Genomic DNA, 288,358 nt, shown 5'->3' on the forward strand with positions numbered 1-288,358 from the left:
AACTTCATATCACTAACCATACTTCTGAAAACCAGTCAGTTAGTAGCAGCCAATTACCAATGCCACAATAAACACACCCCTCCTCCTGAAAGTCTGCCAAGTCCTGAACATTTTCTTTTGTTTCATTTTTGCTTTTCAAAGCTTATATAAGATCAGCAATTTGTTTTGCTCAGAGATACTATGTCTTACATGCATAGCTCTCCCTTGATTACCAAAATAAATATTCAGCTTTTTTTTCTGATATTGAATGTTGATATCTTCTTTCCATATTCCCACTCTCATTATCATTACTCCAAACCATATATTAATCATATCTACCTGAGTTACTGCAACAGCTCCTCCATTGGTCAACCTGGCACTATCGTTTTCTCTTCAATCCATTCTTCAAACCTCAGACAATTCATGCTATGAGGTCAGTATTACTCTGATACCAAAACCAGGCAGACAAATCACAAGAAAATAAAACTACAAACTAATACCCCTTCTGAACATAGATATGGAAATCCTCAACAAAATACTAGCACACTGAATCCAACAACATATAAAAAAGGATTATATACCATGGCCAGGTAGTATGTATCCCTCAGAATGATGGACTGGTTTAGCATATGAAAATCAATCAGTGTAACCCATATTAATAGAATAAAGGACAAAACAACATAGTTATCCTAACTGACGCAGAGAAAGCATTTGACAAAATCCAACACCCTTTTGTGATAAAAACACTCAAAAAACTAGAAATAGAAGGGAACTTCCTCAACTTTATAAGTGCATCTATGGAAAACCCACAGATAACATTACTCTTAATGTGACAAAGCAAATACTTTTCCTCTAAGATCAGGAATAGGAAAGAGATGTCCACTCTTGCTACTTCTGTTTAATATTGTACTGGATGCTCTCGCCAGGGCAGTTAGTTAAGAAGAAGAAATAAAATTGTTGAGATTAGAAAGGAAAAGTAAAACTATCTCTATTTATATGTCATGAATGACACGATTTGTATATGTAAAATCCAGGATAAGCCACAAAAAAACCTTCTAGAACTAATAAGTGAGTTCAGCAAAGTTCTAGGATACAGATCAGTATAGTGAAATCACTTGTATTTCTATATATTAGCAATGAATAAATTGGAAATGATGTTAATAAAACAATTCCATTTACAAGCACAACTAGAAGGAACCGCAACCTAATATACAACTATGCACTGGGGGGCTTAGGAGAGAAGACCAAGAAGAAAAAAAAAATTCCATTTATAAAGCATAAAAAAGGAGAAAAAACTCAGGGATATAGTTAACAAAAGAAGTGTAAGACGTGTACATTCAAAACTACAAAACCTCACTGAAAGAACATAAAGTTCCCGAAATAAATGGAAAAACATCTCATGTTCACAGATTGGAAGACTTGGAATTGTTAAGAGAGCAACACACCCCAGATTGATCTACAATTTATCGAAATCCTTATAAATATCCCAGTTTCCTTTTTTTTTTTTCAGAATTGACATATTGATCCTAATAGCCAAAACCATCTTGGAAAAGAACAAAGTTGAAGGACTCGCGCTTTCTGATTTCAAAATTTATTAGAAAGTTACAGCAATCAAAACATTGTGGTACTGGCATAAGGATAGACATATAAAGCAATGGAATATAACTGAGATTCTAGAAATAAATCTTAACAATATGTCAAATGATTTTTAACAAGGGTCCTAACACCATTTATTGGAGAAAAATGGTCTCTTTAACAAATGGTGCTGGAACAACTGGATATTTTTTTTTTTTTTATTGAGTTAATGATAGGTTACAATCTTGTGAAATTTCAGTTGTACATTAATGTTTGTCATTCGTGTTGTAGGTGCACCACTTCACCCTTTGTGCCCACCCCCCACCTCACCTTTCCCCTGGTATCCACTAATCTGTTCTCTTACAACTGGATATTGATATGTCAAAGAATGAAGTTAGACCCTCTACCCCATTCCATATACAAAAATCAATTCAAAATGGATAAACAACCTAAATGTAAGAGGTAAAACTATAAAATTCTTAGAATAAAACATATAAGAATATCTTTGTGACCTTGGATTATGCAATGATTTCTTATATATGATAATAAAAGAATAGGTAACAAAAGAAAATATAAATAAATTGTACACCAAAATTAGAAGTTCTTTTCTTTGGGGCTGGCCCAGTGGCATAGTGGTTAAGTTTGTGTGCTCTGCTTTGGTGGCTCAAGGTTTGCTGGTTCTGACCCTGGGCGTGGACCTGCACACCACTCATCAAGCTGTGCTGTGCCGGCATCCCACATATAAAGTAGAGAAAGACTGGCACAGGTGTTAGCTCAGGGCCAATTGTCCTCACCAAAAAAAGAAGTTTTTTTCTTCAGAGGACACCATGAAGAAAGTAGAAACACAAGAGATTTGTATTCAGAACATATATAGACCTCTTGCATCTCAACAATAAAAAGACAAATAACTCAATTTAAAAAATGGGCAAAGAGTTGAAAAGATATTTCTCAAAGAAAATATAGAAATGATCAACAAGCATATGAAACATGCTCAATATCATACGTCATCAGGGAAATGCAAGTCAAAACCAACAATGACATACCACTTCCCACCCCTAAGATGGTTAAAAAAATTTAAAAAGACATACAATAACAAGGCTGGTAAGGCTGTGGAAAAAACTGTAGTCCTCGTACATTGTCAGTGGGAATGTAAAACAGTGCAGCCACTTTGAAAAAGTTTGGTCCTCAAATTGTTATATCTAGAGTTACAACATAACCCAGCAAATCCACACTATACCCAAGAGAAGTGAAAACACATGTCCATATAAAATCTTGAGCATGAATGTTCATAACAGCACTGTTATTATAGCCAAAAAGTGAAAACAACTCAAATGTCCACCAAATGAAGAAGGGATAAACAAGTGTGGTATATTATGGAGCATACAAAGGAATGAAGTACTGATACATGCTACAACATAGATAAGTCTTGATAACATGATACTTAGTGAAATAATCCAGCCATAACAAAACACATATTCTATGATTGTAACCAAACATAATGGGTTTGTTTCTTGGTGAGTGGGGAACTAAAAAGCATAATGGAGGCAGAAACAGGTGAAGAAAGATTTATTACTTGCACAAGCAAAGGAGAATACTGGGGATATTTCCCATAGCAGTGCCTCCCTGAACAGGGTTTGAGGGATCCTTTTATTGTTAGATCGGAGTACAGTGCGTGAATAGTCAGTTAAGGAAATGGTGGGAGATTGGAGTTTATTGCCTAACGGCCATGTTCTTTTAAGGCACATGAGTAGCATATGCACGCACTACTACATACCTTGCATGATCTAAACATGGCTGTTTTGCCCTACCCAGAGAAGGACAATTTAACATGCTAATGAGATTATAATGGGAACAGTTCACTGTAATTTATTTTAGAGCAGTTTGAGGCAGCCAGAATAGCTTCAGCCAGCTTACTTGTGGGAACCTTCCATGGTTAGGCTCTTCCTGAAACTTTTTTTTCTCTTTTGCTGAAGAAGATTAGCCCTGAGCTAACATCTGTGCTGATCTTCCTCTATTTTACATATGGGTTGCCACCACAGCATGGCTGACGAGTGGTGTAGGTCCACATCTAGGATCTGAACCCATGAATCTGGGCCACCCAAGAAGAGCATGCCAAACTTAATCACTCGGCCAGCCCTCAGTCTCTTCCTGAAACTTTTTGTCTGTAAAACACTCAACAGATAATGCTAGTTTTTATCAGATCCGCGGTATCACTTTTTTTGCCTGGCTCCCTGTTTACATGATTCCATGTATATGAAATGTCCAGACTGGGAAAATGCATGGAGACAGAAATAGATTAGTAGTTGTTCGGGGCTAAAGAGAGGGAGAAGTGCACAATGAGTGCTACTGAGCATGAGATTTCTTTTTTAGGACGATGAAAATATTCTTTAATTAGATAGTGATAATGGTTGAAGAACTCTGTGAATTTCCTAAAAACCAATGCATTGCACAATTTAAAGAGTAAATTTTTTGATATGTAATTTATTTCTCAATAAAGCTGTCAAAAAAATAAAATCAACCCAAAGTAATTTGTCTAAAATGAAAATCTAACCTTGTTAAATCTGATTTTCTTTTTAAACTTTTCAATGGCCTCCAGTTATCTTAGGATAAACGTCAAAGGCCTTGGCTTGGGGTTCTTATATTCTTTATATGGTGATCTCTATGCAACTCTAGTTTCATTTCTTGGCATTCCCCACCCCAACTGCAGATATACCAAACTCTATGCTTCTGTCATATTAAACCTCCTTCAAGCCTTTACCTGTAGAACTTTGAGCTCTCTATGCTCAGTTCTTCAAACAGTCATTCTCCATCTTTTACTCTATTATGAAACCTTCCTTTGCCCATCACTCATTATTAATAGGTTAAGTATGCTAGCTTAATTATTCCATAAGATACTTGACTGTAATTGTTCATGTACTTTTTTGCCTCTTCCTCTAGACTGGAAAATCTCTATAGAGATTGTGTCTCTTCTGGTCCCCTTTGCATTCACAACCTAAAAATAACAAAACACGTATTTGTTGAATGACTGTATCAATGAATGAGCTCACTCTAGTGTTATTTTCTGAATATCTTTTTGGATGATGGCTTTAGTAACATTTTTAATTAATGAAGCCCGAAATTCTTTCTATAAAATATTAAATTTTTCTTAGAGAAATTTCACTTGAATGTGTATACCACATTTATGGTGTTGCAAAACTGATGCTTTAATAGATCACATTCCTATGGCTAAATTTCTACCCACTCTTATCATCTGTGTCTTCACAGGTATCATTATCCTTTATTAAAAATGCTTAATAATATGAATAATTAGCTTCTACTTAATAAAATTAATGATAATAGTATAAATAAATTTACACAGCATCATATTGCTTGAAGGATAAACAAGAATTTGAATTTTCTTTTAAAAATGACTATATTCTTCTCTCTTAACATCAAAAACTTGTTTTGGTCAAATAAGCCAGATTCCATTAGTATGTTTCTGCTCAAAGTCAGCTATGCAGAGAACAAGATTCCCCAGCCTTTTACAGATTTCCAAGTCAGCTCTGCCAAGTTTATTATAATAAAAGCATTTGTGTTGACTTATATTTTCAGATGAGATATATTACTAAAAAGACAGCCACAAAAATGATAGGATGCTCATTTAAAAACACCAACAACAAGCTTTCCATCTAAATAATGGGATTTATTTGATAATACTTGATTAGTAATTAGTGATTTGTTAGATGATGCTTAGTTGGTGATTAGTTAATGTAACATGTTCAACTTAACAGGTGTATTAGTCAGTCCTCCAGAGAAACAGAAGCAATAGAATGTAGAACCAACAGAGAGACAGAGATTGACTGATTGACTGATTTGATTTATTATAAGGAATTGGCTCATGCAGTTGTGGAAGCTGGTAAGTCCTAAGATCTTCAGCTGGCAAGCTGGAGACCCAGGAGAGCTGATGGTATAGTTCTAGCCTGAACACAGGCAGCCTTGAGATTCAGAAGAGCCAATGTTTCAGTCCACGTCTGAAGGCAAGAAAAGAACCTGACTCAGCTCAAAAGCAGTAAGGCAGGAGGAATTCCCCTTTATTTAGGAGAGGGTCAGCCTACTGTTTTATTCAGGTCTTAACCTAATTGGATGAAGCCTACTCACATTAGGGTAGGAAATCTGCTTTAATTGATTTAAATGTTAAATTCATCCAAAAAACAGTCTCAGAGAGACACTTGTAATGGTGATTGACCAAATATCTGAGCACTCCATGGCTCAGTCAAACTAATAGATAAAATCCATCATAACAGGCATTTACTACATCTATTAGGTACTTTCCCTTTTGTTTGTTATTATTTTTTAATCTCTATTTTTTGAGGATGGCTTTGGTAATAGGTGGAGTTGTGCTCCAGTTTTCAGATTAGTATCCATGGTGGGTAGACTTCTAAGATAACCCCCAATGAATCCTACCTTCGTATAGTCACATCCCTTTGAGTGTGAATTGATCTTGTGACTTGCTTCTGGCCAATAGAATATGGTAATGGAAAAGTCATTCGCTTGATAACATTATACTATATAATTTTCTGTCTTGGCAGACTGGAGTAAGCTTCTCCTGCTGGCTTTGAAGAAGTAAGCCATAGTGTTATAAGAAAGCTAAGTAGAAAGAACTGCAGTGGCCTCTTGCTGCTGAGAGTGGCATCTAGCTAACAGCCAACAGAAAAGCAGTGACCTCAATCCTACAACCACAAGAAATTAAAATCTTCCACCAACCATGTGAGCAGCCTGGCAAATAACTAGATTGCAACCTGTGAGATTCTGAGCAGAGGACTCATGTGAGATTCAAGCAGGGAAACCATGCTTAGACTCTCATCCCATCAAAACTGAGATAATAAATGCACATTGTTCTAAGGCTCTGACTTTGTAATAATTTGTTAAGCAGCAATGGGTAACTAATGCAGTATCCCTGCCACAAAACTCTCCTCTAACCTCAGCATTAAAAACTATTCTAGTTGTCATATTTTGCAAAGTGGATGGGCAAATTGCATGTAATTACAACTTAACAGGGCAGTCACAGAAGGTCCAAAAATTGGAATAAGAGTTGAATCCTGTGCAGGAGCAGGACTAAAAGAAATTCCAGTCTGCTAAGCAGTAAAGACTGGACTCAGAAATTTAACAGGAAGCAATAGCATGTTGGCTACAAGGGCAAAATGTACTCAAGCATAGTCTAGGGGATAAGAGAGTGGGCATATCTTGATACCAAGGCAGACTATTGATGTCGCTAAGTTTGTAACCTCGTAGCGGAGGATTGGCTTCCAGGCACAACACCCAAATATTTAAGAAGTGAAACTACACAAAGTCAGGGCTGTATTCGCGTGAAAGCCAGTAGCCTAACCAAGCAGAAACTGGATTTAGGTCCATTCATAAGACAATTTCTCACTTATGAGAACCAGGATAGAATATAACAAATTCTGAGACTCCCGTACCTGTGCTATAGTGACTTTTAGTTAGTTTTGGGGTCAGAGAGTTCTAGATTTCTTCCTAATCTGTGACAAAAGAAGTATCATTGGCATCTGAACAATTAAGGCAAAGATCTTTGCATTAAAGTGCAGAGTACAGTACAAATGCAAACATGAATAAAATTACCCTTTTATTCCTCAGAACAACCCACAGGTCTGACAGAATGGGGACTTCCCTAAGAGGTTCTAGCTGCCTGATTATCACTGAGTACCCATATTGCTTGTCGGGTGAGCAAGCAGGATTGCACTAAAAGACAGATTTGGGCCCAAGCCCATGTTTCTGATAATGTTCAGAAAACATCCACAGCAACAATCTAAACTACTCTCACAAGACGATTTAATGAGAAGTATCATCACTTAGTCACTGTTTACCTCGTTCCAAACTGAGTCAGTTCAGGAAACATTTGGCTCTCTCTCTTTTTAACTTTAATTTTTTTTTTTCTCATTCATCTAACAAATCCACTTATTTCTCTTTAGCTTCAGCAACCTTAGGGTTTCTTTGCCACCCTTAGATGCACATTTACCTGATACAGGGAATTGTAAGAAACGGTTATGTAAGTTACTGAATGTTTACTGGGAAATTCTCAATATAAGCTCATTTTCAAATTGTCTCTTAATACCAAGAGAGTACATAAACAGTACAAGCATGCAGGCACATCTGGAGGGAAAAAAACAACCTAAGATTATTTTGTCACATTAGAAGTCCATGTCTCAGGTCAGGCTGGTCCTAGGGAAAGAACTGAACATGGCAAATGGCCACAGCTTAGAATAAAAGGACTAGAAAGTGTAATAATGAGGCTCAAACAAGATTACTAAAGCCCAGCTATCAGTCATGCCAGGGTCCAACTAAAATTCTTATTTAGATTCAGAACAAATTCTAAAATCTTGAGCATGATATTCCAAACTCCCCATGATCTGGACCCACTATATATTTCTAACCTTAAGTATTACTTTTGTTTTTATACTGCAGCCAAAAATAGATAGTTTTCCTTTTACTCTAGGATGTCCTATCCTTTTTGGCCTCTTTTTATGTGCTTTCTCTGTTCTTTTTGTCTGGAATGCCCTTTAGCTGATACTACTTGCTGGAATACTTAAGTTTTCCTAAAGTTTCACACCATACATTCTGCCTAAAAACGTGGTCCAAATGTTTTTGTCCTAAAATAAATACATTCTAAATGCTGATCTTGCATTAGACTATTTCTCTTTCTTTCATTTATACCAAAAATATATTATAGTATCATTGCCAGCAATATAGTCGACTAGATATCCAGAAAAAAATATTCCTCCCATTACAGACATCCTGAAAATGCTAGGTAAAATACACACACAAGTTTTGTGCTCACAAGAAAGTAAGTGAAGTCTACAGGTGGTGAGAATGGTAGGCAGAAAGCAAGTTTGTTGTAAGGATGCTGAAACCATGGGTGCCTTGAGGCTGTTTGCAGATCTTATTTACCTAGAACCTGGGAAAATAAAATCTTTCCTGAGATTTCACTTGTTCAGGTCTTTCTTCTTTCACTAGGGATTGAAATTTGCTATTTATATCACCTATATGGTCCAGGAAAGCCTAAGTCGAAACATTAATTTAAAAGTTGTTATCACCTAGTGGTGCCTAGCAGAAAGCAATACAAATATTCTCTGAAGAGGTTCGGCCTGACTCCAGGAGACACAGATTCCCAAATGTAGAACTCTGCCAAAATTGAGCTCACAATACAAAATTTCCAAGAGGAGAAATAAACAAGACACCACAATTAAAAATCAGCAGAAAACACAGACAGCAAAATGAGAAGCTCCAAAAACTATAGATATTGAAAATTTGAAAACACAATATAAGCTAAGTGGGCTTAAAAGATCTAAATAACTAAAAGAGTTGAATAAAGAAATAAGACACTTTGAAACATACCTAACATTATTCAATAAGAAAAAAAAAGTTGCCACACTTCATTTGTAACAGAAAAATATTCCACTGGAACAAAGATTTCAATGTAAAATATGAAACAATGAAAGTTTACTAGGAGGAATCATGAAAGAATATTTTATAACCTCTGAGTGCATACATTCTTTCTGAAAATAAAAATTCCAGAAACCATTGAAGAAAGGACTGAAAAGTTCCTCTATAGAAAAGTAGAAATTTTTGCGTGGTAACGTCCAACAAAAACAAAGTGAAAAGAAGAATGACACAATTAAAAAAAAATGAAACTCATATTTCGGAAAAAAAAGGTTAGCCTGCCCTCCCCCATATTAAGAAAGAATGTCTACAAATTGAAAAGAAAAAGACTGAAATCAATATGACGTAAGTGTAGGATATGAAGATGCAGTTCTCAGGAAAAGAAATACAAATGCCTTTTAAAGATGAAAACATGTTCCATTCAGTCACTATAAAGGCAATGCAAGTCAAAACAAAGAGGAAATACCATCTGTCACACATCAGATTAATAAAATTGCAAACATCTGGCGATACATTGTACTATTTAGACTATGGGATAATAGACCCCATCATATATTGAAAATAGGGACTACAAATATCTGCAATTCTTAGAGAATGCAATTTGACAGAATTATTTAAACAACAGATTCATATAACTTTGACCCAGCAAATCTACATGAGAATTAATTTATAACATTATTATTTATTGAAGAATTGCTAGCAATTCTATAACTAGCTAGCATGCTATAAATAATCTAAATATCTATTATTAGAGGGTTGAATAAATAAATTATGGTATATCCATAAAATGGATTACTAAGTATCTATTAAAAATCACAATGAGGAAGCTCCCTATGTACTGATAGGATTATCACTTTAGTATATTATTAACTAAAAATAAACAAGTTGAAGAACAGTGACAATTGTAGGCTACCATTTGTGGTAAAAAAAAAAAAAAGTATGAGAATACATATTTTAATTGCTTCAACAGGTATAAAAAATCTCTGATAGCATGAACAAAAAGATAGTATTAACAGTAGGCAATGGGAATCAGGAGAATGGGGTTCAAGAGAGAGAGTTTTTGTGACATATCTTTGCATCATTCAAGGTCATGCCAGGAAAGCGAATTCAATAGAAGGTTAAACTGAGGCTATTTTTAACCAAGAGGTTTTAACTAAGCATTAGGCAAGATGGAAGATATTAACACGGGAGGTTGAGGTATCTAGAGATTAGCAACAGTGGGACGCTAGTATCACACCTGCCACTCATGGAAAAGGGGAGGAAATAGTTTCTTAGGAGCTCAGTGAGAGCCCTTGGAAGAAAGGACCACCTGATCAGACCTGTTAACTGTAGCTGGACACAGCAACTGACAGAATCCCTGTGCCGAGGCAGAGGAAAGGGGGAAGAAATGTTCATATCTCTCTTCCATTCACCCCTCTAATTTTCTTCCTGCGCCTTTCATTGGACACACTCAATCAGAAGCCAGATAGCAAGGAACTCCAGCCGTGCTGTACTTAAGGCTGAGACTCTTAGAGCACAGAGCAGGAGAAAGAATAAGAATACATTCTTATTATATGCAAATTAAGATCAGAATTAGATACCATGTGGCCTACAGATTGAAAAATATTACAAGTCTGACAACTTTGTGTTAGCAAGACTTTGACTAGAAAGCAATTCTTATATGTGGCCAGTGGATACGTAAATTGATAGAACCTTTGGACATCAATTCAGCAATATCTAGTTAAAGTTGAAGACGTACATTGCTAGGAGCCAGTAATTTCACCCCGAAATAAATCACCTTAGGCAAACTCACTCATTTACATCTGGAGACATGCACAAGAATGTTCACCATAGTTTTTCTGTAATAGCATAAATAATGGCAAATCACTTGAATATTTATTAACAGGACAGTGGAAATTTGTGCCATATTCATATGACAAAAGAGTGGACAGCAGTGAAAATGAATGAATTAGAGCTACATCTATCAAACACAAATATCACACAAATAAGACAAATTGCTGCTGATGTTATTTATATAAAGTTTTGCAGCATGTGAAATAATAATAAGGGATAATAATGATAATACCATATTCAGGGTAGAGGTCTTAGGCATGGCAGATGGGTATGCAGAAGATCTGACTGTTTGAAAAATGTTTCTTTTTTCTTGAACAATGAAGTTAATTTGATAAGTGCTCATTATATTTTAAGTTCTTAGGCATATCTGAAATACAATAAAATGTAAGAATATATTAAATAGGATCAAAGTAAAAAATGCACACAAATATATATAAAACGAGAGGATATATGTGTTATGGACTAAATTGCATCCCCTCAAGTTCATATGTTGAAGTCCTAATGCCCAATGTGATTGTCCTTGGAGGTAGGGTCTTTAAAGAGGTAATTAAGGTTTAATAAGATCGTAAGAGTGAGACCCTAATTCAAGAAGACTGGGTCCTTGTAAGAACAGAAAGAGACACTAGGGGTGAGAATGCATGAAGAAAAGACCATCGGAGGACACAGAGAGAGAGGGGGCTGTCTGAAAGCCAAGGAGAGACAGATCGGGAGAAACCAAACCTGCCAACATTCTGATCTTGGACTTGTAGCCTCCGGGACTATGAGAAAATAAATTTCTGTTGTTTTAACCTCCCAGTCTGCTGTGTTTTGCTATAGCATTCCTAGAAAACGAATACAACATGTAATTTGTTTTTCGGTATCCATAGTCATTACCTCTGAAATTCTGATATTTCTTTGCCTTTCCATTGAATTTCCTTTCATAATGATCATAGGTATAACTTCCTTATAGTAAAAGTCAATTGTCCTTCAAATTTCTTCATACACCTCGTTGTATCTTTGAAGAAATTACTATTATTACCCCTTCTTTTACATTGTTCTCTTTTCTGTTTTTGTCTTCATCATGTTGAATTTTACTGGTTCTCCTCTAAAGTGTATGATCTGTTCTTTACCTCCACTTTTGTTCTCCATCCTCTGCAGGATAACTTCTCCCAACTCTGTGTCTTGCCTCTCTTGTGTCTCTCCACTTTCCTCCATGGAATTTAACTAATTATTTTTCATTATCAAACCCATGCGAATACTTCCCTAAACCATATCTGAAAGCCTTTTTCTCTCTTAATTCCCAAGGACAGAAACTAACTACAGTTGCCTACTACTACTAGGTCATTTTATTATGCACCGTCATATACTGTCACTTAGTATCTGCAACTACTCTATGAATACCATGATATTAGTCACCACTATTACAGTAGCAATGACTGATACAATATCATAAATAACCTAGATTAACAAAAAGGACAAATAATCTCATCTAACAATGAGAAGACAAACACAGAGAGGATCGTGGAGCTAACCACCTGTAGAAATGTGTTTAAACCCATCTTTCTGAATGCAGAATTTGCTATTGATTCTCAACCCTTGTTTATGATTTCCAGCTCCACATTCCATTAACCTCTGAAAACATATTTCTAAAGCTGAACTCATCATTTTATCCTATCTGCTTTTCCATTTTCTCTACCACTTCTCATATTTCCATTGCGATCTTCTGAGTCACTCAAGCATAAAAACTTTGTATTTCTCTTAATTTCTTTTCTTCTTTCTTGCTCTGCATGTGCAATGTTAGTTCCATAAGCCCCTTATATTCACTGCCATCTTTCTCTTCCTATTGGTATCATTTCTCATAAGGCTGTTCAAATCATATTTTAACTGGATCTTTTCTTTCCAGTCCCCCTCTTCCAGTAGCTTAATTAGCAGAATAATCTTCTTGAAGCCTAAGTACAATCTTACCAAAGCTCTGATGTAAAATTTCTATTTCAGGCCTAATACATTTCCAGTGTCCCAAGGAAAATTTCATTTAAGGCCTTGCCACAATTTCTTGACTGTCTTACCAATCCATGGTGATCCTATACATTCATTTTCATACTACTTCCTGCTTTGTTTCTCGATGGCCTTTAATTTCCATTTGTGAGTGTCTTTTGTGTCCTGGTTAAAGAAAGTCCTCAATTCATGATTCATTACAAAAATAGCTTAATTTCTGCCTTCAAGTGCTGTGTATTAAAATACTTTTGGCTTCGTATCAACCATATATGTGTAACATCTCTGCAGTCACTGAGGGCTTTTTCCAGCGTGTTTATCCACTTGATTATTGAGACTCAAGTGTTGATTTTGGATTTCATTACGGTCAGCAATACCAAGTCCTTCACAAAACAGTAATAATAACTTTTAATATCTTCTCCCACTTTTCCCTCATATACACAATTCTCCAACTTTTTGTAACATAGCACATGCAGAAAATTGTTTATAAGGACCATATCATAAATGAAGGTGGATGCTGCAGAGATGACAAGCTGAGGACTGCTGCTGATGCATGCAAATTAGACGTACATTTTGGCACACAAGTAATTCATTCAAGATATGCACATCAGTTTCTAAAGATCACCAGTTAGGAAGATTTTCCTTATAGAATATATTTGATTATTGAATACTATAGATGATAATTTAATTTTTAAAAAAGAAAAACTCACAAAATCCTTTACATTTGACATTTTTAATATTTGTGATACCTGTGCCAGAATTATCAATGTTCACCAACATTAATTTCTCCTCAGCTCTTGTGTACAGGAATGATGCCATCCACCCATTTAATTCATTGTCAAGGGGATTGTTCCAAAATACCATTTTTCCTTCATTTAAAGATGTCAATGATTGTAAGACACTCATCTTTTTAATGATAGCACATTGATGAAACATAAAGAAACATTATATTAAGTGTGTTAATTAATTGTCTGATGTTTCTCAATATCAGAAATGTTTAAATGAAAAGTTAGTAAATTTTATAATCAAGGAAATACAATGCTTAGAAATTATCCTTATTTAATGGGGCATGTATCTTGTACTTCTTTGTTTCCAGGTGACTTTTTCTGGCAGACAGAAGCTTTTAATTCTCTCTTAGGTGACAAAACCAGAAGGGTTGGTAACTATGTCTATTTAACTAGCTCTGTGTACTGGTTTTTTAGAGCCTTTTGTGTGATTCATAAATTCTCTTTGGAGCTATGTGAAAATTAAAGTAGGTCTCCAAGTGGCCGTTAAAAGCCATGTATGAAATACCCAAGGATACAGACAGCATAGGATTCCTTCCCAGTCATAGTACGTATGATTGTCCCTCCTCCATATTTGTGATTTCCATTTGAAGAATGGTAGGTGCATGTGTGTGTGCAAGTACCATCACTAGTGCACTAGTTGTGAAAGGCAGGTTCACATCTGCACATCACGTGCAGATTATCATATACAGTTTCAACATTCTCAATACTATTAGGGCAAAACATTGGATTTTAGGCTTTCTTTTTTGTTTCTTCATTTTTCCTAAAGGCTCACTTAGCATTACATCACTAAGAATTCCAGATGGAGAAGGACTGCTTTCTGACTCAGGCATGGAAGCCTGCCAAAGAGGGAGAGGCTGAAGTTTAAATTAATCTTCGGGTGGGGGTGGGGAAGACCTCGACAGTCCCCTGGAGGATTTGAAAAACATATTTACACCTCCTGCTTTGCCAACAGCGACAGCAAAACAAATCATTGCTCTGTATAGACAGCATGATGGAAACATATTTAACTGAGAGGAAGTTAAAAACAACAATTGCTCAGATTATCTCAGAACATGGCATTTCAAGAAGGCACTCCATTTTTTTTGTCCCTTAATTTTTTCAGAGATAACAGAATATTCTCCACCTTTTTTCCACCTCTCCCCAATCCCAATCTAAATGATATACGGATCTCAGAATGGGGGCTTTTCTAAAACCCTTTCACTAGTTTTCCCAAAGAAGTGAAAATATAGAGTTTACAATTCACTAGCAAATATATCATTGACATATTGTAATTGTCAAAGGAGTGAAGACTTGAAACTGGCTTCAGTAATGTGTTTGGCTCTTAATCCAAGGTTAACAGAGGCAGTACTGAGTTCATGGAGATGTTATTGGGGAGAGTCATAATAACCCATCCCTCTTCCCTGTCCTTGTTTTGTTCATTCAATTCCTTGGTGTGGGGCAATAAGGAATGTGTTGAGATTTCAGGAAAATGTTTCATGTGTTTAATCTCGTCTTTCCCCTACTTATATCCATTCAAGTATACATTTAACTCTTATGTTGCATTTCATGTTGCAAATTTGCCAGTGAGGACTCAGAATTCCTCAGAAAGCCAATCCACACGACAATTCTGTGAATTTCAATAGTCCTGTAGACATCTGTGGGATGGCTACACTTGTGAACACAATATTACACCCAATTCTTTGGAAGTGAAAATCTACATTCCAATTATGCAAAGTCTCCTTCTGTTTAAATTGTGTAATAAAACTATGCCAATACATATTTCTGATAGAACCATTTAGTTTTCAGAACGGAAGAGCTCTTAGTGATATCATAGTTTTTTTCAAGATAAGAGACTTAGGCCTCTTAAATTGCCCAAGATGACTTGGCTAGTTAGTGGCAGATCAATATAGTTCAGCTTTCCTGACTTCTAATCAACTGCTTTGCCTACATTAGTGTTGATTTGGGACATTTAATGTTTCTCAGGTACTCCAGTTATAATTTATCAATTTTGGAAAACATTCATCCCCAAATGGTAAAAGCATAATAAAAGTGCTCACAGGGTAAGCACTGCATAGCCAGAATCAATTTCAGATGATGGCAAATTAGTAAACAGTTCAAAACTGGACTTTGGCAAATTCTTCAGAGCAATTAGTGATAGAGCGTCAACTCATGATGTGACAAAGAGAAGAGGCTGCCAAATGCTGTTAAGAAAAAATTAAGGTCTCCTGCAACATGCACTCACACCAAACATTTCTCAATACCCATTCCTCTTTGATCACAGACATTGTATAGCACACTCTTTCACTCTCCTGTACACTGTCAGGCTGTATGATGACTCTGCAGCATATTTTCTCATTAAAGGGCATCCTTGATCTTCATATAATCTTCAGGTTCACAAAATTGTTATAATCCACAAAATACAACTCAAATTAGAGGAAATGCTCAGAGTTTGACTAGATAATCAGACATTTCCAATAGTGCTAATCATTTATCCATTAAAAAAGTAAATTAAATATAATGGGAAAAATATTTATTCAAAAATGAATATGGGCCTTAAATAACTCTTTTTTCAGTAATTATTTAAAAAGTGAAATCTTTTTTGAAATATATTTGTCTTTAAGGGTGTCCTTAGGCTTTTATTTAAGGTAGAGGACTACTTTTTCAAATAGCCCTGAAAAAGTTAAAAATATAATCTAAACAACCTATTTCACCACAGGAGTTACTAGATCACAGGAGAAAGTAAAGCATCCACTAGCCTCAGACAACAACTGAGTGTTGAACACAGAGTTCCAAGTGGTACGGGGGAGGCTTGGTATAAATGTATAAGGATAGATAATTTCCTCTAGGATCTAACAGTGAAAAGAAGGTAATCATTATATGCAGAGCTAAATAAATATTGAAATTACAGGTGAAGAAACACACACACACACACAGAAAGTGAGATAAAGAAAGAAATTAGGTTATAGGCATATCAAACAGAATTCAATAAAAGAAAGTATAGTTGAATCTTGCAAGGACCAAATCCAGGAAAGTGCTAAAAAGATATTAGGAATTAGAGCTTCCAGCTTCTCTTTCTCGCTTGCATCACAGAGTCTCCTATGACAGCTTACCTCCGCAGATCTTTGGCAACGTTTTTCTCTTTTTCTCTGCAAATCAGTTTTCTCTCTTCAACTTACATGAGGCCCAAATACAATTCCTAATATATATACACCTTCATATCCAGTAACAACAGCTGATTGATAGAATCTCTGTGTCTCAATTCCAAACTCTTGAGACACTTCCATCATCTTAGTTTGGTTCAGGTGACTGCTCTTGATCTGATTAGACTTGGAAGCTTTTCTTGAGGGAAAATTATCTATGAAATTGGTCCATAGATAGGTAAGAAGAACTCACTTGGGGAGTCAATAATTGGCATTTCTAACATATTCTGATATATTCTCATTTATTTAAGTATTAATTGAGCACTCCCATGGGAAAAACAGTATGTTAACTTGACAAATAAAGAGATTAACAATACATAGTTCTTGCACATAAAGAACACAGACTGGAGTGGAGGAGACAGAAGAAAACAAATCACCCATTTCAACAGATATATACAATACCAATGACCCCCATACTTTAGATATATACACTCCGGTCTTCTCTCTTTGACTTCTCCCAACAGAGTGAGGAGCGTACAGGGCCCAGATGTCAGAGAGCTCTCTTTGGATATTCTGGCATAGAATTAGCCTCCCAAATGGCCTGATGTCCTGTGTGGACTTCATCTATATGATTGTTTTATAGAGAATCGTCCCACAAGTGCGCATTCCCCTTACGCCTGAAGGGTAGAGAAGGGTTGGGTGTTTGGGGAGAGGGTATGCCGCTGAACTTTGGAAAAAACATGTGCATAAGGCCCCTGGGAGGGAAGAGCGCAGGATAGAGACAGGACGGAAAGCTAAAGAACATGGGACTTGAGCTGGAGTCCCTTTGTACTCTTGTCCTGGATTATAAATGTTAGGGGCAAGTCTGGATGTCTACTAAGCGACTAAGACATAGATATTTACTGGGTGTTATGGGAGTACAGAGAAGGTTCACTACAGTAAAAGCAGCCAAGATAAATTTGGAAGGAAAGATGACATTATATCTAAGTTTTAAAATATTATTAATCGTCAAGGAAGCAAAGCAATGAAATTCTTAGAAGGTGCAGCATGCCAAAATGCAGGCAAATCCAAATTTATCTGCTGTGGTATGACATTCATAAAGACCTACAGTGGGACTTTATGCATGACACAGAATTTGTTACATATTAATGGATACTAAGGATTTTCATTTTCCTCTGATATCAGCAGTGACCTAAGATATTCCACTTCTTCTCATCTGTGGCCTCACAAGTTTTCTGACACTACTTGGTTGATTATTTTCCAGGAGTAAAAAATATTCAACTATTTAGAATATTTAACAGCCCTTGTAGGACAGACACTCTATTCATCTGAGCCTTTCCTCTGGAGATCAGTTACTTATGGGATGGTTATTTCGTTTAATATAAGTATAAATATAAGAGTACCTCCAAGGAGTGGATAGTCTGCATGTTCTCCATTCAACAAAATAGTTTCAATTAATGAAGATTAAAATAAATACTAGGGGAATCCAGTTAAAGATGGTGGATTGGTCACATACATGATCTTGTATTCCTCCTTGAAATACCAATAAACTTACAACAAAGGAATTTATACAAAGACAAGCCAAAAAAGGCAAAGATGATAGACTATAATACTACAATGTTAAGAAAAGTGGGAACGAGATGTATACAGTGGTGCAATGGTTAACTTTATGACTGGGTAACAGGATGCCCAGATATCTGATCAAAAATCATTTCTGAGTGTGTCTGTGTGTTTCTAGAATAAATTAGCATTTGAATTAGTGAACTAAGCAAAGCAGACTGCCCTTCCCAATGTAGTTGGGCATCATCCAGTCATTTGAGGAGCTGAATAGAACAAAAAGGTGGAGGAAGGGAGAATTCTTTCTCTCTGACTGACTTTTTGAGCTGGAACATTGGTCTTCTTCTGCCGTTGGACTGGGACTTACACCATCTGCGCTCCTGACTCTCAGCCCTTTGAATTAAGACTAGAACTATACCACTGGCTTTCCTGGGTTTCCAGCTTGTAGATGGCAGATCATGAGACTGCTAAGCCTCCGTAGTTACATGAGCCAATTTCTCATTGTCAATCAATCTCTCTCTCTCTCCTTCTATCTATATATATGAATTTGTTACTTAGGAAAATTCTGACTAACGTACATCATAAATAGCTTTAGAAACCTAAGAAAGATGATCTCTATTTGGCAATGAGCAAAGCAGTTAAAAAAAAGATTCTGAGGGCCAGCCCCAGGGGCCTAGTGGTTAAGTTCTGTGTGCTCTGCATCAGAAGACTGGGTTCAGTTCCAGGGTGTAGACCTACACCACTCGCCTGTTAGTGGCCATGCTGTGGCAGTGGCTCACATACAAAAAGAGTAAGACTGGCAACAGATGTTAGCTCAGGGTGAATGTTCCTCAGGGGAGAAAAAAAAATCTGATATTACATTATGGAACACTCAAATGGGACACCAAGTGCCTTTTGAAGTGGAAGAAAATGTAAAACCAAAATGAAAAGATAGTTGAAACTATGCTATTTAAACCCAGACCCCCTGTATCTGCTGCAAGTCAGTCCGCAGCTGTCAATACCATTTACATATCCATGAATTGTATATAGGGAACACTGATGTAACCTAAATGTCAATCACAATATAACTATATTGGGACAATAAATGTTGAGGAAGTGTGTGTGAGTGTGGGGGAGAGGGAAGATGAGGAGGTGGCAGTGTGCAAAGGACACCTAGATCCTCATCTTCCATAGAAGGATGTCAGCAGAGAATGCATAGAAGTCAACAATTTAAAAATAGTTATATACATATTTCTTTAGATATGGGGAGATAGGTCAAAGGAATAAATTAAAAGAGGTTAAAATCGGGAGTGGTAAATTGATATTCATATAGTATTATTTGAGCCTTTAAACTATACACAACTATTACTTAGAAACAAAAACTAAATCAAAAGAAATAGGATCACGTTCCCATAAATTTGACATTCTCCTAGAAGAGTACTTGAAATGCTGATTTCCATCTTGCATTTTAATTGTAGACTGGTATCCTTAATAATCAATTGAGCTGAAGGTACATTTTTGCCCTTATTTGAACCTTCTAGGTTTCTCCAGCTATAAAATTAATTGAATTGTGTGCAGTCTTATATTCCTTGCATAAATGTTCTAAGGATACCTGACATACCACAGGATAGAAATATAATCCATTTACATCAACTGTAAGTAATTTAAATTTTATATATCATTTGATCAATGCTGAGAGGAGAAATAAATGAGACCCTTGGAGGTTAATGACTTGCCTGAGGAATTTCTATTGGCAAATAATCATAATGATAGGAGAGTCCTTTAGTACTATCAAATGCTAAACAGAGGCATATAATTATAACATTTTTTATTCTTTTATTCACACTAAAAGATAAGGGCTATACTTAAATTTTAATTCAGATTGCTTTCACAGAAAGTTGAGTAATATCTCTATAAAGATATCTTGGAGTATTTTATAAACATATCACACTGCATGATAGTTCCATTAATTTAATTTGGCAGTGTCAGCATGAAAAATCTTTGATTCATAAAGTATTTTAAAAATATAACTCTGATGTATTTTTTTGGTTTGTTTTGACATGTCATTGTTATATGAGTCTGTCAGCACTTCCTCCGGACGACTGCAGTCAGCAGAGTCAACAAACCAAGGATCACCCTTGATCTTCTACAAACACGCTACAGAACACTTTCTTTATCATCAGCTCCAGAAAACGATATCTATCAAGGGCCCTCAGGCAATGCCTCCCTAGGGTAGACTGAGGCCCAGAGTCAATTTTAAGAGTACAGGGGAAATTTAGTAGAAATAAATAATGAGAGATTCAAAAGAAGAAATAAATCACAAAAGGGCTGATGTATAAAAATGGGGGAACACAGGCACCTAAGAGTTCTTTTGTATACCTCAGGTCCTTTCATTCTTTTCACTCATTGCAGAGGGAAATTCAAGCACCTCTAAGCCCTCCAATCTCTCCTATGTAAATATCAGTTACTGGTAAGAATGCTTATTTTACTTTACTGCACAATTTCTTCCTGACAAAGTTAGATTACTGTAAATCTTCAGTATTTTTATCAGATGATTCAATCAAAGATTTTTTAAAAAAAACACTAAATATTAAGTAAATAGAACTTACTATAGAAGGAAAGGTTAGCTCAGATCAAAGTCTTAAACCTTTTTCTGGAAAGGATCAGATATTAAACATTTTCAGCTTTGTAGACCATACAACTACTTTGACAACTACTCAACCCTCCTATTGTAGGATGAAAGCAGCCAGAAATGATAGACAAGTAAATGGGCAAGGCTATGTTCTAATAAACCTTTATCTACAAAACAGGCAGCCAACAGAATTTATCTCATGAGCCATAATTTGCCAACCTCCTGGATTAGATAATACTATTGCCAAGTAATCAGGAGTGACTAAATCTTACCATAAATATCATACCCACTACTTCCCAAGAAGTCTCTAGGAAGAATATACACAGTAGTAGTAGTCATATGGGAAATTAATTACCAGTTTAGGGGGTAGAAGTCAGGCCACTTCCAAGGCAGAGCCATGGATCTATCTGGTTGAATCACATGAATAAGCCTATAGACCATAATGGGGATTTCTTCTCTTCTATCTACACTGAAAGAGAATCTGACTCTTTGGATACTACTGATTTCCTTCTGGTCGCATGCCACAAGAAATGGAAACACTGGGACTCATGCAGAGGCAAAGAATGTTCGTGTGGCTCCTAAGGACAGCTGTGCACCCACTAAGCCACCATGTTGCATGGAGTAGACACGGGTGGAACAAAGTGGCTCCAATTACAGAACTGGCCACAGCTTGATTTACTGAAACACCTAAAGTATAAGAGAGATCAACCACGAATTAGTATGAATTTTCTTTTTAGAGAATGTTGATCATAATTAGTAGTGAATATAGAACAATAGATCATTTGTTGCTGATCATTTAGGTTACTAGTTCTCCTTCCCTATGGGGGGAGCCAAGAAGTAGAATAAAGAGAACTGAAACTCCCCCCAGAGAGAGTTTAAATGAGATAAAAACAAATAATCTTTCAAAGCAGTTCCTAACATTTGACAGTGCCTCAACAAATGTTACTTTTGCTTCCCCCTGGGATCTAGGATTTGTCCTTTCACAAATTAGCTGCATATATGGCAAATTATAAACATTCCTAGGCCCTAGTTTTGTTATCTGAAAGATGTGATAACATTAAATCAACCTTGCCCAAAGCCTGTTTCTGATCTCAGCTCTACCTTAAATTCTGCAGAAAAGCCTGCTGTGATCTCTTGACTTAGGGAAACCAGCCTAACATACATTCTCATTGCTCTGTCTAGCACAGGATCATGTACCTCTCTTTTATTATCATGCAGTTATCACAGTGTTGTTTTATACTCATTTATGTAGTTATTTAATTAAACTCTACCTCCTTACTAAACCATAGGTCTTTAGGGGAGACACCTTGCTCACTGCCTAGCACAGATTTCAGAACACTTTTGCAGCAGTAGTAATTCCAAGGAATATGCACCCAGATAAAAAACTACAATTCTAAGATTCCTAAGGGTCTTACAATATTATTCATTCATTTCATTCATCCTAATATTTGTTCATCATGGAGCCACTTCCGTTTTATGACCATGCATGGCACTAGGTCCTGCTGAGCCAGGCATGGATTGGCAGAAAGGGTCACTACCTCATGGAGCATAGAGTACTCCAGGAATGGGAAACAGTTCATGTCAATACACAAACACTTATTCAAGCATAGTTTTAAAAAAGGTTTTAAAAGACAAGTATAGGGTGTTGTGAGCATATAAAATTAACATATTTGACCTAATTTGGGAGTGATCTGAGTAGGTTTTAAAGAGGAAGTGACATTTAAGCTTAGACTTGAAGGATGAATGCATAGATGAAAAGACTTTAAATACACAGATAGGTTATACCCCACACAGTCCACAAGGCAGTGTACGATAAATGCACATTCAATAGTATAATAACTGCAGTTTAAAAAAGAAAAGATCAGAATGTCCACAAGTTATCTAAGCTTAGACATGAGCCATGATTTGTTTCAGATCAAAACAAAGAATTAGGGTCTGAATATTATCTCAGGGATGAATTTAAAGGTAATCCAGATCGGGTCTCTCTTTCTCTCTTTGTACACACACACACACACACACACACACACACACATGCACGCACACATTTACTACAACTCAGCATAAAAAGCATATTGTACTATAACTAACAAAAATAAAATTTCTTTGAGAACTTGGAATTTAACTGATTAAAATACTTTAGTCATACTCAGACATAGTTTTATTTTTTTTCCAATTCCCTATTTTACAATCTTTATTGTATGAGAACTGATCGTCCACATTGTCTTCTTTCTGTATTTTAATAAGGGATAATTTAAGACACAAGTATTCTCCTTTCTCTCTTTAGTTTTTTGCAAGGATAATTAAAGTAAATGGGGCATAATAAAGAAAGAATATTAGCTTCCAACCAAGAGTTTCTAAAATGAAAAAGAAAAAAAACTAAGTACTTTGGACTAATAGAAGACAAGGCTAGGCTAAATAGCAAACTAGTTTAAATACATATTTTTTACTTATTTTAACTACATTCAGTAACCAAAATTGAATGTCAGGTCTATATGTTGGAAATTGCTTTAAGGAATAGATAAGAATGATTTATAAGTAGACAGATCAATAAGATAAAAATTACTTAGAAATACTGGCGAGTGCTTAACAACAGTTATCCAATCAACAGACTATTTGGATCTAATAGTCCATCTACAATTTTTTTACTGTTAGTGTTCTAATTGGGAAATTTTTCTTCATAATTAGTAAAAAGATCAGTGTCAACTTAGACATTTATTGAATCATCTGAAATTGCAAAGTAATGAGGTTTCCTTCTTTGTATTTTTATGTTGATTATAAATCCTTGGTATTCCTCAAGGATCTTACAATATCATTGTATCACCATCTCTCATGTTCAAAACTAAAAATGAGCAATTTTAATGCATGTGCAACTTTCACCAAATCTAATAACAAAAACTCAACAATGTTTAGCAGGCTCTTGTTTTGTTTAACTCTGCTCCAAACATGGAGATTATTTGATTGCAAAAACAGTCAGATGATTTTTTTTTCCTTTGAATCAAGTGGGTGAGTCATTGAATGGAAATGCAATTTTACACTTATTTTAAGGGAGCCCTTTGTGGGTTTTAGAAACAAACCTTGGGGAGAGGAAGAGGCCCTTGGGTGCTGAGCTGTCAATCCAGAGATAATAACAACACATGTACTGCTGGCTCAGAGATGTTATAATGTGTCAGAAGTAAACAGCCTCACTCATTCTGGTACTTTTATTGCTTCTGGCATGTTATGATTAGAGATGTGTGTGGCTTTAAAAATAAAAAGATTGAATTGCTTAACACACTATGTATTAGACAGCCTGGGCCAAATGGAAGCTTAATCAGCATTTTTCTTTCTTCTAAATGTAAATGGTATGATTCAGTGTCCTGTAAATGATGCTGTTTATCATATACTGTCCGAAGATGCTGCTGAAAGATGCATTTCCATTTGTTTCCTTACTTGAGTTGGATTTGTAAAATCAGATTTAAACAGTGGACGAAATTGAATCTAGATTTCAAGGACAGATAACCTAATGATATTTATCATGACTGGAAGCAAGTCTAGAAAAGGTTATGTTAACTCCAGTTTCTAGGATTTGAAAGAATGTGTCTTTATTTTTACCTTTAAAATAATTAGTCCAAATGTAATGAATTTTATGGTAATTATAGGCATTAGTCTTAAAATGCCAATTTTAGCCAAAATGCTTATGTGCATACTGCAATCTGTATACTGGGCTTCTAGAGGCCTCTTTTTTTCTTACATATTTACAGTATTACAAACAATTTTAAAATGTGATAGAGATATTGCTTTGATTTATAAGGATTTTCAGAATTATAACAGTTATTCTTATGTGAATTCTTCACTGGCTAGAAAAGAACATGGCAATGTAAGTATACAGATCTTTTTGGTAGATAATCATGGGCTCAAAAAGGTTAGGAAACCTTAATTTACGTTGTCCATGTTCTCAGCTGATTATACCTACTCTGAAATTAGTGTGAACCACACATGCATGCCAGAAGCCTTGGATCTTTAAGACTTCATTATGACTATTGTTATAATAGAAATATTTCAAGATTGACAATTTCAGAAATTAAGGCCGTACCATTCTTAGTTACAGGCATCAACAGCAACACACCTTAGAGATCCTCCGTGAATCACAAACACTGAAATACAAAGACTTTTTTCCCTGTTATTCCCATAAAGAAACTTTTTGAATATTTGCTAACAAACTGCAATTATGTCAGAGTCCCTCAAACCAAACTGGTGTCCACAGGAAAGAGGATGAGGGGTTGTGAATTCGTAAGTGTTCACTTGAAAGTGAAGGGAAAGGAGAAAATTTGAGCTTCTGTCCTGGGAACCCATGAGAGGGCGGTTGCTTTTGTTAAAAGTTGGCTGACCAAAGACAGCCAAAGTGTTTCCCAGGTTTGTGCTACTTCCTCTTGGTTGAGGTAGTTTAGAGAAGCACTTAAAACTGCTCTGGAAATTCTGAGTTGGAGAAGTGAAGCTAGTAAAGGAGACCTAGTTCACCCTGGCTCATTGGGAAGCTTGACCAAGTCAGTCAACATCTGGAGTGGGGCTGGGTGCAGCCATTATCTGGGACTCTTGAGGCCAGCATCACTTTATACACTGCTCTACCCCACCACGCTCAATGAAATCCACAGCCTTGGGGAAAAACAGGCCCTCTGGATTAGAGGGGGATCTATGTTGAATGATCTGGGGGCCCTTGATAGAAATGTTGACTGGGTCACATGTGTAGCTGGATTTATACATTAAATATTTGGAATATGCATCTTGATTTGTACTTTGACCCCAGACCTCAGAATTATTAGAGGTGGGCCTGAAACAGGGAACTTTCTTGGCACCATATTAATATAGCATTGGATGGCTTTAAAAAAAATCACCGACTCCACATGTTGGCACTTACTTGAGGAAATTCCTCTTTGATTCAGTTTCTTCATACATACATATATATATAAAGCCTCCAAGCTCTAACATACTATGATAAATTTTGCTTTATTCTTAATACTAACGTATGAAAAATGATAATATACATTTGCCATTTACAGAACTCTACATTGCTGAACTCTACTTTATAGACATTTTTAGGACTTTGGGGAATAACCATACTTTAAGTTCAATAACACTTGCTTAGAAAAAATAGCATTGCAAACAATATTCAAAAACAGTTTTTAACAAAAACTTCAACATAATAGGATATGTACTTAAAATTGGGAAAAATATAGAAAGGACATTTTTTCCCAGTACTTTTGCTTTCATGAAATCTATTTTCTCTATAGTTTTGAAAATTTTAGAAATCAAGGACTATGTTAACAGATATTTTCCTGATTTCTATATGTGAACCAATATCAACATGGTTTATATCATGCACCTTAAAATATGATATAGAAGTCTTGACAATGGGTGAAAAATAGTGAAGAAAACTTTTAAAGTCCAGTTTATTCCACAAGCATGCATAAAGTGCCCACAATAATGCAAGACATTGCAACAGGGACTAAAAGAAAATTTGAGGAGATTTATTTTTACGAGCTAGTATTTTTGTAAGAGAGACACATAATTAGATAATTCTGCCACACAGTGATAAATGATACAACGTTGAAAAGAGAGAAAGGCTTTGGGAATTTAGAGGAAAGGAATGACAAACTCTGATTGAAGGAATCCAGAAAGACATTCTGTTTGTTGTCAATGGAGCCGGATGTCAGGGACAAATAGCTGTTTGCAGGGCTAGGAAAAGAGGAAGCACATTGCAGGAGTTCTGCAGAACTATAGCTCTAGAACTATCGCTACAAAGACAGCTTATTCAGGAAACTGAGTAGTTTTGCTTGTCTGGGTATAGAGCTAGAAGAGTACGATAGAAGTATGGTAGGCAGTGGCCAAACATGAAGGGGATGAAGGCGGCAAGGTAGGTCGAGACCTGAAGATGAAGAGTCTATGAAGATGAAGAGCACATGAAGTTGCATGTCGAGTTTTTCCCATAAACCCTTTGGATTTGGAAAACTCTTCATGTAATGGGAGCTTATGCATAAATATTAATGTAATGTCATAGATATACATGAAAAGTAATCTTAACAGAGTGCAGAGCATTAACTATGGTGGGGACAGACCAGTTGCAAAGAGAACAGTGAGAATGTTTATTGTGATGTACAAGGAAGAGGCTCTGAAGGTCTGAATTTAAGCAGCGGCAATGGGTTTGGGGGAAAAATGTAATATTTCACTCATTTATTTACAATAATTTATTGAGAATGAGTCCAATAAGGGCTATTCACTGTACTAGGTAACAAGGGTAAACTTTGAATATAATATATAAGTTATTTACTCTGAGATTTTTTGTTTTTTGAGGAAGATTAGCCCTGAGCTAACAACATCTGCTGCCAATCGTCCTCTTTTTGCTGAAGAAGATTGGCCCTCAGCTAACATCCATGCTCATCTTCCTCTACTTTCTATGTGGGACGCCTACCACAGCATGGCTTCCCAAGTGGTGCCATGTCTGCACCCAGGATCCGAACTGGCAATCCCCAGGCCACCAAAGCAGAACGTGTGCACTTAATTGCTGTGCCACTGGGCCAGCCCCGACTCTGAGCTATTTTGAAAGTAGAAATTTCAAGTCCTAGTATTGGAGAGTGTGTATGAGTGTGTGTTGGGGTGGGGGGGGCGGTTAGAAAAGAAGACAGTAAATAATTTATGAAAAAAATCAGGATTGTTTAGAACTCAGAATTTTTGACAATGCACATATGACAGAACAATGGATTTTTGGAGGAAGATGAAACAGCTGACTTACACATGTGTTTAATGTCTGTGTGACTCATGTAGATGTGTCTTTCTAGAATGCAGTGATGAATGCCAGTCTTTAGCCCAAGACAATGAGCGGAGATAATTTAGATTTTGGAATTAATAGCTTAGAGATTATGTGCTGAATTATAGGAATGGAAGGAAATCACTTTTGAGGGAAGTGTAGGAGAAAGTCTGAGGGCCATAAGCAATCTCTCGTGAAAACATCATCATTGAGGAGGGATGTGCTAGAGAGGGAGCAAGGAGGAAAAACGGTCAAAATGGTAAGAAATAGCCAAGAGTGTTGCAACAGCAGTTTAGGAAAGAGTTTGAAAAATATGAAGTATTCAACTAGGGACCAATGTTAGAATAAGGCATATTACAATAAGGAAAAAAATGAGATCACTGTTCTGGGCAATTAAGAAACTTTTGGTTACTTTAGCAAAAACAGGTTAAGAATAAAGCAGAGTAGAAGAACTCAGAATTTAGTTTGTTGAGGAGACAGAGAATATTTAGGCAGTTGGAAGACAAAGGAATAAAGAAGCAGCTTAAGGATCAAGGGGGTGTTTTGCTTGTCTTGCTTGTTTTTGTTTTTTATTTTTAACAGGAGACTTGAGCTTGTTTTTTAGATAAAGAAGCCAGACAAGATTGCATCTTTCAAAAAGAGAGGGTATAATTAACTGGGCAAGATCTCAGAGGTAAGGCTGGAGAGAAGATCGCCCAGTGAAAAGGTTATCAGGAGTAGAAAGAAGGAAAACCACCTTTTCTTGGACAAAAGGAAGCATTAGGCATAGATTATTCTGGTGCCATTTTAATCTAAAATTCAATAGAAACACTTCTGAGAGAAAAACAAATTGCCTTCTTTTAAAATGCTCATAGGCTGCTGACATCCTATTTCAGGATTAAGTTACATTTATAACAATGGACACAGGCTATGGCTTACTTATATATGCTCTCCCAAATACAGAGATAATTTTTTTTGTATTAATACATACAGAATAGAGCTCCACATAAGCAGAGATTTCATTAGCTGCTAACGAGAATTTATGACCACACCTCCCACATACTACTTTAAAGTATATGATAATATTAGTACTAATGGGAGTGTGGGAGAAATATATAATATGTTGATGCCATTCTGTATCATCCAGTGCAGCAATAACAGAGGTAGGAAGCTGAGTCTGACACTTACGTATTTCATGAAAGTCTTTTGGTTTCAAGAAAATTTCCGAAAATCTCTCCAAAATATTAATAGTATTTTTTCAAATGAGTACACTGAATAATGGTTAAACATGGCTCTAAGAACATAAATTTTGTAATGTTATGAAAACAAAACTAAATTCACACAAATTTCAGAATTTTTATATTAATATAGCATGTATAAACATTAGCCACTTTATTAATGGCTTCTGTATAGATTTATTGCCCCTATTTTTTCTTAATTTCTTATTTGTTTTTATTTCTTTGCATGAATTTTGTTGCCTGGGCTCATTTTTGAAACTAGTCAGACATATAAACGAATAAAATAACGTCATTCTCAGAGTTTTGCATTCAATTTATGATTACACAATGATTCCTTTAGTCATTCTGATGAAAATAAATATTTGGATTTTTGTAACATTACAAATAATGTTGCTGAGAATGTTTGGTTGATACATCATGTGTACATAAACACACTTTTGGTATATGTAATTTTAACACCACTAGAAATTTCTACACTGCTTTCAAAAGTATACCACCCTGAGGGTGTGACTGTCCCTAATACTCCACATCCTTACCTATACTTGATATTGTATTACTTCTTAATTTGTGCCAAGTCGGTTGTGTAGCAGCATCTCATTGATGTTTTAATATTCATTTCAGCAAGGAAACGTTTCTGGCCCTCTCAGCACCATCAGTGGTTATACAGGGCAAACAGTTATGATCAGGAAGGTCGTTTTGATACTGCAAATTGAGCATTATTCCCCTTGAGAATACAAGGTTTTTATCTCTCCAATCCCGGAGAACATAGTGGGAATTGATATCATACAAGGTCAAACTCAGCAAACCTCAGGGTTAGAGTAATCAAATCACTGCTGAGGGGAAATGCTAACTGGGAACCAGGTAAGTCTATCACCCCCAGAAGAGTAGTGACTGTCAAACAATATAAAGGGCCTGCAGGCCATAAGGAAATACAAGAAACTAACCAAGAACTGCAACTAGTAGGTATTGTATGCCCCGCCCATAATGCTTTCAACAGCTCAGTATGGCCCGCAGGTAAAAAAACCCAGAAGGTTCACGGCAGAGGACTGTTGACTACTGAGACTTGAACAAGGGAGTGTCCTTCATCAATGTGGCTGTGCTCAACATTGCTACCATCTTAGATACCTTGGCCACGGTCCTAGGAGCGCACCATGCTGTACTGAACTTAACAACCGCTTTTTTCAGTATATCCCTGGCCACAGAGTCACAAGATCAATTTACCTTCACATACGAGGAGCAGCAATGGACTTTTCTTTTTTTTTTTTTTTGAGGAAGATTAGCCCTGAGCTAACTACTGCCAATCTTCCTCTTTTCGCTGAGGAAGACTGACCCTGAGCTAACATCCATGCTCATTTTCCTCTATTTTATATGTGGGACGCCTACCACAGCATGGCTTTTTGCCAAGTGGTGCCATGTCTGCACTTGGGATCCAAACCCACGAACTCCGGGCCACTGCGAAGCAAAACACGCAAACTTAACCGCTGTGCCACCAGGCTGGCCCCAGCAATGGACTTTTCAAGTGCTTCCCCAAGGCCACCTGCACAGCTCCACAATATGTCATGGAATGGTAGCCTGAGATCTGTCCCTGTTGGCCTTCCCCAGATTAGTGAAATGGGCCCATTACATTGATGATATAATGTTGACATGTGAAGACTTGCCTCTGCTACAGGACACTCTGCAGACTTTGCTGGAACATCTGTGAGCAAGACGATAGGTAGTGAACCTACAGAAAATTCAAGACCCAGGCACTGCCATAAAGTTTTTGGGAGTCATATAGTTGGGTAAGCCCTGCATTATCCGACAGACTGTTATCGACAAGATGCAGGCCTATCTAACCCCTGAGAACGTGAAAGAGGTACAAGCTTTTGGACGGATTTTGGAGTTTTGGAGGACTTTTATTCCCCACCTGGCAAAGTGCCTCTGTCTCTTCTACTGCTTGGTAAACAAAGGGCACACAGGAGATCAGAGCAACAAACTGCATTTGAGAAGGTAAAATTACTAGTGAAGCAGATTAAAGCTCTGGGTATCTCCCGAGCTGGGCTGCCATTTGAGTTAGATGTGCCTGTGATTCTGGAAGGTATAGGCTGGGCACTGTGGCAGAGATAACAGAAAAGAGAGTACCTCTAGGATTTTGGTGCCAACTCTGGAAAAGGGCAGAAACCTGACATACCCTCATAGAACAAAGCTCCTTACAGTGTACACTGCACCTCTCCAGGTAGGGCCTCTCAGGAAGGAACAGCATATCGTGGTAAGAACTTCCCTTCCTATCAAGGGGTGCATTAATATGTTCCATCAACCTACCTCTACCATGGCTCAAACTCCCACTCTGACTAAGCAGCATTGCTATCTGCAGCAGAGGAGCACCCTGTCCTCTAGCCCACTGTCTCTAGAAATGCGGGGGCTGCTAGGCCCTGTAGAATATGTAAATCCTCCAAATGCTCCTGCCCCTATTCCTGTGGTGGCCTCTGCAGCCTGTAGAAAGGGAGTGGGGGAAAATCCCCCTGATGCCTGGAATACAGATGGTCTAGTCAGGGCAAACCTGCCTGCATGGACTGCAGTGGCTATTTAGCCCAACACTGACACCACCTGGATGGAAAGAGGAATGAACCGCAACAGCCAGTGTGCTGAACTCAGCAGTTTGGCTGGTGATCCCTCATGAGCCCTGGCTATTAACTCTTTGCACTGACAGTAGGGCTGTTCTAAAGGGATTAACCCTACGGCTCGGACAATGGGAAGTCAAGGGATGGATGATCATGAATAAACCCTTGTGGGTCAGGACATATGGAAAGGCCTTTGGATTCACCTGCAAGAGCCTGAGGCAGTCCTCACTGTCTTCCATATCTGAATTCATAAGGCGCTGACACCTCCTGGCAATCAGGAAGCGCCTCCCCTAGCCCAGGTACAAGCCTAGCAACTGACCCTTCAGTAGATACAGCAGATTGGGTGCATAGGAACAGCACCTAGGTGGGCTAGTGTATTGCTAAGGATGCGAGATTGCCCTTGAAATACAGTGACTCGGTTAATGCAGTAATAGCAAGTCCTGCGGGTTCTAAACAACACTCGAGGCAACTGCCAAAGGAGTCTGGAGCCATCCACCAGATTTCCCAACCAGTGAGAGATTGGCAAATTAATTATACTGGCCCACTCCCTCTGACTGAGAGTTCTAAATATGCCTTGGTTTGTGCAGACAGTGCCTGTGGTCTAACCCAAGGTTTTCCCTGTTGCCACTTAAACTAGCCTGCCACTAATAGAAGAATAGAGAAGCTGAGTACCACATACCGATAGCCTCATCGAATAGACAGTGATCATGGATCACATTTCAAAGATCATGACATGCAAGACTGGGCAAAAGAACGTGACATTGAATGGAGGTTCTATCTCCCCTATAACCCACAAGCAGCAGGGTTAATAAAAAGGAAGAATGGAATATTAAAGCAGCAGATTAAATTACTAACAAGTAAAACCACCTTGGCCAAGTGGATTAAAGTACTATCCCAGGCTTTAATACATTTGAATGATCAGTCAGTACGGGCTGTTGCCCCATATGCCAGACTGGGAACCCCGTCACCCAATACCGTAAAGGTATGAAAGTCTCAGGAGACAGACATTGTCTCAACTCTCACTGTGAATCAGTATGCTGTGCTGCTGAGAACACCAAGCTCCATCACACCTGGGAAAGGGGTCACCTACTGGAATTTGCAATAGGGTGTCCCATCGAGATGGGCGAGTTACTTCACACCTCTGGGTAAAGGGGAACTACTCAATCTCCACTGGGATCCCATTGTCCTGTTGCAAGATGGACCTGCTGAAACACACTATACCTGGAATGGAACATGCATCATTGAAATAGGGGAGAAGGTGGGAGTCCTGGTCTGGCATATCCCACCCTTGGTCCATCTCCTTATGCCTGACATTGCTGCCTCCCCCAGCCAAAATGCATGGTATGTACAACCAGTTCAGATTCCTAAAGCTGCAGCTACCTTAACAGCTAAGAATCAGGCACAAGTATAATTCTTACAGAAGGCGAATAACTTCTCATACAAGTTCCTACTAAATATACCTTTTTGATCTTAGACTTCTGCTGTTCCTGTGGTGTCCAGTCATGGGATGGGCACCTGATGATAATACCTTTCTACAGTGGGCCCACTTATATATTGGGCAAAGGAATCAATCCAACTGTTGGGTATACGAGCAGCTGCCTCTCTTAGCCTGTTAGGATTGCCATGGCGGGATACAGGGAGGGGAGTGGAAGGCCCTAAAGCAGTGCATTAAGGAAGAACAAACTAGAACTAATACTCCTACTTCAACTGATAGTACTACTGATCCAGAAATCTGGCCTGTGTTATACACTATCAATAATGCTGGGCATGGGTACTCTTTTTCTGTCAGTCGAACTACACAGGCAGCCCACCAAACTGCTGTCAGGAAAGGTCCCAAAAATACCATCATCAGAGCCACGGGGAGCCACACTGAGATTTGGGATGGGTTAATGTGCTTACCCCAGGTTATGGACATTTGAGCTCTCATGAACCCCTATGCTGGGAACAAAAATATCACTCTAAACAGAACCACCCCAATTGTCCCTGGGATATGGAGTGGATACCACCGGAACTCTGTAGTCATTCTGTCACATTACATGATTGCTACTGGTTTGGCACTGACTGGTTACTCTTCCCCAGTATTTACTGAGTAGCCCCGAATGGGGTTTTCTGTGGCAAAGATTTGTGTGATACAAATCTTTGGCCATGGCTTCCACCTGGGTGGTTGGGCCACTGCACCCTGGGATTTCCCCAGGCACAGGGGAGAATATGCCTGCTGTAACAAAAATTGCCAACCTCCCTCTCCTCAGGGCCAAATGGGCACGTTCTTTTTTCCACTGCTACAACCATTTGGCGCCATCTTTGTTCCCACCATTAAGCCTGGAGGATGTCATAGCTCCCTTAGTAAATTCACTGAGCAAGCTTTACACGACAGCCGACAAAGCCTGTTCTTACTGAACACTGAGATGTCTCTAATGAGAAAAGCTGTCCTCCAAGTAGGATGGCCTTGGACATTATTACTGCCTGGCAAGGAGGCACCTGTCCCATTACCCAAGCAAAATGTTGTGTGTTCATACCTAATGAGTTTGCAAATGTATCATCTTTACTAAATCACACGAGGACACAAGTAAACGCCCTGAGTGATCTGACCTATCAGCCTAGGAGACTCAATAAATCAGTGGTTTGGATCATGGGCACTTTGTGGGAAAAAAATTATTTATTTTGGGAATCATTATCTTAAACTGTTTTCTCTTACATGTGCCTAAATTACGGTTGTGATATCTGCCTGCAGTGCAGACAGAAAGCTACCAAATGAGCCACCTCCATGCTAATAAAACCTGAGGACGGCTCAGGAGACACTGCAGAAGAGGGGTGCGTGTGTGTGTGTAAAATTCTAAGAGCCAGGCAGGAGGGCTGGAGTGTTGGAGGAGGTCATCATGAGGACGTGGCCGCGGGGTGACTCTCTAACTAGACTCCGGCCATCAGAGGCCCCTTACCCTCTCCCCTGTTCTTGGAATGTATGTTCCACACACCGGTCCCTTACTAGGAGCTACTTCTAGGACACAGCCCAGAGAGAGTAATGTGTTATTGAGACCACCTGGAGTGTATACGTGACTGAAGCCCATTAAGGCCTCTATACAAATTCTTAAGATTCTGGTGGTCAGGTGAGGAGATCTCCTCGTCTTCCGATCACCCACAACAAGCCTTGCATGTGAGTTCCCTCGCTTATTAAAACTGCCACTTACCAATTTGGAGTGGTCTGCCTCCGTCTTCAGTCTCTCCTTGCTCTCCATGGACACAGGCCAGTTTTGAATTTCACCTGGGAAATCCCAGGACCGTGAACCAACAGACACCCTACCCTGACACCGTCCAAGCTGTACATGACTCCCTTTACTTCTTCACCCTGAAGATGTTGCAAACAGTATGGAAAGAAGCACCTCGGAGAGAGGATTGTAGACGGCATCACAGCAACAGCTCCCTTAGTCACGCCTTAATACTGGAATGCGTATACATCTTTAGTCTTGCTTCAATAACGCTTGTCAGCCTCAGGCTCCATGAAAACCGCCGCATCCAATGTTTGTTTTGTCTGTTAATTTATAACATTTGGGGCCAGATGTGAATTGAAAATCCTTCACCAAACTGTCAAAAGCAACAATTAAAAAATCTTCTCCAGGAATTGCCACAGCAGTCACTCCATTCCAGATGTAGGACGGAAAGCGCACGAAAACGACAGGGCTGTGAGTTCCCGCGGCCAGGTTTCCAGCAGGACGAGCGCAGAGCGGCGGCCGACGACATCTCGCGGCAGGCCTTGCTGTCCCGCGAGAGGTTTCCCGATGGGTAGTTATCTGACTTCCGGCTTCTCGCGGATCATAACCTTTCCTAGAGAGTCTGAGTTGCCTCGGATAATGAAGTTTCCAAAATTTCCGTTTGGTGTTCCCCGATGAAAATGCTTGTTCACCAAGAGTCAGAGGTAAGCCATGCACGTGTATCCAGAGTTTCAGTCAGTGTTTTCGTTGCACAGTTTTATTTAAGAAAAGCTATGGTCTGAGGGTTGATCCCAGCGTGCCTGGAATTGGTCTGAGCTGTTTTGCTGAAGTGAGAGATGTGCCAAGACAGTATTGACTCCTAGTCAAGGTGTGAGTTGTACTGATTAATAGTGTTGCTTTTCAACCGAGGGGCCAAAGGGCAGTGTCTGGTAGTTTGTACCAGCTTGTGAGCATCGTTTATTGATAACAGTGAGATGATGGTTTACACCTGGTCTAAGTGAGACTTCCAGAGGGCTCTGCCACTGGGGCCGGTTACTTCACAAGAATGTGCCTACACTAGGTTCCCTGGTTCCAGGGTGTTCTGTGCCTATCTTGGTGGTTCTGATTTGAGAGAAAAAGTGTGTCCGCTGTGGTCCTGCAGATGGAGGACAGTAAGAGCTAGTTCTTGGCTTCTCCTGATCTATGCTGTGAGGCAGATCTTTGGCTGAGATGCATTTCTTTTATTTCAATGCTGCTGCTATTTTGCATTCTTTTCTTGCAATAACCTGTAGATTCCTAAGCATTATAGTTACCAGTACTCTGAGAATTCTTTAGCAGTTGAAACTTGTCTGACTGCCACCAGTAGTGAAGCCTCCAACAGGAAAAACAAAGAATAAAACAAATAAATAAGAAACAAAAAAAAATCAGAAGATACTGAGAGAATGCAAGGAAGAAACAAAAGACAAAAAAGTCTGTAACTCATGTCCTCAAGAAGAAAACAGAAAGTGTCTATTGCATGCTAAACAATAGACATGGATGGAGGTTAGAAAAACTCATAAAAATTATTTTGAGTTGCAAATAATGATCACATATTACTTCAACAGGAGAGATGACAGATCTTTCTAAATCACTATCCAATGCTGGACCTAAGGATGCAAGAAAATAAAATGTTGATTTATTGATAATTATTGTGTTAGTTGTTTTAGCAAGTACTGAACATTTTAATTTAAAAGAGGGAAGTTATGGGGCCTGGCTTGGTGGCACAGTGGTTGAGTTCACACACTCCGCTTTGGTGGCCTGGGGTTCGCAGTTTTGGATCCTGGGTGTGCACCTAGCACTGCTCATCCAGCCATGCTGTGGCAGCATCCCACATAAAATAGAGGAAGACTGGCATAGATGTTAGCTCAGCAACAGTCTTCCGCAAGCAAAAAAGAGGAAGATTGGCAACAGACGTTAACTCAAGGCCAATCTTCCTCACACGCACACACACACACAAAAGGTAAATTGTGGAAATTTATCATTTTGATCACTGAAACAAATGATAGTGACTTGATATTGTCCCTGATAATCATGGGTTTCTATATAACAGTGAAATATAACCACGAAAGAACAAACATCATGAGAAGCAGAACTTGAAAAAAAGATATTTATGATTGTGTTATGTGATTCGTTCCTATCTTATGCAATCTAAGTACCAGTGTCAGAAAATTTAGCCTCTACATTTCCAAAAAATGTTTTCTAAAAATGTTACCAATTTTCTGTTTTTTATTCCTTCTCAGAGAAAGTCATGTCTTTTCCTTTCATCCTCTTTTGGATTGAATGATATGTGCTTTGCTAGCAGGGAAGACAGAAGAGAAATATGTTTCCTTGCCATTAAAATAGACTTTCATAAGTAATGTGTTTCTACGGCTACAGTGCTTGTGTGTGCCCTTGTATGTGTGTTAACTTCATCAGGATTTAATCCTTAACTGTACTGTAGGTGATTACTTAGCACAGGCTTTCTACTTATAACTTCATAGATGTGATTTTTGAGGGAGAAAGAATCTTTGTTGTGTCATTTACTGTGTGCAGTGAGGCTCAGTACATAAATTGTACACAGATACAGTTTATTCTATAAAGGAGAATCTCTGTACAGAGCAGTGATGACTGCACTTGCATGCTCAGCACTAATCCCTCATGCTTTTTGTATCTGTGCCAAAGTACTTTTGGTAATATTAATTGAGAGGAGCCACACAGTATTTGAAATAGAGTCATGGGAATTCGTCCTGTTATACGGCTGAGTAACTATACAAAACATCCATCAGTACTGACCACACCATCGAATATTGCATTGTGGCATCAACCCAAGACATTACATTTATCTAATCATTGGCTTTACATTTACCTCAGTCTATTTCAAGACAAGAAATGAAATGTTTGCTGCAAAATTACATTTCCAGCAATTTCTGATAAGGGAAGGAGATGAACTTTGAATGGAGCAACTGTTTTCTAAATGGATTTTTAAGACGTGGTATACTGGGTCTTGAGTTCATTGATTTGTGTTGGGCCAAGAGGCATGGGTTAAAAGGGGACATCTTTCCAGTAGAAGAAAAGGTTGGAAGGAGATTGCTTGTTCCCTGAATCAGAGGTCTGAAGCCAAATTTAAAAACCTGCTCACAGAGCAAATTTCTTTTGATTCCTTAAAATAAAATTTCAAAATCCTATAAGCACAGGGACATCTTATATCTTTTGGGACATTTTAAAAAGAAAAATACATTAGTTCAGTAGATGATACAAAGGATTGGAAATGGAATATAGGACCTTTCACCCCTAGGTTACCATTTGATGAATGCCACCCAGTTTAAAGTGATCATAATTCTTTTCATTGTGTTTCACTATGGTAGTTTAAGGAATAGTCATAAGATTTTCATCAAGATAGGAACCATTGGATTCCCAGGTAGGAGGATGTTCGTAGATCATTTAATTTGATTTCTGAACCTGAAAAAAGCTGTGCTAGTTGTTTGTGAGAATACATTTACTTATAATAAATCACCATAATAAAAGGGCAAGTTTTCCCCAGCTAAGCATATAGTTTTTATAACTGAAACATGCAAACATAAAGACTTTACTTGTTTTATCCCCAGCTAAAGTAACTTTCCATTCACTAAGTCAATCCATGTTTTGTTTTATTTTGTTTTTTGCTGAGGAAGAGTTGCCCCAACCTAACATTTGTTGCCAATCCTCCTCTTTTTTAGCTTGAGAAAGATTAGCCCTGAGCTAACATCTGTGCCAGTCTTCCTCTATTTTATATGTGGGTTTGTGCAACAGGATGGCTGACAAGTGATGTAGGTGTGCACCTGGGATCTGAACTTGTGAACCTGGGCCACCCAAGTGAAGTGCTCTGAACTTAACCACTAGGCCACAGGGCCGGCCCCATAAATCAATCCATTTTTTAATTCCACTAAACTACTTGCTTCAGTATTATCCTCTGGAAATAAATTGCATTAATGTAAAAAAAGTTTAATTCTTTTCTCTTAATGCCGTTAATATTTTTTCATCCTTTTAGCAGATAAACGGTATGTAAGAATATACTGATAGCATTTTTTTTTCTTTTCATAATTTTGGAAGTTAAATTTCTCCACCATTAAGGCCAGTGAGTTTGCTTTTTCTTCCCTTTGGAATTTAATTCAAAAACATACAAAGCATCTGTCAATGTAAAACATCCTAAATGGGTGACATAGAAATGCCAAGCTATTTCAAAGAGAACTTGATAGATTCTTGTGTAGTCAATGACCAGTCTTATCCCTTTCTTGCTTTCAAGCTATTGATAAATTCAGGGCATGCTTATATCCCAAGAATCTCTCATCAAGGGATCTTGCCTTTAAGAACATTTGATAAGCCTGTTCAGTGATCCTGTGGATGCATTCTATTTAAAGAATCAGGTCATGCACTATTCTGGCACAGTGAGTTGCTTATTTTTCTAGAGGAAGAATGTTAGAAAAGAAGTGTTAAAAAAAATCCACCTTGCGATGTTCTCCATGTGAATAAATCCAGGATTACTCATTTGATTTTGAATTCAAAATGCCATAGTTCAAAAAGTGTCTTTTTCACCCATTTCTCTCTCCAAAATACAGAAAAAATAGCTGACTTTAAAATGGAAAGTGAATTGTTATTGACCATTTCATACTTATAAATAATCCACTTAGAGTCTTACAAATGGATGGCATGGAAATTTCAAGCTATTTCAAAGAGAACTTGAGAGGTGTTATTTTAATAATTTATAATGGAAACTGGTATGATGATATATTCAAAATGTGTCTAACTCTCACTTCTTCAGTCTCCAATATTCAGACCTTCTCTGTCTCCTTATCTTTCTTATTCTCTTTCTTCTTCTCTCCTCTCTCCCTCTATTTTTCATGCTCTAAAGGGAAATCAGCATGTTGCTTCTGACTTTTCCATTATTGCTTCAGTTTTTGGAGGCGACTAGATGATATGTATCCCACTGGCTGTAAAAATATAATTTAAACACAGAGAGTTACAAACAGCTTGATGTCAATAAATTATATTCCTGAAGAGCCCAACTATGTAGCAAATTAGAATATTGAACAAATTTTAGTTGATGGTGTTGCATTTCGTGTTTTATGGTGGAGTCATAAGTTCAAAGCTGGTAAAATTTATAAAGATAATAGAATGTGGTGATTTCGAGGTATAATTCATCATTTTACATTATTCCATCAAATCTGCATCACAAAAGATGTATTTTATAAAAAAAAAATTATTGATGGGTAAACATGAAATTGGATTATCAGAGACTACATTTTACAATTTGAAGCTATCATAAATGATATTTAATAATATACCATATCTATGCACTATACTTTCTTCAACTTCCCCAGTTTGGGTTGAGATTGTATAGAATGTGGAAAAATATTTGTCTGTTACCTGTAGGTGAATATATGGAAATACTTCTTTTTAGCATGTTGTGTATGTGAAGTCAGTTTTGTGGTTGCTTCTTTTTGGAATTTTGTTTTCATTTTAAATTAGTTTATTGTCATGCTACCCTTAAATTAGCCACAATATTGACTCAAATCCACAGAGTGCAAAAATCCAGTGACAATATACACCCACCCACCTCTGCCTCAAGATTAGGATAAATACCTTTGTGACTTAGATCATCTTAATCATCTCTGGCTGAAAGCTTCTCCTTCAACAAATTAATTAATTTCATAGATCAACTCCTACCCATGCTTCCCATTCCACACACACTTGGATGTGAATCTATTCACTCATGAAACCACACACACAATCTCATGAGGTATTTGTGTGTGCTGCATAATTTACCGAAAAATTTAGGAAATGGTAACAATCAACATCCCCCAAATAGTCTATTTAAGACTAAACAATAGCATTCATTATTCTAAAAGTAGCTTTTTATCCCAAGTCTTCACTGTTAATATTCACTTGTCATGCCTGCTCAAATAACGTCTGTCCTCCTGACACCTTTTTGATTGTTTTTCCTTTCTTTCATCTTCTCCCTTTTTCTTGTGGCGAAATTAGTAGAGAAGCAACCAAAAAGGTTCTATACATTTCTCATGCAAAGGAATTTAGTCCTCCCTTCATCTTCCCCTCTCCATCTAGACTCTGTCAATGACCCTTTTTCTCCATCAATGATGTTTCTAAACAAGGACAGTTAACCCTTAAGACAAATTCTTGTTCTATTTTCAATACTCTAAGTATTTATATAGATAAAATGTGAGACAGTTATTGTTTACTTGTCTCTGTGATAACATGCTTATCATGCTTATTTTGTAAAAGCCTACTTACAACGACTAATATATTAAAAAGAGTACAGTTCATTTAACAACAATATGTAGAATCTGTTACCGATATACAATACAGTTTTCAAGATTATATCTTTCCCGAAGAATATGAGAGCCTGATAAACACTGAGCAATTTGTTACTGGTTAGTCCCTAACCAAATAGCATACAGTTAATTATCATCCTGAAATCAGTTTTCTTCTAACCCCAAATATATGGAAACACCACCTATGGAATCTTAGTTAAATCCACACGTTAGGATGCTGATGACTTCAGTGGTACATTTTTTTATTCAACAATGTATTCAGTTCCTACTATAAATACAGAGTATTGAACACTTCTGGTTTCTGATTCCATAAGTAAGGAGCTTGAAAGTCCCCACTTTGTCCTGACAACAAGTAAAAAACTGAACAGACTGAAAAATGAATAACTCTTGCATCTGTAAAGAGGGGAGGACACAGGGCAAACCGCTGACCCAAGATTGGAGAGACAAATGGGCAAATACAGGAAGTCTCGGCTTGCTGGAGCAGAGGCTCATGAGTAGAAATCGCTGCCGTAACTAGTGCCAGGAACCAGTGCCTGGGTAAGAAAACCAAACTGTAAATGATGAATTGCTAGAATCTGGGTGTGGACAAATCTGAGAGTTAAAAAATCCCTGGGGACCCAGTGATACGGGACTGCAACAACACTGTGAGGTTTACCTCTAGGAGCTCAACAAGATTCCCACAATAGATATCAGAGAAAAATCTTCTCACACTTCGTACTGGGGGAAGAGGAAGAGGACTCACTCTGAAATATGCCAGAGCACTCTGCTCTTCTCAACAAGGCCTGCCCTCGGGGAAACTAGTTAACCAGCCGCTAAGGGATTGGGTATTATCAGAGACTAATTGATCTGGGGAAAGGAAATAGCCAACTCCAGCCTACTCTAGCCATCCTGTCCCACCTATGAGGTGAGAAAGAAATTAAGAAACACTTGTGAAATTTATAGTCCAGAGGCATAGGCTCACTAAAAGACTGAGACCTAATTATAGGACTATAGAATTCTTCCCCTCCCCCTACACCTCACCATATTACTAAAGGTCTATTTATAGCAGTTTCTTTTACCCAGTACATCATATCTGGCTATCAAGAAAAGATTACAAAGCTTACCAAAAGGCAAAAAACACAATGACAAAAAAAAAAACAAACGCAAGACAGAGCAAGCATCAGAAACAGACATAGCTGGGATGTTGGAATTAGCAGACTGGGAATTTAAAACAGCTATGACTAATATGATAAGGGCTCTAATGGATAAGGTAGACAGCATGCAAGAACAGATGTGTAATGTAAGCAGAGAGATGGGAAATCCTAAGGAAGAACAAAAAAGAAATGGTAGAGATAGTAGTACAGGCCATGTGAGGCTCCAAAGAGAAAATAATTTGGGATATTATTACATATATGTATATGTGTGTGTATATATATATGTATATGTATGGCAGGGGGATAAAATACAACACTTATCAAATGTTAAAATAAGTAGCAAAATCTATTTAATTCAGTCTGTTATTCATATTAAAGTTGAGTCAAATATAGCTTTATTTCCCCTTTACATTCTGGTTGAACTAAAATTTATGTAAATGGATATGCTGAAAGGAAGTAGTCATAAAAGTGGGTCTGAGACAGGACATATGCTATTTCAGATAGGATGCATGATGTGATAACACAAGGGTGTTTAACACAGATGCTCATTATAGAGCCAGTCTACGCTGGAGAACAAGAACTATCCACTAGAAGAAAATCTGCCTCAGAGAGGTATTATTGTTTGAAATTATTTATAGCAGCATTGAGTGTACTCGGGAAATCAAGGCAAGTTTTAGTGTTTTTCTCAATATTTTTAGAAATTTTCTAAGGTTATTTTATATCAAAATGAGTTTCAGCTCTCAGTGTTCTTTTATAATTTAAGCAAACACTATGATGTGTGTCTTGGAAAACTTTGAAAGTCCTTGTCCAAGCCTGCTGCTATCTAGGCAGGTTTTGAGCTTTTAACGTTGCAAGGTACATAATTTTTTTTGTTTTAGAAAAAAGAAAATTTTAATAATATTAAAATTCATGGGTCCTGGCTTAATTCCATTGAATTTTTACAAAACTTCTTCAGAATATTAACTTGTCACACACTCATCCCTCCCAAAAAAATTCAGTTCCAAATAAGCATCCAAATGTAAATGACACATTAGACACAATTGCGTAACAAATCCCACCAAATATTAATGGCTTAAAACAATTTGCTTACTATCTCATAGTTTCCGTGGCTCAGGCATCCAGGCATGCCTTAGGCTGGTCCTTTGCTTCAGTCTCTCACAAGGCTGCAACCAAGGTATTAGCCAAGGTCTATGAATTCATCTGATGGCTTGGCTAGAATAGGATACAATTTCAAGCTCACTCAATAGTTATTGGCAGCCTGGGCCTCTCCCACATGGCAGTTAGCTTCATCACCATGTAAGCCAAGAAGGTAATAAAATCTGCTAGCAATATGGAGTCATGGTTTTTTGTAACACAGTCACAGAAGTGAGATCCTTGTCCTTTCCCGTATTCTATTGGTGAAAAGCAAGTCATATGTCCTGCCATCACTCAAGGCATGAGTGTTGATTAGACAGGTCATGAGTACGAGAAGGTAGAGATCAATGGGGACCAATGCAGATGTTTGCCTGTCACATGTGTCTCCTTAGATTTATTTATTTTTTGTTTTCTATTAAAAAAAAATTTTCCCAGTTTTATTGAGATAGAATTGATGTGTAACATTGTGTAATTTTAAAGTATACAAAATTATGTGTATATTGTGAAATAATTACCATGATAAAGTTAGTTAACACTTCCATCACCTCATATAGTTACAATTTTTTTTCTTGTGATGAGAACTTTTAAGATTTACTCTTAGCAAGTTTCAGATGTAATTGTAGTCATCATGCTGTACATTGTATCCCCAGAATGTACTCCTCTTATAACTGGAAGTTTGTACCCTTTGACCACCTTTAGCTGTTTATTCCCACCCCCACATGCTTGCCTCTGGCAAACAACAGTCTGCTCTCTGTTTCTATAAGTTCGTTTTTTTTAGATTCCACATTTAAGTGAGATCATATAGCATTTGTCTTTCGCTGACTTATTTCACTTAGTATAATGCCCTCAAGGCCATCCATGTTGTTTCAAATGGCAATATTTCCCTTTTTCTCCTGGTTGAATAATATTCCATTGTATATGTACCACATTTTCTTTACCCATTTATCTGTTGATGGACAATTAGGTTGTTTCCGTGTCTTGGCTATTCTGAATAATGCTGCAAGGAACACGCGAGTGCAGATCTCTCTTCAAGATAAACGTTTTGTTTCCTTTGGATATGCACCCAAAAGTGAGATTGCTGGGTTATACGGTAGTTCTATTTTCAGTTTTTGGAGGAAACTCCGTAGTAGCTGTTTACATTCACACCAACAGTGAACAAAGGTTCCCTTTCTCCACATCCTCACCAGCACCTGTCATCTCTTGCCTTTGGAAATAGCCATTCTGACAGGTACAAAATGATATCTCGTGGTGGCTTTGATTTACATTTCCCTGATGATTAGTGATGTTGAGCAGCTTTTCATGTACCTGTTCACCATTTGTATGTCTTCTTTGGAAAAATGTATATTCAGGTCCTTGTCCTTTTATGATCAGATTGTTTATTTTTTTGATATTGAGTTGTATGAGTTCCTTACATATATTGAATGTTAACCACTTATCAGATGAATGATTTGCAGATATGTTCTACCATTCTGTAGGTTTCCTTTTTGATTTGCTAATCATTTCTTTTCCTGTGTAGAAGCTTTTTAGTTTGGTGTAGCCCCGCTTGTTTATTTTTGCTTTTGTTACTTGTGCTTTTGGTGTCATATCCATAAAATCATTTCCAACACCAATGTCAAGGAGCTTTTCCCCTGTGTTTTCTTCTAAGAGTTATATGATTTCAGGTCTTACATTGAAGGCTTTAATCTATTTTATGTTAATTTTTGTGAGTGGCATGGGATAGGGATCCAGTTTCATTCTTTTGCATGTGAATATCCAGTTTTCCCACACCAAGTATTAAAGAGACTGTTTTTTCCTCATTCTGTTTTCTTGGCTCCCTTTCTGAAGATGAGTTGACTATACATGTGTGGGTTTACTTCTGGGCTCTTTGTTTCTTTCATTGATTGAGATGTGTGTTTTTATGCCAGTACCAAACTACTTTGATTACTGTAGCTTTGTGGTATATTTTGAAATCAGAAAGTGTGATGCCTGTAGGTTTAGTGTGATGCATATAGGTTTATCACCATGACTTTTGTTCACATACGATATTATTTACATTGGCTATTAACAGATCCAATTTATTACTACATTAAATCAGTCTGTCTTTGGGTTATGCCTCCTGTGTTCCAGAAAAGAAAATGCTTCAATACTGATCACTTAGTGATGAGTTGCTTCTTTCTTTCTTTTTTTTTTTTTTTGAGGAAGATTAGCCCTGAGCTAACTGCTGCCAATCTTCCTCTTTTTGCTGAGGAAGGCTGGCCCTAAGCTAACGTCCACGCCCATCTTCCTCTACTTTATATGTGGGACGCCTACCACAGCATGGCTTTTACCAAGCAGTGCCATGTCTGCACCCGGGATCCGAACCGGCAAACCCTGGGCCGCCAAGAAGCGGAATGTGCGAACTTAACCGCTGCGCCACAGGGCCGGCCACAATGAGTTGCTTCTTGAACAACTTTGTATCTACTAGGCCATCATTGTGAACTGTTTATGAAAGTTCAATTTTAAATCGTGATATGATTGGACAATAGGTCACTCAAAAGCACGCAGATAAACAAGCAAACAAGCAAGCAACTAACATCTAAGGGTATGATCTCCATTCATTTATTCTGGATAGTCGATTAAATGCCGACATTCCGACTTTAATTGGCTTCCCTGAGCTGCCCCCTTTTTCCAGATACTCCTGCCAACTGCGCTGATATAACTTCTAAAACAATTTCTACTATAACTATTTTGACTGAAAACAGTAACAGTAACAAAAACAAGCATTTACTAGAGTCTTACCAAGAACCGATCACTTTTTAAAATATGTTATCTCACTTAATTCATTACATTAATCTACTTAGACACTTCTGTGTCCAAGATTTGTATAGAGGCAAGGCTTAAGGAGATTTGGTCTGAGTCGTTTCAGTTCAAGACATTTAGCAAGCCTCTATCGTGGTCAAGGTGCTCACTATAGAAGTAAGTGAGAATGCTCTGTAAAAATATTCAATTTCATGGGAAGGATGAAGCAACTACCTAAATATCTGTAGTATGTGGCAGAATATAAAGGTCATTAGAGAGGTGAGACAAACAAGCAAATTGTGTAAGATGAGGATTTTAATTAACTTAAGAAACAATAGCTAACAGTCAAGATTGGAACAGACGACTTTGAAACAACTTTAGTTACTTTCTTTTCTAGTCCAAAATCCTTTAGATATGGCATTAAAGGTAAATGCAGAGAATAATTACAATAAAGTACCTCTGTAAAGCATCATTCATGTGAATAGCTTAGAGCACTTTTTATTGCATTACCTCATTAATCTTTGTGGTATCCTACTGGGTGAGAGTGGCAGGAATTTTATTTCTCTTTTATGAACTTTTTTTAAAAAAGCAAAATAGGACCTTTAACTTCCAGGTGCTTTCTCCGTAGCATATCAATGACTGCTTGAACTGAAAGGCGGTAGGCTTAGATCTCCTCTTCCAAAATGCTTCATTAACTTATTAAATCATACTTTTAGCTAATAGTTATTGAGTGCGAATGTACGTTATATAATTATTAAAGTGAAGGCTATGAAAGAAGCCTACAGTCAAACTGAGAAAGGCCTTAAATGTTAGGCTGAGTGTTTTTAATGGATGCAATAGGCAGTAGGGGTCCCAAAAGGGTTTGACTTGGAGGTGACATAATAAAAGCTGCAACATAGCATTATAAATGTTCATTTTTATCAAGTAAATAGGGAAAGAATCTCTGATGAGCTGTGTGCAAAAGTCCTCCCAGCTTAACAACTCTGTGTCTACGATTCGTAGAGGCAAGGCTTAAGGAGATTTGGTCTGAGTCATTTCAATTCAAGACATTTAGCAAGCCTCTGTCGTGGTCAGGGTGCTGACTATAGAAGTAAGTGAGAATGTGTCTGCTCTGTAAAAATGTTCAATCTCATAGGAAGGATGAAACAAGCACCAAAATATCTGTAGTATGTGGCAGAATATAAATGTCATTAGAGAGGTGAAACACAGTGCTGTTGAGCTATAAAGGAGGAAGAAAACACAATCTATAGGCTGCAGATCAGAAGAGGTTTCAGAGAGATTGTAACTCTCACAGTACCACAGAGACACCTGTGGATGAAGCCATTTGTCTTTGTATTTTACCGACACTAATTTGAGTAAACGGAATTTCATCAGGCTCTTGTGACGTGGATGTGAGAGAGCATTCTCCAGAAGGAAAATGACATTTTTGAAAAAGGCAAGCTAAACAAACATTTACTATGCAACAATTACTAGTAATGTAATTTGCCCTGAGAGTAAATACATAGGATCTGTCATCATCAGAAAAAGACAATTTGAAAGGCTTTTAATACCAGGTTTATTTTTCCTATGTTATAGTAATATACACATGGCTTACAACAAAGTGGAGTAATTTATAATTAATATAATGTTAAATAATTTTATCTTTTGTAATGATCCCTTCATAGAGTCTAATTGCTTTATTTTATATTGCATTTTTAGTCTTTATGTTATCTTAGTGATCTTCTAACACCTCACATTTACTGTGAAGAAATTATTGCTCCTACTTTCAGCTGCACTGTTTACTCTGGACGCTTGGTGCGTAACTGTCGTCGCTCATTCCCTTCCTGGCCCCGCTAGCGAGTGCTTACTCTTCCTTGGACACTTGTCTGTCTTCTTTTAGATTTAGGCCCTCCGTTGGCTGGTGACCATCTCCAAGTAACTTCCCCGGTAAAGATGGGTAGCAGACAACATTTCTCATGTTTACATGTATATTCATACTTTTAAATTTTAATTTAGTGGACATATAACTCAAAGAGAAGATTACTTCCATTGAAAACTTGAGTCATTTTCGTCGTCCTTGGTGTTTAGCATGCAGTTTTTCTGATGCAAACTCTGCTGCCCTTTTAGCTCTTGTTTGTGTTTTTTGTTTTCTATTTTGGAATTTGTTTTTGCCTTTCCTTTCTGTAAGCTATTTGCTATTTTTTTCATCCCTCGTATATGGAAAAAATCACTGTCAGATGTTTAGATGAAGTCATTGTGTTCGTGTGTGTGTGTGCATGTGCACTTAATCCTTCCTGTGCTTAGTGGGCCCTAGCAATTTTAAGGTTCCTGTCACTTTTTATTACTGTGAAATTTTCTGCTATTATTTTCTTAGAATACATCCTATATTTTCTCCTTTCAGAAATTTCTATTAATTTTCTATTTGACAACATGGAGTGTACCTTTATGTCTCCCAAATTTTTAGTTTCTTAATTGTTTTGCTCTAAATTCTAGGAGTTTTCCTCAATTCTTCTATCATTTTTCACCATTCATAATTTTCAAGGGTAATTTTTTTTGATTTTTCATAGAACCCTATTCTGGTTTGTATGAATACAAAATCTAGAATTTTTTAAATGATGCTAATTAGATGTAGTTTTTTCTTCTCCAATGTTACAAATATACTCTTCCATCTGTGATCAGGGGTTAGCTTTCTCATTTGTATTGCAAACTTTCTTCACAAGTTTGATGGTCCTTGAATGTCCTCTCATGTCTAATAGTGGGTGGGACTTTCAGGCTGGTAGACTTCAGCTAAGAACGAGTTGGCGGGAATTTAGCTATTATGCAGGGTATCCCCAAACTCCATAACATACAAATGTGTGGAGACTCTATTATTATGTGATATAGATACCCTGTTATCCTATTTCTTCTGAGACTATTGGTTCAAACTGTTTAGAGATGGCTTTTTTGGGGGAATCTGTATGATTTTCCTGTAATCAGACTAGGAGAGCTGAGGCTAGGGGAGGTGGACCATTGCACCTGCATGCACTCAGTACCTCCAGTTCCCACTCCCACTTCTCGTACCTACCTCTGCTGTCACTATACTCCTGGAGTCCAGCATCTCTGGATATTCTTCAGGGCCGTTCAACTGTATCCTCTACCACTGTTAACATTTTTTCAACTTTTGTTCTTATTTTATCGATCTAGTCATCTTAATCAATTTTTCATCTTCCAGAGAAGTTTTGGAATTTCTTACCTACTCATATCTTACATTACATACTTTTTATTGATTGAGGAATATACTTTTCTATTTTCCTCTTATTTTAGTTTATTCTTAAGTGGGAGAGATTATAAATATGTGCTTGATTTGCCTTCTTAAATCATTAGTTGATACCCTTGTTTTTCTTTTTTAATCAGGGAAGTAATATGATCTGAGCTCTGTTTTAAAAAAATAACATAACAGTGTGTAATATAGATCAGAATGGGTATAAGAAATACAGTTTTTGAGGATGTGTCTAGTCAGTATGTAAAAAGAGATATACTAAGGTTGCAAGCAGTGGAAATGGGAAGGTGGAACTTTTTAGAGTTGAATCTGTGGAATCTGTCAACTTTACTGATGTGCTTTGAACCAAGTTTTGCTGCTCCATAAGTGGGAGAAGTTAAAAAGCAGCATATTAAATACCATGTAAGTTAAAATAGAAAAAAGGCACATGGTTAAAAACCTGATTTTTTTTTTAAAGATTTTATTTTTTCCTTTTTCGCCCCAAAGCCCCCCGGTACATGGTTGTATATTCTTCATTGTGGGTCCTTCTAGTTGTGGCATGTGGGACGCTGCCTCAGCGTGGTTTGATGAGCAGTGCCATGTCCGTGCCCAGGATTCGAACCAACGAAACACTGGGCCACCTGCAGTGGAGCGCACGAACTTAACCACTCAGCCACAGGGCCAGCCCCTAAAAACCTGATTTTAAAAAAATATTTTATTGTGAAAAATATATCATACATGGTAAAATTGATGAACCTGTTAGTATAACTTAACAAATTGTTGTAAAGTGACCACCTTTTCCAATTACTACAAAAACATACCAAGCAAATCCAAAACTTGTTTTATTATGCTTGTGAATTCTGTGAGCGAGGAATGTGAACAGGGGCACCAGGAGACGGCTTCTCTCTGCTCGCTGTGTCGGGCCTCAACCTCAAGAAGGCTTGAATGCTTATTCACTTATGAGTTTGGTGGTTGGCTGGAGGCCAATATAATATTGGTAGTTGCTTGGAGGCCTCAATTTTTCTCCATTGAGGCCTCTCCAGGTAGTTTCTCCATGAAATCTCTTTTCGTAGGATAATTTGGACGTGCTCACACCATGGTAATTGGATTCCAAGGGTAAGTGTCCTGACAGAGGAAGCAAGGCAGAACCTTATTCCTATTCATGACCTGGCTCACTCCATTTACTACTTGTCTCAGCAGTCACTAGCACCGATTTTCTATGTTGAAGTGTTAGTCACAATAGAAAATCATTAAAAATAGCATTGCCATCTGTGGAAAATATCACCCAGATCAAGAATTGCCAACAGATGTAGTCTACTTGTGTATCTTTCTTGATCCCAAATCTCTGCATTGCCTTAGAGGTAATGGCTATTCTGATTTTTATAGTAGTCTCTTATTTGCATTTCTTTATAATTCTCCACCTTTGTATGTGTCAATAAATGATATATTTTAGTTTTGGCTAGCTTTTGAACACCATGTGTATAAAATCATACTGCAATAAATTTTTTGTGTCTTCTCTTTCTCAATCAATATTATGGATGTGAGATTGATCCATGTTGTTGCTTGTAGCTTGTTTTAGGGTCACTATGTATTAGAATCAATTTGGCTCTAGTTTCAGTGACAGCCATCACCCTTTATTATTTCTGGAAGACCAGTGAATACTGAGTCCAGCATGAGGCCTCTGATAGCCCCCAATGGCCTTCACCTGGAGGCGATCTTGGCCTGCATCCTATACCTTGGGAATGGGAGCACCCACTCCGAATAGGAGTGTTTCCCTGAGGCCTCTGCTGAAGCAGGTGGGGCACTAGAGGTGGTAGAGGTGATGGGGCAGTAGGGGCAGGTCTGAACTGCTGTTCAGGTTATAAGGCTTTCCACAGGCTGATCAACACAGCATTGGGTTACCACTCTTATCTTTTCAGGTGTTGTCCCAGGAGCAATGAGGTCAAACCCCATTTGTTTCTGGGTTACTTTTGATGGACCCTTTACAGCTGATTGGGATAGACTTTTGGATTCTAGAGCTCCCACTCTGTGTCGGGTCTTTCCCACAGCCTGTACCCATTCTTGAAATTTGTCAGTTTCCCCCAGCTCAGCAGTGGACTGCCCAAGATCATGGATGTCATGTCCAACTGCACTCAGTATGGATATCAGCATCCCATACCAGTTATTAGGGCGAACTGGAGTATTTTGGCTTTCATTCCTGCAGTGGCTATGACCCTATCAGGGCCTTCAAAGACAGGGGCATAGATGGTCTATCTCATTCCCAACTCCGTAAGAATTTGTTGTACATCCTCTATAGATTTCTTGTGTCCCCCATGCCCAGGGAGATCCCACACATTGGGTCAAGCCTCCCTGAAGGCTAGAATAATTCATTCTATAAGGGAATGAGTCCCTTGAATCCCCCAAGCCCCATGCAGGTGCTGAAGGGCAGGGTGTGTGGTGATGTTGCTCATTTTCTCTGTCTCTTGCCCAGTCAGAGAAATGCCATCATCCCCTGTATCCTATAACTACCCTAGCCATATCTGGTACTTTTCCTGGCCTTTCATTAGAACTTGGCAGCTGTATCATTAAGCCCAGTGGGCATTTATTCTCTTATCATGAACGTTTTCTGAATTGGGGGCTGCCTCACCGGCTGGGGTTGTTTTTGCTAAATTTTTGCTTTCCTTTGTATTAGTGGTCAGATGGCATAGGGTACTTTATTCGTTTCACTGTCAGTTACCACAGCATCCTTCTCTTTTCTCTCCTCACTTTACCAAAGATTCCACCTATTAGTGTCCCAATCAGCCTTTGTCACAAGCACTTGGACCTTAATCTGCAGCAGTTTGTGCCCTCCTAGCTTGCAAAACAGCCTGCTAAGGTTTCCAACTTATTATCCTGCTTTGCCACGTTGTCTGCTAGCCCCGAAGCTAGCAGAGTAGTGGACAACTTTATGCCCTTCTCTAACTTCAGTTTCAGTCTCTGGTTGGGCATTGGTGGCCAGCTGAACTGCTCACAGTCAAGGTGAGCCCCCTGTAGCAGCCATTCGTTTCTGTTCTTTGCCACAGTGTGCTATATGCAGTTTCTCAAACAAGCGCATTAGACCAGCCGGTATTTCCAGGGTGTCCACATACTCATGTGGCAGTTCACAAGCATTTTGAATACAGGCCACACCTCCCCACATAGAGGTTGATGGTCAACCTGGGATTTCCCCCTTGGATGCCTCTTTCCCAAGACCCATTCGCTTGGACTCCTGGCTGACTCACCAATTATTGGTTCGCAATCTTGGAAGTTCCCCGGGGGGAAAATTTGAAACTGGCCCCGATACATGGAGGGCAAGGAGAGACTGAAGAAAGAGTCACACCAATCCAGATTTGTAGGTGGCAGTTTTAATAAGCAAGGGAACTTACATATAGGGCTTGTCTTGGGTGGTCCTAAGATGAGTAGATTTCCACACCCACCTGTCAGACTCTTGAGTCTATATAGAGGTCTTCACAGGGATCAGTGACATAATACAGTCCAGATGGTCTCAATATCACATTACTGTCTCATGGCTGTGTCCTTGAAGTAACTCTTAGTGCAGGAACAGTGGGTGGATGATACATTTCAAGGACAGGAGAGGGATTAAGCAACCTCTGATTGCCTGAGTCCCACTTGTGGGTCAACCAGCCATCATGTCCTCTTCATAACCAACAGGGTCCTACCAGAAAGATTCTTTCAAGGCTGGAGGCTCAGCAAGTGCCATGCTACAGCCCTTGCTTTATAACCAGGTTAGTTTTAAGAACATGCAGAACTTGGAACGTGTCTCACTGTCCTTAGACAGAGCCATGCGGCTGGGGAGAGACATCTTCATTTCTGCAACCAATAGGGTTGTGTACACCAGGGACACACTCAGGATCTGCACTGTGACCAAAGAGGGCATCGGAGAGAAGACTGTTTCCCTGAGGAAGGATTGACTTGTGTGCTATTATCACTAATCAGTTCAAAATTGGTTAATGTTTTACCTTGGAACTGTCATGCTAATTTGTTTTATTAAAAAAATAAAACCTGAAGTACTCATTTTGTCAAAAACAAGCGAATATATATATGTATCCCTACCTAGATGTGTTAGCCTGGGTTGGTGTTTTCAGCAGAGGACAGAGGAAGGGGTTTGGAAATTCTCACTGTATAATGTCTAGAATTATATTTTATCCCTCTATTTTCCATCTGTCCCTTTGTTGTTTTCATTGCTTTTTTTAGGTGAACCTCAGTTTTGGTCCCTCTAGTTTATTTCTTTAGACCAAAGGTTGGCAAGCTTTTTTCTGTAAAGGTCCAGATAGTACATATTTTTGGCCTTGCGGAACACAGTCTGTGTTACAACTACTCAACTCCACACAAAAGCAGCCATAGACAGTATGCAAAGGAATAGGCATGGCTGTGTTCCATTAGTTACTTACAAAATTAGTGGCTGGACGAGTCTGACCAGCAGGCTCTAGTTTTGTGGCTGTAATCTCTAATACAAAACTCAAATTTTCTGCTTAGTAAGAGAGAGAGTATATGGAATGTGGGTGGAAGGTCAACATCTTTCCACAAACTACTCAAATGTGAATTTCAACCTCACAACTCACTACCACTTTCTGTGGCTCCTGGTTCCTACACTTCCTGAGCATCTCTGGGGTCCTGCAAGAAAATTTGTTTGCTTCCTATCAGTTTATGCCCATTCAGGGACTTAAATATTCTTAAAAGTTCTGAGAAGTTATTTGTTCTGAAAAGTCAGTAATTTCTCATACTGCTGTTTGCAGTTTTTCCAAAAGGCAAAGGATAAAAACAGACAACTTTTATTGCCTCTTTTTATTTTATCTCTTGCCTTGACCCTTTTGAGTTTGTACTTTACACCTGTGCTGTATTTTATTGAAGTATCAGAAAGAAGTAGAGGTAAAGGCATGTCTTTAGCTGTTCGTCTTCTGCCAGAAGCTGATCACTTCCTCTTTTGAATCTCAGATTTCTACTGGTTAACTTCCTTGACTTATGCAACTTTTAATTTTAGCACAGTGTTAACTATTTAATGATAGCAATCTAATCTCCTTATGAAGCTTTTTTTTTTTTTTACTGAAATCGTATTGAATGCATGGTAAGCGTGACATTCTTGCAACTATTTATTTGTCACAACTGAATCATGAATATTGGTATTGCCTCTTAGCCAGAAGTTTGTTTTGATCTTTTCTTCTTGTAGAATAGGATAAATATAGTAATATGAATAATAACCAGAGACTGAGGCCTGTGTGGCTTTTTTTCTACCTAAAGAAGATAAATTATTATAGCTACATTAAATTTTGCAGAGGCAAGTGTTAAAAATCAACCCAATTTGACTCAATTTTATAACTACTACTATAATAAACAACTGGAATGTTCCAATTTACTTAATGTTTATTTTTATGTTTTGGTATCATTTACACCATAATATTTTTTGACTTAATTTTTAAAATCAAATATTTGATATAGCTTACCTTGGTTATCATCTGGGTATAAGTCTTGGCCTTGTAGAGCATATGGTCTCTGTTACAACTAACTACTGGGTATAAGTTTGTATAGTGAAGATTGTGTATTAGTAATTTATTAATTCTGCTATAATAATCAATGAGCTGTTTTTACTGTCTTTTTGCCAGTAGGCATCTTATTTTCAAAGAGACACTAAGACTGGATCTTCTAATTATTTTATTACCCTCTAATAAAAAGGATCTAATGATATTTCAGCATATGAACCAGTACCAAAGTTTAACTGTCCAGAGGAGTTTATGTACATCTTGAGGTTTTTTTATGTTTTAGAGCAATAAAATAAACTAGTATAAATTAAGTTTAATCCAATCAATTTCCCATCTTAGTGGTGTGAACTAGGGTTATCATAATGTGTCTGGTTTGATTCTGTCCGTTTTAGTCAGCTATATGGGAAAAGAAGCAGCATACTTACATTAAGGCATATCTATGATCTAAAAGGAACTTTTTCATCTCAGCAAGCTGTGAGGACTGATAAGTCCTTCAGCTAGTCACCCATAAACCACTGTGCAGTGGCAAGTTTTCTCTCAGTGAGATATTCTCTAGCATTCTGCACAGAAGCCTGTACATGATGGGTGGACCTGAGAAATGGTGAGTTCAGTCATAAGACTAATTGTTCTCATGATAAGAATCTGAATAGATACCCTAAGACTAAAATCGTTGAATCTTTATCTTGGCATCACACACGTTCATTGACAGTTGATTCGGTAGCCTGCAGTATAAACTAGACATTATACCATATTCTTACTCTTCTTATGAAGAGCCTAGGGCCCAGTAAATCCCCTGTATTATTATATATGTTTCTAAGAAGTATGTTCATTGTTTTCTGTAAGACTAAGCCTGGGGTACAGGCAGAAGATAGTAGTATCCTGTACAATATCCCTCCTAACCAAGGAAGTAATCATAGAGGAAAATTAGTCAGGCAGTTGGTTCACTCTCTAAGTTTCAGAGGTTTTACCACCATATACCCTATCAAGCAGAAATTGTTGGCCTATTAAAGACTGTTAATATACTTATTGACGATGGAGGGATGTCCTACAAAGTGCAGTATATGCTTTGAGCCAGCAGCCAATAAATGGTTCTCTTTCTCCTGTAACTGGAAAATATGAGTCCAGGAACCAAGGACAAACGTGAGAGTGGCTCTCTATCTATTGATTCTAATAAGCTAGTCACCTGTGTTGCTTCTCCTCTCCACAGGATTAAATACTGTTGGTCTAAAAATTTTAGTTTTCAAATTCCACTATGGTAAACAATGTTTTTACCAAACTGCGTGCTGAGACTACCACTTGATTCCTTCTGACATTGAACCAATGCAGAGGTAGAATGTACTCCAGTACTTGTATATTGGCATCCACTCCTAAGTGATTAACCTTAGTTTAAAGCATATCTTCATTTGCCCCTCCTGATCTACTCTTCACCATCTCCAATCTTTACTCTGTTCTAGGATGCTGAATGGTATAAACCATGTCAACAATCTCTGATTCCTGGTTGGTTTCGGCCAATAGAGGACTCCTGGTAAAAGATCTGAAGGAGGAAGAGAGTGTTTGTGTTCCAGAACTCTCCCTTTAGTATTGCTTCATGCTAACTGCTCCCCTGTCCTGAAGGTCACTGCTGCTTTGTGGATAGTTGACCTTACAGATCCTCCTGTTTTATATTCACTCCATTCCTTTGTCCTTTTAGACATGACCATGGTAATAGTTCAGTTGCTTCAGAACCTCAGGTTAATGGACTATTCAGTTCGGAGTTGGAAAGGGTAAGCACGTCTTTGTTTGTTTAAGGATATTTTGTTTAAGGGTGGTTACATCATTATAGTGAAGAATGCTGATGTTGTAATTGTTGTTATTTGGAATGTAATATTGTTTGGAATGTAGATATGGATAGAAGGAGCTGTAGGGATGCTTATAGCCAAAGTGATGGAACGTGCCTGATTGTCTCTTGGCAGCTCAGTAGCATTGTGTCTCTGCATTATCACAAGAAATGAAAGATTGGGAACTATGTTCTCAGAGTCCTTGCTAGCAAGAATCTAGGTTAGATTCTGGCAGATACTCGTTTGATATTTGAAAGGCAGAAAAGAAGCAAAAGCCATACTAGTAACCTCCAACAGTGGCAAGGATGCTCAAGAGCACTGATAGACATGCATCCCTCAGGAGTTTCCTGGAAATTACCTATGTTAGTTGTGCAGGTAGTTGTGACCTAATTGGTGGTTTTCCTGTGATTTCTAAAACTATCCAATTTCATCAAAACTGTCTGGATCAACCTTCTTGATCTTCATTATCCTGTCCTTCCAGCATTTTGGGAAGCATACTACTCTCTCAATTAAATTTTTTTCTATGTGGAAAGTGTGGTTTCTGTTTTCCCGAGAATTCTTGATTTACACAGTTGGTGTATATTTCCTTTTAATAGTTATGTATATTATATATGTATTATATAGAACCACTATATATATAGAACCATTATATATACATAGCCAGATTAAAGGCACTAAGAAAGATGAATTATTTATGCTTTCTATTAATTCATGATGTGCTGTTAATAGAGAAATAAATTATAATTCCATATTGGAAGTATGCCTAGGTTCTGTGGCTGGGAAGAAGATAAGACTGGTTAGAATACTCCAGTTTAGAAATATCAGGGAAGGTTACTCCAGGTGAGTTTTTGCTGAGCCTTACTGTATATGACTCAGTTAATCAAGTGAACAAGAAACTAAAGAGAGCCTCAACAGAGGAATACTTGAGAGGTGTGGCATTGAAGTAAGAAGAGCCTAGCGTGGGAGGGCTCCATGCCTTTTGATATTGCAGGAACATTTTAGAGTGGTGAGGGATGACGCTGGGCCTAGGTCATGTAGGTGTGTTGCCCTGTTAAAGCTCTTGGACTTTGTCCTATATGCAATGTGGAGCTAAAACTGAAAGTTTACCAGGTGGAAATCAAATAGATGGATTCAAGGCTCAGGAGTTAAGAATCATCACAGATTGTGTTATAAGCATGTCAGCAGATTGTATCTTGCTATTGTTATATTTATTTAAAAAAGTCACTGACTACAGGGCATGTTGATTGTCCCTTAAAATATTGCAGATTAGTTTATATATGAGTAAAGGTCTCCTTCCCATAGCTATACTATAAATTAGGAACTGACTATAGTCATGAAATATGATGGCAGCACTTAGACTTTTCATTGGCTAATTAAATTTAAGTTCTATTTTAGAACTTTTGCTCTGGTTGGCCATTCATCACAATTATAGCAAAACATTCAGAAGGGAAGCAGTTCTAACTTGAAAGCTCTCACAGGATACTAAGTTACATTTTTAGATATTCAGTCTAATTTGATAGTACGTGAAATCACTGTGAAGACTTTCTTATCTTTTAAATATTTATATATCACAAACATTTTTATTTGATTTTTCTTCCTTCCGCTCATGCAGACAAAAACATCTATTTTCCACAAAATACCTAGGAAGTAAAATAAAATCTCCTTAAGTCTTTAATACATCTTTTTGGAAAATTTGAACATAAGTGGGTAGAAACACATCACTGATTTTTCTATTAATTTTTTAAGTTGAATAAGCACATAGATTTAAAGAAAGAATATTTAAAATACTGATGTCAAACCTGAAAAATAAATTTCTACACTAAAACTTACTTAAAAATCACAAATTATTGTTATTTACTTATTTTTAAATGATCTATAAATATTTAATAGATAATATGTAGTTTAGTTTTACTACTTAGGCTTATTCGTAAAATTTTGTTTCCAAAAGGAATATATAATTTAGTATTTACACAAATTCACACTGATCAATTTTATTCTTAGTTGGAAAGATTTCTCATTATATTTTACTTAGTTTTCTATAGTAACCACATGTAGCTCATTAAATCTGTTTATTTGGATAGCTGGTTCAGGGTGTCAGCAGAAAGCATATGGGAAGCCTTTGACACCTAGTATCATGTATGAGAGGTTCTTAATTAAGTCATGTCAAAAATACAAACATGATTATAATTTTCCAATAATCTGGTGTTATGTTCTCCTTGGGATCAATGCACGCATTAACTAACTAGAAAAATAGTTACAATTTGTAGATTAAGAGATTGAAGTAAAAATAATCCACGTGAGACCATTACCAGAATAAACATTGTAATGCTTCTATTTGACAACATAAAGATAAGGTCAAAAATTTGGCCATCATCCTGCTAGTATTTCTCACTATAATTTATAGCTCTGTCTGGGTCAGTGAGTTGAATAGGTAGATGTCAGTCTGTCTAGTAAAACAGTCCATGTTAAGAGTGCTGTTATGTTTGGGACACTATTTTCAAAATTAAATTTCCTAAACTCTTTCTTGGCAAGCCCTTACTTTTCTTGGAAGCAGGCAAAAGTGGTTACCTATTAGCATGAAAGTGAAAGTGGAATGCAGTAGCGAAGGGCTTTGCAGAGAACAATCAATAGAAATGAGGTAACTGAATGAAAATCAAGAATTTACTGTCAGTTCATCAGATTTCCCTTGGTAATCATGAAATTTAAAGTTGTGACCTTCAGTGGAAATAGATGTTCTTACAAATTGTTCCAAATTGAGAGTTAAAATCTATCTGAGATCGTATGGAAAAAAGACTTCATTATAGCTTCTCTGTGTATAAACACACACATACACAAACTAACAATATGTTAAATAACCTAGTTACATGAACAACTGACTTGAATATAATATTATATATATTTTATCAATAAAATAAAGGCCAAAAATAAATATAAGGAAAAACAGAGATCAGATTTAGATTTGTTTTTGATATGGAATAATAATATAACTTCCTGTGCCTTCTAATCCCAGTACAATATCATCTTTAACTTTACGAGGAAAATATTTGCTTTTCAATCATTAAGCCAAATTACCTCTTCAATTTACTGTATATGTTTTATCCTAGTTTATCCCGTGTCACTCTGATAGCATCCTTCGAAGTGTTTCTCTAATTAATCTTATTGAAATAACTTTATTTGGGGGCATAGGCTTTTTGTTGTTCGTGAAAACACTGTTTTTACTCAAATATTTCAAATATCTAATGTGCCTCTAATTTGTGGGGCGAAATATAAGATTATATTTCTTCCACACGTTTCTCTCATCTGACTTATATTAGAGATAGCAGTTATGAAATCTAAAGATTCAGCAAGAGCAATTTAAGAGGTGCAGACTGACTAGACGTCCACATTACTATGTTTTGCACATCTTTAACTCTTTTGTCAAGATCTTAGAGAGACTACTAGGGAAGAATATTGCTGATGGAATTTCTGGTAGATGGCCAATCCAACCTACATGCTAGTGCTCATCGCTCCCTAGCCCAGTTTCAGGAAATATATGTACATAAGATAAAACTATGCCAAAAATTGAACATATTTAGTAAATTTTTTTAAGCATCCAATTATGCAAACATCTTTTAATTAATAGTTACTTTCAGAAATTTTGAGAGCTAAATGTGATCTGATGACTGAAAGCACAACTCTAATATTTTTGAAGGTAGAGATGAAAACACTAAGATATTAGTGAAAATAAAGAAAGAAAGTAACGTTTCTGGAGATGATAATATGATATTTATTTTGGTAGAGGCTTTCATGTGACACACCTGACATGTAGTTATCAGGAAAATTCTGTAAAATATAAAGAAATGTGGTTGTAAGTCAAATTTTTGAAAGTTTGATGTCTCAAAATACAATACAGAATAATAATAAATATATATATTTTCTGTATATATAACATAACCATAAGTATGTTTCAAAAGTACAAATGATTTATCATCAGATTCTGATATGAATTTTTAGTTTTCTATAATTTTACATAGATTATTTAAAGTATTAGCATAGGGGTAGGATGGAAATGGAATTTCTTCAGGTTAGGTCTTCTGTGTTCTGCTCATCAACTTCTGTGAGTCCTGAGCTATCGTGTACACTCTTCATGAAGGCAGCGTCGTACCTTTCTGGTTCACCATTGAGTCCCTGGGACTTGATAGGAAACCTATAATATAGAACTGACTTAGTAAATATGGTTGAGTAGAAAAATTCAAATTTGAAAATGGTTGCCACCTTTTACGTCAAAACTAACATATTCTCAGTCATTAGATCCATAATTATTCAAAATTTATTAAATAACATAGTTTTTATATCGGATATTTCCATGGAATTTTATTTCCTGTTAATCTCTGCAAAATGCATGTCACTACATACTCATTTTTTGAGGAATGTATTTTCTCTCTCTTTGCAAGGAATTGAGTTAAATGAGTTAAAATATATAATGCTCTTTGTCCAGAGCCCGGCGCATATTTTTATTGTTGCTTTTTACTAATTACCTTTGACCTCAGCATGCTGGATCCTATGTTTATGCATGGTGATGCAGCAATAGAAACTTGTTTTATTTTTTGTTTGTTTGCTTTGGTAAAAAAAAGTAAGTCCTGAGTGGAGTCTGAACAAAATGGATTGAGTATTCAGTAAAAACATGGATTCTGTGAGAGTTTATTTGGCTCATTGAAGCTAATGATATTTTTGTTTTTGCTTTTGATTTTCAGTGTAAAAATAGTTGCTCCTGCTTTGTATTGAGCAAGTGACATATTGAATCACACCAGTGATGGGTGCCTTGTGTAGAATGAAGTCTTACCTCCCCAGGAAGGGATTCTCATACTAACCGATTTTTCATGCCAGGGCATCAATGACCAGTTTATTCTCTAACAGCACTACAGTGCAGTCCGCAAGGTAGCAGTCCATATTAGAACCTTTTGGTTACTTTGAAATACTCTTGTCTGCTTCAGATAAATTAGTCTGGATTCTATTTGGAGGAAAAAATGGAGTTTATGGAATCTCAAGCTCATTCCCATCTTGTCATTCTATGATAAATTATATTGGTTACAAAGCCAATTGTCCTCTGGGGGCAAATATAAAATTGCTCTACAAATCTATCTGAGCTATGCATCTATTGCTTCCAGTAAATGTTTGCTTTTTTTAAACTCAGTCTCAATGCAGATGTATTTCAGAGATGCAAAGCAACTTGTATGTTTGTGTTAGTTTTTAAAAAAGGTAACTGTCCTTTATTTCTTTAATATATACTTAGACATTAAGTGGTATAACTAGGGCATGAAAACAAAATCTTCTTATTCTACTTTTTTAAACACAGCCTTCGGTTACTCAGCCAATATCTTTGGAATTTAACCCTATAATTTTTACTTAAGTTTCATTTATGTATTTCAAACTGCTTCCAGAGAAAATAAGACTTTTGCTTTGACAACTACTTTACCACATTAAAAAGCAGAAAAACCACACACACAAAAAAAAAAAAACCTCAGGCTTTGATTCTCTTTACCTAAATCAGAACACTGGTTAATAACATTTACTGATAGGGCTCAGGTTGTAAGGCATGGCTAATGTGTTCTAAGATTACCATAGATGGAGTTAAAGATGTATAATTCTATAAATACAGAGGAAATCTTCTTACCTATCCTGATTTTCTAATGTCTAGGTCCACAGGGTTTTGGTTTGGGAATGACCTACAGCCATATTTTTACCCTAGTTTCAATACACTAGCTGTGTGACTTAGAGTAAGTTTTGTGGGAATCAAATAAAATGAAGTACTCTAAATTTCCTGGCATACTTTTTTATATTTTACTTAAAAAACTATAGTTATTATTATTATTGCCAATTATTTAAGCCATTGTGTTCCACCATAGCCACAAGGATATCAGCAAAAGTGTACTAAGATGCCATGTATTGTCTGTTTTTACAATGGAAGAACTGTTATCAAGAGTAATTTCTCTGAAATATAAAGTAGAGTCAATGCTTGCAATAAATCTATGATCTAGTGATGACACAAGTAAATATCTGTATGTCAAGTGACACAGGAAACAACCAACACAGAGAGTAAAGGAGGGAGTAGGGGCTGGCCCTGTGGCGCAGCAGTTAAGTTCGCATGTTCTGCTTTGGTGGCCTAGGGTTTGCCGGTTCGGATCCTGGGTGCGGACATGGCACCGCTTGGTAAGTCATGCTGTGGTAGGCGTTCCACATATAAAGTAGAGGAAGATGGGCACAGATGTTAGCTCAGGGCCAGTCTTCCTCAGCAAAAAGAGAAGGATTGGCAACAGTTAGCTCAGGGCTAATCTTCCTCAAAAAAAAAAAAAAGAAGGGAGTAGATCATAGTGAACCAGAAGAGTAAGATAATAATAGTTAACAGTGAGGGCTCTCGATCTATATTATCTCACTTAAAACAAAGTCTGAAAGAAGTAAAGCTGAAATATTAATTCTCAAAATACAAAAATGGAAATTGAGGCTTAGAAAACTAATTGTCTTGTCCAAAGTCACTCAGTGACTGAGGAATACAGCAAGATTTGGAAAACAAGGAGTCTAACACATGAGCTTATGTTCTCAATAATCAAAAAATAGAACTTTTTTGGTTCAAGATTTTTAGACAACGAAGGAGGTTTTAGGTTAATCTATGAACATCGAAGAGTGGAGCAAAGCAAAAAGTACAGATTGAGCATGTGGTATTTGTGGGAGCAGCGAAAAGTCTCATCCAGTTTCAGGGGAGATTTTAGATTGGGTTACTTAAGATGGGAATGATAGAAATGAGGTGTTCTGAAGACATCTTTGAATTCAGATAATGGAAGAATTAGTTCCAGCCTCAACCGAAAATATGCACACAAATGTATACCTTTTCAGAAATTCTGATTAAAAGTGTATAAAATTATTTTGTTTATCCAATACTTTGACATCATCTTTCTCTTTATCAAATTAGCTGGAAACATCCATCATGCACTGTTACTGGCTCAATATGGCAAGAATAGTGCCTGGGCTTACTTCTACAGGACCTCAATTCAGTGAAAACCTACCTATTATGTTGATAACTGATGATCATAGTGATTACTCTGAGGCAAAGCAATATCTTAAAGTTCCACTTAAACCTGTGGAAGAGATTTTATAGTTTAGCAACATTCTACTTTTGAAAAATTGATTTCCTTTGATATCATCTTGCATAAGATTTATAATAACCACGATTTAAAATTAATATTCTAAACATACCATTTCCAGACATGTTAACTATAACTTTTGTTGTTGGTAAGATAAGAGACTTGTTTGAGTGGGGAAAGAAAGTTCTTCATATTACTGTTGTATTGTATTACTTTGTATTATAATGTATTAATATCATACAATATAGTGGGTTGTGTTTGTGGGGGCCTGGAATTGGCCACCCCAAGACACGTCTCTTTGGCATGAGGATTATATTCGGCTGGTTGCTTTTAAAAACTTCAGACATGAGAGAAACTCTGAAAAGTAGAATTTAACCCTTTCTAAAGAGATGTTTACACTTGGAAATCTCCATCTGTAAAGGTGTCTCCCTCTCTGTACCAAGAAGAAGGGGGGATGACCTTATCTCTTAAAACTCTTATCAATGTAGAAGGCAAGGGCTTAAATCCGAATAATAACCTTAGTCTTGTTTACTGTGCTTTTCTGGTAATTTCCTATAACTGACTCCCTCCACCCCCAATATCCTCCTTTGTCTTTAGCTGAGGATGGTATTTAAGGTGAGAACTTCCGCCATTTTGCCAAGTTGCTCAGTTTTTCTGGGTCTCTCCCATGTATACATGTTATAAAACTTTGTTTAATTTTCTCCTGTTATTCTGTCTCATGTGAATTTGATTCATTGTCTGGCCAGAAGGATCCAGAGTCGGTAGAGGAAATGTGTTCCTCCTCTAAATGTTCATGTAAGTAGTATAAATGTGAAAAGTTTAGACAGGTTTTCAAAGAAATAATAACCTTGAGTTACACTCAAGAAAATGCCCTCCAGATTTAATATAACCGTATGTAATTTGAAAATATAATATTAGCTGTATAGCGATTTCATTTTTATGAACTATTCTTGTATTGACTTCATTGTATACCGTCAGTGATTTTGGTTAGATGTAATTAACACTGCACTCAGCTAGTCTGTTGTGCAGACAATTTTATATGTGTGTATGTGTGTGTATATATAGAGAGAGAGAGACAGACAGACAGACAGACAAAGACAGACACAGAGAAATGCAGAGAATTCAGTTTTTTCTAAATAGATTCTTCTTTCTTTTTTGAATGTATGCTTATCAAGCTTCTTAGCACTTAAAATGCCTACAGTTTTATCCTATCATATACTCTTGGCTTTTAAATGATAAATCTATAAAATTCAATAAAGCTTTCTTAGAGTCCTTCTATGCAGCACCTATTATTTTTGGTACTAATATGAAGTTTTGCATTTTCTGTAAATTATCAAACCAAATTGCGTAAACACATTTGCTCATCTAAGATACTTCATAAACTATAAAGATGGTTACAATAGGATGACTAATTTCCCAACATTAGTTGTGAATATTCTCTGGTTTTAGAGCACAATGGCAAGATTATACTTTCCAGTAGGAAATAATTTGAAAGTATTTGCAGAATGGCTTTACTCTTTGTTTCAGTCTTTTAACAGCAATATATTAGACTATAACTGACTGATTTTTAATGGGAAAGCAAAATATGAAAATCTAATTTACATGTCAAAGCAAAGACAAGATAGGAAGAGAGGTTGAAAGGCTAAATTAATCATTTTATATTTATAATTAGAATGTATCTGTACCTATAACACATGACAATATGCATACTTTTATATGAAAATAGTGATTATATCAAATCATGAGTTTGCTTTTCTTCCAGCGAGGGAGCTTCCCCTCATTGGCTTTATGCTATTTTCACTAATGAAGGAAGACGTTATTGATGTCTCTCAGAGAAACTTTCTTCAAAACCAAGCTCTTGAAATTTGAAACTTATCTAATCAAAATATTCCACTTTAGAAGCAATACTCACTCATTTTATTACTATAAGCTTAATGATTCTAGAGGAATTGCATTTAATATTCCTTTTGAATCTGATTTTTCAAAATCAATTAATTCTTAATTCTAATTTCAGTTCTTCTGGGCCATTGATTCTTTTCCTCATTAGGCTCTTTTAATGACTTGACTTACTCAAAAAGCAACAGTTCAAGTTTCTTAGAGAAAAGTTTCCTATGAAAAAAATTAAATGAATATAAATGTTAACAACCTAAATATGTCTTCACTGCTAATGTTTTTTTCCCTGCATTTGTATTGTGAAGAAGTGTACACCAGACAAACAAAATGAATCACATCTCCAATTCCTTTTGCACATATCTCCTTGACTTTCAGTAGCACTCTTGAAGCCACCGGGCACTTTATAAGAATATTAAATGCAATTATTTCTTTTGTACCATGTCCTGTAATGGGTGTGGCAATTTTTTCAAAATTGAAACAGACTAGGAAAAATTATTATTATTATTTTGAGGAGGAGGATTAGCCCTGGGCTAACATATGCTGCCAGTCCTCTTTTTGCTGAGAAAAACTGGCCCTGAGCTAACGTCCATGCCCATCTTCCTCTACTTTATATGTGGGACACCTACTACAGGATGGCTTGCCAACCAGTGCCATGTCTGCACCTGGGATCTGAACCGGTGAACCCCAGGCCACCAAAGCGGAACATGTACACTTAACCGCTGTACCACCAGGCCGGCCCCATGAAAATATTATTTTTATACACTGTCAAATGCATGAGTAACTATTTATTTTCCTAAGCGTTTGTAGTCCTTAAGTTAGATTGTGTGTGCGTGTGTGTGTGTAAATTCTTGTTTCTACCTTTTTGGGACTTACATTCGTCCTTGTTATTTTTGCTGTATTTCTCAAAAAATTGTATCTTCATAAATGCTTTTTGCGAATATTATTTTACAAGGTTGTTTCTAGAGCCGGTGTTGCAGGTTCTGTCAAATTTAATTCAACAATCCGTAAATTCGCAAAACTACCAGAGATTTGGGGGCAAATAATTACTGGTCAGGCTTAAGGAGACTGAAAAAGTCAGTGCTGGGTGACTCAGAACACATTTACTCATTGATTCAATCTTTCAAAAGCTTGAGCATCTGTTATGAATGGAGCAAGTGGTTTGGATCTTTGCCTTCATCTTGTGGAGTCAATTATCTCATGTTAATGACCTTAAGCATCTGGGGCAGCCAAAACAATATTTCTCTTCCAGCCCTTCTTTCTTACTCCTTTCTTTCCCCCATAAACACTTTCTTTTCTTATTTTGTTGGATGATAAAAAGAAATGGAAATTTATTTGATGGGGACTTACTCCTTTAATTGGTGAATGTCATTATCAAGTTTTCTTTCTTCTCTCATAGCATACTGCTGATACCTCTGTTAAAGTATAAGTTCATATTCCTTTATATTCTTATTGTATTCTTATTACTAGTTAGTTTTGTATTGACCCTCTCCCACCAACTGTAATGACAGCTCTCTGAAGGTAGGGTATTTTACAAATCCAGGTTATAGTACTTGGCGCTACACAAGGGTCTCAGATGGAATGGAAGATTGCCAAAGAAGAGCCAAGAGCTTAATGAGAATGAATAGTGCCAAAAATACTCAAATAACCTTAAGAGCACTTTCTTTGTAGGCCAAATTTCTATAAATGTAATTTTAGAAACAAAGATAATACCTTTTTCTAAGTCATTTCTCTGCTTTAGTGCCATTTTACTCTCTGTTTTCCAGGAAACCAGTGGCCACGTTCTTTTCCCAATATTTTTTTTCTCTCAAGGACTGCTCTCAACATAGAATCCTTAAGAGAACATGGACACAATGCTGGAAGGGAATACACTCTTAATAAGGAATAATGTGTTACCATTCAAAAGTATATATGAGACTTAAGCAGAAAGTATATCCTTAACCAAAAGAATAGACTTCCAATTTTGGAAGTTCCAGCATTGACGAACTAGTCTGAAATGTATTATCAAGTCATAAGACCAATTTGGTACCCTTGATTTTATGTAGTTACCTAATTTTGTTGAGGAACTTTAAGATAGTGTGACTATTGCTTTATGCAAATTACTTCATGTAATTCTAGAGCAACACTTTAATAAAGATATTATCTCAAGTTTCCAGAAGAAGAAACTGACATCAAAGAGATTAAGGAATTTGCCTGAGGACATATGGTAAGTAAATAAAGGACTCATATTAGGACGTACATTTCTTTGACTCTAAATCTGTGTCTTTCTACTGATTTGCATGTTTACTGGATTCAGGCAATTTCTTTCTAAAAATATGAGTTAGATGATATTCCGGAAATAAAGAGGAGTAGTTGATATGTATACCTATATTATTGTTGTTATTACTATTATTATTATTTATTATAGAAACGTATACACTAAAAAGTTTGTTCCTGAAATTTTGACTTATGGCAAAAGTATGTTTATCCCAAAACTGAGAAACCAACCCAAGACTATAACTTTACCCCATATAGCAGTGGTTATTAACCATCACTTTGAACTAGAATCATATTAGCTTTGAAAAATCTGGATTCTGAGGCTCAAGCCCAGGTATTCTGATTTAATTGGTGTGAGTTGAGAGGCTTGCATAACTATTCTCTCTCTCTCTATTTCTCTTAAAATATTTAGTGCCCAGGATTGAGAACCCTTGCATATGTAATACAAATGTACACACAATGTATGTGGAAAGAACCCTTTTATAAAAATTTTTGATGTGTTCTATTTCCAGAGTAGATTTTCCAAAATGTTGATTAGTTATCTGTAAGCACCATAAATATGAACAGTACATGTTGAATCTCCCTACTATCTCAAAAATCAGAATCTAACTGTATCAGACAGAGAAGGTTAGGATATTCTGCAGTAACACATTATGCTAATATCTAAGCAGCTGAACACAGCAGTTCATTTCTCACAGGTATAAAATTCACTGTGATTCCCAGTACCTTTCCAAGATTTCATACAATGACTGAGTGATCCTCATAACTTCTGTCTTGTCATCTCCGTAGTCACTGTGATGAGCAAAGAAACCAGTAGGAGAGCTCATCTCCACTATTTGTCAGAATGAGTGTGTATGATCATAGTCCATTTGTTAGAACTATTCACAAGTCCTCACATAATTTCAGGGAGTTTGGGTAATGTAGTGAAACACGTGGAATACGTGGTTGATAGTACTGTGTCTGCTACAGTAACTGAACTAAAGGGATAGGTTTATCTGCTTTTAATTAGTGAGGGAGAGAGAGAGGAGATAGATGTTCAGGGCCTGGAAGCAGTAGAATTTGAAAAGTCCCCCATAGCTTCACTCTCCTGAAAGTAGAGGGTTTTAGAAAATGCTTTTTTTCTTTTTCCCTTGATTGGGTCTCTATTTTTGTTCCTATTTTCTTTCTTGAAAAATTATCTCTTGATTGTATCTATGTTATGGTGAAATTAAAGCAAGTGGTTTCCTCTTAGCATTGGCAATATAGCCCAAAAAACAGGCTGAGTCAAACACCTGAGGATGAAAGTCAGGTGGTTTGGTTGCCACTATTCCAATGTGATTGCCTATGATAGTAGAGATGAGTTAGTTTGGATATCCTATTTAGTACCCCTTAGATGAGAATAATCTTAAAATAAAAAGCTGTAAAAGGCGTATAACATTGATATTTTTCTTATCCTGGTTAGTTTGGCACGTACCTGTGAAAATATTTGGAAGCACCTGATTCTTTTAGGAAAGTTTATTAAGAGCAGCCACCTCCACGTAGCTTCTGGTATCTACTGACTAATGACTATTGGTAACTTTTACTGAGAGTCAAAAGTAGATAATCTTGCTAGTCCAAGGAGAAGCACTATTTTGAGCAACATGAGGAAGCCCATAAGTTTTTCAGTGTCATATGCTCGAAATCAGTTGTTTTTACTATTAGCAATTGGTTTTATCTCTTCAGGTTAGGTACATTTTAGGGAATCATCTATTCTAGAGATTGTTCTCTTTTTATAAAATCTTTCCTTACATTCATTCCTTATTCTGTTTTTCTCTTGGTCCTCTATCCTGATTCTTATGTCATTCCAAATTGCTCAGTCTAATTATTCAATCCCGATAACTGCTGACTCATAGAAAGCTTAACCAGAGAGGCCTTCTCACCTCCGTGGCTGACAGTCAATTGATGAAGAAAGTCAATGTGATTAGTATGATGTAAGGAGGTAAATATCATGTGTGGTAGTATAGAGACAGAAGAATATTTGATCAGAGATAGTAAGTGATTGATAGGCATAGTGGCATTTAAGCTAAACTATAAAGACGGTGAGGATTTTCACAAGTGAAAGTGAGGGCAAGGCGAATTACTTAGAACAGGAGTAATGTAAGTAATTGTGTAGATATAGGGAAATGTTTAGAGTGTCAGGAAGATTAAATGAGCCAATATATGTCAATGAAGTCTGAATGAGCAGGTGAATTTTCTGGAAAGTGTGTGTTACAGCCTGTTCAGGGAGGATCTACAATTTCATTCTAAAGGTTAAGCTTATTCTGTAAGCAGTCAAAGGTTTTTGGGCTGTGGTTGATATGATCATGCTAGGCTTTGAGTAAATTAATTAAGTATGAAAAGACATTTAACAAGGAAAACATTTAAGAGGTTATTGAAATTTCTTTTGAGAAATGATGAGAGGTGAAACTAAATCAATAACATAGAGGAAAGGGGATGAATGCCAAAGATATTTGTGGGTAGGCGCCCTTATGTATTTACCATGGACAGATAAATACATGGAAGGGTGAGGAATTAAAAGCATTTTGTGGATTTAAGTATAGACCATTGGGTATATTTTGGTGCCTTTATCAAAGACAAAAAGCTAAAAGCACAGACAGACTATGTTTTGTGGATGAACATAATGAGTTTAACTTCGTATATTTCAGAATATTGATTTGGAAAAGAGAATTACTTCAGTTCAGCAGTCTGGACTTTTCTTACCCTGATTAGTCATTCTCAGTGAATCTTATTCCAGCAGGATGTAGTGAAAATTCTGTATGAGTCTGAGGTCAGATTTTGCTTGAACCAAAGGTCCTCTAATCTCTTATGTGCTATATCTGATTCTCTTGTCCAAAACCTTATCTAACTGACCAAATTGATCTCCAGCTTGGGCATACTTCCTGGTATTTTATTGCTAGATGGTTTTTGAGCATTATTTCCTTCTTGACCTGTAGTTTTTTCAAACTTCCTAATCTGTACCACCCTACTGACTTGTCATTTATTACTACTCTTCCTTTTATCTGTCTTGATCCTTCTGGTTCTGGATTTCATCCTTTTATCCTTAACCTACCACTGCCTCTGACCCAGAAACAGGGCTTATAACTCATTCTTAGATAATATGATACATAATAAAGAAGCATCAAAGCAGAATTAAGATAGAACTGCCATTCTGGATAAGTCTGTAAGGACAGTTGACTTCCTTGGTAACTTTTTTGTGTAAATGGAGGCTATGAATGAACATTTTGGAATGGAATTGTCTGAGAGTCGGGGCTCATTTAGATGTTTAATATATAGATCGGGGATGAGAGTGAAACTTAGTCATATAAAAATAACAACTGTTCTAGTTTTCTTCAATGCCCTAGTCCATCATTGAAGGCATCTAGTGTTAATTGTCAAGGCACCTAAAAGCATCATTTGAAACAATTACTGGAAATAAATGTGTGCCAAGATGCGTAGACTCATGGCATATAAAAATGGCAGAGATACTTGTGTGTGACTTAGCCTTATGACTTACTTGAGGACAGGATGGCCATTTTTACTTTTTCTGTTCTGCTGCATCATGTCTCCTGCTCTATATACAATGAACATTAGATGATAGGGTCATAAGTGTGACTTGTATAAATGAAATAAATTTATTACCTCAGCCTGAATTTCAGACTATTTTTCCATATACTTATTTTATGATGAACTTAAAATAAACTGAATCATTTGAAAAATAGCATTTCTCTCCATATAGCACATTCAATTCCCAGAGGATGGTGTTTATGTTTCTTTGAATGACAGTCAACACTGTAGAAATTTAGTTAGAAGAATTGTAGGTCAGAGATCTTGGATGTGAGTGGCATTGGCAGCATAAAGAAATGATCAGGGAATAAATTTTTTTGAACTTTGCCAGTCAATTTTTAAAAGTCAGAAGTCTCATAAAGAAACCTAAAGGAGAGGTTTGTCAAATGCAGTTATATTCTAGAAAAATGGAAACAATATGAAATAATAAAGGCAGAAAACAAAAGACAAGTAAACTGGGCTTCAGGTCACAATTAGTGGTAAAGAGGAACTTGTTTTTGTTTTTTTACTTTTTCTTTTGAAATGATTTTAGATTTACTGAAGAGTTGCTGAGATAGTACAGAGAATTCCCGTATGCCCTGCATCCATCTGTCCTTAATGTTAACAGCGCATGTGATCTGGTACATTTATCAAAACTAAGAAACTAACATTGGTACAGTACTTATTAACTGAGTACAGACTTGTGTTTCACAAGTGTTTTTACTAATATCCTTTTTCTGTCTAGGATTCAGTACAGGATACCATGATTCACTTAGTCATCTTGTGTTAGTCTCCTTCAACCTGTGGTTGTTTTTTGGTCTTTCCTTGTTTTGTTGACCTTGACACTTTTGAAGCATACTGGTTTGGTAGAATGTCTCTCAGTATGAGTTTGTCTAATGTGTCTCATAATTAGACTGGGGTTATGAGTTTTGGGGAAGGATAACAGCCATGAGGTAGCCTTCTTCTCACATTATATTGTGAGTACATAATATCACCATGAGTTGTTACTGTTGATTTTAGCCTTAATCACTTGGTTAAGATGGTATTTCCAGGTTTTTCCACTGTAGAGTTACTAGTTTTCCCCTTTCCATATTCTGTTCATTAGAAGCAAACTGCTAAATCCAGTGACCACCTATGAAGGGGAATTAAGCTCCACCTCCTCAAGGGAAGAATATCAAAAAATTTGTGGATGTATTTTAAAACCACCACAGTAATTAACAAATATTTTGAGCAATCTATGTTGAGACCATGCAAATATCTATTCTCTAAAGATTTGCCCACCAATTTCAACATTCACCAGAGGATCTTGCCTGCATGTTGGTACTTCCTTTCTTTCTGTTACTACAAGAAACTCCAGGTTCATCTTGTATTTTCTACCATAGCTTTAGAATCAGCCATTTCTCAAAGGATCTCCTAGATCTGTTTATTGGAGAATGATATTTAGAAACCAAGATATAAATAAGTTCCAGTTATGCTCATTTCTGCTGGGGAGTCACTATTTATAGGCTATCTTAACATACAGAACTAGGAAATATCTGTATGTATACTAATAATGTATGTAAACATTTATTTAAGTATCTGTCTGTCAGTCTGTCTGTCATCTGTCTCTGATTCTGTTCTAGCATCACAGGGTTTATTCTAGCCTACCTTCTTCTTCTTTGTAACTTTTGTCTCTTACAATAGGAAACCTGGCTCCTGTTTTCTACAGTTTATTTACTTATTTGTTCAACTTAGTATATTTGTAGTTTCAGAATTATCAGCTAGAGTACAGTGTTTATGGACAGGTGTTTTTGTATTTGGTCACATTATTCAATCAAAATGCTGCTTTCCAAAGTTAATTAAGTCAACTGCTTTCATTTTCCCCTCCTCCTTCCGTGAGATTATGCCATTCATTTTAATATAGTGAGATTAAGTCTCCACAATGAGTATTCCATTCCAAGATCTCCTGATATGCTGGCTAACTTTTTTTAAAAATTTGCTCGTGGTAAAATTTATTCTTTGTGGATTACAGTTCTGTTGGTTTTGAAAACTGCAAAGTCATGTGTTTACTGATGCTACCACCCAGAATACTCCACAACCCTAAAAATTGTCTCGTGTAGCCCCCTTGTAGTCATCAAATAAAATCAGCTAATACTGAAATCTGAGGAGTTCATTTTAAATAAATGTAAGGAAGTCTTGGTAATAGTGTGGTAAGGTGTCAATAAATATTTTCTAAATTGAATTGAACTAAATCTAAAAATATTTTCTTAATTCTAATTAGATGGCTATGATTAGGGTATAGCCCTGTTTATAAGCTTAACTTTTCTTGCTCTTTTGTACTACGTGTCTATAATTAATCTGAAATTTATTTAAAAGTGATATATAGGTGAAGAATTGAAATCCAACATTCCAAATTGAATCTCCTTTACTGATAATATTTCTATATTCCAGATTACTTTATCTTTACTCAAGTGAGCAGATGAGGAGCTGAAAAGATTCTCTCTCATGAATTCTGCCTCCTGGAGATTTATAATAATAATATATATTTATTCCTCTTGTACTTATATAATTTCAGGTCTTTCATGGCAAAAGTCTAGTGGAAAACACTTTCCAGGCCTCAGTAAAATAGCATTTTCACAGCATGAGACATGTAAGGACCATGACTTTGGAGGACTTTAATCCCAAAGAGACTTGAGTGGTAAAATTATAATGAAGGTATCATTTTGTTTGCTGAGTGGGGTTTGAGTTCTGCTCAGAACTACATGCAAGACATTCTCTTTCTGTACCCAGGGAACTAAAGACTAAAGTTATACCAGACTCATGGTTTATTCTTCCAGTTTATTCTTCACTAAATAACCTCCACTTTATTCTTGAGACATGATTTCTGCAGAACAATTTCATTTATTTTTACTGGCGTTGGATTTGGGGACTTTATATAAGTCAGCATTAGCATATACTATGATTTTTGTGCACCCTAACTGAGGTAGGGTTGTTTTTGTTCTCTTTTTTTCCCCCAATTCATGAGAATCTGGAAAGAGAGGTCATGTTCTAGAATTTTAAGTCAAACTAGATTTTACATTACTAGTATTACCTTTGAAGTCTTTTAAAAAATAAATTGTGTATGTCCAGATGCTTGGCTGAAATCATATGGTGAAGCTTTGCCGGTACATCTGGTCTGGAATTATGTTTTACCAGACAACAAGGACCAGACTAACTGGTCGCAATGTTTCATTCTTTTTAATGTCAGCATTTATGTTTCAGCGATGTGTTTCACTGATTGAAATAATTCACTGCTCATCTAGCTAACCTTGACTTAGCAAGCAACCCTGGAAAGTACACATCATTGGCATCATCTCACTGCTGTTTGAAATGAATGGCTTAAAGTACCCCTGGTAAATCTAAGTTTAACATCTTGCTACTTCTGTTATTCCTGTTTTTCTAATGAAGCAGTACTCATTTATTCATTTCAACATTTTATGTGAGACAGTAACTCTGACCAAGAATTGCTAGAAAGGAGAGGGGACTGGAGTCCAAAATGAAGTTCACACCTACCCCAGTAACTGTAGTGCTTAGACCTCCATGTTCTAAAATTTAACTTGTGCATGACACTGTTTGTCAGTCACTGTTTGTCAGTCCCTGTTTCCATACTCTGCAGTTTAGCCCAAGAAATGTCACACAGTTGCTGAAATACATCTTTTGACTTTTTTCGGTAGTGTATTCTCATCAGTTACATTATATTAGGTCCTTAGAGCAAAATTATATTCATAGAAGACGACCTGACAGAGTGTAGATGAGCATTGCAGCCTGATTTTGAATGATTGTTTTACATTTCTTCATTGAGTAACATTTAGCTATTTTCCCTGAAAATACAAATTGTGGTGTCTAGTTTAAAGATTTTCGTGAGTGCTAAATATGATAATAAGTGAGGCTTATAGTAAATGAACCTACTTCAGTCTGAATTTAAATAAAATTTAAGTCATTGCCCCGCCCAATAAAAATGCACATCTACCTTTCAACTCTGAAAAAAACCATGTGAAACTTAAATGGTACATAGTGGCCATCCTGAAATCTATACTAAAATTCTTTCTACTGTACAATGTAATGAATTATTTGGTAAGACATATGCTAAGTCAGATTCAGGAGAGAAAGGGTTAGTAAATTATGCAACACTCCTTCATTTCTTCTATTTCACTTTTTTGTGTTATCTATTAGGGTTTTCTTTTTGGATATTTTCTATGTGCTTTGTATGCTTTTTTCTTTTAAAAGCAACTGAAGAAAATAAACAAAAATAAATGATTTTTTTAAAGTAACTAAAGAATCTGTTTCTCAAGCTAGTACATAACATACTTCCTATAGGAATAAGACCTTTTTTTGTCTGCCTGCTAGTTTATGCATTCCATGTAGGTAAAATTTAAAGAGATTTTTATGCTTCCATTATTAATTTTATTGTGCCAATTATACTTGAATTTAAAACCCAGAATTTTCTTTTTTAACATTGAGTAGATTTTTAAGAAATATGTGTAGAGACTACCAATATTATTTAGGTTTCCCCCCTACTTATTCCTGCTCTGGTTCCTTTGCAATGCTAAACTAGGTTAAACTAGGTTAAAATAAGACAATTTTCAATTCAGTTGGGTTTTCTATAAAAACTACCAGTGTAGCAAGAACTGCCTTTATTATACAAAGCTGATCTTATCAGAGTTCTTCATCAGATCCTGATAGAGTGCTTGAGAAGATTCTTTAGTTCCATTAAAACAAATACAATGCCTACTGATAATCTATGTACTCATTGTGATTGAATCAATAAAATATTTGTGGAGTGTTTACCATATGCAAAGTGGTTCCTTTCGTGCTTTTGATGCAGCTGTGACCAAAACAGACCTGGCCCCTGCCTTTATGGAAGTTACATTCTATCTATTCTCACAGGGAAGCCAGATATTTCACAAGTAATTACTCAAGTATTCCTTCAAGTACAATTGTGATCATAGACGAGTCTTACCTCCCATCAAAGTAAATCTGACCTATCTGGGGAAGTCAAGTAAATCTTCCTTGAGTGAGCGGTGTTTATGTTGATCTCTGAAAGATGACTTGGTGGATACTTGAGATTGGGTTGCCCAACCCACATTCCACCCTTCTTGTAGGGTGGTGTTCTCTATTAAAAAAAATGGAGATCTACTGCTAAATTTCACAGATTTTATTATAACATGGGTTTAGATGCAAATTGGTTCTGCCTGTTAAATGGACTCATGTAAGATTTGGAAGGTATTTTATTTTCCATTCTTCAGCTTCATGAGAGTCAAGAGTCATTTGTGGTGGAGGCAATAATTGCGGTGTCTTGATTCTGGATTCTTGACATCTTAATTATTTTAAGAACTAAACTAATTTTTAAGGACCACTCTTAAGGTCTTTCCAGGAAGGCCCTCAGAGGTAGTAGCTTTCCAAGTGGGTTGATTCTGTTTTGTTCTGGGAGGTGTTCCTCCATGTCCACATTTGGAAACTTCTTTTCTTTCAACTACTTTATTGATACTTAATCCCTTCTTGATGTAGATACCTAGGGATTTTCCTGTTTTCAGCCTAAACCTTGGTAGCTGTGGTTGGTTAAAAATTAATAAGAAGTCAGCTTGGTGGACATCAGTTTAGACAGTGGAAACGATAAGTGCAAAAGCCAGAAGCAAAAAGAAGCACAGCTTGTGTTAGCAGAGGAAACAATGCCTATGTGGCTGGAGTGCGCGGCGGTAAGTGGAGAATACCATTCAAGGAGATGGATGAGGAAGGCTTGGATGTGATCATGCAGGGTTGTATTTTGATTTTTATATTGAGTGCAGTGTTAAGCTTGGGAATAATATGTTTTTGCTTTGTTTTAAGGATCGTTCTAACGCTAGTGTAAAAAATGAATTTTCAGTCTTTAAAATAGTCCTGGGTCAGGGATTGAGTCTTTTGCAAATAAACAATGCAGTAATAATGGCACATAGACTAGAATTTAGCAGTAGAGATGGAGGAAACTCTGAATTAAAGAGAGAAGATTTGAAGTTCCTAGAACTGTTATAGTTGAATAGCCATGGGAATTGAAGAGAAATGGGGTTAAAATATGATTTCAAGTTTCTAGTTGGTAAAATCGGGTGAAATGTAATGACTTTAATGGGGACATGGATCACTGAAGTACAAGGATTCTTAAGGAGAATTAAGAATTCAGATTTGAACATGTTGAATTTGAACTGCCTGTTGGAAATTTTAAAAAGAGGCTGAATTTTTAAACATTGCTATATCTACAGGTCAAAGCAATGGAGGTAAATGGTGAAGCCACACAAGGATAATATGTAAAATAAACCTAAAATAACTGTCATCTTAATTAGATTATTAAATATTAATCACAAATAGTAAAAGCAAATTAAAATAAATTCTTAGAACTCTAAATTCTATATTTTAGGTTATCAGAACGTAAAAATCTAAGTAAAATAAAATTATTAAATCAAAATTTAAAATTATGAACGAAATTAGGTCTGATTTTTAGTATCTTCCAGGAAATAGTGCAGTGTTTCTCAGAAAATAGTGCAGATTTAAACGTGAGTATTAGTCTAGGAATATTTGTGTACTGAAAAAAGAAAAACACACACGGAGTTCAAAAGTGTCTAAAAATAAAACAGAACATTATAGGGTGTTTTTAGGATTATAATTAAGCACTCAGGGACACTAGTTCACTTGGATTAAAAGCTAGATAGATAGAAAATAGATATTTCGCTATTTGATTGTAAATCAAAGAAAGTCTATCATAGAAACTAAAGCTACCTCTTAGTACAAAAAATATGTGATTAAGGTGAAAATTTTAAAACTACTAAAAGGAATAAAAGTAAAATTAAATTAATTCTTAAAGGGACGCAAAGACAATTTCTTTTCATTAGTTTGCTCGTATTTGGCCCTTTTATTTCTTTACTATATTGGCAGCACAATAAAACGCTTTGACATCCTTTTGGCTTAATAAGACATGTACATCAAAACCCACACTGCCAGTAATATTTCTCATCTTTCAGAATGTAATGTTTTAATCATAAAGGAATAATAGAATGAAGGAAAATATGATCTTATATAGGATGTGATGACTCATTAATTCTCACATACCAATAATTTGTGTACATCAAGGTGGATGAGTAGAAACGACACAAAATAACTGAGAGGTTTAAGAGAATTTACAGTAACTCACTTAATATCTAATGAATTTTTAATTCATGGAAGTTTTAATAGAAGGAACATAGCAAAGGCATTTCAAAATTTATGTTGAGATACACTCAATTTCAATTAATTCGCTGCACCACTGGAGCAGGAAACAGCCAGCTTTATGAATATTAGGAGTAGTGTCTGATTGCATAGTACCATATATGTTACATTTGATTATTGCTGCATTGTGTAGCATCATGGAAATAAAATGAATTCAGCTCTGGCCTAAAATGACTGTAACTGTATATACAATGGTTGTTTTGATGTAATTTATTAAAATGAAGCACGTATTTTATGTTGGATGATGTCTTAATTTTGTGTTATATTTTGTTTTGCTTTGTGCTCGTGTTTGAATGAAAATAAAAACTAATTGGATATCTTAGGATGTAAATATGAATTTAAAGTTAAGAAAAAGATACTTTTTCTTACTGAACAAATTATTTGCATTAGTTTGGATATTTTAATTAAATACTGTGTAATTAATGAGCATTTTAGCATAGTCATTGTGTTCATTTGAATATTTTATATATTTACTGTACTAATACTGATTGTTTTGAAGTTGAAATGTTCAAAACTATACTTCAATAATATTTGTTTAATAGAATTTTTGTTGCCATGGATGTGAAATAAGTTTTACAAAGAAATAATTGTTTTTCATGGGTTATATTTTATAACTTTTATATCAGTATATCAGATGTGATAATGTAAAGATTCTTGCTTCGCTTTTGAGGAAAATTGCGTAAATACATTTGTTTTTCATGTTTTAGGGGAAATAGATAAGAATGTTTATTAAAGAATCAAGCCAAAATTTTTTCCTTCTTTTTCCTTAATATCGCCTCATTTCTTCTTCATCCTTGTGTGTATATATATCCCGTATTCATCATTAAACACAAGATGAAAGATATTAATTCAACACCTGCTAAGTTCACACCGCTCATTTAGGCAATATGATGATTTGTATAGTATGGAAAAATTATTTACCTTCCCTTATAGCACTCACTTTGCTTGCAAGGTTATATCTTAGAAATTACAAGTCTGAATGTTTCTTTATTCCTTCATCGTGTGCTAAATGAATAGACAGGGCCAAAAATTGAGCTCACTTCTGGAAAAAGTTTACATATTTCTTTGTCCCACACCCTATCTCATTTCTTAAGCCCTCCTCTGTCAGAGCTTACAACTGTTCCCTAGCACCTAAGGGATTACATCCAGTTTCCTTATAGGTCTCAAATATCACTGTATATTCATCCCACTCAGATTACCTGTCCAAGCTAATTTCTGATACTCTTTTAAATGTACATATTTTCCATCAAATTTTGTGACCCTCCATTGCTTATATTTAGAATGCCCTTCCACGGACAGTAGTTCTCAGAGCCCTTTAAAACTCACATCACTAGAACACATCTTTCCATCTAGAGGTCATCTCCTCCCTCTCTGAACCACCTCAGTTCTTCCAGAGCATCATCTTAAGATGCTGGAATTATCATTCTTTGTGTACACAGACTCATGGAAAATTAGAGTTGGGGGGAATATTAGAGCCTTTCTGGTGCAATCCCCTTACTTTGCAGATGTGGAAACTTACATCCTCAGAGGTGAAGTGACTTTGAAATAGTGGGTTAGTTCACTTTATCTGGCCATCCAGATAAAGAAGAAAACCTCTAAACTCAAGATGAGTTTACTGATGGTAGCTGATATCTTTTAATGACAAAGGGCTTCATCAGCTCTCAAGATGGTCCCACATCACAAGGACAGTAGTGGGACGACACCTTCTCAGACCCACTTTATGTTTGCATTCATTTGTCACAATACATTTTTATATTATTGATCAATTGGAGAAGATTTCTCATTTCTTTTACAAAATGAGAGAATAATGCTACGTTTTTCTCAGAGGTCAATGTAAATGTACACAGTTCTATTACTCTTAAATTTAAAAAAAAACCCTAAAAGTCTGAGTTTCATGAATAGTACATATACATACATTATTCCTTCTTTACATCAGGAGCTTTTATAGTACTGCAAATGTGGCATTACTCTATTAAACAAGATAGTCATGCTATACTTAAAAATCCCTGGTTCATAAATCCGTTTTAACTTCTGATATATATGCTCCCTCTGTGTAAGAGCATGTTATATTCATTTTTTAATCCTCTATTATGTGTAACACTATTACTTTAAAAAATCAAGTACCAGTAAGATATGTATTAAATACATATTAGGTGACATAGGACAACAAATTGAATATTAAAAAGGATAAGATATAGATAATTTCTAGATCAATATCTATGCATAATATTGTACAGTATGCACTCACTGCTGCACAGTGACTGATTGTGAGTGGATACGTTTATCCTCATGAGATATTGTACATGATGGGAAGAACTGATCAGCATTGATTTAATTAAATACTTTTTCAGATAATAAAATATTTCAGCAAGTCTGTAAGAAGTGGGACACTATTTCCACGTTCCAGGAATGTAAGTGGACCATGAAGTTTTGAAAGAAGTGTGAGAGGGTATTGTAGGAGGCCAGGAAGTGAATGGTGAATGTATATACCCAGCTAGTATGGGACTGTGCAGATCTGAAGCCTTATCCATGGCTCATGGAATCACAGATGTTTGGAGCAGGAAGGAAATTCAGAAACCAACTAATATGAAGGTAAAAGAGACCTCTGAAATTCTCTGAAGCAAAAGTGTATGGGTTTCTGCATTTTCTTGTGAGAGCTCTATTCAGATACTTAAGTGATATGTATATAAGAAGGAGCACCAGGGAATAGTTCAATATCTCCATTTTGTACAGGACAGATCTGAGATTTGAAAATAAGTGAATTGCCCAGTTTGGTGTTTTTATGTATGTGTGTATGGGTGAATACACAACATTGATGAAGTCGTATTTATCTTATGTCCAGGAATATTTATAAGTTCATTTATTAATTGTAATAGCTTATCTGTAATCTACTTTGGGTTTTCTACATATACAAAATTGCTACCTATCAATGATGGCAATTTCATTTATTTATTCCTTTTCAATTCCTATTTAAATTTTTTCTTTTTCTTATATTATAACTCTACCTGGTATTTCCCAAGACGGTGTTAAATATTAGTGGAGATATTGGACATTCTCATCTTACTCATGGAAAAGTTTTTCAAATTTCACCAACTAGATGTCAAATTTGGTGTATGTATTTTTATAGATATTCTTTTCAGTTTAAGGAAATACCTTTTTTTTTTTTTTTGAGGAAGATTAGCCCTGAGCTAACTACTGCCAATCCTCCTCTTTTTTGCTGAGGAAGGCTGGCCCTGAGCCAACATCCGTGCCCATATTCCTCTACTTTATATGTGGGATACCTACCACAGCATGGCTTTTGCCAAGCGATGCCATGTCTGCACTTGGGATCTGAACCGGTGAATCCCGGGCCGCTGAGAAGTGGAATGTGCGAACTTAACCTCTGCGCCACTGGGCCGGCCCCAGGAAATACCTTTTTAATTGTAGTTGACTAAAAGTTTTTATCATTAATGGGTGTTGGATTTGTCTTGTTTATATCTATTAAAATTATCACGTTTTTATCTTATATGAAATTAATGTGTTGAATTATTTGATTTTTGATCATTAAACTCATCTTGTTCCTTAGGGGAAAAATGAACCATAGTCATGTTATATTTTTCTCTTCATATGCCACTGGAATTACTTTGTTAATATTTTGGTTTAGAAATTTCTTATATAGTCATGATAGTGATTAGACTGATTTTTTATTATTGTAATGTCCTTATGAATTTTGTTTGTGTTAACCTCACCTCATTAAATGACTGGGAAATATTCAATATTTTTCGATTTTATAGAAGAATTTGTGTATGATTTTTTAAATCTCTTCCCTAAATATATGCAAGAAATCTTTGGTAAAGACTTGTGGGGTTAAGATATTCTTTGTAGGACTATTTTTAATTAATTACAAACAGATATAGAATTATTCAGATTCTTTTGGCAAGTTTAGGTTCATTTTTCTAGGACATTTTCCTGTTTTTATGAAGATATTCTTAATATCTTCTTATTAATGTTTATGTAGGATATATTATGATGTTTCTTTTTTATTCTTGATATTAGAAATGTGTGCCTCCTCTTCCTCCCTTTTAAAAATCAGACTTGCAGAGAATTTATTGATTTTATTAATTTTTTCAAAAATTTGGTTTAATTTTATTTGCATTAAATATTTTTTCTCTGTTATTAACTCCAACTTTGTATTTTTCTTTATATATTTTGGTTTTAATTGTCATTTCTTTTCTAACTTCATGAAATATCATTTATTTCAGCCTTTTATTTTTTGCTATTGTGTGATTTTAAGGCTATAAATTATCCTTGTCGTGGCTTTGCTAGAATCAGTAAGTTTTAATATATCATATTTTCATTATCATTCTTTTCATAATATCTTATAATTTCCATTGGATTTTTTTTCATCTATGGATTATTTTAAAATATATTATTCCCTTCTTTTTGGAATTTTCTAGTTTTCTTTTTGTTGGTGATTTCAAAATTTTTTGCAACTTTTAGTGACTTGCTTTGTGGCTGCTATATAGTCAACTTTCCTTGCACATTTTAAAAGAATGAACATTATGTCTTTTATTGGTTATTTAGGGTTATGTATGCTGAATAGGTTAAGTTTGCTAATTGTGTTCAGTTCTAAATAATTGCTTATTTTTTGTTTGCTCTATCAATTATTGAGAAAGCAACCTGAAATTTTCTCATTCTAATTTTGATTTGGATTTTTTCCGTAGAATTTGAAGCAAATTAACTACATATAATTTGAATAGATAATGATTTAGCAACTGTAGCTTTACAATGGTCATAAATTCCTGGTAATTTCTATTAACCCATTTATCATATGTAATTTCCTTCGTTTTTGAAAGTATTACTTTCTTTTGCTTAGTACTTACAGTGTACATTTTTTATCCTTCTATTTTTATCCTTCTTTTCTTACACTAAAAGTGTGATTTTAGTAAGCAGTATATGTATTATTATTTTCTAACTCACTCTACAAGTCTTACCTAAACATTTAGCCTTCTTACATTTAATGCAATTACTTACTAATTTGGGCTTGTATGTACTATCTTAGGATTTGTTTATTCTTTGTCTCTGGATTCCCCTCCCCCCCTTTTTCTCCTTTTTCTCTCTGTACTGTCTTCTGTATGAACTTATTTTAATATTCATCTTGTTACTATGTTTTTCATAATTGAGAGGACAGAGTTAACAAAACTTTCTTTCCACATAGGAAATTGACCTTGGGTTAACTTTCACTTAGCTGTTTCACATAATAGAGCCCTGATGATGGCAATAGTTCAGTTGTCATATTAATTAGTAAACTCCCAGCAGCTGGACTGGGGGGATCCATGGATGAATAATAAACATCAGGTTGGAAGACACAGCTTTGATTTTCTTGTGTGTAGAATGACTTATAAAGAGGGTTTTTTTGTGGTTTTGGTTTTGGTTTTTTTGCAGGGATCTGGAAGTTAGGCTCAAGGCTTCTTATATGGAGCCTGTGGCTTCTAAGATAATGTTGTTTCCATGCTCAGATGTGTTGCCTCACATCTCAGCTTGCACTTGGTGGGCCACAGGACTGTCCCTAAATTTTTGTAAGAATTCCCACTGAAGAGACATGACTGATGCTGCCCCATCGGTTTCCTGAGTCTCCTGTCATCTGTCTTCCCTAAAAGCTAAGTAAACTGTGCTAGGATAGTCTATTCACATCTAGAATGTAAAAGGTCATGCTAATGGTGTTCTGGCATAGTGGGTATTGCAGTAGTTACCTCATATATGACAATATGCATCCTTGTCTTATAATAATGTAATAATACCACTTCTCAGGTAGTGCTATGACCTCGGAACATTTTAACTCCATTTACCCTCACTTTTTGCTGTTTTTGCCATACATTTTAATTATGCGTATATTTTAAACATTGCTATTTGTTATTTACAGTCAATATCATTTCCTTTGCTTTTTATTTATATCCTGCATTTCAATGCTTCACTCTGGGATCATTGCCTTTCTGTGTGAAGACTTTGATTTAGTGTTTGTGTATTATAGTTTTCTGGTAGTAAATTGCCTTAGTTTTTAATCATCTGCAAATATTTAGTTTTCACTTTTGAAGGATAGTTTCATTGGATATAGAATTCTATACTTGCAATAGTTTTACTTCAGCCTTTTAAAACTGTAATTCCATTGTTTCCTAGACTTGATTCTCTTACAAGTCAGCTTTAAGTCTATTTTTGCAAGATTGTTAATAGATCTGGCTTTTCTGCATACCTCTTGATCATGATCATCAGCCTGTTGCTTTGTACAAAGACTCATTAAATGCTGAGGGGAAGGATGGTGAGCAGGATATCAGCTAAACTCTCTGTAGTTGCTTTCTCTCTTTGATCTTGGCCTCTCATTCCTGATGACCTCAATCCTCTCAGATATTTCTTTTTGTGTCATTAGTCTTTATTTTTCTAGCTGTAGTATTAGTCTGAAGCAAGATAATTCTACGTTCATCATACTTGGAAGTGGAAATCTGTACTCAGTTATCTGGGGCTTATAAGCAAAGTGTGTCCTCCCTAACTATATTAATATATATATTTCTGACTATACTAACTATACGTCCCTAACTATACTAATACAGTTGTTAATACTAGCACAGGTGTTGTAACAGCAATTTCTGTAGGCAGTTTTTCTGATACGCCCATAGATACAGTATACACTTTCACCCCAACCGAAATTTGGGCCTAACATTTTCATATATCATCTAATAGTTTTCATCTATTTTTGATCTAGTACAAGACTACTTTTTAATAATACTACTATTGGATTGATTAGTAATTCTGTATTTCTAGGAGGAGAAATCTTATGTACCTGAAATTTGTATCAAAAATTAAAAACGTCTAGTTTTGCATTGTTTTGTATATTCACTAAGAAAATTTCTCTATGTTCAGCTGTTTTCTTCATTCAATACTAGATGTTTAAGAAGAATTGCTAAGCTATGAATTACATTCTTTGGTATTTTTATGAAGTTCTGTGGTATGAAAATATCAATTCAGTGCAGTAGTTATGTAATTTCTATGCATTGAGCATGAAGTAGCAGCTTTCATTAGCAGGTTTTCATAGTCAAACTGTTATTTCTCTACCGACATCTCTAATTCAAAATGCAAGCTGCTTGTTTGCAAACAGAGAAATTGAAACTTGCCAGTTATGTTAATCATCAGTTATAAAAATCTCTTGAATGTCTCATGATCTAAAGAACAATTGACAATTCACTTTTTTATTCATTGTCTACAACTATCTATCACATTTTTGTATCATTTTGATTGAATTACAGAGGCATTTTAAAAAGCCATTCTTTTCAGTCAATTAATGAATATTATTAACTTTTAATGGAGTTAGCTGGGTTTTGCCTCTGAATCAAATTACTTTAAGAGTTCTAGAGATGAGGAGAAATGATGAATTCTTCTATGGAAGCTTAGAATACTCTTTACTGTCCTTTATAATGTCTAGCCTAGAAATTTGGGACTCATAACTTTAGTACATTATGTCATATGCCAGAAGCTTTTAAGATGTTTTAAGTCACTAATTTAGTGCAATATTATGAAAATTTTAGATTATTATTCTTTTCTATATTGCCAGAATAATATAATATTTTGTTGTTAACATTACTAGTTACTACTTTAATATTTGTTACACATGAAATGTCACTAGAAAATATGTTATTACCTTTGTTTTCTCATTATACCAAGTTAGTTTTATAGCTAAGTCTTACTATCTTTCTCTTAAAAGGTATCTTTGACAAACAAAGCAAAACATATACATGCAATATAATGTGATATTTTATTAGCTCAAGGCCAGCATTAATTCTTTAAATCAGAGTAAATTATTACAAATATGAATACTATGGATACTTCCATCCTCTTCGATATTTGCTGCTTTCCTGAAAGAAAATATACTTAGAAAAACAGTGCAAGTTTGAAATGAAACTTTTGTCTATTTCTCCCCATGTCTTTGTTTAAAAATACTTTTGCCTACTTTTCGAAATTTTCTATAATAGTTGGATTATTTTGAGTGATCTTTAAATGCTAATATCAATAAAGTAAGTTTCTTGTATAGAATTCAAAATTATACATTAGTCTTACCATTTTCAGGGAAATCCAGAGAGCTAATATATCATTCAGCATATGCTGTGAAGGCATGTTAATATTACAATAGTTATAATCTCACAGTATGTATAACATAAATGAAGCAATGTATGCTGATTTCAACGTATAATATATTTGCTCCAATAGGAATATACTAGGCCTTAGTACATTTAGATTCTGGTTTACAGGCCCATGCAAGGCCTCTGTTGCTCTCCTTGCAGTAGTCATAATCAGCCCCATTCTCCATCACTTATGATCGACTCAGATGTGGATTTAGAAGCTGGCACGTATTAGTGACGGGATATGTGGATCTACAGTTCTTTTATCCGGAGATCTCGGAGAATTTGCTTGGCCTATGTTTTGTAGTTTCTGCACATCTAAAATGGTATCCCTCAAAAATGCTCTAAGATCAGCACAAACATGATTCATAGCTAGCAACAGCAAGTAAAGCCAAAGATTGGCTATCGTTTACAGGACTTACAGCAAGAGAAATAAGCAACGATGGAAGGTTTGTTAAAATTCCGAAGAAATAGTGGGTGTTAGTGTTTAATACTTGACAATTTGTTATCATCTATTAAGGATTTCTAAAATATTTCTGTAGGTTGAGAACTAGATTTAGATTGAAAAGGAGAAGTTAGATATGCCATTCTAGAAATTGAAGAGTATACTACTAAAACTCCATGATTTGGTTTAACAAACTGTAACCTTGGAGTAGCACATATAAAAATGTTTCTGTTGCACTCTTGGCAAATTGTCAGCCCTAGAAGGTTCTTCAATCCTACTGTGCCTCAATTCCTCCATTTGCAAAATGTCAATATAAATGTAAAACACTTACTCTGACAGTGTGACAAAATTTGTAGTAGAAACATAAATACAGAGATACAGTAAAGAAAAGTTAGATTTCAAGTGAGAAAAACACTTTGAATTTCTTGAGATGTGTGATTTATTTTTAAGCAGAGGAAGGGCATAAAAAAATGTAAGTATGACTCTTTTTTAAAATATTTAATGTCACATATTATCTTCCTGTTGATATAAAGGAATGTTTTCATCAACCATAAATGTTGCAGGACTAAATATCCTCATCTTGCCTATGGAACAGAAATGAGAAAAGGAGGAAATTTTTGCTATTCGTTTCTGCTTTCAGCTTAGAAATAGTTGCCTGGATGAGAAATCATGACATCAGATCCTCACAATGCATGTATTTAGACACAAAATTATGGATGTAGGGTGGTAATAAGGTGATAGGAAGACCATTGGTATAATGGATGTATGAATTAAACTATATTCACACAACAAATGGTAATCACAGGCAACTTCCTTAGGAGGCTGAATAGGGCAGAGACCAGATAGGGAAAGACTTAGGTCTAATCCTATTAAAGTCATTAATACAGCTAAACAAAGAATATGTATATCAGGAAAAGAAAAGCATAATAGTGTAAAAGCTTAGGGGGAGAAAAAGAAAACATTGACAGGGTGGTTTTAGGAGTGCTTTTCCAACTACTGCCCATGACTGAGGATTCTGTACTCCAAGAGCCCATATCTGATATCAGAAGTATGTATTCCAAATGCCATTGATGTATGCAAGTCTGGTGCACTAAAATGCCAATTCCCCCTGCTCTGGCCCATACTTACCAACAGACTGACGAATTATAATTTGGGTCTCCTAATGCCTTGTCTGAACAAAGTGTTAGGGTTCTTTCATTTTAGAAGGTATATTTTAAAGTATAAATCAACATTGTTGTTGTTCATTTCAGCATCCGTCTACTGTAATATCAACATGAATCAACTTTCTAAGAATTGTCAAATCTGGACCTTGACAACATTAAGTCTGTGGACCAATGGAAAATATTAACAATTCACACAAAAAATATGTGTTGGTCGCCTAATGTCTATGAAGTACTGGGGACAAAAGATGATGAGAGAAAATATTCAAGGGAAGTTGATAATTTGCATCCTTATATTACTGCCTCATGTTTAGATTCCTTCCAAAAATTAGAATCTGTTCAACAGTTAAAACTATGCTGATCTTATCATCATGAACTCATACCTTTATTTGTATTGTGGATTGTTGTCAGGGAATACCCCTATACTCAGCAAGAAGTTCTGCAAGGAAGGGTCGTAAGACATGCCACAGTGAGTGGAGATAAGAGTAACATTATGTTCCAAGTCGTCAAGCCTTTTAATTCTCTAGGACAGTTTTACAGTTCACAAGTCTAGTGAATCCTTAGACTGTCAATAAAGATTTATAGAAAATCACTACCTAAGCACAGGTACTCCAGTGTAAAAAATGTCATTCTATTTTACCGCAAATCATACCTACTGGGATTCTGCCTCCTTGTTATTTTGCTTGTTTTTGAGGCCTACACTGACTTAATCCTGTTGAGAAAGGAAATCTAAATACTTTCACAACAAAGAAGAGGCTCTAGAAGCTCTCCAGAGGCCTTGACAAATGAATATCAATAGATTTCCTCTAAAAGAAAATATTCTGTATGTGAGAACTTTACTGAAATATAACCAATTTATCATGGTTCCCCCCTTTTATATTAGCTTATTTATAATATCATTTCACAGACATGGTTCTGGCCTTGAAAAATATACGTCCTCACTTTATAATATGTTGTCAAAGGTTAAAAATTTTAATTTGAAAATAAAAAAGGAATATGGACAATATATCACTATTCAAATTATTTTCAAATCCTTTGGTTTTGTTTGTTGGCATTAGAAATATTAAATTCTGTAAAAAAAGGCCGCCTCAGGATTATCTTCATATAAGGTTTGTAGCACAGAGAGTAACTGACAAGGCGTATACAGAGACACACAGTCAACCACATTATGATTGATTTTGTTTTTAGTGAAAATGGCAGTTGGTTATGCCTTAAAGCTGGAAGCATTGGCAGAAGATATGCTGATACTTTGACAGTACAGGGAAGTGACACGATAGATAGGACTAGGCCAAAACCCACTCAATAAATACATGACTAGTTTGGGACTGTTAGTCCCACAACAGACGCTGATTATGGGCAATCAGTAGTTCCAAGGTACAAATACTAAGAGATATAGTGGTCTCCACTGTAATTCAAGTGGTTATAAACAAACACCTTTAAGATTTATCCAGGGTGTGAGGTAGAGCAGAGGCAAATCCATTGTTCTGTCAAATATTGAACAATAGGTGGGCAGCAATCAGGATTCTGAGAGAGATTTACATAAGAAGAAGTGGGAGCAGATGCAGCTGTGGGGGATGCTGGAGTCACCAAAGGCAAGGAACCTGGTAAGAACTAGCTAGTTTGCTAGAGTGCGACCAAGGGTGCAGTGCTGAGGGATTGAATGCTAGTCATAGTGGTGAATCACGGTATTAGCCCAGGAAATTAGGACAATTGGAGTCAGAGTAGCCACTGAGGAAAAAGGTGAAAGCAATAGGAAAAATGGAAAATGTTTTGCCTCAATCTGTTTATGAGCCTGAGGCTAGCACCTGGGTAGTGGATCATCAATCATCTTTCAACTAAAAATGATTTGGCTAAGGAAAAGTTAAAGGTCATTTTAGGTTATTGATAAGCTATGTAAAACTGGAGGCCGTCAATTTACGGAGGCACTGTACTTTGGTTTCTTATGATTTTCTAAAGCATATGCCAAAAAATGGTTAATGGTAAGACTGACTGAGCATGTTGTATGCTTGGGCCAGTAAGTATAACAGGTGAAATAATTGATAATATAATTATTAATGGAATGTCTCACTTCCCATCCACCATGACACTGAGGTCCCTGGTGACCTAGTGATTGTTAATAGACTTCTACCATAGGACATTTAACTAAATTGTTAAAATGAATTAAAATCGCTTGGTGACTGACTGCAGTGTGGTCAGTCTAATTAACAATCTAGTTTGTGCAGGAAGATACCCTCACCCTTTATTGAACTTCTAAATTTGCATTATATAGTCACTGCTGTACGGCTCCATGTTGGTTAAAAAAATAAAAAATAGCATGGGAGAGAAAAAATACAGTGAAAAGGTCTAGCTATAATTATTTTCTCTGTTTTGCTTTGCAGACCATTAATACCACAGAGTTTGAAATCTATTCTTGAAAAGGTTTAACTGAACTTTTAGCAATGTATTTTGAACAGTATTTTTGAGGGGCAGTTCAAAATGATGGATAGCTTTTGCAAAGATTAAAAATTAAAATTATTAAGTGTGTCCTTGGGAAGAATCGTTCAGAGAGGATGCTACCATTCAGTCTAGTTTCCAAACTCAATAGTTTATGAATACAAATATTTTTATGAATCACTGGAGGAAAATAAAGCTTTCCAAAACTAAGACATGATAAAAATTAATTGTATTTTTAAATGTTTCTAATGTGCAATATTTCTCTTTCAAGGAGTAAATTTCATTTAATTTACAAAAAAATAATAATTTAAAGGTCACAGACTACCTCTTTTTTCCTCTTTGACACCTTTGTGTATTCATCTCTTTGTTTGACTGTTTACTTCATGCATTCAGTAATATAAATTCCTTGGCATTTAGCTGGATCTTTTTTCCCCTTGTGGTTTGAAGTTCTTTCCCTTTTTTAATTAGATTGACCTTTTGGTTCACTTGAATGCCCTCAACTTGACAAAGAATAACTGTTCTCTTCTAAGGCAACCAGAAATGAACAGAGAAAGAGTGAAAACACTGACATAAAATGAAAAATGTTGATGCAGTGATCTGGGTATTATAATTGCATAATCGTTACTTTTCATAGTCACTAACAGAGAAATACTCAGCTCTGCACAATTCTCAGAGCTTTAATCTGATGAGCTGCTTCTCATCTTCCCAAGTGGACACTTTTATACTGCTCCTAAAAACTCTTGTCTTTAACGTGTTTTAAAATGTCTAGTAACAGCTGAGCTGCCTTACTTTTCTAAAACCTAACGAGTGATATTGAACAAATAAAAAATGTGAGTGGTTCTCATTGTCATTCTGTCATTGTGTATGTGCATATGATACATATACACACATGCATGCACATACACACACAACAAAAGTTATATATGTATAACTTTTTTCCTTTTTGTAAAAGTATATTTTAAAGAACATTTAGAACTACTGCTTCTGTTGAGGTTGAATCCACACTACCCAATTATTCAACAAACTGTATAAGATTCAAATATTTATTATATACATTTCCATACATGACCTATAATTGTATAACTCATATAAAATTATAAGCCTAGGTAATAACCAACTCATTTTGACTAGTGCCTGTGTGTCAAAGCTTGAGACATAGAATAGATAAATAGTTACTCTGAAAACTTGTGTTGAGTACAGCAGAGCCATAATAATACTAATACAAGTTCTTCTAATATTCTAAGACATCACTTTGCAGTCCCTGAAGAAAAAAGATCACTTTTAAAATGGTTAAGATTGATATGAACTGACTGATACACACTCCATTATTCTGAGTTATCACTTGACAGTTTAGGTAGTTGCTTGGTCAACTTGGCCTGAATACAGGAAAATATGATAATTGAATCACAAGATAGGTAAAGCAATTATAAAAGAACATCAAAGTAAAGGCATCCTGTACAAATTTCTAGGCTTTATCAAATCATATCTGGGATATGGACCTGAAGATAGAAGAGATATCAGAAAACTAAAGGAACAATCTAATTATTTTAGAGTGGCATGAAGACACTGATGCCAGAAAAATACTCTGTAATAGAAAATTAATAAAATTATATCACACGCTTCGCATTATAGAACACTGTGAAGCCACAAAAATAATGTCTATGAATAACAGTGACATGGAAATGTATTCATAATTTAATTTTGAGTGAAAAGAATATCAGAATATGCAATAGTATATCCTGTTATATATACAGTATATAGCAGTAAGGTCCCTGTGTATGTGTGTCTACAGGCATATACCCAAATCAGGCATTTATTCCACCATTATTTATAATTTGAATGTATAAAACAAGTTTACATACTTAGAAAACAGTGTACTAAAAGACTAGCTTTTGATTATAAAAGACTTCTAAACCAAAAATTACTCTAGCTCTGGATAAAAGATTTTGGTAGGTGACTTAGGTATTTGAAGGGCTTTGTGCTTTTTAAATAGAAACAACTGGTGATAACATTAATGAGCCTATGTAAGGTCCCGATGCTAAGATAAGGTAGGATACTGCATGCTAACAAAAGCTGGATGTAATACTAATAATCCTAATAATAACACTAATAGCCACAACAAAAATAATGTGTGCTTCATTACTTTAAAGGTGGTTAAACATATTTACCAAAGATGCCAAGGCAATTTTACAGAGGGGTTAAGGCTGTTCAGTGGAAAAAGGATTGTCTTTTCAAGAAATGGTGTAGAGACAATCAGATAACCACATGCAGTAAGCTGAGTTCAGAGACTTATCTTACACCATGCACAAAAATTAACTAAAATGGATAATAGAACTAAATATAAGCTTAAACTATTAAAATTCTTGGAAGAAAACACAGGAGAACATTTTTGTAAATTTGAGGTAAGCGAATATTTCTTAGCCCCAACAACCGAACTATAATCTATAAAAAAAAAAAAAATAAGTTAACTTAGACTTCATGAGAATTAAAAACTTTTGCACTTCAAAAGACACCAGTGAGTCAATGAAAAGACAAACCAGAGACTTGGAAAAGATATTTGCAAATCATATAGCTGATAAAGGACGTGTATCTTGGAAAATTAAATAACACTTACAATTCAGTAATATGACAATAACTGAGTTAAAAAATGGAAAGATTTAAAAATTCAAATATTTTAATAGACATTTCACCAGAAAAGGTGTTCACATGGTAAATAAGGACATAAAAAATGCTCAGCATCGTTAGTTATTAGGGAAATGCAAACCAAAACCACAGTGGGATACCACTTCACAAACAAATACTGGCAAGGTTGTAAAGAAACTGGAATTCTCGTCCTTCCCTTATGGGAATGTTAAATATGCCAGCCACTGTGGAGCCTAATTTGGCTGTTTCATAAGTAAGGAAACATAAATTTATTGTACAAGCCAGCAATTCTGCATCTAGGTCATCTGTTCAAGACAAATGAAAGCATACATTAACACAAAGTCTTGTATGTAAATTTTCATAGCAACATTATTCATAATAATCAGAAACTGGAAATGATCAAAATGTGTATCAATAGGTGAATGGATAAACAAAATATGGTATATTCATACAGTGCAATGTTACTCAACATATAAAAAAGTAATGATGTATTCCACATGATGGATGAACATCAGAAACATTATACTAACTGAAAGAAGTCAGATACAAAATATGACACATGACATGATTCCTTTAATCTGAAATGTCCAGAAAAGGCAATCTAAAGAGACAATGTGGATTAGTGATTGGCTGTGGCTGTGGATGGGAATGGGGAGTAACTGCAAATAGGTTTGAGGAATCTTTTTGAGTTGATGGAAAAATTTACAAAAAGTCATTGCATTGTACAATTGAATGTGAGTTTTATAGTATTCAAGTTACTCCTAAATGCCGCTGTTAAAAAAAAGTAAACCATTAAATTTTCCATTAGTTTACATGATAATGATAACTTCTATCACTACTTTTATACTACATTGTAATAGAAGCTATAACCATTGCAATGAGGCAAGAAAAATTAGTAAAAGTATGAGAACTCCAAAGGAAGAAATAAAATATACAATATTTATAAAATGACATTATTAGAGTAAGATCAGTGAAAATAATAGAGTCAAAAATTCCAAAACTCCATGGCTTCACAAAAGCAGTGAATAAACTGGCAGTAACTGTTAGAATTCCTTTTAAATTCTGGCATCTAATCACAAACTTGCAAGAGAATGCTTAACAAAGAAAATAATAAAACAGCTGAATTTTGATAAAAGAGCTCTATGGCATTTTAACACACCTTATTACCATCTCTCACTCCCTTGCTTGGGGGAACCTTGAAGAGAGCAGTCTCCATTCCTGGTGCAGGTTGATGTTACAGAAGGAGTAACAGACCTGTTCTCCAAAAATTGTGACTTTGTGTTATGGCCTGTCTGATGGTTCCCTGAAGGATCCCTGAGGGGTTTGGCTTTATTTTATCTGCCTTGGACCTTCCCCAGAACTGAGGTCAGTTCCAGGATAGCTTTTCTTGAAAGCATTTAAAGACAAATGAAATTAGCCACTGACACCTGGGGCTAGGGATAACACTTGGAGCAACAATAGCCAGAACAAAAGATTTGAATAGGAGGAGGCTGGGGAAGGAAATATATGGAGGAATTGAATTTTGAAAAATTCGCACATGTTAAATACAATTTAGAGTTTTACCAGGGCTAGACACATGCTCAGAAAAATGTGTGGTGTCCTGAAGGCACCACGCAAGCAGGGAGTGAAGGCTAAGACGGAGCTGTAAACTGAATGTCTCAGCACACAACCAATCTGGAAAGACTGGGAGAATTTTGGGCTTTATTTGCCTGTTTTTTTGGTTTCAGGTGTTTAAGGAAATCTTTTTTAAATTACTAAATGATCACTAAGCTGATGGAACAGAAATTTCAGTGCCTGCGTATGATGAAAATATAGACTTTATAAAAGTAGCTCAGAAATATCACTAAACAAACAACCACAAGAAGCAATAACAACAGATATTGGGGAAGCAGGAAATCTAATTTCCAAAGTTACTACGTTATCATATTCAAAATGTCCAGTTTTCAACAACAACAATAAAAGCAGTATGAGGCATACAGAGAAACAAGAAAGTATGGCTCATTTACAAGAAAAAAGAAATTAACAAAAAATTGTCCCTGAGGAAGACAGATGTTAGTCTTACTGGAAAAATACTTTAAATCAATTGTTTTAAATATGTCCAAATGGCTAAAGAAACCATGTAAAAGAACTAAAGGAAAGGAGAATGATATTTCACCAGATAAAGAGTAATAATAAAAAGATATAAATTATGAAAAAAGGAACCAATTAGAATTTCTGGAGTTAAAATACAATAACCAAAATAAAAAATTCACTAGAGGGATTCAATATCAAGTTTGAGCAGGCAGAAGAAAGAATCAGCTAACTTGAAGATAGGTCAATTGAGAATATCCAATTTGAAGAGCAGAAAGAAAAATGAATGACGAAGAAAGGAAAGCCTATTAAACCTGTGGGACACCATCAAGTGTGCCAACAAATGCATAATGGGAGCCCCAGAGGAGAGGAGCATAAATAATATTTGAAAAAAATAGTGAATGACATATTTAAAGTCCTCACAAAGAAAAACTGTCAAACAAGAGTTCTATATCTGCCAAAACTATCCTCCAAAAATGAAAGAGAAACAAACTTTCTCAGGTAAACAAAAAGAGAGGGAGCTCAATGCTAATAGATGTTCCCTATGAAAAATGTCAAAGAGAATCCTTTGGGCTGAAATGAAAGGAAAACAGAGAGTAATTTGATGCCATGTGAAGAAATAAAGAATACCGGAAAAGATAACTCTATAGGTAAATACAAAAGCCAGTATTATTGTGTCTTTAGTTTGTAATTCCTCTTTTTTACCTATGTGATTTAAAAGAGAAGTGGATAAAACAATAACTTTAAATCTATATCCAAGGGCTCACACTTTATGAAGGTGTAATATGTAATAATAAAAACATAGTGGGGAGTATCAAGCTAGATATGTGCACTTTTATGTATACTATTGAAACTAAGTTGATATCAATTCAAACAAGATTGTTATAATTAAGATAATTATAATCCCCAGAGTAATCATTAAGAAAATAACTAAAGACTATACAGTAAAAGAAATGAGAGGAGAATCAAAATGTTGTGTACAAAAAAAAAAAAAATCAATTAAACAAAGAAAACATTAATAGAGAAATTGAATAACAAGAAATAGATATGACATATAGAAAACAGAACGACAGAATTGCTTTCTTATCAATAATCACTTTAAATGTAAGTTAAGTTCTCCACATGAGAAATTGGCAGAATAGAAAGAGTAAAAACAAAGTATGATCCAACTGTTTCTATCTAGAACACATTCATTTTAGATTGAAACACAAATACGTTTAAAGTGAAGCATGAAAAAGACTTTCCATGCAAATTTACTAAATATTTGTATATTTAAAACAAAAATTTTTACATGAGACAAAAGAAAGTATTATATTGATAATAGGATTAAATCCACTTAAAACGTGGAACATTACAAACATATACACATCTAACATTACAGTCTCCAAATATATGAAACAATAACTGGCAGAATTGAAGGGATAAATAGATTGTTTTTACAATAATAGTTCAAGGTTACAATACCCTACTTTTAATAATGGAGGGAACAACTAGACAGAATAGCATGTGTAAAATAGAAGACTTGAACAATACTATAAGCCAAATAGACCTAACACATAGATAGAGCACTCTAACAAACAATAGCAGATTACATATTCTTTTCAAGTACTCATGAAACATTATCTAGATAGATCTTATATTAGGTCACAAAACAAATCTCAATAAATTTTAAGTGATTCAAATCATACAAAGTTTCTTTTCTGATTGCAATGGAATTAAACTAGTAATCCATAACAGAAGGAAACCTGTAAAATTTACAAATATGTGGAAAATAATAATTTTAAAGACCACTTAAACAATGAATGGGTCAAACAAGGAATCACAAGGGATCTTAGATGTGATGAATGAAAATAAAAACACAACATACCAAAATTATGGGATGAAGTAAAAGGATTGCTTAGATATTGAATAAATAATCAAAAACCTCCCAACCAGGAGTGACATAAGCGTCATGGCAGAATGAGCTTGCCTAGGACTCTCCTCCCTCCAACATACAATAAAAAGGAGCAACTATATTCCAACAGAATATATCCTAATAGCACAGGAATTCTCGGAGAGTCACGGCAGCCAAACGACAGAGGGTGGAGAGGCTGGAGCCCCCCTTGGAGGAGCTGGAGTAGGGTAAGAGAGAACTTCACTCCCTCCCCTAAAGACTGTGATCGCTGCCGCTGGAGGCTCTGTGAAGGAAGGAGTGAAGGGTGGGTCGTGGGTTGGCAGGATCACCTGGGATTCCCTAGTGCCCTTTCAGCCCAGAGGGAAGCCCTCTAATGGGGTGAAAGTTTTCACATGGGGTGACCTCTTCAAGCCAAGACCCCAGGAGACCAGATAGTGAGAGCCAATTGGGAAACCAGGAACTGCATGCAAGAGAAAGTGCTGCCCCCTACCCATGCTGTGCCACGCCATCTCGACTGAAGCTGGAGCACTCAGAATACCTGGCTCTCAACCCCCATCCAGTGGCGAGATGCTGTAACTGCAACCGAATAATATCACATTGAGAAAAACCCGTTCTTCCAGCATCAAGCAGTTCATCAAAACTCCAGACCAGAGAGAAAACAAATACCCAGAATTCTGTGCTGAGGACTCAGAAATAAGTAAACTAAACGACAATGAAGTCAGAATAGCTATTGTCAAAAAACTCAATGAGGTAAAAGAGAATGTAGAGAAACAATTCAATGAGTTCAGGAGCTACTTCACAAAAGAGATTGAAACTATAAAGAAGAATCAAACAGAAATACTAGAGATGAAAGATACAATGGAAGAGAGAAAACAAAATACAGATTCCCTGAATGCTCATATGGGCACCATAGCGAATCAGCATAATTAAAGATAGACATGTTGAATTGCTCCAGACAGAGGAGGAGAGAGAACTGAGACTAAAAAGAAATGAAGGAAGTCTCTGAGAAATATCTGACTCAATGAGGAAATGCAACATAAGAATTGTAGATATCCAAGAAGGTGAAGAGAAGGAGAATGTAGCAGAAAGCATGCTCCAAGAAATAATAGCAGAGAACTTCCAAAATCTAGGGAATGAGAAGGAAATATGTGTGGAGGACGCTTTCAGATTGCCTAGATTTATCAATGTACAAAGACCTACTGCAAGGCACATAGTAGTAAAAATGGCAAAAATGAAGGACAAAGAAAGAATACTCAGGGCAGCAAGGCGGAAGGAAATAACCTACAAAGGTACTCCTATCAGACTTTCAGCGGATTTCTCTGAAGAAACCTTACAAGCCAGGATAGAATGGAATGACATATTCAAAACTTTAAAAGATAAAAATCTTCAGCCAAGAATACTATATCCAGCAAAAATATCCTTCAGAATGAGGGAGAAATTAAATCTTTCCCAAACAAACAAAAGCTAAGGGACTTTGTAGCCATGAGTCCCTCCCTAGCAGAAATCCTCAAGAAGCCCCTCATACCTGAAAAAAGAAAAAAAGGGAGAAAGGGGTAACAAAACACAGAGTAAGGAGACAAAATCAGAATAGGATAGCAAATATTCAACTATAGCATTAGGCTAAAGGGAAGGAAAATACCAAAAACAAAGACGATCTTGTCATTTTAGCCACAAACTCACAACACAAGTTGGAATAAGAGATGAGAATAATAGGAGGAGAGGAGGAAAGGGACTGAATTAATTTAGACTAAGGAAATAAGAGTCCATTAGGAAATGGACTATGTTATGCACGAGTTTCTGAATACAAACTTCAGGGTAGTCACTAAACTAAAAAGCAGAACAGAGACACAAAAAATATGGAAAAAACTAAGAAACACAGCATAAAAAACTGCAGAAGTCAATGGGTACACCAAAACACACAGGACGAGAAACAAAGGAAATGCAGGAAAACTGGAAAACAAGTGACAGAATGACAGCATTAAGCCCTCATACAGCAATAATCACCCTCAATGTAAACGGATTGAACTCTCCAATAAAAAGACACAGAGTGGCAAGATGGATTAAAGAACAAGATCCAACAATTTGTTGCCTCCAGGAAACACATCTCTGCTCCAATGACAAATACAGGCTCAGAGTGAAGGGGTGGAAGATGATACTCCAAGCTAATGGCAAACAAAAGAAAACAGGTGTCACAATACTTATATCAGACAAAGTAGGTTTCAAGATAAGGCAGGTAAAGAGAGACAAGGAGGGGCAATATATAATGATCAAAGGGACACTACATCAAGAAGAAGTAACACTTATATATGCACCCAAATCAGGAGCACCAAAGCTTGTAAAGCAATTGTTAACAAACCTAAAAGAAGATATCAAAAATAACACAATAATAGTAGGGGACCTCAGCATCCCACTCACATCATTGAACAGATCATCCAGACAGAAAATCAACAAGGAAACAGTGCAATTAAATGAAAAGCTAAAACAGTTGGACTTAATAGACATGTATAGAACACTCCCTCCAACAACAGCAGAATACGCATTTTTCTCAAGTGCACATGGAACATTCTCAAGGATAGACCATATGTTGGGAAACAAGGCAAGCCGCTATAAATTTAAAAAAATTGAAATAATAAGCATCTTCTCTGATCATAATGCTATAAAGCTAGAAATTAGTTACAAGCAAAAAGCTGAGAAAGGGACAAAGATGTGGAGACTAAACAATATGTTATTGAATAACCAATGGATCATTGAGAAAATTAAAGAAGAAATCAAACAATATCTGGAGACAAATGAAAATGATAACATGCTATATCAACTCATATGGGATACAGCAATAGCTATATTAAGAAGGAAATTCATTGCAATACAGGCACACCATAACAAACACGAAAAATCCCAAATAAGCAACCTCAAATTACACCTAACTGAATTAGAAAAAGAAGAACAAACAAAGCCCCAAGTCAGCAGAATGAGAGAAAAATTAAAAATCAAAGCAGAAATAAATGCTATTGAAACAAAAAAGACAGTAGAAACGATCAATGAAACAAAGAGCTGTTTCTTTGGAAAGACAAATAAAATTGACAAACTCCTAGCCAGACTTACAAAGAAAAAAGTAGAGAAAGCTCAAATAAAATGGGAAATGAAAGAGGAGAAATAACAACAGACTCCACAGAAATACAATGGATTATAAGAGAATAATATGAAAAACTATATGCCAACAAAATGGATAACCTAGAGGAAATGGATAAATGCTTAGACTCTTAGAACCTCCCAAAGCTAAGTCAAGAAGAAGCAGACAATCTGAACAGACTAATCACAAGAAAAGAGATTGAAAGAGCAACCGAAAGCACTCCAAATAATAAAACCCCAGGACCAGATGGCTTTCCTGGGGAATTCTACCAAACTTTCAGGGAGGATTTAATACCTGTCCTATTCAAGCTATTCCAAAAAATTAGGGAGCATGAAACACTTCCTAACACATTCTAGGAGGCCAATATCACTCCGATACCAAAGCCTGACGAGGACAGTACAAAAATGTAGAACTACAGGCCAATATCACTGATGAACATAGATGCAAAAATTATCAACAAAATTTTGGCAACCCGAATTCAGCAATACCTCAAAAGGATCATACATCACAATCAAGTGGGATTCATACCAGGGACACAGGGATGGTTTAACATCTGCAAATCAATCAGCGTGATACACTGCATCAACAAATTGAGGAATAAAAAGCACATGATCATCTCAGTAGATCCAGAGAAAGCATTTGACAAGATCCACAGCCATTTATGGTAAAAACTCTGAAGAAAATGGGGATAGAAGGAAATTACCTCAACCTAATAAAGGCCATATGTGACAAACCCACAGCTGACATCATACTCAATGGGAAAAAACTGAGCGCCATCCCCCTGAGAACAGAAACACGACAAGGATGCCCTCTCTCGCCACTCTTATTCACCATAGTACTGGAGGTTTTGACCAGACCAGTGAGACAAGAGAAAGGAGTAAAAGGAATCCAAATAGGGAGTGAAGAAGTGAAACTTGCTGTTTGCAGACGACATGACCTTATATATAGAAAACCCCAAAGAATCCATTGGAAAAATATTAGAAATAATCAACAATTATGGCAAAGTTGCAGGGTATAAAATCAATTTACATAAATCAGTAGTATTTCTATACTCTAAGAACGAACTAACGGAAAAAGAACTCAAGAACACAATACCATTCACAATCACAACAAAAAGAATAAAATACCTTGGGGTGAATTTAACCAAGGAACTGAAAGACCTATACAACGAAAGCTACAAGACTTTCCTGAAAGAAACTGATGATAAGATAAAGAGAGGGAAAGACATTCCATGCACATGGATTGGAAGAATAAGCATAGTTAAAATGTCCATACTAGCTAAAGCAATCTGCAGATTCAACGCGATCCCAATCAGAATCCCAATGACGTTCTTTACAGAAATTGAACAAAAAAATCCTAAAATTCTTGTGTGGCAACAAAAGACGCCGAATAGCCAAAGCAATCCTGAGGAAAAAGAACAAAGCTGGAGGCATCACAATCCCTGACTTCAAAACATACTACAAAGCTACAGTAATCAAAACAGGATGGTACTGGTACAAAAACAGGTGCACAGATCAGTGGAACAGAATTGAAAGCCCAGAAATAAAGCCACACAGCTATGGACAGCTAGTCTTCAACAAAGGTGCTGAGGGCATACAATGGAGAAAAGAAAGTCTCTTCAACAAATGGGCCTGGGAAAACTGGACAGCCACGTGTAAAAGAATGAAAATTGACCATTCTTTTTCACCATTCACAAAAAGAAACTCAGAATGGATCAAAGACCTAAAGATAAGACCTGAAACCATAAGGCTTCTGGAAGAAAATATAGGCAGTAGATTCTTTGACATCAGTATTAGAAGGATATTTTCGGACAACATGTCTTCTCAGACAAGGGAAACAATAGAAAGAATAAACAAATGGGACTTCATCAGACTAAAGAACTTCTTCAAGTCAAGGGAAAACAGGATTGAAACAAAAAAAAAAAAACCAATTGGGAAAAAATATTTGCAAGTCATATATCTGACAAAGGGTTAATCTCCATACTATATAAAGAACTCTCACAACTCAACAACAAAAAATCAAACAACTTTATCAAAAAATGGGCAGGGTACATGAGCAGACATTTCTCCAAAGAAGATATATGGATGGCCAATAGGCACATGAAAAGATGTTCATCATCGCTGATCATCAGGGAAATGCAAATCAAAACTATACTAAGATATCACCTTACACCCGTTAGAATGGCAAAAATAACCAAAACAAAAAGTAACAAATGTTGGAGAGGTTGTGGAGAAAAAGGAACCCTCATACACTGCTGGTGGGAATCCAAACTGGTGCAGCCACCGTGGAAAACAGTATGGAGATTTCTCAAAAAATTAAAAATAGAAATACCATATGACCCAGCCATCCCACTACTGGGTATCTATCCAAATACTTGAAATCAGCACTTCCAAAATTCCCATGCACCCCTATTTTCATTGCAGCATTATTTACAATAGCCAAGATGTGGAGGCAACTTAAGTGCCCATCAACTAATGATTCGATAAAGAAGATATAGTATATATATATATATACGATGGAATACGACTCAGCCATAAAAAAAGGATAAAATCGTTCTATTCACAACAACTTGGATGGTCCTCGAGGGTATTATGTTAAGTGAAATAAGCTGGATACAGAAAGACAATCTCTGTATGACCCACTCATATGTGGAAGTTAAACATGTAGACAAAGAGAACAGATTAGTGGCTACCAGGGGAAAGGGCGTGGGGGTGGGCACAAAAGGTGAAATGGTGCACCTACAACACAACTGACAAACAATAATGTACGACTGAAATTTCACAAGGGTGTAAACTATCATAATCTCCATAAAAGGTTGAAAAAAAACCCAAAAACCTCCCAACCAAGAAAAGCTCAGAGTCAGATGGCTTCACTGGTGAATTCTACAAAACATTTGAAGATTTAACAACACTCCTTTCAAAATCTCCCAAAACATAGGAAAGGAGATAACACTTTTTAACTCATTAATGTGATAATGAGTGATACATTACTGAAGGCATTATAAGAAAACTACAGACCAATGTCTTATGCATATAGATGCAAAAATCCTCCACAGAAGACTAGCAAACCAAACCCAGCGGTATGTTAAAAGGATTCTATACTGTGACCAAGTGGGACTTATTCCAGGAATGCAAGGGTAGTTCATAGAATGAAAAATAATCAATCAACATAGAATGAGAGAATGAAAAACTGCGTGATCACCTTGACTGATGCCAAAAGGGCATTTCACAAATCACACCCTTTCATGATTAAAAAAACAAACAAACAGCCAAACACTCAGAAAACTAGGAATAAAAGGTAATTCCTCAATGTGAGAACAGGTTTTTATGAAAAGGCCACAGTTACTCAATGGTGAAAGACTGAAAGGTTTCATCCTAAAATCAGGAAGAAGATGAGGATGCCCACTTTCACCTCTGCTATGCAACATTGTACTGAAATTTCTATCCAGTGCAATCAGGCTGGAATAAGAAAGAAAGCCGTCTGAATTGGAGAGGAAGATGTAAAACGATCCTCATTCTCAGATAACATAATCTTTTACACATAAAGTCCTAAAAGAATCCACAGAAAACTACCAGAATTAGTTGCTGGATACAAGATTAACATACATAAGTCACTTGTATTTCTATACCCTAGCTCCTTGCAATCGAAAAGAAAGTTTAAAACCAATTCCTTTTACAATAGCATCAAAAAGAATAAAATCTTTAGGAATAGATTTAACCTAGGACGTATAAGAATTATACACTGAAAACTATAAAACATTGCTGAAAGAAATTAAAGAAGATCTAAATAAATGGAAAGAGCCTGTATTCATGGATAGAATACCTCATTATTGTGAAGATGACATACTCCTTCAAAGCAGTCTACAGATTCGGTTCATCCATGGCAAAATTCTAATAGATTTTGTAGCAGAAATAGAAAAGCTCATTTTAAAATTCATACAGAACTTAGAGTGTTAGGTATATTCATTATCATATTTGTGGTGATAGTACGCATATGTGAAAATTTAAACATATGCAATTTATTTTACCTCAATTCTTATCAATAAAGCTGTTAAAAGTGAACATATTATTTTTTGTGTGTCCTAAAATGTAAGCATGACATGATAGAGTGCTGACTTGAGAATCAAGACACCATTTTTATACGAGACTGATTTCTTGTAATGCCATATTCCTGTTATTTTGTCATTCTTTTAGGTGTTTTCAAATTTTCAAGGTAAATACACCACTCAGATAGTTTATGCTTGAATTTGTCGATATTTTTAAAATTTTAAGTCTTTCAGTAATATATTCTGAATGTTATGCCATAATCAATAGTTGATATTCAACTGAGGTCTTCAGTGCTTTCCTCTGTAAGAGTCACTTTGACTGGTGTATTTGTATTAGGCCTCATTCTCTCCATTATCCTTTAGTGGATATGCTAATGAGGGTTGAAATGATCAAAAATTAGGAAAGAGAGCAATAGAGTAGAAGTAAAGGGGTTTGGGCAGTTCCCATAGTGGATATATTATTCTTGAATAATTATTCAATTATTCTTGAAAAATCAATGATTAACTATAGTCAGAGCAATTGTAATACTAGCATAGCTGGCTTCTTCTACTTGGTATAAAACTAGTGAGCCTTTTGAAATCTTTGCCATGATAAAACTAGTGTTACTTAGTGCCATTCTTTTCTTTATTTTTACATAAGTAATCATTAAATCTGATTTAAGACTGATATTGAATACAGTATTTTTGGGCTCTCTGCTGAATATAATGCAGTTTTTTGCTGTTTTATGGTGTTTGTGTAATTTACTGCTGCAAAACTCAGCAGTTCCCAGAACGAGGTGTAAATGGTAATGATGGTGATTAACTTCCCTGCTTGTACACAGTGAGGTTTTAGTATCATGCTAGGATGCTTTTCATAATATTCTTGACTATATAGAACACATGTTAATTGAACTTCACATCCAATTTCAACTAAACACATGAGTAGAACATTAGCTCATAAAAAAAAAGGACAAAAAGAAAAAAGTAGAACCCTTATTTTGGAATCATATAAGGAATTTATAGTTATTTTAAAGTCAGAAGAAAAAAAGATTTCCATGTGCCATGTCACATTTTAATGCTTTTCTTGGATATATTATCTTTATATATCTTTTTCCCAAGACAAAAGACATCTCATTGTCATAACTTTGTCATATAATATGGACAGAATACATTGTTTTAGGAAAGACCATTTAGTAAAAAAATAATGTTTCTTTTCACCTTTGTAATTTTATAGGCTGAACTTCCTTTCCCTTAGCTTTTCCTATCATGACCCTCTGCTTCTTGCACAACCCTGTCCAAACATTGAAGCTTTTCTATTTTCCATTTTAAAGGGAAGAAAATAGCTCACACAAATTACAAGGTGAAAATTGTGTAATGTGTTGGGGAAAATAAAAAACATAATGTGCTTTTTCAAATTAGTGTTTTCTTTGGCAAAACTATAAAATGCTAGAGGAAATTCTTGCTTTTTTGAAGAAGAAGATTAGGCCTGAGCTAGCATATGCTGCCAATCTTCATCTTTTTGCTGGGGAAGACTGGCCCTGAGATAACATCTGTGCCCATCTTCCTCTACTTTATATGTGGGATGCCTGTCACAACATGGTTTGACACGCGGTGTGTGGGTCTCTACCCGAGATCCAAAACGGTGAACCCAGCCAGGGCTGCCAAAGCAGAATGTGTGAACTTAACCGCTGCACCACTTGACTGGCCCCGAAATTGTTTTTACTTTTTAAAAAATTAATCATATTTACCTCATAGTTTTGGGTCATGAATTTTGACACTGCTTGCTACCTACCTAATTTTAATCCCCCCAAACCACTTCCTTCTTTCTAAAAGAAAACTGATTTGTTCGGATTTTCCTTTCCTCCTTGTAACTTGTGCCTCAGGGGAGCTGCCACAATCTCCTGCTCCAAGGGTCGGTCCTGTCTGTTCTAAGCAAATCAAGGTGGTCCCATTCCTCTTGCTAGTGATTGGTTCAGCTGTAGGCATGTATATCACCCAGCTGATGAGACCTGGAGCAGAGACACGACTCTTCTCCAAAGAGAAGTATGCACACAAAAAAGCGACTTCTCTGAATTTTTTCATTTCTCAAAGTGGACTATAGATTTGTTAAAGTTGTCTAGTCTGAGGAAACACTTAGGATTCTAAAGATGAATGTAACCTGGAGCCTTCAGGATATTTTTGAGCACTGAGTTAATGAAGTCTAGATTCTTCCTGTGCCTAACCTTCTTGTCATATGAGGTAATAAATTCCCTTATTGTTGAAAGTCACTTTGAGTTCTTAGTCATTATTGTTCCTTGCAGCAAAATATATTTAGGTACCTACTAAATATTTTTTTAATTTTAATAATAATAGTTACTCTAGGCTATTCTTAGAATTATTTATGCTGAAAAAAAAATCACTTTGATGAGGGAAGAAAAGAATGAATCTCCATTCCAAATACTTCTGTAAATGTATCTATATTCTTTGAATAGATTTTTGACAGACATTTATGGAACGTTCATTTATTGGTAATAAAGTAATTAAAACACAGAGGCAGGTTCAATCTTACTGGCAACTAAGGTGTATATGGATAGGCAGGCATAGAAAAAAAAACAATGAAAAGCAAATTTATCATAGTTGTGACAATTGCTATGAAGAAACAGTTTAGTGTGTTTTGAAACCACATAACCAAAAGCAGGTGGAGTGAAAAGGAGATTGAGGTAGACTAAACATGGTAATTAAGTGGACGTCTTCCAGGTGGTCTAATGTGTGTGATATGACTGGATAATTTCAGATAGAGGGAATAGGAGTCATGAAGCCCTTGAGATCAGAAGGAACATGGCATACTCAAGAAACTAAAAGCAAGTTTACCAGGTTTTAATTTGGTGGCAGTCTGGCCACATGAGATGGGGAATCACATCTGGTGCCTTCAGAAGCAGTGGCGTCTCACCAGAGTCAGTGCCCAGGTGGTTCCATTTGTACCTCACGTTGAGAAATGAAACAATTTAATATACTCTTTTAGCAAAACTATCCTATGAAAGCCTTTAGGGTTTAAAGAATACACAGCAGAAGTGGTTTGATTATACCTAACCAAAGCTAGTGTATGCTTGTCTGTACAACTCCTGATGAGGGGAGAAAACTAAAACAAGGATGAATCAGGGTGGATCTGGCAACTGAGTGGACTGCTGCTCACATGGCTGCACCCTTTCTGCCAGATATGTCTTCTTTTTCTTTTTCTTGTTGATAGAACATTGCTTAATTTCTTAGAAATTAGATACAGCATGTGAATAAGCCAGGTATTTCCAAAATTTAAGGATTTTTTAATATATCCAATATTAAAAATACCAAACTTATCCTTTTACGTGCTGGAACATTTTAGTCATCTTACCAGAAATGAACTTTGATTGAAATATTGAGTGCCTTAATGAAAATTAGTTTAAAAAGTTTTCAGTTGAAATAAATACTGTCTTCTGACTAGGCTGTTTGTTCCTTTCAACTAAAATGTGGTAAACACAGGTACTCCATATATGGGCTGTTATAAATTTGTCTTAAACACATACAAAAAATAGAGAAGGTAAATGTATGTAAACATCATCAGCTGGTTTGGGGAAGGTAGCTTCAGTGTCAGAAGGTACAGTGGATAATTTTGAGGTGACTAATTTCCAAGAAACCTACGTTGATCAAGGTAAAACAATAAAATGTGTGAAGTCCACTGAGTGGACAGGTATTTTGAAAGGAATTCTTTGGTTCTAACATCATAAAATGGAGCTTGGAGAAAATATTTGTATATTGCCTCTCACACCACACAGATAGGGGCATCGTTTATCAGATGTACAGAGGGAGTTCAAATACAAGATACACAGTTGAGTGAGATTGATTTTAAGTCCTGTTAACTGCAATAATCAGGTTTGAGAATAAGAATGTGGTGGTAATGAGTAGTCCAGGTGAATTGAATTGTGGGCATTTTTTAACACCGTTAGAAATTATTTATTCAAAATGGTTAATTTGAAGATGCAGTGTTTCATTGCAATTAGGAACCCACTTGGAAGGTTGACCATGACAATATTTAAAAGGTATCTACTGGATCTGGCCTGGTGGCATGGTAGTTAAGTTTGCACACTCCACTGCGGTGGCCCAGTGTTTGTGGATTCAGATCCCGGGCACGGACCTATACACTGCTCATCAAGCCATGCTGTGGCAGCACCCCACATATAAAATAGAGGAAGATTGGCAACATATGTTAGCACAGGGCCAATCTTCCTCACAGAACAAAACAAAACAAAACAAAAATAAAAGGTATCCACTATGAAACATGGTATCTCAAGGAGCAGTGAGAGTGATGAAGTATGTTCTTTGCCCTGGCAGTGGGAATGAAGTCCTGGAATCTACACTAAGCTTTTCAAAGTCACAACTGAGTACTCTTCAAAAAACACTTTTTTGTTTGATTAAAAAAAAATTGTTTTCCTATTTCCCTGATACCTGAAATATCAAAGTAACATCTGGGAAGTTTTCCATTTTGTTAACTGAAAATTATAAGACCATAATGCATCTCTTCAAATCCATTATTAAAGGGCAGCTAAAATAGGATTTTCTATTTGGGTTCCTGTTACCTTATCTTTGAAAATCAGTTTAAGCAATATGAAAAAGTTGCTAGATTCTTTTCTCAGAAGGAGTTGAAGGTTATGGGAGAACATGAACTGAGAAGAAGAGATAATATAGCTTTAAATTAATAAATTTTTAAATGAAAGTAGGAATTTATTTTAACATATCCAATAGATAAAAGATCAAATTTATTCTTCAACTGTGACTAGTAAATCAAACTCTGATGGAAAAATATAATCTATTCTTCTGTAAAATGATCATTTGAAATGAAAAAAAGTGGCGTGTCTGAAGGCATTAGTTTCTTCTTAATTATGTCTGGAATGCAATCGCTTGGAAAGCTTGCAATGATATCAGAGCAATGATATTTTATATATTGTGACAGACTGAACAACCAGCAGGATGCTGAGCAAAACAATGTAGAACCAGTTTTGCTGCTGAACCAATGCAAAATCTATGAAAATAATTCTTTCTTTAAAAGAGCAATTCGCAGCCCAGGAAGTTTTATTTCCTTTTTAAAGTGAAAAGACATTTTACATCTTGCTCTTTCCTTATCTGATGTCATGAGAGTGCAGAATATGCTCAGTGAAATGCATCACTGCTTAGAGAGTTTAAAATTTATAGAAGAGAATGGAACAAATAGTTGTGATTCCTCTATGAAATGCATTTGTGAAACCATCCAAGTGGAGAACTAGATATTTTCTATGTACTTATTAGAGCCTTCAAAGTTGAGGTTTTAATTTTTAAATTGCAGTAATTTCGTCAGAGACAAGTAGAATTTCCCCAAACCTCAGCCTCTGTGAATGTGTATATAAATGGATATGCATAAATTTAAATTGTTTCTAAAAAGATTCTGAAATCCTTTAAATGTTTGTGCACTAAACAGTTAAAGATGTTAGATATTGACCAATAGTAACAAAGCTAATACTTTTTTTTTTTTTGAGGAAGATTAGCCCTGGGCTAACATCCATTGCCACTCCTCCTCTTTCTGCTGAGGAAGATTGACCCTGAGCTAACATCTGTGCCCATCTTCCTCTATTTTGTATGTGGGACGCCTGCCATAGCATGGCTTGACAGGTGATACATAGGTTGGCTCCTGATATTTGAACTGGTGAACCCAGGGCTGCCGAAGTGAATGAAGCACAGGAACTTAACCGCTGCGCCACCAGGCTAGCCCCAGAGTGAATACATTTTTGAAATAGGTTTAGCAACCTTTAAAATAATCTAATATAAATGAAACAAGTCATTTCAACTGAGAAATATCATAATGTTAATTCTCTAAAGATGAGAGCAAGAATTTACAACATGAATGAGTTTAATATTGCTTTTTAAAAATGATGTCTGAATTTTTGAGTAATTTTAATTATGCTTAAAGAGGCGCATATATATATATATAGTGTGTGTGTGTGTGTGTGAGGAATATTGTCGCTGAGCTAACGTCTGTTGCCAATCTTCCTCTTTTTGCTTGAGGAAGATTGTCCCTGAGCTAACATCTGTGCCAATCTTCCTCTAGTTTTTATGTAGGATGCTGCCACAGCATGGCTTGACAAGCAGTGCTATGTCTGCACCCAGGATCTGAACATGTAGACCCCAGGCCACCAAGTGGAGTACACAAACTTAACCACTATGCCACCAGGCTGGCCCCAGAAGCATCAATATTTAAAATGTATCAATGCATCATTAACAAAAGGACATTACAAAGAAAATCAAATACTAATAAAAATTTTAAAGGTATTGGCAATGAAATCCAAGTTACTTAAAGTTATTTCATGATACAGGTTTATTTCATGAATACCCATTAAAATGATTATGATAAGATTGTACTTCTTACATTTTTATTTCATTTTTATGTTTTAATCTAAGTCCCAAAGTGCCCTTTCCTTTAAAAATATTGTTTTATTTGATTAATATATATATATATATGCAAAAGTCCATAAGGCTAAGCTTTAATTGGGTTTTATATGTCGTCTTTACTGCATATAAGCCATAGAAATGAGAACAAGAATGTGTATTGGAGTTGTTTTTAAGTGTAGAACTCTCCAAATGTGTGCAATATTTTAACAAAGCTAAATCCTTTAGATGAGGAAAAGAAGTTGTCAACTGATAGTTTTTCACTATATTTCTTAGCTTCTTTCTTTTATCAGCAAGTGGCCTTTGTTCTAGTGTTCTTGGCATCGTCTCTGTTGTGAATAACCTTACACCGTTTTCTATCCTATTTAATTATTCTCTCTGGCTTAAAGCATAATCAGCATTAAACCAGCTGTGCAACCTTGAAGGAATACCTTTTCAATAATACATTGATTTTTTAAAAAGCACAAGGTGGCTGTTAATTTTACTTGAAACCCTCCCTCCTGACTATCGCCTGTACACAGATTTAGACACTGTATCCATTTGCTGCTAAGTAATATTCCTAGTACACTTATTATACCGATAGTTTATCTCAGTCTGACACCATGGCTGGCCAGACAACTATTAAGAGCCAGCAAAGACACCTTTTGAGGAGAAGGCATCCTTATTATGACTGACTGGGTCATGGAAAATCTTTCTAGTAGAACAAGAAACAGACCAATTCTTAAAAGAAAGAGGAAAAAACTTTCTGAAAATCCTTCCTACTAGGATATAAGTAGTCCATACATTAAGGTGACCTACATGTGAAGAACCGGCAGTCTTTATAGGTGTTGGTAATTTATTCAATTAAGAGCAAAGTTAGACTGCTGGCAGAAAAGGCCTTAAACATTCCAAAAAGAAGCACATTAATCATGAACATGCAGCATCTAGGTCTGAATCTTGGCCGGTGATGAAGCATAGGACTTACAGTAAATGAATTACATGGGTTTTGGCATGAATTCTAAATATCAAATTTCTCTTTGGGTGACCCATGCAGCTTTATAGAATTATGAAGTTCTGAAAAATGATTGTATGCCACCATTCTATCCCAGTGAGGATGTCATAAAATCATTGATTATTAGTGCTGGAAAGGACCTTAGTGATTCAGTCCAATTCTTTAATTAACCAATGAAAAAACAAACTAAGAGAGCTCAAGTGAATTACCAAATATGCAAAGCCTATTTCTTTTTGTGGTTTTTTTCTTATGATTACCATCATTACTACTGTTATTTTGAACTTTGGATAAAGTTATGTATTGTCACATATGTATGATATATTGTCACAGTTTCGATCTTTATTAGTTAGCATAAATAATATTGCTTTCTATAACGAATAACTCCCAAATCTCTGTTCCCTAACACAAAACGGGTTCACTTTTTACTTGTAAAAAATCCAGACTTAGATATTTCTGGTCACGTGGCAATATTCAGCCTGGTCGTTCAGGATCCAAGTTTTGTTTAGTCTTCTAGATTCACTCTGGAGCCTTGTCCTTTGCTGGGTCATCTGCAATAAGCAGTACATGGAGGAAGGCAGAGTGGAGGATCCTGCAGGAGAATTTTATGAACCAGGCCTGGAAACTGGGTACATCCATTGGTTTGTAGCCGTACCTGACTACAAAAGTGGCGGAGTGGAAAATGTAGTTTTGCTTTCTGCCTTGCGGTGTAATAGACGCTGTGGTGTCCGTCATTCAGATTCCCCTTCAGGATTGAGGCGCTTATTTCTCCAGGTCCTTGGAGTACTGTTAGGGGCTAACTTTCAGCTAAGTCATTTTCAGGAAATTGCCCTCAGGTAAAGAGATCTGACCCAGCTAAGTTCTTGCCCCATCCTGGGAGACAGCCCACTTCCATGTCTGGTCAATGTGGGCTCTAAAGGCCTGGCCCACTTGCCACAAGACAGGACAACTCTGAAGGGCCATTCCAGCTCCAATGTTTCCTGTGGGATGGCTGAGGCCTTTGTGGTGATTTCATAACAGTCTAATCCTCCCTTTACGAAATCCTACTTCCTTCAGTCCTGTACACAGATGCTCAAAACCCCCTGCAGATCGGCATCTCAGAGTCTGGATTTTGGGGAACTCGATCTTAGGAAGGTAGGAAGAAAAGCAGTATCTACATAGCTTGTCTGACTTTTAATCAGGAAGTATCTGTTTTACTTTCCTCCTACTCCTACTCCCCACACTGGGGACACACCTAGGAGACAATCCAATATCCTATGTAGTTATTCCATCCACCTTAAAGCTTTTCTGGTGATACACTGGCCTCTTCAGCAGGTCCAGCCGTGTTCCTCTGGCCCAGCAATCAAGGGACCAGAAAAGGCAGGTTATTTACCCCTAATACATCAAATACATGATGGTGAAGCAGGTCCAGAATAACGTAATAAAATAGGGAAATTGAAAGATACAGCATTGCAGATGCATTTCAGTGTTCACTATCCTGCTAAGCTTGTTTTTTGAATACTCATTTTTAGGGTGGTTGTTGGTGAGGAAAACTCCTTGATTAGACTCTGATTTTGACCTCTGGGAGAAACATCCATGTTCTCTCTATTCATTCTTCTCCCAGGGCCTTGGCTCCAGGGTTTTAGGGCCATTCTTATTTGTCATCCTCTGTGATCATATCTTATGTGAGCAAAGGAGAGTATGTCCTGATTGCGGTTTACATGAACTTGCAGTTTACTTCCTTCAGGGATTTTTTTTTAAGACTTGAAAAGCCACAGGCATTTTTGGATGAGATTCTTAGTTTCTTTTGGCTATATAATTCCCAAAAAACCTTACTAAGCTTCTGATAGGAGTCCAGTCTATTCCATGGGCCAATAAGCACACCCAAAGTTCTTAAATACACTTTAGTATTGATTTCCCTATTTCTCTCACTTTCTGTTTCTCTCAACTGTTTATTTACCTGATTTTCACTAAACTGTTGTTGTTGCTGTTGTTTTCATACTTAGCACTTTCTAGAGGAGACTCTAGAACAGTTGTCTTTCCAATCCTTAAATGCTTTTCATCTCTGGACATTCTCCAGTTCTTTTTAAACTTTGTAACATGTCTTTCTAGAAACACTTTGCTAAAGGCAGCCAGTGTGGTAACCAACACACGTTTTTACTCTGCCTTTTCCCAATCACTTTCTCTAGAGCAGTAGTATCGTTATGTATATGACTTGCCTTCCAAGTTATGGCTGATGGAAGTTTTGTCACAGCTCAACAGAAATTTCTAGGTTTCGAGCCTGTGATATCTGTTTTCTTGTCCATTCGCTGACTGTTAAACAAATGCCACACAGTTTAGTTTTTAATGGCAGCACATCAATTTCAGTTAATTTTTTTTAATTGTTTAGGGTAAATGAGTGAGTATTATGACAAACACACATCTGAATTTCAGTGGTTTAACACAATATGTTTATTTCTCTCTCACATAAAGTACAATGTGGATATTTCCAGTCTTTGCACAGCCTTGGACTTGGTCACCTCGCTGCTTAGACTCTTTTCATGTTTTCTCTTTGCTATCCTTAGGGCCTCAGAAGCTTTGATGGCTTATCGGCCTCTGGCTGGCAGTTAGGGTAAGAGAGGGCATGGAAATTACTTAGAGGAGTGTTTATGGGCCAGGTCTGGAAGTGGTGTACTTCAACTTCAAAGACAATCCTATGGCCAAAACTTGGTCATATAGTGACATCTAACTGTAAGTGATGCTGGGAAATATAGTCTGGTTTCCCCAGCAGGCAGTAGAAACACATTTCATGCAGACAGAATATCTGCTACAGTCTTACTGTCTATGCATCATCAAGTAAACATTATAAAGAACATTTTTTAAAAAACTGTATAACAAAGATCATCTTGTGACATTATCATTGACAAATTTCTTGAGTACCCAGGGTTAATAATTTTATTTTTGAACTATAATATTATTATAATTTCAAAATAAGATATGCAACATATTAAGCAAGTTATGTCATGTGAAAAATTTCTTCTGGGGCAACTGTATAACTTTATCACTTGGTTAAGGACAGGGACAAGCAATACACTCATATCCAAACAAAATGACTTTTGGAAAATAACTGTTAACTCCTAGAGTATATAGATATGCAAAACTAAATTTCACTTTGTTTCCATTCTCCTGAAGTGTACCCTATAATTACATTTAATAGTCCCTAAGTAAATACCATGTAAACTGGAGTCTTCCTTAAAGGAGAGAAGTAATCACATATTCACACTGTAATGATGGGGTATTTATATGGCAATTACCAAGCCATTATATTGTCTTTCCTTTAATTTAGTCAGCTCCATCTCCTAAATCTTGTTCAGGCAAAGGGGCTGAGCTAAATAACTTTTAACTACCAAAGTGTATATTTCTGAAAGCAGTTGTCATTGGCATTTTTGTAGTTATTCTGATACTTGTTTTTCTTATTTTAATAATGTGGGATAAGACATTTTATAAATCAGTTAAACTTTTATGCAAATGATCTGTGAAACTGGATGTTTAAGAAATATTCCGATGATGATAATTATCCATATCACTATGGAGAATTGAATATTAAATTACTGATAAAGAGTGGAATAAAATTATTCTAAAATACAAACTTGTATGAAAGTAAAACCAAAGTTTAAATTATAAAATAATCCTTTCAGTTATGTGTCTGAATGTCATGTTGCTTTTAAACTAAACTTTTAATTGAAATATAACATGTGTACAAAAATGCACAATTTATAATTTTATAGCTTGAATAATTTTCCTAAATTGACCTTACCCATGTAATAATTCCTCATATCATTAATAAAACATTACCAACGTTACAGAAACCCCTTTCATGTCCTATTCCAATCATTAGCTTCCTAAAGTTAACTTCTATCTTGATTACTATTGGTATAGTTTTATCTCTTGTAAACTTATATAAAGTTGGAATTATGCAGACTATAGGATAATAGATCCTAGATTGTGCTATCAAAATCTCCCTTCTAGACTAAGGCACTTATGGCTGCCAGGAATATTGGCTGCTGACAGGTCACATATATGTTCCTCTCAGAGAATTCCCCTTGGAGAAAAGAAGCTCCATCACCCAAGATTACATATTCTCTATGAAGGCAATCTATATCGCATACTGTGTGAGGTATAATAACCAAACTCCCTTGCCTCAATTTGAGACCAATCTAAAGGGCAATCTCAGCTCCAGAGTTCCCAATGGAATCATCAGAGACTTCTGTTGCAACACAGTGTAATTGAACATCTTCCTGTACTCAATTTAGCTTCCCTCAGTCTCTTCAAATATTGTTTCTTAGATCATCCTCCAAGAACTTCTGTCCTGCAAATCTCCACCTCAGAGACTGTTCCAGAGAATAGACCTAACACAATTGGGTAATGGGAGTGTTTCTAGGAAGGAGTCTCTAAAATGAGTTTTTGAAGCCAGATTACCTTCCAGCAGGCTGACAATGAAATGTTATTGAAAGCAGTTGGAATACTGATAACTCTTGGCATACACTAATGGTATAATTGTCAAAACTCTCATCAGTGATGAATGAGAGAGGAGAGAATGCACTAGCTATCCAATGCCTGGTATTAGAGAAGTATGGAGGACGGACTAATTTAAAGTACTATGAAATGAACTTTACTGAGAAAATACCATGAAATCGCTAGGTGATCTCAAGGCATTGAAGAAAGACAATGAAAGTCTGAGTTTCATTAGTCACTAATTAGGGTAAGTTTGAAAGCCAGAGGGACTCTGGCAGCTTGGAGACTGTCATCTCTTGCAATTGGATGCAGAAAGAGCTGAGGTTGAGACCTAAGGCTTAATTACATAGGGAAGCAGAACTCCAGACAGGATGAATTCTCAAACCAAGTAGATCTCCTATTCCAAGATTGGTGTCCCTTATTGGGAATAACAGAGACTATGAAATTTGGCATGAAAACATATGGGTCTGTTTATTTGAGAATTTTGAAATCCTGAATCCTCGTTATTGTTTGGGCCACCCACATTTAATGTCGTATTAGCTTGTCCAGATGCGAGGCACAAAAGGAAGGAAGAGTGAGATTTAAAAGCTATGAGCAAACATCAAAAAATGGAGTCAAGATCTTCATTATAGATAGTGAACTTATTCCTTATTATTTGTTACTTTTAATGTCCATGTTTAATATGATGAATATTTGGGTCATCTGTGGGTCATTAGTTGATTTTATAGTCCAAGCCTCACTTGCACTCTTTCTATGATTTGATCAATGTCGGTTTTGCCTAAACAGTATAGCCTTCAAGGGTTTCCAGCTGACCCTGTTGTATTTTCAAGGCTTGCTTTCAGAACTCCTATTTTTGTTAGTTCAGAATAGTGAAACTGCTGAAAATCCCATCATTTAAATTTTATTTATATTTAACTTTTGGTTTCTTACCCCTTTAGTTGGTCTTTGTATAATTAGAATTTGGAAAATGCCTTATGGAAAAGCACCAAAATAAAAGACTCATGTTTCTGCGCCCCTCTTTTCTTTGGGATCTTGGCCCCATATGTACCAAATGCTTCTGTAGCCCAGAACTCTAATTTTTGCAATCCAAGTCCTATAAGTGAAAGTCTGCAAAAACACTGTTCTGGTTCGTCTTTTCCTCAGCACTAGCCTTCTGCTTAGATTTGCCAAAAACAGGCCACTGCCCTGGAGGCAAAATTGACTTACTTCTGTTTGATTTTCTTTTTTCTGAGATCTTAGCACTTTAAATCTTTGCTGTCTCAGCAGATCTCTAAGGCTTTTATTATAGCTTTATATCTAGTTATATATCTATGTATATTCAAATATCAATCTGATTGTTTCACTGGGAGCATTAGACTTCTGCACGTTGTTCCATTTTAGCAAAGAAAGTCTCTCATTCACATTTTGAGATTAAAATTTTACATTTTCTTTTTAAGCCTAGATACAGAAAGAAGTATGAAGAGAAATACTGTGTCTAAAAAATAAATGAGTGAAGTCAAGTGCAATTTACGTAAAATACTATGGTAAGTCTGGGAAATTATAAATTTTGTTAAGTCATTACCATCATTTCCCTATTTTGATATTTGATTTGTAGTTCTACGCATTTTGTAAATAAATTTCTTGTTTCATAAAAAACTAAGTGAGTTTTAGAAAATCTCATGATGAGTCTATTATTTGAGTTCAGCTCCACTCTTTTTTAATCCAAGTCTTTGTATTTTAGCATTATCTCCAAATAGTGGATTTTGTATTTAAGGTGTTTTTATACTGTATTTTATCATCCTGAAAGTTAGTGAATGCATTAATATAATGTTAAAAATTAGTTGTCAACTCTACAACTCATTTTTTAATTACCATTTAGCAAAACATTTTGTTACCATTTAGCAAAACATTTTGCAAGTAGAATCTTCTCATATCTAAACATGAAATATATTTTATATTTATAACTCTTAGACATTGCATTTTCTACCTATGGAGTCATATCATCCACTTTTTTTTTTCCTTTTTTTGCTGAGGAAGCTTAACCCTGAGCTAACATCTGTGCCAATCTTCCTCCACTTTATATGTGGGTTGCCACCACAGCATGGCTGATAAGTAGTGTAGGTAGGTGCTTGGGATCCAAACCTGCAAACCCAGGCCACTGAAGTAGAGCATGCTGAGCTTAACCACTATGCCATGGGGCTGGCCCCTGTCCACTTTTTAAAAAACCTTCAATTCATGTAAATATTTTTTTGTGTTCCTTTAGAAAATGTTTGGTTTTTGTCAGTATCAGTTATCAATTATCTGTAGCAGAAAACTAAATGTTTTACTGTGATCTTTTTTCCTACTGAAAATCAATACTGAAATATAGCACTAACTCTTGGGATATAGGAAAATTATGTGTGCTTTATAAGTCTTCTGTTTTGAGGTAAAAATGTGCCTAAAATTATCTAATATGTTTTGGCCTTCACAGCTTTTTTGACATATTTTGGATACTAAGGGCACATTGATATATTTATTGTCTTAAGATCTTAAGCTTTTACTATTTGTAAATTTCGAATTATAGTACATATATGTTAAAGTTTAGAAAACCTCAGTAAGAGCAGTGAATGAGATTCTAAGGACTTAGTAGAAGGTATTTTGTTTTTACTTGTTTTGTATTTTCAATTATTTTTATGTATTTATCTAAGTATTATCATTGTTTTAATTTTTTTGCTATTGAAATTGAAGCACAGGTGTTTTGTTCCTGTTATTACACCAAGAAAATTAAGATTTACTTTTAGGCCTTGAAAATAAAGTGGGAATAGAGTAAATTTAAAAGCTGCAGGGTATCATTAGGAATAAACAGAAGAATGTGAAATGTTGATTAAAGATCAAAGAATAGTAGCAGATTTAATTATCTGGAAGCTGTGAAATCACTATAAACTGCATAAAGCCAAGGCGAGGGAATTGAAAACTTATTACTAATTAATTCTTATAATACATTAATGAACAGACAAGGCACATCTTAATATTATAGTGGAAATTTGACTGTAGTATCCAAATTCATTTCTGAAAGGTATATGATTCTATTGATTAAACCTTCAAAAACTGGCTTCGGAACATGCACATCCAAATGGAAGACGGGTTGCAATACAAGTGTAAGTGCTACTGAGTTACTAGCTTTGGGTACAGAAATTATTGGGGGGGGGTTAAAGAATATGAATGTAACAGCGTAGTTATATTGAAGTGTGCCACTACCAATAACTCTGTAGGGCAAGTAAAGAAATTCAAACCCAACCACTGATTACAGAGCGAATTGTATAGAACAAAATGAGAGGCATAGACAAAGAGACTAGGATGATTCAATATAGAAAAGTGGATTTATGCAAGAATTTATATACTGTGATTTTCAAATGGAATACTAGCTTTCAGCGTAAGAACTTGCAAACCTGGATTCCAGACTTAATACCAACAACAGCGCTTTTTCCCTAACGCTGTCAACTGTCTTAACGTCATCTTTATAGTTAACCTCTGAAGCATTGAATGAAACAAATCATCTGTTTTCACCTTTATTGTTTTAAAATTGTTAGAGAAAAGTGCACAATCTTGAAGACTGGAGCTACAAATCCATACTTTCCAGACATATCTGGGATCTAAACACATTCGTAAAGCTCTTTGTAGTGCCAAAGACTCTTTGTAAAATCCATAGACACCATTTAAGTCTAAAGAAACGCTGCTTCCCTCTTGTAAAGGCAATATTCATACCTCATATTTCAGATATTAAAAATAATGTCGGGAAAAAATTCCATCTTCTTTACCTCCTATTGACATCTATTCCACTTTTCCATTTTGTCATAGAGGCTGTAATGTCTCTCATTTTTCAGAGCTCGTGTCTCTTTTCTGTCCTTCTGTCTTCTACAAATCTTTGTGAGGAATCTTACACCCCTAACTATCTTTATTATTCCTTCTCTCTCTCCTTTCCCTCTGTTGCTCTCCTTCCTTCTTTCTCTCTTTGATCCTTTGTTCTCTCTCAGTCTTTGTCCCAATTCTTGTGTATAAGCATTCTTTTGTAGTGAAAACAACCAACCAACCAAGAAAAAGACTATCATAATCCATTTCCTTAGAAAATTCTTCTTTCCTTTACCACTTATCTTGAAATAATGTTTTGTATTTATTTTCTCAACTTTCTCAAATTTTGTAATGGCACATGTTTCTTAAGACATCAGTGTCTGGCCATTACTCAGACTATTTTACTCAATCTTTTAAAAACTATGTTCAATATCAACTTGTGATTATTGGCTACTTATGATTATTGATAAGGCCTTATCAAAAAGTTTACCATATTTTATCTCTCTGAAATATTTGATAGCATTGTCAGTATCCTGAATTTTACAATATGTTCTTCCTTGGCTTCCACAGTTCATTTCTTCTGGTAGCACCTGATTCTTCTACTATATTCTTGACAGTTTTTGCCTTTGTAGGTCATCTGCCCCTACCAAACATTAAATGATGGCCTTCCTAGCCATTTTCAATTTGATTACTTTACCTTCTTACTTAAACTTTTACTTGACAAATATTTAATGTCATGTTATTAACTCATCATTTCATTTATCATTTCTAAGCTGGGCATCCTCAAATTGATATCTCTTACTCTAAACTATACTACATTTCAGAATGTAGTTACTGAAAGTTCATACAAATAGTTTCAAATAGAATTCCCGTTTAGAATTATTTTAACTCAAACTATTTTATTGAATTCATGACTTACCTTCCCGAGGTATTGTATAATATATGTAAATTCTCTTGTCAACAAATTCGATTACTATTTATTCTCTTCTCTCTTTTTCTCTCTTATCATAAGTCAACTTCCTTGACATTTCTATAGTCATTTTATCAAATCTATTAATGAACTCGCTCTTGAATATAGATTTTCCTTTCTACCACACTGCCACTGTTTAAATCATCACTGATTAGCCTTTACTTGGACTATTCCAAGAGAATTATTGGGTCTAACTATGAATAATCTGTATTCAAACTGGCTTACCATGTACTGTATTGCCGTATTTCTTCTTTAATAAAACCACAAAAACTAGAGATGTGTATGCCAACCAGTTATTGTTAGTGCCATTGAGTCCATTCTGACTCTTAGTGACCCTGTGTACAGCAGAGTAGAACCCTGCCCAGTCTTTTTGGGCCATCTTTTCACCTTCTGGTGCTATGTCTGACAATGCTCTGCTGATATTCATAGGGTTTTCATGGCCACTTTTTTCAGAAGTGGGTGGCCGTGTCCTTCTTCCTAGTCTGTCTTAATCCGGAAGTTCCACTGAAATTTATTCACCATGGGTGACCATGCTAGTGTTTGAAATACCAGAGACATAGCTTTCAGCATCACAGCAGCATACAACTGCCACAGTATGACAACCAATGATGAATATCAACCAGGCTTAAACTTATACACTTACCTGTGCCATAATAAATAACATCAAGTTCTTTAGCTTAGTCCAAGAGGCCCTACATCGTCTCTCTTAGCTTATTCCCATGCTTCACATATTCTGCCTTCTTTTCTACCTTGTTATCTTCAGAAATGTTTCTGGGACACAAAAAGTTCTCTAGTTACTTTGTTTCTGGTCTTTCTTTTAAATGCTCTTCTTGATTTTGCTTTCAACTTGGAAAATTTTTGCATGTCCCAAATTCTTAGTCAAATGTTTTTCCCTCTGTTATTTCCCCAAACATATATTTTTTTTAATCTTCTTTGTTAGATCGCTAACTCATAGCAATGAAGAAAACACAGATGAACTGTCTATTTGGGACATTCTTTAGTTAAATCTGTCCTGCAGTTCCATATTTTAGAATTTTGTTCTCTATTTCTAATTGCCTCCAGTTTATTCCCCAGTTTCATTGATCGTTATTCTTTGGCAAGTTGTTGCTCTTGATAGACTTTGCATGTCTAAATATTATTAATAATAAAGCCAGCACAGCATAAAATGCATCCATTGACAGGTTAGTAGACAAGACAGATAGAACAAATAAAAGGTAAGTAAATGATAAAAATATTATATATGAAATTTTTATATAATAAAAGAATCAGATAAATCCTACTCCCTATCATAAAATAGAGAATATGACTTAAGAATATAAAGGCAATGAAAAATATTTGATAACCAAGAAGAAAGAATATAATAAGAAGTAATAAATAAGTTTTTACTTTCAGTGAAAGATACCTAAAGTGTAAATAAAGACATAAACTAGGAGAAACAAAGTAGAAGTGATAAGCATTAGGAAGAATACACCTTGAAACTGAGTTAAGGAAGTCAATGTCAAGTTTGAAAATTCATATAATTTGCAGTAGATAAAAAATAAAATGTATAAATAAATAAGACCCAGGAGATGGTGATATATAAAGAAGTTAGGCAAAGCTGTTAAATTGTAAGCGCAATTGATGCACCTGAAAATTACTAACACTATAAAAGAGTAATATGGTCATTAGAAAAAAACCTGAATCTCCAAATCACATGGCATATTTGTCCAAGAGGAATTGCTAGAGTGCTGTAAATATTAACTGATACTCTTGTATAGTATTGAACTAATAGAGTAAAAAAATGTATCTTATGGAAATTTGGAGTAATCTCTGCTTTAGTTGTCACCAAGGTAAAGAAAACGTCCTATCAGTATTCAAGCAAAAACAAGTTACAAAAAAATGGGAAAAATCTGGACTGTCTCAATACTCTACACTCCTACATTCAACATAAGATGACTGAAGAACAGTGTCTTACAAATCTTAAGGGAAAATGAGCATGAACCAAGGATTCAGGTTTTTTTTGGCCCAGTCAAATTGTCATTCAAGTATAAAAAAGACAGAAAATCTCAAACATATAAAGCACTGGGAGATGATAGCATCCAAACATTCCTGAAAAAAAGGAAAATGTCACAATTTGGCCAACTGATGTAATAATTAAATAAAATAAATGAGGGATGATGAAATTATGGTATAAAAAGACTATCAGTAAGCATTGAATACATTTAAATATATAACAGAATGAAATATGTCCTGTCAGTGGGGAACTAGAGAAATAAAATATGACAAAATGAAATATTATGCAGCTTTTAAAACAATGAAATATGTTTTTTCATACCAATATGGAAAGATATCTAAGATAAATTGTTAAGCAAAATTTTTTCTGACTATAACCTATGAGTGTGGATGTCTGAAATTCCACTATATGTAAACAATCTCTGTTGGCATTTGTATTAGATTAAATGAGAATCTTCTTACTGAAACATATAGACCAGAAAGTGGATAATGAACCAAACAGAATAGGATTTATGATTTGCTGTGTAACTGCTCAAAGACACATGTTTCTGATCAGCAGAAAGGGTCCTTCTCTAAATAGTCATTCACGATGCAGCCTGTTGGAATCTTTGCCTCCTTGATGTGTGATCTTAATGGTCAACTCAAGCATTTCTACCCTATCCTGTCAGAGGAAAAAAAGCACAAAGGAAACCAAATGGTTTTATGGTCTATGGCCAGAAGTTGATATGCCACACTTCTACTACCATTTCTAATCAGTCATATGCCTACCCATGCCTGCAGCAGAGGCTGGAGAATGTATGCGTAAAAAGAAATGGAGAACACAGCAGAACCTGTTGGTTTCTTCCACAGCATCCATGATAAGTAAATGAGTAAATATCTTGCGGATTAAAATATTGAGGTATTGAAATCTGATCAGACTGTGTTTATCAGCTTTCCTTTTTATGATAAGAGGGGAAGAGAATATTAAGGCCAAAGGATACACGAGGGGTGCTGTTCTGGAGGATGTGATAGAACACGTTGGGAGGAAAAGTTGAATGAAGAATTCAGTTACAGATTTACCTATTCTGGGTTTTGCCAATGCTGCTGCCGCTGCCAGAAACACACCGGGAGGGATACCCAGCCTTGGTCAGCCCCGCCATGTTCTTCCACTTTATCGTCAACAATGAGCCTTTGGACAGTGTTTCCTTTGAGCTGTTTGAAGACAAAATTCCAAAGACAGCGGAAAACTTTTGTGTTCTGAACACTGGGGAGAAAGGATTTGATTATAAGGCTTTCTGCTTTCACAGAATTATTCTAGGGTCTATGTGCCAGGCTGGTGACTTCCCATGCCATAATGGCACTCGGCAGCAGGTCCATCTATGGGAAAAATTTTGATGATGAGAACTTCATCCTGAAGCATACATGTCCTGGCATCTTGTCCGTGGCAAACGTTGGACCCAACACAAAAAGTTTCCATTTTATCATCTGTGTTGCCAAGACTGAGTGGTTGAATGGCAAATGTGGTCTTTGAGAAGGTGAAAGAGTGCATACATGCTGTAGAAAGTTTAGAGCACTTTGGATCCAGGAATGGCAAGACCAGCAAGAAGATCATCATTGCCCACTGTGAGCAACTGTAGTAAATTTGACCTGTTTTTTCTCTCAACCACCAGACTCTTTTGAGGCTCAGGAGAACACCCCTGTATCTGCTCTCCACATCCTATCATCTTTGTGCTTTTGCTGCAGTCCTTGGTCTATATTTTCCTTATCCCCCTCCAAGTCTAGCCAGATTGCAGAGTTAAGTTTATGATTATTAAAGAAAAACTAAACAACAATTTTAAAAGTTTTACCTCTTTTGCAGTTTTATCCAAATCTAATCAAAGGATAAAAGCATCTTTCAAATACCTCAGACTACTTTTTCTACATAAGTTAGTGAAAGAGCTCAATCATTTTGCCATATGAGGAGGGGAGTTGCTTGACCCTTTGCATATTACAAACAAAAATTCTGAAATAAAGTTACTGAAAGTTATGCAAATCTGTGTTGATATTCAAATAATAAAAGTCCCTTTTTATTTACACTTGATTTTCCTCTTGTGGATGAGTTTTTCAAATGTGTTCAAATATCAGGTTTGATCCCTCACTCAACTGGGGACTTACCTTGTAGGGAAATGACTCTTTCTCTTCAGCTGTCCTTCTGGTGCTATATGGTCACTGTAGGCAGCATACCCGATGCTAAACTTCCCGTTTCCTTACTCCTTTCTTTGTTGATTATTTCACATACCCATGAAAGTAAAATTACTGAATAAAATAACTTTGAGCCCTATCTATTTAAATAAAAGAAAGCTTTTCTGAAAAATATAGCTTAAGTTACAACACCATCTTGACATTTAACAAAAACGTTAATGCATTTTACATTTTATCATGTTTTATTACTGCCTAGCACCTTATTTACAATAAAAAATGAGTTGTAAAGGTATGTATTATGGGATTTCATGAGAAATAACTTCATTCTCACTATGAGACCAAATGTAGGCAGCAGCACAGTATTGTTCAGGATAAATGACTGTTTGATAGGATGATTATACCAGGAGGGATAACATTCTCCGTGGTGCACAGAGATTCTTCTCAGGCTCAGAAATCCAGCCAATACAAAGAGGAATATCCCTGAGAGACCTTTTCTGGCAATGGATGAGAGCTTTTTCCTTTAGGACATTCAGAGGTCAGTGCTTACAGTTTCACCAGTAACCAGTGTCTGTTTAAAATGTTTCTTGTTAGAGAAATGATGGGGATATAGATTCTCATCAAATTTAATTCCAAAAGAGAGGACGCACTGTCAAGAACAAGCAAAAAAAATATGGCAACTATATATGATGGTATAAAATTGAGCACAAGTTCTTCTACTATATACCTGTAAATGAAGGCTTCACAAATAAAAATGAATATGATAGTCAAGTAGAAATCAGGCCATGGAGCTTAAAACCAAAAATATCCTGTGTGCTGAGAATCATCTCCACCCTTTCATTTCCAGAAGTGATCATACGTGTGGCATAACTGAGGATTATTTTTTAAGTCTCTCCCTTTGTTCTCTTAATCTGAAGCTTTGGGGTATTGATGGATAAAACTGATGATGAATAAGAGAATGCATGTAGAGGCAAACGGAGGTAAAATACACTGTTTTACACTAATAATGATTTTGAAAAACTTTACTATTCCCGAGATTCACATGTATGTCTAATCCCTGATCATTTTTAGAGTCACTTAGCTTGCTTATACACCTTGGGGAACTATGGGATAAACAGGAATTTTTATTCTGAATCTTATTAGAAGATATGTTTATGTGTATTTGGGGAGCTGAAAATCAGGGAGGGGGCTGGGTAAGGAGTGCAGTGAATTTGGAGCTGTTTTTAAAGCACTCTAGATATGTTAGTTCAGTTAGGCAGCAGTGAGTTCACAGGCTATACTGCAGAAAATCTGGACAGTCTCTTGGAGAAATGTGAAAGGTGTTTTAGTCAAGGACTCCATTTTTCTTAGTGCCACACAGGTGACATATACATTATTTATGCCTAAAATATATTATTTTTAAGGGAATGATAATTGGAAACATTTAAATGAACAAAAGTGTGTGTGTGTGTGTGTGTGTGGCAGGGTCTCCAAAATCATTAATAAAATACTTTTTGAATTGAGTATAGTTACCTGCTGTACTTGACAGAATAGTAGTTTCTTAGCCATCATTCCTCAAATCCATATTTTCTTCAATGCTGGAATTATTACAAATGAGACATTTTTACATCTTCTTCCTCCTGCTTCCATGCTGGGAACTGAATGAATATTTGCCAAATAGCAATAGAATATTGTACTTTTCAACACAAATATTCTTATGCTTGTCTATGATACTTCATAAATCTTTACCCAATATACTGCTCACAGTTATAAAACCCATCTTGTGTCATACAGTCTCTCTCTCTCTCTCATTCTCCTGTTCGCTCTTGTTTGGCTTTACTCTATGTCTCTCAAATCCAAGTGAAGCTATTTAAAATAATTGGGCAGGCACATTTTCAAGCTGTTTATTCTCTCTGTAATCTTCGTGTAGAACAAGCAACATAAACATATTGTCTATCTGTAGAAAACAGGGTTAAATCAGAATGTTTCCGTTGTTTATAAAATATTTATTCAATGAGGATGATCTAAATTGATCAGAAGGACCCAGAAGTCTTATAGAATGAACAGTTCTTCAGAGAATTCCAAACTGTTTTATTCTTTAGTACATGTCTGAGGTCAGGGCCACTTGGATCTCTAGCTTAGAAAAGAAGTCTAGTTCAGACTTCTCTGAATTCTCAGATGATGATGAACCTTTAAAACAATAAGCATGGAGAAATAAAAAAAAACTTTACATCTATTTAATTAGATGTACTTCCTTATTCCAAAAAGCTGTTTTAGTATATGCAAGAGGTGCACTTTCTATTTGGAATTTAGACTCAATAAATTTCATAAATCTTTTCAAGATTTTATTTTCAAGGTTGAGCCTTCTAAATAAGCACCATTTCCAAAACTTTATGTAGCTATAATTCCTGTGAAGTGTTATTATAGGTTTTCTATTCTTTACAAGTTTGGAGTTTGGAAAGGTAAATATCATTCTCTCTGTTTTACAGATTAAAAAAACAAGGCTTAGTTTAAATAGTTTATCACTGGTCATATCTACAAAGCACCTATCCTGATTCTTATTCAGTGCTATTAACTATGTAGTTATTTTCACTTCTTCTTCTGGGATCTTATTTATTCAGACTCAACCGTGTACAATTTTCTTTTGGAAAACTTGTACAAAGATAAAATAATTTAAAAGACATTTGATCATTTAAAAATATCTAGTTAGTGACTTTTATGAATGAGGAACCTTGAAGGAATACAGGAATAGAACAGAATACAGGTTCATTCTGGTTAGGATCTACTTCAGTTAAACACAAGACAGAGAGGCCCCTTAGGAAACTTTTGTCGCATTCTTAGTCTGCGTACCCCTTGCAGAATATTCCATCATTTGCAGTATGAAGTATGCCTTGTTCAAGGCCCTACCAGTAAGAAACAACAGAAGAGGGAATTGTGGATGCTGGTTCAGTCTCAGAACAAACTTCTTTGCTTAGAGAGATTCATTTTATCTGTTATTTTGTCTATCTGTTTTATGGACTCTTTGTACTACTTTTTATCATTTTAAATCTTCAAGGTTTAAAAATATGTGAACCCATTTTGTGCATTTCAGCATTACTCAAGTTCTGAAGCTTTTAGTCATGTCATGTTGTCCATGAAATATTTGATGGATGTGCTCTTTCCATGAGCATCACACTTGCTTCTATAAACATCTCTCAAAGTATAAAGAATTTGTAATTTTCATCATAACTGACAGGAGTGGCAGACATACTTCTCTCATTTGACTTGGTGGATGTATTTTGATTTATATAAATTATGAAAGCAGCATTTATTTGTTTAGAGTCTTAAATTCTCAGAGTAGCAAAACAAATTATAACGTAAATTTGTTCAAAATTAAATGAAAATGATATTCACATTATTTTAGAATGAACTCTTTGTATTTTATTATAGAAAGTTAGAAGTATTTGAAGTAACAAAAATGATGCAAGTTAGAAGAAATGCAAAGCTGATAAACACTGTAAATTAAATAAAGAATTTGTGCTAATAGTGCACATACTGCTTCCAATACACGTTGTTAAGCTGCCTTAACATCAAAGAGTATTCTGTTTGTAGATTCAAGGTAGTAAAGTGTTTTATGTTTCAAGTTTCAGCTTGGTGCAAATTGAATCAGCTGAGTTGCAAAATCAAATTTATCATAAAAGTGGTACTGACTGTTAACTACTATGTAATGCTGTAGACATGACCCTATTGTGAAACTACAAGACGGCCTATTCTAGAACATGACAAACAGTTAGAAGAAACAGGAAAAGTCAGTGTATTTGTCACTAGGAACAAGAAAGATAAAAGGAACATGATCTTGTGCTGTTTCATTGTTTTCTTCACAATTTTAAGACACGCACTGTGCTCTTAATGGCAAATGCCTGGAGGAGTGGTGCCTTCATTTTAAATTACAGCTATGTATGTTTAAGAGATTGTATCGGTATTTTCAAGGGGTTGCTTCTCTGTATTAGGTCTTTTGTTTTAAGAGCAGCAAAAGGCCAAGCTCAAATTCATTCCTAATGAGCCATGTGTTAATGTCAAAGTCTCTGCTGTCCACTCAAATGCCAAAGAACACATCTGACTTTATAATGAGCCAAACAGTTGTCTCTTCATAATCTCAGTTAACCTTCTGTTAAGATAGCTGCATCCAAAATTTATAACACAGCAGTGTAGGTTGTTGCTGGAATGGCTGAAGTCCAATCAAAGATGTAAAACTTCTCATATTGTGTCAATATTATTGCCAAGTCTTTACCACCATACTATCTCCACATCAAATAAACTGACCCAATAAGTTCCAGATGGAATGTTGCCTGATTTTGATCTACTCTGTTCACTAATGGGGAAAGAGATCAAAACCAGATGACAGGCATTAAGGCAATCAGCCAGTGGCAGGGTGGTTGGAATGTAGGCAAAAGTTTGAAATGGCACTGCCAAACCTTTCTTTTCTCCTGAGGACACTCTTTCCAATTAACTACCTAATTTCTTATACTTCTAGATTCTAAACTTTGGTTCTTGATTTGACACTTTTTGACATTCAAAAAGTTTAATGTTTATCTTTTCTATTCTCTAGATAATATATTGTACCTGCTTAACATGAAGATGAATGCCTTCACATAGTCATGAGTAATGAAAAGGATATCTAGAAATAAGGGGATTTAAGGATGATTTGAGTGAAGTGTCATACGTACACATTACGACTGTGAGTTGAGATTAGACAGATCACTCAGGCACGTCTGTAAAATTGAGAGAGATTTACATTTTTGTGTCATTTCCTAGTGAATCAGTTTGTACTGTTAGATTTTTCACGTATTTACTCTCAAGTATAATAGGTAAATTAGAATATTCATACATTAAGTTGAAAAATACTTTAGTAGTGATAGAACTACATAAAAATACATCAGAAGAAAACTAAGAGTTAAGTAGAAAAACTGACATTAGGAAGAAATACAGTTAAATGTTACTGTCTTTGATTGATGAGACTAAGGATTTTTATCTGCTTTCTTGGATTTCCCAAATTGTCTATAATGAGACTACACTTTTTAAAACTTTCAGTTGAAGTAGATGGATATCCAGCTTCTAGCACCGCACAAATTAAGCCTGAGAGTGGGTTCTGCTCACTGAAAGAAGGGAGGCAAGAATATTAAAATTTTGTCAGTGTCTGAATACTTTTGGTGCATGCTTCAAGTTCTGTCTTAGTTTTTATTTATTTGCTACATGTTTCAAGTTCTGTCTTAGTTTTTATTTATTTGCTACATGTTTCAAGTTCTGTCTTAGTTTTTATTTATTTGCTACATGTTTCAAGTTCTGTCTTAGTTTTTATTTATTTTTTTTAACAAGCTTTCTTTAAACATCTTTTAGTAATAGACTTAGGAACTAAAATGTAGTTTAGGTATATGCAATTTCTTTTAAGGTATATATTGGTAAAATCTATCATTTTAAATGATATCAAATATATCAAGTATCTAGGAATTAATATAACAAAACATATGCAATGCCAGTACAATGATTTTGTAGAAATTGATGAGCTAATTCTAAAATTGGTATGAAAGTGCAAAGGAGCAAAATGGCAAAGGTAGTTTTTAAAAAGGCAAAAACTAGAAGACTTACATTGTTGGATATCAAAACTAATTACAAAACTATCGTGATTTAGACAGTGTTGGCAAAGAATAGAATATAGTCATTGAACAGATCAATTTATTTCAAAGCTAAAAGTGGAAATTGGCACGGTTGTGCATCTCCAGGTGAGGAATAAGGGAAAGTGATAGAAAGCAAATAAGAGAGAGAGATTCCCAAATCTATATCTTGGCTTTAATTTCTCTCTGGAATTCCAGATTCACATACTCAAGTATATACTAGGCCACGTCATTTTGTTGTCTAATATTTACCTCAAATTTAGTATGTTCTAAAGAGAACTCTTGATTTCTTATAGTCTTCTCTCAAATGTATCTCTCTCAATCAGTAACTGATTTTACAATCCCTTTCAACCAAAAATATGGGCATTATCCTTATTTCCCTTGTTTTCCTAAATCCAGCCTATTTCTATTTCTCTCTTCTCTACCACTACCAATGTAGTCAAAATTCCATTTATCTCTTGCATAAAACAGAGAAATAGTTTCCTAATTGACTTCCTGATTCCACTCTTACCCAACTCTTTACAATTTATTCTCAGCACAACAGGCTCATACTTAAAAAACATAAATCACACTTCTGCACAAAAAATAAATGAGATAATAATAATAAACTTAAGAAAATAACTGGCACTTTTCTAAGCTCTGTACACTCTTTCTCTTACTATACTACTGTACCCAGATTCACTGAGGTTTTTTTTTATTCTTCATTTTCTAACTCCATAAGCATACATAGCTAGTTTGTACCTTAAAATCATTTGAATAAGCTATAGCCTTTTTCTGGAATGCCTTTTACCTTGATCTTTGCTTGGCTGTGTCCTTACTTTTGTGACTATAGCTTTCATGTTACTTCCTCCACCTGGCCAATCCATTTAAAGTAAAATTCTGTATACCTAGGCTATTTAATTTTCAACATAATATTTATCATAATCTAATATTTAATTACTTTCTTATTTATTTACTCAACACCCGTAGAATGTAAACTCCTGATTAACTGGACCCTTGTTCATAACCATATCTCTGAAATCTAAAGTAGTGCCTACCATGTGTAAGTTTTTTTATATTTATTGTTAAATGTTGAATAAATAATAATGGCAACAAAAAGGCATACTTTGGCAAGACCAATGATTGGATTAGGACTGAAACTTTAGTCCTAGAGTAAGTAGGAAAAAGAGTCAAATTAAGATAAAATATTAGAACAGCCTCATTGAGAAGAACTAGTAAAATACTCACAGATAGAGGAGATGTGTAATAAGTATATGTGACAACAGCATCCTCCTTGCCTGTGAAGGAAGATTACTTTTCTTTTCTCTGGTAGTAGTATAGAAAAGCTAGAGGGTATGGCAGTGTTTCACTAGTATTTACCCATTGCAGACCTAAAGTTGGTGGCTATATTTCTGTCTTCTAGACTCTAAATTTGCTAGAACATTGGTGTATTTGTCTCCTTGGGGTATTGAATGATATCATGGGTGAGGTCTGAAATTTAGCTACATATATTATCTGTAAGGGAATTAATACAAGACCATGAATATTAAAATTTTAAACATTTAGACTGAAGAATTTGGTATTAATGAAGCCCTAATAATTCCATGTATCAAGTAGAAAACTAAAGTGTTCCAAATGTTAAGCCTGAGCCTTAGTCTTATACAATATGAACAGAAGGCAAAAATAAGCCAAATTAAGAATTTCCTATTGGGAGATTGGGTTGATTATCAGCTACTTCACAAAATCGTATGTGGAGCTGTATTGATATTTTGCTCAGATCAGTTTTAAAATCTCAGTGTGAAATTCTGGTATGTACATAATTCATGAAATGAAGTAGAACTCACAGTGAATTTTGTTCATTGGTATTTTCTCTGCAAAAGAAGATGGCAAAGGGGAAAGGTTACTGAGTGTTCTTCCTCTTTTAGAAATTTGTCTCAGATTGGAATAAAATAACTACAAATTTTCACGTATTTTGAGTAGCTGCATTGGTACAGGACCTTGATAACTGTAAAACTTTTTACCATCATACTAACCTGAGTCACTTGTATTAGAATCCTGAATTGTCCCTTTTTTCCAGCCTAAATAGGTGTAATAAGTACCTACTGTTTATTCTAACTGGAATGTAGATAGTCGGGATACCTTGCTTTAATTGTATCTCCTTTGAAACTGTAGTCATGAAAAATAGTATATAGTAAGCACTACTTATTTTCTTTCTATTATGAAAATCATACCCTGTTCAATGGAGCATTATTCACTGCTTATATTGCCACTATTTAATTTATTCTAAGAATTGCTGATAAGGCAGTATTAAAGCAATAGAAAATAAATGTTTTAGGATAAACAGTATTCTGACTATGATTCAAAAGTACAATTCAGTGTTCATAAATTAAATTTTTTCCCCGTAGGAAAAAAACCAGTTGTGTTATGACAATACAATGTAAATCACATTAAATACATGGTTTAGATTTATGTTCTAATGAATAACCTCCGGTAGAAGACAATTAGACAATTTAAGAAAATGCTTAGTTTCAGTTATAAAAGTGGAGGAAGATAAATAATTATCAAGTACATCTAAATATATGTAATATTTTATCTAGGACTGCATTTGAGGATATGGTAGTTCTATTAATCATAATGAGACTTGTAAATTACTATCTTTGATTTTTTTTTCTTTTTGCCTAACAGTTGTTTTTGTATTCCCATAATACTTCGTTTTTCTATGGAGATAATCCAATATGAATTTGCCTTCTCATGTTAAAGATATAGATATTTTGTTAAGAAATAAAGAATGATCTTATCAGCTCTTGTATAATATTCATGTAAGTATATGAATATGGATTTTTTAGTCACCATAAATATTTAAGTTTACCATATAAGCCAAGATTGATATACATTTTCAAAATATCGGTATGATTTTATAATTATTTTCTCATTAAACTAAGAGCATGTAAGGTAACATTATTCTCAAACATACTCTAATGCAATAATCATTTATTAAGTAACTCAGCAATATAAATGATATTTAGTAAGCTTTTTGCATTTTATGCTGTTAAAAATTGTAATACACTATAGTTTCGATAAATACACTAGAGCTTGTATTTTAAGATACAACTACTTGATGGTATGGCTCACATTTTACATTTGCAAAGCATTAAAATGCATTGTAACTACTTTATGCAACGAATCAATCACTTAAGAATTGTGGTGTGGATAATCATCCAAATACTCTTCTTTCTTCGGATCAAAGGATCAGCTTTGACAAAAATGTTATGTTTTAGATCATATGCAGCCCTTAAAGATGTACTATTTAAATGTGTGACTCCTGTACATAGTTAACAATTCCTAAGAGATTTAGTAAGACTCTCAACCCAGATATCAATTAATGGTATATAGAGTAGCAACTGTAGGTGATTAAAGGAACTCACTTATGTTTGGCCCTGGACTTAAAAGCTCTTTGTCGTTTCCTGATAAACTCACATGATAACTGAAGAAAAGAAAAATAACCGTCTACATATTTCTTCCTTTTTTCCTGAGACGGCCATGAGTTTCCTGTAGAATGAGCCTTAAAAGTTGGCAATGAACTGTCAATATCCAAAGACTATCTCTTAAGGGATTATTATGGCTACTTCTTCTAAATCCATTCCAACCACTGACTACTTCATCTGTGCTGAGTTATTGCACTCTTACCTCAGCCACTGCCAATCTATTCCCAGAACTACTCTGGTTGAAAGCTTAAACCCTGGCCTAGACTTCCCTTGTTCAAATCTCTGATCTGCAACTTACCAACTGTTTGACTTTCAGTAGTTTACTTAATATCTCTGCATCTCAGCTTTGTTATTTATAAGAAGGATGTAACAATGGTATCTAATTGCTATTTTTTGAATGTTTGTGTCCCCCTAAAAATTCGTATATTGAAATCCTGACCCCCAAAGATGCTAGCAGTAGGCGGTAGGACTTTTGGGAGATGCTTAGGTCGTGAGAGTAGAATCCTCATGAATGGGATTAGTGTCTTATAAAAGAAGCTCCAGTATGATCCTCTGCCCCTTCCCCCATGTAAGGACACAGCAAGAAGGCATCAGCTATGAACCAGGAAGAGGGCCGTCGCCAGAAGGTGACCATGCTGGTGTCTTGATCTTGAATTTCTCAGCCTCCAGAACTGTAGGCAATAAACTTTTGTTGTTTATAAGCTCCCAGTTGGTGGTATTTTGTTATAGCAGCCCAAAGGAACTAAGATACTAATGGGTTGGTTATGAGTAGTAAATGAATTAATATGTCTAAAGCACTTGATGAGAGGAGAATCCTTTCATGGTATATACATATATCAAATCATCACATTGTATACTTTAAATATCTTACAGTTTTCTTTGCCAATTACACCTCAATAAAGCTGAAAAAAGTTTACTGTTGTTTAATGAATGAGTGATCATTAATTATAGAATTGTTAGGAAGTTTTTAAGTTCTGCATCATATTCAAGTTTGATTAGTCAGGATAGGCTAGGACATATGCTTCACAAATGACCTGAAATTCTTAGTGGCTTAAGACAAACAAGGTTTATTACTCACCCACAATCTTCTTCAAGCCTTTCCAATTCTCTATGAAAGTCTCCATGGGATAATACAGATACTTAGGTTAGTAGAGGCTCCACTATTCCATGGGTGCATTCTTTAGAATATGTGACATCTTTTGTCAACATGGCATGGGATGAGGGAACTTGATTGCTAAAAATAGAAAATTAAATTCTTCACTTCTAAAGTGATATTTGGTCACTTAGCCACATTTCATTGTTCACATAACCACATCTAACTTCGAAAAGGACAGTGATACGTGTCTCCTCATGAATTAGAGAAATAATATACTGGTAAAGTTTTATCTCCTGTTCAAATTACTCATGATATAACACTGATCATTCTTCAGTGAATGCCTCCTAGTGTCAGTAGAGCAGTATTTTGGAATGAGACCCTAGCTTCTCTACATAATAGCTATGACATTGAGCAAGTTATGTAACCTTTCCCAGCCCTGTTTACTCCTTTGTCAAATCATGATGATGCTCTCCCTCTTACAGTGCTCTTATGGGTGCTGTATATATATAAAATTTCTGACTTGATTTCACTGAACATAGGGAAAGAACCCGAGTGCCGCAGTGTATATGAAAGCCCAGATTCTTCCATAAAACTGTTGGAAACTGAAGATCATAAAACCCCACAAAGAGAAGATGGTAGAGGGTCTTACAAAGGATGAATTAATGTACTTTTTTTATTCTGGAACTTTCTCTCCATATAGAGGTGTTTCTTATGTTTGGAAAAGGCAGATGTAATAGGAGATAATCATTTATTAAATCTTAAGAAAGTTTATCCAACTGAGGGAGTATTAGATCCAGATATATTCTCATTCCTATCATATTTCTTAAGCCATAGGTCATTCAACTTTTATAACAATCTGTCAGCTAAAAAAAATTGTCTTAATTTATATTACTCTGGGACATTAGGATCTATAATTTTGGTTTGATAAGGCATTAATTTTTACATCCAAGGCATCAGCTCATTGATTTCCCAGGTATGCCTTGTAATGAAAAGATTCCAATCTGCATAGAAAATTCTATAGAACATAAACCTACAAAGATCAAATGAATAGTGCACCATCTGAGAATACATGCATATAAAGAAGCAAATATCATTATTTATTTATTACTATTATTACTTATTCAACAACTAGTTTTTGAGCATCTATTATGTGCAGGACGTGGTTATGCTGAGTGTAGCTACATATGGAAACAACAACCACCAAAACAATCTGCCTGTCTTCTTGGAAGAAAGAGATAAAAGGTACATAAGCAGATGCATAAATAAGATCATTTCAGAGAGTGATGAGTACTGTGAAAGATACAAGAGAGGGTAATTGGATAGGGAGAGAGGGAAGGGAAAGTTACCTTTAATAGGGTATCGGCCAGGCTTCTTTGAGGAGATGACATTTGAACTGACAACTGATTAATGAGATGGGTCCAGCCATGTGAAGACCGGGGGGAAAAATGCTCCAGGCAAAGGGAACACTTGGACATGCTAGTGGAATAAAAATGGCTTTATCTGGATAAAGAATAAAAAGAGGTTTTTTGTTCATTGTAGCTGGAACAAAATGAGGGAAGGAAATCTTAGCAGGAGATGAAATTAGAGGGGTAGGAGGGACCATATTTTCAGAAGTCTCCTGAACTGTGATGAGGTGTTTGGGTTTATTTCTAATTATAAGAATGTCTTAGTTCTCCTGAACTTCATAGATAGATAAATGGAGAGATAGAAAGAGATAGGTAGATAAATAAATGCACTTTAATTAATTAAAACAAGTAACATGGAACAAAATTGCTTTTTTAAAGAGAGACATTTCACAGTCACTAACCTTGACATTATCAATGATGAACTGTGACTTCTTCGTATCTTTAAATTCACCATGTATTCTGGCAGTTATTTTTCTACTGTGCCAAACTCAGCACCAGATGCTTCACTGTTTACCTTACCTATTAATAGAATCAAACATCTGGATAACTTTTCCTCTTGGATTCTTGGTTCCAGTATTATTCACTATTGAATAGACTTGACTGTAAAGGATATAATCTGAAAATTTGCACTAGGTGCCAACTATATCCATATGCCATGCTCCTAAGCTGGTTAGTGTATTCCACTAGTTTATCCTAAAAATCCTGGCTCCTGCCCTGCCCAAATAAGGGCATAGGATTTTCATAAATGTTACTAGTATTGGATGCTACACTGCTGGCTCATTGTTTTACTTATTCAATAAGCATTTTTTATAGCCAAACATAGTTGATATAACACACCCTTTAGAGCATCATCACTTAAAAGAAAATGGCATGCGATAATTTGCATAATGATGCTATTACAAATTTAGATGAGGAGAAATTGTATAAAGATATCTACAAATTCTATGAGGGCATTGAATAAAAATCTCAAGTATTGAAAGAAGATTTAGAGAGTCTTAACCTCAGGAATTCAGAAAAGTTAGATTTATTTGTATCTCTATTTCCTTTTCCAATAACGATGTTGGACCCCTTTCCAAAATGTGCACACACACACAGGGAGCTAAAATGCTAGCCTGGGCCACTTACCAAAAGGAACTAAACCTACTCTTGGTTTGGAATTTCTAAAAATGTAACAGGTCAAACCAGAGAAGGATAGTCAAGGGAAACACTGAATATTCCTGTCACAAAGCTCTATTCAACAGGTATCTTCCACAACAAGAAAGGACTAAAATATAAGTATTTTCATACTAATAGTATACACAGTGTCTTTCATAGAGTATTTCCTCAATAAATATTTGAATGTATGAGTAAATATACTCTAATTGTTGTGCTAGGACCTCCCCTGGTTGGTCTTTTGCCCGCCTTTTGTAATACCCGGCTATTCCCTTGGTTGTTTCTCTTGCTCAAATGTGAAGTCCTTACCTACATTTTTTGGCTGGCTGCTCAGTATTCACTTCTATTTAGGAACGTTAGTATTCACTTTTAATGTGCTGGTTTAACTCACCATTCAGACTCTTGAGACATGCTCATATTTCACATCATTCTTCTTCTGTGACCAATATGCAACAAGCAGAGGTCTAGTGAACAGATTTTGTGATGTGTTTCCTGTTTGGTTACTGGATGGTTTCTGCTTAGAAATTGTTTTTTCTAGCTTCTGGTCGTGCTGGTGTTAATTGAGGGTACTAGGCAGATAACCTTAAAATAAGAGATGCACATAGGTCATTTTACCCAAAATGAACTCTTGAAAAACATTCTGATCTTCATGCATTTGTTAATTACAATATTCCTTTTCAAGCCATTGATAATTAGACTACTTGTTTAAGATTTTATTCTTTTCTGTCAGAAATTTAGTTGAACTTATATAATGTACAATTCTAGTAGAAAGTAAAGAGTGTAATTCTGTAATTATTATTTTCTCTGCCATTTTAATAAAAAAAATTGTTTCACCTTGGTAATCATATCTATGGCAATCCATATTATAGCACTTAATAACCATTATTGTAAATAGTCTGTTATATATCAATATTCACTCATAGATTGTGAGTATTTTAGTGGTCCTCATTATTCATCCACTCTAGTTGTACCAGTACAGGGCATTATCTTTTTCTGAAATATAAAATGTGCTCAGTAAATGTTCGTCCAAGATGTGGATGAATGAGAAAACATATTAAAACTTCTGTCAACATCGGGAAAAGGAACATGGCATCTATCTTTAAAAAGAATGAATTTTTTTTTCAGAACTTCAAGGAGAGTAACTTTAATACTTTCCAAAGACTAGACAATGTATTACTTTCTAATCTTTCATAAATACTGATATTTTTAACTATTCATTATATGTCTTTCTCAGTGTCTCCACTAACTCACATTTTAGTTCTCGGGATTTTCTGATAAACACGATCTGGTCCTATTGCTTTACTCTAATTTCTCATCTAGCTTCATAATTTACTTCTTTGAGAATTTTGACTTTGCCAGTTGTGTATTCTGATTTTACTTAAAATACCTCTGGCATAATGATTTCTGTATTTTATGTTACTCTAAAGTATAGGATATATATGCAATAATTTTTTTCTATAGTCTTACTTCTCACCATTTTCTTGCTGCGTTAGGGCATAAATAAAACATCACTTCTTATATTATTATTTCCCACAAATGGTTGTTCTTTATATAGTATAATGCTGTTAAAATTCTGTCTAGTATTTAATTTTAATTCTAAGTCTTATTCTAAATATCTTTCTTTCACCTATTTCTTTCTTGATTTATAAATGTAATAAACATGTATTTGTGTATTTGTGTTTTTTAAACAATCTTTTTCTTCAATTTGTTGTCTGTCACTTTGTGTATGGGAAGAAAATTTACCCCTTTGTAACTGATGATATTTTGAGCATGTAAGTGCTGTGCAAGAACTATCCTTTTCTTACTCTGCCACTCTTCTGATTTCCTCCAAAAAAAACCAACAAAAACACAAAACCAGAGAAATCAGAAAACCAGTAGAATTTTCTCTACCATCATTGAGACTCCCAGGAATACCTTAATCCGTAAAAACTCATCTTGACCTTGAAACACCGTTAAGGATAAGAAAGAAGAAAGAGATTTTTGATGTTCCCTTCTCGCTGTTGACTTTTGTTGTCAGGACAAAGTATGTACTTATTATGTTTTGTTCACCCGTTTCTCTTTCCAATTTGTACAATTAAAACAACTACAATGCATGGAAAACAGTTGTCATTAAAGGCAAGTTTAAAAATTTGGGGCTGGTTTCAATATATATAGTGTAATATATAATCATATATTAACTAATATTGACATTCTCAAAGTCAGGCCATAACTGTGGCAGCCTTACCTTGTCATATAACTTTTCTTAAACATTTTCTAGGATAATTTGGAGTCAATGCTCGTATAACCATCAAACTAACTGACAAAATTCTAATGATGAGAGTTCCAGCTTCTGGAATGTTTTAGACTTTCTCCACCAGGATATTTGAGTTTGTCTTTTATTATTTGTGTGTAGAAGGGAGCAGTTTATTACTCACTTACAACCATGACTTCAGTACCTAACTCAGATCTTGTTATGTTATGAATGCTAAATAGTAGTGACTCAATAAGAAATACATCTGGGTATTAATAAATGGTAGGACAATCAAAATTCTTATTTTAATTTCAAGCTTTTAATCAGGCTTGTAATTGTAAGATAACCAATCAGTAACTAGTCTACTGCTGTATCTTTTATTTTGTTTTTGAGGAAGATTAGCCCTGAGCTAACTACTGCCAATCCTCCTCATTTTTTTGCTGAGGAAGACTGGCCCTGAGCTAACATTCATGCTCATCTTCCTCTACTTTATATGTGGGACTCCTACCACAGCATGGCTTTTGCCAAGTGGTGCCATGCCCACACCCAGGATCCGAATCTGCGAACCCTGGTCCACCAAGAAGCGGAACGTGTGCACTTAACTGGTGTGCCACCAGGCCAGCCCCTCTACTGCTGTATCTTTTATGATTTAACATCAAGAAATATGAAAACAAATTGAGGATATGCTAGAGTCTTCAAGAGATTTAAAGTTCTGTGTTCTTTAACAAGTGTATTATGGTTTTAATGAATATCAAGAGGAAACAACAGGGCGTTCCTGGACTTATTTCTCAAGGATAGGTATTCTCTTTTAACTTTATTTGCTTCACTTTGCAGATTTCAAGTGTTCTGCCTTTGGTAGTCATTTTGTATTATAGTACAAAATGTTTCCCTAGATTATTTTATATAGACTTTTAGTAAAGTAATCTTTATTTCAAAAGACAAGGGTGACTAATAAGATGTGGATCAAGTGTTCCAAAGGGTCATAATTCAAACCTAATCTTTTTAGAATAACGCAAAATAAAATATACGTAAGTGAAATTTAATGTTCACACACTCCCTGAGCCTAATTAGAAGACTTTGAAAATGTGAACGGAAAAATTGAGAAGTGTAAACCAATCAAAGTAAACTTTGTGAATGTTCAGAAATAAAGATTGCAAAAAATAAACGTTTAGTCAAGTAAAGATTGAAGATGAGATGTCTGTTGTTTCTCCATATAGAATCAGTTAAAATTTAAGTACAGTTAATTAAAATGTGACATTTTATCATAAACATATTCTAAATTTTATATTCCAAAGGAAGGATAAAATTGAATTGAAAAAGAAGACGTAGAATCATACAGTAATTTTGCTATAGTAATTATAATATACAAAATTATAGAATATTCAATAACATATAAAGAAATATATATGATTAATAGTACAATGAGAAATTATACAGTGGAATCTAGGAACTCATAAAAGGCTAAGTACAATGGTATACTGCAAAGTTTTAAAAACAAACATCTTTGTTATTTGACTATAGAATTTGAAACTCAAAATGAAACATTCTGCAGATTTTGTGTCTTCTGCATCTTCATGTTTACAGAAATGTCACCTATCCTCTAGGAAGATTATGTAGAAATGTAGAAACACGTTCCTTTTCCAAAATTCTAAGTCATAGAGGTGCTTTGGTTGAATATTGTATCTTTAACGTTGATTTTATTGAGAGCAAACTGACTTTTACAACAATAATAAAAATATATAGATGGGAATTATGTTTCAAGCACAAAATGCTAAGATATTTGATTGTATTTCTCCTTAAATTCTCCTGTTTTTCCAGTGCTTTAAAATAGCAACATTGAATTTAATTCCATAACTTGATATTATAAAATTAATGCATACTTTTTTAGCAATTCAAGACATGGAATGTTCTGAAGAAAAATCCAGCAGTTGTTCTTCTCATCCCACTTCCGACTCACCCACCCTCCACCTCCAAACCCGCCTTTCTAATACAGTCACTGTTAATCTGATTTATATAATTGTATATGTTTCCTTGATTATACAAACAGGTACAAACATTTTTGCACACAATATTTAATTGATATCGTATACCTGTTTTCAAGAAATAATATGTTACACTCATTTGAAAATAAACACCTATTGCCATGGCAATAGTTAGGAAAGCCTGTATTTTTGACTCAAAGAATACAATTTCCCAGTTGCATTCCCAATAATTCCTTGTAAACAGCCAGTAAGAATACTTACAATTTATTACTTCTGCATAAATGACTGCTTCTGTTAGAGAACATGAAAAATAATATATTGAAATAATAGGTATGCTGGAGCATTGAAGAAAGTTTTAGGCCAAATCTTAAAATCACAAAGGCAGAAAATAGAAAAATTAAAGCTTAGCTACTAAGGTTATCAGCATTGCATGTATTATAAAATGAAGTTTTAGCTTGAAGAGGTTGAATTGCTGAGCAATTGTATATACAGTTCTTCCAAATTCAAAGTAACTATGAAGAGAAGAATCAGCATTTCTTTAAAAAGGTACATGATTTGTGATTTAGATTTTTAAACAATAAAATGTTTATAAACTTGTTCTTTGTAGATATTAAGATAGATTTTTTTTAATGTAGCAAGTGCATGGAAAAATAATACAATTTCCAGCATTTCCTATTATTTCACTTAATGTTTTAGGGTTTCAAAATAATAACCATGCAGAATAGGGAAATCTAGTTAACATTTAAGTGTTTTGAAATGAATAAACATTCAAAAATTGTTTAGGGTATATATACATGCAGATTTTTAAAAACAATTATGTTGACAAACGTCTCACCCTCCCCAAATGAATACCTTCTTTGAAATAATACAAATGACTAGTGATAGAAATATATGTTTTCCTGATTCTGTAACTCTAAATTGACTCAAGAAATAACATTGAGAATACTTCCCTCAAAATAGATTTTATGATCTAGTAAATGTTTAAGAAGCTTCCCTATAGAAAGGGAGCATTCATGGAAATGATAAAAGCAACATAAACAAACATATGCATGCATGAATAACTAAATAAGTAACTTCAATTAATGAGTGTTTATTTAACACGTACTATCTGCCAAGTATTGAGGAATATAAAGGGTAATTTGAGGGACAAGGAAAAGAGTCTAAGCTCAAGATGCTTATCGAGATGGTGAGTATCAGATCTGGATGGAAATTAACAAAGTATTCAAGGCTTTGAAAGCCCTAATTTTGATGTAATCCTCAATCTAATGTAATGTCATTGTTAATATCACATACCACTGGGGGATGTTATGTGCATTTTTCTTTGTAGGCCTTTCAGATCTCTTTTTTGGTAATCAATCATTTTAAGGAAAAGGTCTTGTCCCAAGAACATGATACAACAGTCTCTCCCTACTACAGAAACATTACCCAGTGTATATATCAAGAAAAACATATTTGACATAAATTTGCCTTTATTTTCCAATTCTCCATATTCAGCATCTTTCCTACCCAAGCAATTGGTACTTTCTCTTTCTAATAAAGTCACTTTCAGTAAGATGTGAGAGATGACATATGCTACCCATCTCAGGGGTGTTTCTATTTTAAAAATAAGAAAACCTTAATAGTAAAGAATTGTTCCAAATAACTTTAAATTTCAGAGCAAAAAGTTCTTCAGTTTCCTATTGCAAAATTTCTACCAGTTTTGATGTAATAACCTTTCTCAACCAAATTTTGAAGTAACTTGACTGAGTCATTCCTACCAAACAAGCTTACCGAATACATGAATATATCACTAAGTGGATTTCAAGCTTTTGTGAAGTAGAAAAGAAAAAATAAGCGAAGGAAGGACTCTTTACAGAATCCCTCAAGTCAAGCTGTGAGAGCCTGCCTGCTCGACAGTGAGAGAGTGCGTCCATCTTGTTTTCTTTGGAGAGTCAAGTCATATAAAAGGGCATTCTAGTCTAACCAATGAACTCAAACTGGTTTGATGGAGACTAACCAAAGTTCAAATCTATCAAAAAAGTAGTTAAAGCAAAATGGGGAAAAAATGGTAAGTCTTCAGTACTGAATTTGTCCATGGATTGAAATACTTCACTTCATTTCCTGTTTGTATTAGACGATAATTACACTGGAGCAGGGTGTGGTTGGCCTTAGAGAGGAATGATATTAAGATCTTTCATTAACTCTATACATGGTTTGATTAAGGAAAATAATAATTAAGGAAAATATAAATCACTTTCTTTGATTACACAAACATATTCCTAGTGAAAAAAATAAGTTGTGTTGGAGTAACAGAGAGCTTATGTCTTAGCAATACAGGAATAATCGAATTAAATGTTTACAATTCTACCTTCCAATTGTTTTCTAAAATATTAAAAGGTATTTCAAGGTCATGATTGATTTCATTTTCAGGGTAGTTCCAATTATCTAAAATTTTTAATTTAGGCATATAATTAACATTTTATCAACCATATCTCTGTACTTATATTGCTCATGAGGATAGATACATGGAAAGAAAAATAGATTAATAGATACGTAGAGCGATTCTAGCATTCATTGAGCTTTCAACACCTGCTGCCCTGTGGTAGGTACCTCAGAAGGTGTGTAGCATGTAGGCAGGGCATAGAAATGATTAAAATGAAATTTCTGCTTTCAGAGAACTTTTGGTTTAATTCCAGTAATAGAAGTGTACAAATATGCAAATCATTGATGTAGGTATGGAGGAGGCAAAGATGATATAGTGTAGTTCTAATAACACAACTGAACAACCTCAGGGTCCAGATTAGAACAATGGTTTTAGAGCATGTGCCACGTTAAAATCACTTCTCAACATGTGGTTTGTGTCACTAAGTTTTACATAAACCTGAAATAGAGCTATAAAAGTGTCAAAGGTAATAAGAAATAATGAGTGGTTATAGTAGTAGTAATAATAATAGCAATCCTATATGACTCTTGCAACGAGCTAGGCTTTGTTCTAGGCGCTAGTCACAGAGTAACTCATTTAGTCCTACTCTATGGGATGAGTACCATTATTATACTCTTCTTACAGATGAAGGGACTGAGATAGAGAAGAATTAAACAACAACAACAACAAAACTTGTGCAGGATTACAATCCTGGAATTTGAACACAAGTGGTATGGTTCCAGTGTCTCTACTATCAACCACTGTTCTAGAATGCTGCTAAGTAAGATGATTGGAGCAGCCATATTTAATTTTCAGACACCTTGGATGAGCACAGGTAAATACTCTTAAATAAATACATTATTTTATAATTATGATTCACAATAACTTCATATTATTAAGTCAATTACTGTCCTATTTTCAGCACTTCCATTTTGTGTCCATTTAACTCCAGGGTTACATAAACTTTGCACATTACTTTCTTCACTTTCTTGGATATGGTTTCACTCTTCAATCATTTATTGAGAATCCACAGTATTAAAAGTGCCAGTTGTATACTGGTGAGGAAGGCAGATAGTCCCTGCCCTCAAAGAGTTCACAGTCTAGGAGAAAGCAACAAGAAAAAAATATACTTAGGGCCAGGCTGGTGGTGTAGACTCTGCTTTGTTGGCCCAGGGTTCATGGGTTTGAATCCCAGGCACAGTCCTGGCACCACTCCACTATGGCGGCATCCCACATAAAATACAGGAGGATTGGCACAGATTTTAGTTCAGGACTAGTCTTCCTCAAAAAAAAAAGAAGAAAATGGAAGATTGGCAACAGATGTTAGCTCAGGGCCAATCTTCCTCACCAAAAAAAGAAAACAAAAGGAAAAAAGTGTACTTATAAGCCAATTTGCCAAATGCAATTATAGGAGAAGTTATCAAATAAGCATGATTTATTTAGTGCTTGATTTAGTATAAAGGAATATTAGTGCTTGAGTTTTCCAAAAAAGGCAATATTTGAGCTAAGATTTGAATGCTTCTAGCATTTATTTGGATGTGGAGTGGATGGTATAGGAAAAATAGGGAGGAAGAAAGACCAGAAGGAAAAGGGCTATGAGAATTTAAAATCTTCAAAATAAGAGAGTTCATGATATATTTGAGAAATTCTGGAACGAGAAAGTACATAAGTCTCAATGATATTCCAGTGGTATAAAGTAAGGAAGTCCTTGAAAAATGATAGAGGCCTACCACAAACGACACAAGAGCCAGCTTGAATGGGCTCCACTGGCCAAATCTGAGACAATTTTGGCAACAGAATACATAATGATATTAAAGAATTATAGCTATAGAATAAAATAAGATTCCATGACTCTGTATTGATGTATACAAATGAATAAATAAATAAATGCAGAAGGGAAAACTCTTCCTTGAAGTATAATTTCAAATAATAAATGTAGAAAGCATAATGGAATTTTAAAAATCATTATTAGAAAGTGCCATAACAATACTCGGTTCAGGCAAGATTCATCAATGGACATTGCATTTAATGAACAAAAATATCATGGTAAGATATTTACATATTCTCAAAGTAGTTCTCTATAAATTATCTATCAATTCAAAGAGAAAAATAGAGAAGCCTGACGACAGCACCTTAATACAGTGAGCAGTGTGTACGTCACCTGCAGTGGGACAAATCGATATTGTATGTCTCCTGACATGGTACTCCTTGAGGGATATAACATCACTTCTGTGCTATTTCTGCCAAAAATCCATAACCTGTATCAAATCAAGGTGAAACATCAGACATCCAAAATGAGGGACATTGTACAAAATGACTAGTCTATACTTTAAAAAAGTATCAAGGTCATGAAGGATACCTAAGGAATAGTTCCAGATTAAGGCAGAATGAAGAGACGTGATAACTATGTATCAGGTGTGATTCTAGTTTGAATTCTGGACTAGATCACTGTTCTTTTTCCTTCCTTTTTCTTTTGCCATATAGGATATTAGTTAAATAATTCTTGGTATTTGAATAAGATTTGTATTGCATCTTGATTTGATAATTATATTGAGTTAGATAGGAGAATGCCGTTGCTTTTAGGAAACACATTTTGAAGTATTTACAAGTAAAGTGGCATTGTGCTTAAAACTCATTTTCAAGCATTTCAGGGAAAAACTAGAGAGAGAGAATGATAAAGCAAATGGCAAAGGTTAACGTTTGGGGAACCTCGAAAAGGGATAAACAGAAAGTCTTAAGGCAAATTTGCTTTGCTTTTTTGTAACTCTAAAATTGTATCAAGATTAGTAGCTATTGTTTACAGTAAGCATCAGCTCTAGCCTTAAACTAATGCCTGTAAGGTTGCTTGCAATGCCAAAGTCTTGTGTTATTTCCCATTAAAGGAAAATGAAACATTTCTTACATATGAAAATCCTGTAATCCCTTATTTTCCTTTTGCTGCCTATTTTTCACCATGAAAGCTTTATGAATACAACATGTGTAAAGTATTTCATGGTTTTGATAAAGGAAAGCAAATATAATAAATTATATATTTCTCATATATACCTTGTACATATTTTACACATACATTTCATGCATAATTATATGTATTACATATATGTATATATTGTGTCCAAAAATTGTGCATGCTCACACACACATACTTCTTAGCCAGGTGAAAACAGAAAAATCTAAAAGAATGCCTAATTTAGGGAATATATAATTAATTATTACAAGAAAATAGTGGATATACAACAATTGTAGTTGATTGATTTTCAAGAGAGAACAGTAAAAAAAAGAGTGTAAAGAACATCCATCATTAATGAGCCATAGTTCATTATTAAAGCAAAACAGATCTTAGAGACTCACAGCTTGGGTTTCTGTGACCATTTTGAGCAGGGTAATAACCTTCTTTGAAAACCAGTTGTCTTACATTCCTCCTCTCCTTTAATAAAACAGTATGCTGTATTAGAATAAGAATGCTAGAATTTGTGCTCAAAGTATTAGACTACAATTTAATATGTACCAAATGCAAGTCCAGGAAAATAAGAATGTACAGTCTTATACACTGCAAATCTCTCTGTAGGAACAGAAGAGTCTATCAAAGATATTTCATGTTGTATGTGCCTAGGGTGCTACTTTTCCAGGCCAGTTGAATATTTTGAGAACTTAAGAGTATAACATGAATTAGAAAAAAAGGAAGGGATGTAGAATTTTTTCCTGAAACATATACATTATTTTAAGTGCCCACATTCCTCTAGAGCACCACAACATTTAAGATGCTAATTGCTGTTTTCATCTCAGCTTGGATTACATATTAAAAGCAACATTTTAAAAAAAGTTGATGAATATTGATGATATGAATCAATTATGACATGAATATGATAAAAAATCAGTGTAATTGAGTGTATGTGTATGTGTGTACATGGGTGCGTACATGCGTGTGTGCTGCATATCTTTGATTCAGTTTAAAATAAAATGATTTATTGGAAAGAATAACTTTTTGCAAGTTAATGTCTATCTTGAACTACTCATATTTGGATGTAATATTGAAAAACAAAACTCAAGCCATGTCCAAGACAAAAGATGGATAGATAGTAGATACAGGCATTGATATATTCTTTCGCATTCAAGGAATCTATCCAAACTTTATAGGGTTTTAAAAATTGTGAAAATATGGTATGCTCAATTACATAGTCCAAGGATATCATCTAAAAGTTAAAATAAAATAAGTTATATAATGATGAATGTATATGAAAATCTCCTGAAGAAATTATGCCCTGCTCTGCAGGGAAACAGAAAAACAATGATCCCTAACTTTAATCACCTCCATTCTAGTGCAATAGCAGTATACTGGATTAGTATAAGCACACAGCCCTCTCCTTTAATTCACCTATAATACTGAGTACTGATTTACCAACCTATTGTCTAATAGAAGTCAGAGTTTGCGTCTTGTAAGTGAAGGTTATATATAAGATAAGGTGGGATAGGTGGGTGTAGGGGGTGAAAACCTATGAAGGATGTGAGAATTGCTGATGTAGAACTTTCAACTAAAGAATTCACAGCCTATCTTGGATACACCATTTAACTTGCCCATTTGCTTGAGTATCTTAGACCTCATCTCACAATTGCCTTGCCCCTACTCTTTATTTGTGGGGTTTTGGGGCAAATCACGTAACCTCTCTTCACCGCAGTTTTTGCATCAATGAATTGGGGTAAAAATGGTTTTCAGTCTCATGAGGAGATAATTCTAATTCACAATACAGAAAATGTACTGAGAAGGATATTGGCACATAATTCGTCTTTCTTCTCACCTAACACATAGACAATAAATGTGTATGTGCACACACACAAACGCATGCACATACACCCCAAGGTGATTTCTGTTCTTAAACTTATAAAATAATGCTTACTAATGATTATTTTTATCTCTGTTAGTGCATATCACTTAAACACATCACTTACAAGCCATATTCATATTCCTGTAAGTGCGTAAGTAGAAATGATCAAATAAAGGGACTAGTTATGCCTGGAGGGGGGAGTTCAGGAGGGAGACCTCAGATTTTCTCTTGGATTCCAGACTAAAAGAAAACACTAATTATAGGATTGCAAAAAATAAAAACATTCTGTGAGTAGGCATTATCTGTAATGAATTAATTGCTTGAACAATAAGCACAGTATCCAGCTTTGATGCATTGGCAAATGGCTTGAATAAGCACTGAGAAAACTAAATGGAAAGCAACCTGAAAAGAATACAGGAACTCAAAGCCACGAACACCTGTTAACTACTCTGAGTATCTTCAATGCTGATTATGTCATTTGGTTTGGCACCATTTGAATGCATGGCGTTGAAATAGTTTCCTGCCAAGCGATCTAGTTAAATGAGCGTACTGTGTTTTCTATCCCAATTAGAAGCAAAGAGTTGGTGGCATTTATGTATCCTTATGGAGCACTTCCTTTTTTACTTAAATATCTAAAATTGAACCCTGTCTTTCTCTAGTCAAAAAACCGTCAAACACAGTATCTTAAGCCAACACCTTTGCTTTATTTTCTCCTCTGACCACCTGTCTGACTTATTTTCTTATTATTGACTACTTGTTAATTCAATTAAGGAGGATTGTTAGCAGTGCAGCCCAGGAACACTTGGTTCTATTTAAAACAAAAGCCTACTGTTGAATTCAGTGTCAGAGCTGAGGTTTATAGCATTGAAGAATTGCCTTGATAAATGGCCCTGACATTACAGTTTCCACGACTCCACCTTCAATGTCATCACAACACAGCGTAAGTGTTAAAGTATGGCCATGCTGCCTCCCCAAAACATATTAACTTGATGCTTACTCTATCTCTGGATCCCATAGGCACAATAAATGGAGAAAATAACACATTTACAAACTGATAAAACCCAGCAAAGCTAATAAAATCAGACACTTTATAGCTCGGCTAATCGTGTCCTTTGAAGGGCATCAAATAACACATCATGTATTGCTCAGGGGGAAATCAAATTAGGTGCAGCAATGTCCCTTCAGAACTAACACATTTGAATAGACAGGAGCTATTGCAGCTAATCAACTCGTTTTGTAGACACTTTATCATTAATACAATATTTATATGAACTGGGCATTATGGAGCTTTGGCATGCAAAGGAAGAAAAGTATGCTTTAAACTGTTGCTGCTTGGTTTGCACTCTGAATCTTTCTGTTTTGATTTTATTTTTAATAAATGTGTGCCACAATGTGGTATGCACCCCTGAAAATGGTGTTCAGAAATCAGTTAGCCTATAAGGAATTGACCAAGTTACTCAGTTTTCAGACACCCTTCCTTCCATTTGCCCCTCTTCATATCCCTGACTCTAAATGAGACCCATATCATTGGCTTAGGAAAACGCAAAGGAATGTTCATAGCAAATAGAACCATGTACCTTGACCCAGAATGTTTAGCTCTGTCTTAAACCAACGTCTATGAAAGGAAAGCGTCTATATTCTATCTTCTCCAAATTCTTGAATTCAGAGTTAATGTACTTTTATTATGTGCAGAAGAGTTCCAAATGGTTTATGTAGATACTCTGCCCTTAAGGAATTGGGACATTTACTTTCCATTCCTTAAATATGAGCCGGGCATAGAAACTTCCTCCCGAAGAGTACAGTATGGGAAGCAGGAAAAAAAAGAGTAACTTTACAGTGAGAAACGCAACAAACACTACCTCATCCAGCTGATGAAGGTCAGTAGCAACAGTGCTAAGTCATGTTGATAGTATGTACCCTTGATATGATGTGATGAAAGTGACATTTCATGTCTATGGGCTTCTTCTAAAAAACTTACAAGCCCAGTCTAATCATGAGGAAAACATCAGACAAATCCAAATTTGGGAACATTCTGCAAAGTACCTGACCAGTACTGCTCAAAACTGTTCTCATTACAAACAAGGGAAGTCTGAGAAACTCTCACAATCATGAGGAGCCCATGGAGACATGACAGCTAAATGTAATGTAGTATCCTGGCTGAGATCGTGGAACGGAAAAAGGATGAGTTTAGAAGTTAGGAAATCTGAATAAAGTGTAGACTTTACTTAGTAATAAGTCTATCGATAGTAGTTCATTAATTACAACATTTATTCCATACCAATGTACGATGCTAATAAGAGGGAAACTGGGTGTAGCGTATATGGGAACTCTGTACTATCTTTGTAGTTTTTCTGTAACTCTGTTGCTAAAATTAAGAGTTTGTTTTTTAAATGTCTTGGAACTATATTATAATATTTGATCCTTTTCTGTCTCCAGATCTTTTCTATGACTTCAAACCCATTAAAAACTCAAATCTCTCATACATAAGGAAGATTATAAAGAAAGCACAAATCAAGGAATGGCACAAGTCTCAATCAATGAATAATATGAAGTTCCTTCATAAAAATGCTTAACTATTGTAAACACTGTAAACAAAAATTAATTGCATGTAGATTACTGCAAACCTGGACTCCGGAATAAATTTTACTTTCTGTAATACTGTTCTGATATGTTCACTACCAAGTAGCTGCTAACAGGCTTCAGTGACTTGGCCAACTCCTCACAATTATTTCCTAAGCACCAGTCACCCTTGAGGAACTATATCTTACTGGAGGATAGAGAGGGAAGTGACTGAAATTCTCCATTCATTTTGTTTCCCTTTTTCCTCTCTTTCCTGCACTTCTGTTTAGCCTCTACACTTCTCTTCTCAGCACTAGAGAGTTGCAGCCCCGTGACTCTAGTTGGGGGAGGGATAAAGTTATACCTGTATTCTTTAGTATAATTTCCTCTCTAGGAAGTCAGTAGAACATTGGGATCATTGGAAATGCATATGTCAAGATTACAAAATTCATTTATTAAAGTATGTTACCTGTTAGTCTGAGGCATCAGAAAGAGTATGGGAGAAAGCTGATTTGTTGTTTTACACTTTCATGCTGCTTTTAAGTTTACAAAATGTATTTATATGCATATTTCTGGCAACTTTTCCATTAGAAGTGCACAGCCAATGTAGATCAGGCTTCAAGTTGTGCATCTGTCATTTTTTTTCTAGCTATGTGATATTTTGAAAGTTGCTAGAACAATTTATTTCAATTTTCTCAACTTCAAAATAAAGATATTAATGATATTACTAATTGTATCATTACGTCATCATGATATAGTGAAAGTCTACTTTCTGACACCTAGTAAATGGCCGATAGATGATAGCTGTAAGTAATGATGATAGTACTATAGTTATTATCTTCATTCCTTGGGTAGCCAATTGTGATTCAATCATACAACTAGCAAATGGCAGTATTAAGGTTGAGCTCTTACCTTTGGAATATTTTTATTCATGCATTTACTTATGCAAGCAGTATTTATTTATGACCTATTATCAGCCACTGTTGTAGGTCCTGAAGCTTACATTCAGGTAAAAACAGAGGGAACAATAAAAAGGAATGACAAAATATATAATAGTTTAGAAAGTGATGTGTGTGAGAAGAATGACAGGGACTATGGGAAGCACGGAAGAAATATTTTGGCACCAGAGTTACTAGTAAACTGAGCTGGCTCAACAGGAGTGAAGACACACGAGACCAATATAGAGAATATAGAACTTTTTTTATTATTAAAGTCCCTTGCATCTTTCATATCTATGTCTTAGTATTTAAAATATTTTCTTACTATAACCACGCTTCTGCTATAGATAGAAAGCTCTGTCTGTCTACTTTAAAATTTCAGAGATGACGTCACAGAAAATGGGATGGTCATTAGAATGCAAGTCTGTGCTAGTAGAGACGTAGTTGTATTCTTTCTTTTTTTTTCCTAGAAATTACATAACACCCTTTATTTCAAGTAATAGACAACCTTCTTTGAATAATTTTGTTTTTATGCTCTGAAACGTTTTTCTGCTGTAACCTTGTCTAGTTCATAGATGGTAACATAAAATAAACATCTAAATTATTCAAAAGCAAGAGGTGAATATTATTATTTCAAAGGTAGTTAACCATTGGAGGAAAAAGGAGAGGAGAAAAATGGCAAGTAGCCCCTTACATAGATTTTTAAAGTATGTTGTATGTGAAAAGAAGCATGTGATTAATTTCCAGAAGCTGGTTCCTGCTGGTTTCAGCAGCTTTGGAAATCTATCAGATCTAGACCTACTAGCATAAAATTTAAAAATAAATTAAAAATTCAAATGTTGCATTTTCGATCAATCAACCATCGTGGATTATGTTAGTAAAGATTTTGCCTCTGCTCGCTATACCACTAACCACAAATTTAGAATGTATAGTCTAAGCAGGAATGTTGTCCAGAAAGGGAAATAATAATTTTGGCATCAATGATGCCCTAATTTCACAGATTTGTATTAGCCTCCTTTCTCTGAGAGCATCGTCCCCAATTCCTTACGACAGATTACAAGAAGAAAGCAGAACTCGATTCCAGGATATAGGAAAGTATAGATTTCTCAGGAGGAGATTCTTGAAATGATTATATTTCCCTCAAAAAACGGAATTTTTACCATATAAGATCCATTATTTTCAGTTTGAAGTCTACTGAGAATCAGAGAGAAAAGCATCCACAAAATTCAAACAATTATTAATACTATCTTCTTACATGTGCTTCTAAAATGAATTAGGTTTATTTTTCACACAAACATGTAATGGCTCTTGCTTCTCCCCTCGTAACTAAGGTATTGTCATGTCATTTCTCTTAGCAACTCAGTGGACATCACGTGAGGTTAAAATCAAGTCAATTAATCACAATCTTCAGCTGGTTACAGAGACGGGGAGTTTCTGCTTGCCAGAACACCTGCGCTCCTCAAATGGCCTTGGTGCTTAATTGTTTCCAGGTGCAGCACATGCTTGTTTGGGGCTAACTCAGAACTGTGAATTTCTGCTGCCAGAGGACACACTTTGGAAGTTGGAGTTAACTGGTAAGAGAGTTAACCCTCAGTTAGAAGCGTACATGCTGCTGATCTTTAAAATGGAAAATTGCAGAATATTCTTTAATGTTCACTTAAGAAGCAGCTTTTTCTTCTTTAACAGATCCTAGCCTTACAAACCTCAGTGATACATTTATTTGTCTTGGTGATAATTTTGTGAATTGACTCTATAAATCTTTATTGAACACCCTCTAAGTTTCAGGTACTTGAAATATAGCTGTGAGCAAAACAAAGATCCTTCATGGAGATTTTCTCCTACTGAGAGACATTTCTGTATTTTTCCTTCCTTCCTTCCTTCCTTCCTCTTTCTTCTCTTTCTTTTTTCCCTACTTTGGTTTGTCCTTAAGTAGGGCAAACATCTCTTTCAGAGTCTAGTATCTAGTAAATGATCACACCTAGCTTTATGCCAGCTTTGGAGCTTGGAAGTGAGTAGATAGTTCAGTCTTGCTCTGCACATTAACTTAGCTCCAGGTCAGGGTACCAGAGATTAAGAAACCCTAGTTTTGAACCTGGTCTCCTTTATATTTTCTTATCTAGTTTTACCAGAACTAATGCTCATACTCTGTTTTAATAGCCATCTTATATTTATTTCCCAATTCATTAGGATTTTGGAAGGAAAATGGATCATCATTAACTAATGTAGCCCGTTCCCATTGTGCTCCACTTTCTTCTGGAAAATATTAGGCAAATTATATTTATATTTCAGAGGGTCAGGGTTTATACCCTTCTCCAGTGAAGAATGTGTGGTTCCTACGTCAAAGCAACATGTCACCAACAGAACCTTTGGAGAAATTTTGAGTTCAATGTCCTTTGTTTCAATTTTGTCATGCAGTGGGTTTTGCTAGGATATATCCTCTGAGGGTAGGTACAACGAGGAAAAGGAACTGAGATCTAGGCAGTCATGGAGTCCACATGACCAACATTCATGAGCAGGATTGCTGATAAAGATTCTGGTTTCTTTGCTCATCTATTTTTCTTTTTTATTTCTTGCTGGGTGAGTATGTGCCATCTAGCTTGTTTATGCTTAGAAAAAGATCAGAAACCTGGAAGTAAATCGTGTCTCCGATTAAGTCAGAAGCATTCATCATAGGATTACTTTCCCGTTGGTTAAAAATCTTCATTTATTCTCTAACTGTTCTTCCCTTCTGCTAGTTCTGTGTGAATTAGGACATGAGAAAGAATGATGGTGCAGGCTAATTACACCTTATTGTGAGGTTAAAAACCAATTAATCACTAACTACATTGGTATGAACCCATGATTATCTCAACAACTCTTTTAAATACTTGAAAAAATAGTTGATATTATTATGATTGTTGTTTTAAGTGGCATGTCAAAGCTGACTGTTTATGAGTTACTTTCAAAAGGGCATGGAGCTGTCTGTCAGGCAGATTAGTTTCTGTTATTTTTTAATGTACTTTTCTTCCTAGTATATCTTATTTTTTTACTGTTTATTCCATTTTCAGTTCTGAAATATGTTCATATTTAACAAACTGATTATTTCTTAGAGATTTACCCAAGTCATTTATATCTCTTCCTCTGCCTCTTTTTATACCATGTCATTTCTCTATGCTGGCACTCTCCAAATTCTGTTTCACAGAACACTAGTGTCTTGTGGATATTAACTGCTATTACTCCAAAAGGGAACTAGTGCCCTACCAGAAATTATGTTCATTCTGGTTTTTAATAGATATCTGATATTTATTTCCCAATTAACTAGGTCGTTGGAAGGACAATAAGTGACATAAACACTGTTGGTTGTATATTCATGCGCCATCCTCCCTTCTATACTCACAGAACTCTGGATTTTCCCCAAATGTCTACTCGGATTTCCTAAATGTGTCAAACATATTTCAGGAGAGGCTTATCCCAGATTGGTCTAATGCAATCATGCTGTTCGTGTTCTCATTGCTTAGCCATCATTGTGTGATAAAATTCTGACAGCGATGAATGAGGAGAAATGTATTCTTGCCTCTAAGACACAGAGGAAAAGATGATCTCTTTCTGCCTTTGAATTTATCTGAGTTCTGATAACTTATCTGAGTCATATCTGAGTATCATTTTTACAATTGATACAACTCTTTAAAATGAGTTTACACATTTTATATATTAATATAGGTGACTCTTTCAAGGACTGCTGGCTACAAGGAAAACAAAGGAGTGGTTGGAAGTTTACAAGAAAAGTGAAGAAGATGGAAGAAAAATTTTGGGTGCTGATAAAAAAGATCCAGTAGAGAGGAAAATTAATGGCACAGAAGAGAGTTGGGGGTGATATTCTGAACAAGTAGGCAGGGCTAAGAGCTAGGGAACAAATAGAAAGATGGATTTAGATAGGATCACAGGTAATCCATGTGTATTGTCAGGCGGTAGAAAAAGATTTGTGGGTCTGGATGGAGGTAGGTGAGAACATATAGTGATGGGAATCTTGAAAGCTTTCTTCTAATTGTTTCAATTTCTGAAGTATATTCGTATATTTTCATAATTTGTTCAAAATCACATCACTAACAAAGAGAGGAAACATTCAAACTCAGGAATTTATTCATACGTTTTTATTATAAATATCATAGAGTCTGAGAGTAGGCAGATGTTACAGACCATGTTGCTATGGCAAGATCCAAGAATACCTCCTTTTAACAGAACCTCCATTATTTTGTGGTGCAAATATGAACGAATCTAGGCATTTGATCATAATTGATCTAAAACAATTATAACAATTCTCTTCCTCCCTTTCCCAGCATTTCTTGTAGATATGGGTGGTCCAGTTCTGAACAATGGAGTACAAGTTTGTTACAGATGTCTCTGGAAAAATGTTTCCTTCCCCATTAAAAGAGACCAATGTGATCAGCAGTATCCCTGTCTTACATTCTCCCCTTATATGTGCACTGAACACTTACGATGGCTGGAGCTATAGCAGCCATCTTGCTACAAAAGAAAGTGAAAGAAAAAAAAAAGGCTGTAGTGCTTCTAGGTTGGTGGATTAGAAAAGAAGATAGAGCCTAGATTCCTAATGGCATCGTAGGACAGCTGAACTACTTGTAGACAAATAAATGGAAATTTGATTAAGTTACTGTTATTTAAATTCTTGCTGTGTAATGTAGTTCTAAATGATATGGCTAGAATTCCATCATTCTTTAAACTTCTGGAAAAAATAAAAAGAACCTAAAGCTATCAGTTATGATAGAATTCTCAAAATACAGATATTAATTATGAAACTACTGATCTCATGATTCTGCTGTGTTCTGAGAAATGCAAAATTAGTTGTAAATTTTTAATCAGATAGAAAATAAATCTTACCACTAAATGTTTAAGTAATGCTTGCCCCCTGGTCATTTAGAAATGTTATTACTTTCATGTACCACTAGCATAGTATATTTTAAAATTCTTAAACAAAATTAACTTTGTATTTGCTTGAATTACGAGAAATTAGACATCAAATTGAAAGTAAAAGTTTGAAAAATAAGACATGTATCTAAATGAAACCCATTTTTTTCAATGGAAAATTTCTCTTAATGCCACTTTATAGAATTACGTAGATCAACTGGCATGTCAGGAAAAAGCATTTCCAAGCATTTTTTTTTTTTTAGGAAGATTAGCCCTGAGCTAACATCTACCACCAATCTTCCTCCTCTTTTTGCTGAAGAAGACTGGCCCTGAGCTAACATCTGTGCCCATCTTCCTCTACTTTATATGTGGGACGCCTACCACAGTATGGCTTGCTTGACAAGGGGTGTGGAGGTCGGCATCCGGGATCTGAACGAGTGAACGCCAGGCCGCCAAAGTGAACTTAAACACTGTGCCGCCTGGAAGGCCCCTCCAAGCATATTTTGATAGAAGATTTTATGATATGAAATTGAAAAATAATTAAAAAATTGATGCTGGCAGAATGAAAAGAAGAAAGATCCTGAGTGCTTCCTGGTTCTGTTGCTCCATTGAATTATCTGCTTCAGAAGGTCCTTTATTTATGATTCCTTGTTAGGAGAGATGGTTAAGTGGCCAAATTGGTTAAACCACTTTGGGTGGCATTCCTATTCTTGAGAAAGTGTCCTAGCAAAGACCCCTGGGAAACACTGGACTTACCAATATTCAGGAATCTTGTTTGTTTGGAGGGTTCATTTTAGTTTGCTTTCTGGGTTTTGTTTACTGCAGACCCGCACTAAGCCTTTAACATGCTAAGGTACATATGGAATTCCCTAAGCAAAGAAGAAAGCAGGTAGCGTTTTGTAAATTGATTTGATCATGGAATAGTTATCTTAGAAGCTGTTCTCCCCACAGACGCTCCCTAAAGCACATATTAAATGGATTCTAGCATTCACAGAAGTAACATTCCAGCCCAGAAACACGAGAAAGGGAAAGAACCCAAAGCATCTGAAAACCCAGACTTGGGTTTAAAACTTCTCTTCCACTGTTAGCCGTGTAGCTTTAGCCAAGTGACCTGACTTTTCTGAGGCTCTATTTCTCTGTCTGTAAACTGGGGGAAACAATAGTACCTATATAAGAATACTACTGGGAGACTTTAAATGTTGAAATTTACTGAGTATGTGGAACATACTGAGTACTCAATCAGTGATATTTACAGTGGTTGTTTTACTATCAGCAATGTTAATGGATATTATTAAAGTGATGCTTTGATATTATATATTTCATTTATCTGTGCTATCCCTGACCCTGAGGGGGCAATAAATGACTCCTGCTATTTCCGATAACTATTTTGCTGATGTAGTATATTATAAATCTGAGATTTATTGAACCTATGGCAGGACAGGAATAAACAATGAATAAAGTTCAAAAGTTAGCTTTTTCTGAATTATCCAAGTGGTAAGAGTTATAAGTTCCTAGGAAATTCTACCTTATTCACAAAATATTCACATATAATTATAGCGAAAATAATCTTCTTTTGCTGAATCCCGGAGAGTTTTTTCTGTGCCTTGCTTAGGTCACTTGTCCACTTATTGTATTTTGATATTCATGGAATATCTTGTATCCTACGATACCATGGGCACTTTTGGGAATAAGCATTCTGTTTTGAATACAATCACGTGCCGCATAATGACACTTTCGTGTGAAATAATGAGATTTCAGTCAACAATGGGCCAAAATATACAATGGTGGTCCCATAAGATTACTACCATATAGCCTAGCTGTGTAGTAGGTTTGTGTAAGTACACCCTATGATGTCTGCACAACCACAGAATCACCTCAGGACACATTTCTCAGAACGTATCCCTGTCGTTAAGGAAGGCTTGTATTATCTTATCCTCCCATTCCATTCCCCAGTGTCCTCTGCAGAGCAGGCATTCAAAAGATGTGTTCTAAAAGAATTGAAATAAAGAGCACTAAATCCTAATAATATTGACTTTATCAACAATAAAGCAGTTAAACCTACTGTATCCACTCACAGCAGTCTTATCATGACAAATTAAGATATAAATGTGAAAAGTGAATTGGGGAAAAATGTTCAAAGCAAATGTAGAAGTTAAAGTAGAATTATCCTGTACATTTATTTCAAGGCGTCAGATTCTTACTTTTTTATGTAATGGGTTTTATAACTTTCAAGGACAAAGATGCAGTAAGATCATAGTGTTGAATAATGCTGGAGTCAGCCATCAAACACAATTGTATAATCCATAGCAAACCTTAAGCTTTCGAATGAATCAGAAAAAAGACAATTTTTGCAGCTTCTTTCCTCTATCTTTCATCATCTCTTCTCCTTGCTTTTGTCTTATTTCAAAGCCTAAGTGGATCAAAAGGAAAAACAAATGTGTATTTTGTCCTCACCATTATGGGCCTTTTATAAAGCCTTTAATTAGCTTCTCCTAAACAGAACAATTGTATCTATAAAATATGTGATCCTTTACTTCTCTAACTTTAAGTGGACAATGGGAATGGAATAGAGTCGCTTCACTAGCCTCTTCTCCACACAGCTTAATAAATGCATATTCACTTAAGTACAAAATGCATACATATTTTAATGATGTATTACAAGAGCTTGAGAATTATTGTTTTAAACTTTCCTTGGATATTTGTCCACTTCTAAAAACAGTTATTACTTCTCTTTTTATATTTTCAAACTACTATGAAGCAGAATTGAGAAAATATTAACCCCACCTCCCACTTGTTTTTGGAGAATCAGAGGAAAAGTTAACTTAATTGGTGCCATAGAGTGAAGGATAGCATATTCACATTAAAATGAAATCAATCAAGTGCTACTATTTCCACTCACACATACACAAAGTGTTGACAAAGATTCACTTTTCTAGGCAGAGTATTTGGATCTATGGTTAATGGTAAGTCATAAATAAACTGTAGTGTAGTATATTGGTTAGCAGTTAATAATTAATTAATTGGTTAGCAGTTAATATATCCAAAATATATTTTCTTGAGTATTTCCTTCCTTTCTATTCTCATAATAATTCAAGAACATTTTTTACTGATGATTTATTTCTAATTACTTAGAAGTAATAGAGGTCTTACTATAATTTATTTCTATAAGATATTCTGTATATGAGAAAATACCAAGTTCCAGAAAATTCAAAGAACCACTTGATCAGTGGGTGCAGGTTTCAAAAATATAAATCAATATATCCCTAATTTAATAGTTTACCTAATATATAGCTTCTATTTTGCAAGAGCAAGAATTTATCATTTTTATTTCCTCTAGGGGAAAAAAAACGACTGAAATAACGAACACAAAGTTCAACAAAAAAGGTATCTTTAGAATATCATTTAATGTCATTGATATATTTGTGATCAATAAGTGGAAGCATGACCAGCAGCAAAAAAACAGAATAGAAAAATAGCCATCCAATGACCTGGATTCATAGTACTGTGTTAGAGGCTGTGCACAGGTATGTTAAAAAATAATGTGACCTCTGATTATTTTTCTGTTATGTCAGTCTCATTCTAGTAAGAAACTGAAGATCCAATTTATCCTAAGCAAATTTAGTACTTTCAGTTTACAGAATTGTTACTATCATTGCATTAAATAAGTCCTTACCATAACACTACTTTATTTCAAGACTTACTATAATAAATAATAATTATTATAGTTTATATGTACATATTTAAGCTAAAACTATAAAACTTCCAAGCAGGAGTATTAACAGAAAATGTTCATTAACTTAGGATAGGCAGACATTCCTTATATAGTATGTAGAAAGTGTGCGGAGAACAAAAATCATAAAAAACTTGATAAATTTTATGTTATCGAAATTTAAAAGCCTGATCTTCTAAAGACACAGTTAAGAAAATAAAAAATATAAGCAAAGACTAAGAGAAAATGTTTATAATACATATATGTACATATATATATACACACATAAATACATATATTTATACATATATATATGTGACTGATATGGACTAAACTCTGTCCCCCCAAATTCACGTGTTGAAGCTCTAACTCTCAATACGACTGCATTTGGAGATAGGTCCTATAAGGGGGTAATGAAGGTCAAGTGAGGTTGTAGGGTTGAGGCCCTGATCCAAGAGGATTAGTGTCCATATAAGAAGAGACACCAGAAAGCTCACTCTCTCTCTCTGCCCTATGAAGAGACAGCGACAAGGCAGCTGTCTGTGAGCCAGGAAGTGAACCATTACCAGGAATCCAATCAGCCAGCACCTTGATCTTGGGCTTCCCAGCCTCCATATTTGTGAGACAATAATTTCTGTAGTTGAAGCCACGTAGTTTGTGGCATTTTTTTATGACAGCCTGAGCTGACTAATACAGATGACAAAGGGTTTACATTCAGAATAAAGACCCTGACAACTCAATAAGAAAAGCAGCCCTGAAAATGGGTGAAAAGTTTGAACAGACACTTAATTAAAAAAGAAATACAGATGTCTCACTAGCACATGAAAAGATATTGAACATGATTAGTTATGGAAATACAAACTAATACCACAATGAGATACCAATAAATAACAACTAGAAAGACTTTAATTAACAGTACCAAGTGATAGAGAAAAGCATAACTTTAGCTTCTTTCAATGCTTGTGAGACTTTAAATGATACAGCCACTTTGGAAAATGTTTGACAATTTCTCGTAGAGTTGATTATACACTTACCTATTGATTATATACTATGATTTTATACTTATATACATGACTAAGCAATTCCACTCCTAGAAATTTATCCAAGGGAGATGAAAACATATGTGAGTGGAAAAACTTATATGTGAATGTTCATGGCAACTTTATTCATAAGAGCCAAAAGCTAGAAATAATGTAAGTTTGTATCAATAGGTGTATCAACAGATAAATAAAATATGCTATCTCCACAGAATATTGTATCAATAGGTGTATCAACAGATAAATAAAATATGCTATCTCCACAGAATATAATATAGTTAATGATAAAAAGGAATAAACTATCAATGCATAAAAACTACATGGATAAAACTCAGAAACATTGTGAAGGGAGAAAAAATCAGGCCCAGAAAGTGTACGTACTATGTGAGTCCATGCACATGAGATTCTAGAAATGGAAAAGCTAAATTATCATGGTAGAAAAAAGATCGGTGATTTTTTTGGTGTGCTGTGAAGGTGCAAGTGCTGATTGAAAAAGGGCATAGATGAACTGTGGCGTGACTGAAATATTCAATATCTTGACTTGGTGGTATTTACAATGTGTGTATATTTGTCATATTTCAGTGAACTTTTATGTAGGTGATTTTATTGTTTGTAAATTATGCCTCAATAAATTATTTTTTGAAAGAGGAAATGTGTTGTGAAGCATATATGTATTTGATTTGCATTTGCAACTATTGTCTCTGTTAACCCATGAGAAACTGCAAACACTGGCTGCTTCTGTAGAGGGCAGCTGTTTTGAGAGGGTCATTTCATGGTGTTCCTTAGTATATCTTTTGAATTTTGAATCAAGTAAATGTGTTACCTACTGAAAGAAAATTACGCTTTTTCTTTGTATCCCAGAACCTAGCACGGTTCCTGGAACAGGGTAGGCATCCAGTAAATGTATATTTAATTAAAACTAAGACCATGAACTGAATTATGACTCATAGTTTTCCACATATTTAACATATATTATAGAGATAACTTTCAAAATATCTCAGAAGAAAATGATTTACTGGATAGTATTTCAAGCAAGTAATATTTTAGGATAATAACAGGAGGAAATTTTGGCAAATATCATTTCTTCTTTCTGTATGATACAAACTGGTTCAAAAGGGTCAGTGGTGATGAATCTTAATACAATGAAAATCTTTAAAACATTGACATAGCTTCTAGCTGAACAGAAGCTCTTAGAGTCAATAAAACAGAACATCTACTTAAAGCAAGAATACATCAGATGGTGATAAAGATAGATTTTATTTTCATAGAAATTTGTAATAAAATGGAAAACCACTATGTAGAATTTGTTGACAGCATTTCCGAGTGCTAGTGAATTTATTTCCTCCCTTAAGGTACTTGTTTTTATTTTGTTCTTTTATTTTCATTTTCTTCTTTGATTATAGAGACATTTATTAAGTATCTAGTATGTATGAAGGCACTTTTACATCAATAGAAAATTATCTTATGCCTATAGTTACAGTTGTTGGTAAATCAAATGACACTAGTAAGAAATTTCATAGAGTCACGTGTCACTTAACGATGGAGTATGTACTGAGAATTGCACTGTTAGGCCATTTCGCTGTTGTGCAAACATCATAGAATGTACTTACACAAACCTAGGTGATATAGCCTACTAGACACCTGGGCTATATGGTACTAAGTTTAGGGGACCACCATCATATATATGGTCCGTCGTTGACCAATCGTCGTTATGTGATGCGTAACTGTAGTCAGTCAATTTTTCTATATATTTCAAAATTATAATTTTGGAGGATATATTTCAATATTAGAAAGTTGACTTTTAAAACATAATTTTCGTCATTTCTTACAGCTGAGTAGTAGTCCATCGTGTATAAATACCACATCTTCTTTATCCATTCGTCCCTTCATGGGCACCTAGGTTGCTTCCAAGTCTTTGCTATTGTGTATAATGCCGCAATGAACATAAGGGTGCAAGTATCTTTATGCCTTTGTGTTTTCAAGTTCTTTGGATAAATACCCAGCAGTGGAATAGCTGGATCATATGGCAGAACTATCCTTAATTTTCTGAGGATACTCCAAACTGCTTTCCATAGTGGCTGCACCAGTTTGCACTGCCACCAGCAGTGAACAAGGGTTCCCTTCTCTCCACACCCTCTCCAACATTTGTTGTTTCCTATCTTGTTAATTATAGCCATTCTGACCGGAGTGAGGTGATACCTCATTGTAGTTTTGATTTGCATTTCCCTGATAGCTAATGATGTTGAACATCTTTTCATATGCCTGTTGGCCATCTGTATATCTTCTTTGGAGAAGTCTCTGTTCAGATCTTTTGCCCATTTTCTAATGGGGTTTTTGGTTTTTTTGTCGTTGAGCTGTATTAGTTCTTTGTATATTTTGGATATTAACCCCTTATCTGATAGGTGGTTTGCAAATATCTTCTCCCAATTGTTAGATTGTCTTTTCATTTTGTTGATGGTCTCCTTTGCTGTGCAGAAACTTTTTAGTTTGATGTAGTCCCATTTGTTCATTTTTTCTTTTGTTTCCCTTGCCCGGTCAGACATGGGACTTGAAAATATGCTGCTCAGATCAATGTCATAGAGCGTACTGCCTATGTTTTCTTCTGGAAGTCTCATGGTTTCGGGTCTTACATTCAAGTCTTTAATCCATTTTGAGTTGATTTTTGTGTATGGTGTAAGAGAATGGTCTACTTCCATTCTTTTGCATGTGGCTGTCCAGTTTTCCCAACACCATTTATTGAAGAGACTCTCCTTTCTCCATCATATGCTCTTGGCTCCCTTGTCGGATATTAGCTGTCCATAAACGTGTGGGTTTAATTCTGGGCTCTTAATTTTGTTCCATTGATCTGTGTGTCTGTTTATGACAACATGGATGGAACTTGAGGATATTATGCTGAGTGAAATAAGTCAGAGGGAGCAAGTCAAATACCATATGATCTCACTCATAAGTAGAAGATAAAAATGACAAAAAAAAAAAACAACACATAGCATTTGAGATTGGACTGGTGGTTACCATTGGGGAAGGGAGGAGGGGGGAGGGCAAAAGGGGTGATTAGGGTCACATGTGAGGGGATGCACTATAATTAGTGTTCGGGAGGTGAACACGATGTAATGTATCCAGAATTTGAAATATGATGTACATTTGAAAAAAATAAAAATTAAAAAAAATTTTTAAAAAATAAAAAGAAATTAAACATAATTTTGAGACTATCTAGGAAGATAGTTTAAAAATATTTATTCTGTTATTCATTTGCTTCTTTTGAATTTGTGCCACACCTACAATATTGTGTTTTTTTCTCACTATGCGTTTTACAAGGTACACTGACAAACTGTACCATGTTAAAATGAGAGCAACCTATATAATCAGTGGGCGGGAAGATAGGTTGTTGACAATCAACTCTCCTAAAGATTACCAGAAAAACTTGTGGATGAAGGAAAGCTGAATTTATCAGACTTCCTCCAGGAAGGGTGAACTGACCTTGAGAACATCTTAATTGTCTCAAAACAGTAAAATCAGAGGAGAATATCCATGGTATTTTAAGACATGAATTCAATGATTTTAGGGTGGTTAACAGGTTGGATGAGCAGAATTTATGACATGTTATCTTTGGATTAGTGGGCAGGGTGTGGTGATCATTGAACAGAGCCTCTATCAGCAAAGTTTTGTCTTTATTAAGCAAGCTTTTTATGTTGGTTCACAGCCATGCCTAACGTAGGAGAGGTTAAATCTATTTTGTATCGGAATTGTTAAGCACAGGGACAGAAAGCATTTTGGTTTTATTTCTCTACGTCAGATGAGGGATAGTTTAAAATGCTGGAGCTGTTTAGTATAAATTAAACAGAATTTCCAATTTGAGATTGAAGAATAGTCATGGTGATCATCAGTCTCTTAAATAAAAATCTATTGTAAAAAATTCTATAAGAGGGATTGGATAATTGTAATAGTAGCCCTGAAATAAGAGTCCTAGCTTAGTTAACTTGGTGTCCTAAGGAAAAGAAAAATTCTAATTCAGTGGAAGTATAATAAATGTAAAAAGTACATGGAATCAGCTACATAAATAGTAAAAGAGTACTAATTGGTGCGTGTGTGTTTGTGAGTGTGTATGAACAAAATCACAAACTTTCGATCATTGCTTTTATTTGATTTACTTTCCCATAGAACCTAAAATAGTATTAGATATTGACAGTGTTCAACATTTAACTGGTTTATGGATTTAGAATATTTTCCAAGAACACTTGTGCCCTACAGGGAAAATAACTGGTATCTTTTTATATTGGAATTTTGGCATGCTATGTGAAATGTCCTCAGTGAGGATCTAGTCTTTGGTCTATAAGTAAAAGCACTTTCTTGAAGTAAGAACAGATTCTGATCTCTGCTTTGCCAAATTTTAATTCTAGCTGTGTGAACTGGAAGAAGTCATTAAACATCATTGACGTCAACTGCTCACTACTAAAATTGTTCTAATAATATAAGAAAGAAATTGCATAGCATATTTGAAACACTGTTATAAACTAGAACACAACTTGAAGGTGAGCTTGTATCATCTTTTGTCTTTAAACTTAAAAGAAGTGCACACTGAAGATGTCTTGCTTTTTTGTGATCTCATGTTAAGCATTGCTTACATTTGTACATTCCATTGTTGAGAATACAACTGATTCTTCAGCTTGCTTTTGTTGATAAGTTAAACTATGTATTTAAAATCAAAATCACGTGGAATTTCGTAGACAAGGAAAGCATATCTCACTAGTCTTTGGGTTTTGCCCTTTCCTGTCCCCCTCAAATGTGAGCAGGTGAGTTAAATACGTGGCGTTTCCCAGTTCCCCACGGTGTTTCAATTTGCACAAAGGAGGAAATGTTTTCTACCTAGTGAGATTATTTTTAGATGCAAGGCCTCTCTGATCTAAATGAGGATGCATGCTTAATGTTGTAAATATTATTTTTTTATTTTATTAAAATACACTATTATAAATCCTTTGATTTGCGTTCTAGCCAGATATTTTCTGACAAATATATAGAGAACTTTTTCACCTCCACATTTGTTATCTGAGTGTTTTCCATAATAGCTAGAAAGCTTTCTCTGCCACATATAGTAGTGTCTTTAAGTTTCACGGTTATTCAAAATTATATACAAAGACTTATTTATTTTCCTTCCTACTAAGTGGCAGAAGTGAGAGAAAATGGTACTGAGAAACTGTTAATTAAAAAAAATTAGTCTCCGATTTTGAAATGCAGTGACAAAAGGATAAGCAAATGGGCTCTGAAGTTAGGGTACCTGGATTTGATTCTCTTGCTCCACGATGTGGGTGACTTTAGGCATTATTTAACCTCTTATAACACAATTCCCTTATCTGTAAAATAAGGATAATCATAAAACCTATGTCTTACTGTTGTAGAAAGATTAAATGATATAGCGGATATAGAGCACCTCACAGTGCCTAACGCACAGTGGATATTGGATAAATATTAAATATTATTATTATTGGAAATCTTCTTTTCTGCTCCAAATACCTGTGCACATGCAGAGATACACATGGACACATGCACAATTTTATCATTCACATTTAGCTTTCTGATGTAGGAAGCTGTAACTATACAACCCAGATCTACTTTGGTGGTTGAAGGAAGATTTTTCCATAGACTTCATCAAATGACTTGTTCAAGGACTTGTTTATAGCTTTCTTCTTGGAATCGCTGCCAGGAATAGACTACAAATGCAGAGCAGAAAGAGCCAAATATTATAGTCTAGAGAACTGATTCAGCATATATTCCTGAAATATAGTACACTCTCTTGATGGTGAATTAGAATATTGGTTTAGTTAGGAGCTTGCTGTTTGTGAAGTTAGAAACCTGTGCTTAATGCTGTCTCTAAGGAGAACTAACTTTATATTTTCTGCTACTTCAGAGTTGTGAAGTGCTTTGCAGAAAGGGAATAAAAAGTCTTAAAGGAAAAAGTAGAAGGAAACAAGTACTTCTCATGTATAAGAAGTTCTTTGGCATATTAAGTTTAGAAAAAGAAGGTATGCAATCCAAATTACAAGAGATGTCATTTTCAAATCAAATTAAATTTTGATTAAAATTAAATGTGAGTATAAGTACATTGTTTTCATATAATATACTTTGTTGAATAAATAAAATATTTAATTAGAAATAAAGAAATTTTAATACTCATGAACAAAAGCTATTTTCAGATCCTAGAATTTATTTATGTCAATCTTCATAGCTTTTTCTATTCTTTTCAAATTCAAATTCTCCACATTTCTAATATAAATTTCAATATACTATCTTCATAAAACAAATCAAGACCAAAACTTTAGGGGAAAAAACCTAAGTTCAGATAATAATTAATCCAACATAAAAAATTTTGGAGCCCAAGAATCTTAAGTACCCCTGCTCCCTCAGGAAGAATTCTCAGATGATTTTAAAAAATAAAATTCACAAAATTTTGTTATTCTTATGCTATCCATCAACGTTTTTTCATACTTTTTACCTAATTTTGAATGTATTGACATCACAACAAATCCATCAATAGAATTTTTACAAGCCACGCATTGTGAGTAGTTTTTTAAAAGTGTGAGTAGTACCAACAGACTTCAGTAAATCAGATAACAATTTATGATCAGAGCTTCTTCAAATAACTCCTTTTCCTCATTGTCAGTTAACTTGGCAGGAAATAACAGCTCCTCTTTGAGATTCTTAGAATCTTGTTTTGCTAAAAATAATTCCAGTCTGCTGTGTTTGTGTGTATATGTGTGTGTGCATGCGCATGTGTGTTGAATGCCCTGTGATATCACAAGGGCAGTTGTTGGGGCCGGCCCAGTGGTGCAGTGGTGAAGTTCGCACGTTCTGCTTCTCAGCCGCCCAGGGTTCACTGGTTCGGATCCTGGGTGTGGACATGGCACTGCTTGGCACGCCAGGCTGTGGTAGGCATCCCACAGTAGAGGAAGATGGGCGTGGATGTTAGCTCAGGACCAGTCTTCTCAGCAAAAAAGAGGAAGATTGGAAGCAGATGTTAGCTCAGGGCTGATCTTCCTCAAAACAAAAAACGAAAAACAAGGGCAGTTGTTCATTCTGACTTATAAAGATTCCATTTGATTTCTGTAATTTCTCATTGGCTTAACTTTTGTTATATTTTCTTTCTTATAGAAGAGAAAAAAATTACAGAATTGTTTCAGTATTGTTCTTTGGTTCGTTAGTGGTCAACTATATCATTTTGAAAAGTGTAAGACTTTGTTTGGCTCTCAGTTAAGTTTCCCACAAAATAGTTTGGTCCGTTTGGAGCTTGCTTTCTAGCATTGCTAGGATAGGTACAGAGCGACCTTTACTCTAGGGCAGGACTCTTCTGAGGCCTCTAGTCAATACTCTGAGTAGTAGGAGGTCCTTCCAAGCTAGCTGCTGTGGGCTCTGGGAATCGTTTGACTTACTTTTCTTTGGTTCGTTTGTTAGTCTTGTGAAGTTTCACTCCATGTATGCACAAGTGGAATGCAACCAAAGACTCAAGGAAACTCTTCTGCATCTCTTAGTAGCCCTCTCTCTGGGCAGCTCCTCACTCTGTGCTACTCTGCCCTGCAAATTCTAGCCACTTCATTTTCCTTGAATTCTGATCTCTGCCTCCTCAACTCAGCAAAAGAGTCAAAGGGTTTGAGTTCATTCCCTACACTGGGACCTGGAGACTATCCCATAGCAGTAAGATGGCACAATTGTTGGCCTTGTTTCATTTGTTTCTCTTCTCTCAGGATTCACAGTCTTGTACTGCCTGTTGTCCAACATCATTCTTTCATTTTTTTCTCTGTTTTTTTTAGTTGCTTAAAGCAGGACAACCACTCCCTTGGCAGATATTCCTTCATGAGCTGAAACCGAAATCAGGTTGGCAGTTTCTTGTGAAATTAAATATAAGATTAACATATAAAATAGCAATTTCACTTCTAGGTATTTACCAGAAAAATTAAATCATATGTCCAGAAACCAACAAATACAGAAATATTCATAACAGCTTTATTTATAATAGATAAGATTTTAAATAACCACAAAGCTCAGCAAACTTGAATGGATTAATACATTTTCGTATATTCATATAATGGACTATTAGTGAAAAATATAAGAACACACCACTGAGATACGTTACATGGATGGATTTCAAAAACATTTTGCTGAAGAAAAGAAGCCAAACAAAAAGGAGTACCTACTCTATGATTCCATTCATGTGAAGTTCTAGAACAAGCAAAACTAGCATATAATGATAGAAATCAAATTGATTGTTGCCTTGGAGGTGGGGTGGCAAAATTGAATACTAAGCTTTAGAGTGATGGAAGGTTTTCTTATCTTAATTGATACAATGAGCATACACACTCTCTCTCTCTGTAAATTAAACTTAAATACATTTCTTATAAAAGATGGTTAGATCAATGAGGTGGCAATGGAGATAAAATGATGAATGAGTTTAGAAACATTTAGATGCTTAAAACAGACAGGATTTAGTGATGGAAATGACAGTGAGAGAAGAGGGATGGGAAGTTTTCAAAACTCACTGCGAGGTTTCTGGCTTGGGTAGGAGTACATTCATTGAAACAGGAAACCTGGAAAAGAGCTAGACTAGGAAAAGCTGAGGAGTAGCAGGAAGCGGGCCATAGTTCCAACATAAAGTTAGAAGTATTTTTTGTATGTGGAAGTGAAAGTCTCGTGTAATAAATGGATTTATAAGATTGAAACTCAGAGGTGTGTATATTGGAGAGATCTGTCTGTGATAGATCAGACTGCCTGAAAGAGTAGGACGAGAAGTGGACTTAGGAATTGCAAGTTTTACTGATAATGTTAAGAGGATGCAGGTAAGGGATGGATTTATTCACACTTTGAAATTGATTCAGAAAATTCTTGGTAATGCTTTTTATTTGTCCAATACTATTTATTGTAAGCACTGCAGGTAAACAATAAATAAGATGGAAAGAGGGTTCTACTCTATGATCACAGATTTAGAATGGAACCAGTTTGACCCATTGTGTAATTTTTCCAACAGTTCATTCACCATTGTTGCAGAATCAACAGATTCATATATTTATGTTTATTCACTAGTGGGTTTTTTATCAGCCATATTCTAAACAACAAGAAAAGTTAGATTTTCAGTGTGATATTGATGACCAGACAATCTGAGATGGATAGGAAGGAATATAAAAATATGGAAAGTTTCTGTTATGGTTAACAATAAGATTATCCTTTCGGAAAGCAAAAATATTCAAGATTAATGAAGATGACCTCTGTTGGACACAGCATGCTTGCTCCTGACACTCTGCAATGCACTAAACTTTATGTACCATCCATGTGTAAAGGCTGTCTTTGGAGGCATTCTCATTTCATACAGAAATGGGCCACACACACACACACAAAAGCATGCAAGCAGTCATATCAGACCTCTTCCTAATGTACTCTCCTGCCCTTTTTCTGCATTGTTTTGAATTAATGGATAAAGAATTTACCAAACATTCAAATAAACTCTTTTCCTACCAAGAAAAAATACTTTGTAGGAAATGGACATGAAATCATGATGGGCCAGCCATACTCTCTTAGAGAACTGCAACAGCCATCTCAGGGAGAGGAGATTTCAACAGCCACCAAAAAGCATACTATGAACATTTAGAAAATTTAAGCACAGCATTTACTTGAAAACAGATACACTTACTGTCTTTTATGATACCACGAATAATTAACAGAGAAACTTAAAAAGTGACTAAATGTTGCAATTATATTTAAGAAAATAAATGTTCATTATAGCATTTCATTAAAATTGAATCTGTTGAAGTGGCAAATGTTTTCTGCAAACAGAATAATGAGGCATTTAATGATCATAGAGCCAGAGCAACAGTGAAGGGAAAAGACACACCCAACCACTACAGACTATCCTCTTGTTTCAGGGAACTGTGCTCCATTGACAAACACCTCTTGCCAGCTTCTTGACATATTTGCAATTCTAGGTTTATTAAGAATACTTCTGCAACTGTTTTAAGAGTTAATACTGCATTCAGTTATTAAGTAATTATAATACTTAATGTACTTGCTATGAAATAATTACTGATATTCAACTAAACACTGCCTTAGTCTATATTTTTCTTTAAAATTTACTTTACCATGGTTACCCTATTTGCATAATTTGCATCAGCATGCTAAGTCAGCCACAGATCCTCATACAAACACGTACAGTTTTATGTCATTGTTCTTTTCCCAACATGACCGTGTTCATGTTGTTCTTCCTGTGTGTGATGGAAGATTACCAGTCATCACTTCCTTGGGTCTATATCCCATCTTATATTTGTGGAGATCATTATCTGCAATTTATTTTGACAGATAATGATTGAATGTATGATGAGGGCCATCATATATAATGATGAAAATCAGAGACTTTGGAGCAGACTGCGTGTATTCAACTCCTAGTTTCACTGTCTAGTAAATGTATGACCTTGACTGATTGTTTTTAACCTCTCTAACCTCAATTTCCTTATCTGTAAAATAGAATAATAGAAGATATTGCTAAGCACACATAACATGCTTGGCAAAGGTCTAAGAGCTTTCATGTATTAACTCATTAATCTCCTCAATAACCCTATGAGATAATTATCATCTTTATTTAACTTAAGATGAGAAATTTGAAACCTGAAGGGAGAAATAATATGCTTCATGTCATAGACTTTGAGTCTATAATCATAAACACTAAACAGTACCGATTCCCACGGTCCCACCGTGAGCTCTACCGGTTAGTAGAGTGCTTAGTATGTGGAATGAGTTCCAAAAATATCTACCCTCCCATTCGTCGTGAGGGGTGGACTGAGCATAGTTAGCTAGCTAGGTAGTAGGCGCTCTCTTTCTTCCTGGCCTGTGTGTAGATAACCTCCTTCAAGCTTCACATACAGTCAAAATGTACAAAATATTGGAATTATAAAGAGTAAAGTATTAGCCTCTCCTCCCATTTCCAACCCAAATATAGTCATTATTAGTAATTTAGTATGTTTCTATGTGGTTATTTTTCTTTATACATTCCCTACCCCCACACACAGAAGGTCATATACAAATACTTTTCTTTCGTTAAATAATTTGATTATTATACAAATATGAGATTATGTTGTATACTCTTTTACAAATTTAGTTGTCTCTACAAAGATCAAAGTATCTATTTTGAATCAATTTTCAGATGATTGCACTAAAATATTTGACATATAATTCCAAAATATGATTTATCTTAGTGTTGGTGTGTATCTATGCCCTTTCTCATTTAAGTCATTTTTCCTGATTTTTGATATGCTGAGTAGTTTTCAACTGTATCTTGGATATTTTGGATGTTACGTTAGGAGGTTCTTGATCTTATTTAAATCTCCTACTTTATTAGGCAGGTGCTCTGTTTAGGTTTAGCCTGTAGGTTCTGGTGGCCCTCACTAGCTGCACTGAAGTTCTGGCTGTGAGTAGATCAGGTACAGCTGGGGGCAGGTAGGGGAGGGGATGATTTGGTCTGTCATGACCCTGCTGGTGATAATGTACTAGAAAAATTGGTCTAGGCTGCCATTAGATATGGATCTTGATGCCAAGTCTGTGCTGGCCATGCCCTTTCCAGCCCCGTTGGTCAGAGAGATCAGGCTTTTCTTGTTTTTTGTTTTTATTTCGTTGATGTTCATTTTTTTGTTTGCTTGTTTGTTTTTCTGTCCGTGCCTGGCTGTTAGGGTTGGAGGACTCTGACACTCGGTTGGACATGTATGGAATAAAACAATCAAAAGCAAGGAGCACAAGGTGTCCTTCTGGTTCTGTGGACCCTAGCCAGTCCACCTTCTTCTTTCTACTTTTCAGAGTCCCTTTATGATTGTTTTTTACATTATTTCTAGGGTATTTAATTGCATTTTGAGAGAAGGAACAGGGAAAATTGGTTCTACACCATCTTATCCCAGAACTGGAAACTCAAAGCATCTATATTTAATTGTTTGTTTTCTATCATTAATTTTGCTTTTGGTTTTGCTAAGTCCTCTCTTCCACATTATTTAGGTTTATTCCATTGCTTTTCTTCTAAATTATTGAGCCTAGCATCCAGTATATTCAGTTAAATCACCTTTGTTTTCTAATAGAGTCGGCATTGCAAGTTTTTATTTCCCACAGACTACAAATGGGGTCACGTCCCAGGAATTTTTATGTACAGTGTTTTCAATGTCTTTTAACAAGGAGAAGGCTAGTTTACCAAGTAACATGCAGGCCCCATTTTCCATAGGTAGAGTTGACAATGGAGGTGGGCAGCCGGTCAGTAACTGCCTTCGCAGTCATTTTTCTTCCAGGAGTGGCCCTGTGACTCTTTCTGGCAAGTAGAGTGTGAACAGAGGCTTTTGTGCCACATCCAGGCCTAGTCAGTAAAACCTCTAACACATGCAAAAAACCACACAGACCTCGTTAGCCCAAATTCTTGAGTAACTCTGAAAATTGCCTTTCTTGGTTATATACTCAGTGTTCTAACCTGAAAAAAAAATAAACTTCAATTCTATTTGTCCCTATAGACATGTTTACATCTATAATTTGTAAAGTTTTTTGCAAACTGAATAAGATTCTCTGACTTGCAAATGAGTTATTTAGAAGAGTCTGTCTTTAAATTTAACTAAAAGGCTTATATTTTTATTAGTACTTCAGCATTATTTTCTATGTGAATTTATTGCATCTAGAAAACAATATTAAAAAAAATCTGCTCTTTAAAATGTATTTATATAGTCTTTGAATCTATTTGTGATCACTGTTATTAATATTGCATAGGTTTTAGGAAAAATGAGTAATCTATGTAACTAGAGTTCAGTATTCTTTATTTAGTATTAGATCAAGCTTACTAATATGTAATTTATTCAATTTCTCTACTTATTAATTTTTTTTGTTTCATTAAACATTTTTTAAAGTTTCAGCTCTCATATTTAAATCTTTACTTCATGTTTTGTGCATGGTGTAAGATAAGTCCACTTCTATTCTTTGCACATGGATATCAAATTTTCCCAACACCAATTGTTGAAGAGACTGTGCTTTCCCCAATATGTATTCTTGGCACCCTTGTCAGATCCCACTTGCCTGTATCACCCTAATACCAAAGCCAGACAAAGACACTACAAGCAAAGAAAACTAAAGACCAATATCTCTAGTGAACATAGATGCAAAAATCCTCAACTACTAGCAAACAAAATTCAAAAGCACATTAAAAGGATTATATACCATGATCAAGGGAGATTTATCCCTGGGATGCAAGGGGAGTTCAACATATGCAAATTGATAAATGTGATACACCACATTAACAGCATGAGGGATAAAAATCACATGAGCATCTCAAAAGATGCAAAAAATATTTGACAAAATTCAATGTCCTTTTATGATGAAAATGCAGAACAAACTAGGTATAGAAGGAATGTACCTCAAAACAATAAAGGTCATATATTAAAAGCGCACAGCTAATATGATATTCAATGATAAAAACCTGAAAACTTTTCCTCTAAGATCAGGAACAAGGTAGGGATGTCCACTCTCACCACTTGTATTCAACGTGGTACTGGAAGTCCTGGCCAGATCACTTTGTCAAGAAAAAATAAATAAAAACATCTAAGTTGGAAAGGAAGAAATGTCTTTGTTTGCATATAGCGTAATGTTATATGTAGAAAACTCTAAAGACTCCACCAAAAAATCATTAGAACTAATAAAAGAATTCAACAACGTTGCAGGATACAAAATCAATATATAAAACATTTCTATGCACTAATCATGAACCATCAGAAAGAGAAATTGGGAAAATAGTCCCATTTACAATAGCATTTATACCAATAAAATACTTAGAAAGAAATCTAGCCAAGCATGTGAAAGATATGTACACAGAAAACTATAAAATACTGATGAAAGAAATTGAAAAAGACACACATAAATGCAAAGATGTTCCATGTTCATGGATTTTAAGAATTAATATTGTTAAATTTTCCATACTACCTAAAGTGATATACAGATTCAGTGCAATTCCTATCAAGAGTCCAATATATTTTTCACAGAAATAGAAAAAATAATCCTAAGATTCATATGGAATCACAAAAGACCCTGAATCCCAAAACAATCTTAAGCAGGAAGAACAAAGCTATAGGCATCATTCCTCCTTATTTTAAAATATATTATAAAGGTACAGTAATCAAAACAGTATGGTAGTGGCATAAAAAACAAGTGTATAGACTAACAGAACAGAATAGAGAGTCCAGAAGTAAATCCACCCATATATGGTCACTTGATCGTCAACTATGTTGCCAAGAACACACAAATCATGTTGGGAAATCACAAAATGCCCATGTAGAAGAATGACATTGGACACTTATCTCATACCATATACAAAAATCAACTCAAAATGGCTGAAAGAGTTAAATGTAAGACCTGAAACTAAAACTACTAGAAGAAAACATAGGTAAAATCTTGGCATTTGTCTGGGCAATAATCTTTTAATATGACTGCAAAAGCACAGGCAAGAAAAGCAAAAATAGACGACTGAGGTTACATCAAACTAGAAAGCTTCTGCATAGTGAAAGAAACAACAGAGGGAAAAAACAACCTATAGAATGGCAGAAAATATTTGTAAACCATGCATCTGATAAGTGGTTAATGTCAAAAATATATATGGAACACAAACAAATCAATAGCCAAAAAACAAACTAATTAAAAAATGGACAAAGGGCCTGACGAGACATTACTCCAAAGAAGACATACAAATGGCCAGCAGGTGCATGAAAAGATGCTGAACACCACTAGTCTGTAGGGAAATACAAATCAAGATGAAATATGACCTTACACCAGTTAGAATGGCTATTATGAAAAGACAGAAGATTACAAGTATTGGTGAGGATGTGGACAAAAAACCCTGGTATGCTGGGAATGTTTTGGTTGGAATATAAATTGGTACAGCAATTATGGAAACAGTAGGGAGGTCCCCCAATAATTAAAAGTAGAACTATCATATTATTCAGCGATCCCACTTCTGGGTATACATCCAAAAGAAATGAAATCAATATCTAGAAGAGAGATCTGCACTGTCCTGTTTATTGCAGCATTATGCACAATAGTCAAGATATGGAAACCTGAGTGTCCCTCAATGGATGAATGGATAAAGAAAATTTGGTGTGTATATATATATATATATATAAAATATTCTCCTATTGAAAGATATTCAGATGGTTTCTAACTTATTACTATCAGAAACAATGCTGCTAATTGCTGTTTTGTCCTTGACTACTTGTACACATATATTTCTTCTAGTAGATACACTCACGTACACACGTGACACTCACAAATGAGTGGGTTTTCTGAGTCATAGGTTTCATGAAACTTTCATTTAAAGTAGTGATCAGAATAGTTTCTGAAGTATTTTTGTTCACTTTCACCCTAGCCAGCACTGTATAAGTATTGTCATTCCCTTACATATTTTAATATTTGTGGTTTTAAATATAGATACTGATGCAGATACAGATATATATATGTGTATAGAGAGACATATATACATATACACACACATTGATACTGAAATATATATATATATATATATATATATATATAAAATTGAAGTAAAAAAACAGTATTTTTAATATTCTCCAATCAACATTATACAGTATGGCAATGTGGATCAAAAGCATTAACCTCAAAACATCACTTCATATTGTACCTTAATTCTAAAGAAACAATCAGGCTTATTTGCAAAGATTCATGAACTAGATTATTCACTGTGTTGTGTATTTTAGATAAAATTTGGAAAAAATATAACTGTCTAAATATATGTTATAGATATGACTACATATGACAAATTGTGGCATATAATGCAGCATACTAATACTTTTGTCATATAAAAAATTACTTATGACATAATCTTATTTTCATAAAACATCTATTGGTTCATCTCTAGCTGTAGCTCTCTTTGTTCCCAGGCCTTGATATTTATTCTTCTCTCTGCCTGAAATAATCTTCTCTGAAGTTTTTATTTTAAATCATTCATGTTTACACTCAAATATGCACATCTTCTAGACTTTAGAGCAACAATTTGAATTGTAAATTTTTAAAAGTTATTTTTTCTTAAATTAGGAAATACCTATCTTTCCAGAATATTTTCAGTAAAACGTACTTGAAAGTATTAAATTAAACCAGATCCCCTTTAAATATTTTTCCAGCTAACTATTTATACCAGAGACATATTTGGATTTTAAAATTTGTCTATTAAATCTTGGGTAGTCTATTAATATTGTTGATAATGTTAACATAGTTATCCTACAACTAGACCTCATAGTCAAATAATTTAACAGCCTCAAAAGAATTAGTGAACTATAATTGCCCATAACATTAATTAAATGTCTTCCAGAATTTAGATTCCAAAATGTTAATACTAAAAAAAAAAAATCTATCCAGCTTTGGTCGTGTGACAAGTATATTTTCTTTTTTCTATATTGCAAATGTTTTTGTCAAATTCATCTGTACTCAGCATAAGCCAGTATCTATCAAATATTTAAGTGATTTTAGCTAGTAACTTTGGAATTTGATGTTTTGATAAGAATAATATCATATGAACAACTGCCAATATAATTCCTGGGAAATTATCACAGCTGTTTTTTTTAGCCTCGCGATATTTAATCCAATATGATCAATAACTGTAGATAAATTGAGAGAATCCCTATCCATTCAAGTTTATATAGTCATTGTATAAATGTATAGTGAAACGAACAAAAGAGTGTCATGTTGGGGCTGGCCCCGTGGCGGAGTGGTTGGGTTCGCGCGCTCCGCTGCAGGCGGCCCAGTGTTTCGTTGGTTCGGATCCTGGGCGCGGACATGGCACTGCTCGTCAAACCACGCTGAGGCGGCGTCCCGCATGCCACAGCTAGAAGGACCCGCGACGAAGAATATACAACTATGTACTTGGGGGGCTGTGGGGAGAAAAAGGAAAAAAATAAAATCTTTAAAAAAAAAAAAGAGTGTCATGTTGTTTTTGGTTTAGGTCATTTATTTGAATTTTCTAACTTGAAATGTTTTATGACCTATGGTCTTCAACTGTAATGCACATTAACTGGATAGAAATTTTAGATGTGGCACAAAATGCTATCTGTTTTCTATTTCAAAGATTGGATTTTATAATGTTTCTTGGAGACCTATTTTATTGGCCTTTTATTCTTATGCAAAATCATATGAATGGCTCATAAACTACAATAAAATTTTTATCGCTGTTTATCTTTAAAACAACCTAGAGTTCTAAAAGGCCAAAAACATCCATTATAGTTACATAACCCTGATATTCAATCAGATCTTATTTCTGCCGTTGCTGTTTGAACCATTCTGGTAGCCGAGGGACCAAGGTATTAAAACAGAAATTACATGGAGATTGCCAGATACAGCATTTTCCCCATTCCTGTGCTATGCTCTTTCCTTTCGTGAAAATTCTGTCATTAAAAGTCCTTCTCACAGTTCAAGCACTTGTTTAATTCCCGAAAATAAAACTCTTAAACATAGCAACAGTTTCTAAAAACCATGCAGAAAGAGATAGAGTAAAACTTTCACAGTCAAATGTAGAAAAGTGATCAAAACTTTCACTATCTTCGAATTCCACTGATATGAAAATACTTTCATTATAGATAATTATGAATTTTTTAAAAGATTAATTACACCACAACAAAATTATAGTTCCTCTGAGCAGGCAATTATTACTTTTCCCTGAAGATGGACTTTGTAATTCCTTAAAATAGAGTAAAAGACTGTCCAGAAAGTTAATTCCATGCCTTCAGATATTCAAGGAAGAAGCAAAGTTGATACATTTGACTTAGAAAACTGTTCATAAACTGGAAAAAGAGGACAAAATTGGGTTGGAGGAGGAAGAAAAAGAGAACAGTTGAGTAACCAGATGGTTTCATGTATGCATAATTACTTTTACAACTGGCCTCAATTTTGTTAGATTCTAGCATTACCACTAATCAAAATTGCTGAAGAAATATTCAACCAAGCCCTTAAAAGTTAAAGATTTTGTTTGAAAGTATATATTCAGAGCTCTGCTGTGTCTAATTTAGGTTGGGAAACATATTTTATTCTTCTAATATATTTGTGATATTTTAACACTTTAAAGTAATTTAAGGCAATATTTAAAGCAAAATATACATTCCAATTCTTCAGCAACTTACTGAAAAAACTTGTATTGATGGAAATTATATTTCCTGTTTATTCTATATTCAGGAGAAAAAAATGGCCACTTTTATTAACCTGATACGCTATTAAATATCCAGCAACACAAAATAAACTTTCTCCTTCATTGTACTACTCTATAACAAATTTAAAGTTACATTTTGTTTGCCTATGGTATAAAAAATGCCTATTCCAGATATTGTGGTGAATACCAAATTTACAAGATGTGTTGAAACCATCAGCTTTGTAAAATCAAGTGATGAAAGCAGAAACAAAGAAGGTATAATTAAATAAGTGTTAAATTTTAAGTGTAGAAAAATGCTATCACACTACAGAGAAAGGGAAACTATTTTTAATAGACTATATTTTGGAGCAGTTTTAGCTTCCCAGCACAATTGAGCAGAAAGGACAGAGATTTCCTATATAGCCCCTGCCTCCCACAGGCACAGCCTCCCTTACTATCAACATCTTGCAACCACAGTGGTACGTTTGTTACAATCAATGAACCTACTTTGATAAATCATCATCAATAGTTTATATTAGGGTTAGTTATATTAAGGTTATGGAGGTCATATAAATACTTATATTAGGGTTCACTCTTGGTGTTATATGTTCTATGGATTTTGACAAACTGATATAATGAAATATATCCAACACTATGGTATCATACAGAATATTTTTACTGCCCTAAAAATCTGTGCTCCACCAATTCATCCCTGTCTTCCTCCTAGCTCCTGGCAACCACCCATCTTTTCATTGTCTCCATTGTCTGCCTTTTCCAGAATGTCGTATAGTTGGAATCAGACAGAATGTTGCCTTTCCAGGTTGGCTTCTTTCAGTTTGTAATATGCATTTGAGTTTTCTCTCTGTCTTTTCCTGGTCTGATGGCTCCTTTCTTTTTAGCACCGAATACTACTTCATCGTCTGAATATACCACAGTTTATTTATCTGTTCATCTGTTGAAAGACTTCTTGGTTGCTTCCAAATTTTGGCAATTTCCCTGATGACATGATGTGCAGCGTCTTTTTGCATGTTTATTTGCCATTTATATATCTTTGGTGACGTGTCTGTTAGGTATTTTGCCTATTTTTTAATCAGGTTGTTTGTTTGCTTATTGTAAAGTTAGGAGTTCTTTGTATATTTTGGATGACAGTCCTTTATCAGCTGTGTCTTTCACAGGTGTTTTCTCCCAATCTGTGGCTTGTGCAGTATTCTCATTCTCTTGATGGTGCCCTTGCAGATCAGAAATTTTTAGTTTTAGTTAAATCCAGCTTATCGATTCCTTCTTTCACAGATTGTGTCTTTGATGTAGTAAGGAAATGATTTTTTAGATCTCAAAAGTTTAGGAAGAATCTGTGAAACAATGGCAATAGTGCCACCAAAAGCATAGAAGTATGACAATTCATGCTTTATGTAGGAAAAGTTAGTAGCATTGTAGTGCTCAAAAATTATACAACTTGAGTGGTGGAGGGTGGAAAATGTTATTGAAAAAATAGTATGGCCCCATATTAGAAAGTAATATGAATAGCATCCCAAGTATTTCCATTATTTCATGCAAGCAAAGGATCTCATCCAGTTTTTCATTTCTTATCCTCCCACCCTCAGGATAAAGCATAAGCAGATTTTTGCTTTGTGTTCCAGGAAGCTCAGTATGTCAACAACCATTCCAGAGATAATAACATCATTAATTAAGTACCGAATGTAACAACACATCTTTTATGCCTATTAATTCATTTAATGCTTACCAAAACTTACTAATAGTATTAACTTAGTCATATTATTAATTTTCAAAAAATAATCTTTGAAGTGGCAGAAAACAAACAATTCTAGAAACACTCCAAATATCCATCAACAGCAGAAAAGTATGTTGGGGCATATTCAGATAATAGAATACTAGTCAGCAAAGAAATTTTTTAAATTACAAGTATAAAAATATGGCTATATGTGAGTATTGATCTATACTTAGAAATGGAATTACTGGACCATAAGATATGCATATATTCAAATGTACTAGATAATGATGAGTCATTATTGGACTGCATTTATTACATATTTATTTTCCTACCTGTATACATGATTTCTGTTTCTTCTCTACTTCCCTAATACTTGTTATTGTCAGTTTTTTTGATTATTGGTCATTTACTTGGTATAAAACGGTGTTTAATTTTAGTTTTAGTTTGCTTTCTCCAATTATTAAGTCGATATTTATTAATTATTTTGTTGAACAAAGTATTTGTTGAACAAATTCTATGTGTAAGACACTGTTTAAGAATTGGGAAATAGTTGGGAATTACTGTATATATAAAAATCCCTGCCCCATGAAGCTGACATTAAGTACAATACCTACCTGCCCATTTTTATTGATATTTAGGTGTTTTCAATATATTCTGCATGTTAATATTTTGTCAGGAAATATTTTCTGTTAGGTTTTTTCTTTTATTTTACTTATTGTCCTTAACTTGTATCTCTTGATACATAGTAATTTTTAAGATTTTCAGTTTTATATGCATTTTCCTTTAGGATTTGACCTTTTCATATTTTGTTAAAGAAATCTTTTTGAGCTGCTTAACAGGACTTTTCCGTAAGGTTAATCCGTAGTCCAACTTCCACTGATGGATATTCACTGTTTGTGCTGGGGATTGAGTATATCAACTTGGCTCTGTTTCTGCCATCTAATTTCCATTCCATTCTATTTGTAGGCTTCCTATGTCAATATTATGCTCTCATTACTAAAAAGTGAACATTTCTGGTAGGGTGAGGTACCATTAATTGTTCTTCATCATTTGTCTTATATTGTGGCTTTTTAAAAACTGTTGTTACCCCCTTTAATAAACCTTTAAATTTCCACCAAAAAACTCTATTGTGATTGTGATTGGAAAAGCACTGGATCTATAGATAAAATATGGAGAGCTGAACTGTAATAGTTAGACTTATATGATGACATATCTTATCATTCCAAATATGTAGATATTCTTTAATTTTAATATAGAGTTGTTTGTGTGTTTGTGTTTTTTACTCCTTAATGTGGTGTCATTTAATGAAAAGATATTCTTTAATTTTCATGTAATTCAGTTACCAATTTTCCCCTATATGTCTAATGCCTTTTTTCTTGTTTAAGACATAATTGTATACTCTCACATTGAGAATGTATTCTTCTATACCTTTTTCTTTTTATTTTTTTATCTTTTTATTGAGGTAACATTAGTTTATAACATATTATAAATTTCAAGTGTACATCATTTTATTTCAGTTTCTGTGTAGATTACATCATGTTCACCACCCAAAGACTAATTACCATCCATCACCATACATGTTTGCCTAATTACCCCTTTCACCCTCTCCTGCCCACTTGTACCTCTGGTAACCACCGAACTAATCTCTATCTCTATGTGTTTGTTTCTTGTTGTTTTATCATCTGTTTATGTGGAGTATCATATGGTATTTGACTATCTCCCTCTGACTTATTTCACTTAGCATAATACCCTCAAGGTCCATCCATGTTGTCTCAAGTGGCCAGATTTCATCGTTTTTTTATGGCCTAATAATATTCCATTGTGTATATATACCACATCTTCTTTAACTGATTTTTGTGTATTTATTTTGTATCCTGCAGCTTTACCATACTCATTTATTATTTCTAAAACTTTTTGGTATATTCTTTAGGATTTTCTATGTATAAAATCATGTCATCTGCAAATAGTGGCAGTTTCATTTCTTCCTTTCAATTTGAATCTGTTTTATTCCTTTTTCTTGCCTGATTACTCTGGCTAAGACTTGCAATACTATGTTAAATAAGAGTGGTGAAACTGAAACTGGGCATCCTTGTCTGTTTGCTGTGCTTAGAGGGATAGCTTTCAGTTTTTCTCCATTGAGAATGATATTAGTTGTGGGTTTGTCATATATAGACTTTATTATGTTGAGGTACTTTCCTTCTATACTCATTTTGTTCTGAGTTTTGTAGCAAAAATGGATGTTGTATCTTGTCAAATGCTTTCTCTGCATCTATTGAGATGATCATGTGTTTTGTTCTTCATTTAATTAAGGTGGTGTATCACGTTGATTGATTTGTGGATGTTGAACCATCCCTGCATCCCTGGAATAAATCCCACTTGATCATGGTGTATGATCTTTCTAATGTATTGTTGTATTTGATTTGCTAGTGTTTTGTTGAGGATTTTTGCCTGGATGTTCATCAGTGCTGTTGGCCTGTAATTTTCTTTTTTGTGTGGTCCTTGTCGGGTTTTGGTATCAGGGTAACATTGGCTTCACAGAATGAATTAGGAAGATTCCCCTCCTCTTCAATTTTTTGGAAGAGTTTGAGAAGGATACGTATTAAGTCTTTTTTGAATGTTTGGTAGAATTCACCAGGGAAGCTGTCTGGTCCTGGACATTTATTCTTTGGGAGGTTTTTGTTTACTGTTTCAATTCCTTACTGGTCTATTCAGATTCTCTACTTCTTGATTCAGTTTTGGAAGGTTGTATGATTCTAAGAATTTATCCATTTCTTGTAGATTATCCAGTTTGTTGGCATATAGCTTTTCATAGTGTTCTCTTATAATCTTTTGTATTTCTCAGGTATCCGTTGTAATTTCTCCTCTTTAATTTCTGATTTTATTTATTTGAGCCTTCTCTCTTTTTTTTCTTTGTGAGTCTAGCTAAAGCTTTGTCCATTTTGTTTGTCTATTCAAAGAACTAGCTCTTTGTTTCATTGATTTTTTTCTATTGCTTTATAAGTCTCTATTTCATTTATTTCTGGTCTGATTTTTATTCCCCTCCTTCTAATGATTTGGGGCTTTGTTTGTTCTTCTTTTTCCAGTTCCTTTCAGTGCACCGTTAGATTGTTTATTTGAGATTTTTCTTTCTTTTTGAGGTAGGCCTGTATTGCTATAAACTTCCCTCTTAAAACCACTTTTGCTATATCCCATAAATTTTGACATGTCATGTTTTCATTTTCATTTGTCTCCAGATATTCTTTAATTTCTCCTTTGATTTCTTCATTGACTCAATCATTGTTCAGTAGTGTGTTGTTTAATCTCCACATGTTTGTGGCTTTTCTGATTTTCTTCCTGTAGTTGATTTCTAATTTCATACATTGTGGTCAGAAAAGATGCTTGGTGTTATTTCAGTCTTCTTAACTTTATTGAGACTTGTTTTGTGGCTTACTATGTGATCTGTCCTGGAGACTGTTCCACATGCATTTGAAAAGAATGTGTCTTCCGCAGTTTTTGGATATATCTACTATCTATCTATCTATCTACTCTCTAGCCACTATCTATCTATATATCTACTAAATCCATCTGGTCTTATGTGTCATTTAAGGGCAGTGTTTTCTTACTGGTCTTCTGTTTGAATGATCTATCTATTGGTGTAAGTGGGATGTTAAAATCCCCTACTATTATTGTGTTGCTGTCTATTTCTCCTTTTATGTCTGTTAATAGTTGCATTATATATTGTTAGATGCTGTTATGTTGGGTGCATAGATATTTACAAGTGTTATATCCTCATGTTGTATTGTTCACTTTATCCTTGTGTAGTGCCTTTGTCTCTTGTTACAGTTTTTGTTTTAAAGTCTATTTTGTCTAGTATAAGTATTGCTACCTAAGCTTTCGTTTCATTGTTATTTGCATGGTGTATCTTTCTCCATCCCTTCACATTCACTTTGTGAGTGTCTTTAGGTCTGAAGTATGTCTCTTGTATGCAACATATATATATGGGTTTTGTCTTTTATCCATTCAGCCACCCTAGGCCTTTTGATTGGAGCATTTAGTCCATTGACATTTGAAGTAGCTATTGCTAAGTACACCCTTACTGCCATTTTATGAATTGTTTTCTGGGTGTTTTAGTAGTTCTTCACTGTTCCTTTCTTCTCCTCTTTCTCTCTTTCTTTGTGATTTGATGGCTTTCTTTAGTATTATGTTTGGGTTCCTTTCTTTTAATTTTTTGTGTATTTATTATAGGTTTCTGGTTCATAATTTCCATGAGATTCATATATAATAACCTATGTATATAACAATCTATATTAAATTGATGATCTCTTGAGTTTGACCTCTTGCCAAAAGCTCTACTCTTTAATTCCCTCCTCTCACGTTTTATGTTTTTGATATCTTATCTAACCTCTTTTTTGTGAATGTGTCCTGTTACCCTCTTATCATGGAATTAGATAATTTTAGTACTTTTGTCTTTTGACCTTCATATTAGCTTCATATGTAGTTGATCTGCTACCTTTACTGTGTATTTGCCTTTACCAATGATTTTATTTTATTTTATTTCTTTTTTTGGATGACTTTCTTATTCCTATTTATGGTCTTTTCCACTTAAGTCCTGTTAGCGTTTCTTATGAGGCTGGTTTCTTGGTGATAAACTTACTTAGCTTTTGCTTGTCTGGAAAAGTCTTTATCTCTCCTTCCACTCTGAATGATAACCTTTCCAGGTACAGTATTCTTAGCTGTAGGTTTTCTCCTTTTAGCACTTGAAATATATTGTGCCACTCCCTTCTTGCCTGTAAGGTTTCTGCTTAGAAGTCAGCTGATAGCCTCATGGGGTTTCCTTTGTATGTAACTTGTTGTCTTTCTCTTGCAGCATTTAAGATTCTCTTTTTATCTTTAATTCTTGACATTTTAATTATAATGTGTCTTGGTGTGGGCCTCTTTGGGTTCATCTTGTTTAGTGCGCTCTGCACTTCCTGTACTTCCCTTTCAAAATGTCAATGGCGTATTTTACAGAAATAGAAAAAACAATCTTAAAAATTCTATAAAATTACAAAAGACCACAAATAATCAGATCACTCTTGAGAAAGAAGAGGCATCTGGAAGCATCACATTTACTGTCTTCAGTTATATTATAATTCTATAATAATTAAAACAGTATGGGATTGGCATAAAAATAGACATATAAACCAATGAACAGAATAAAGTGCACAGAAATAAACCCACACATGTATTTAAACTGATCTTTGACAAGGATGCCAAACATACACAATGAGAAAAGGACAGTCGTCAATAAATGGTGTTGGGAAAAATGGATATCCACATGCAGAGGGATGAAAGTGAACCCTTATCTTACACCTTAGACAAAAATAAACTCAAAATGAATTGAAGAGTTAAACATAAGACATGATACTATGAAATCCTACAAGCAAATATCAAGGAAAAGCTTCATAATGTTGGATTTGGCAGAGTGATTTCTTGGATATGATATCAAAAGCACAAGCAAACAAATCATGATTAGACAGGTGTGCTACATCAAACTAAGAAATTTCTACACAGCAAAGGAAACTATCAACTGAGTGAAAAGGCAACCTACAAAATCAGAGGAAATATTTGCAAACCATGTATCTGATAAGGAACTAATATCCAAAATATGTAAGAAATGACTACATTTCAGTAGCAAAAAAACAAATAACCTGATTAGAAAATGGGCAAAGGGAAGGCTAGCCCAGTGGTGTTGGTGGTAAGTTCCTGTGCTCTGCTTCAGTGGCCCGGGGTTTGCAGGATCAGATCCTGGGCTCAGACCTGTACACTGCTCATCAAGCCATGCTGTGGCAGTGTCCTACATACAAAATAGAGGAAGACTGCACAGATGTCAGCTCAAGGGCAATCTTCCTCAAGCAAAATGAGGAAAATTAGCAATGGTTGTTAGCTCAGGGCCAACCTTCCTCACCAAAAAAAAGGGGAATGGGCAAAAGACTTGAATAAACTTTTCTCCAAAGACATACAAATGACCAACAGTTATTTGAAATGATGCTCAACATCACAAATTATCAGAGAAATGCAAATCAATGACATGATGAAATATCACCTCACACCTGTTAGAATAGCTATTATATAAAAAGAATAAAGATAACACATGTTGGCAAAGATGTGGAAAAGTTAGAACACTTTTATCATTTTATAGGAATGTAAAACGGGGCAAATGCTGTGGGAAACAGTATGAAGTTTCCTCAAAAGATTAAAAATAGGATTACTGTATGATCCAGCAATCCCACTTCTGGGCATATGGCCAGAATAATTGAAATCAGGATCTTGAAGAGATATATGTATTCCTTTGTTCACTGCAGCATTATTAACAATAGCCAAAATAGAGAAACAATCTAAATGTCCATCAACAGATGAATGGATAAAGAAATTGTGGTATAGGCATACAATGGAATATTATTCAGCCTTAAAAAAGAAGGAAATTCTGCCATACAGAACAACATGGCTGAACCTGAAGGACATTAAGCTAAGCAAAATAAGCCAGTCATAGACGAACATGTGCTGTATGATTCCACGTATGATATATCATAAAATAGATATGAGATCTCTAAAATACTCAAACTCACAGAGGCAGAGAGTAGAATGGTGGTTGCCAGGTACTTGGGGGAGGGAAAAATGGAGAATTGCCATTCAAAGGACATGAAGGTTCAATTATATAAGATGAGTAAGTTCTAGAGATCTGCTGTACAGCATTGTGACTGTAGTTAACAGTACTGCATGTACACTTAAAAATTTAAGAGGGTAGATCTCATGTTCTGTCCTTATTACAGTAATAAATAAAAGGATAAATCCATTAGCAGTTGAAAATTATAATACAATGTGAGCATAAATTTTATTGCTAGTAATTAGAAAATATTCTAAAACATTATTATTGAAAGTAAATCTTATTTCTATGAAAACAAAACAAAACAGCAACAAAAAAGAAAATATACAAGGCCTTTATATGAAAAACTGTAAAACATTATTGAGAGTAATAAATGAAAACCTAAATAAATGGAGGGATGTACCATGTTCTTAAATTAGAAGACTCAATACTTTTTAGGTATCAGTTCTTCTCTAATTGATGTAAAGAATGAGTGCAATCCAAATCTGATCAAAATCACAGTAAGATTTTCTGGGGAGATTGATAGATGATTCCAAATTGTAAACAGTAAAACGCATGGCCAAAAAATAACCAATGTGATATTGAAGAAAGAAAACTAAAGGATTAACAGTAGCAGATATCAAACAATCCCATGATAATATTATATTGGTGTAAGGATAGACAAATTGCCCAATAGAACAGTCTAGAGAGTCCAGAAATATTCACACATATACATAAGCAAAATTATGATAAATATGACACTGCAGTACAGTAATATAAAAGATAGTCTTATCATAAATACTGATAGTTTAATTGAATATTTATATGGAAAATTATATCTTGACCTCTGCCTCATACCCTGCCTAAAAATCAAGTTCAGTTTTTATTGTAGACCTAATGTAAAAGATAAGTGAAGAGAATATTTTCACAACTTCAGAGACAGTAAAGATTTCTTAAACAAGACACAAAATGTTAAGTATAAAGGAAAAATTGGTAAATTGGACTACATTAAAATTAAGAACTTGTTTTTTTTATCAAAGCACACCATCAATAGCATGAGACGGTGAGCCTCGCCCTAGGAGAAAATCTTTGCAATACAAGAAAGAATTCATATGCAGAATATATACAAAACTCCTAAATTAGTAAGGCAGACAAATTGATATAAAAATGGGCAAAAGGTATTGAACAGGAACCTCACAATAAAAGAATATCCACTTGGCCAATCAACAAATGAAAAGGTGCTTTACTCTATGAGATATCAAAGGAATGCAAATTCAAACTACAATTAGATACCTCTACACTTCTGCCAGAATGGCTAAATTGTTTTTTTAAGAGAGGAATAGTAGGAACTGGTGATGATCTGGAGCCACTTGATCTCTCCTGCATTGCTGGTGGGAATGTAAATTCATGTAATTACATTGGAAAACTATCTGACAATAGATAGATAGATGAATCGATCAATTGATCCATCTATCTATCTGTCTATATATATTGATATCAATAGAGGCATATACTATGCCTCAAAGATTCTACTCCTAGGTATATACTCAAGAGAAATGAATTGTATATTCACCAAAACATTATGTATATGAATGTTAGGTAACAGAATACTATTTGTAATAGCCCCAAACTGGAAACAACTCGTCTGAAGTGAAATGTGTAAATGACAATATGCTCATAAAAAGGATTATTACACAACCCTGAAAATGACAACAGAAGTATAACCATGCAGGCAACAGGAATGACTCTTAAAAACATAATGTTGACCAAAAGAAGGTGGGTGCAGACCAAAAAAAGTCATGCTTTCCTAATCTATTTATGAAAAGTTCATAAATAGGCAAAACTAATTTACAACATTAGCAATCAAGATGTAAAACTATCTGTGTGTGTTTACAAGGAGGGTGGGAGGTATAAAGGAGAGTTGAGAATGATCAATCTAATGGGACAGAAGGGAATTTCTTTTGTTCTGTAATATTTTGTTGTTTCAGCCATGCTGGTTACACAGCTGTACTCATTTTTATAAAATTTATTAATCTGTACACTTTTTAATTGAAATTCACATAACATAAATTGAACCATGTTAAAGTGTACAATTCAAGGCATTTAGTACATTCACATTCTTGTACAACTACTACCTCTATCTAGTTCTAAAATATTTTTCAGTCTCTGAAAGAAAATCCCCTACTCGTTAAGCAATTACTCCCCATTCCCCCTTCCCCACAGCCCCTGGCAACCACCAATCTGTTTTCTGTCTCTCTGGACTTACCTATACTGTATGTTTCATATAAATAGGATCATACAGTATGTGACCATTGTCTCTGGCTTCTTTCACTTAGCATAATATTTTCTGGGTTCATTCACATTGTAGCATGTATCAGTACTCCATTCCCTTTGTTATGGCTGAATATCATTCCATTATGTATGTGTGTATGTATGTGTGTGTGTGTGTGTGTGTGTATTACATTTTGTTGGTCCATTCATTGGTTGATGTACATTTGGGTTATTTCCACCTTTGGGCTATTATGAATATTACTGCTGTGGGCATTCTTATACAAGTATGTGTTTGAGTACATTTTTCACTTATTTTGGTACATGATTTGGAGTCACATTGCTGAGTTGTATGGTAATTTTATGTTTAATTTTTCTGAGGAACTGCCAAATTGTTTTCCATAGCAGCTGCACTGTTTTACATTCCAACCGCCAGCAATGTACAAAGGTTTAACTTTCTCCCTATCCTCACCAATGATTATGATTTTGTTTTTCTGATTATAGCCATCCTAGTGAATGTGAGTGGTATCTCATTGTGGTTTTGACTTGCATTTCCCTAATAACTAATGACACTGACCACATTTTTGTGTGCTTGTTGACCATTTGTATGTTTTTATTGGAGAAATTTCTGTTCAAGTCCTTTGTCCATTTTTTGAGTTTTTTGTCTTTTTGTTGTTGAGGACCTGTACACTTTTGATTTATGTATTTGTTAATATATTATTATAATTCATTGAAAAATTAACGTAATCTTTTTTTTCCTAAGATTGGCACCTGAGCTAACAACTATTGCCAACCTTTTTTTTTTTTTCCCCACTTTTTCTCCCTAAATCCCCCCAGTACATAGTTGTGTGTTTTAGTTGTGAGTCCCTCTAGTTGTGGCATGTGGGACACTGCCTCAACATGGCCCACTGAGCAGTGTCATGTCCGTTCGGTGTCATGTCTGTGCAGTATCAGGATCCAAACCAGCAAAACCCTGGGCCACCGAAGTGGAGCACGAGAACTTAACCACTTAGCTACGGGGCCAGCCTCTAACTTAATCTTTTAAGGGCAGAATAATACTTGATTTTGAGACTACCATAAGTTCAGAAAAAAAAACTAGTTCAGATATTAAAGTGAAAATAATTGGATGTGTGTTCTTTCTTTCTTTTCTTTTTCTTTTTTCTTTCTTTTTTTTTTTTTTGCTGAGGAAGATTAGCCCTGAGCTAACATCTGTGCCAGTCTTCCTCCATCTTATATGTGGGTTGCTGCCACAGAATGCTGATGAGTGGTGTAGGTCTGCGCCTGAGATCTGAACCTGTGAACCAGGCTGCTGAAGTGGAGCACACCGAACTTCAACTGCTATGCCATGGGGCCAGCCCCCTTCATTATCTTTTTTCCTTTGGAGATGAGTGTCTGTGGTTTTAAAAATCTATCCTCATATTGTAAACTTGAATATTTGCTAATAGAGTCAATAAATATGCTTTTTTTTAGGTGTGTATATTTACAGGCCATATTTTAATTCATACTAATAAATGACAAGTATTGATTGTAAATCAATATCAATATCAAAATCAATATCAATGTCAATAAATCAAAACAAAAATCAACTGGGTGATTTATATGCAGTTTATTTTTTTACATATGAATTTCTAAATAAATTTATCTCAACAACCGTTTTAAACATATGTATATAAATATGTTTATATGCCAAAAACCAAATATAAGTAACATACCCAAGATCCAACCATCAGGGCTGCTTCATGGATGTGCAACCTGTGCAGTCATACAGAGCCCTGTTCTCGGAAGGGCTGCACAATTATTTTAATTCTCTGTTGTTACCATCTTGAAATGCTTAATAATATTTCAGCAAGGGGTCCCACATTTTTGTTTTGCACTGGGCCCAACAAATTATGTAGCCAGTACTTTTAATCAGAATAAAGAAACTAAGTTTTCAAATTTAAGTAGATACGATTTAAAAACAAAACAGCATTTATGCTTTTTCCCGAACAAACAGGATTTTGCCATAAACTGACACTGAAAGTTTTACTCCTACTAAATTTAGGTAATTTAATATTCTGTTGAGAGTTTTTTATGCATTTTTACATTTAATTTTGAGGAGAGCTATTGTCACAGATACAAATTTAAAAGTTAAAAAATTAGATTTTGCTTTGCGACAAAATACTGGTGTTTTTGCTCCGCCTAAGCGGTTTTGATATTAGATAATGGAAGCAGTTTTTCATTGAGAATATTGCAACATATTTTATTTTTTTCATTTGAGAGTCACTGCAATAAAAATATCATGTCATAAAATTACAATTTGAGAGACTACTCAGACACAAAATTAAAGGGAGCTTACACCGAATCTTTAAAGACTCCTCAAATCTTACTTGATTGGCTTATTTATAACAATGCTTCCTATAGATTCATGCCTTCTTTTAGGAAGTTTGATTCGGATCATGATCTTTTGACCAAATGTAATGTGGTAATATTATATATAATGAAATTCTAGCTTGCAACTTACTGCAGTTTTTTTTCTCCCACTTCTGCAATGACTTGCCTTATTACAGTTTCTCAATATTTTCAACTTATTGATATACTTTAGATAGCGGAATTGATTTTCAGCAGCCAATCTTTTCCCTCTTACATTATTTATTAGTTCGCAGATTCAGTTGAGATGAGAGAGAGTCTTTTCACTTGACTTGTACATAGACTAACCTCATTTTCATGACATTGTACAGTATAATTTTGCTATTTATTCAGATGACTAAAATATTGAGCATGAAGATTACTTGTAATGAAAATGATGAATAAATAAAAACCCTATTTGATGGTACACAATATTGGAACTCCGGGTGCATCTCATTATGAGAAATGAAATCTATCAATAGTCCAGGCTAAAAATTTGATTAATTTTCAAAATAAGAAATATAAAGTTAATTCCCTCTAGCACAGAAAATGTGAATAAATATTTTCAAGAACTTTTCTAATAAAGGAAGTATTTCTGCAGATAAGATGATTAGGAAGAAATGAAGTAAACAAGAGCTAACTTAATGACTCAAGAAAAAAAATTATTAGTGTAAAAAGATCCTAATATTCAGTCATCTTAAGCTAAAATACATTAATACTGTAGTTCCATAAGCATGCTGACATTTTTGCATTAAACAAGTAATATATATAGATTCTGATGTAGTTACCTTTTTTTGCCCTATTATAATTGAAAGGGCTTTGGACTTCAATTTTAGAGATACAGTTCAAGTCTTTGTTCAATTATCAGCAACCTATATGATAGTGGTCATGACATCGGCTCTAGGTCATGGTTTTTCATCTGTAAACTGGGGTAGCTAATTTCTTTTTAAAAATTATGTCCCTGTCCATAATTGCGTAGTATATATGTTTTGGGTATATTGCCTACTTTCTGGTGTCTCAGGTTTCCTGCAAAAATCATAGAGAGTAACAGAAAAGTTATAAACCAACATTGAAAACAAAGTACAATATGAGCAAATAGTAGTCTGGAAAATAATTGGTTTCAGTTTCATCCAGATATCTCTTCATATGTCATTTAAACTCTTCAACTAATGATTATTTACATCTTTGAAATACAAATAATATCTGTTAGTAGTTCAAGGATTTTATTGTTACAACAACATATAATATTCTTCTTTGTAGGTATGCCACAATTTGAATGCAAAGTAAGAATATTAAGGCTTGATTCACTGCAAAAAAATCTGATCTATAGTACTGACATTTTTGATCTTACCAAGTTCATGTATCCTAACGAGGACAATCACGGACTTGCAATGATTTAGAAGCATTTCCATCAACAAACTATTTGTTGAGAAGTGAGGTAGAGTCTCCACCATAGAGAAATGTCCAAGGACTTCTGGGATTTTGCAATTGCTTGGTGCCATTATTTGAGTACCCTCAAAAGCAGAGCCAGAGACAAGGACTTAGGTGTGGGCTGCTTATTTATGAGATAAACCCAGGAATTTGGAAAGAGGAAACAGGGAGAATGTGACAAGGAGGAAAAGCCAATCTAATGGTGCATTATCAAGGTCACTGCTGTAGGGCACAGGGGATCAATTCTGCTGGAAGCTCCTGAGAACATTCAGAAGATGGCTGCTTAAAAGATGGGCGGCCCGATTACTTGGTCAAAGGCCCACAAGTTCAAATTCCCATCCCTAAGATTATTGAGATTTCTTATAATAAACAAGTTTTTCACCTTGATGCTTCTTTATCTAGCAATATATCCTGGAAATCACTACATATTTGTATCTGGGAATTCTGTCTTATTCATTTTTATGCCACATATGTACCAGAGTATGTTTAAGCGGTGCACTGCTGAGGGACTTTTGGGTCATTTCCAATATTTTATGATTACAAATGATATCACAGTGAGTAGTCTTGATCATATATCATTTCGAATTCTTGACAGGTTATATTTGAGATATTTTTAGTGGAACCTTTAGGTGAAAAGATAAAATGTTTATGCAATTTTTCAAGAAACTTCCATAGGCCCCCTTCACAAGGATTTTGCCATTTTCTATGCTCCCCAGTAACGTATAAAAGTGTCTGTTTCACTACAATGTCACCCACAGAATATGCTATTAAACTCTTGAATTTTTTCCCATTTCGGTAGGTAAGAAATAATATCTCAGTGTTTTTATTTGTGCTTTTCTTATTAATGAACTAGAAAAATATCCATAAGGTATATTAGCATTTTCCCTATGAAATGTTTGTATATTGTATGCTACTTTTTAGATAATTTTAGTCTTTTATTTTTAAAATTTTTAGAATATATTTGTTTAATAGGCATAGTAAGCCTTCTTTAAGATATGTTGCAAATTTTCCCCAGGTAGTCATTTTTCTTTTGAATTTATATATTGAATGTGTGGGTATGTATTTATGTGTTTGCCATACACAAGGGTATTTTCTTCTTTTTCTTAATTTTATGTAATCAAATAGATCAATCTTTTCTGTTACTGCTTCTGAACTCTAAATCATAATTAGAAAAGTTTTACCCACTCTCAAGTTATTAAAGGATCCAGGAATTTATTCATGCTTTATTTGTTTTAAGACCCTGAATGGTATCACTATTTTTATGTTTAGACTTCTGGTCCAACTGAATTAGTCATGTAGTATAGTGGTGGGGGAACACATCCATTTTAACTTTTGTGTATTATGTTGGTTCAGGTGTCACAATGCCACTTAATAAACATTTTACCTTTTATGAATTATCTTAAAACTTTGTTTTTATTGCATTACTAAATTTCATAACTTTTTGTGAATATTTTTTGTCTATTTCTCTTCACTGATTGGTTTGCCCATTCATGCATCAATATATACTTTTAATTATATATTATTATATATAGAAAGATGTTAATACAGTGTGTTTTGTAAGCTGATATCATCCCCACCACCATGTGCTCTAATATTCAGGACTATCCTGGCTATTCTTGATCATTCACACTTTGATCACATTTGACGCATTTACTTTGATGTCAAACTAGTCTTACTCCAAACTAGTCTTACTCACTGTGTTCTAGGCCACTGTTTTCTTTCGTATTCATACCAAACACACTTCTACCTCAAGCATTTTGCTGTTATCATTCCTTTATCTGGAATGCTTTTCTCAGATTTTCTGTATGGCTTGTTTGCTCACCTTTCTAATGTTCCCTGATTGAATATTACCCCTTTAAAGAGCCTTTCAATGAGCTTATGTTTTAAATAACCTACCTAAAATGGCACCACTCTCCACACCATTCGTTACACCCTATCCCTTACACAAGTATATTTTCAAAGGAATGCCATTTGTGATAGCTATAGAGATGCATTGCTGAGATCTCCCTTTAAAACAGAATGTCCATTCAGCTTCAAGGAGTGAAGTTCATGGACAACCATCACCTGCACCACCTTCAGGATCAGTCTCAGCTTTTTAGCCAAAGTTCAGACTCTTCCTGTGCAGCCCCCAGCCATCAGTTGAGAACACTGAGGAGCCAAGGCATTTCTCTCCAAGAGGAGACTCCTCTAATTGATAATCTTTGCCCTGAAAATCCACGTTTGATTGGTTAAGTCTCTGTCAGATCTGCCTCATAGCCTGAAGTTGTCCAGCCCCATCTTGCTCTCTCCCTTTTCTATTCACACGTCAGATCAGCATTGTATCTGAAAGCGTCCCTGTGCTACCTTCTCTCTTTATTATTCACAGGCATTTTCCCCAAACTCCTAACTCCATCTCAGCTTCTACTTTTTGGAGGACCCTGGTGACCTAGTATTATTTGTCATTTTATTTATTTGATCACTGCCTGTCCTCACTAGAATATAAGCTCCTTTAGAACATTTAAAAACATTTCCTGAGTGCCTAGAAATTTACTGTCTGACACATAGTAAACATTCAATATAATGCATTGTATGAAAATTGGTATGTATAGCACCAAGACCACTTCTAAATATTAGGAAACCCTTGGTTGTCTAGTTGACAAGTGATGTCCTTTCTCCCCATTCTCTACTCCACACACCATATAATTATAGGCTTATTCTCTCTGAGAACTCAAGAAATTTTGACCATCTGAGTTGGTCTTGAAAAAACAGAAAAGTGTAATTTACTGTTGCCCTGAGATTTATTAATCAACCATAAACTCAAATCCTTTGATTAAGGTAAGCAAGAATTAAGATGGCAGTATAATAGCTTTCTTGTTCCGTTGTAGACAGACCTCTGACACCCTCCCTGGTAAGAACAGGATGAGAAAGCAAATCAAGAATATGATACTCACCTTTCTGTTGATTCGCTAGTTCCAGCTTCACGCTAACTTACCCGCTAATGCATATCTAACATAGAAGGAGTCTGTGAAAGGATTAGAAATGAATCAAGGAGAAAAAAATTGACAACATGTTTGTAGTGATATTCAAATCAATTTCATAAATGTTAAGCAGAGATAAATCTTTGTAATTATCCTCCACAGAATGTATGTTGTCCCACTGACCACTAAATATACTTATCTGGATATTGTACCTGTCAGAGTCATCATGCAGTAGACAAGGTTTTTATTGTATGTGAATATACTAAAAATGTGTACACTACCAATATCAAATTATAAAATATATGTCAAACATAATTCCTGAGTCCATGTTGTTTGTGAACTTAGTTTAACCAAGATTGAGAATTATAAACATTAACAATGTACAAACTCTTTGCACCAGATTAGGATTACCAGAATCCTAATTTTAGACCGTATAGCACAGTTATGTATTCTGTAATATACAAAATCTATTGTGTGTAAGAGCATAAATAAATAAATAGCAAAAAAATGATAAATGTTAATAGTATGCTGGTTAAATAAACTATAATGTACCATTGTGATGTCATATAGGAAAAGATATATCAATCTTTATTTAACAAAATTGCCCTTTTTCCACAACTTTAAAGATCAAGTTGAACAAATGTATGAAAAATATGAAAATATTTGTAAACAGAAAAATATTTTTATTACGTTACATTTATTAACTTTTAGTTCACTTAATACAATCAGATAGGCTCTATTATCATTTCTGTTTTATGAAGGAGGGAATAAGTCACAAAGGGGGTGGAAATATTTGGAAAGTTCTTTGAATATATGTGGCATATGTAAGTATTCTTTGAAAATTAAATTAATTTAAATATAAATAAATATGACATGATGGATTTTCAATATAAATTATTTAATGAAGTTGCTTTCTCAAAAATTTCAACTTTACCTTGTATTTGTATTGAAAACTGAGATTAAATTACTGTATCAGTCTTCTAGAAACAATTTCTAAATTATAGGCAAAAATTATAAGTTTATCAATTTGTGTGACTGTTGTGTAAAAGAATGATATTAAATTAGAATATCTTTACCTTCTTAATAATGTTTAGTAGATGTTATGTTTCATTGATTTCCATGCATTCATATTTCCTATATACCCTAGATTGTAATTATGCCCATAGAGGCAGATAGAGAGTTTCTAAATAACAAGAAGCATAACTTCTGCCCCAGTGGAAAATTATAGCAGATTCACATATATAAGCAGAAATCTTTAGAAATAGATTGTACTTTATTTCCAAGAAAAATGTAGAATGTGATTGAAAGACTGTCAGTACAACTTCGCCTCTAGAAAAGATCCTTCCTTTCCTCCCTCCCTCCTACCCTCCTTTCCTTCCCTCCTTCCTTCCTTCCTTCCACCTTCCTTCCCTCCCTCTTTTCATCCCTCCCTCCCTTCTGTCAGTTTGGGCTGCTATAACAAAATACCATAGATTCTGCAGCTTAAGCAACATTTATTTCTCCTAGTTCTGGAGACTGGGAAGTCCAAGATCAAGGTGCCAGCAGATTCAGCATCTCTTACAGCCTGCTTCCTGGTTCATAGATGGCCATCTTACTGTATCCTTACATAGGGGAATGAAGATGAGGGAGCTTTCTGGAGTCCCTTTTATAAGGGCACTAATCTCATTTATGAGGGCTCCACCCTCATGACCTAATTACCTTCCAAAGGCCCCACTTCCTAATGCCATCACACTGGGGATTATGATTCAACATATGAATTTTAGGGGGACACAAACATTTAATCCATTGCATTTTGCTCTCTCTTTCTTTCTCTTTCTGTCTCTCTCCCTCCCTTCCTTCCTTTCTTTCCGCCTTTTTTTCTCTCTCTTTTCTTTCTTTCTGCCTGCCTTTCTTTCCACCTTCCTTTCCTCCTTTCTTTCTTTGCTCACAAGCCACAGTTTGGTTCATTCATCTACTTATTCCAGCAATCAAAGGGAATTCTGACTTACTGGGCTTAGTCTTGATTTCTGGGAGTTCTCCCCTAAAACTTTTTCAGTCATATTAACTTACTTCTGATACAGAAATGTGTAGAAATCTAGAATTGGTAATGAATATAGAGTTGTTTGATATATGTTTTTATCAGAGCATTAAATAAATCCTCCCCAAATCAAAGCCATAAAAAGCCACATTTCCTGGGATTTTTTTTTTTGGACTATTTATATTAATTGTTCACATTCTGCTTCTCTGTGTAGATCATAGGTCTCAATACCTTATTAACTAAGAATCATGGATTCCTTCAAATGTTCCAACCAGTGAAACTGAAAAATAAAATCTCCTGTTTGTCACGAGAAAATGGAATATAATAGATTATACAAGATTTTCCAGCTTTGTTTCAAAAGAAGACATCAAAGACAGAGAATCCTTCCAGAAAGAAAATGGTCTCTCTGGACCTGTGGATCCTTTATCCAGACAGTGTATGTGAAAACTCTGTCTTGAGCTGATAAGGAAACTGAACCGAAACAGCCTGCTTTGATCAGCTGCTTAAGCATTTTGGAATAGTGCCCCCAAAGACTACATTTAACATGTCGTGCTCTGTATCTCCGATGCAGAATTCCTCATTTGCAGTTTTCTTCATTCAGTTAAAAAAGATCAGGATTCTACAGCAAGTTTAACCTCAACAGTATAAACTTTAACCTCGAGGGTTGAAATGATTGCTTGCAATTATAAAACTTTTTGTATGTGCTTGTGCAAGAAATAGTATTACTGAATGCAATATAACTGTTCTTTCTTGGTTATATTAAAATCCTATCACCAATAAATCTTATTTTCCTTTTGCTTACTTTATTATTTTATTTATATATTAATTCTGTAAAAAATTTTGAGTTGTATATATAGTGTTTCCCTCACAGCAGCTGATGGTCCTCAGGAAAAGAAATCGATTTTATTTTTAGAAAAAAACTTTTAAATTTCAGTGTAAATACCTATTTTGTTACAGATAAGAATGACAAAATGATCAATGAGGATTTTCAAGTAAAAATGTTTACAATATCATAAAATTTTCTGGGATATTAGAATGGAAAGACAAGTTCAAAGAGAAAAGGAATATTGTAAAATTTTCGAGGTTAAAAAAGATCCTGTCCGTGTACTATTTCCAAATAGATAATAGTATCCGATTGCCATGGTATACAGATTCCACTGGAATATTCCAGCTTCATTATTTTGGAGTGTTTGAGTGGCCTAAATAGTAAAGGAGATTTTAGACAGTAAGGCATTAGTTGCCCTAAACAGCATAGGTAACATTTTATTATGAGAGTAAAAATGAGGAACAGAAGTAGAATTATAAGAAGTCTTTATAGGCTGGCCCATAACTTTATCATTTGTATGGCATTAGCCATGAAAACAGATCTGAAATTTCCAGGATCTCTACCAATATCTTGGTGGAGTTGTAAAATATATTAAAAGTATGATATCTCTATGTATGTATGTATGTATGTATGTATGTATGTATCTAACTATCTTGTTGAAAATAATATCTTGGTGTATTTCTTGGGTCAAAGTGGCAGGTCTTGCAGTTATGTTGTTTGAGAGTATGAACTAATGGTTTAGTCAGGTAGGTGTAAAGTTTAGTGGTATTGATGTGTAAGCAAGAGGAAGGGGTGGTTATTATGTCCATAGTTGAGACACTGGCTAGCAAGCAGATTGTGGTGGAAAGCTGGAGGGAGGTGAGTAGGAGAAAGGCCTGAGTAGGCGGTCTTCTCCCCAGGGGGTCAGTAGATTGGCTGTATGAGGCAGGTGCCTTCTGGAGAAAGCAGTAGTCTTCATTAATTTTTAGAATGGCACAGATAGCAGTAGCTTGTACCACATTTTCCTTTGGGCATGCAGGTAGGGTTGTATATATATATATATATATATATATATTAATTTTTATTGAGTTGATAGGTTACAATCTTGTGAAATTTCAGTGGTACATTATTGTTTGTCAGTCGTGTTGTAAGGACACCCCTTCACCCTTTCTGCCCACCCCCCACCCCACCTTTCCCCCGGTAGCCACTAATCTGTTCTCTTTGTCTACATTTTTAAATTCCTCATATGAGTGGAGTCATACAGAGATTGTCCTTCTCTATCTGGCTTATTTCACTTAACATAATTCCCTCAAGGTCCATCCATGTTATTGCAAATGGGACGATTTTGTTCTTTTTTATGGCTGAGTAGTATTCCATTGTGTATATATACCACATCTTCTTTATCCAATCATCTGTTGATGGGCACTTAGGTTGCTTCCACACCTTGGCTATTGTAAATAATGCTGCAATGAACATTGGGGTGCATGGGACTTTTGGAATTGCTGAGTTCAAGCTCTTTGGATAGATACCCAGTAGTGGGATGGCTGGATCATATAGTATTTCTATTTTTAACTTTTTGAGAAATCTCCATACTGTTTTCCATAGTGGCTGCACCAGTTCACATTCCCACCAGCAGTGTATGAGGGTTCCTTTTTCTCCACAACCTCTCCAACATTTGTTACTATTTGTTTTAGTTATTTTTGTCATTCTAATGGGTATAAGGTGATATCTTAGTGTAGTTTTGACTTGCATTTCCCTGATGATCAGCGATGATGAATATCTTTTCATGTGCCTATTGGCCATCCATATATCTTCTTTGGAGAAATGTCGGTTCATATCTCCTGCCTACTTTTTGATCAGGTTGTTTAATTTTTTTTTTGTTGTTGAGTTGTGAGAGTTCTTTATATATTATGGATATTAAGCCTTTGTTGGATGTATGACTCACAAATATTTTTTCCCAGTTAGTGGGTTGTTTTTTTGTTTCAATCCTGTTTTCCTTTGCCTTGAAGAAGCTCTTTAGTCTGATGAAGTCCCATTTGTTTATTCTTTCTATTGTTTCCCTTGTCTGAGAAGACATGGTGTCTGAGAAGATCCTTTTAATACTGATATCAAAGAGTGTACTGCCTACATTTTCTTCTACAAGCCTTATGGTTTCAAGTCTCACCTTTAGGTCTTTGATCCATTTTGAGTTTATTTTTGTGAATGGTGAAAAAGAATGGTCAGTTTTCATTCTTTTACATGTGGCTTTCCAGTTTTCCCTGCACCATTTGTTGAAGAGACTTCCTTTTCTCCATTGTATGCCCTCCGCCCCTTTGTCAAAGATTAGCTGACCATAGATGTGTGGTTTTATTTCTGGGCTTTCAATTCTGTTCCATTGATCTGTGCACCTGTTTTTGTACCAGTACCATGCTGTTTTGATTACTTTAGCTTTGTAGTATGTTTTGAAGTCAGGGATTGTGATGCCTCCAGCTTTGTTCTTTTTTCTCAGGATTGCTTTCGCAATTCGGGGTCTTTTGTTGCCCCATATCAATTTTAAGATTCTTTGTTCTATTTCTGTAAAGAATGTCATTGGGATTCTGATTGGGACTGCATTGAATCTGTAGATTGCTTTATGTAGAATGGACATTTTAACTATGTTTATTCTTACACTCCATGTACCTGGAATGTCTTTCCATCTCTTTATGTCATCATCCATTTCTTTCAGAAAAGCCTTGTAATTTTCATTGTATAGGTCTTTCACTTCCTTAGTTAAATTCACCCCAAGGTATTTTATTCTTTTTGTTACGATTGTGAATGGTATTGTGTTCTTGAGTTCTTTTTCTGTTAGTTCATTATTAGAGTATAGAAATACTACTGATTTTTGTAAATTGATTTTATACCCTGTAACTTTGCTGTAGTTGTTGATTACTTCTAATAGTTTTCCAACGGATTCTTTGGGATTTTCTATACATATAAGATCATGTTGTCTTCAAACAGCGAGAGTTTCACTTCTTCCCTCCCTATTTGGATTCCTTTTATTCATTTTTCTTGCCTAATTGCTCTGGCCAAAACCTCCAGTACTATGTTAAATAAGAGTGGTGATACAGGGCATCGCATCCTTGTCTTGTTCCTCTTTTCAGGGGGATGGCGCTCAGTTTTTGCCCATTAAGTATGATGTTGGCTGTGGGTTTGTCATATATGGCCTTTATTATATTGAGGTGGTTCCCTTCTGTCCCCATTTTGTTCAGAGTTTTTATCATAAATGGCTGTTGGATCTTGTCAAATGCTTTCTCTGCATCTATTGAGATGATCCTGTGGTTTTTATTCCTCAGTTTGTTGATGTGGTGTATCACGTTGATTGATTTGTGGTTGTTGAACCATCCCTGAGTCCCTGGTATGAATCCCACTTGATCATGATGTATGATCCTTTTGATGAATTGCTGAATTCTGGTTGCCAAAATTTTGTTGAGAGTTTTTGCATCTATGTTCATCAGCGATATTGGCCTGTACTTCTCCTTTTTTGTGCTGTCTTTGTCAGGCTTTGGTATCAGCATGATTTTGGCCTTGTAGAATGTGTTAGGAAATGTTCCATCCTCCCTAATTGTTTGGAATAGCTTGAAAAGGAGGTATTAATTCCTCTCTGAAAGTTTGGTAGAATTCCCCAGGAAAGCCATGTGGTCCTGGGGTTTTATTCTTTGGCATGGTTTTAATTGCTGTTTCAATCTCTTTCCTTGTGATTGGTCTATTCAGATTGTCTGCTTCTTCTTGACTAAGCTTTGGGAGATTGTAGGAGTCCAAGAATTTATCCATTTCCTCTAGGTTATCCATTTTGTTGGCATATAGATTTTCATAGTATTCTCTTATAATCCGTTGTATTTCTGCAGAGTCTGCTGTTATTTCTCCTCTTCCATTTCTGATTTTATTTGAGCTTTCTCTCTTTTTTCTTTATAAGTCTGGCTAGGGGTTTGTCAATTTTATTTATCTTCCCAAAGTACCAGCTCTTTGTTTCATTGATCCTTTCTACTGCCTTTTTTCTTTCAATAGCATTTATTTCTGTTCTGATTTTTATTATTTCTCTCCTTCTGCTGACTTTGGGCTTTGTTTGTTCTTCTTTCTCTAATTCAGTTAGGTGTAGTTTAAGATTGCTTATTTGGGATTTTTCTTCTATGTTAAGATGTGCCTGTATTGTGATGAATTTTCCCCTTAATAAAGCTTTTGCTGTATCCCATATGAGTTGGGATGGCATGTTATCATTTTCATTTGTCTCCAGGTATTTTTTGATTTCATCTTTAATTTCTTCAATGATCCATTGCTTGTTCAATGGCATATTGTTTAGTCTCCCCATCCTTGTGCCTTTCTCAGCTTTTTTCTTGTAATTAATTTCTTGCTTTACAGCATTATGATCAGAGAGGATGCTTGTTATTATTTCAATTTTTTTAAATTTGTAGAGGCTTGCCTTATTTCCCAACATATGGTCTATCCTTGAGAATGTTCCATGCGTGCTTGAGAAGAATGTGTATTCTGCTGTTTTTGGATGAAGTGTTCTATATATGTCTATTAAGTCCAACTGTTTTAGCTTTTCGTTTGGCTCCATGTTTCCTTGTTGATTTTCTGTCTGGATGATCTGTCCATTGATGTGAGTGGGGTGTTGAGGTACCCTACTATTATTGTGTTATTTTTGATATCTTCTTTTAGGTTTGTTAATAGTTGCTTTATGAACTTTGGTGCTTCTGTGTTGGGTGCATAGATATTTATGTGTTAGTTCTTCTTGATGAAGTGTCCCTTTGATCATTATGTATTGGCCCTCTGTGTCTCTCTTTACCTGCCTTATCTTGAAATCTCTTTTGTGGGATGACCTAGCATGCTGGAGTTTTCACATGGCATCTCAGTTGGATTCTTCTTGTTTCCTGATCAACAAGTTATCAATTTCCAGTGCCCAACCTGAGGCTTCTCATCCTAGGGCCACTTCTGGCATAACTGTTGTAATTTAATTTCCCCCACTAGTAGACCCTAAAACAAGGATCCAAATACAAATAATATAATTGGATGGTGAAGTAAATCTGATAAGAGAGTGGGTGTGTAAGAAAAGAAAATTGAAAGTAATAAAATGTGGCTTATCAAGTCAGTTACCACTTTTAGCAATTGGATCTGAATCACATTGGGAGAACTTTGAGATTCAGTATATAACACACAAGTCAGTGTTATCTTTACCCGTCGAGTGAGAGAACTAGGGTGTTCATGCATAGATTCGCATTCCCATCAGTCGTTTGTTGAGAGCTCCTCTGTGGGAGGAGGGGTACTAGTGGCACTTCTGTTCTGCCCAGATTGAAGATCTAAATACGAAAGTCCAATGAGTAAAGCTGTAAAATTAAACATGACCTTGAGTAGGAAAGATTTCTTAAACAGGGTGCAAAGTATGCCAACCATAAAGGGAAAAAAGGCAAAATTGGACTCCATTAAAATTGAGAACTGTTCTTTATCAAAAGTCACCATAAAGAGAATGAAAATTCAAGTCTCAGAGAGGCAAAATATATTTGTAATTCGTGCATCTGACATGTGTGTGTGTGTGTGTGTATATATATATATATATATTCCTATGAATTAGAAGAAAAATTCACAGGCCATCATTATCCTGATACTAAAGCCAGACAAGGACACTACAAGAAAAGAAAATTACAGGCTAATATCCCTGATAAGCATAGATGAAGAAAATTCTGAACAAAATATTAGTAAACCGAATTCAATAGCACATTAAAAGGATCATACAACATGTTCAAGTGGGATTTATTCCATGAATGCAAGAATGGTTCACATCCACAAACCAATAAATATGATATGCCATGTTAACAAAATGAAGGATAAAAATCATATGATCATTTCAATCAATGCAGAAAAAGCATTTGACAAAATTCAACATTGTTTTATGATTAAAAACTCAAGAGATAAGGTATAGATGGACAGTACCTCAAAATAATAAAGGCCATATGTTAAGGCCTCAATATAAGACAGACCATAAAGGATAAGCCCACAGCTAACATCACACTTAATGGTGAAAAGCTGAAAGTCCCACTTAAAGCAGTTAGGCAAGAAAAATAAATAAAAGGTATCTAAATCAGAAAGGAAGAAGTAAAATTATCTGTTTGCAGATGACGTGATTTTTATATGTAGAAAACCCTAATGACTCTGCCAAAAGACTGTTTGAACTAATAAACAAATTCAGTAAAGTTGCAGGACAGATAATCAATTTACAAAAATGAGTTGTGTTTCTATACACTAACAACAAACTTTTGGAAAGAGAAATTAAGAAAACAATCCCATTGAGCCAGACATGATGGCCTAGCAGTTAAAATTTGGCATGCTCGCTTTGGAGGCCCAGGTTCATTTCCTTGGCATGGAACCACACTGCTCGTCTGTCAGTAGCCATGCTGTGGTGGCAGCTCACATAGAAGTACTAGAAGGACTTACAGCTAGAATATACAACTATGTACTGGGGCTTTGGGGAGAAAAAATAAGAGAGAAAGATTGGCAACCGATGTTAGCTCAGAGTGAATCTTTCCCACCAAAAGAAAAAAAAAAGAGAGTGAGAAAAGAAAACAGTCCCATTTACAATAGCATCAAAAAGAATAAAATACTTAGGAATAAATTTAATCAACATGATAAAAGATCTGTATACTCAAAGCTGTAAGACACTGATGAAAAACATTGAAGAGGACACAAATGGAAAGATATTCTTTGTTCACAGATTAGAAGAATTGTAATGCTGAAATGTCCATACTATCTAAAGCAATCTACGTATTCAATGCAAGCCTTATCAAAATTCCAATGGCATTTTTCACAGAAATAGAAAAAATAATCGTGATGTTTGCATGGACCCACAAAGACCATGAAAAGCTAACAAAATCTTAAGCAAGAAGAGCAAAGCTGGAAGTATCACACTTGGTGATTTCAAACTATATTACAAAGCTCTAGTAATAAAACAGTGTGGTATTGGCACAAAAACAGACACATAGATCCATGGAACAGAATAGAAATAAACCCATACGTATCTGCTCAATTGATTTTTGACAAAGACCTAAAGGACACACTGTGGGGAAAGGATAGTCTCTTCAATAAATTGTGTTGAGAAAACTGGATATCCACATGCAAAATAATAGACTTGAACCCCTATCTTACACCTTACATAAAAATCAACTCAAAATGGACTAAAGACTTGAATGTAAGACCTGAAACCATAAAATTCCTAACAGAAAACATAGAGGTAAGCTCCTTGACGTTGGTTTTTGCAGTGGCTTTTTGGATTTGACAACAAAAACAAAGGCAACACAAGCAAAAAAGAATGTGTATAAATGAGACTACATCAACCTCAAAAACTTATGCACAGCAAAAGAAACCATCAACAAAATGAAAAGGTAACCTATGGAATGGGAGAGAATATTTGCAAACCATATTTCTGATAGGGGTTAATATGCAAAATATATAAGGAAATCATACAGCTAAATAGCAACAAAACAAAAAATTGTTCAATTAAAAAATAGGCAAAAGATATGAATACACATTTTTCCAAAGAAATGTACAAGTGGTAAATAGATACATGAAAAGATGCTCAACATTGCTGGTCATCAGAATAATGAGAATCAAAACTACAATAAGATATCTCCCTACACCTGTTAGGATGTCCATTATCAAAAAGACAAGAGGTAACAAATGCTCGCCGGGGTGTGGAGAAAAAGGAACCCTTGTACACTGTTGGTAGGAATGAAAACTGGAACAGCCACTGTAGAAAACAGAATGGAAGTTCCTCAAGAAGTTAAAAAGAGAACAACCATATGATCCAGCAATCCCATTTCTAGGTGAAATCAGTATCTTGAAGAGTTATTATTTGCACTCCCATGTTCATTCCAGCATTATTCACAATAGCCAAGATATGGAAGCAACCTAAATATCCATTGATGAATGAATTGATAAAGAAAATATGGTTTATAGAAGATTGTTCGGCTTAGAAAAAAAGGAGGAAATCCTAACATTTACGACAACGTGGATGAACCTGGAGGACACTGCTAAGTGAAATAAACAAGACACAGAAAGATAAATATTGCATTGATCTCACGTATGTAACATCTAAAAGTCAAACTCAAAAGCAGAGAGTAGAATCATGGTTGCCAGCGTCTGTGAGATGGGGGAAGTGGGGAGAGGTTTGTCAAAGGGTGCAAGGTTTCATTTACATAGGATGACTAAGTTGTGGATATGTAACGTACAGCATAGTGACCACAGCTGATAATACTGTCTTGTGTAACTGAAATTTGCTAAGAGCGTAGATCATAAATATTCTCAACAAAAATAAACAAAAGGTAGGTATGTGAGGTGATGGCAGTGTTAATTAATTTGATGGTGGAAATCCTTTCTCAATGTATACATAGACCAAATATTCATGTTGTACACTTTAAATATATTATAGTATTATTTGCCAATTATACCTCAGTAAAGCTGGAAAAATTTTTAAGAAAAGAAATAAAAATTAAGTTTATAATTTTATGTATGTGTATTTTACCATAATAAAATAAGTGGAAAAAATGAAAATAAAAAGTCAAATTGAGAAAAGTAGAAAGATGCATGTAAAAAAATGAGTGCAGACATTCAACTGAGTTGATCAACAAGGCCAAAGTCTGGTTGTTGGATATTGGTCCTTGCCTAGAAATATAAACAAATCTACTAATCAGAAGAAATAAGCATATTTAGAGCAAACGGACATTTACAATACAAACTGCAAAGTGAGTATTACTAAGGCTAGGATCTAGAGTTTGCATGTATTGATTTCCTAGTAACTGCTTGTCATCTAGGCAAGTTCATGTAGCAATTTTTCCTCCCTGGTGGGTAGAGAGAGATAGTTAATGAGTATCACTGGAATGTAAGCTCCTTGAATTTTCATTGTACATTCATTTTAAAAACTCCACCACTTGACACAATGTATAGTATATATAAAATCTCAGTGCTTATTTGTTGAATTACTGAGTTATCACAAATGTTCATGGAGAAACCTGCTAATCAATCAGCCAGCCATTGAGATTCTATTCTAGGTGAAGACTGAGTCTTAAATAGAATTTTAAATTGAGGAAACGTTCAGACATTTCCGATGAAAGGCTGTCTACCTCCCCTTGATTTGTGGGTCATATGAATCTGCAGTTTTGAAAAGATTTCAGAAATATGCCACTTGAGCGAATGGGGAAAGACTATTGCTGGATTAGGAACACAAGAACCAAATAGCCACAGGGAGTCAGATATAAAAAGATGTATATTCACTTCAAGCCTCCAGATAGGACTTTCAATTTACAGGAAATTTGTAGGATGAAGAAACATATTAAATAACATCATATTTATGCCACTAGCAAAATTCAGATTGTAGAGAACCAAATGGTGAAGGGCCTGTTATCTTCAACAAAAGTTTCTTGAGGAAGAAGAAGAGATGGAAGGGATATCTATAGTTTAAAAGTGATTGGCTGAGTTGGAATTTTTTTATTTTTGCAGGGAAAGATTCACCCTGAGCTAACATCTGTTGCCAATCTTTCTCTTTTTTTGTTTTTCCTCGCCAAGGCCCCAGTGCACAGTTGTATATCCTAGCTGTAAGTCCTAGTTCTTCTATGTGAGCTGCCACCACAGCATGGCAACTGACAGGTGGTGTGATTCCATGACTGGGAAACGAACCCGGGCCACTGAAGCGGTGAGAGCACCGAACTATAACCACTAGACCATCAGTGCTGGATCGAGTTGGTAAATTTCAAAGATAGGCAATGGCTACTTGTGATTTATTGTGCTAATGTCTCTGCTTAGGTGTATGTTTGAAATTTTTCTTGGTAAAATTAAATATATGTAAAATAATAGGCATTTATTAAGAATCTATGCTATGAAGCTATCGGCAAAGCATTTTTATATACTGTATCTTGTAAATTAGATGTTTTTCTTCAATTCCAAATAATTAAATTATATTGTATGTGTTCAGAGCTAATAAGATATTAAACCGGCCCTGATCAAGTATTTGTAGTGTATTTTTCCTCTGGGTAATTAACACTCAATTCCAAGACAGTCTGTTTGTGAGGTCCATTTCTAACTTAAAGAGGAAATGCTATCAGAGACCACTCTCATGCTCGAACTTTTCCCTATCCCTATCCTAATATTCCAAAGAAGTACATACATACATAAATATGTATCTTGTCTTAAATTCCATATATATAGAGAGAGAGAGAGAAAGAGAGAGAGAGTTAATTGAACCTTGTTCACCACACTTATCTATGCTTAGGGAACAAGCTTTTTATGGTTTTTATATATCCATAGACATATAGGGACATAGTGTAAAGCAGAGGATTGAGGCTTTAAAAATAATGACTGCTGGAATAGTCTCCTATGGGTAAAGATAAAGACATGAAAAGAGTCTTAAATAAGTACATACATACATACATACATATATATTAAAATTGCTTTAGCCTCTCTATTTTTTTTTTTGGTCATGTTTAAGTTATGGATGGTTTTCTGTTGTGTCACTTTGTTATTGGAATGCATTGTTTTTCCCAAAATACTTGCAAGTTTTAGACATTAAACTAGGAGAAGGATACACATTAAACCAGCATCATAAACTACCAACTATCATATTCCTATTCCTAGCATGAGAAAAAGACAATTCCTTTTATAAATTCGGATTAGACGTCTTGAAAAGAATTGTGAAGGAAAAGGTTGAATAATTAACACTGCAAACTATCTAATTCTTCTAGCAAAGCTTATTTCACAGTTTTGCTTCACTGTTCACCAGCTGTAGAGAAGGCAGTTCAGACTCCCTAAATGAATCCCAGCTGCAGTGCTTGCAACACAATTAACACGTTCAAAAGTGATAAATATATGTTAAAAAAACAACAATTTGGGGTCAATTTAGAATGAGCTGTCAGAAAGTCGGAGATTGCCTAAATCCTTTTCATTTGTTGTCTGTTAATTGTAAATTGCCATAATCAATTTGGATTGGGGGAAAGGTTTTAAATTACTAGAATATTAATACTATGTTCAAATATATGTGTTCTCTTTAAACTGAAGGTGAAGGAGATGACTAGAAAAATGTTTCGTAATTTCAGAGAACTTGAAAGATATTGGCTTATTCATTTTGACATTCCAGAGAGAAGGGAGAAGAATAATTACAGTGCAATTATCAAGAGGATACCTCTTGGAAAAATAGTTATAATTAATATATATGGCTGCTATGTTAGACCCTGTCTCAGTAATCCACATACCATGAGATTTCCATGCCACACAACTTTTACAGTAGGAAGTAACTGGAAGAAATCACCAAGATTCAGGAAGTGGTAGTTTGATGGTCTATGTAGGTAGGACTGGTTTGGAGCCTTCCTGCTGCCATTTGTCACCTCACTCCCACATCCCTGGAATCCATATTTGGAAATACACTCACGTTGGCTGAGATAGTATTTACCAAAGAATAATAATAGTTTTTATTTCAGGAGGTTTCGGGATTTTAGCTGCAAAATAGATTACATCTTTCCTTCTGGAATCAAATGGGAAAATCTATTGTGCACTTATTCTCCACTTTATGTCCATTTTATCACTTCATCCTCACAATAACCATTTGAGTATTATCTCCATTTTTATACTTGAGGAAAATAAGCCTTATAATGAAGATTCATCCAAGATTAAAGAGCAATTAAGCATGTGCTAATAAAAAAATACACACTGCAGTCATTTTTTACTTCAACAGTGCAGTGTTTCTAAACATTTACAACTATCACTCTATATAGGCTGCTATTTTGTCGTCATAAAATAAGTGAAAAATATAGTTAAAATTATAGTACCACCTTTTATTTGAGATAATTTAGCACCTTCATTTGTGCTGGTGATTGTTCATATTAATAGGCTTGAATTAGAGATGTGGCAGAGAAGATAGTAAGACCTGGTGATAAATTAGATACAGGGGACAAAGAAAGAAGAAGCAGCATGCTCACTGAGACTGGGAATTAGGTGCCTGGGAAAATGTAGATCTGCAACTGACAGCAACAGCAAAATTCCTGGAAGAAACAATGTTTGAACTTTTAACATATGAAGTTTTATATTGGAATGGCTGTTAAAGGAAATATTCAGAAAATGAATGCTTAGCACAATAATTCTGCACACAATAAATTCATATGTTAGTCAGTTTAAAATTAAATTGAAGAAAATTTAAAAGAAGGAACTAGGAGGAAAAAAAAAAACAGCTAGTAAAATAAATGATCTAAGAAAATTTGACTAAAATAAAATCATAAAGCTATTGAAATACATAATTACAGAGATAATTCTTAGGAGATAAATTAAGAAGATATAGGATAGAATCATGTGCTGTTTATAAAAGTAAGAAAACAATAGCTAACTCTGGGTGATTATAGGAATTAGCTAGAACTCAGGGATGATGGTAAACAAAATCTTAGCAAAAAGAGAAGATTATCTTAATTTTGAAAAATTATATGAAAAGAAAAAGTATATATTAACTGGAATTTGCTAACTTATCATATGAAAAATAGAACAATTTAAATACTGTTAAATCTTTACAATGATATGTGCCAGCCTCAGGAAGTAAAAGCTATTATTTTAATTTTACATACCTTCAGATAAGCTAAGTGCCTTGCCATGGTCACACACTTGATGAATTGTGGAGCTGGGACTCCAGCTCATCATTTCAAAGCTTGTTCAATTCTACTTTATGTGATCTTTCACTTTATCAGATTCATTTAGAAATAAAGAGATAGAGTGAATAATATGCCTACTTTGTGGAAATAAAATAAAAATCTCTATAAAAAATTAACAAGGAAGATATATTCCATCTGTACAATTCTCCCCCCTTAGTTTCCATGATATTATTTGCAGGTGTTCTACATCCTTCTCCAAACATTTTCGGTCTCTTTAGCTGTTTCTTTTCGCCCCTTATTGTTGGAAAGCCACATTGTTTCAGGACTGCTTCTGCTTCCTCATTCACGCTCAGAATTTCACCGAGTGTTAATTTCCACCTACTTACTACCTGCAGGACATCTCCAAATGCATCTCCTCAGGAATTATAAATTTGTAAGCTTAAAGTTTTGTCAGAAATTCTCCCATACCAAGTTCTAGTGGCAACTGAGCTGATAGTATCAAATCATTGTTGACCCCGTCATTAAAGCTAGAAATAGTGGGCCATTCATTTTTTCCTTCATTCTCTACACCAGATTAAACTTTGTCATCCAGTTCAAAAATGTCTCATCTGTCCTTCCTTTCTACACCTACCAAACTGCCTTAGTTTACCTTCTCATAATTTTTCAAACCAGTAATTGCAATAGGCAACTGGCTATTTTTCTTACCATTACATTTTTCTCCCTTTAATCTTCACTGCCTCCAAAAGATTTTGTCTACAATATAATGGCACCTTAGAAAAATTTAGTTGCTCCCTAGAAAACCCATAGTTTTACAACTATATTGTGCATATCCCCGTGTTCCATGGAAATAGCTTAAATAAAGTTATGCCACCTATAAAGAAAATATGCCACCTGAAGTCCTTGTATTGATTTTCCAATTTGTAATAGTTTCCCATAGTGCCAATTTTACTTTTCCAATATAAAATCTAAGACAAATATTCCTGAACTCTCTCAGTTTGCAGGGACATTAGTGTCTCAGAAATTTTTCACAGTGCTCCTAGGTAATAAGTAAATAGGTAAAAGATGATTAAGGGGCCGGCCCTGTGGCCCAGTGGTTAAGTTTGCAGGCTCTGCTTCGATGGCCCAGGGTTTTGCCGGTTCGGATCCTGGGTGCGGACATGGCACCGCTCATCAGGCCACGGTGGGGCGGCGTCCCGCATAGCACAACTAGAAGGACCCACAACTAAAAGAATATACAACTTTATACTTGGAGGATTTGGGGAGAAGAAAGTAGGAAAAAAAAAAAAAGATTGGCAGGGGCTGGCCCCGTGGCCGAGTGGTTAAGTTCGCGCGCTCTGCTGCAGGCGGCCCAGTGTTTCGTTGGTTCGAATCCTGGGCGTGGACATGGCACTGCTCATCGGACCACGCTGGGGCAGCGTCCCACATGCCACAACTAGAAGAACCCACAATGAAGAATACACAACTATGTACCGGGGGTGCTTTGGGGAGAAAAAGGAAAAAAAAAAAATTAAATCTTTAAAAAAAAAAAAAAAAAAAAAGATTGGCAACAGTTGTTAGCTTAGGTGCCAATCTTTAAAAAAGATGATTAAAAGATAGGTAATCATACTCTTTAAAGTTCCTTTTATTAAGAAGACAAGTATAAACAACCTGTTAAATATTTGTCCTAACAATTTAGTAGTTGTTTGATAAAATAATACACAAAATGAAAAGATTAATAGTATTTTAATTTAATTTTTAAATAGCCACATCCTCTCACTAAGATGACGTGGATGTCTCTTGGCACTATATGATTTCTTAAAGCTTAGACTCAGATTATTCACCACCACCCTTGTTTCTGTTTTACATTGATTTTTGCTTAGTAATTGCTTTTTCTTACAACTATCTCTGAAAATCCAACTTTGTAAAGATATGATGTCATCTAAAGGAAGGCAGTGTGTTCTAATGTTGAAACTGTGAACTATCTGGAGTTAGCATTCACACAACGACTGATGGATGTTGAGCATCACTGAGTTTTCCTAGAGAATCTAAAATATTAAGATAGCTTTCTAAGTTTCCTGCAGTGCTCTGAGATGATTTGACACACAATTTGGAAATCATGCACCTAGAAGAAAAACAAAACAAACAAAATAATTCTACAATTCTTATTTTTCCTTTGTAACCACAGTGCTTACATGATTTAGATTTAATCGGTTGCACTAACTTAAATACCTAACTTAAAAGAGCATTTGTTTGGGCAATTTTACTGGCTTGGATCATGACAGGGGCTAGTGGTTCGGCCTCTAGCAGTATTTTCCTTTTTTAGAATGGTAATTCTCATCTTGTGTCTGAGTACTTGCCAAGGACCACTGAAAATCTGATAAAGCCTACAGATGCCATCTCAGAATAATGTTTTTCAAAATATAAAATAAATATATAGTCATAGTGGAAGTCTTAGCTAATGCAATAAGACAAAACAAGAAAAGAAAATGTATGCCTATTGGGAAGGGAAAAAAATGAAACTTTCGTTTTTTCAGATTGCCTATGTAGGAAATCAAGGATCAACAAAAAAAACTCTTGGAACTAAAAAGTGATAATAGCAAGGTTTTAGGATACAGGGTTAATATACTAAAGTAAATTGCTTTCATATGTACCAGGAATGAACAAGTAGAACTTGAAATTAAAAACACATTACCGTTTATGTAGCATCCAAAAAAGTGAAATGCTTAGGTATAAATCTAACAAAATATGTACAAGATCTATGTGAGGAAAACTACAAAACTCTAATGAAAGAGATCAAAGAAGAGCTAAATAAATGGAGAGAGGTTTTATGTTCATGAACAGGAAGACTCAATATCATTAAGATGTCAGTTCTTCCCAATTTGATCTACAAATTCCATAAAATCCCAATAAAAATCTCAATAAGTTATTTTGTGAATACCAACAAACTGCTTCTAAAGTTTATCTGGAAAGGCAAAAGGCCCAGAATAGCCAACACAATATTGAAGGACAAAGTTGGATGACTTGCATTACTCAACTTAAAGACTTACTATAAAGCTTCAGCAATCAGGACAGTGTGGTATGGTAAAAGAAGAGACAATGGATCAATGGAAAATAGCCCAGAAATAGACCCACATAAATATAGTCAACTGATCTTTGACAAACGAGCAAAGGTAATACAATAGAGAAACGATAGTCTTTTCAGCAAATGGTGCTAGAACAACTAACATCCACATGCAAAAAAGTAAATCCAGACGAGATACCCTTCACAAAAATTAACTCAAAATGGATCATAGACCTAAATGTAAAACAGAAAACTATAAAAATCCTAGAAGGAAACCTAAATGACCTTGGGTATAACAATGACTTTTCAGATATAATACGAAAGGCATGTTCCATGAAAGAAATAATTGATAAGCTGGACTTCATTAGAGTTAAAAACTTCTGTCTGGGGGCCGGCCTGGTGGCCTAGTGGTTAAGTTCACATGCTCCACTTCAGTGACCCAGGGCTCATGGGTTCAGATCCCAGGTGCAGACCTACCCATACACTGCTCATCAAGTCATGCTGTGGCAGCACCCCACATATAAAATAAAGGAAAATTGACACAGATGTTAGCTCAGGGACAATCTTCCTCAAGCAAAAAGAGGAAGATTGGCAACAGATGTTAGCTCAGGGCCTATCTTCCTCACCAAAAAAAAAAAAAATGCACTGTATGAGAAAGTCACTGTGAAGGGAATAAGAAGACAAGCCACAGACTGGGAAAAAATATTTGCAAAAGCTATCTGTGATAAAGGACTGTTATCCAAAATATACAAAGGACTCAAAACGCAATAATAAGAAAATAAACAACCTGATTTAAAAAATGGGCAAAATACTCAAACAGACACCTCCAGAAAGAAGATATAAACATAGCAAATAAGCATAGGAAAACATGCTGAACATCATATGTCATTAAGAAGTTGGAGTTAAAACGACAATGAGATATCACAACACAACTATTAAAGTGGCAAAAAAGCCAAAATATTGAAAACAACAAATGCTGGCAAGGATATGGAGCAACAGGAACACTTATTCATTGCTGAGGGGAATGTAAAGTGATACAGCTACTTTGAAAGTCAGTTTGGCAATTTCTTACAAAACTAAACATTCTTTTACTATATGATCCAGTAATCACACTGTATGATATTTACTCAAAGGAATTGAAACATATGTCCAAAATCTTGCACGCAGATGCAAAACTTGGAAGCAACCAAGATGTCTTCAGAAAGTGAAGTATAAATAAACTTTGGTACAACCAGACAATGGAACATTACTAGAGCTAAAAAGAAATGAGCTATTAAATAATAAGAAGACATAGAGAAGATTTAAATGCTTATTACTAAGTGATAGAAGCAAATATAGAAAGGCTACATACTATATGATTCCAACCATATGACATTCTGGAAAAGACAAACCATGGAGACAATAAAAAAGATTAGTGGTTGCCAGAGGTTAGGAGTGGAGGGAGGAATGAATAGATAGAGAACAGAGGATTTTTAGGGCAGTGACACTATTCTATATGATACAGTTGTGAATACATTTCATTATACGTTTGTCAAAACCCATAGAATGTATAGTTCCAAGAGTGAACCCTAATATAAACTGTGGTCTTGGGGTGATAGTGACTTGTCGGCGTAGGGAAGAAATGTACCATGCTGGTGCAGGATGTTGGTAGTGGGAGAGGCTATGTGTGTGTGAGGCCAGGGAGTATATGAGCACTCTCTATACTATCTGCTGAATTTTGCTGTGAACCTACAACTGCTCTAAAAAGTAATATGTATATAAAAGTAAATAAATAAATATATAAGATTACAAAGGAAACAGAAATACAGCAGCAAAATATTTTTAAAAGTTTATGATATCATAATATATTTGTGTTTTATAAAGAAATGACATGATCAAACTATATGTCTAATACTTACTAAAATCTTGAAATAGTAATAAAGGTAAATAGTATCTCTATAAATCTGCAAAAACTATAGTGATGTAAAATATCTCCGCATTTTAATTGTCAAAGTCACAGGTGGTGCTAATACTATTGCCTACTTTTATAATTGCAGAGGTTAATAAAAATAAATATGTAATTGTTTTTCCCAGCCAACATCTCAGGCACTCTGAATTCTCCCCAAAACTCTTTTGGAGATTCATCAAACAAAGGTTAAGAACCATGATTCAGAACGTTTTCATAAGGAGGAAGTAAGTTCTCTTGATGAGATGGTTCTGTAGCATAATGATAAGAGCTGATTCTGAAATCTCAGCCTAGAGTCTTTTTCATTTTTCTCAATTAAAATATGTCTACACCCCTTCAGAAATCCTTTCTCCTATGCTAACAATAGTGGATTCTCGTTCTGCAATAGGAAATTTGTTATATATGGTAATGTGAATACAGGGTGTGTCAGGAAAGCAGATACCCCAAACCCATTCTCTACCAGCACAGCTCCAATCACAAGAGTAGTATCCATAGAGTTGTACGTTTTGGAGTCTTAGATGAGATTGCCTTTGGGAATTTAAAAAAAAATTAATAAAAAACAAAACCAACAAAATCTACATTATCTAAGGAAATTGATACAATCAGAGCTGAGACTCGTATCCAGGTATGTATTATTTTAGAATCTGTGCTCCTTGCATATTGCTCATTGCTACACCACGTTGTCTTTAATTTCATCCCAGAGAAAGGCTATGCCACAGTGAAGTCCTTCATCTTTAAGGTCTCGTTGTATAACAGTCATGTAAAATAAAAGAAATAAACTATTAATTGTTTTAAGAGACTAGTGAGATTTTTTTATAATGTTATTATTTGAATAATTTTGGTGCCTCCCCATTCATACTTAATCTCAAGGAAACATTCCAAAACATATATGAGAATAAATGGAACATGAATAAAGTACTCTAAAATTCTTAACAATAGATTAATGATATTACAATATCCAGTTTCCTGGATATTGCTTTGTTGAGTTATGGAAGGAAGAAACACAAGAGAGATTGTTTTATATCTAGTTTAAGATTGGATTCTCTTTTGTATGGCAAGCAAGCAAGACTGGAATACGTGTGTGTGTGCTAGTAAAAGAGAGAGAAATAGCAAGCGAAGAGACTCGGAGAATTCAAGGTTCATACCCAATAATGCAGTCTGAACTGTTATCCAAGGCCAACGTCTGAGAGCTATTCAGATCACTTCTGCATTATAAAAGTTGCTGTCCTAAGGATGAGGCTTTTTATGGATTTTTTTTCTTCATGCCAAGAACTTTATTTCCAAGGGAGATTTCAATTGCATTCTGTCGGACCTCAATAAATCTGAACCAACAACTGAACTGCCAGAGGGAACGATAAAGCTGAATGAGATCTAAAAAGATTTACTATTAGTCAATGTGTGGAGAGAAATTTATTCAACCATTAAAGATAATATTTCCCAATCAAAGGAGAAAAAAAAAATGATGTGGAAGTCGGTCTGTATCAACAGATTGCTGATGAAATCCAGAGTTGTTAATCCAGTGGAGGTTTGCAGCATCGCCTGTAACATCATCTGCCTCTCAAGCATTCAGTGATCTTCAGAAAAAAAGTGAGAGCAACACGCTTTGTGGAATGCATCATCCTTAAAAGTCCACACAGAGGAAAGAAATTCTCATCAGGTTTATAACCTGTGAATTATGGCTGAAAATACAGTTATTGCAATTTTTCATTTCTTAGCTGATGGCTGGCTGTGACCACCTTTCTGTAAAGTTGAGTTGCTTGTACGTGAAACAAGAGGGAAAGTCGATGTAAAATAATGCAGGAAGTCATCATGAGTAAACTTCTAAAGGAATGATTTGATTGTCTTAAGATTGCACTGAATGAAACACTTATCTGATTTACTTTCCTTCTTTCTTGTATTTCTCTTTAATTGTTCTATAAATATTTTCAGTAAAGTCATAGAAATATTACCTTGCCTATATATACATAATGCAAAGCTTTGTCACTTCATTGGTGTCTCTCCCAACCAATTTTATTATTTTAAAAGTGCTTATTTTAGTGAAATGAAACATCAGAACTTAGAAGTAGTTTCTTTAGGCATCTCTATCTTTGCCAATTTACTTGTAATTCATGTCAGTATGGTTATATATCACCGAAAATAGATGTATTAACTCCTAAATATTGTTTTTGACTTGACTGAATCAGAAGGGAAACAATTTATGCTTGGAATAGGACAAAACCAAACGAGTTATTACTGTGGATTGGGATAGATCCATCAATTGATCGATCTATAAATGGATTATAATTCACATGCAGAATTCTAATCTTGACTCACTTTCAGAGATTGCTGGTAATAATGCAATTGCCCAGGTTTTTTTTTTTCCTGAAAATAGCTAAAAATTCATATAATAATGAGTCAAGCAGAAAGAACCAGTGCAATAGGTAGACCGTGAGAATTTTATCTTCAATTTAAAAAATATGTTTTTTATCCATTTGAACTTTCTCAGTTTATTAAGTCTTTAATTGAGATTGAATAGACTTGTGTGTAGACCTAAGTGTTTGTGCGTTTATTTAGAGTCTTTATGTACCTTAGGAAATAGGCTCAGGTATCACCAAAGAAGCTAATTGTCACAACTGAGTATCTAAGGGGACCGGAAATGGTGCCTTCGAAGGGCAATGCCCTTTATTCATATTTTTAACTGAGGAGGAAAATAATTTTAAAAATCAGATGGCTATGTTTTGTAGTCTGCAAGTATCATAGCAGGTTAGGAAAAACAATAATATTCGTTTTCTCAGTTTCTTCTATCCGTAAAGTGAGTGTTTAATACTTTAGCTATTTCTTCAATAAATTATTTTGATAAAGGTGCATATGAAATATTTGGCAATCCAAAGAGTAATGGGGTGGTAGTATAGTTCATAGCAAAACTATTAAATTCTGAAGTTTACTAAATTTCTGTGCTTAAAGTAAGAAGAAATAAAGGAGAATCCCGATACAGCTTATAATATCAACTATCATTTTTTAAAATTCCAAAGGCATACTTCCGGATAATTTGCTACCAATATAGTGCCATTTATCTAGGAAAGAACTTGTTGGTCAGGGAATGTAATTATCAGTTCAACTTGAGATGCATAAATTACATTATAAATTGCACTAATTTTTATATGTAATCATAGTAATATCCGGATCCTACGGGGCTAGTGTCTAGCATAAACTTGATATTACAGAAGAACATTAAAAGAAGTACAGCCCTGCCATCCAAGGTCATATAAATACTTCTGATTTTTCCGATCACTTGCTTGCATTTCTCAAAGGACATTAGGGACCATCTAAATCATGGTATAAAACTTTCCAAACCTCGATATGCCCCAAAGTCTTTTTCTTGACCTATTACTCTCAGTATTGTCAAAATCTCTCTCCAAACTTTAAGATTACAAGGTCCTGATTTTTCTCTTTTCCTCATTCATTTAGCCTAAGTAGTTCTTCACTCTTGTAAATAAATCTGGTTTGTTTCTAATAAAACATTCAACTCTGATTTTCTAGTTCAGTCTCTTCACCCTAATTTTCTGAGCATCCATCACAAAATTTCAGGATGCAAGCTATCTACCTTGTAAGGTGGGGGAGCTGGAAAGGTTGTGTACAAAGACAGAAATCTCCTTGGAAATAGGTAAAACACAGGATTAAATGGTGGAAAGTGATGCAATAATAAATATTGTTATGACTTATATTTACATCTTTTTTTGCCCTTTTTTGCCTATGTATCAGTCTGTATGAGTAAATTAATTTGTTCCTTTGAGAAAAATATTTTCTGATCTTTGAGAAAAAAATAAAGTTTCTGAAACTACACATTTGAAATAATATCAAACTTTGGGGACCTTCTACGGTTACCATTTGACTTTCCCCAGTTGACAATAAACTGGTGTGAACGTCTTTTCATCAAACAGCAAAACAGACCTATTTGCGGTATATGAGTTGTCAAACATTCTCTTCCTTTTAAATTTTCTACCATAAAATAATTTTCTAGCTAAACATTGATTTATTACTAATCTCTGCAAATATGCCTTACTAAAATTCAAATTATTCAATTTATGGGAAAAAAAACCACTTTCAAAATGATGCAGAATATACACATAGTATATGCAATCTAGCAAATAATTCCAGTCAGAAATAACTCTCCTTCCATGAAACATTCAAAGCTTATGTTTGCTTTCCTGATGTTAAATTGTGAGTGTTTTCCAACGTGTTTTTGTGTGAGTGTGTATGTTTGTGTTTGTGTAATGTGTTTTACTCCACAAAGTTAAGGAGAAAATACATGGGGGAAAGGACTAGGTTTAACTCATTTGGCATTCCCTCTTAGATCCTACAAGATTGCCTAATATGTGATTTGCTGTTAGCACTTGTTGAAGAAACATGGACTTAACAAAAGACTTGCAACAGTCAAGTGTGCCAAGTTATTGATGTGGGTACAAAGAGACACGAAGAAAAGAAAAATGGGAAAGATATGTGGACCCGTGAAGAACTTTCAAAGCAGCCTCGTTTTGCCTTCTGTTAGCCCTATTGACACATACTCGTTGGTTCAGTTGATTGACTAATTCCAGAACAAAATGCATTTTCTAATATTTTTGAACCTAATTATAGGAATGACTTAAATAGATCATATCCTTTAATTTATTTTGTTTTCCTGATGACTTTGAATATATAGTCAGTGCTATAAGAGGAAATTATGTCTTCATTGAAGAAATTTGAAGGGAGAATAATCAGCAAACTAGGTAAAAGACATACTACATTTTTTGCTTAAATAATGAAAAAATAATATAAAGTATAAGATAGTTATTATATTCTAAACAGTCCGTAACATTCAATCTGACCATTAAGAGATTTGAGGAATAGGTCCTAGACTACTTAGAATATGTTTTTAAAATGATTTCAGAAGAAAACACAATGAGCAACACAAATGTGTGAGATAAGGAAGTCTAGTTAGAAAATTCAGTATATTAATATTTAGTAATGATTTTTTTCTCTAATTTACAACAAGCAAAGCAAATCCATAATGACTTAGAGTCTGTACTTTGCATCACAAAGAAAGACAGATACATTTTGGATGGGAATGGATTTCCAACATTTAATACACATCCTGTCTCTTCTGTTTTCTAGAAACTCGAGGTTCCTAGTCTGAAGAGTAACATCTCAGCTCAAGCAACAGAGACATTGCTCATGGCAGTGGTGATAGTAGTGTCAGTGTTGGAGGAGATGGTATGTGTGGGAGTTTGGAGGTTTCAAGAGGAAAGGGACTTACTGAGGGGAAGAGAAAAATATGTCCTTTTCTTCATTTGTGCTTCCATTCTCCTACTAGTCCAATCTTTCTTAATCATGTTCCAGAAAGACTAATGAGTCTGAATTTTTGATGCTTGCAAGTTGGAGCAACAGCTTCCCGTTCCAGCAGAATATACAGTGTCCTGAGGCAAATGAAGCAATTCAGTGGGAACCTTGAGATATCCTCCAGCAGGGCTCACCCAAACTGGCAACCATGTGATTTTAGGTTCATCTTTGTAGCTTCTAATACATGCCTCATTAAGGAGAAAAAATTTTTAAAGGCTGAATCCAGTTTAACAGTTGTCAAAATTAACTACAAAATAACATGAGCAAGTTATCTTCTTTACCAATTATATGGAGAGACCTAATATAATTTTCCCCCTATGTCCGTATAGCTCCTGAAGTTTGGGTGGTAAAATATCTTGAACATATTGAGACATATATAAAATCAGTGTTTATGATACTGAGGTCCATCATGGTATGCATTTTAACTTATCTACTATATAGCCTTCACTGAATAGTCAGGGCGGGGGAGGGCAGCGAGGTGTAGATAAGGAAACAGTATAGTCATGTCTCCTGTCCTTAAGTCCTTAAGTGATGGGTGTTCTGGGAAGCAAAGACTGACAGACCTGAAGTAACAGCAAAGAAAAGAAATTGTATTATATACATGTAGATGCTGTAACTATTCAAAAGAGTGGAGGATAGATGGTTGGGATAATTAAGGAATTCTTCATTGAAAAGATGGACTATAGTTTACACACAGAAGGGTTGGGGGGAAGATAAACATAGGAAGGCGACATGGGGGAAGAGAAAACTAGAGTGGAACCTCAAATCAGGGACCATCTTTTAGGAAAATAAAGGACAACAATACGAGCAGAAGGGAGGAATGTTTTGGGAAGCTTTGTAATTTAGCTTATTACAACACAAAATTCATAGACAAATTGTTTTTAATAGTTAAAGCTCCATAATATCCTAATTTCTGTATATTAAAATGCTATTTCATTCTGTATTTGCACATATTCCAATCTTTTAGGTATTGTTTATTCACCATCTTTTTATTTACCATTTATTTATTAACCTCTTTTTCTTTACCATTTGGGCATTAGCATCTCCTATTTCCTTCACATTAACACATCTCTGGCTTCCTGCCATTTGCTTATTATCACCTCCACTGGAGAAAACCAATAAATAAATAAATAAATAGGAAGAAAAAATACAAGCTAGTCACTTACTCTAATTCTTAACCATTTTGTTAATACTTTGGATAAGAAAAGAGGTTTAAAACTATAGGCTTTAATAAAGCTCTAGGGTTTTCTGTAACGTTTAACTACCCAGACAGTGACATTTTAGCAAATATCTTTTAGGAGGGAGATTGCAATTTAAAGAAAGGCTATCTTTGAGTTTATTGTCAGCAAATGAAGGAGTATTTGCTAATTACATTTTTTCCTACTGACACTGTTAAAAAACACAAAGAAACTGAGATCTTGAGGAAATGTAGTAATATTTGCATCTAGGATATAACTTTAAACAAACATTGTATAAATAAAATTTTAATATTCCTAACAATTTATTTCAATGGTTTGAATTTTGCTTGTTCTTGGGTAATTTATAATAAGTATATAGCATAGCATTGTGATATCTATCATCTATCTAAAATCAGGAATAAAGAGAGAGATGGTTAACGCCAATAAACATTTTGGACTGAATGTAAGAGAATTCCTGAAAAAATAGTGGGCAGATAGTGGCATGTGTTAAAGGAAAATATGAGCTCCCCTTAACTAGCTAATATTAAAAGATTTATTATTAGTCTAGAAAAGACAAAGAGCAGCCCTGCCTATGTTTAAGGGAAGAATCTATTAGAGATCCTCAAACTTTTGGTTTTCACGAACCAGAAGGCCTGCCAATTTTTTAGTCGTCCAAGAAAGACCATTAAAAATAACATTAAAAATGGTAACTGTAATTATCTCTGGACATGAAAATGAATTTAAAGGAGATGGTGGGAATGTACATTCACGTTTTCTTCTATATTCTAAGATATTAAGTGTTTTATGAGAGCTCATAACCCTTTTGCATAAAAATATAAAAAATGAAACAAAACTTCTATCTCGTATTATCATGATATTTACTTATCTGATATTGATAAGATATTTACTTCTGTTGTTCAAACGCTATAATGACAATGACAGAATTCCTTAAACTAAAACTTGTCTTTATTTTACTGTTTTGTCATGGACCCATTAATAACAGCAACCATAATGATGATGATGATAGCTAACATTTAAAACCACAGATTATATGCTAAACACTGTTCAAGATACATACATATACGTGTGTGTGCACCCATTCATTTAATATTCAAGCAAAAATAAAAACAATAACACTATAACACAGGTACTATTTAATTATGCCATCTAATAGAGGAGAAATCTAAGGCTTAGAGAGATTTAAAAGCTCGCCTAAGATCTCACAGTTATGTGGACGAGGCAGAATGTAAACACAGGCAGTTGTTAAGGGCTGGTCTCCATCTTTACTGTTTTATGGATGCGAGGTGTTACACAAAACTCAAAGATAAATTGTCGGAGGAAGGAATCTGTGAAACTTGTTAAAGCAAAGATAGTGCATGTACTGATTTTGAAAAATTTTCGGGGAAAGTACCAATACTAAGGTTGGTTTTGAAAGAAAATATGGTGACACTCTCATCCTGGATCTTAAAAGAGGGATGCCTAACAAATCTTACGCCTCTTATGTTTCTCTGTGCTTCAGGTTAGTAAATAATCAAAGGATTTCTATTTTTTTCCCAATCATATATATTTTCCTCAAGTTTATGTCCCTGTTTCAACTAGATATACTGTTGTCATCAAACAATGTTTTAGGTGAACACAGCAACTCAATGTTTTGGTAGTTCTTATTTACGATGAATGCATTTCAAGTCTACATAGTATGAATTTTGTTTCTAATAATAAATATTCTTTTAGATATATGCACATATATGCATATGTGGCATAGTTTCTAGTGGGCATCTGGTAAATTTAACATTATGATAAATTGCTATACACATATTAGTTAATACTACTTTTAACAATAACAATAATATTTAACATTTTGAGCTCTTACTGTTGATCAGGCTATCTAGAGAAATTTATGTCTCTTTCTCAAGAGTACAGCTAATTTAAAACCAATTATATGTTCAATTTTTTGCCATTTTGATTTTTTAAGTATATTTTCACTACAGTTTTAAAAATTCATTAGTGTCCAAAATTTGCAGGCTCTGAAGTATGATTTCAGTCATAGATTATTGGACATCACAGGATTCTGAATATATGAGAGAAGCATAATGATTTCACTAGTCTAAAAAGTTATTACTTTTTTTTTTCGTAGTGAGCACTTTGTTTGGCTCTGTAAGAGCACCATCTGGTGGCATCCAAGACTTTCAAAACAATCTGTAGACATCAGTGCTGCCAATGATTTGGTGGGGTATAGCGGTAAACTTGTTAGAATGTAGATTTATTTCTTTCAGATTTGTTTTATTTTTTCTGAGTCAACAAGGCATTTATTTATTATTTTGAGTGGATAATCCATACATGAAATCAAATTCCATGAATGAGGTACATAAAAGTCTATCTTCCCAGAAGAGAAAAAAATGCCTTTTCTTGACTGCTGAATATTAGGCAGAAGTTTACAATGATTAGGGCTTAACCATAGGGAAATCACCTTGCTTCAAACTGAAATATGTATATCCTTGTTAAGGCTATATTTGGGAGGAGAGAAGCTGTTAAAAATAGAACAAGGTTCACCGCCAAACATTCTACTTATTCTAATCCTTGCTAGTTGCAAAATAAATAATAATTGCGAGAAGTTTTTACTGAAAATACTGCTAAATGTTGGGATTATTTTAACTGAACTTTTGAAACATCTGTTACATTCATAGTCTTGCCAGGAGCATCCCCATAAAAGTACATTTTATGTAAGAAAATGTTTAGAATATAGTGAATGGCTGACTAGCTTGTAAAAATATATAGTTCCAATAGAATATGATACCAAATTTAAGAAAAAGTACTCTCCAATATTCTATTTATAATATCGTTCTTATAAAAATAAAACTTTATGTAGGAACAAGTATAGTTTGTAAAACCTACAGAAAAATAATTGTATAAACATTATATAAGTGGACAATGATTATCAGTTAGGAATATGAGAAACCAATTTTAGTAAGTCAATTTTTTTCTTATATTAAGTATCGGATCAATATTATTTTCTTTTGGTTAATTAAGGATGTACTTGTGTTCCTGTAGCAAGAGGAGAATTAAAGGTTATGTATATAAATATATTTTGTAAATTTTCAGGTCAACAAATCTTTTAAGATACCCTTTAGAATTCAAAAGATTATAAATTACTTGATATTAACTTTGACTCTTCTTATTGGGGAATTAAAAAATAACAAGAAGGCCAATGGTAACGAATTTAAGTTCTGGAATCAGGCTGTCTGGGTTTGAAACCCTGCCTCACTTTTAGCCCTGTGCTCATGGACAAATTACTTCTCTAGGCTCTAGTTTCCTTGCCTATAGAATGGAGATAATAGCTCCAACCTCATAGGGTTATAATAAGCATTAAATGATTTAATACAAATAAAGATCTTGGAGCAGTGCCTACTTTTATCAAGCATTACGTAAATATAAGCTGGTATCTATTAAAATGTTTTCATAAGATGCATTCATTTGACTCCACTCTGTAATTTCTTATGGAAGGTCATTTAACTAATATGTCATTTGTCTCTTGATGCAATGTAAGAGTTACTTTGTATGATATCAAGTCTATTTCTATGGCAGAATTTTCTAGCTGGTGCTGAGAATGAGTTCCGCGTGCCATAGCCATTAGTGATCGAAGTCCCTCGGCTTGTTTCCATTGTCCATGAGCACCCCTCTCTGTCACTCAATATGTTGAATAAATGTTTTTATGTCTTATCTGTGTAATGACATGTAAAGGTTTGGGAAACATTGCTCTAAGTTGATGGTGTGAAGCAATTTATTGCTAAAATTACCATATTTAAGAAGACTAATCTTATATGTTTCAGTAATCTTTCATGTTGTTAGAAAGACTTAAGAGTTTATAATACATCAAAACAATACCAAAACAAATTCTAAATTAGTCAGAGATTTTAAATGAATAATTCTTATAGACAAATGTGTGGAATTCCAGTAATTATCTCTGATTGCCTCATGAAGAATCAAAAACCATTGTCAATTTCCTTTACTGCTAGTTGGTCTTTCCATAATAACACCAGGTTGCTTGAATTCTAGATTTTCTTATAACAAATATGCTGTTTCTCATAAGCATTAACATCTTTCATTTACCTGCTTGTAAAGATGTGTTTTCATTCTGATTTTTAAAAACAACTTCACAATGTTTGACTCACTATTGATTTCTTTTTCATATATCATCTCACTTAAATATACTTCTAAGTATTTCATTTTGGGTATGGCCTAGCAAATCAAAACAACACGTTATGTACCAAGCAAATTAAATTTCCATCCATAAGACCAATTCAGAATAATAAAAACTGAAAAGATAAACTCAGTATGTTCAGGGAGCTGTTTTGATATGAATCAAAGCCAGAGCCCCATCATTTTATTTTGAAAATGGTGAGTTAATAGGACAAACAACTTTGTGCCAAACTGATTGTACATATTAAGATTTTGATATAACCAAATAATTTAGCAGGCTCCATATTCTTTAATCTGATTTTTGCATATATGTATTCATTACCGAAGGATAATATTGTTTAAACAGGAATAAAATTTTATAGAGGAAGAGATTACAGAAATGAGTTGTGTACAAATAAAGCACAAATAAACTAAGGTTATCTAAAAGTATAATGAACTGTTGATTAATAATACATTAGCAGTTAACACAAAAATCAAATTAGTCATCTAAAGAAGTTTGCATATATATGTTTCCCTTGTCATTGATGGGGCTGTAATAGTTTTTAAAGGACGTATGCCTGTATGATGAGTTCATTTGGTATTCAGTGTAATAGCACAGATAATAATGAAGTCATTTGGCTTCCATTATATAAACATTAGATAATGGATACCTATATTAAAATGCAACTCTTATGTTTGTGCTTATTTTTGTCTTCATTTGTACACAGTACTAAATCTTTCAAGTTGAGCTTTTATGCAAATTGTGACATTTATAACTTTGGATCTTGAGTGACTTTTATGGTCAAAAACATTCCATTATATTGTTTTAGATTTCAAGATAAACAGCAGTTGTTAAAAAGGGTGCTCTTATGGTTATTATCCAGTTGTCTAATCTAATTCTCCCCCTCCCACTTTTTGTTGGTCTCTTTAATGGAACCAAGCATTCACAAGAACATCTTGAGAAAATACACTGTTACACAATATCTTTGAAATGTTTGATTTTGTTTTTTATTTCTTGGGTTTTTGTTTCTTGAATACTTTTTTCTCATTCAAGTGTCATTAAACAGAAATAAAATGAAAATTGAATTTTAAAATTATAATGAGATTTTTCCTTTCCAGAGGCAGCTACAGCTGGAGATAATGGTTAAGAAATGACAAGTACTTTCCACTTCTTTTTCTATTGGATGGCACTAGTTATTTCTGTCACATGAGGTGGCATTAATTATGTTTCAGGAGAGGGTGGGATTACATTTGTTGTTATTCTTCCCCATGTTTGTGTTTCTAAGAAATTGCCCATTTCAGAGTTGGGAAGCACTAAATATATGCTGATTTTCTAATTTAAAAAAACATGCAGACACACCAAGCATATTAAAAATTTTCTTATATATTTTGTATATGTTCAAGATTTCTTGTAAATCCTCATTATGTACTTGTGTAACAGCATAAAGGTAAAAAGACACTATATAGCTAATGATAACAGTGTACTAAGTAATTATAATGTTGGAATAAAAATTGTACTGTAGAAGCACAGAAAATTTGGATTACTCTTCATTTTTCATGGTCTGTTACAGAGAATTCCAAGATAGGTCTTACTTAAATTATGGAGAGGATAGGAGGTTTAGATTAACTCTTCTAAAAATGCCTTCTCTGCATAGTGAAAAATTCTGAGTGTGACACAGCCTTCAAAATTGATAAGAATGAAAGAAGAAAAGAGTTTGGTAGAAACAGCTTACACTTAAAGGATAGAACTGGTGTGTCTTCCTGTATCTGCTCATTCCTTTCTCCCTTCTCCCAAACCACTGACGATAAGTCTATTCTTCCTTTGCGGTCTCAGATTGGAAGAAGAATACCCCTCAGCCCTTCCTGGGTTGGGTGTTCCTCAGCCCGCTTCTCGAATCTACTACTACATTTAAATTAATGTGATCTGTTGTTTTGTTTTAATGTATAAAAAAAAAATCCAGACTCACTAACACAGATACGTGGTTGGAAAATAAAGAAGTGTTTTAATTGCTGTTTTAGATAATGGTAGATATTCTTTAGTACTACACCAGAATTCAACAATGGTAGTTTCATAAAGGTCATCTGCAATATGGAATCTAAAACCATATCAATGAAGTTTTCATAAGTCGCTATGTGATACTCTATTGGCCTATCTTGCATGTTTGAATGGATCTTTTATTTATGCACAATTTTGTCATATCATGCTTTGGTCATTTAAAAATATAGGTTTGCTGAATTATACAGATGTTCAAAATGATGGTTCATTTCACTATAAAATATCAAAAATTCATATTTGTTAATATCTCTAACAGTCTCATCAAAAAAGCCTTTAAGTATTGGAAAGATCTCAAACTGAAGGCGGCAGACACAAATTTTCCAAAATTCAAATTTTTATTTGAATATTATCATTGGTAGCAAATATTGTCAATTGTTTTTCTTGAACTGGTAGCCTTAGTGCTTTTCTTGGAAAATGTCTAGCCAATACCCGTGTATTAATGACTGTAGTTTGTCTGTCAATTGGGATTTCATGTGAAAATGTTTTATATTAGAAAAAAGGCACATAAGCACTTTTTCCACAACCACCATCATATTTAAGTATATAGCAGATGTGCTTTTGCATTCTTCCCATTTTGTAACACAGAATATTTAAAAGTCATGTACTCACATAGTCAAGATTTAATAAAATTAATTTTTACTGCTTCATTGAGGACATTCTTAAGTGAAATTGGTATTTTGTTTTTTCTTACTACAAATATGTGGCAGTGTAGAATCAAAATCATAAAAGTTAATATCTTCAGTAACAGATAAAATTAGCATCATATAAGCTTCCTAATATGATGCATTGAGACAGACAAGGTAACAATTTTATGACATTCTCGCCCAAAATTTATAACTGAAATCAAATCACGAGTAAACTTAGGATCATTCTGCAAAATGACTGGCCTGTTCTTTTTAAGAGTCAAAGGCAAAGAAAGACTAAAGATCTGATTCAATAAGAAGGAGACTGAGGAATATGACAGCTGAACGCAGATGTTATTCCAGATTGGAAGCTGGCCCAGGAAAATGTTTCTCTTCATTTATAGTAGCTTAAAAGAACAAAAATACTAAAAGGAGAATTCTATTGTAAATTTGTGATATCTCTACATACTCTAACCAAATATTTTATCATTATTTATTTAAAAAATAAGTACTAGGATATCAAAGGTATAGCAGATTGTAATAAATTATAAAACATAAGAGGACAAAAACCGTAACATCACCAAAGTATGGCTAGCATCTTAAACCATTAAACTGGCTAGTAAGATATGATTGAGATTTTTATTAATTTCTCAATCTTAACTATTTCTTGAAAAACAAAATTAAAGGACAGCCCCAGGAAGTCATATGGTGATAGGTGACTGTGGGTGTCTATCTAGTGATACGCTGGAAAGAATAGGAATCATGAGAGCCACAACACGGAAGTCCTCTAAAAAAATCTGAATTGGTTCTAGAGATTCCCCCACCCTCCTGTCCCCACTCCCTACCGCTCTCCCCTCAGATAGCTTTTTGAACACTTCTATAAGTTTGAGTGCTGGAACGAGATTTAATACTATTGTTTCACTATGATACTTATTAGCTGTGCTGATATTCACAACATACTCTATATAGTCGGCATTTCTCTTTCAATTTTTCCCTGAGGCTCTGGGTTTCCTAGTATACAGCTAAAGTGATATAGAAAGCCCACAAGTAGTTTTTAGACACACTGTCTACCCTTAGGAGCAAACAATGCCAATAACAACAAAAACAAAAATGGTTTCTCTATAAACTTTTCTCATTCTGTTTTACTAGAAGGGAAAATACAAAGATGTCAGTCCTCAAATTCTCTAATTTAGATGCTCATCTTTTGCGTCTATAGGGTAGATTTTGTCTTGCATTTTCCAATTTGTTGGGTTTATATACAATTTTCACTCTCTTTTACAAGAGCTCTAAGCCATCCCTTATATGATTGATAGATATCAACAATAGTTCTTTCTCGGTAACTTCCAGTGGGTGCCCCGTGTATTCTCACAAGTATAGTCTTTGCTTCTCCCTCCATCTTCCTGCAGCTCTTGCTCTGGCTCCCTTCGGCTGGTGCTTATCGTCCTCGGGAACTCCTGAAGGACCATTTATCTCCATTACTTCTAAGAATGTTCTTTGTGATATTACCAGTGCAGATGCCAGGGCCTCAAACATTCCCAAAGCAGCCTGGGATTCTTTACCTGAGTTTGGAAAATGACTCACTCCACAGGTCCAAGCCACAGGTGATCAGCTGGGCCCAGCTGATGCAATTTGATCTTTTTTACACACAGAAATTTTCATTTACAAAATATAATATCTAACATCAGCATTAAAGTTGATTTTATAGTTTTCAAAAAAATGCTTTAAACTTATATAACTAAATGTCCCACTGGTGGATTTTTTTTAAACAAAAATCTCTTTGTCCTGAAGGTGAAGTTTAGTCTCTCCCTCTAGGGACATGAAACTGCTTTTAATTCTACTTTCACCCGATTTTATTTTTTAAAGTTTTGAAAATGGTAGGGTTTAAACTCAGCCAGGGCATGGATTTGGAAAGTTGACCTACATTGCTTTTGGTCATTGTGATTCTCCTTGGTCACAGAGTAGTAGAAGATATAATCCTGACTTTCTATAATCCTTACAACTGATCTAGACTTCTGATGTGGCACTCAATGAGTGATATGTCCGTACTCTTCCTTTCTTTCCCCATAAATAGTGCATGGTACCTCCACTAGCATAGATGTGTACGGATCTTGTCAGGGCTGTCAATAAACTGTCTCAGGCCTATTTAATTTGCAGTAATGACCATTATTTATAGCCATTGTTTCTGTGACTATACTTTTGGTTTAAAATGCTTCTTAAGGCATTTTAGATGTGTGGATGACACCATTTTCCAGGCATTTGATTCAAAACATGAAGCCCTCAATTTTAAAGTATTCCTAATTTCTCTCATTTGTGGTGCAGTTTTCCAATAATGATCAAGGCAATAGAACACAATACTTAGTGGAACTGACAGCTACTAGTAACAACAGAAGGCAGGTCTGTGTGGTTAGGAGAGTGAAAAGGAAAATGGGGGGTGGGGAGGTGTTATGATGTGTTACTGAAAACATTGATTGCTCTGTTGATCACAGCATGTTCCAGGTCAGGTGGATGATGTCATGATTTTCTTATGTTATTAAAAGCAAGAAAGATATAAGTAGAAAATAAGTTAAAAATAAAGATAGAGAATATTGGAAAGGCTGTGAAGGGAACTCACCAATTTACTCATTTAAGAAAAAAAAGGAACAATCAATATAGAAAGTAGAAGAATACATCGAAGTTTTCAAGGAATATCTTTATGTAGAAAACAAAACCAAATCTAACTCAGCAACTGCCATCTCGCCCCTAATGCATATTGGAGGCCTTGCTTATAGGCATGGTTTCAGACTAATCTGGGCTCATATCTGGTTCTTTTGGTTACAATATGTGATTTCTGGCAAGACCTTTCACTTCTTTGGTCCTCATAGTTCATAGAATCTCCTTCACAGAGATGTTGGGAGGAATGTAATGAGACTTATGTATAAAAAGCACCTGGCAGAGTCTGTGGCAAGAAACTGGTTGTTATTATCCTTAACAATAGTAGCAGTATCCCAAGGTCAGAAAAAAAGTCATAAGGTTCTCTTCAGCTTGAAACTCATCTTTTTTACAATGCTTTCCACTTGATAGGCCCAGTGCAAGATGGGCATATCCAGAGGCTCTTAAATTTTAATCACTGCTGATGAATTATATAGTGCAGGAGCTGCTCTGAAGGCAGCTTTTGGAATGGAGACTAAACTTTCACTAGTGGTTGGAAGTGGATAAATTAATTTATCTTTTCATCTCGGGTGAGCCTTTGGAGGAAATCATTATCATAAAACATTGTAAATCTATAGACTTGGCAGCTTTTGCCCTGCAGATTCTCAGGACTTGAGTAAATATGGAGATTTAGAGATTTACTGTCTTTTCCTTTGAAGAGGTGATTTCCCTTGGTAGGGAAAGACGGACATGGCAATAGGAAAAAAATTCTTGTTTTAACTTTGAACCTGAACCAGCTTTGAAATACATATATCTCTTTACTGGGATAGTGTTCACAGCTGCAAAGCCATTTTTATTAAATTATAATATTAAACTTTAGAGCAAAGATGAGCTGGGGGAAAAGATCTTACTCAATATATGCACCTATCATGAATCAACATTAAAGGCTGCGAATCACTATCAACATTTCCTCTGAGGCCTGGCGAGACAGAGAAACATCATTAGTATACATTGTCAAGCCAAGAAATTGAAAATGAAAAATAAAAGAAAAATAGCCATTTAACCTAAAAGTCAAAAGTTGCATTTGTTTGAAACAAGAAAGTTTTTAGAAAACGTTTGGGTAGATTCTCACAATAATTATCAGTCTTTATTTAAATCTATCCTGAGATACACATTATTAAAGCCATTACGTATTCTTTAGATATATGTAGGTATCAGTTAATTCAACAAGATAATTTTAAAAAGCCTCTTGAAGAATGTCTGAAGGGGAGAATTCTTCACTAGAGAACATGCACCCTTGCAGTTAAGAAATTTCCCACCTGGAATCAATTCTGCATGATAGCACATAACAGTGAAGGATTCAAGCTCACTAGTATCTTGTACACAAAACAAAAGAAAATGAAGGAAAGTAAGTTTTAGAAGATACATTTTGATTACTTCAAAGTGGAAAGACTTGTGACATAGCATATGTTGGGTTGTATGTGTTTGTGTGTGTGTGTGTGTGAGAGAGAGAGAGAGACTGAGAGGAAATGAGAGGGAATTTATGTGTGTGTCCTCGTGATCCAAGCTCTCCAAATTCATTGCTGTCAAGCAGAGGCCAAGCCTTTTTCCTGTGCTAAAGGAACACTCCCCTTTCTTTTGTCCACTTTTCCATTAATACCATAGAAAACAATAGGTCAGATAATTGGTTTAAAATTTTACTAGAATTGTTTTCCCTCTGGCATGGATATGACAACAGAGTGTTAATCAGGAGCATGTGGGACTTTAAAAAAAGAGAACATATGGGAACATCAAGTAGATATACTATGTTCTGAATATCTAATTACTAACAATATCTATAGTGACAGCTTTCAAGAACATAGACCAGAATACATGTTTTGTGCTTTCTAGAATATCTAGTATCTACAATACTCTAAGAAGAAAGAAATGGAACTTTTTATATCCAAAATGAAAGAATCTCCTTAGGAAATATTTTCAATATTTAGAATGAATACAACCCACATTAGTTTCTTACAAATCTTTGATAATTGGGATAACAAAACAGTGAACAGAAGAAATATATCTTCTCAACAAAGAATTGTAAACATCAGATTGTAAAATAAGTAATTTTTTTCACTACAGTCTCCAAATATACATCTTAATTAAGCGTTAAATACCCAAAGGTGGAAAACTGGTTACCTCTGTGGGCCATCAGCCTCCATTTTTGTTTTTTGTTTTTGTTTTTTGTGAGGAAGATTGTCCCTGAACCCTCTCTTTGCTTGAGGAAGATTGTCACTGAGCAAACATCTGTGCCAACCGTCCTCTATTTTATGTAGGATGCCACCACAGCATGGCTTGAGGAGTGGCACTAGGTCCGCATTAGGGATCCAACCCTGCAAACCCCAGCTCCCAAGGCAGAGGGTGCAAATTTAACCACTATGCCAGTGGGCCAGCCCCTTTCTGCCTCTATTTTTGGACTTATTAAATGAAATTGCTTTATTTTAGGTGTGACTTTGGAAAGAGCTCGATCATTCCATTTAGATTAGAGTATGGGGCCAAGAAGCAAAACTCTTAATAAAACAGTGATTTATTAATAGTTTACCTCTCTAGGGTTCTTTTTTAAGTCTATCTATTTGTTAATGTTTGTATAAGTATGGAAAAAGATTGACAGATGCATACTAGGCTGGTATCTGGAAATGTGTGAAGGATTCATACCACCCTCATTGCCTCAAGAGGGTAGGAATTAGAAGGAATCAGGGAGAGAGTAGACTGTTGACTTTCTATACTAATCTTTGCATTTTCTTGACTACATATAATGATAAATAATACATTCTCAGGAAAACATTAACAAAATTAAAAAATTCTTCCAAGTCCTAACCTACTGGTTTCCAACCACTATTTTAAGCAGCAGAGTTCTCTTAATCTTCTGTCTTCTGCTTGTCCACCTTCTGTTTTCTTTCTTTTACTCCTCCTCCTATACTTTCTCCTTTTTCTTTTGTCAGTGATTAAATAGACCCTTACGTGAAACTTTACTATATGAACCAGAAAAAAAGAAGCAAAGCCAGCAATCGAAACACAGATGAGTACAGGAGACCAATTCCTACATAACCAATAACGACCGGTGCCTCTATTCCCATCTACAGTGTACGCCCAGGCAATATGAAGAACCATAGAATTTTGCAGAATTCAATTTGAAAACTGTATCTTTAACTAAAATAAAAAATTACAGTAATGGTAGAATTTCACTTACTTTAGACTTGTAAGACAGTTATTTTAGCAATGAAATTGACTCCCTACAAATTCAAATAATTCTGCTAAGGCAATAATAACTTCTTCCTACTCCATCTTCATCCCTGAAGTTTCAATGCATCTTTACTTTTGAAGATAAGTGTTCCACATTAGCTTCTTGGTGAACATAAGATGTAACTTGAATTCCTTAACAATGTTCAAAATCTTATAGTAATCATATTACTGTCCCCATTAATAAAAAACAGCTCTGAAAAGGATTTTCTCATGTTTCTGTAAGCAGACTTATTCAGTGGCTTATCAGATAATGTGCTTGTTTTTAGAAAATAAATACACTACCTGACATGATCCAGCAGACTTTGAAATGGTGATATGTGTCCATACCTTTTGCTCTTCTCCTCTGAAATTAATGATCTTGTTACCTGTGTTCATAGGTGCAGCTGAGTAAATCAGTCCAAGTTATGAATAATCAGTATGAAATTGATGCACATACCTCTGGTGATCAGAACCAACTGAAATTGAGGATAATGGAGAGTCTTCCTGGAGAAAAGACAGGGACAAAAACACCGAGTAATAACATCTCATGTATAATTTGTTGAAAAAAAGAATTCCTCAGCTAATTTATCTACTACATTTTTTTCCCTCTAAGAAGCAGCTTTATCTTCATCAATCTTTCTGTAAGCATCAAAAAAGATACTTTTGTATTCCTTCCCCAGAGTTTCTGACTTTGAGGGTGGTGGATTTACCTGACTGTCACCACTCTCCATTACATTTTCACCATCAGTGTCATTAGGAAGTAACTGATTAAAATGTATAGTGGAGATGTACTGCCAAGAAGTGGTTTATGGCAAATCAATACATTCTATCGAGTGGCAATTTTGATTACCAAATTTTGATTGACTTTATTTTTTTAAACATTAGACAGGCTTGCTGGCATCTAGCATCTTGAATAATGAAAATCAAACTTAACTGAAGCAATCAAGTGTTTATAAATAGTCTGAAAATACACAAATAAATTCACAAAGATACCACATCCAGAGTACCAATACAAGAAAGCTTTAAAAAAGATAAAACATAACAAAAAAATGCCTAGATATTATGAATATAATTGCTAAAATATTTTCTAAATCGAAAGTCTGGAAAGAAATGGAAGGACTTCTCTGGAAAATAATTCAAAAATACAAAGAGAAAATATCAAAAACCGTAGGGTACATGACCAATCTGAGAAGTTTAATAGCTGGTGACTAAAAGTCCCCAAAAAGAGAAGAGTAAAATTAAACTGCAATAGATCAAGAAATATTAAAAAAGATTTTCTCAGAGCTGAAGACATAAATCTTCAAATTGAAAGATCCTACCAAGGGCCCAGAAAAATGAGAAGAAAGAGCCTCACACTTAGATCCCTTAATATGAAACTTCAGAGTATCCAAAGAAAGGAGATCTAAAAGTTTGTAGTAAGAAACAAGAAGCAAAAAAGAAGGTTGATATTCCCTCGGTTTTAGCAGCTGTACAGTATAGCGACAACAATGCGGTCATGCCATCAAAATGGTGAAAGAAAAACCATTTTCAATCTAGAGTTTTGTTATTCATTTGTCGTAATAATATACAGATTAATTTAGATATGCAAGGCTTTCGTAAATTTGCCTTCTGTACACTTTTACTAAATTATGGAAACAATCATTCAAACAAAATGAGACGTACCAAGAAAAAGCAAGACGTTTCTTTAAGGAGGCAGTGGTTCCAACTCTGACTAGCAATGAAGGAAAGTCCCGCTATGATTGATGTCATCAAGAGGAGAAAAACCGGATTCATATGGAGCCAGAGAAATCTAATCTGTGGAAGAGAAATTTTTAAGAATATAGGGACTAGATTAGAGAAAATAAAAGTTTTGAGAACTGGGGAAGATGTAGGAAAAGAGTGGAGTATCGAGTCTTATTTTACAAAGTAGGGTTTTATTAGTGAAAAATTGATGTAGAAATCAATCTATTCTTAGGTGTATTATTTAAAGTCGCCCAAAGGAAGCAGGAGAAGGACCTACATAAGGGTAACACTGATATGAATGTAATTGTCAGGTATTTGGCAGAGAGAAGGGAGTGGATAATATCAGTTAGTGAAACATTACAATTTATTTTAAAAAATCAAAAAGTGTCATCTAAGGTCTTTAAAGCACCAGTTACCTTTTTACTAAAACAGATTTGAGGCAATATATGTGTGCATATATGAAATAGGTTTCTTTAGCTCTACAATGAACATATACTGTAATGCAGATAAAAAGAAAAAATGTTAAAGAAATATGACTAATTCAAATAGCACTTAGCAAAATAAGTAAACACCAGTTTGTTTGTTTGTTTATTTAAAGTGGTCATTGACCAAATGAAGAGAGACCTGAGTGAGTTTTGGTGGCAGGAGAGAGAAAATGGAGGCTGCAGTTTCTGCTGCTGTTTGGTGACATGTGGCAGTGAGAAGGGTAAGTAAAAAAGTAAATGTCCTGGATTTGCCTGGGAGAACATGGTCCTTTTGGGCAAACAGCTGAAATACAACTGCCTTACTATATGTTATCTTACCAAAAATGCACCGCCGAAGCACTTTTAACTGGCACGTGCTAGCCAGTTCATTGTAACCAGTTTTATATTCTGATGGTGAGTTTGAACAAAATATGTTGTCATCTTAGTGAATATTAAGATAGTGAGAATGCAAATAACAAGGCATACCTGCATTAATTTAAAAATATTTGTGGAGTCACATATGCATTCTTTTCCTTTTAACTTTAATTCAATAGAGATTTGTTTTCCTCTAATGTGTGAATTACGGGTCTACATTTCCTTTGTTACAGATTAAATTATTAAATGTAGCATTTTTATTTCTGGAACATAGATATTTTTCTAGTATTTCATCTGGACATAGCCTACATCTACTGTTTTAATCATTGTTTCTTTAGAAAATATTGTATGACCTGGCAGACGTTGATGTTTCTTTCCTCATTATGTATTATTATTTTAACTGTTATTTAATATTCTTACTTAAAACTAAAACTGAATTTAGAATCACTTTATCAGATTCTATAAAATGTCTTCCAACATTTACTTATTTATAAACATATCAATGATCTTCACATTTTAAACACTCTTATAAATCAATCAGTATGATGATATCACCCACCCCATATCGCTAAGGATAGTGTGTCCATGTATATACGCGAAAAGCTGTGACAATGAAATTTTGGTTTAGTTTTTATAAATCATTAGTATATAAACTATTTGTTAGTCTTCATAAAATATGATTTTACTTAAAAGCAATTTGTTTAGGGGAGAAGAAATGTAGGGACCAGACAGCCAGTGCTGGAGGGATGAATCTCTCTAAGAATGAATTATGAAAAGGATGGACCAAGAACAGATCATTACAGACTAAAGAGAAGAATTGATAACAAATTGATTCAACCAGAAAGGGTTGGACAGAGGCCATGAGAGGAGACTACGAACTGTTTGAACTTTATTAATAACTAGGTGTTTTATTTAGACTTGGACAAATGACTACAGAGAAAGAATGATCAATAGGGGAGCCAAACAATTTTATCTTAAGAGCTAATTCTAAAAAGAACCTCCCTGAGTAGAGCTTGGATGGGGTGGAAGTGAACTTTTGAAAATTTTTCCAGCATTTGGCCATAGAGAAATTTTGTTTTTAGTATTTAGTGAAGATGATTGCATGACTGCATTAGGTTAATAATAAAAACCTGTGTCCAATAGTCCCACAGACAGATATTTGTGATTATAGCTGCTAATGGCACCAGCTAAAGACTGCCTTTTAAATGTATTGTCAGGTCCCCTTTCCCCAAAACGACCCATTCCATTCAAGTTTGCATTTTGTCAATTTTGCTGTTAGGGCATGGTTATCCAGCATGTATTTATGTCATATTATAGATTGATTCTGTAATATTCATTAATTGTTCTCTATAATTATGTCTTTTGGGTTCTTGGACCCAATTCCAATGTGTCAGAGGGCAAGTTTCCCCCACATCAACAACGAGCACTGCTCCAGACACCAGCTGAGTGTCCTATGATCCAACTCAAATCTGACACTATCTACTAGGAGATAGCATCAGATCCCACAGGTTAAGGGTTCAGTCCTAACAAGACTGGCCTCCTCCGCTTCCCCTACCCCTGTTACCTGTGCTTTTTGACCCACTGGCTACAGATTGGAGGTTCCCACAAGCCCCTCCTTTCTTGGTTTTGATTAATTTGCTAGAGCAGCTCACTCAAAGAAACATTTTTCTTATTAGATTACTGGTTTATTATAAAAGGATATAACTCAGGAACAGCCAGATGGAAGAGATGCATAGAGCAAGATATGGGGAAACGGCGCGGAGCTTCCACGCCTTCTCTAAGTGAGCCACTCTCCTAGAACCTCCACCTGTTCACCAACCTGGAAGCTTTCTGAACTCCATTCTTTGGGTTTTTATGGAGGCTTCATCACATGGGTGTGATTGATTAACACATTGGCCATTGGCAGCTGATTCAACTTCTAGCCCCTCTCACCTCTCCTGAGATTGAGGGGTGGGGCTGAAATTTCCAACCCTCTAATCACACCATTGGGTCCACTGGCAACCAGCCCCCATACTTAACGGCTTTCCAAAAGTCATCTCTTTAACATAACAAATGACACATTTCTCTCTCTCATCACTTAGGAAATTCAAAAGTTTTTAGGAGCTCTGCGCCAGAAATGAGGACAAAGACCAAATATATATTTCTTGTTATAAATCACAATATCACAAGAAGTAATACCACTTATTATATAATATGCAGAAAATACTAAAAAGCATACAAAATAAAATATTAAATTACCATAACCCCTACGACTCAGGTATATATATGTGTGTGTGTGTGTATATATATACATATATAGTATCTATTTATAAAAAGACAGCCTAGGTGATATTATTCCCAGTGAAACTGCTTCATGCTCATAAAATATATTAGTATGCATTAGCTATTACAATTAATATTAAAGAAGTACAATGAAAGTAATTCAATCAAACAAGTAGTGGAAAAATTTCTTTTAATCAAGTACTGATAGAAAGAATTATATATATAGGTGCATATTGTACATATACGTATTTAGAAATACAAGCTACCAAATACTGTTGTTATGATGATTAATAGAGATAATATATATAGAGTATTTACCTCAATACACGACATAGAAAAAGTACTAGGCAGATTTGTTTTCCGTTGCTATATCATGAATTAGACCAGGATGGACTGATATTTATTATACTTAGGTTGCTAAATAATATATTGATGTAAATAAGATCTTAGAGGAAATTTCTGCAAGCAAATAAAAGATTTTTCCAGGGAAGAAAAACTGTTTATCGGCAAAATTCATGTTAATTGCAAATGCTTAAGGCTTTCCATTAGGCAATAGTTTGATGGTCTCATTTGAAATACCGCAAATTCCTAACAATAATATATAAATTTGTGGTGGAATTGTAATTTAGTATTGTTTGTATTTTTGTTTCCTCTAATTATTCAAGATTTGCAAGATATCCTAGCATTTGTAGTTTGTACATTGCCTTTAACAAGTAAATGGTTTTGCTAAAGTTAAGATAATTTGTTAATTTTCAGGAAGGTTAAACATTCATTTGCTGGCCATAAAAAAATTCATAGTATCAAGTATTAACTGTTCTATATGTCCCATAATATATCTCAACCCTAAACTTAAAAAATTAAGTTGATTCACTTTTAATTAATATGGTGTGAATTAAATATATCTTGGTGAAACTTCCTTCATTCATTCTTTGATGACTTGGCCCATCTTTTATTTTTAAGTAGTAGTACTTCCACTTCTTACGTAATTGTACTTACGTTTTCTACTTCTTTGGTGTCTAAAAAATGTTCCCTTTATAGTCATTCATTTAACAAATGTTCGTCTTTCCAGAACAGTTGTGTTTCATCAGCCATCTCAAGAGGCACTCCAAGGGTTCCCTAATCTCATTAAAATCTACATTTCTCGTTTCCTTCCTTTTCATTGCCAACATCCTTTCCCCCTTTTCTGGTAATGGTAAATAGCTGTCTATTTCTGATTTTGGTTCCCTTGAAAAACTTGATTAACTTCACCATAAATTGTTCTTCTTTTCCGTTAAAATAACAAGACGTGTTAGCAGTGCTCTCTAAGAATTGCTTTGACAATGTATGACTTACTGCATTGAGTTTTCATGATTATTCAGGCAGTCACTTCTGAATCCTCTCTGGCATCTCTCATAAGCCTCTTACAGAACACAATGTTTTCCTTTTATTTCTTGATTTGAGCCTTATAATTAGGACCTATTGTTTGTTTGTCTGGCCTAATTAACTTTAAGGTTATTTGAGGAAGCATGTTGGTTATCATTCTGGCATATCCTTAAATTAAAGCATTTGCCGAAAATGTTTACTTTTGACATTTAACTAAATATTTCCTATAGTAAAGTTTGCAAAACACTACCTTTACTGCTACTGATTTACATAAGTATCAATAATTTTTGTCATAGGTGTGGTTTTCCCTGCAGGCAGGGGCTAAACAATTGCCTTTTTCCATGTATGATCTTTTCAGGCCGTTAAATTACTATTTAGTGTGTGAAAGTAGTAATTTGCTGAATGACACCCTAGTGGCCTAGAAATGTTACTGCAGATTCCAAAAGTTCCATTGAATCACATGTGCACTGGATTGAGAAAATCTTTTTTCAACAGATATTTAAAATAAAATCAGCCTAAGTGAAAGAATATATATTTACTAATACTCTTAATTTTCTTGTCTGTAAAATCCTATCCTCAGGCTAAAGTTCTTTGAGAGCTATTCAGCAAGTTTAATATGTACCTTATGAAATAGTACTTAAAATCTTTCAAAATGTATGTCAAGGTTCTTACTTGTTAAATCAATTCAAATTGATTTTGAAGTGAGCTAAGAGTGCATAGATTAAAAACAAGTTGAAGGTCATAGAAAAGATAATGCAGCTGTCATTTATTAATATTAATGAAACATTCCCAAAAATAATCACCATAGGCTCATACTTGGTTCGATATCTATATTATAAATCTGGAGACTGAAAACCCATAATGTCATAAAGAAGTGATTAAACTTTACGTTGCTGAAATTATCACTGAGGTTAAAATCAAAGTACTTGAAGAGTCCAGAGAACAGCATAGGCAAAAAAAAAAGAAAGGAAAGAAAGAAAAAGAAAAATGATGAAATTTGAAATCTGATTATTTTTGTGTACTGTACTTTAATGTATTAATTTTAGTGGAAGAAGCAAACAGGCCTGAGTTCAAATGTGGAATCAGCTTCTAATTAGTTAGTTTACCTTAGATAATAAAGGTTATAATAATAATCTGTTGATAATAGTAATAATTATAATGACAATAGTTAACAGTTATCAAGTGCTGGTCAAACATTTTATTAATGGTGTCCATGCATTATTCCATAATCCTCCTAACAGTCTACTTGTCATATTATTAATATCATATAGCTTGATAGTGGTGGAATGAGAATTTAAATTCAGATTGTATGACTCCAAGAACTACACTCTTACCTTCTAGATCATGCTACCTCCTAGTTATGTGACTTCTCTAAAGATCAATTTCTCCACTTATAAGTAGGAAATACAAATTAAAGTGTGTGGGACTGCTGTGAGGTTCAGTTTTCAATTAAAAAAATATTTACAGAATGCCTGCTATGCAGTAGGTAATATGTTATGTCTGGGGATACCAATACTCCTATTTTTCTTTTCTTGTTTTACTATTTTTTACCTTTTTTTTTTTTTTTTTTTTTTACTGTTCTGGCATTTGTGAACAATAGTGATACAATAGTGATAAGCAAACAGGTAATTAAGATAAAATGTGAGAAGTTGTTCTTCATAGTCCTCCTTTCTTCACCTCGAAACTCAACAATCAGCAATGTTTTTGGCTCTCCTTCCCCATCTATCAAATCCAATCCCTTATCGTCTCTGTTGCTAAAATCCCAGGTCAAGACAAAATCAGTGTGTCCTTCAGGGTACATAGAAAGACTTTTAACCAGCCTGTTGTTTCCCAGGCTCTTGGGAATAAGACAGACTCATACAGATATGAGTGCAAGGGACAGCTAGCCCAGAGTTGGAGGGTCAGGTCCTAAAGAAAGAAGTACGGTGACACCCTCCACCTATGTAAGATTTAATTATGACAAAGAGTTCAGGATGGAGACTCTTTCAAGGAGAGGTGAACCTTGGCTTAAGGAGAGAGAAAATACAGCATCTTAGTAAAACTAAAAACTTTCAGTTTATTGGGAGAGAAGAATTCACAGGAGATACCCCCAAATGAGAGAGATTCAGTCAGATCATACAGAGTCTTGTAGGAGATAATGAGGATTTTTATAAATTGTCTTTAAAGTTATGGAAATTTATTAAAAAGTTTTAAGCAAAAAGGAATGTAGTTAATGTTGTGAAATATTTCATTGTCTTAACAACAGTCATCATAATATTTGAGGTATGTAGATCATTTGCATTTAATGTGAGTTTTGATATTGTTACATTTGAATCTATCATAGACTATTTGTTTTCTATTTTCCAATTTTATCTTTGTTCCCTTTTCCTTGTTGAGAGTTTAGCCATGCTACTCTAGGGTGTTGCTGCCTCCACATTCATTTTGTTTGGCCAAGCAGCCTGTGGGGGCCTTCAACTGACATTAGCCCCTCCCACAAGCTGGATAGCAGCCCACAGAGTCACCAGTAACGCAAGTTCCTGATATGACTTCTCCAACAGCTCTTGTGATGAACAATCTCGCCTGCCTCCCAGGGCCTCCCCCTGTGTATCCCTTAGATCAGACGCCTGCAGAGCTTACCAAAACCCCAAACTTTTTAGTTTGCATTGACCGTTCTGGCCCAGGAACTCCAGAGCACTCCACACATAAACTCTAATAAAGGCACATGCCCCAGCTCCTGGCACTCTCTCTGCCTGCACCCTGCCTTGACATCCTCATGTGGACCCTGAAGACGTGGTGTGTATTTTCTGCAGGACCTATGAGTAATAAACTCCTCTATTTCAATTTCCCTTTGGACTTTTTTTGAACCAAGGCTCAACATCTGACATTCCAGGTCTCTGCTTAACAAATGTTAATTTAACAAAGTCGCAACCATTCTCTTTTCCGGCCTTCTTGTGGGTTAATTTAATCATTTTATCATCTATTTTACCTCCTTTGTTGACTTAATAACTATAACTCGTTGTTTTGTCATTTTATTGCTGCTTTACGTTTATAGTATACATCTTTATCTCACAATCCATCTTGGAGTGTTATTGTAGCACTTTCCCATCTCTCCCGTCCTGAATCTGTGTATTGTTGTCATGCCTTTTACTTTTACATATGTTTTAAATTCCAAAATATTCCAAAATACGTTATTATCTTTTTTAAAACAATAGTTTATCTTTAAAATAGGTTGGTGAAAAAGAAAAAAATCACTATATTTGCCCATGTAACTTCCATTTCTAGTGCTCTTCATTTCTGTTTCCATCCGGTTGTCTCGTTTCCCTCGGACCTGAAGAAAATGCCTTTCTTGTCTCACTGGTCTGCTGGTAATGTCTGAAAAAGTCTTTATTTCACATTTTTTTTGAGAGATATTTTTGTCAGTGTCTGCTCACTGGCATATTTTCTGTGAGGTAATTCTAGGTTGACAGCATTTCCTTTCAGTACTTTAAAGATACTACTCCATTGTCTTCTCACTCGCATATTTTCTATGAGAAAGAAATCGTCCTTATCTTTGTTTTTTGTACATAACACGTGTTATGTTAAATGCATAATCATGTTGCAGAAGCTGTCTTTTCCTCTGGCTGCTTTAAAGATTTTCTATCACTAGCTTTGAGAAATTTGATTATGTTATGCCTTGGAGTACTTTTCTTGATGTCTTGTGCTTGAGATATATTGAGATTCGTGGACTATAGGTTTCTAATTTTCATCAGTTTGGGAAAAAATTTAGCCATCATTTCTTGAGAATTTTTTCTGTCTCATTCCTCCCATCTGACATCTCCTAACCGTTTGGGACTCCAATTGCACGTATATAAGCCCTCTTGAAGTTGTCTCACTGCTCATTCATACACTCTTCAATATTTTGTTCTCCTTTGCTCTCTTTGGTTTATTTTGACTAGTTCCTGTTTTTATGTGTCAGAGTTCACTAATCTTTTTTTCTGTAATGCCTAATCTGCTGTTAATTCCATTCAATATTTTTTCATCTCACACATAGTTTTCATCTCTAGAAGTTCTATTTAGTTCTTTATTTAAAAATGTATTTCATTCCTCTATTAAGTTTTTGAACATATGGAATGTAGCTATAGTAACTGTTTAAATGTACTTGCCTGCTAATTCTAACATTTCTGTCAGTTCAGGGTCACTTTTGATTAATTTTTTTCCTCATAATGAGTTATTTTTTCCTTATTTTTTCATGCCTTATAACTTTTTATTGGATATGAGACAATGGGACTTTTACCTGGGTGGGTATTGGAATTGTTTTAATTCCTAACCTTTTTTTTGAGCTTTGTTCTGGGATGCAGCTAAATTAGTTGAAAACAATTTTATCCTTTTAGATCCTGTTTTTAAGATTTTTAAAGAAATATCTAGAGCTGTGCTAAGTATCTTTCATGCCTAGGGAGAGCTAAGCATTCTCCATAGCTGAGGCAAGACCTTCCGTATACTCTACCCACTGCTCCGTGACTCATGAGGTTTTCTAGTCTGGCTGGTGGCAACAAGCACAATTCCTGGTCCCTGTGAACACCAGCCACAGGTACCTCTAATCCCTTCACTTGGTTCATTCACCAGCACTGGGTGGTTTCCACACACATGCACTGGTTAGTTGTATGTTGCATACTACAAGGGTATCCTCTGCAGACCTCTGTTATTCTCTGTTTGTGCCACTGTACATTCTCTGATAATCTTACCTGTAAGATCTAGCTGCCTGGAAAATTCTAATTTCTTCTGACTCTCAAGTCCACCTTTTCAACTCAGAGAATCTTCCTGGGTCTGGATAGGTTACCCCTCACTGCTCTGTGAACTGGAATTTCTATCAAGACAGTAAGCTAGGGAAATTGTTTGGCTGACTTCACTTAATTCATATCTCTTAGGTCCTTCTTGTTCACATTCAGCATCTTAAAAAATGTTGTCTCATGTATTTTGTCAGTTTGTTGTTGTTGTTATTATTTCAGGCAGGAAGGTAATTTGGGTCCATGTTACTCCATCTTGTCCAGAGTCATAAGTTCTTTCCTCTTGGTTTTAGCTGGGTACATAGCTATCTAGCTAAATATTATACATCTATCTGCCCTTATAGACTGATGTGACCATATGAATAATAACTGACTGAAGGATAGAAGTAAAAGTAATATATGCAAATTCTGAGTCCTGCCCCTTAAAGGGATCACCCGGATTCCCCTCATCCTTTCCCCGAGTTGGCTGATTGTAATCATGAGAACAAGGAAAGAGTTTGAGAAGAGCAAAGTTTCTCAGTCTCAAGACAGAGAGAGAAAATCTCATATTTTGATAAAGCCACTGAATTCTGGAGTCTTGTTTGTGCAGCAATTAGTTTATACTCTACATAAGAGAAAAAAGATGTCTTGAGGGAAAATTTTAAATTCAGTCTGGAGATTGTTGAGTTTAAAGCCTCCATAGAGAAGGATATACAAGTGGAGAAGCTTCTGAAGCCCACGACAGAGTTCCAGATGGACATGTGGACTTGAGGGCAATCAGCATGAACTAGAAAATGAAATTACAACGTGTGATTGTGAAATCACAACATGATTGAATGTTCAAGTGTTAGGAGAAGACTGCCCGGGATAGCAATCTAAGGGAGCAGTTCTCAAAGTTGGCTACACTTTGGAATCAATTGGAGAGTTTAAGAAAACAAATTGAATCCTTGATCTCTCTTCCAGATATTCTTGTTTAATTCCTATAGGGTATGACCTGGGCGTCATGAGATCTAAAAACTCCACAGGTGATTCAAATATGCTGCAAAAAGTTCTAACTGCTGCTCTTAGATATGTTGAAACTTAAGGAAAAATAGAAGAAGATGCGCTCACAAAGGAGACTGAGAAGGAATAGAGAATGTGATCGGAGGAACTCTAGAAAAAGTGTAGTGTTTTGAACCAATTTTGCGTATAATATGCTCCAACAAATAAATGGCTGCGTTCTCAATTCTCGGTTTCACATTATCAAAAGAACTGGGTTTGAGAATGTGTTTAAAGCAATTCATTAGATCAGAACCTCAATACAATCATCTGTAAAATATGGATAATAACCCATTCCATTTCGCCTCATCATTATAAAGATAATAAGATATTTGACAGTCCTTTCAAAGAATAATGTTATACCATTCCCAAGTGAGGTATTTAAAGTCAAAATATACTCTGCTCCTGACTGCTACATTTCTAACCTTCATAGGGAAATTAGGCCTGTGTTGAAGAAAAGTGAGTCAGGAAAGAGAATTCAGGGTGAATATAAATGACAGATAATTGTTTGAGTTTCCTTTGCTTCTTAGTGGCGTAACTTCATCACCACTATAACTGCTATAGCAGTTCTGTTAATTACGTTTCTGATGAAATTGACAGTTAATAGCAAGGGAAGTCAATCTTGGCAGAAGCAGTAGGTTCCTCTCTCATCATTGAACTTACAACCACGAACTCAGAAAATTTTATCAAGTAATGGCAAAAGGAAGAATCATGGTTCATACCTAGAAAATACTGGATACTGGTTAGAGTATATGATTTCCATCCCTTCCAGAGATATTCTGTCAGATTCAGCCTTGGAGTAGAAGCATTAGAAGACACACTTATTGAACCTCTTTAAAGTTCAGATTGACGAAAGAAAGAAAGAAAGAAAGAAAAATACACCATGGGGAATAACCCTGCCCAGAGGAAAGATTAAAAGGGTGACTTAACAGGTTATTTGCATCTCTAATTTCTGTGACTCCATTGGAATTGGGAGTAGTGAAGTAATCTTGGCTCTTTTGATTAGAACACTTACTGAGAACAAGCAATTAAATCCCAAGTGAGTCAATAAATGGCTAACAGTTTAAAGGCAGTAAAACAGGCGCTTGCATCACCATGTAAATAATAGATACCAAGGAAGAGAAGGTAATGCAGCTATAAAGGCATATTTGGAAGATTCCCATGCCTGATTTTCCAAGCTAGACCTACCTCCTGAACGGAATTTAGAAAAACTTCTGGAATAAACTAAAGAATTGCATCCTGCCCAGGCTTTTATGGTGAGAAGATATCACATTTTTATAAGTTGAGAAAAAAAGCTTCAATCTAAAGAAAGTCTGGTTGCATAGAAGATAAGAGATCTAAAAGTCAGGTATTAAAATAACAAAATATTTAGCCACTTGGAAAGTACATGATTCCATTTTATATCAATTTAAAGTAACAATATTGTGAAGTAGTTTGTTATTGGAATGTCTATTTTTAATTTATTTCTTTGTTCACTACTCCATCAATAGTGTGTTATTAGGTGTCTCTAGGCAGTAGACACTTTTTTTGTGGGATATGTGAGGGTTACTTAGCTCTGGTTCTACCTTTCAAGAACATGCATTCTTATGGGATAGAAACAAAAACCTATGTTTAATTTTAAAATACACTATAGAACGATGTAGATCGCATAATATATAAGTAAAATTATATGGGTGGACAATAACATTTACAGACCATGTATCTAACAAAGGACTTATTCATATCTAGAATATATAAAGAACTTTCAAAGTCAGCAATCAAAACCAAACAATCCAATTAGAAATTGGGCAAATGTCATGAACAGATAGTATTTCAGTGAAGAGGATGTACAGATGGTAAATAAGCACAGGAAAAGATGTTCAGCATCATTAGCCATTAGGGAAATACAAATTAAAACCACTCTGTGATATCACTACATACCTATTAGAATGGCTAAAATAAAAATAGCAATAACACCAAATGTTAGTGAAGATGTAGAAAAACTAGATCGCTCATGCATTGCTGGTTCGAACGTAAAATGGTACAGCTCTCTGGGAAGCAGTTTGGCAGTATCTTACAAAACTAAACATGCACTTATCATGTGACCCAGCAGTCACACTCTCATACATCTATCCCAGAGAGAAAAAAATGTGTGTTCACACACAAAAAATACACAAATGTTCATACAGCTTTATTTGTAATAACCCCAAACCGGGAAAAAACCTAAATATCCTCTGCACGAATGGTTAAACAAACTGTAATACATCCAAATGATGGAATGTACTACTCAGCAATAAAAAGGAGTGAACTAGTGATACGCACAGAAACTGGGAGTGAGCTCAAAAGAATTAAGCTGAGTGGAAAAAGCCGATGTCAAAAGGTTACATACAATATGTTTCCATCTATATCATCTTCATTAAATAACAAAATTTTTGAGATGTTGAATAGATTGTAATTGCCAGGTGTTACGGATGAGTAGGGGGAAAAGGGTATGTGGATATAGAGGGAAGATGAGGGAACCTTATGGTTGGAGATGAAACAGTTCTGATCTTGATTGTGGTGATGGTTACATGAATCTGCACGTGATAAAATTGCATAGAATTTTACACACATCTGTACAACAAACAAATGAGTGAGTGTAATACTGGTGAAATCCGAATAAACTCTGTGGATTATACCAGATTTCTGGTTTTTATATTGTACTATAGTTTTGCGAGATGTTACCACTTGGGGAGAAACTGGATGAAGGGAACAAAGGACTTCCCTCTACAGTTTTGTTTTTTGGGTTTTTGTTTTTTTTTCCTACTTCCTATGAATCTCTACTTATCTCACAGTAAAAAAAAAAAAATAAGTGACATGGGTATTCTGAGTGAAGAAACCAGAGGTAATTTCATGGGGAAAAAATGTAAAGGAACTTTAAGAATAAGAAGGATTTGACTTGTTCAAAGTTTAGAGGGCTCCATTTTAAGATAGAGGGACCTTAATAAAAAGAATGTGGATGCAAGTGTTAACAATACAGACGTTACATGAAGTGATTCTATTGGAACAGGTTTAGGTAAATGAAGTAGTGAGAGAGAAATTTGGGATCTAGGTTGGGCTTAGACATATAAAGTACTTCAAATGTTAGGATAAAGAGTCTGATATCAGTAAGTTTGAAGGTGATAGTCATGGAAGGTTTGTAAGATGTTAAGTAAAATGATTAAAACTATGCTAAATGATTGAAGGTGATTGGCTGTAGGGTGGATGAAGAAAGGAATTGAGCTTGTGACTCTCAAGATGAGTCTGTAAGCAGATGAAGATGTTGATGAGCACAAAGTCTTCTTTGCCCTGTGAATACAGCTTGCATTTGGTCTCCCAGAAAGTTTCTTGAGGTTCATATCACTTCAGCCTTTTGGGGGAGCATTTACTGAACCAAGAGATACAAATGTATATCACTATGATCTTCTTGAGTGAAAGTGACATTATTTCATAGAAGAAAAAATGAAAAAGGAAATAAAGAACAAGCATATTTCTTTTAGCCTATGCTCCGTAAATATATCACAGAGCGGTGAATATTTCACTCACTTTATAATTGGCTGTATTCTATTAAAAAATGTACTAGAATTTCTTTGTTAATTTTATGAACTTTTAATAAATATGTATACATTGTTGTCATATTTAAATATTAATTTGATTGCCTTTGAAATCAGTCTAAATACCACACCTTGGATCCGAACCTGTGAACCCCAGGCCTCCGGAGTGGTGCACATGAACTTAACCACTATGCCACCGGGCTGGCTCCTGGATGGTTTTTTTTGAACATCATTGCATTGGCAAAAAGTTTAAAAGAATCTGGCCACACGTCAATTGTTGGTGTGTGAGACTCTGGTGTCAAGAATTTGAAAATGTCCCCTAGGAAAGTAAAGAAGAAATGCAATAAAAATAAGTTTCTTCACTCTTAATCCTTTTTGTGTCATAAGTGTCTAGCATGTCATTTGCCAGGAATCAACTTTGTGCTAGAGACATCTGACTTCTTTCACTAAGGAAGTCAAATAACTCAATGAACTGAATTTTCTTAAATTTAATGAAAAAAAATCTTAAGTTTTATTACAGCAGAATGGTCAGAATTCTATCTAAGAAATAGAAATAAATGTAACATTTTGCACTATTGCAAGAAAACTTATAGGAATGAAATGTAAAATAGGTACACCTGTTATTCAGCTTGAACTTCAAAAATACTCATAAACACTTTGTACTTAAAATGAGAGAGTGTCTGTGTTGACAAGATTGCCAGGTACTCTTTAAACTATGGAATTACTCCCTTTCTTCAAATTCAATGGGAAGAGCAGAATGTTCATCAAGGCAAATAGGAAACTTCATGCACAATTTCTCAGTCATTTCAATGGAAATTCTGTATTTAACTCCCCAAGCTCTCAAAAAGCACATCTCTTAAAAAGATGCTTTAATCTATTTAATTGTTTTTGAAGTTTGATATTTCTTCTATAAAAATGTCTTTGCCACTGAGTTGTTTATATTCCTTCTGAGGAAGTGGAGCATAGCCATTTTATTCGCATTTTAAGCAAACGTCTTTTTAAAAAAATACACCAAGAAGGCAAATATCATCATAGAATAACATTAGAATTTTGAAAATTCAATAAAATGTAATACACATGTTATTTCAAGTTGAGAATCTATATCTATATCCCTCAATATTAACATATTCATCTTATTGCCAAAACAAAATAACTAATGGGAGTTTGACAAAAGAGAATAGATTAGAAAAAGGAAGTTATTACAGACAGGCTATAACAAAATTCCCAAAAACAAAAAGGCATGAATTTCCTAATTTAAAAGGCCATTGATTGCCAGTACAATGGTGGGAATAAAAAATGACACTGTCATGTTGGAAAACAGAATGACAGCATTTTCTGAAGTTAAATATCCATCCACTCCTAAGTATTTATCTAAGAGAAAGGGAAATATTTGTCTAACAAAGATGTATATTTTAATGTTCTTGGCAACTTTATTCGAAATAAACAGAAAATCAGAAACCACCTGAATGCGTATCAACTTGTGAATTTGTAAGTAAATTTGGTATATGCATATAATGGAATACTACTCAGCAACAACAGGGAATAAACTACTGATAAAACACCAACTTGGATGAATCTCAAATCAATATGCTAAGTTAAAGAAGCCAAACACAAAAGACTCTGAACTTACATGAAATTCTAAAAAAGTCAAAACTATGGTAACAGAATGAGGTGGTTGAGATGTTCCAATTCTTCATTGCAAGAGTAGTCACATGATTTTATACATTTGCCAAATCTTGTAAAATTACACACTTAAAATTGGAGAATTTTCCTGAATATATATTTCACTTCAAAGAAGTGGCTGTGCACCAGAGCGTATCATTGTGCACTTTCAGAACTCTAGGGACAAAGAGCTTCTGGAAAGAAAAGTAAAAACAAAACAAAATAAACAAGAGACATACAAAGGATTAGTTAAACTGAAATTTAGAATTATATGCACCAATAGGTTTCCTATATCAAATTGTGTAACTAAACGACTATGTAACTAAACTAATAAAAAGATAGAATAAAATTGTTTCCTGACTTGCAAAGGGCAAAAACAAACAACAACAACAAACCAGTATCTCCTATGTACATTTTTCAAACAGATTCTGGCTGATGTGCTGAAAAATGAGTAAAACAAGAAAATGCTTAAATATATAATGCAGGAAAGACGAGAGCAAATATTTGGAGATGGAAGATGGATTTCCCAAGATGACAACGAAGGAATTCCAGTCATTACAATTGGGTAATAGCCTGGAGAACAGCAAGTTCCAACTGGAGCGTGAGGAACTTGGGTTCTGACATGATGTTAATTAGAATTTGTTTAAGAAAGCAGAACATTAAACATTCTGTGTAATCCAAGTAAGAAGGGTTTGAACAGACAGAATTGAGGACTAACACACCTGCTTGGAGTCATTAAGCAGTGAGTATCAGGGAAGCTACCACTTAAGATCTCAGCCTGAGGCACTAAGGCAGATGGTTCTAAAAAATTGCCTAAGCAGGAAGCCACTGATATTCTTAAGAAACAGGAACGTTCTTGCAGGTTCAGCTTTGGCCACAGAGAGGCTGGTTCTATAGACACCATAGTCTTATTATTGGCCCAAGTATCTGACTACAGCAACCTCCTGGAGTGATGTCCTCTCCTTTTGCTCTGCCTTTGAAATCAACATGAGTGCCTCTTATTGGCCCACTCTAACCAGGAACTATATGAGTAAAAAGACACTGAGAAATGTAGGTCTTGACTTCTCTTCTGAATTGCAGAAGAGGGTTTTGAAGGGTTGGTGGTGATGCAAAATTGACAATGATCCAGAACTGATGTCCTCAAGGAAAAAATAATTGACGTCAGAAAAGTTTGCTGTTACATTGGAAATACAGTTAGAAGATACATTCAAAAGTTAATCTCATTCAACAAAAAGAAAACTAAACAAATGAAAACAAGAAATTAATGATTAACTGCAAGAAGAGAAAACTTGTCCCAGGAATGAAAAATAATTATAGTGTACTGTAAGTCTTAGCTTAACTTTTACGTCAATAAACAATATAAACATTAAATTATGGCTTAACCAAAAATTTATTTTTAACCATTTTTTTTTCTGCTTTATCTCCCCAACCCCCCCCCCCCCCCCCCGTACACAGTTGTATATCTTAGTTGCAGATCCTTCTAGTTGTGGGATGTGGGACGCCGCCTCAACGTGGCCTGATGAGCTGTGCCATGTCCGCGCCCAGGATCCGAACCCTGGGCCACCGCAGCAGAGCGCGCAAACTTAACCACTCAGCCACGGAGCTGGCCCCTATTTTTAACCATTTTTGAACAATGTGGAGGAGAATATTATTTCTATCTTGGTGGGAGGAAGAAGTAAGATGATACTTAAATTCTCATCCTCCATAATAGACAACAATAAATGATGTCTAACATTGGAAAGAAAATGATAAGAAATAGCAACCTCACAGCAATTTCCCTGACATTTAGTGGTCAACAGTCATGGTGTCTCCAAACTGGCATGGATCTTAGTCTTAGGGGGATTCTCCTTTGGGTGCTCTATATATTGCTCGTTATACATATTATTCCTCTGTTGTTTAGAGTTCTCTTTGACAATCCTTCATTACCCTAATTCCCAGTTATAGTTACTAATTCTTCATATTACTTTCCCTGTTATGTTTAAATTATGATTAAATTTGTGGTTTCTGTCTCTTTATTAGAGCCTCACTGATACATTCATTAATATTAGCTTCTTAAAATATCATAAATGTATAAAATTGAATGCCATTTTCAGCAAAAATGAGGCGCATTAAAACACAAATGACATGATGTTTTTCTGAACTCCAAGAACAATCTAAGTTTTAAAAGAATATTCTTAATTATATTTCAAAGACATTTGAGTAGCATAATGTGATGGGATAAAAGAAAACTAACATAATATCTGCCACTGTCTAATGTTGCATAATGACACATAAATATGTACTATCTCCTTTGCTCAGAACAAGGAGAGTCCTTTTTCAAAAATATTGGCTAGTATAATGACAGATATTATGCTGTGGGAGCTTCCCCTTACAGCTTATAAATAGTTTTGAAAAACATAACCAGCCCATAGTTAAGCTCTATTTGAAAATATCTTGTTGCAACAAAATTTTCTACTACACTCTTACTTTGAAATGTTTACTGCTAAAAGATAATGTTTGATACTCTTCCCTGGTGTATTCAAAGACTCATCCAATTGATTGAATGAGTTAATAGTTTTTCTTCCTGTCTTTTAGCAACTTAAATGTTTGTGTCACCTTCACAGGTTCTTAATGCTTGTTAAGGAGGAGAAGGAAAATTAGAAGACAATAAAAATAAGTATTAATAACTTCAAAATCTTATTTGTTTATGCCTGAACCACACAAAGATTTATAATTATTTATGTCCTTGTAGAAGTCTAAAAGTGAAATGCAACAGCTTATAAATCATTAACACACTAATTAAAATAAGAAAAATGTTACTAAAATGTGTTTTAAAATTCCTAACTAGTGAAAATTTCAGTGAAATTTTTGTACATACATACTAATGTTACTTGGAACAGATAATGTTGACCTATGTCACAAAGTATATTTGGTTTTTTTAATCTAATTTATTTAGTTATAGGCAATATTTATTAAATTAAAACAAATTGATCATTCCACTAAAACTTTGGAAGCTTTCCTAACTCGTTCTACAAGACCAACATTACCCTGATACAAAAAGCAGACAAGGACAACAGAAAAAAGAAAATTACAGGCCAATATCACTGATGAACATCGAGGCAAAAGTCCACAACAAAATACTAGCAAATCGAATACAACAATACCTTAAAAGATCATACACCTTGATCAAGTGAGATTCATTCCAGGGATGCAGGGATGGTTCAACATCCACAAATCAATAAACATGATACACCACATTAACAAAAGGAAGAATAAAAATCACATAATCATCTCAATAGATGCAGAGAAAGCATTTGACAAGATACAGCATCCATTTATGATAAAAACTGAATAAAATGTTTATGGAAGGAAAGTTCCTCAACATAATAAAGGCCCTCTATGACAAACCCACAGCTAATATTCTCAATGGAGAAAAGCTGAAAGCTATCCCTCTAAGAACAGGAACCAGGCCAGGATGCCCACTTTCACCATTCTCATTTCACATAGTATTGGAAGTCCTAGCCAGAGGAATCAGGCAAGAAAAAGAAATAAAAGGGACCCAAATTGGAAAGGAAGAAGTTAAACTGTCGCTATTTGCAGATGACATGATTTTATATATAAAGAACCCTAAAGAATCCATCAAAGAACATTTAGAAATAATAAATGAATATGGTAAATTTACAGCATACAAAATTAACATACAAAAATCAGTTGTGTTTCTATACACTAACAACAAAGTAGCAGAAAGAGAAATTAAGAATACAATCCCATTTACAATTGCAACAAAAATACCTAGGAATAAATTTAACTAAAGAGGTGAAAGATCTGTACACTGAAAACTATAAAACATTGTTGAAAGAAATTGAAGAAGACACAAGGAAATGGAAAGATATTCCATGCTCTTAGATTGGAAGAATTAACATAGTTAAAATGTCCATACTTCCTAAAGCCATCTACAGATTCAGTGCAATCCCTGTCAAAGTTCCAATGACATTTTTCACAGAAATACAACATAAAATCCTAAAATTTATATGGAACAACAAAAGACCCTGAATAGCAAAAGGAATCTTGAGAAAAAAGAACAAAGCTGGAGGTATCACATTCTGTGATTGCAAAATATACTACAAAGCTATAGTAATCAAAACAGCATGGTACTGGCACAAAAACAGATACACAGATTAGTGGAACAGAACTGAGATCCCAGAAGTAAACCCACAAATCTATGGACAGATAATTTTCAACAAGGGAACCGAACCAAGAACATACAATGGAGAAAGGAAAGTGTCTTCAATAAATGGTGTTGGGGAAACTGGATAGCCACATGCAAAAGAATGAAAGTAGATCAGTGTCTTACACCATATACTAAAATTAGCTCAAAATGTATTAAAGACTTGAAAGTAAGACCTGAAACCATGAAATTTCTAGAAGAAAACATACGCAGTACGCTCTTCAACATCAGTCTTAGCAGCATATTTTCAAGTACCATGTCTGACTGGGCAAGGAAAACAATAGAAAAACAAAAGGAACTACATCAAACTAAAAAGTTTCTGTGCAGCAAAGGAAACCATCAACAAAATGAAAAGACAAGCTAACAATTGGGAGAAGATATTTACAAACCATATATCTGATAACAGGCTAACATCCAAAATATATAAAGAACTCATACATCTCAATGACAAAAAAACTAACAACCAAATTAAAAAAATGGGCACAAGATCTGAGCAGACATTTCTCCAAAGAAGATATACAGATGGACAACAGGCACATGAAAGGATGTTCAACATGATTAACTATTGGAGAAATGCAAATAAAAACTACAATGAGGGTCCCGCCCTGTGGCTGAGTGGTTAAGTTCGTGGACTCCCCTTCGGCTGCCTAGGTTTTGCTGGTTTGGATCCTCAGTGCGGACATGACACCACTCATTAGGCCATGCTGAGGGAACCCCCCATTTGCCACAACTAAAATATACAGCTATGTACTGGGGGGATTTGGGGAGAAAAAGTAGGAAAGAAAAGATTGGCAACATTGTTAGCACAGGTGACAATCTTTAAAAAAAGAAACTATAATGAGATATCGACTCACTCCCCATCAGAATGCCTCTAATTAACAAGACAGGAAACAAGTGTTGGAGAGGATGTAGCGAGAAGGAAACTCTCATACACTGCTGGTGGGAGTGCAAATTGGTGCAGTCACTATGCAAAACAGTATGGAGAGTCCTCAAAAAATTAAAAAAAAAAAACTACATGTGATCCAGCTATTCTGTTCCTAGGTATTTATCCAAAGAACAGGAAAACATGAATGCACAAAGATGCTTGCACACCCTATGTACATTGCGGCATTATTCACAATAGCCAAGACTTGGAAGCCGCCTAGATGCCCATAAAGGGATGAATGGATAAAGAAGACATGGTATATACACCCAGTGGAATACTACTCAGCCATAAGAAATGATGAAATCCAGCCATTTGCAACAACGTGGATGGATCTTGAGGGCATTATGCTAAGTGAAATAAGTCAGAGGGAGAATGCAAATACCATATGATCTCACTCTTAAGTAGAAGATAAAAGCAACAACAGAAGATCACATAAAGACAGAAATTGGATTGGTGGTTACCAGAGGGGAAGGGAGAAGGAAGGAGGACAAAATGGGTGATGGGGCACATGTGTGTGGTGATGATTTATAATTAGTCTTTGGGTGGTGAACATGATGTAATCTACACAGAAATTGAAATATAATGATGTACACCTGAAATTTATATAATGTCATAAACCAATGTTACTACCATAAAAAAAAAAGCAGAAAGGAACCCAGAAAAAAATTTGGAAGCCCTATGTAAGTAAGTTTGCTGTACAAGTAAATTACAATGGTTTGTGTACATAGTATAATAGAATTATAGAAGTGGAAAATTAAGCAACTAAAACCACCTAATACTACGGTTGGTTAAATAAGTCAAGAAATATAAATATTTTGCTAAACTTAATATCAATTAATGGCAAGAAAACACTATAATTTATTTTTTATTATTCCAGTGCTTATTCTTTTATGTTACAATATCATGCATGCATTCACTTATTCAATACATCTGTTATGAGCTAAATTATGTTTCCCCATAATTCATATGTTGAAGCCTAAATCTCAATACCTCAGAAGATGACTGTAGGTAGGGCCCTTAAATAGGTAATTAACGTAAAATGAGGTCATATGGGTGGGCCCTAATTCACCATGACTGGTGGCCTTATAGGAAAAGGCAATTAGGACACAGAGGAAAGGGCATGTGAGGACACAGTGAGAAGCTGGACATTTGTAATCCAAGGAGAGAGGCCTCAGAAGAAACTAAACCTGCTAACACCTTGATCGCAGGTGTTTAACCTCCACTACAGTGAGAAAATAAGTTTCTGTTGTTTAAGCTACTCAGTCTGCGGTATTTTGTTATGGCTGCCCTAGTAAATTACTACAGCATCTATGTGCCAAATGTCATGCCAGACACTGCAGGTACAAATAGGAATAAGGTGTCTTTATCTTTTAGAAACATACTTAGAGGGAGAGAGGAATTTCAAATACATAATTACAGAATAATGTTCAAATAACTATATAATTTATGGAGAAATCACTGTGGTTGTATTGGATACATTTTTTAAGACATGGCTATTGAGATAGTCACACAAGAAAAATTGTGGAAATTAATTCTAGCAGTGGCCACTTAAATAGGACCTAGGAAAATCATAAAAGAGCCAGACAATAGTTACCACATGATCAGAATTTATTGAAAACATGCTACAAGAACTTATAAACAGAAAAGAACTCCCTATTATCTGGTGTGCTATTTAGATTTGCCCGAAAATCCTTCTTGGGAAATAATGTCATAGCATATTAAAACATTACATTTCAACTGTTTATAATATACTTTTTAAAGATTTTTATTTTTTTCCTTTTTCTCCCCAAAGCCCCCCGGTACATAGTTGTATATTCTTCGTTGTGGGTCCTTCTAGTTGTGGCATGTGCGACGCTGCCTCAGCGTGGTCTGATGAGCAGTGCCATGTCCGCGCCCAGGATTCGAACCAATGAAACACTGGGCTGCCTGCAGCGGAGCGCGCGAACTTAACCACTCGGCCACGGGGTCAGCCCCTCAACTGTTTATAATATACTTTTTCATGGAAATCTATAAACAGAAAAATTACAGGCGTACCTTGGAGATATTGCAGGTTTGGTTCCAGACCACTGCAGTAAAGCTAATATCATAATAAAATGAATCAAACAAATTTTTTGGTTTCCCAGTGCGTATAAAAGTCCCGCTCACACTCTACTGTAGTCCATTAAGTGTGCAATAGCATTATGTCTAAAAAACAATGCACATATCTTAGTTAAACAATATTTTGATGCTAAAAACTGCTAACCATCATCTGAGCCTTTAGCGAGTAGAAATCTTTCTGCTGGTGGAGGGTCTTGCCTCAGTGCTGATGGCTGTTGACTGATCAGGGTGATAGTTGCTGAAGGTTGGGTTGGATGTGGCAAATTCTTAAAGTAAGACAACAATGAACTTTGCTTCGGTGATTAACTCTTCCTTTCATGAACAATCTCTCTGTGGCATGTGATCCTGTTTGATAGCATTTTACTTATAATAGAACTTCTTTCAAAATTAGAGTCAATCCTCTCAAACCCTGCTGCTGCTTTTTCAACTAAGTTGATGTAATACTCTAAATCCTTTGCTGTCATTTCAACGATCTTCACAGCATCTTCACCCAGAGTAGATACTATCTCAAGAAACCACTGTCTTTGCTCATTCATAAGAAGCAACTCCTCATCCAGTTTTATGATGAAATTGCAGCAATTCAGTCACATCTTCAGGCTCCACTTCTAATTCTAATCCTCTTGCTATTTCCACCACATCTGAAATTACGCCTCCACTTTAACCCATCAAAAGCATCTATAAGAGTTGGAATCAACTTCTTTCAAACTCCTGTTAATGTTGATGTTTTGATCTCTTCCCATGAATCATGGATGTTCTTTGGCATCTAGAATTGTGAATTCTTTCCAGAAGATTTAAATGACTTTGCCCAAGTACATCAGAGAAATCACTATTTATGGCAGCTATAGCCTTACAAAATGTATTCCTTAAATAATAAGACTCAAAAGTTTAGATTGCTCCTCATTCCATGGGCTACAGAATGACTGTTGTGATAGCAGGCATGAAAAAAACATTGATCTTGTTGTACATCTCTATCAAAACTCTTGGGTGACCAGGTGCATTGTCAATGAGCAGTCATATTTTGAAAGGAGACTCTTTTACTGAGCTGTAGGTCTCAACAGTGGTGTTAAAATATTCAGTAAACCATGTTGTAAACAGATGTGCTGTCAGCCAGGCTTTGTTGTTCCATTTATAGAACATGAGCAGAGTGGATTTAGCTTAATTCTTAAGGGCTTTAGGATATTCACAAAGGTAAAGGAGAATTGGCTTCAACTTAAAGGCACCGCAGCATTAGCCCCTAAGAAGAGAGTCAGGCTGTCCTTTGAAACTTTGAAGCCAGGCATTGACTTCTCCTCTCTAGCTATGAAAGTCCTAGATGGCATCTTCTTCCAATAGAAGGCTGTTTCATCTATATCGAAAATCTGTTATTTAGTGTAGCCACTTTTATTTGTTATCTTAGCTAGAGTTTCTGGATACCTTGCTGCAGCCTCTACTACAGCACTTGCTGCTTCACCCAGCACTTTTATGTTGTGGAGATGGCTTCTTTCCCTAAACCTCATAAACTGACCTCTGCTAGCTCCAAACTTTTCTTCAGCAGCTTCTTTACCTCTCTCAGCCTTTATGCAATTGAATCGAGTTAGGGCTTTGCTCTGGGTTAGGTTTTGGCTTAAGGGAATGTTGTAGCTGGATTGATCTTCTATCCAGACCACTAAAGCTTTCTCCATATCAGCAGTAAGGCTGTTTCACTTTCTTGTTATTCATGTGGTCACTGAAATAGCACTTTTAATTTCCTTCAATAACTTTCCCTTTGCAATTGCAACTTGGCTAATTGTTTGGTGCAAGCGGCCTAGATTTTGGCCTATCTTGGCTTTTTACATGGCTTCCTCACTAAGCTTAATCATTTTTAGTTTTTTCTTTAAAGTGAAATCCTTGAAACTCTTCCTTTCATTTGAACACTTTGAGGCCATTGTAGACTTATTTATTGGCCTAATTTCAAAATTATTGTGTCTCAGGAGATAGGAAGTTTGAAGGAGATAGAGAGAGAGAGAGATAGGGGGAATGGCTGGTCAGTGGATCAATCAGAACACACACAACATTATCAATTAAGTTGCCATTATATATGGACATGGTTCATGATGCCCTAAAACAATTATAATAGTAACACCAAAGATCATATATCACCATAAAAAATCTAAAAGTAATGAAAAAGTTTGAAATATCGCGAGAAATACCAAAATGTGACACAGAGACAAAAAGTAAGCAAATGCTGTTGGAAAAATGGTGCTAATACACTTGCTCTTCTCAGAGTTGCCACAAACCTTTAATTTTTAGAAAATGCAGTATCAGTGAAGTACAATAAAGTGAAGCACAATAAAATGAGTTATGAGTCTATCCACAAATCATAATTATTAAGTTTGATTGATAACCACAAAACTGAGTACACATATGTTACCTCCACCGAGATCAAGAATTAGAATATTACTAGCACTTAAGAAACTTCTCTCATGCTACCTCCCAGTCATTACACTCTCCAAAGTAACCGTAATTCTGATGTCATCATCATAATATTAGTTTTATATGTTTTTGAATTTTTCTAAGTGCAATGGTAGTATGCACTCTTTTGTGTCCATTGTCTTTTGTTTGGCAGAATGTATATGAGATCCAGCTATATCATTGCATATACTGTAGTTCATTGGGTTCCCTATTGGGATATAGCAACAATTCTGAAAATGTGCTCCATGGATACCCTAAATCCCCAACATGTTTTTAGGGACTGGAAGATCAAAATAATTTTCATAATACTACTAAGGCATTATTTGCATTTTTCATAGGTTTGACAATTACACTGATAATGCAAAAGCAATGATGGGTAAAACTGCTGACATCAAGTCAGTGGCACCAAACTATAGTTTGTCAATATATTCTTCAAAGCTACAAAATTAGAGGAAAAAAATAATCTTAGTCATAATCATAATCATCTTAAATGTGGATGTGTTTAATAACAGAACTTTGAATTGCATGTATCAAAAACTAAGAATTGAAAGTGGAAAGAGATAAATCCACAATTTGAGATTTCAATAAACATTTGTTAATATTTGAGAGAACATTTATAGAGAAAACATATGGATCTAGGAGATCAATATTCATTATTGATATTTATTTTAATAATTGATATTTATAGAACATTCTACCCCAAAACAGAAGAGGATAGTTTCCTTTCAAATGCAAATGATATATATATATACATCAAGGTATAACATATGCTATATAATTGGTTTAATTAGGTTAAAAGGACCAAAGTCACCCATAATATACTCTCTGACTACAATGGAATAAAGATAGAAATCAGTAAATTAGACATTGATAAAATCTCTTAATACTTGGAAATTTAAAAACATACTCCTAGGGGGGAATTCTGCTTCTGGGACGATGAAGTAGACATACTTTTTCCTATTCCTCCAACTAAGTATAACTAAAACCTGGGACATTACATATAAAACAAACATAAGAAGGCTATGAAAGGTAAAAATAAAAAAGCAGACCAGATAGGGACCTCAGAAACAAAGAACAGCATACTGATGAGTACCCTGGGTTTTGTTTTTGTGTCATATATGCCAGTCTTGGAACTGAATAGCTCAACAGACTGGAAATGTCAATGAGTACAGATTTAAAAAGTTCCAACAAATGGTTTTCTCTATCCAAAAGACTAGGAAAGCGGCAGCCTAGCAAGACAGAAAACTTACACAATAATCACTGTACTCCATCCAGATACCAAAAACAAACAGAACAAAGCAAAATCAAATAAAAACCTGACGTCCCACTCCAACCCAGGCCAGCAAAACCGAGTGGGAAGTCTTGGCTTTCATTCTCACAGATGTTACAAGACATCATAAAACCCTTGTCCTAATGGTGTCAGGGAAGGCCAGCTAGGGAACTTGGACTTATATCACTGTCAGCAGGTAATAATTTCCTCAATCCAGCATTGTCAGTGAAAATCACATAGAGAACATGGACTTCCAACCCCTCCTCTCTCTCTCTGCTGAGGTGGAATCAAAGGAGGCCTACTGGAGAATCAGAAATTTCACTATCGGGGCTGGCCTCATGGCTGAGTGGTTAAGTTCGTGTGCTCTGCTGTGGCAGCCCAGGGTTTCACTGGTTTGGATCCTGGGTGCAGCCATGGCACTGCTCGTCAGGCCATGTTGACGCGGCGTCCCACATGCCACAACTAGAAGGACCTGCAACTGAGATATACAACTATGTACTGGGGGGATTTGGGGAGAAAAAACAGAAAAAAAAAAGATTGCCAACAGTTGTTAGCTCAGGTGCCAATCTCTAAAAAAAAAAAAAGAAAGAAATTCCAACATCACTCGGTGGTAACAAAAAAAACCTTCACCACAATGTCAGTGGAGTCCATGTGGGAAGCCAAAATTCCCACCCCTGCCTAAGAGTAACAAAGAGCCCACTTTCCTTGGATGTCAGTGGAGGATGAGTGGGGAACCTAGACTTCTGTTTCTACCTGGCAGTAATGAAGTTTTATCCAACCCCTTCTCTCTTGGAGCAATATCACAGAAAGCCTGTTAAAACAGACAGTGTAAAGAAGATCCAGTATCTCCTAGCATAGTATAAAAATATCAAGTTTTCAATAATAAAGTACTCACCATACCAAGAATTAGAAAGATATAAAACAATGTAAAAAAGATGATCAATTAATGCTAACACTGAGATGACAGAGATATCTAAATTATCTGAAAAATATTTAAAGCACCTATGTTAAACAAGCTTCAACAAGCAATCACAAACATACTTGAAACAAATAATAAAAGTAGAATGCCTCAGCAAAGAAGTAAAACATCTCAGCAGAGAAATAGAAGAAATAAGAAAGAGCCAAATGGAAATTTTAGAAATAAACCATTCAGTTACCAAAATAAAACGATCACTGGGTGGGCTCAATAGTAGAATGAAGTGGTGAGAAAAATGTGTCAGGGTGTGGAAGTAGAACAATAGAAATTATGCAGTCATTGTAAGACTACAGCAAAGGATCTAAATTTTATGTTTTCAGAGTGCTGGGAGAATCAGAGAAAAGACTTGGGCGGAAAAATTACTTGAACTAACAATAGATAAAAGCTTCCCAAATTTGTCAAGAGACATAAACATACAGATTTAAGAAGCTGAATAAACACCAAACCTAAACATATCCATGCCACCAAGATACACCATGATTAAACTTCTGAAATGACATCCTAACTATAGAGGAAAAATAATTAGAATGAGGGCAATTTTTCTTTAGAAACAACAGATGCCAGAAGAAAGGAGAGCAATATTTTTAAAGTGTTGGAAGAAAAGAACTGTCAACTCAGAATCCCATGCACAGTGAAAATATCCTTCTGGAGTGGAAGGGAAATCAAGGCATTCTCACCAAATTGATACATAAGAGAATATGTCACCAGCAGACCTAACCTAAATGAATGGATAAAGGAATTTCTCTAAAAAGAAATGAAGCAAAAAAATGAAAGAAACATAATATCAGGAAGAAAGGAAGAAAAGTGTAAACAAAAATATCAACAGATACAATATACCTTCTCCTCATGAGATCTCTAAATTGTTGACATTCAATCAAAAATAAAAAATATATAATCAATATAATGATTGATATTGTTCTAAATATATGTGGAAGAAATATTTAAGAAAATTATGTTAGAAACAGAGGAGGGTAAAAGTGTCAAAAAACATAAAATTTCTATACTTGAACCAGTAAAATGATAAAACCAGTAGAATATGGTAAGTTATGTATATATGTAATACCCAAAGAAAAATCTATACAAGGAAGGATAAAAATATATGAAAATATAGATAAATAGAGATGGAATTCTGAGAAAATGTTAAAGTAACATTATGAAAGCAAGAAAAAGGAAACATAGATATAAAAGAGAACAGAAGAAAATAAAATGATAGACTTAAGACCAAACTTGTCAATAATTACATTAAATGTAAATGGTCTAATTTCATCAAATAAAAGACAGGTTGGCAAAGTGGATTGAAAAATTTGACCCAATTATTTGCTGTCAACAAGAAACTCATTTCAAGTATAATGATATAGGCAGGTTGAAAGTAAAAGGATAGCTAAAGATATATTATGTAAACCTGAATCAAAGGAAAATAATAATGGCTATAATGCTGCAGCCCCAAGCAATCACCCTGGCTCCGTCCCTGTGAGGAAGCCCAACTCACCAAGCACAGAAGCTGGCGTGACCTCAAGAAGAAGCAGTGGCAGATCTATGTGCCAGGGTGAGTGCATTCCCAGCCTGCGTGAGCACCCATAGTATCACTGCACCCCAAAAGTGGAAATATGCCATGGAGCAACTGTAGGAAGAGGCAGCAGCATACTTTAGCCTGCCTGTTATCTCTTTCCTGGCAGTGGGGGAGCCCACCATACCACTGTGGCCTCAAGGAGTGGCTCAGGCTCGGTCCCTTTGAGGAAGCACCACCCACCAAGCACAGTGGCTGACATGACCCCAAAAAGAGGTGGTGCTAGATGTAGGCACAAGGGTGAGCAAATGCTTGGCCTGCATGAGCGCCCGTAGAACTGTTGCACCCTGAAAGTGGGAATGTGCCTTGGGGAGACCAAAGGAAGAGGCAGTAGCAGCCTGTAGCCCACTCATAATCACCTTCCTGGTGGTGGGAAAGCCCACCCTACCACTGAGGCCCCAAGGAGTGGCCCAGGCTCAGTCCCCATGAGGAAGCCCTGCCCACCAAGCACAGTCTACACAGGCTCATGAATGGTCCCCAGGCTGGCACAAGTGCCCACAACTTCCAGAAGTTGGGGTGGGATGAGAAACTCAGCTCCTGCTTCCCCCTAGAAGTAGCAGGTGGAATCTGTAACCTAATACTACCACAAATGCTCTGACAGAGGAGTAGTTCATCAAACACCATAAGAAACTACAGAAACAATTCAGACGAGAAGAAAAATGACTATTTTCCAGAAACCAACCCTGAAGCCATAGAAATTTACAATCTAAATGACAGAGAATTCAACATAGTTGTCATAATGAAACTCAATGAGTTACAAGAAAAATAAGACAGACAGTTCAATGAGCTCAGGAATAAAATTAATGAGCAGAAGAGAGATTGAAACTATAAAAAAGAATAAAACAAGCAGAAATTCTGGAAATGAAGAGCACAATTAATGAAATAAAAAATAATCTAGAATCCTTATAAAATAGAGCTGACATTATGGAGGAGAGAATTAGTGATTTAGAGGCTATAAATATAGAAGTGCTACAGGTGGGGTAGGAGAAAGAACTAAGATTTTTTTAAAAAAGGAATTCTTTAAGAAATATCTGGCTCCTTTAGGAAAAGCAACATTTAGGAAAAAGCAGCATAAGATTATACGTATTCCAGAGGGAGAAGTGAAGGAGAAAGGAGCAGAGAGCTTGTTCAAAGAAATAGCTGAGAACTTCCCAAACCTGGGGAAGGAGCCAGATCTACGAATACATGAAGCTAAATAGAAAGCCTAATTACATCAATGCTGAAAGACCTTCTCCAAGGCATATATAATAGTAAAACTGGCAAAAGTCAAGGAGAAAGAAAAGATATTAATGGCAGCAAAGCAGAAGAAAATAACCTACAAAGGAACCCCTATCAGGCTTTCAGCAGATTTCTTAGCAGAAACCTTACAGCCTGGGAGAGGATGGAATGATACATTGAAAATACTGAAAGACAAAAATTTTCAGCCAAGAATACTCTATCCAGTGCAACTATCCTTTGGGTATGATGGAGAAATAAAAGTCTTCCCAGATAAAGAAAAGTTGAGGGAGTTCATCACCACTAGACTTCCCATACAAGAAATGATTAAAGATGCCCATATACTGGAAACAAAAGACAAAGTTCTACAAAGCTTTGAGCAAAGAGATAAACAGACATGCCAAATCAGAAAACAGCAGCTCGATATCAGAACAGGGAAGCAAACACTCAATTGTAAATTAAAAGACAAAGGGAAAGAAGCATCAAAAATAACTAATAAACACTTCAACTTAGTCGCAAACTCACAACACAAAGCAGAATATTTTGTGACAAGAATAACTCAGAATGGGAAGAGAGAAGGGATGGAACTTGCTTAGGCTAATGGCAATAAGAGGCTATTAGAAAATGGACTGTCTCATCTACAAGATCTTTTACACAAACCTCACAATAACCACTAAACAAAAAATCAGACCAGAGCCACAATTCATTAAAAAAAGGAAACTGAGCAAACCTCCACAGAAAACCATCAAAATGAAATGGCAGTCAGAAAAAAATCGAAGAGAAACAATGGAAACATAAAACAACTGGATAACAAGAGATAAGATGGCAGTATTAAGCCCTCATATCTCAAGAATCACTCTAAATGTAAATGTATTGAATTCTCCAATCAAAAGACACAGAGTAGCTGGATGGATTAAAGAACAAGATCCAACAATGTGCTGCCTCCAGGAAACACATGTCAGCTCTAAAGACAAACACAGACTCACAGTGAAGGGATGGAAGATGATACTACAAGCAAATGGCAAACAAAAGAAAGCAGGTGTTGCCATACATATATCAGAGAAAGCAGACTTCAAGATAAAAAGACAGTGAGGCAAAGAGGGCAGTATATAATGATAAAAGGGACATTCCACCAAGATCACTTAACACTTATGAATATATATGCTCCTAACACAGGGGCACCAAAGAACACAAAGCAACTATTAACAGACCTAAAGGGAGAAATTAACAGCAACACAATAATAGTAGGGGACCTCAGCACCCCACTTACATTGGTGGACAGATCATCCAGATGGAAAGTCAACAAAGAAATAGAGGACTTAAACAAAGCATTTGATCCGGTGGACTTAATAGATATTCAGAGAGCATTCCATCCAAAAACAGCAGAATACCCATTCTTCTCAAGTGCACATGGAACATTCGCAAAGATAGACCATATGTTGGGAAACAAGGCAAGCTTCAATAAAGTGAAGAATATTGAAACCATCTCAAGCATATTTTCTGACCACAAAAGTATGAAACTAGAAATCAGCTACAAAAAGGAAACTTGGAAAGTCACAAATATGTGGAGACTAAACAACATGCTACTGAACAACTACTGGATCAAAGAAAAAAACCAAAGGAGAAATTAAAATATACCTGGAGGCAAGTGAAAATGAAAATACAACATATGAACTCTTATGGGATGCAGCAAAATCTGTCCTAAGAGTGAATTTCTTAGCAATACAGGTCCACTTCAAGAAACAAGAAAAATCTCAAATAAGTAATCTTAACTGCACCTAACAGAACTAGGAAAAGAAGAAAAAACAAAGCCCAAAGTCAACAGGAGGGAAATAATGCAAATTAGAGCAGAAATAAATTAGAGACTAAAAAACCAGTAGAAAGGATCAATGAAACTAAGAGCTGGTTCTTTGAGAAGATAAACAAAATTGACAAACCCTTAGCCAGACTCACCAAGAAAATAAGAGAGGACTCAAACAAACAAAATTAGAAATGAAAGAGGAAAAATTACAATGGACACCAAAGAAATACAAGGGATTATAAGAGAATATTATGAAAAACTATATGCCCACAAATTGGATAACCTGGAAGAAATGGATAAATTTTTAGACTCATACAACCTCCCAAAACTGAATCACAAAGAAATAGAGAGTTTGAGTAGCCCAATCATGAGTAAAGAAATAGAAACAGTGATCAAATCTCCCCCAAAACAAATGTTCAGGATCAAATGACTTTTCTGGAGAATTCTACCAAACATTCAAAGAAGATTTCATACCTATCTTCCTCAAACTATTCAAAAAAATTGTAGATGACAGAACACTGCCTAACTCATTCTATGAGACCAATATTACCCTAACACCAAAGCCAGGCAAGGACAACACAAAGAAGAAAAATTATAGGCCAATATCACTGATGAACATAGATGCAAAATCCTCAACAAAATACTGGCAAACCAAATACAGCCTTCCTTTAAAGGATCATACACCATGATCAAGTGGGATTTATTCCAGGGATGCAGAGATGGTTCACATACACAAATCAATCAATGTGATACAGCACATTAACAAAATGAGGAATAAAAATCACATGATCATCTCAATAGATGCGGAGAAAGCATTTGACAAGATGCAACATCTCTTTATGATAAAAACTTTCAATAAAATGGGGATCGAAGGAAAGCACTGCAACATAATAAAGGCCATATATGGCAAACCCACGGCCAATCTTATACTAAACGGGAAAATTGATAGCCATCCCTCTGAGAACTGGAACAAGACAAGGGTGCCCACTCTTGCCACTCATATTCAACATAGTACTGGAAGTTTTTGCCAGAGCAATTAGTCAAGAAAAAGAAATAAAAAAAATCCAAATTGGAAAGGAAGAAGTAAAAGTCTTGTTGTTTGCTGATGACATGATCCTATATATAGAAAATCCCAAAGAGAACTATTAGAAATAATCAAAACTACAGCAAAATTGCAGGGTACAAAATCAACTTACAAAAATCAGTTGCATTTCTATGCACTAACAACGAACTGGCAAAAACAGAAATCAAGAATACAATCCCGTTTACAACAAAAAGAATAAAATATCTAGGAATAAACTTAACCAAAGAGGTGAAAGACCTGTACACTGAAAACTATAAGGCATTATTGAAAGAAATTGAAGAAGACATAAAGAAATGGAAAGATATTCCATGCTCATGGCTTAGAAGAATAAACATGGTTGAAATGTCCATAATGTGTAAAGCAGTCTACAGATTCAATGGAATCCCAGTCAGCATCCCAATGACATTCCTCAAAGAAGTAGAATAATGAATCCTAAAATGTATATGGAACAACAAAAGACCTTGAATAGCCAAAGGAATCCTGAGAAAAAAGAAAAAAGCTGGAGGCTTCACAATACCTGACTTCAAAATATAGTACAAAGCTATAGTAAATCAAAACAGCTTGGCACTGGCACAAACACAGACACACAGATCAATGGAACAGAACTGAAAGCTCAGAAATAGAATCGCACATCTGTGGACAGTTAATGTTTGACAAAGGAGCCAGGAACATACAATGGGGAAAGGAAAGTCTCTTCAATAAATGATGTTGTGAAAAAAGGACAGCCATGTGCAAAAGAATGAATGTAGACCACTATCTTGCACCATACAAAAATATTTACTCAAAATGGATTAAAGACTTGAATGTAAGACTGAAACCTTAAAACTCCTAGGGGAAAATATAGGCTGTACACCATTTGACATCAGTCTTAGCAGCACCCTTCAAATGCCATGTCTACTCAGGCAAGGGAAACAACAGAAAAAATTAACAAATGGGACTACATTGTTCTAAAAAGCTTCCACAAGGCAAAGGAAACCATGACCAAAACAAAAAGATAACTGAGAGAAAATATTTTCAAATCATATATCTAACAAATTATGTAATTAACAGGGGATTAATTTCCAAAATATATAAAGAACTCATATAACTCAACAACAAAAAATCAAACCTCCCAATCAAAAAATGGGCAGAGGAGATGAACAGATATTTTTCCAAAGAAGATATACAGATGGCCAACAGGCACATGAAAAGATGTTCAACATGGCTAAGTATTAGCAAAATGCAAATGAAAACTACAATGAGATATAGCCAAAATGGCCATAATTACCAAGACAAAAAATAACAAATGTTGGAGAGGATGTGGAGAAAAGGGAACCCTTAAACACTGCTGGAGGGAATGCAGGCTGGTGCAGCCACTATGGAAAAAAGTATGGAGATTTCTCAAAAAATTAAAAACAGAAATACTGTACAGTCCAGCTATCCTGCTGCTGGGTATTTATCCAAAGAACTTGAAATCAACAATCCAAAGAGATTTATGCACCCGTAGGGGCTCATTGCAGCATTATTCACTATAGCCAAGATGTGGCAACCCAAGTGGTCTTCTATGGATAAATGGATAAAGAAGAGGTGGTATATATATATATATACACACACACACACACAATGGAATACTATTCAGCCATAAAAAAAGAAAAGCAAATCATCACATTTGCAACAACATGGATGGTCCTTCAAGGTATGATGTTAAGCCAAATAAACCAGACAGAGAAAGACAAACACTGCATGATTTCACTCATATGTGGAAGATAAACAAATACATGAATAAAAAGAACAGATTAGTGGTTACCAGAGGAGAAGGGGGGTGGCAGTGAGTGAAAGGGGTGAAGGGGCACGTATGTATGGTGACAGACAAAAACCTGACCATTGGTGTGAGCATGATGAAATCTATACAGAAATTGATAAACAATAATGTACACTGAAAATTATACAATGTTCTAAACGATTATGACCTCAATAAAATAATTGAAAAAGAAAAAGAAAAGATGGGGCTGGCCTGGTGGTGCAGGAGTAAAGTTTGCACTTTCTGTTTCTCGGCGGCCCTGGATTCACCAGTTCGGATCCCGGGTGCAGACATGGCACTGCTTGGCAAGCCGTGCTGTGGCAGGCGTCCCACATACAAAGTAGAGGAAGATGGGCACAGATGTTAGCTCAGGGCCAGTCTTCCTCAGCAAAAAGAGGAGGATTGGCAGTAGTTAGCTCAGGGATGATCTTCCTCAAAAAAACACAAAAAACAATGGCTATTATATTAAATTATATTTCAGAGCAAAAATATTACCAGAGACAAAGAGGGACACTATATAGTGATAAAATGTCAATTTACCAAGAAGACATAGCAAACCTGAAAGTGTATGCACCAAACACCAGAACTGCAAAACATGTGAAACAAAAACTGATCAAACTGAAAGGAAATACACAACAACATTCCTCTCCGAACAGCTTATATACCAACTAAACAGAATATCAGCAAGTATATGTAAAAACTCAACAACACCATCAACCAACAGAAACTACTCAAAATTTCTAGGACATGCTACCCAACAATAGAAGAATACACAAAAATTTCAAGTTGCCACAGAACATATTCATAGATGGCATTTAAAAAAAAAAATCCTCAAAAATTTAAAAGCATAGAAATCATACAGAGTATGTTCTTCAACCACAACAGAGTCAAAGTAGAAATCAATAGCAGACAGATAACAGGAAAATTTCTAAATACTTAGAAGCTAAAATACACATTTCTAGATAATCTCCAGGTCAAAGAAGAAGTATCAAGGAAAACTTTTAAAATACATTGAAATGAAAGGAAATGAAAAGACGATATACCAAAATTTGTGGGACAGCCAATCAGTGCTGAGAAGGAAATGTATATCGATAAATGTGGACGCTGGAAAAAATAAAAAGCCTCAAATAAATCATCTACACTCCAACTTCAAGGACGTAGATAGGGAAGAATAAAATCAACCCGAAGCAAGCAGAAGGGAGAAACTGATCAGAAATCCATGAAATAGGAAATAAGAAAATAAAAAAAATAAACAATAGAAAATAGTCAATGAACCAAAGAGTTCATTCTTTGAAAACGTCAATAAAATTCACAGACACGTAGCAAGTCTGAAAAACAAAAAGAAGAAAAAATTACCAAAATCAGGAATGAAAATAGGATATCCGTCCAGACCTGCAGACATTAGAAGCATAAAAAAGAAAGTCCAGGAACAACTCTAGAACACCCGAATTTGACATCTAAGACAGAAGGGACTTGTTTTTGAAAAACTCTACCACATCTCACCTGAAATAAAGTAGAGAATTTGAATAACCCTATAGTTATAAAGGAATTGGATTTGTAATTTAAAACTTTCTGAAAAAGAAATCTCCAGGTCCAAATGTTTTCCATGAGGAGTTCTACCAAACTTTTAAAGAATTAACACCAGTTCTATACAAACTCTTTCAGATACTTAAAAAGGAGGAAACACTTCTGCATTGATTTTAGAAGTTATTATTGTCCTAATACCTGATACCACACAAAGAAAGCCTCTCCCCAGATCCATAGAGTAGCACAACTTATAAATATAGACACAAAAGTCTTTAACAAAATATTAACAAACGCGATTCAGTAATATCTAACAATTATACACCATGACCCAGGGGGTATTATATGGATGCATGACTAGTTCAGTATTCAAAGATTATGTAATATCATTTACTTTATTAATAAACTAAAAAAGCAAAATCACATGATTATATCAATCTATGCAGAAAAATCATGTGAAAAATTTCAATACTCATTTATGATAAAAAACTCTCAGAACAAAAGGAATAGAAGTGGCAGAGTGGTTGGGTCCGTGCGCTCCGCTGCAGGCGGCCCAGTGTTTCGTTGGTTCGAATCCTGGGCGCGGACATGACACTGCTCATCAAACCACGCTGAGGCAGCGTCCCACATGCCACAACTAGAAGGACCCACAACGAAGAATATACAACTATGTACCAGGGGGATTTGGGGAGAACAAGGAAAAAATAAAATCTTTAAAAAAAAAAAAAAACCTCTCAGAAAAAAAGGAATAGAAGGGAACTCCCTCAATTTAATAAAGAAACCTTCAGTTAATGTACTGAATGGCGAAAGACTGACTAATCGACCAATGAGTGCAGTATAATCGGGAAAAATCCAAAGTTGACCAGGGCTATAGGAGCCACTGACTCTGCACAGTTTTGAAGTCCCCTTTAACTCTGTTATAAAAACACTGTAAGTCGAAGTCACCTCCTATATTTTGGGACTAAGAGGGGTGAGGGGATTTTGAGACACTGAACACTTCACCTATAGAGGCTCTGAAATGTCATCCAAAAGAGACTGTTTTAATTAGTTGTCGCAGGGAGTGTTAATTGTGTCCTATTGCTGCAGTAACAACTTACCAAAATCTTAGTGATTTAAAACAAAACAATTTCATTACCTTAGAGTTCTTCAGGTCAGAAATCCGAGAGGAGTCTTACCAGGCTGAAATCAAGGCATTGGTGGAGCTGCATTGCTCCTGAAGTCTCCAGGAGTGAATTTTTCCTTGCTTTTCCAGTTTCTAGAGGCTGCCTCCATTTGTTGGCTCCTGGCCTCTTCTCTCATCTTCAAAGCCAACAGCATAAGAGCTTCAAATCTCTCTCTCTGACTCTAACCCTTCTGCCTCCCTCTTTCAAGGACCTTTGTGATTACATTGGGCCCTCTGGATAATCCAAAATAATCTCTCCATGGGAAGGTGTTTAATTTAATCACGTATGCAAAGTCCACTTTTCCATGTCAAATAATGTATTCACAGGTTATGGGAATTGAGACATCTTTGAGGGAAGAGCATTATAATACCTACCACAAAAGTTGAAGTAGGTATAAATCAAATACATACAAAAAGTAAAATTTATCACATGGACCAAAATTTAGCATTGTTATTTACTTATTTATTTTCCCTCTTATCAAAAAGGAGACAAAGCTTTTAGAATAGAGAAACTACGTATTTCTCAGCATATCTGAGAATACAAATTTTCTCATTCCAATATAAGTATACTAAAAACAAGAACAACAAATAAACTTCTATAATTTCTTTTGCATTTTACACAATATCCCTGGCTTATACGATGTCACTAAAATGTCAAAATAACACATACACTCACACATATACAAACACATGCATGCACACACAAACACAGACACCATGAGAACAAAGGTTAGTCTAGATGGAGTTTGGGGTTGAAATTATGTTTCAGTAAAATACACTAAACATTATTAGTTTATGGAATAATGAGGTCATCAGTATTGATCAAATTCATTCATTCTACAAGTATATGCTAGGAACCTACTTTGCTGAAAACTGGCTAGATGATAAAGGGGTACATGAATGAATAAAGGACATGTGTGATATCTTGGTATAGTTAAATCAACAGGAAATCTTCTCAATAAATATATCACCAGGTAACAATAGCTCAGGGCAACAAGGGAAGCTAAAAGTTTCAGGCAAAGGAGAGATGACTTTGTGAGACTAGTAATTGTCAAGATTATATAAGAAGACCATGTAATTATAATTCTGTGATCACTGCAGGGATGTGAGTCAGAGATTCACTAAAACCCCAAGCTCCCTTTACATTTTCTGATAATCATTATGCGTTCACAGTGTTGTGAAATAGAGACATCACAAATAAAGCTTTCCCCTAGCATTGTTTGTTAAAGTTGCTTGGAAAAAATACTGTGCAATTAATCTTTTTTTTAACAAAACATACTTTTTATTTATGGGTAGCAGTTTAACAACCATATGGTTTATAGAAACATACAGTCATTGTTATATTAATTTAAAATAAATAAATAAAGTAGAGAACCCAAGTCTAATATAGGTTCTTCGGTCTGCTGCTTCAAATATTCAGTCTCCTCTATAGATTAGTTTATGAATCGTAACGTCAGCCATGGCTCTTAGTTATCTACCCAGTATCTATTGTTCTCTTTTTTTCTCACTGAAAAAAAATCCCAGTTGAACTAGCTAGTGTACAGCTCAAAATACACACATTTTCACATTCTCTAGCAGCTAAGTTTGGTCGTGTGATAGAGTTGTAGCCAATGATATGTAAGCACTATTCTGAAAGAGTCTTCAGGGAGAGTTTAGTGGCTCCTTGATAAAAAGTCTCACAGATTTCTTCTGTTTTTCTTCTTCTGTCTACTTGGAATACAGACTGCTACCTGAAGGAGCATCATACAACTATAAGGAAACAGTGAACGCTTTTTATGTTTAAGCCACTGATATTTGAGTTTTTTCTTATTTGCAGCATATGTGTTCTTAATACAACAACTTGTCTGTTGTGTTTGAAGCTGTTAAATTTTTTCAGATTAAAAAAAATCTAGTGCTGGTGTACTCAATTCTTGAATTAGTAATTCTATACTTCTGTTGAGTAGAGTAGATAACCTCCAACTGTTTTTTTCTATTAATGTTCTATATTTAAAATGACTAAATCTTGTGAACTGCTGTTCTGATTGTCCTTTAGGCATCTTGTTTTTAACTGGAGCTAATGCTCTATCTAGCTAATCTTCTGATGGTGCAGGAAAGTTTGGGAAGACCATCCTTAATTATGGTACGTCATACCAGGGATTATTTCTTTATTTTTCCTCCTTAACGATTTAGTCCTAAAGAAATAGAGAAAGATAATGGAAGAACTTCCCTATGGTGTATGTAATTCCAGGTTTGTTTTTCAGTGAAGTAAAATAATTATCTAGACCGTCAATTGACTGTTTTACCACCTGGTCTCGATGCCTGAATTCCTCTCTCATTCTCAGGAGTGTCATCTTGCCTTCTTCCACATTTTCCAACATTTTACTTGTTAATATTCCCTCTACTACAAGGTATTTTGGCCTCTCTTCCTGAATGCCTTCATTCTCTTTTTACTACAAAGAACTCTCTTTTTAACATCTCTTTTTAATACGAAGAACTGGATAACATATGGCAATGAGTTGTTTTAAAAATATCGCATGAGAATATGATTAATAGGTTCTCAATCTCCTTTCAAATTGAAAATGTTAAGTCTTATGATTCTAAAATTCTTATGAAAACAGGGATAGAAGAAAAGAACAAAAATAGAGAAATATAGCAGTATTCGTTGTTGCATATGTTAGATAACACAAAGGGTCAGTTTAAAAATAAGACACATGAATCTGAGACCTCATTCAACATCAAATTTTACTAATAATTTTGAGGATATAGATAATTATGAAGCATGGGAGGGGCATGGAGAAATCCAGGACTGTCAACAATGCTCCTCAAGTCCTACCTTTTCATTTTACAATGTGTCTGACAGATTTACCATGTGCGTTCTCAGCTCTTCTCGGGGGGTACCACTTACACAAAAGGTAGCTATGTGAGTAATGAAATATTTCCATTTTATACTCTGAAAATTATATAACTTATATGACATTTTCTAAGGAGATATGCCAGGTTTATTTACAGTAAGCAATATAGATGGACCAGGCACAGTTTGTGTACAGGATAAAGTGTGCTCCCCCCAAATTCCTATGTTGAAATTCTAACCCTCAGTATCTCAGAATGTGACTGAATTTGGAGACAGGGACTTTAAAGTGCTAATTAAGTTAAAATGAAATTAAGCTAATTAAATTAAAATTAGGGCCGTTAGGGTGGGCTCTATTCCAGTCTGATTCATGTCCTCATAAAAGGAGGAAATTTGGACAAAGAGATGGCAGGAACGTGCACAAACAGAGAAAAGAACGTGTGAGGACACAGCGAGACGGCAGCCATCTGCAAGCCGAGGAGAGAGACCTCAGCGGGGACCAGACCTGTATGATCTTGATCTTGGACTTCTAGTCTCCAGAACTGTGAACAAGTAAGTTTCTGTTAAGCCCCACAGTTGGTGGTACTTTGTTATGGCAGCCCTGGAAACCTGATAGAGCCTTCAAAAATATTCCAAACATGAGGGCTTGCCTGCTGGAAAATATCAGTTTGGGTTTTGCAGTAGGTCAGACATTAATATGTTTACAAGATGATTTGACTAGGGCGTCTTTCTTTCTGTCTCAGACATCTAGATAGATGGAAAAAATAGATCGCAGGCCTACTGTTAACCCTTTTCTTCCATAAAACATGACACTGAAATTCCACTTGGTATGTATCCAAAGACATGATCACACAGGAGTGTATGAGGGAATATATTAGTGTGATTTTTTTGCAGGGACATTGGTTGTAGGTCATTAGGCAAGTGTACTGTAAGCTCTCATGGGCATGCGCCACGGAACACTAGATAGCAAAGTAACAGACTAGATATGAGTAAGGCAACACAGACAGATCTTCAAAACCTAATGTAAACTGAAAAAAAAGAATTTCAATTACACATTTCCATTATGTAAATTAAAACATGAGCACTGAATACAAATGCCTGATTTAAAAGAATATATACCAAAAATTGTTCCCATATTCAATATTATAAAATAACTTTCTATGTAGTATGTAGGAGAGGGAAATGCAAGTGGGGATACAGAACAAAGTGAATAAAATTTAACACACACACACAAGAGAGTTTTGTGGCACAGATCGGTGATTATGATGTGCCATGAACTGAGGAGTATTATTATTTCAACACACTGCACCTGAATTCCAAATTTTAAGGCATATTTTAATAATAAATGAGATTCAAACAGAGAGAATCCTGAACTAAAAACCTTAAAAGAATTGTATATAGTCACAAATATAAAGCCATATTGTACACTCAATATTAAAGAGGAGAAACCTAAAATAATGTAAGAACAGAAGATACAGTTCATTTTAGAAAGCTAATTATCTAAAACAATAAAGAAACCCAAGAAAATAATACTAAAGATTTCATAGCTGCTATTCATAAAAAAAATGTATTAAACATGCCTTTTGTGGTTGAAAATCTCATAGGAATGGAAAGGAAGGGAACGAGAACAATGAGGAAATTAACTCAAATTTTAGATATCAAATCTAAACATTTCAGTGGCCAACCTGCTGATAACACCGGAATATAAGAGAGGTCGGAGAAGACATTAACGTAAAAAGAGGAAATGACTAAAGGTATTACCAATAAAAAAAGGAATAATCAATACTCTCAATTACCTGTTTATTTATATATTTATTGCTTATCTTGCCCACAAGACTGTATACCCTCTGCGGGCAGAGATCTTGTCTGTCTCATTCATGTCAGTATCCAAGCAGCTAGCCCAGTGTTGATCTGTGCCTGAAAACAATGTGTATTTAATAACTGAGGAGTATACTTGGGATGGAGAGCAATAGAAAGAGGATAGTTTTATTAACTGGCATGGAAATTCCCTGTAGACAAGTAGAACTACGGGATATTAGAAGAGCCAGAGCTGCTTCCAAAATTGTTTGCTTAACTTACTCTTTCAAACGTGACCTAAGGCACCAGGGGAAGAGTGTGATCTACAGGTAGACCCTTGCTCCTTACCTTCTCTGGTCAATAGAAAGCATGATCTCCAGTCTTGTGTTTTCCTCATACCAAAGAATAACATGAATAAATTAGATGTGTTATAATTTTCAAATTATCTTAACCTGCTTAACCTTACATGAGGGATTCAGATTGCCAGCCCTTTTAACTTCTGAATTTTCTATTGAAACTCCCAACAGGAGTGTTGCTGATAGGTCGTCTATACTTGTATATGAATGCAATCCTTGGAATTAAAGTTCTTTCACAAGCAGAGTGTCCCTCGCTGTCTATTTAGGATTGACAGTGACGTTGATCTTTATTCACGCAGAGATACCTGAATAACTCACTTCTATTGCACACTCCACAGTCATGAAGTTATAACACAAGACACCGAATCTAACTTGGAATTCCTTTTCACTTTCCCTCTGATCACTGCTTGGGAGAAAGTGGAGAGCGGCATTAATTCAAAACATAACATAAATTATTTCTGGATAATTATTTTGTATTAGAATATTAAAAATCCTCCCAGTTACAATGACAAATTCAGCAATGCAGTGATAAGCCTATTGACCAGCACACAGTTTTGCTGCCATGGCCGTCGTTTTCTCTGGTGTACTCCAGATGCGCACACACACATATTACATGATAGCCTGTCTTCTACTTAGAGACTGGACACTGAGGCCAGAGTATTTTGGATTTAAATCTGAGTGCTATTATTTACTCACCTTTTAACCATGGGTTAAAAGACATGTAGAACCAAAGTGTTATTATAAAGATTTTTAAAAGTAATATATGTAAAGTCCTTAGGTTGCTGGCATAGAGTAAGAACTAAATAAATGTTAGCAAATATCATATGTGTGTGTGTTCGTATGCATGTGTATGCATGAACTTACACGTATACATGTACATATGTACATATACTCATATGTATACAGACACGTATATACACACATCTATGATATAATTGTGTATTATGCAACTTAGAGTTTGGAAAAATTAAGTGGAAGCCTTGAGTTGAATTTCACTGAGGGTAAAACTAACATTTCCTTCATTCTATATAACTACACACTACGACTTCTCTTTATGAATTTTACTTTCAATATATGAAATTGTATGGATATAGCATATAGTGTATAGTATACATATATACACATATATATACACGCTATATATATATCGTATAGGATATATATATATATATTAGCATATAGTCATATAGCATAAGCAAATGAAATATTTACATAAAAAGAAATTTACGTATTTCTCTTTAGCCACTGACAGAAAATACTTCAGGCTCCTTATCATCCAGGTCACTTCCGGTGACGGTATCATCCAAGCTAGGGCAGTTTAAGAGTAAAATGTGTGTGCTTTTAATAATCACTCAGACAAACCCAGAAGAATTGTCACCCTACTCAAAACCCAGAAAACATGGTAAATGAGAAGCACACATTTTACGTGTTCCAAGGACAAAGGCATTAATAAAAGCGGTGCCAGCTTTTCTTGGTGAAATAGTGTCATCTACATTTGCCATCTGTACAACTCAGGTTGAATTTGTTACTCAGAATTGTCAATTCTTTTATCTTCAAAATTTTTAAATTATTATTACACATAATGCTTTGTGTCTCACAGTTAAAAACAATTATTCTAAACTTCTAAGTGCTGCGAAGGTACAGCTGCCAGGATCTAGCGTGGATGACATTGTTTGAGGCGTTTGTTAGCTGTCTGTTGAATCCCCTGAAACTAATGCTCAGTCTATATTAATGTCTCGGTCCCAGGAAACCTCAGCCTATTCTCTCCTATAATTAATCTTGCAGGTACTGCCTTGACATTATTGGTTCACCGACAGAGCAGAACTGCCTCAGCCATCAATAATAATTCAGCGCATTAGGATGAGGCCTATGGCCGGGCCGCAGAGGTAGCCCGAGCTGCACAATCTCCTGCCTTCCTCACCAGTTGACAGGAAGCTCTGCAATTGAAACTAGTTGTTTTGGTGGCTCGATAATTTGTAATAGAGGGATCTTGATGTTACTAATTGTTTTGCTTTATGCTTTTCTCCAAATGTAGCCACTGCTTGGCACAATGGGAGTGATTGCCTGTTTACTGAATCTTAATATTGAGGCTGTTACAAATTGTCTTTCACAGATGGTGGGAGCTTTTCAGATCGAGAGAGGCAGGGAATTTATTACTCAATATTTCTGTATTACTGATTGGGACGTGAGGAGCATAGACAATCTGTCCTACTGCAGGCTTTGCCGCATGGTTTTTTCCCTCTGCAAAATTATGGCTGGCTCTAGACGTTTTTCTCATTTGGTATAGATAGCAGCTGTGTAATTTCAAGCAGAATGTTTGCTTTGATCCCCCTTCCTTTAATTGAAATCCACAATTATGAGATTTGTTTCTTTTATGTTTGCGAGTTTATTGGTTTAATCTACAAAATGTGCTGTCTTGCTGTCTTACACAGTTAAAGGCTACAGCACAGTTGGGACTTAAATGACAAACACTGGAAGGAGGGGCTTTCCTTTTTTTCTTTTTTTGTTGGCTGTGAAAAGAAACCAATAGATATTCCTCCCCTCAGATAGCAGGCTATATGACAACTGAATAAACTGTCATGCTGTAGAGTTTGAAGCTATATCTCTGGCATATACATGTATGATTTGGCTCATTTCTAAAAATGTACATGTGTGTATGTGTGTGTTTAGACTGGAAGGATAGCAGACTGACATAGGAGCATCTCTTTGATTATAGTAACTAGCATCATTTACATAAAGTCTGCTTTATCAGCACATTTTAGGGGAAAGAGAGTGAAAGGATTATAAAGTAGATAGATATAAGAACAGAAATGCTTGGCCTCTGACATAGTTTCACAACAAATAACTTCAGTGGTTACATGTCAGTATGCTCTACCAGGGGAATGAGCCACAGTTTCCCTAAACAGTAAATTTCCAGACATGGAGAGGTATTTTTGATCAAAATAGAAGAAAAAGAAAAGTCCAAGTGGAGAAGAATGAGATTTTATTGCCAGTTTTGCGTTCTTCCACTCATAATCTGTCATAAAGTGTAACTACATATTTCTAAGAACAATTTTGCTAATATTTTATGCATTTGTTGTATTTTTTCTGGCACAGTATGGTGAATTTTAATTTGGGACTCTGGGCTGTGCTTATAGAAAGGAAATTCCATATTAACTGATATTAGGGCGATTAATTTGTAACTGAATTAAACTTTCCATGCAGCATCCTCATCCCACTCCAACTTATTGGTTTACCAACTTTGGTATCATGTGGACATTGCTCTTAAATCCTTATAAATAATTAATTCATTTTGGCTTTAGAAAACAAAGGATTCTACACACAATTCTTCCATTTGTTAATGATTTTTGAGGGAGGACAAAGAAAATAAGGTGATATATGGATATTTTAAAATACTTTAGAACTGCACATTATCAACTGAGTGTGTCTCCAGGTGACTGTGTGGTCTCTTGATTCTCACATGATGATGTCTAAAATCACGCAACTGTAATATATATTCTTTAAACGATATCTGTGTGGGCTATGTATTTTGAATTCAGAAGACATTTAGGTATGTTCTCTTATCTCAAAGTAATAGTTGAAGGATTCTAGGAAGAAAAATTCTCCTAAAATAAGCCATTTAATAGACTACTGCAAACACCTGATAACCACTATTAGAAAAATTTCTTGGTGTTCTCTTTTTCTTAATGGTTATAATTTAATTAAATTTCCACCCTTCCAGGAATTTATTAAAACAAAAACCTTGGTAATTTTAGACATTTGCATTTTACACATGAAAAAAATATATAAGGCTAATGGATGTTAAGTGACTTGCTCAAGAACATCTAGAAAACTGAGGAAAAGGAGAATTCAAACCCAGATCTTTCTACAAACTCTTGTGTTTTCTCTAGTCTGGCTCTACCTGTTTTCCTAGGGTATGTGGTGACTTGAGAAACTAACACTAGGCTTTGCTTTATGTGGTGAGGGTCCAAGAAATTTAAGGACACTGATATCCTGGAGATGCATGGGAGGGTGGGCGGGAGAAAAAAATAGTGGGATCTGAAAACTGAAAGGAAAAATTGGAAAGGAGACTGGAAGGTAAAGAAGGCTCAAGATAAACTACCTCATTTACAATGTTTTTTGGGCAAATTCAGCCCATATATGAATAAGAATTATCCTTATGGTTGAAGTATTAGTTTTTATGAGTCATGCCCATCTTTTTCATTTCCTACATGCAAATTGGATTTCATTTATAAGGTGTGACATCAACTCTTCTGAGAAATATGTGTTTAATTTGCATAAAGAGATTTATAAGGTAACATTGCTCCACATCTGGCTTTATTCACACAATTAGAGGAAATATTTTCTCTCTTTTTTCTTCTAACGGTGGCTGATAGAGTAAGAAATTTCCCCTCGCTTCTCCAGAGAGTACAGTTAGGCAGATAACTTTTATCGTTTCTGCTCCCTCACTTCCTTCTCCCTCAGGAAGCAGTGAATTATCAGATTGGGGAGATTGAGACAAAAAAGGTCCAAATATGTGTCTCAGCCACTGCCTCTTGTGGGAGCAGTCTGTTCTCAGTTTGTTTTAACTCTGTTCCTCAATTTTGTGACTTTCCAAGGGCAGGCTCTGTCCCCTATCCTTAGGTATACCTAGAGGCCCTTGTTGGGACATGGACATTTTATTTCTGGGAATGAAGTGGTTAATCTGCCCAGACATCATGCTGTATTATTTGATTCACTTTTATCGGTAATAAAGCTGTTCCTGTTTATGACATCTGCACCTGTTTCTTTATATTTGTGACTCATACTCATCTAACCCCCCAATATACACAGATATATCAATATATCCCAGTTTTTACGCTCTTGCATAATATTTCTCCAGACCACCAGTTATAGACACATTGTTTCCAATGTGTTGTAAATTGGAAAGTTGATGCTAAACAAGTAGTGTTACACTAACCTTCCTTCTTTATAATTTGGTGTGCTTTTGCAAGTTTATTTTAGATTAAATTTTGAGATTAAAGGTTGAGTCACATCATATATACACTGTACCTTTTGCTCCATATTGCCACATTTCCTTGCAATGTTACACCAGTTTATAGCGCCACATACAAAAGTAGAAGAGTCTGCCTCCATCTTCACCAAACCTTGATTTTATAAAATGTTTTTAAATTTTTCAGTGTGCCAGATTCTCAGCTCTCTCTCTTTTGCTACTTCTCATTTTCTCATTACCTTGTAACAGTGGTTTTTTTGGCCACAGATGTCTTTCTTTGGTTCTGGAATTTCTCTTTTTATCTTAATCTGTGTTTTTCTCCTTGATGGATTCTTATTTTATTGAATTATTGTTCCCATTGCATTTTCCTATAGAATGATTCCTGAGGCCATTTTGTCATTTTCTTTGATTATATTTTGTAGAATGAATTCCTAATCTGCCATGTGCCATGTTGGTTTATTGCCTCCTCATCTTACTGTAAAATGATTTCATTCTTGTCATGATTTTCAGGCTTCCTGGACTTAAGATGGACAGCTCTTTTGCTCAGATGTATTGTGGGCAAATTTGTCTTCACTTTTGCACATTGAGCTCTAGTTTGAGGATTGGATTTGAACTGTGTCCACTTTTTCTCTAGCCTGAGTATGTAGGGAATAGGCAGGTGACCTCAGGTGGTGTGCAGCCTTGGTCAAAGGGCCTGGACTCTCGTTCCCACATCTGATATTTTATTAAAGCCCTGATATAAGGGCTTGCTCTGTCTTTCCTGAAGAAAGTTTTATTTCCCTGGAGAAATATCCTTGCCTTTGAGTCACTTCCCCAATTAAGCATAGAGCCACCAAGGCTTTGCTGGTATCGACAAGTCATCTCAGATGTTTCCATCCTCCCATTTTGCCAGTCCCTTCCTGCCATTTTCTCCCTCTATTCCCCACTACAAGCTTTTAGTAGAAAATAAGGATTTGGTTGAAAAGGAGTATAATGTCTTATTTCCTGTGCCAAGGCAACCTATTCCTTCAAAGTTTTATGTGTTTTCTTTTTTCTCTTCATCATTTTGCTAGAGACATAGCTTCTGAGGGTATTTGTGATGGTGCTTCATTTCCTCTCTGCTTTCTTTCCAGGTTAGAGACATCAAAATGATAAGCTGTAACTATTTTCCTCTTTGTGATAGGAAACGGAAGTTAATTTCTCATGGAAATTATCAGTAGTCTCTCAGGCTGCCTGCATAAACCTTCATTTTACCCGGCTTTAAATAGAGGCATTCATGAGATGTTTTTGTG

General features: G+C 35.1%; 1 long non-coding RNA gene and 1 pseudogene across 1 annotated transcript; both read left to right on the forward strand.

Moving 5' to 3' along the window:
- The first annotated feature begins 35,240 nt into the window (after positions 1 to 35,240).
- Positions 35,241 to 196,678, forward strand: LOC111769038 (uncharacterized). Its single transcript, XR_011440911.1, has 3 exons — positions 35,241 to 35,375; positions 117,875 to 117,961; positions 192,648 to 196,678. It is a non-coding gene; the product is annotated as an uncharacterized lncRNA (long non-coding RNA).
- LOC138917861 (peptidyl-prolyl cis-trans isomerase A pseudogene) lies at positions 124,510 to 125,050 on the forward strand (annotated as a pseudogene).
- Positions 196,679 to 288,358: the final 91,680 nt, after the last annotated feature.

The sequence above is a fragment of the Equus caballus genome, chromosome 1, assembly GCF_041296265.1.
Source record: "Equus caballus isolate H_3958 breed thoroughbred chromosome 1, TB-T2T, whole genome shotgun sequence".
Taxonomy (NCBI): Eukaryota; Metazoa; Chordata; class Mammalia; order Perissodactyla; family Equidae; genus Equus; species Equus caballus.